Source organism: Mytilus edulis, chromosome 1, assembly GCF_963676685.1.
Source record: "Mytilus edulis chromosome 1, xbMytEdul2.2, whole genome shotgun sequence".
Lineage (NCBI taxonomy): Eukaryota > Metazoa > Mollusca > Bivalvia > Mytilida > Mytilidae > Mytilus > Mytilus edulis.
Window position 1 is genome coordinate 80580947 of NC_092344.1, and position 261648 is coordinate 80842594.

The following is a 261648-nucleotide window of genomic DNA, read 5'->3' on the forward strand; positions in this document are numbered from 1 at the left end:
AATGATTTTGTTATGATAGAATTGAAGTTCAAGTCCCATTCGGCGCCCCGTACTAGTTGACTAACTTGGTTTAAAATGAAAATAGTAGAAGCAGTCTTTCTTTGTAAATTCTTTTTTTTTTATCAGATTTAATTTTAAAAATTTTGTTATCCCGATTTTGTTTTTTGTCCATGGATTTATGAGTTTTGAACAGCGGTATACTACTGTTGCCTTTATTTAGTCGATCGAAATTTAATACTCTTTTGGATAAACAGATGAAGAAGAGAATATATCAGCAAAAACTAAAGATGTTAGAAAAACAGACAAAATTGTGACTAAAACTAATTTGACGAAAGACAACCATGTCCTCATTACACCTCATAGCAAATTAAAGATTGAACATTACGAAACTACCAACAACGGTGTGAACTTTTGTGCTCTGGAAGGAGGAGCAGCTCCTATTCAATTAATGATACCCGTCAAGATGCTTCTGTGAAGTTAAACTGTACAGTATATCGTAGTCGGTGATGACATTGTCGAGAAAAAAGGGGAATGATTGATTACCACAAAAGGAACCGATTCATTTTCATCAACTCATCATAGACACAAGGATTAAATTTGGTATTTACGCCAGACGCACGTTTCGTCTACAAAAGACTCATCAACGACATTCGAATCCAAAATAAAATTAAAAAGGCCAAATAAAGTACGAAGTTGATGAGTTCCTGTGTCTTTAATTGACTAAATCAGAAAGAGAAATTGAAATAAATGTATTTTTTTAACGATCTCATCAGGAACTGTTTTTATCAGATCTGAGGGAATCTACATCACCAAGATTATCAGTTTGAACTCTGAAGCTACTTGCAAAAACGAATGCTGGTAGAATGTCTTATTCAGATACGTTATCACAAACTTGAAACATATTTTTAAATGAATGGATTGAGGGAGCTGTTGGACAGTGGTTTATAATTAAATACAACTAGTTTGGATTGCAATTCTGTCCTTGCGCTCAAGAATCATTTCGATCAACTATTTTCGGGGTCTACATGCCACCTGCTGACGATAACAAACATGTTTTCCCTATGATAGTCCAAAATATCCAACATACATTCTATAGTACCCCGTTATAGCTTGCTTTTCGATGTGATCGAAGGCTCTGTGTTGAAGACCGTACCTTGACATATAATGGTTTATATTAAATTTTTATATATTTTGACTTGGACGGACAGTTGTCTCATTGACACTCATACCAAATCTTCTTATATTTATTGAAAAGTCTAATGGAAATTCAGTAAAAATTGCGAAAGTTTTCTTAATGGCTCCTGACTTAGGACAAATACACATTAGATCGTGGGGTTTAACATGTTTGTGATTGCTTACCAATCTCATACCTTTATGTTTGAAATAAAAAAAAAACATAACAAGTTTTGTGGATCAATAGAGATAAGTATTTAATCTGCATTTCGTTGTTAATTCTACAGTAATGATAAAATAAAAAGACAATTGTTTCTAACATATACTTTCATGATCAACAATTATGGTGAACAAATTTATGAAGTAACCATATATTTTAACACGTTTTGTGCAGTGTTGCACAATAACAATACAATAAACAACATATATGTTTCTTACATTATTATATCTGTCAATGTAATCTCCCAATCTGTCTTATGATTGAGCATTCAATGCACAATATTTACATTTTTGGTTATTGTTTGCAATGACAGTTACAATGCATGTTGACCCAGCTGATATATAATCGACAATTTACAAACTGTCAAAAGGTAGTTCGCATATTATCTTTATTTTTTGCTCAAGATATTTCGGTATAAAAATATCAAAGACCGAAAGAAGTTCTGTACATCAATGAATGATGAATGACTGTAGAAGTATACGTATTGTGGTAAATCAACTCTTATTTTTAATTTGAACAATATCCTTTAAAAAATAAAAGATAAAATCAAAATCAGCAGTTTACCTTGAAAGATAATTTTCAAGTCAAACATTTTTTTAAGCGTCAGTTTATCCGGATAAAAGTTATACGATTTTTTCTTTAAATTTCTTCACGACTTTATCATTAATAGTGAAGTTGGGCTTTTTATTGCAAATACATTTAGTTACACTCTATAGAACGCTTTATATTAGAAATATCTTAATGTACTTAGTAAATTTAAGAATACCTGCAAATGTTATCGAAATTGATATACATCTAATTGTCATCAAATCCCATATCAAAATTAAACAGAGTTTCTGTGAGTGAAGTTTTACCCAAAAGAACATTACTATCACTGTACAAAAAATAATGTTAGCCTTTTTTTAAAACTTATCATTTCAATGCTATTTACACATTTTGATTAAAAAATTCTACATCATACATACACACATGTATACTATGCTATACCATACTTTACATACATACGCAGATTCATACAAAGGCACACACACACTCACAAAATGCTTACATACTTAAATGAACCGTGGACACATACATTCATGATACAACTTCTAACTAAGATTGATTTCAATAATGGCACTACTATAATACAAAATTAGCTATTTCATGTTTAATAAAAACATCATTAAAGTCCTGGTATAAAATTACATTGTGATGTAGTTCTTAGTATTGCTAGGAAAGTAGTCATTTGTATGATTTTTGTTTTATAAATACCAGTATCTTTAATAACAAAGAAGTGGTAGGAATATGGTAGGAAAAATTACCTTTATATAATATGCGAAACATACATCAACTTTCCTGCTCATCTGCTTTCTCGATAATGATACAGATTGTACAAATATGTTTATCGATACACTAATATATAAGATAGGTTAAGTCTACAGAAAATGAAACAGTATTAATACTCAGCCAAATCACAGATTTAATATATGTATTCAAATCATCGCTTACTGTATAAACCCTTTTTTTTTTTAAATATTAACTTTTTTTCTGATTATTTGTCGCACACTAGCTTTTTGCAAGTAACAAATTTACGCTTTTCGTTTTTAATAATCATAGATATAAGATATGATATTCGATTGATTTTTTTAGCAAATATTATTTAAAGAATATATATAGACAACAGTAATGGAAAATGTAATCCCAGGCTTTCTTATATCTTAATGATAACCAGGTATTTTTATTATTTGTTTTGCTTTCCATGGCATACCAAACCCTTTATTCAATCTCATGTGAAACATACTGTTGCAATTTAAGTAAAAGGATTTTAAACATGTTCGTGCGTTAAGTTATCTCTTAGTTTTGTTTTTTTACCTTGAAGCTTAAAGAATTGGGAGAAAATATCAAATCTATAAGCCGAAGAAAAATAGACAAAATCATGGCAAAATGTAAAATAGGAAACAACAAACAACGAGCCATAAAACTTTAACCTAAATATTGAGTTACTGTAAACCATCTAACAAGCTGGTGTGGACTCAATTGCTCAAGAAAAATCAGTAATTCATGCTTCAATAGTGACGCTCCGGTTTGAATCCTTAATGAAACATATCCAGCGATAGACATTAAACAATAACTGAGTGGTATATGTTTCTTGTCGAGCCTTTTAAAATCCTCACATATTGTGTGTAAAGCTTTTTCAAAGAAAGAGACATACATACAACCAAAATAAAGTATAATAAGTATAACATGTAAAGCATAACTTTCATACAAAGGTGTTTTAATGCACACTTTTATTGTTTTGTTGGGACATTTATTTGTAAATATACCGATTAACATTATTAACAATATTCATGATAAAACACATACAAAAAGAAAAAACAAACCAGAAACGAGACAGTATTTTGTAAACCAATATACCAATTCCTTCCTTCACTTATTTGTAAAGGTATTTACTTAATTTGACTTGATATTCATCAGTATCTAAAGTTTCAAAACGAGATGATTTCGGTATATTACGTACTGCTGTAATTACACAAAATTAGAACTGCAGATTGATTTGCGAATTTTCAAGCATTGGGGGGAAAACTCAAAGAATAGTACAATTTGTAGACTTTTTGTGTAGTGAAACCTATTATCAATTTTGTATAAATATTCTTATAATATTCATGTTAAGATTCTAAAAATAATCTGACAAAAGATAAAAAAAACAAAAAACAATTGAAACAAATGTAAATAAAGCGTTATTCTCATGGTATTGGGAATAAAACGAAAGACTTCTACTTTGGTATGAAATCATAATAAAGTGTAGTTTTCATTTTACATAACACAAGTCATTACAATACTTATATAAATAACATATTGAGAAGAAAATCTTTGTATTGTCTGTGTTCCAAGGCCCCAGCATATCAAGTCCATGAGAACTTTCTTTCATTATTACGAGGAAAATATTGATAGCGCACTAAATCCTGGTACTTCCACATCCGGTTTGATGATATGCACTGTGGGTATTTGTTTTATATTCTCCAAATACATTTAATATATGGTTACAAGTAAAAGCAGTGTAAATGTGAATGCCAATGTACAAATACCATGTAAAGCTAGTAATGATTTCTTCAGCAAGGTATCCTACAAAATAAAACAATAGTTATTTAATTTTTCAAACGATTGTAAGACAGTATTCTTTCTTTCGTTCTTTCTTTCTATAATTAATTGATTTCTATTGTCCAGACACTTGTCTATGGCTAAACTTTATGTTGACCCGTTTTTATTATTGTACTTTTTCCCCAGCACATATTCATATATATTTCTATTTATTACTAATTGTTGATTTTCATATAAGTTTTAAAATGAAATAAAAAAAAATCTAAACTCATAATCAATATCTTATCTTAAATCCCACATATAATCAATGGGATAGTGTTTCCTGGGGGGAAATTGAAGGGAGTAAGTGTTTTCTTTTTAATTTAAAACATACTACATTTATTTCCTCAGTATGTGTTTTTTTTTTTTTTTTTTTATTCGTTTTTTTATGAAATTTGAACTTCGGTTAACTACTACAAGGGTGTGTTTAACGACATTGACTACCCTATAATGTTATCATTTTCAGTAAACTATTGTCGCCTCAATCTATACATGTAGAAATAGATATACTGAATTCTATACACTTTTGGGTTAAATATTTCTACTTTAATAGTTACCTTTTTATTTTTGTTGTTCTCGCTATATGCTGGTGGCTGATTAAATGACCCATTTTGCGAACCATTTTGTTTCATTTCAACTGTATCGATTTCTCCTGTAAAAAGAGTATTCATTTTATTAGACTATGAAATCTTATTGAAACCTGTTGTCAAATCTTGTTTTTTTTTTATTCATCCTTTTGAAATAAAAATCCAAACGTAACTTTATCAAATATTTTTCCTTTAAATTCCCTCAAGAAAGTAAAGGTTGATATATTTTCTGAGTAGGTCTGTAGTTAGATAGTCCTTAGATTGATTTGGCTATTTTTATGAACTATTTGTCATATATCTCTTGAACTGTTTCGGTTCTCATATATCCTCGACTTTCAAATATTCGGTTTTAAGCGTTCGTGGTGAAGGCTATAGAGAAAAACGCTTCGGACGCATAAACTTATCAATTGGTGTTTTTATATTTTAATAGTCTATTGAATTTAAAGAAACTATCATAAATCTATAATATTTTTATAGCAACTATCTATTTACCTTCCCCTGTTTTTCTTTCTGCTAATTTGTCCACGACTTTCTGAGTAATTTCCATAATGACATAGTATATAACAAAGCCAACAACAACCCATACTGTATACTTTGGTGCTGTAGATTTTTGCAATTCTACTCCAAAGATTATAGTTATAACTGCAAAAAAAAAAATATCAATTACATTTCTTAATTATTCAGTTTCTGTCAAATTGTATTAAAAAGATCCATAGAAGTTTATATCGTTTAAAAACTTGATAATAAGATGAGCAAATAAACAACTGTTTGATTCTTTGCATTCCCTTCTCCTCCTCTATTATTGTTCTCTATTATTAATTCTTTTAAGTTGAATCAAGAAAAATGAAATGTAGATTTCAAAATGATTCAAAACTATTAGAAAAGAGATATAAATATATAAAATAGATATAAATTATAATCACACTAATATTTGATACGCGTTAAAAAGGACATATTTACATGTTTGACAAGAGAGCGGAATACCACTTAATTTTTAGAAAACTAGGAATATCTACATTATCTGGCGAGATATTACCTTAATTAAATAAAAAAAATGTATGAAGTACCAACCATATATATATATATATATATATATACAACTCGTCTAAACATCAACCCAACAATGTTAGATCTGTAAATTTGCTTTCGCAAATTTGCGAAAGCAAATTTACAGATCTAACATTGTTGGGTTGATGTTTAGACGAGTTGTATATACATTATGTACACAGCCATGTATCACCATCATTGATGGCGATCCGATGGATACATCTGTTGTAGGGTTGTCACTGACTCAGACGTACTTATATATATATATATATATATATAGCTGATCTGTAACAATAACATCTTCATGCCTTATATATCATGTACTGTAGTACGCCGCTAGATTAAAACTGACGTGGAAAGGTAACACATGCCCACCGAAAGCTCTTTTTTTGAGAGCCCAGGTGGTCGTGTGGTCTAGCGGGACGGCTGCAGTGCAGGCGATTTGGTGTCACGATATCACAGTAGCATGGGTTCGAATCCCGGCGAGGGAAGAACCAAAAATTTGCGAAAGCAAATTTACAGATCTAACATTGTTGGGTTGATGTTTAGACGAGTTATATATATATATATATATCTCATTGTTTTAATGTTCATGTCATGAACCGATCTATGTTACTTACTAGCTAAAATCTGGGCTAACATTCCGACTCCCCAGTGAGCCCAGTTGAAAATTGGACGTGTTTTATCATTTGGTCCTGGACGAAAAAATGACATTATTGGCTGAAATAAAAACATGTGTAATTAATAAACAATATATACCAAATTGGTAGCAATACCAAACTATCTACGTTGATAAAAACTATTGCATGTCTACTTTCTTTATGGAATTGGGTCACAAGGCGAAACGATAACGAGAGTACCAATAGTTGTAATGATATTCTGCAATAAAGGTATCAGGCTAAAACTCTTTACATGCAAAGTGAATAATCGAACTAATGATTTTAGTCTTTCGTTCCGAGTGTATGCACTTAAATTTGTAGTATATTCAAAGCGGGAGGGTGGGGCAAACATTTTTACCGAGCTGTTTTATGCAATTTTTTTTTTATTATTAACTGTTTGAATATAAATGTGCTGTAAACTGTTATTGACTAAATTAGCTGCTGTCTGTTTTCTTAAAATAGTCATTGTTGTGGTTTCAACTAACGTATGTCTAAATATCATTGTCTCCACGTATGACAAGCTATTTTACCTACATTTAATACACATAGTATGGTCACAATAATTCCTAAAACTGGATGTGATGGAAGATATTCCTTTCCTGGACTTGCAGATACCTTAAAAAAGATCAATGGTATATCAAATTGAATACTAGTATTTGTAAATCAAAAACATTCATATAGATATAAAAATAGAAATAAGACTATGTGGTATGAGTGCATATTAGAGAGCATGTGTTTTACATCGCGAAAAAATCAACACACAGAGATTTAAAATTGAAAGACAAAACAATGATGACATATAACACAAAAACATTCATCTGGTAATGAAAATATTCGGTGGATAAAAATGAAACTTGGGATGATATACTCTAGTGCAAAAAGTAGGAAATAATAAGCCTGCTCTTTAATACAATGACCTTGTTGATAGATATTATGTATGAATTTCACAAATAATACATGATTGTCTTTAAATATAGATTTTATGTACTGATGTTGTTTGTAATCTTAATTAAGTGGTATAGTGTTCTTTAATTTGTCTTTGTAAAGTATTACTTTTACTGTGGAATTTATGTGACTGTCATACAAGTTAGAGGTTAAGCTAGCTATAAAATCAGGTTTACTCCGCAATTTTCTCCATAAGAAAATGCCTGTCCCAAGTCAAAAATATGACTTATTTATTCGTTTGATGTGTTTGAATTTGCCATTTGATTAGAGACATTTTCCGTTTTATATTTTCCTCGGAGTTCGGTATTTTTGTTATTATCCGAAGACAGTCCTTGCGTTTATTATCAGTAGTATAGTAAGTAATACTGTGCTGGCATTAATTATTATTGATACGGTCTTTTTCTGTTGATAAAAAGTGAACAGATTATTCAAAATATTAATGCTTTTCAACCCTCTGGCACACAGGATCTTAGCCAGATTAGTCACAAATATTTGAAATTTGAAAAGCCATCCAATTCCTGCATCATTGAAAAGTATTGTTAAACAAAACGTGCGACCGGCTTTCTAAGTTATATGGTTGGTTTATTTGATGTGTTTCTTTTTTACATGCATGACTATATAATGATTTTTGGCAAAGCCAAGGGCTATTCAAACAAATTTTTCGGTTCAAAACCTGAAAATAAATAGTTATCTATTAACCGTTGTGTTGGTCATTTATCACAATATCTTTGTGTTGCTTCATTGATTTGAGAATAACATGACACCCTTATATGTGATGAGTGTATCGACAGACGGAGATGTGTCGAGTGTATTGATAGACAGAACACACAAGAGTCATATCACACATCTAAATACAATACAATAAAGCCTTAATCTAGATTAAGAAAACTCACAGAAAATTGTTACGAATTCGTGAGCATTTTTTTAACTACTTGTATAAACAATTAAACAGTACCTGACTATAACCTCCAACTTCAACAAATATGATAATAAATGCCACAATTGTCAGTGCCATTGCGGTTACCATTAATGTTCTGTGAATCTGAAAAGGACGAAAAAAAAGTTAAAATGCCAAACTACCAAGACACCAAAAAATAATCTATGAAAGGTACACAATTGTTTTAAAGAACACCTTCTCATTTTTTGATTTTATTTCTGAAAACAAAAGTAACGTTGTTTTTTTTTATTTATTAAACTGATTCTGTAAACAGGTTTGGAAGAATTAACAATTTTTTTATAAGAAACTTGAAATAAGTTAATAAATTTAAGCACACTTAATGTAGATGTCTAGTAGGTAACATAAATAAAAAGTAGAAAAAAGAATGACTAGTTTTTTTTAAATAAATTTTATTTCAAACATATTTGTATAATTCAAATATCCCTTTCAATAATATTTTTTAATTTTCTAAGGATTTCTGTTATACCTTTTACGCATTCTAACTCGGACTGTCAAAACTTTTATCAAAGAGTTAAAAAAACAAAACACAACTTTGAAATTTTTGAACATCGTTTTACGAAATTCTCAAATTTAATGTAATTTAGATTGTATAATTTTCCACAGGAATATTATTACTGTGTAGTATGTGTAGATACCGTTAACTTCCACTAACTTTCAAGGTATTTCCTTGTTTGAACATAATACACATTTTATATGTAACATGATTGATATGGTTATCAGAAATGACAACTATTTTATTAGGTAAGCTGTAGTATACACACCTGAAACCATATTTTCTGGTTAAACAATGATGATTTAGACCATACAGGTTTGTAATACCTCGCAGCTATAATGGCTACTCCAGTACAAAATATCCAAGAAATTATCATCAAACATGCTGGAAAAAAATGTCGATATTATAATTTATAGATGCACATTACTTCAAATTAATTCATGATAGATGGATTATTCTGCGCTATACATTTGCAAATATAGTTATAAGAGATTATGCAACAAGCTGACCAAAATGCTATAAATAAAAGTTTTCATACTTAGATGCACTAAGTTATGTCATGTCTAAATCTGTCAAAACAGCATTTTTGTAACCCCTACATTTACATTATGACCACATAACATGATAATAAATAGTGTTCAGAGTTTGACATTGCAATGTACTTTATTAATTAATATTGTGCATTATTTCAAATGATTGAATGAAATATTAATTGTTATACGCTATATTTCTTTTTACAAATAAGCTATAAGAGATTAAGCAATGTAACTGACCAAAATGTTAAATATTCCTCATTAAAAGATCAACTAAATTAGGTCATATATAAATCTTGCAAAATAGCAAGTTTTATTCCAACCCCTACATTAACATTGTGAACTCATAAAACGATGTTAAATAGTTTTCAGCTTTGAATTAGCAATAATCCTTATAAATTAAATATATAAATTTTATAATCTTTAATTGCGCATTAATTCAAATGAATTAATAAAAGATGATTTATTCTACGCTACACTTTTCACAAAACAGTTACTAGAGAGTAAGCAACAAAACTGACCAATGGCTATAAGAGTTTTTCATACAAAGATCAACTTATCTCTGTCATGTCTAAATCTCGCAAAACAGCAATTTTTTGAACCCCTACATTAACATTATGAACTCATAAAATGATATTAAATAGTTTTCAGCCTTTGAAATTGTAATATACTTTGATAAAACCATTTAAATCATTCTTAATCACCAGAGTGTAACAAATTAAGATAGAATAGCAATCATTAAAAAAAAGTAAGTGATGTGTCAAAATGTCACGTGAATTATTTATAAGAATACTTAGTCTGATGAGGTGTGGTGTTTTTTGATAGATGATTTGAATTACCATGAATCTTTACTAATGGGTATTTAGCTGTATCGCCTATAACGCTAAATGACTGGAAATCTACTTTCCCTGGAGTAACAACTGGATTTATTGAATGCATGCCTATCCTGTTTCCTGAAAAAAAACATGTTCTATATTAATTAACAGTAGAATTTTACATGAGAAATGTCTCAAACATTTCCTCGAACAATTAGCATATTCAAATTTCGTCAGAAAATACAAAACGACACAGATAAACACAGTGCCTGATTGATGTAGGATAAGATAACTCTTTAAAAACACTTGATTTTATTCTTAAATTCCCCAAACTTTTTTAAGTGTTGTTTTGTACTTACATGTATTTTCAGTCGTTTTTTAGTCGTTTTGAATACTTTCAATTTGTTCTTTTTGAATTTTTCTTTGAGTAACTTCATCGGCTAGTTTATAGTCACAATAGAGGACTTTAACAATTAATCAATGCTTCAGACAAGTATTTAATTTCATGCATACCTGGATAAGCCGGTCCCGTGCCAAACATTAAGTTATAGTCGCTATCTAAGTCCACAAACAAGGAATTGGTGGTTTGTCTTTTACGTCTTGATAGTCGCTTGTTCTTTCGAAAACTACATTTGAACATTCCGTCTTGAACTGTAACCACTGTATTTGACAGTCCAGCTGAAGGCTAAAAGATTAATTTTAAATAGATATAAATTGTATGTAAAATTAATGTATCCCTGAACACCACCCAGAAAAACGCCAACCCTTAAAAGGGCATTTAACATGTGATGTATGCAGCATGTTCTGCAACTTTAATGATACACATGTTATATTTTGTTCATGTGATTAAACATATGAAAAAATTTAATTTAAATATATAGATAAACTTGGTTGTCAAAGTTATGTAAATGTTGAACTTCAAGTTGATTTTTTTCTTTATTTATAAATGAATACAATGTTTTACTTGGATCTTGTTTTGTTTACGGAAGAAACTTAAAACGACCTTCAGTTTATCTTGTATTGTTGCAAAGATGACATGATATAATACACCACGGAACAAATTTATATGTTGTAATGTTCTGTGTTTAGGTACAGCCTGCATTTCCGACATTTCTCTCTTTAAATCGGAATATCTTGCCATTAAGAACTAGAAAGATTATTAGTATCAGAATGTTTGTAATGTTCGATTAATATATAGGTGTGAGGTATGTGGAGAAGTGAATGCAATTTGTAGCTGCAAAATAAAGCAACAGTAGTATATCGTTGTTCGAAAGTCATAAAAGTCATCGTTTTCTTAACAGTTATAACGAGGTAATCTTAGTTTTTACATATTTATTTATAATGGATTGGGAAACAAGTTTTTATATAAATTCCTTTCCCACTTTGCAGGTGCGATTGCTGCCTTGTAGAGGCATTAGTTTGCTCTTTTCCGAAATCTTCAAGGGTGTCTTTTATGTGTAGGAGATATGGCTCTCTCATAACACAGGTCAGTCATTTATCGTCACCTTCCGACGGACTATTGTCGTTTCTCAAGAACATACTCGAAAATGTGGTCAAGTAACCTTAATATTCAATCAATTGTGATAACGCTCCTTGACAAACGATTCTTCCAGCTGACAGTCTATCATTATATTTTAGGTATATGAATATAAAGTTATGTCATCCAGACAATAGTTAAACACAATTCGTTTTTTTACCAAGAATAGTCTTATTTGTAACATCAGACTATAGTTACCGTTTGGTATACAAATTCGAAATGCACAAATACGAGGGTTGTCCATTAAGTTCGTGGACAAGCTGAAGTCTGCGTAAAAATAGCATTTCAGGTAAATTCTTTTTGTATATTTGTAATCCTGAACTATATCCTAGTTCGAATATATCAAAGTTTTTCCAATTCTAAATCCGAAATATTAACACTTACTTCATATAAATATATGCAAAAGGAACCCGGAGTATGGCGAAAATATCACATAACATGCAGGCTTGTGTTTTCATATTTATGTTATTTTAAGGTTTAAAATCCACCTTTCGCATTATAAAAAAGCAGTACCAAGAATGCAGTTTTCGAGGTTTCAAACATCTGTAATACTCATAAACCAGCTGACATAATTAAAGGAATGGCATAAATAGATATACTGAATTCATTAAAATATCCCCCATTCCCATAGATATGTAACGTTTTAATCTGTATAAAAAAATGTTAAATTATAAGTTAATTACATTTGTAACTTGTTTATTATTTTTGCCGTCATTATAGCTCCGTTGGACATCTGTGCTACCACCAACATTCAAACAGGCAACTACTTCATCTGCACCCTGCATAAAGAAAGAAACTATTTGTAATGTCATGTTTAAAAATTCAAACGTAAATTAACAAGATTTCTGCTTTATTTATTTTTTTAAATAAAACAGTATTTGTTCAATTTTTGTTTTCAAATATTTCTTCTCTTCTCAACATGTAATAAAGCGGGAATAAAAGTCTACCATCAATCAATTCATCAAATATACAATAATTTAGCACACGTGTCCTTTATTTGTAATGAGGTAACAAATTCAAACTGTTCAAATTTCGATAATTACAATAAACATACTAAAAAAACATACCATCTTAAGGTCACTCGAAAAAGCAATGGCAATCCATTTATTATTTGTGTCTTGTAGTTTTGTTGACAGTTCAAAGTCCACTGCATCACCATTATCTCTCCAGGTTACAATATAGTTACAAGAGTTACCAGTACAATCTATAAAACATCCTTTCGTAGCTCCACACTCAGAATCAGATTTCAGTGAACTAGTATCTCCCGGTAACTAAAAGACGATCAACATGAGTAAAACTATAAGTATTCCAAAAGAAAAATAAATATGAAAAAAATCGTTTTCAGAGGAAAATTTCTTATCATTATACAAATGATAAAGAATTGATTTGTGCCATTTCGTTCGTTTTTATTGTTTTCTGGGGTTGTTTTATATTATCTAAATGGTGATCATTATAGGATTACATTTGTGTGGAGATATTTTCTGTGTAACTTAGGCAATCACTTACACATTTTAGTATGTCCAATGATTAAACAGGACAAAAATTCACAAAAAAGTCATATGTTTAAACATGACAAGTTAGTTTAAGTTTGTGGGTGAGTTGCTGTAGCGATTAGTAGTATACATATATATGACTGGTTTGTTGTCTCTTTGACACATTTTCATTTCCATTCTCAATTTTATATAAATACAAAGTGGAAGTGTGTAAGTTAACTGTTACAATCAATATACTCGTCAACCGTTATTGTAAAAGCGACAATAAAAGCTACTCAATATTCATTTAATTTTGATATATATACCCATCTATTTAATAAACAACCGCGGAAATTCATAAATAAACCACCCAATCAGAAGGCTACAATCTATTGAAATTTACGTCATATGCAATCAAATGAATAAAGATTATTACCGAAATGAGTTTGTAAAAGATCAATCACCATGTATTATAATATTAGATTGGTAATGTTAAAAATAAAAATAATAGTACTTACTATACTAGCTTTAGTAGTTGGTTTAATGGTAGTAGTACTAGTAGTGGTAGTAGTTAGTTGAATGGATTCTGTTACCGGTTGTGTTGTCGTTTCTGGTTTCTGAGTTGTTTGTAATACAAATGCTTGGGTAGTTTGTACCTCTGGATAAATTGTAGAAGTAACAATGTTCATCCAAAACGTTGTATATGATTCTACTACTGTTGCCCTAAAATGAAATATTTACGATGTTTCAAATACAAAATTTCAATCATGGTAACTATGATGAGTTTATTTACAACCACAGGGTCGATGCCACTGCTGTTTTTATTCTCCGAGGGTATCATTCGCCAATTATTCAGCACTTCTGCGTGGACAAAAATTATCACTGATATGGTAATAATTATAAATGAACTGTTAACAAGACTTTGCATTTTTGAAATACTACGGCTTTTCTACAACAGGAGTAGATTACATTAGCTGTATTTGGCAAAACCTTTAGGAGTGTTTGGTCCTCAATGCTCTTTAATTTCATACTTCATTTGGCCTCTGGTGCAAATACAAAATTTCAATCCTAGTATCTAAGATGATTTTATTCACCTGAATTTATTGAAGGAATGATATACTTAAAGATATATTTCATTACTTTCACAGAATAGAAATGTATTCCCAACAAAGTATAACTATATTTTTATGTAATTTTGTTATTAGTATTCATATCAATATTTGTCTGGAAAACCATCAATATTTTTTTTAATAATATTCTTAAATTAGTGTTGTAGCTTATACCAAAACCATTACCACTCAAACTGGTAATGTATTTTACTCTCCATCGCAAAATTAAAAGAATGGAATTATTGATATAGGTGACATAAATAAATAACTAACATAAAAATCACATTGCCAGTAGTGTCAGCGGTTGGTTGCCATTGAAACTCTAGTCGATACTCCGACTGACTACTTTGATGAGTTACAGCACCAGCACCCTGAAAATAGAATAGTGTATTATTTTATATTTTCTTTTTGTTGGTTTTTTGTTGTTGTTGTTTTTCATTTTCGTTCTCCCCTCAGCATGATTCTAAAACGGGGTTACAATGCCTGCACTGTGTCCAGCTCTCTAGACCATTTTACCAATTAGATTATATCTATATATGCAATTAGTTTTATATACTATCTAAGCAGTATTTTTGAATGTTGTTGGCATTTTTAAATTTTACTAATGCAAGCGTCACTAACAAGTCTATTGTTCGTATGACGTACACAATTTAAATTCTGGTTTCTATGATGAGTTTATACACAACATGTCCCTATATTACAAAGTTAATATACGTTAAGGATTTTAGCAGAAAATCACCAAATCATTGACAGAATATTTGCAATTTCAAGCTAGAAGACAAAACTTTCACTGCCATTTAAATGAAATTTAACCCAATAAAAATATTTTGCTTTTTTAATGGTGTATTAACAAACCTCTTTGCGTTCAAATAACTAGTTAACCTCAATCAATTCATAATGAAAAAATTAACTTGCATAAATGTTGGACCAAGGGAATCATTTTAGGAATGGTTATGGTTATTTATATTCATCATATAGTAATATATATAAATCATCAAACTGAAAAGTACCGATGAGCCGCAAGGTAATATTTTGCCTGTTTCTGAATTTGTAAATCTACCAATATTGTTGTTTAAAGTTGCTGGGTCTTTAGCTCCTATGATGTAACCTGCAAATGACGCTCTTGTCGGTGATACAAGTGTTACTGAAATATTAATAAAACAATTAAATAGTATACAACTCCAGAGAACTCGAAGATTAACAAGTTATCGAAATTGTTCCGGTTTTTATTTTCATTTTTTGTATTTAATTTATTCATTATATAAATGTCAACTATGATTCTAAAATACTTTTTTTAGCAGAACTAAATTAGCGATGAAATTAACTTACAAAAAACATAAACTATGAGCAAGATTTACAACTCATTTAAAAAAAATGCTGTTGTTTTAAAGCCATTGAAACAATTAAACCGTATTTTCAAGTGCTTCTGATCTCGAAGTAATTTGTATAATACAGAAAGAATAAATCCTTGACATGTTTAATCCTGATCTCCGACTTACTTGTAATTGTATCGCCTTGTTTATACGTGTAAGAACTTGCTGTCAATGTGTATGGCGGTAAGCTATTTTCTGGTTGTATTTGACTGTGTGACGGAAACATATCTCCACATTTAGAGGCCGGGGCACCTGTTCCAAATCCCTGTATCCTTTGGATAACAAGAGCTGTTATCACAAACAGAACGGACTGCATTATTTCTGTAAAGAAGTGATGATGATTAATTAAAAAATACTAGCCATTACAATTGTCGTACAAGGATTTTATCGGAAATACTTATCGGAAGCTATAATGTGATTATTTACTGACATCAATTGTACCATTAACTACTTAATTTGTATCTGTATAAGGTGGTGTTGACTGTGATCTTATTTTAATCCAATGTAGTGTGTGTATCAATAGATTTGTAAGAGAACCTTCTAAAAGGATAGAGAGAATGGTTGTGGCTATCGATAGAGTTCGGTTTACAATTAACAATAACACTAGATGTATTTCGTGCAGCAGAAGTGCTGTTTGTTTCTACCTTCCTCATAAACGGGAAAACTGCAACGAACGATTTTGATTGAATAATTGATTGATATAAGTATTTAATTGTAACTACGTCATGCTTGTTCAGGGCGATATAATTTTAATCTCATTTGAATATATATTTGACCGACACACTGAGTAAGAGTTATAAACATTGTTAAAAATTACAGGTCCACATGAAGACAATTTTCCACCAAAACCACCTTTTGTCTGGTCTTTGCTCAATCAAGACAACGCTGTAATAGTTATCCTCGTGTCACTTGTTAAAATGAGAACAAACAACTATAAAATCAAGCATTTTGACATGATAGATTCTTGCACATCAAATCCAATCAAATTAACTAAATCATAGAACGCCACCTCTCATTAGGCAAATGATTTGACCGTGAATTATTGCACAAGTATTTTTTGTCTTTCTATTTTTTTCTTTCTATGAATCACCCATCATCTGATTCTTATGAATGCGTCACACAGATGGTTTATCGTAAGACAAATGAGAGTGATTAAGGGAATTTTTGTAAGCAACGTTTTATGGTTTCGTGAAGGAAAAGTGATATAAATGTTTAGTTAGGTTTTTATGACAAGGTATAATAAATCCACTTACTTCATTGCTCAATTAATATACACCTAATTGTAATATGGTTACACCTGATTGTTAATCATTATATTAGTTAATTTTTGTGGAAGTTTTTTTGGGCAAAAGGTGAAAGAATAGTATATTGTATTATATGTATTATCTGATCATATATTCAGTGTTCATTTTTAGACTGAGAACAGACACACATGTGTATTTACAGCTATATATATATATACATGTATGATAGATGTTGAAGTCATTTTTTATGTTTAAAAATTATGATATACAAGTGGTGTTTTTTGTTTTTGTTTTTTCTGTTTTGCTTTATTACTATAGATTTTCGTGTGTCTAAGTTATCCGATACATTATAAAGCCTAAAATATACACAATCTCTGCCAAATCATATCGAAAACTAATTTGTAAACTTATGTAGATGGGTAATAACATACATATTAAGAACTCTTAACTGTTCAGAAAAAAATATATAAATGGACAATTACATCTGGAGAATAAGACACTATTAGTATTTGCCTAATATATGAATAATTAATTTCTATTGGAATCAAGTTAGTGCCAATTTTCTTGATATTGGTTTCTTGTGAGTGTAACTTCACCAGCCTTACACTATTATATGTATAGTTGAAAATGAAAGTAGATACCAAAGGACAACGTATTTTCAAATATTAGCGTCAATAAAGGCAACAGTAGTATACCGCTGTTCAAAACTCATAAATCCAGGGACAAAAAACAAAATCGGGGTAACAAACTAAATCCGAGGGAAATGCATTAAATATAAGAGGAGACCAACGACATAACACCGAAACGTAACACACACAGACACGGACCAAGCATCAGACAAAACACCACGAGAACAACAAATATAACATGAAAACCAAATACATGAATTAGGGATAGACAAGTACCGTGCCACGTCTGATCTCAATATCTCAAAAATAAGAGAAAACACAAACGACTCACCGTTAAAATGCAACACACAAAGAAAGGAACAATAATATAACAATGGCCATCTTCCTGACTTGGTACAGGACACTTTTAAAGGGGAATAAAAGTGGTGGGTTGAACCTGGTTTTGTGGCATGCCAAACCTCGCACTTTAATGGCAAAGTTAATAAAAGACCATGTGTATGCAATTGCCTTAATATTGAATCCTCTTCCTTACCATTTGTATTTCGATAGAATATCGTTTAGTGCACAATTCAGTATAAGTATCAGCTCGTCCAATCATATGATCAGAACACCTATTAATTTAACCTTATTAAATGGGTCCCAAGAAGAGCAGGAACTACCAACCATTCCGTTTCACTGGAATGTATCCCTCGTTTTAAGCGGTTTGTGTCGCCCAATTTTAGTTTTCTTGACTATGATTGGTCTTTTTTCATTTTCTGTTTGCCATGTTTTTGTCATTTTTTAATTTTCCTCACACCTTTGATTGTCGATTTGGTATTATTTCCCTTTTCTGTTGTGTAAATTAACTGGATACTTAATGCAATTGATTTGGGAAACACTTACACCTAAACAGTTACCGTAGTAAATGTGTAGATCAAGCTTTGATCTTTGGAATCTGCCTTTCTTTTTACCAGTCGTACACCAACTAATTTTTGCAATACTTCACGAAACAAAATCATTTAAATGTCTTTTGTAATAATGTTCACTTTAAGTAAATGTGAAACAATTCAGTAAATGGACGAACTATAGCATTAATATCTTAATAAAAAAAAAATGTTTTTTTATTAAAACCAGTCGAATGCAGTTTTAAAATAACTTATTCCTGACATTTGACTTTATTTCAATGTCATAATAAATCCCTGACAACTTCATTAATGGTATACCATAACAATAGAAACTTTTGAGTGCCTGTGTTTTTGTTTGTTTTCCTTTCAGTCATGACCTTGTCATTCAGTCTTTGATGTGGATTTTTTATAATGCTCAGTTGTCGTATTTTGATTGTTTATATAAATTATTAGAAATTATTGCAAATATTTCCTGATAAATGTGATATTTTATTATTAATATTCACCATTATTGAAAGTGTATGGAAAGTCTAGACAGTGGTAAATAATCTAGGCTCGTGTGAGATATCTTTTCTAAGGTGTCTATGGATGTTCGATTATGTTCATGGCAATAAGAACCAATTGACATCAATTTGTTGCAACAGATCAGTATTTTAAAAATCAGTCGCTCTATGATATTAATAGCCAAGGTACTTGGGAACTGAAATCTCAAATAAACTTTAAACCGCAGATAACAGCGAAAATAACCTATTAGTACCACAAAACATTTCTATGTTGATCCCAGATGAATACATGCGAATTAAGAAACTGAAATTCCTAATGGACATTGTCTCAATTTTTATTAAATATATGTAGGACTCAAATCTATGACGGGTTCCAAATCTATGGCAGATTCCTAATCTATGGCAAATGTGACGTTACAAACGCCAAACAACTCAAATCTATGGCAGATTTTTGTTTTCTCCAAATCTATGGCAGATCTTTAAATTGCGTCACAATGGAATAACGCAATATTACATGGTCGCCGCCACAAACGATTGCGAAGCTCATAGATTTGAACACGATTCCAGATGAAGGTAATATCCTGGACAACAATTTGCGGATGGTTTAAAGGAAGATGTGACCTATTATTCGGAAGAGGGTCAAAATGTGCTGTACCGGCAAAAACCCGCGACGAACAAGCTAGGGCACAACTTTTTTCAGTACCGTATTATAAAAAAAAAACTAATAGTAAATATTTTACTATCTGCAGCTGACAAAGTTTATTAAGTGAAAGATAAAATTAACAGATATCTATTGGATTTAAATTGTCAACAAAAGATATATTAACGATAAAATAAATATTGTTTGAAAATTCTTACTGTTTATTTTTAATTTGTTTCACCTTTTTTTGTTAAAGTCATATGTAACGAGTGACCGGTGAAAAATAATGTTATTCCAATTCTTGAACCAATGCATATAAACATCATAAACTCAGTCTTCTGTGCACGGTTTTATCATTTTTATCGCACACATTTCGTATAATCGTCAATTTTTTTTTCAATCGGTCAGTGTTGTTGTGAAAATATGGCAGGTAATTAAAGTTCGTGTTTTGAAGCCGAAGTTAAACGATTGTCACCTGTTTGTGAACAATCAACAAAAAATCATGGATATTGAGCACGTGTTTTACATGTACGACCAGATAATAGTTTATTTTAATGACATCCATGCGTATTGCGATCACCGGATTTTTAAGAGATGGGTCACATTGAGGTCACTTTGCATACGGAAAATATGTCGGGGGAAGAAAGCAATTAAAATAAAGTAAATTTCTTCTAAGTATAAACAAATCAAAGAATTTTCTTCAGAAAAATGTATATGTACATAAGTTTTATAATGAAAACCATCCATTGAGTTATAAAAAAAACATATGCATTATTTTTTTTAATTTGAGGTTTCTTATGACTTTAAGGGACTTACTAGTTGGTCTAAGGAATGGGTTAAATATAGGTACCATGATTATATATATTTTTTTTTAATTTTTACGGGGCACAACATTTCAAGCCTGAAGTCTGTATTGAGGAATTCATCATTTACAAAAAAACATTTGGTTACCATCACGATTTGGTTGACCATTATTTCACAAATGTTTATAGACATGTCGTACATTTCCACTGCTTTCAGACAAGTCATTGATCATATATGTACTGCATTGTTTTTCATTTGCTCAAAATTTGCCATAGATTTGGAAACAACAAAAATCCGCCATAGATTAGGAAATTACAAAACTTGCCATGGATTAGGATTGTAAAAAATCTGCCATCTGCTAGATTTGGGATGGCATGACGTCACATTTGCCATAGATTATGAATCTGTCATAGATTTGGAACCAACCATAGATTTGAGTCCTACATATATTCTAAAGATTAATTTCAATAGAAAATCATGCCCCGCTCGCACCTTTACACTTCAATGCTCAGCATACCTTGGTTAAATGGGAAGGAAAGGATATGGGGTACCCATTAATGACATGAAATCAGTAGTACGTATACGTGCACAGCAAAAATCACAAAAAGGAAAGGAATAGTGTTTAAAGAGATTCCTGTACCAGGTCAGGAATAAGCTAGTGTTTTCCATTCGTTTGATGGGCTTTAACTTTTGAGGTATTCGACTGGTGGTCTAATGATGTCAACAGGAACAACCAGTCAGTAGAAATATGTGTCGACTACGCGACAATACTGTTAAAGATATATTAGTATTGATACATAAGATGTCCTAATCAAAAGATTAATTCTTATGATGGTCGATTGTTAGACACTGACACTGTCACACCAACAAAATACCAACTACATAGCTAGAACTCATTTAAAGGAATCAGAAAAAATGCTTCTACCCATACACGAAACTTTATATGTTACCCCAGGAGTAGATTACCTTAGCCATATTTGGCACAACTTTTAGGAATTTTTGATCCTCAATGCTCTTCAACTTTGTATTTATTTGGCTTTTTAACTATTTTGATCTGAGCGTCACTGATGAGTCTTATGTAGACGAAACGCGCGTCTGGCGTATAAAATTATAATCCTGGTACTTTTGATAACTATTAGATGAGTTTTTACCAATGGGTCGATATTACTGCTGTTGGACGTTTCAATACCAATGGTACAACTAGCCCAGTAGTCAGTAGTTTTGTGTTGGCATGAATTTTCATGGATATGTTCACTTTTATATTAATTAACTGTTTGTAAAAAAACTGAACTATTCGAACATTAAGGCTTTTATGTTTCTAGTATTGTAGGAAGTACACTGTATACAAACTATTCTACATCTTTGGAATGTGTCATGTCATTGTTAATGTTTCTGAATGATGGAAAAGGTTAACACCTGCTTTGCAAATAATATATGCACATTTAATCATTTACACAAATATCTTAATCATTATTGATTTAATATTATATTATGAATTCACATGGTGAAATCATTAACCTGTTTATAACAAAATGACTGGCAACTAAGCACATTCAGGCAATTCTAATGGAAATGAACACATATTCCTTTTATATCGAGAAAACTCTTAAAACACACTAAAGTTTAAAAGTTTTATTTCCATTGTTGGCTCCTTGAAGTTGTCAATGAACAGTTTAAAAATATTGCTCCAGTAAATTCGTCACATACTTTTATAATCAATCTAAAAGTGAATTGTTATTCTAAAATACAGCATTATATTCAACAATCGGTACCCCCTGAAAAAAAATCTTTCATGAACATCTTAGGTCAATTTTGCTTTGAAAAAATATCGCTTAAGGTTATAATTATATGCAGTTTGTAGAGCCAAATTTTAATGTTAATTTTCCTAATCAACATTTAACATCGTATGGCGTGGATTTGTCAGTATATTACAATCGCCTGTTAAGGATACGACTTGATCTAACTACACATCAGAACAATCTTTTTAAGGCACTTTATCGATCGGATGTATTATATCATTACTGTTAAGTTTGGTTAAAGATTAAGTGATTTTGGAGGGGCTACAATAAAAATATAAGAATGTAAAGACACTTTCGTAATGAACCAACAATGGCTTCATTTGAAGTTAGTAATGGAAAATATATAAAAAAAAATATCATGACTCTATTATTTTAACTTATTTCTTATGTGCAACACGTGTCCTGTGTTGATTGTTTATCATTGTCATGATCCGGTAAAATTCGGCAACAAACTCAAAAGTTAGTAAGCTTAATGCCAACAATCATCAAATGTATTGTTTGTTGCTAATTATACGTTATAGATTCGTAATATGTGTAACAAAAAACCGTGTATACTTGACTTAGTATAGTCATAAATGCGTGCATGGGTTCAATATTTTCGTAAAACATTAAATTTACAAGAAACTCGTTTCATATGACTTTAATAATTGAAATTAAAATGGGAAACACAAATTAAAAACTCCTTTACAAGTATATCCCAAACTTAAAATTACAATATTTATGGCATTCGGGTTTCACCGATCTTAGTCTGAAATACACTCATAACAATAAAATGAGTTTAGAAAATATTTGTATATAGATGTTGATGATATTAAATGTATTTAATCAAATGATGTTACTTAAAATAGAAATGTTGATGAATTTTTTTTTAAGACAGCGGCTAGTTTCTAACATCATAACATTGAAAATCAATTCTGACTCTCTCGTACACACTGAATTATATCGCATTTTTCCATACCAGGAACTTCACTTAACCTCGTTCGTACGGAATCCCTGAATTCAAAGTATGCTTACTTCGAAAAGTCTGGTTATTCTTTTATATTAAGACAAACACAGATATTACAACACCAAAATCTCTAGATAGTTAAATTTTCAAAGTTTAAGTCTCGAGGGAGGATAAATACTTTAGTCAATTGGGGTAAAATTGAAGAATTTGTTTATAAATGATTCAACGGGAAATGCAAAGTGCAATGTTTTGAACAGAGATGGCAGACAATAACATGCGACAAATATAATCAATGTGTGGTGTAGCCAAAATTGATCAAATTGGTCAGAACAGCTTTAAATGCATACAAACAGGGAAACATGCATAATGATTAAAATTCTATTGAGTTTTATTGATAAAAAAAAAAGTAATGATTGATAATGACTGATAAAAATCAATAAAGTGGGTGTAGTAAATATTTATTGTCAATATCCCCCGGAAACTATATAAATATGACAATTTAAAGTCAACATATTTATGATTACATCAAAACATGTTTACCGATATGCCAATATGAAAATGTTTGAATTATAATTCAGCTTATGTACGAATGAAATTTGTATTATAGAATGAAACATAAACAAAAACCATTTTTTTTTTGTTAAAAAAAAACGTTCAAGTTATTAGATGATGAAATTATACATATGTGTAAATATAAAAAAAAAAGAAGATTGGGTATGATTGCCAATGAGACAACTCTCCGCAAGAGACCAATACATAAGAATGTGGCGGGGTTAAAGCTTTCTGATTGATGAAAACGGAAACAGCCTTTATGCTGGATAACTGTCAATATCCACTAGCCAGAAATTACCTCCAAGTCATAGCCTCATTTCCATTTGAAAATGCAGAAATAGTACATTTTAGATCGAAAATGCCAAGGAAATCGTTGGCATGTGAATTGAAAAATCATGTTCATTTTCAAAAATTGGTATTCTGAGGAAGGGGATGTAGTATATTAATCCTGGTGCTTTGATCGTGAAATATTGTTGGTTTTAGATCATATATTCACTAACATGGTAAAATCCAGATGTAAGGATTGGCTTTTCCAAATTACACCCGGAAAATCTACATTTAAACCCCTAACCCCCAAATCAAGTGGACCTCGTATAAGAAGTCATCAAAATATTTGCAGCAAGTGAATATTTGATGTAAATTTCATGTTATCATATATTGTGCAGTTTTTTTCAATTTTGGTTTGCTGTTTACAGTTTCTGTCCATCTACTGTACAAGAGTGTTAGAGCAGACATACTACACGAGCATAAGGTAGACAATTGATGATTTAAGTCATAATCAAATGGCATTTACTAAGATTTCATTTGAAGTTAGTGACAATAAATAAATTGAAACATGACATAAAAAGGCGGAATGCACATGTCACAAATCTTTACTCTGGTTGGACGAAATAACGGAATTGAACTAAATACAAAAACAAAAGAAAGATGTATGCTACAATATTAAATAAAAACCTTACGGACATAAAACCACAACTTAAAAATGAAATTATCAAGATAAATTTAATTGAAAGAAGGTATCATTATCACCACTGTCATATTGTTTGATTTTGTAACCTTTAATACATGAGTATGTAATTATCACTTAAACAATTTCTTCTTTAATATCAGTGCAATGTGTAATTATATTCACAAAGAGTACACATTAGTATGATTCAAATAAAGAATGTCAAAATACATTTTAAAAGAGGGGCGTAAGATACCAGACGGACAGTCAACTTCATAGATCGACAACAAACTGACAACGCCATGGCTAAAAAATAACAGTACACATGACAAAACATAAAAAACTAATAAAAGACTAAGCAACACGAACCCCACCAAAACCTGGGGTGATCTCAGGTGCTTCGGAAGGGTAAGCAGATCCTGTTCTACATGTGACATCCGTCGTGTTGCTCATGTTATTATAATCCGGTAAATAGCCTAATTCGGTAGGTCACATTCATGAAAAGGGAATGGGATTGTAGTTATGACGTAAGGATATATCCGATATCATCTGTGAAACGGTTATTCCATAACGGTCAACCAACTCGTGATGGCGTCCGTAAAATTTACGAAGGGATGATTTCAACTTCACCATTTGGAACTCTTGGTTTAATAGCTTCCTTGTGAGCAGCAACCCTCTATGCAGGAAATCATGATAGGAAATACAAGCGCGGGAATATCGTATCAATTTGGAGATATAAACTCCGTATGCAGGCGCTGCTGGAATGTTGCTACTTAGAAATTGAAATTCTTCAGAACTAGTATAAAGTAAATTATTCTATTACTTTGAGACCTGCGATTCGTAATTATAAATTAAATTGAAGTGTTCATGACTTACACATATTTTTACTGTAAATTTTTTGTATGAAAAAAGTCACTGAACAATATGTACTTGACATGGTTTAATGAATAAAATTTATCGAAGTATTGTATTTTTTCTTAATTAACACTTACCTTTACAGGTATAAATTACAGAGGTATATGGTTTTGAACTTACATAAAACTTGGAATCGTTTGAAAGATAAGATTTATACTTATTCATAAAAAGAAATGATCTGCAATTTATCATTATGATTGATTGAATTAGACATCTAGTCTTATTTCATTTTAATTCAACGGTGTGAAAATATTGAAAGTTGGATTTTATATATATTAGCAATAGCGTTAGAAATGCAATAAGATGTACCTTTATTTTGTTAGACACAGCGTTTAATTGTCAAACCTCGTGTTTTGTTATTTTTATATTTTCTTTGGTATTTTTATTTTAAATGTACAATGTTACAGACAGCGTATATGTCAGATTGAGTTTTTTGTTAATGTACAATCTTAAAGACAACCTATAAGTCAGATAAAAAAATAAATTCCATCTCTATATACAATACGATAGTTCTCAGTCTCATCAATTCATGGTCTGTAACATTGTACATTTAACAAAACAAATGTAATAGCTAAAAAAAACAAAGATTTAAAGACAAACAATAGAACACATAACACAACATAGAAAACTAAAGACTGAGCAACATGAACACCACCAAAACTGGGGTGATCTCAGGTGTTCCAGAATCGAAGCAGATCATGCTCTTATTCGGTAGGCCACATTCAGGGAAAAAAGGACGGGATTGTAGTTACGACAATTAGAACATATACGTCGTCATATGTGTAATAGATATTCAATAATGGTCAACCAACTCGTGGTGGGGTTCACACAATTTACTAAGGAATTATTTCAACTTCACCACTTTGACACTCTTAGTTTAATAGCTTCCTTGTAAGTAAAACCCCTTTAACAAGGAATTCATGATAGGAATATCGTTTAAACTGGGAGATATATACTCTGTATGTTAGAATTTTGCTTCACAGAAATGGAAAGTTCACAATCGGGAAGATGAAATCGTCTCTTTTGTCGTAAAATTTTGTTTCTAACCAACTCTTATTGACAATTTCTATATGTAAGTCAAGATATGAGGCAGACTTAACCATATCTGTAGTATTCTTTATCTCAAGCCCGAAAGGAAAGATGCATTCAACATAGTCACTAAACTGTTGTTCATTTGGAGAACACATTATCTATATAGCGAAAAGTGAGCTTCTGTCTAATGTCAACCTCATATGAATTAAGGAACAAGCCGCTAGGAAGATGAGCACAGTTGGTTCCCATGGGAATGTCAAATAATGTTTTTGGAAATGCACGTCCTCCAAACAGAATAAATATGTTGGCAACCAAGAAACCAAGCATCTTGATAATGTCAGTTGCAGATAATTTATGTTGGAATCGGAGTAATTTTTTACAAAATACGATTTTCCCCCTCCCCTTATACAAGATACTTGTATCTACGTCGGCTATTCCTTTATGAAACAAGGCATTCCCAACTCTTCAATTTGTTTTTGGACTTTGGAATACTTATGTAGAAAAGTCAAATGTTTTAATACTATTGCAAGTGAAGCATAAATGATAAAGGCCAATGAGTGTTTATAGCTGTTCAGTAATACACATTAAGTTATGTTTTAATATTTAACAACACATTCGACATTACTTTTAGTAAGTAATCATAACTCTTGGTTCTTATATGATACATATGACGCAGAATCTTTTATCTAAAACTGCCATTACATCATTTTATTTTTCTCGAATCTTTTTATTCAGCTTGAGTGTCCTGACTTTTTAAAGTAAATTCTGACAAAAAAGTCAGGACTTGTTTTTCTCATTGTTTGAATGAAAATCAGAAGATAGTTAGTTCTATTCTCCTCATCTGATTGGGTTATGTGCTAACTTACATTAAATCCATGTCATTTTGATATAGTTTCATTGACTAGGGAGCTATTTTTATTTGTCACAAATTGATCATTTTCAAAAAGAACATGATACGTTTCTCATAACCTTGACTCAATGGTATGATATAACTTACATATTTGACAGTTTATACCACTATAGGCATGATGTACATGTATGTAACGACATATACTAAATGAAGAGTTTTATGAAGGATTACAACATATTTCTAACATTATAGTTATATAGAAGTTGCAATTTTGATTAAAGTGTAAAATATGATTTAAAATTTCCTGATAACATTTGCTGTTTTTGTAATGAATAATCAACTTTTAGGATCGATGGTCCAATTGTTGACCAATCCTAAGAAAATGAAAATTTTGAAATTGAAAGATTAAACTGGAACAAAGTTGGTAAAGTTTTGCACTCTGACTTTACCACATAAAAGAGTAAAAGAATATGCACTCTGTTGCTGTGTGTTTTGTATTTATAGCCACTACAAATCATTAAAGTTGAGAAAATAAATATTTTTACTAGACATAATTTTTTTTTACAAACATCTAATTTAAATATTGGACGATACTAATGCCAACCTTATTAAGGGTGCATTTCTTTCTAACACAAACGATTCAAACGGCTAATCGCGCACATGTTTTTATCATTTGTTTCTAACATACGTTTGCAAAGTTTACATACACTTTGACAAACTATGGGGTTTGTCGTTCATCGTTTGTTAGAACAAACGCTGCATTTGATTCTAACTTTGCCCTGATTAAACGATGTATTTGTTTTTACGTTTGTAAAAAGTCTGTTTATCAATAACATGTGCATGCATTATTGAAAGTTCAAACAGGGTCAGTAAACACTGATTAAACCATGTATTTGTTTCTACTTTTGTAGCGTTTAGAAAACAACAGCAAACGCCACACAACGTTTACAAAATTTTGGTTAGAAAGAAATGCACTCTAAGACTGCAACAAAATGCAAAATTGTTCTGAATATGTAACGTAATTAAAATAATAAAATATAGAGTTCAGTAGATATATATGTAAATGTTCGTTAAAATCTATAGGAACAACATATATAAATAGTCCCATTGTAATGTTTAAAATACATTTAGTGCATATAGTTTGCCTTGGAGACAATAACCGTAAAAAGAACAAAAACATTTGTTATATAATGTACATTGTCTTCAACAATAAACAGCTTGTCTATTGTTTAACCGTTATATTTGGTCTTGTTGCACAGTTGGGTCGCTGAAGTGTTGAAATAAACCGAACTTTTTCAATCTTTGCCAACATTTGAAAAACTATTCATATTTGATAAAAAAAAAATTGGCTGCAAAAAAAAAGATATCCAGTAGCTGTTGTTATAACAATTGATACTTAAAGTCATAAGAAACGAGTGACCGGTGAAAAATATTGTTCTTCCAATTCTTAAACCAATGCATACAAACATCATAAACTTAGTCTTCTGTGCTCGAATTTATCATTTTTTTCGTGTAAATATCGTATAATCGTCAATTTTTTTTTCAATCGGTCAGTGTTGTTGTGAAAATATGGCAGGTAATTAAAGTTCGTATTTTAAAGCCGAAGTTTAACGATTGTCACCTGTTTGTCAACAATTGACGAAAAATAAACAAAAAAGCATGGAAATTGAGCACGTGTTTAACATGTAAATTCAGATAATAGTTTATTTTAAGGACATCCATGCGTATTGTGGTCACCGGATTTTTACGAGATGGGTCACACTGAGGTCATCTTGCATACGGAAAATATATCGGGGGAATAGCTTGCTGGAAGGAAGCAATTCAAATAAAGTAAACTTCTTCTAAATATGAATAAATTAAAGAATTTTCTTCAGAAAAAAGTATATGTACATAAGTTTTACAATGAAAACTATCCATTGAGTTATAAAAAACATATGCAATATTTTTTTTGGATTTGAGGTTTCTTATGACTTTAATTACAGGGAAAGACAGTCGGTGTATTATCCTCTCAAAATTGCTATAAATTTAAAACCAAAAATATGAAATGAATCACTCAATACTTTACAGGTCTGTTGCAGTAAATAAATAACAATCAACCACCGAAACAAATAAAAAATAATTTGTAAATCTTGGTGTGGAAAATGTTAATAACAACAAAATTTATATTATCATAACACTTTTTTTTTACTTTTGAAGAAGCAGCTGTGCAAATATGTAAAAAAAAAAACCAACAACAATCATTTGATTATTTTTTATGTCAAAATGTTACTTTCCATATTTACTATGAAAGATATTTATTGGCAATGTTATGTATTTTTGGGAGGTAGATAACATGTGTCGTTTAATTGCACCCCTTCCTGGAATTACTTACAAAAGTAATATGCACTAATGTTTATAAAATTGTATTTGTTTTTCATAAGTTGTTTTTGTGCTTGGGATTTGTGTCCATTTGACCGTTTTCCTCAGAGGTGGCATAGTGTATTAATGTATGCATAGATATTCAGTCAAATCTTTTGACTGGTTATGGGAATGTACATTTATGAAATTCAATGTAATCAAACTTTGAACACTTATACCATAATCTAGGAGTTTGAAAAAAAAATTGAAAAAAGTTAAATCAATAATTTTGGTCAAATGTGCCGTGCGAGATAGCCCTTGTGTGTGGACAGATTCGACTGATTGTAAATTATCTAATGTCTAGTAGCAAATATTCCGTGAATATTGTGGGTGAGAAAAAAATCAAACAATTGGCACATTAGGCATCCTGGATGCATTTATTATCCATTTTTAAAATAATCTCGAGGGTAAAATATTACACAAGCAATTTCAGGCATTTGATAGAAAGGCTTGTTTATTTATAGAACTATTGGGTATCAAATCGGCATTTGTGCATCATTTTGGACTACATGTACAAAAAGAATATAAAGTCTATACAAGTGAAGTTAGTATATTAAGGTAAGCACTATGCAACAGAAGTTTGTTCAAACACGTATCTTTCTGTATTCGGTTTCTATATGTATATCAGATTGAAATGTGTAAAAGGTCATTATCATCAACTTTAAGGGGGCATGTACTTTAAAGAGCTACTAAAGTATACATGTGTATACTTGACATTTTCATAAAATGCTTTCAACAAATATCATATATGATTCTCAAATTACTTTTCTAATATTTCAAATAAATTGAAAATTGTTCCTATTGCTGAAATAAGAAAATCCTCTTATCGCTGTTTTTATGTTTTGTATATTAAAAAAATGTAACCTACACAAACAAAATAACATCTATTTGCACTGCTACGTATGACAAAATAATTTGTAGTAAATGTAACATTTAACTTAGGCCTATATATCTTAAAACATAGTTATAACTAAACTATTAAAATGTTGGCATAGGTTGTACAATTTACAGGACAAATCAGGACAGTTAACATTACCAACATATTCAAAACCAACATTATTACAATCAGGACAGTCAACATTATCGACATATACAAAACCAACAGTATTGCTATCAGGACAGTCAACATTACCGACATATTCAAAACCAACAATATTGCTATCAGGACAGTCAACATTACCGACAGATTCAAAACCAACATTATTGCTATCAGGACAGTCAACATTACCGACAGATTCAAAACCAACATTATTGCTATCAGGACAGTCAACATTACCGACAGATTCAAAACCAACAATATTGCTATCAGGACAGTCAACATTACCGACAGATTCAAAACCAACATTATTGCTATCAGGACAGTCAACATTACCGACAGATTCAAAACCAACATTATTGCTATCAGGACAGTCAACATTACCGACATATTCAAAACCAACATTATTGCTATCAGGAAAGTCAACATTACCGACAGATTCAAAACCAACGATATTGCTATCAGGACAGTCAACATTACCGACATATTCAAAACCAACATTATTGCTATCAGGAAAGTCAACATTACCGACAGATTCAAAACCAACGATATTGCTATCAGGACAGTCAACATTACCGACATATTCAAAACCAACATTATTGCAATCAGGAAAGTCAACATTATCGACATATACAAAACCAACATTATTGCTATCAGGACAGTCAACATTACCGACAGATTCAAAACCAACATTATTGCTATCAGGAAAGTCAACATTACCGACAGATTCAAAACCAACATTATTGCTATCAGGAAAGTCAACATTACCGACAGATTCAAAACCAACGATATTGCTATCAGGACAGTCAACATTACCGACATATTCAAAACCAACATTATTGCAATCAGGAAAGTCAACATTATCGACATATACAAAACCAACATTATTGCTATCAGGACAGTCAACATTACCGACATATTCAAAACCAACATTATTGCTATCAGGACAGTCAACATTATCGACATATACAAAACCAACATTGTTGCAATCAGGACAGTCAACATTACCGACATATTCAAAACCAACATTATTGCAATCAGGAAAGTCAACATTATCGACATATACAAAACCAACATTATTGCTATCAGGACAGTCAACATTACCGACAGATTCAAAACCAACATTATTGCTATCAGGAAAGTCAACATTACCGACAGATTCAAAACCAACGATATTGCTATCAGGACAGTCAACATTATCGACATATACAAAACCAACATTATTGCAATCAGGAAAGTCAACATTATCGACATATACAAAACCAACATTATTGCTATCAGGACAGTCAACATTACCGACAGATTCAAAACCAACATTATTGCTATCAGGAAAGTCAACATTACCGACAGATTCAAAACCAACAGTATTGCTATCAGGACAGTCAACATTACCGACAGATTCAAAACCAACATTATTGCAATCAGGAAAGTCAACATTATCGACATATACAAAACCAACATTGTTGCAATCAGGAAAGTCAACATTACCGACATATTCAAAACCAACAATATTGCTATCAGGACAGTCAACATTACCGACATATTCAAAACCAACAGTATTGCTATCAGGACAGTCAACATTACCGACAGATTCAAAACCAACATTATTGCTATCAGGAAAGTCAACATTATCGACATATACAAAACCAACATTGTTGCTATCGGGAAAGTCAACATTACCGACAGATTCAAAACCAACGATATTGCTATCAGGACAGTCAACATTATCGACATATACAAAACCAACATTATTGCTATCAGGAAAGTCAACATTACCGACAGATTCAAAACCAACGATATTGCTATCAGGACAGTCAACATTACCGACATATTCAAAACCAACAGTATTGCTATCAGGAAAGTCAACATTACCGACAGATTCAAAACCAACATTATTGCTATCAGGAAAGTCAACATTACCGACATATACAAAACCAACATTATTGCTATCAGGAAAGTCAACATTATCGACATATACAAAACCAACATTATTGCTATCAGGACAGTCAACATTACCGACAGATTCAAAACCAACATTATTGCTATCAGGACAGTCAACATTACCGACATATACAAAACCAACATTGTTGCAATCAGGAGAGTCAACATTTCCTACATATTTAAAAACAACAATATCGCAATCAGGACAGTCAACAATACCGACATATTCAAAACCAAAAATATTGCAATCAGGACAGTCAACATTGCCATCATATTCAAAACCAACAATATTGCTATCAGGACCGTCAACATTACCGACATATTCAAAATCAACAATATTACAATCAGGACAGTCAACAGTACAATCATATTCCAAACCAACAATATAATAGACATTTTCAGGACAATCAACATATTCAAAACCAACAATGTAATAAACATATACAGCGCAGTTAACATTACTCAACTATTCAAAACACTAATAACGAACAGTCAACATAACTGACATATTTGAAACACTTATATTACAGACATATTTAGAACAGCCAACATTACTTAGATAGTAAGGAATCATCAGTTGTGTAAACAGATAATACAAAAGTATTACTTGATTTTAATATATGAGATAAAAAATTGTTTTATCATTAAAGAAATGCATTTCTTTAAACATGAAATAACTTATTTCAATGACAACTTGCAAACAGTTGAAATTGAGACAATGATTTATTATGATGCTGTTTTGGCAGGCATGTATTGTTAAAACTAAACATAATGAATTTGGCTGCTATTCCAAGAAGACAAAAATCACTAAACCAAAAGACACAAGACGATACTCCCTCAGTATCCTCCTTTTGTCTGACATGTATTTTGATGTATTATGTGATTAATGTGAATTTGACAACGATACGTTTATTATACGTTAATGTTTATGACTTTTTCAGTAAAAAATGTGTTATTCATTTCTAATATGGAAAAAAAAATATCAGTTTTGTTACACCCAAATAGAAAATAATTATAAACCAGACTGAGTGATAATTGTATAGACTCAGTATTAGTTCATTCTTATTGTCAACTTACACAGGGAACAAGCAAGAAAGAAAGACTCCCATTTGATAACTTCTATTCGGTCGAAAATTTAAAAAAAATCATAGCGAACGAATTTGCGAACTGTCATTGAAAACGCGTGATTCGATAAGATATACTAATAATATAATGTGAATAAAATGATTAGAGAAAGATTTGTTTTACACCATTTTTATGTCATGGTGTAAAAAGTCGTGTTTGGCAAATGTGTAATGTCGCCAGGAAATGTCAGTACAATGTTCAAAAAAATCTATTGCTTTCTATCTCCCTTTTGTCGCCTATTTTTGGGGTCAGGGAAAACGAACATTTGAGAATTTCAAAGTTGCTTTCAGAAACCGTTATTTAAAGAAATAAAAACCATGGACAAAAACAAATGTATAAAAAAACATAACAACTAACACGATCCCACCTTTTTTCTATCGAATACTACATATGTATTGGGCAAAAATCAAACAAAATTCGTTATATACATACTGATCATGACTATAAATGTTTTACGGCTAAGGTCATAGGTCATTGCTGATCATTTAACATGTTATTTTATGATATGATATCCACGATAAAGTACTGATAATCACATTTTCCTTTTATAGATCACCATTTTGTCATGTTAAACAATCAATTTACATTCCTGTTCAGTAGACGTATTAGAAAGCAGGCGAAGAAAAGTACCACATTACAAAGGCGTGGTACTATGTGCATGTCAGGGCAAAATTTAAAAAGGAAATAAAAAATTTAATGACTCAGTTATACAAGATTTTTTTATTCCATGAAATTATAACAGGACACTAATTATCAACATATAAATTATTTGATTTCAGGTGCAATAATAGAAAATATATTAATTTTGTTTTGCCATTCAGTTTCAGTTCCTTGCAGTAATTTCTGGAAACTCCATAAGTTTTTTTTTTATAACAGACTGGAAAAAAGGAATTGTCCAAATCCAAGGCCGTCATAAACTGAAAAAGCGCTAGGTAAATGGAAACCCATTTTGGTATCACGAACATCAATTTGAATTTCGACCCAAGGAATGACTGGGGGTATTTATATTTATTGTCAGCTCTATCTATACTTCTATCGTCCAGCAGCAATACACTTGCATAAATTGGGCACCCCTTTGACTGTGTGGGATGTACGAAATATGCAGCCAAGTCCAGTCGGAATTAGAAAGTTAAATCCGCTGCCTCATATATATGGTGAACACCACGCTCTCTACATACATTAAAAATGTATAACTAGGAGGGCTCGTTTATATTGCAAGGCAAGATTTTTCGCCTATTTATCATAACCTCATTGTTGAGAGGCAACTCACACCCTTCATCCCGATTCGATTGGTATGCCTTGCAGAGACTACCTGTTCTATAATAGTTAATGTGTTCTACGTCTAAATATGCAAGCAATATATGCACAATGACTTTAAGCCACCCACAACAAATCAATGCGTATTTCAACATTATCTTATTTTTGGGCGTGTAAATGTTACCGGCTTAACCTTTCTATTCGAATCGATGAAAAAAAACATCGTCTGTGATTAACTAAATCAAAGGCAGTTTAAAAACAAAAGAGAAAATATCGAAATATGGTTATGTGTGTTACAACTAAAACAAATTGTGTAAAATTTCTTGAGATCATCAATAAAAACTTCATGACACTTCAATGATAGACATTTATATGTGAAAGTTATTTAAATTAATATTATGCCTTGGTGGAAAATAAAATTTGCGAGATATGCATCTCAGAAAGCATAACAAACCACATTTTTAGAATGTATGGCATATCACAAATGTCTAGTAACAACTGTCGATATTGCATTATGATGAATTATGAATTTATTAAATTTAAAATTAACGTCCTGAATATTAAGTTTGAATTTGAGTAAACATTTTGGCCGAATTAGGCTCCAATAGACAGTTTTTACTGTGCAAGGAAAAGTGAAGTTATTGAGTACAATAATATCTGTTTAATGCTCGTCTAATGGCACTATTATTGGCATAGTTCAGAATGGACAAAAGTAATTACAATTTTTTTTTATGTAAAGGAGCATTATATTACAATTTCTAGATGTTATTGAATACAGCTTCTATAGTACATGGTCGATAGTAAAATAATTTCAAAGTTTATTAACTGAGAGAAAAAAAAAACAAATTTATTTAACATTTCTTTCATAATTTGAGCAATAAGTTTGTTTTATTTGAGAATGATCGACACACTGTCCGTCGTCAAGCGTTTCCGCCGCGTCTTACATATGTTATAAACTGTAATTTCCAATTTCTCAAAAAAAATATATGTAAATAAAATAAAAATTATTCTTAAACCTTTGAAAACTTTTAAGTGAAATTCTTTGGCCTCGTGACATAATGAAATTGTGCCCTTCTTTAGTTTTCTGTTTTTGGAGATTCCACCAGAATTTGAAAACACGAACAATTGTTGTGGTTTTTGGAAGGAAGGTGGTAAATCTCTTTGACTGTAATCATATAATGGAGTGACAGAGACTAAGGCGACATGAAGGGGAGGAAGAAATAGATAATTAAAGAATCCCCGTGTACATAACATGTATTGAGGTAATTAAATTATCACCACGTTTAAAAACGTCATAGATACAAGAAGATGTGGTATGAGTGCCAATGGGACAATTCTCCATCTAAGTCACAATTTATAAAAGTAGACCTTTATAGGTCAAAGAACAGTCTTCAACACAGAGCCGTGGCTCACACCGAACAGCAAGACATAAAGTCCCACAAATGGCTAGTGTAAAACAATTCAAACGGGAAAACCAATGGTCGAATCTATATAAAAAAACAAAAAACGAGAAACACTTATGAACCACATCAACAAACGACAACAACTAAACAACAGATTCCTACATGTCTGTATATATTCTGTTCCGTTTTCTATGTGCTTATGTCTCCTCCTAATTTTTCGTCATGTCTATGTGCGACAATGTACAACCATATATCTCTTTGTAATGTATGTGTTCGTCTATTTTTCCGTCTGTAAATCTCTATTAGGCTTGCCTTGGCGCATCCATTTGATCGTTCGTATATATCTCTTTGTCTTGTACCTTTATTTGTCTGTCTAATCGTATGTTGTTCTGTCCTGTCTGTGTGTGTGTCTTTATGTCCATACATATCTTTGTCATAAAATATTGTTAATGCAAACTGTTCTACAGTAAACACAGGAATTGAAAACACTTAACAAAATTAATTCACACTGTGTGAAGTCTTCCATTTTTGTCTTGTGATTAAATGGTTTTTGGTGGTAAACCGCTTCACAACATTCTATTTTATATCCCATTTTGGGGGATTTCCCGCAGGAAAATATGGACAGCTATGTGCTGTCATTGTGAAACTTTCCACTTTTTGTTTATGTCTAAATAATTTAAAAGGTTTCCATGTGCGTATGAAAACTTTGCCGTTGTATTTATTTCCAAACGAAGAATTTTTTCCCATCTTTACCTATTTCCTTTTATTTCCTATCCTTTTCTTTTCTTTCTTTTTTTGCTGTTGCATATTTTTGACTTAGGACATCTTTAGATTCAAACATGCAACCATTTTTAATTTAATCAAGCCAAGAAGCTGTATACATGTTTACAAGGTGATGACATCGGTTAACATGGTAAACTATTGTTGACTTAAAAATGTCAATAAATTACTGGGGCCTGGTTTTCGAAAGTATCATAAGATATGTCATAAGATATATCTTAGGACATAGTTTATGATCATCTTATGACAATCATATGATATGCCATAGGATGTAAATCAAAGCTGTCTTAAGAGAGTCATTGCTATGATGCTCTTATGACTGTCATAAGTGAACATTTATTTATTTTAAATAATGATTAAAAAGTGATAAATATGTAAGACTCAGATCAACGTCCGGTCTCTAATCGACGTCCGTTCCTCAAATCGACGTCCAAATCTGACGTCACAATAAAATATCCTTCCAAATCGACGGCCAATTTTATGCCTATCTAATCGACGTTCATTTTTTGGCATTCTCTAATCGACGTCCGATTTTGAGCTTCTCTAATCAACGTCTGTTTTTGACACAGAATACAAAACTGAAGTGAACCGATAGTAGCTGAAACATTTAAACCTTTAAACATATTATGTTGTGATATTAATTTTTAAATTTTAGAGATTGGTATGATTTTCAGAGAGACAACTATACACAGAGTTCAAATAAAATGGATGTGAGGAATTATAACTTATACGGATTTCAACCATGATAAAAACCCATACCACAAAGGCTAGAAAAGGCCACGACAGAAATAATGTAAACAATTCAAATAAGAAAATTAATGGTCTTCTTTATAAAATAATTACACCTTATCTAAGAATGCTGGATTTTGATTGAGTGTATTTTTCACCAATTTACTTTTATCCTATAAATATCGCTCATTTTTAACGGCGCCGGGGTATATGGAAAAGGATATATTGCCAGTTTTACCCTCTCTGCCGTGGTATTTGCCAAAAAAATACTCAATCCGACTGGACGCTTGTAACGTCACGATCATCAATGCGTTAACATTCGGTGTAATTAAACAGATATATCATGTTAAGGAGGGGTATTTGCGAAAAAAATACCCCTCCTTAACATGATATATCTGTTCAGAAATATTGAAAAACAAATATGACAGACATAAACCATCGAAAACCAATGCACTGCAGGTCCATACAGAATATGTCGGGGTTAACCATGTGAGTGAGCACCGCATTTAACCTAAAACAGTGGTGTAACAGCACAGCATAAAACATAATGCCAATTTCTTGCGTTTACGTTTCACTCAGGTGTAAAACTCAAGAAATTTGTTGGAAAAAAAAACATAGAGTCCGAATTATAATATTCTCAAAACAATTGGTAACGTGCTTCTTTATTTTGTCTATTGTTGAAGACTGAATATAGCTCCTAGATTTCGTTTGTTGTTTGGTTGCTTACTTATTGCCATACATTTACATGCATGTAATTTATTATTATGAATAGGAATGACATACTATTATGTGGATCAATAGATTAACTTTTTATCAAGATAAACATTAATATGCATGTTTTCTGGTTGAAGAAATGTATATGAATAGAATGTATAATGTTTGAAAATATAGTTGTCATAAGAACCCTACAAAAACAGGGGCGGATCCAGCCATTTAAAAAAAAGGGGGGGGGGGGTCCCAACCCAGAGTCAAGGGGGGGTTCCAGCTATATGCTCCCATTCAAATGCATTGATCGGCCAAAAAAAAGAGGGGGTTCCAACCCCCGGAACCCCCCTCTGGATCCGCGCCTGAAAAACATGTATATGTATAAGTGTAAATCAAGCCCATTAATTTATCATTTATTGATATTGAACATGGATTAAAGACGACCACAATCAACATCAATCGGACGTCGTTTTGGGCAATACATTACGTTCGATTAGAGTATAAAAATATTGGACGTCGATTTGAGAATGTGACGTCAGATTTGGACGTCGATTTGAAAAACGGACGTCGATTTGAGGAACGGACGTCGATTAGAGGCCGGACGTCGATCTGAGTCTAACAAATATAACTAGAGGCTCTAAAGAGCCTGTGTCGCTCACCTTGGTCTATGTGCATATTAAACAAAGGACACAAATGGATTCATGACAAAATTGTATTTTGGTGATGGTGATGTGTTTGAAGTTCTTACTTTACTGAACGATTTTGCTTCTTACAATTATATCTATCATGAACTTTGCCCATTAGTAACAGAGAACTATATTTGGTAAAAATTTACATAAATTTACCAAATTAATGAAAATTGTTAAAAATTGACTATAAAGGGCAATAACTCCTTAAGGGGTCAATTGACCATTTAGGTCATGTTGACTTATTTGTAGATCTTACTTTGCTGAACATTATTGCTGTTTACAGTTTATCTCTAACTATAATAATATTCAAGATAATAACCAAAAACAGCAAAATTTCTTCAAAATTACCAATTCAGGGGCAGCAACCCAACAACCGATTGACCGATTCATCTGAAAATTTCAGGGCAGATAGTTCTTGAACTGATAAACATTTTTATCTCCTGTCAGATTTCCTCAAAATGCTTTGGTTTTTGAGTTATAAGCCAAAAACTGCATTTTACCCCTATGTTCTATTTTTAGCGGTGGCGGCCATCTTGGTTGGTTGACCAGGTCACGCCACACATTTTTTAAACTAGATACCCCAAAGATGATTGTGGCCAAGTTTGGATTAATTTGGACAAGTAGTTTCAGAGGAGAAGATTTTTGTAAAAGATTACTTTAATTTATGAAAAATGGTTAAAAATTGACTATAAAGGGCAATAACTCCTAAACGGGTCAACTGACCATTTTGGTCATGTTGACTTATTTGTAGATCTTACTTTGCTGAACATTATTGCTGTTTACAGTTTATCTCTATCTATAATAATATTCAAGATAATAACCAAAACCAGCAAAATTTCCTCAAAATTACCAATTCAGGGGCAGCAACCCAACAACCGATTGACCGATTCATCTGAAAATTTTAGGGCAGATAGATCTTGACCTGATAAACATTTTTATCCCTGTCAGATATCCTCAAAATGCTTTGGTTTTTGAGTTATAAGCCAAAAACTGCATTTTACCCCTTTGTTCTATTTTTAGCCGTGGCGGCCATCTTGTTTGGTTGACCAGGTCACGCCACACATTTTTTAAACTAGATACCCCAAAGATGATTGTGGCCAAGTTTGGATTAATTTGGCCAAGTAGTTTCAGAGGAGAAGATTTTTGTAAAAGATTACTTTAATTAACGAAAAATGGTTAAAAATTGACTATAAAGGGCAATAACTCCTAAACGGGTCAACTGACCATTTTGGTCATGTTGACTTATTTGTAGATCTTACTTTGCTGAACATTATTGCTGTTTACAGTTTATCTCTAACTATAATAATATTCAAGATAATAACCAAAAACAGCAAAATTTCTTCAAAATTACCAATTCAGGGGCAGCAACCCAACAACCGATTGACCGATTCATCTGAAAATTTCAGGGCAGATAGATCTTGACCTGATAAACATTTTTACCCCATGTCAGATTTGCTCTAAATGCTTTGGTTTTTGAGTTATAAGCCAAAAACTGCATTTTACCCCTATGTTCTATTTTTAGCCGTGGCGGCCATCTTGGTTGGTTGACTGGGTCACGCCACACATTTTTTAAACTAGATACCCCAATGATGATTGTGGCCAAGTTTGGTTTGATTTGGCCCAGTAGTTTCAGAGGAGAAGATTTTTGTAAAAGTTAACGACGACGGACGACGACGACGACGGACGACGACGGACGACGACGGACGACGGACGCCAAGTGATGAGAAAAGCTCACTTGGCCCTTCGGGCCAGGTGAGCTAAAAATGAAAAGTATGAACATATCAATTATAACCATTCTTAGTATTTACGAATATTTTATTTGAACATGAATTTTTTTACAAAAAGGAATTAAAATATGAGTTAATAATTTTGTTTAAATTTAGTATGTAATATATAATAAATTTTGAACAATAAATCTTGAACTTCGCTTTCGTGTATTATCAAACATGCATTGTTATTTAACTGTGAATACTTTTTAGATTCGGTACATCGAGTACCCGCTTAACGAAATGCCCGTGCACATACGTTAATATAGTACTATTAAATATACTGGGAACGAAATAATATGTATATTTCTTATACAAAACCATGAGTTAGAAAAGAATTCCAAAACGTATGTCCCAGGAGATTCAAATTTTAATTCACGTCGTTGAGAAAAATAAAATCTTTACTATTTAGCTAACTGAGAAACACAACAAATATTTTTATTGCAATTAACATGAAATAATACATGAAAAAAAATTTAACTTTTAGTTCACAATCATAAGACCATCATAAGTCATGTCGCGAGGGGTCTTAAGTTTACGACAAAAGTTATGACAAATCGTAACTTGGGACACTTTCGAAAACATGTCTTACGACTATGACATGTCCTAAGACCATCATAAGACATGTCTTAGTCGTAAGATACTTTCGAAAACCAGGCCCCTGGTACCTAAGATGTTACAGTGCTTATAATATTTTAAAATACAAGATTATTTTGTTTACATAAGACTTTGAGAAACAACCAATTTATTAACCAACATATTTTATCTGCATATAAACGGTATATGTAATCATTCATAATACATCTTGTGGTCAAGAACATGACAGTTTGTCACACATTCTTATTCAATGATGACACACGAAAATTGTATGTAAACTTAAACTTTAACATTAGGACATGGATCAGTTTCCTGATTTTACTGTTGCTAAAGAAATAATTTAGTTAAGTAATGTTTAAATGAAATTGATGTGTTATACCACTTCCCAACTAAGTTTACTACTCTCAAAGTCATAACTAATACTGAAATAAGTTATTTAAGTTGAATCAGTAATCTGTTCGTGGAGAAAATTGCATCAAAGTCTTTAAATTTTTACTATAAAATCGATGTTTGCTAATAGAAAACCATAACAACAACAACACAAAACAGATCTGTCCTCAAAGTGATTTCAATTTGGTACCCACCTTTTTTCTGCTAGAGTCTACATCAAACAAATGTCATATTAGGTTCGCTGTATTTATAGATTAATTGAATTTATTTTCCCGTTCAGTTTAAGTCTATCAAAATACATTTCAACACAAACCGGTTTAATTTAAAAAAAAAAAAAAAAAAAAAGTAATGTTTAAAAATACAGTTTCAAAGGTTTGTAAATATTCAGTGTAAAGTAGAAAAATTATCTGCCATATTTGGTAGTGGTGAATTCTTAGTATATTAAAAGTAATAACTAAAACATAAATAAATATAAATCTACATATACATCATGTATATGGTGACAGGCCACTATACATCTTGTGTTCGCAAACAAGACACGAACATTATACGACAACGAAACGTAGTTTCTACTTCAAATAAAAGTTGTAAAGATATGAATATAATCTCATTGTTGAAAAGGTTAATTGTTAAGATCTTAAAATCTCGCTAAGATGAAGGATTTGAACATATTCTTTATAATATACTAAATACATGTGAAATACAACAAAATCATATATTTTCGTATAAAATAGACTTGAAATGTAGTAGTAAAAACAAAGATAAAGTGGTGAAAAATCCTTTAAAAAGCGAGAAACCTTCAATGGAATATATTTAGATATATTTTCTATCGAGTTAAAAGGGCAAATAGAGACTTTAAAATCGCACACACGTGCAAGGAACCTTCAATAGTGTTTTGGTGATGTAAATAATGTTTGATCCTTTAATCTGAAACAATAAATATTGATGGATGATATTCATACCATATCCAAAGTCCTTCTTATTTGTATCTAATCCTGATAGTTTATAAATGTAAGCTATTTAGAGGTCATATAAAACACAAATAGAAGTTAAATTGTAACATGTCTCATTTTAAACGAATAAACATCCATATTTATCTACAAGAAACATAAGTAACATCTGTATTAACATCTTACCTGTGATTGACAGGTGAAATAAAAAAATCTTCACGAAATAAACTTATATCCACACTATATTAATATATATATTCCATAAGAATACTGCTTATGGTTAAATATTCCTCCGACCTGGTCTGTAAAACAAGGAGGTAGTCGTACAAACCGACATATAAATCACACTACAGCCCGGAGCAGTAGAATCATCAATGACATCCTTGGGATGAACACATTTATGACATAAACAATAATATTATTGAGAACAGCCAATAATATAACGTTTCCTTCAAATTTAACTTTTTGGGCGAAAATATTTAAAAAAAAGAATTTCTTTTTAAGACGTTTGAAAAGAAAAAAATCGTCGTCACGTTGTTTAAACAGTATATATAAAATAAAAAGACACCAAATGTGATTAAAGAATCTAATCTCTAGATACTATTCCATGACATAACATTTTTTTCTTTTGAGCTGATTTTCTAGTACATTTTTACTCCCTTTATATGATAATGTCCGTAGTTAGCCATTAAAACATACCTACAGTTGCTTACATCAAATTCATTGGACTCTGATGATAAGATGTCTAATTTGGCAATCACACCACATCTCCCTATTTTTACATTTACATTTTATTGATGACGTATTTGATGGATAAATTCTTCATGTTTATTCATTATTAACAAGCTACGAATACCAATGTACTTATTTTTTTAATATTGTTACAGTAATTTGTAGCATTTATATTAATAAGACAAGTTTTTGAATAAAATTCAGTGTATTAGTTAAATTCAAACTGTTAGTCATGTATGATTTGCTTTGCATCTAAGGAAAATATCAAAATTAAAATTACGTCAATACCTGCTGAAATCGACTAAAATGCAGATTACAATTTCTTTAAAAAGACATTTACATTCTTTATCAAACTTGGATAGATTGTAATTGGCTACTATATGAATATAACCGGAAGCGATGCACCACATATTGCTTAATCATGTTAGCCCTCGACCATTTCCTCTATTGTATACCCTTTAGTGTAAACTACTTTACCACACAGTTAGTTATATATGTTACACATGTAGTCTTATAACCAATAATAGATGTAAGATCTTCAGTCTTCTTAATTATATCTGAATAATGAAATGTCCAAAAAGTTATTAAGGCTTCGTTATTTACCTAATATAAAGGATTCATAAAGCCATAATGACAATAGAAAATGAGCTACACGTTTAAATTGATATTTTTTTGCTGTGGCGAAATGAAAAGCTTTCGTCATGTTGGGTGTGTAACTCAATAGACTCATGACGTTTTTCAACAAATTACTTTCTCCTCGGGCAATAAAGGTGATCAACTGTCAAATGTTACAATTATAAGTAACTAATCATCTTTATAAAGTATGAAATAGTTCGCATTAAATATGTATTAGTACTTCATTATCAGCTGCGAAGTTAACATCCATATAGGCCAGCAAGTGGAATATTTCTGTTTTATTCTAGGGTATCCTAGGTGCGATGTGTTTTGTTCGGTGTAAAATTAAAGACACAAACAATATAGTTTTGGGAATGAAATTTGCAAGTTCAAAGTAAATTTAATTTAGCATATATTCTATTGATAAATTACATTTTATTAGAAAGATCGTTCAGAAAAGGTTAATATTTTCAATTTGTTGTAAAATAAATTCATTATTAAGCTTTGTATGAATGAGGTATGAATAAATGTATTCTAAAATTCACCTCTGAGGGGAAATGATGATGATGGTGAAGATGAAAATCTGTGTATCGTCCTGTGGCTAATTTAATGATTATACTTGACGATAAATTGTTTTAAATGCGATATAAATATGAACCCTGCTTTGTACTAGTATGACCCACTTGGAACGAATTTCCAATGTTTGCATTTGTTTATATTCAGTCTAAGTCAGGAGCATTGTCAGTTGTTGCCTTTGTTTATATTCAGTCTAAGTCAGGAGCATTGCCAGTGGTTGTCTTTGTTTACTACTTGTTGCTTTTTTCTTTAAGGAATTCGATGCTCTTTAGTCTCTTTGAGATGTATTTACAGCATGTTGACATTATTTGAAGACGCGCAAATATTAATAAGTAAATTGAAATGCAATTATTAAGGTCTTTCCCCTACATGGGAAAGACCTTATTGTTTTTCTAATGTTTTTTTTTTCTTTTTCTTTTTTTTTTTCTTTTTTTTCTTCCAACATTTTTTTGACATGCCCGCTTCTTGTTTCTGTTGAAGTTATTAAGACAAAATATGGACCATTGCTAGACCTCACCAAGATATATTACCAAATGACTCTGTTAAGGATTTCATCACCCATTTTAGGAGTTATCTCCCTTTTATTGATTTTTTTCAACATGGCCCCCCCTCGTTGGTTTTAAAGATATCATGACATTAATTGGACAAAATGTAGATCTTATCATGATGTATTACCATGTGAGGCTGAATGGGATTTCATCGTCTCCTATGAGAGTTATATCCCCTTGAAACAATTTCTTTCCTTTGCATTTTTCTCAAAAAGTATAAGAGATAGAATCGATTTGAAAACGGCAACATGTACAGGAACAGATGGCAATGTTTATAATGAACATGTACAATCATTTTGTTATTAACCCTTATAAGGAGTTATTCCCCTTGCAAAATTGTACATAATTTTAGAAAAATTGTATTTCAAGAACCGGAAGTCGTAGAGACTTGGGACCTTCACCAATAATCTTTAATTCATGTGACCTTTAATATGCACCCAAGGTCAAAGGTCACAGAGTGCAAAAAAAAATTACGCTGCAATTTCAAGCTTACATATTAGGAAAACGATAAGACTTTGCTGCATACATACAGCGTATAAAAGGTACCTCTCGACGAGCTCTACATTTTATATAATAAGCCCAAAAATGTCCGACCGTCTGTTCAAAAGTTACAACGGGATGATTCTTAAAAGTGTAGTATTTTGTGTATATCTTTTTAAAGGTAACAGATATCAACCTACTATAAACTGCAAAGATGATCAGTAATTCAAGACCTTCAATTTGAGGTCAATGTCAGGTCATGATGAAATTTCACCTTGACCTTCACATTATACTATGACCTTGACCTTGTGACATTTGAAAGTACAAGTGGTCTTGAGTTGAATGGTGATAGTCCCATGTCTCTACGAGTTCCGGTTCTGAAGTTTGGTATTGCATCATATATTTGATGATTAATTGTGACCTTGGTGAATTTTGAAATTGTCCCAATTCTTTTTTATAATGTTGTCCTTTAACTGTAGATCATTTACCATTTAACAGATTTGAGATATCTATTGTCGTTTTAGAGATAATGCAGTTTAAAATTTTGCGAGCAGCGGCATGTATTTCTGAATCAATAACAGCTTACCACTTAAAATGTTTAAGAAATTGAAGAGGTTAACATAGTTATATGTTTGACCAAATACCAAAAACATTCCATTTAAAAAAACACCAAAAAATCATTTTGAAATTTTCATGTTTTGCATTGACTTTGTAAATTTCATAACTTCTATTTATATCGTTGATATTGCATCATTTTTGGCACTTTGTCAAATGGGGTCATCTGATATTTCAAATTGAAGGTCTCAATAAACTCTACTTAAAAATGAAAATTTTAAACCTCTTTTTCATCCGAGGCGGAAGGATTGGGTCATTTAGTGCAAAAATTCAAATTTCTCAGATGGTAAGGTTGTCGCATATCAAATGAAAGAACATAAAGCGTACATTTCAAATTTTAAATTGACGTCCCCCAAAAATTGGTTGGATGGGGTCATTGAGTGCAAAAAATACATTTTCTTTTACTATAGGGTTGTTGTATATCAAATGAAAGGTCATGATGTGTACATTTGAAATATCAAATTCCCAACCTCCAAAAATTGGTTGGATGGGGTTATTAAGTGCAAAAATCAAACTTTTAAGAACATGGCGTTTTCGCATATCAAATGAAAGCTCGTCTACCCTGTGTTACATATATCATACTTCCGATCTCAAAAATGTAGGCGGATGAGGTCATTAAGTGTAAAAGGCGAAAAGTTTTAGAAGGTATGCTTGTCGTATATCAAACGAAAGGTCGTACAAAGTACAATACGAAAACATCACTTTTACAGGAAAGACCTTTCAATTGTTTTACAAACAATTGAGATACTAGTTTATACATATTGTTTGTTAACGTACAAGACATAAACAATAAGTATGTACATGTATGCGCATAAATTACTAGTCACCTTCCATACGAAAAAAATCAAAATTATTCGTATTTAAAACACGGAATGTGAAATTGTTTGTAACAACATTTAAAAATTAATTGCACTTTAAGTATTGTTATTTATTTCCGTACTGTTAATATACAGCAAATAATTTTTTATTAGAGAATAAAAAAATGTGGATAAATTGATTAATATTCTTTTTGTGGATTGGTGATGAAAGATTAATGAACTTTCACTTTCTAGGTAGCAAAATTCCAACAGCCCCTAAAACTGGAGTATATATTTGTCAGTTACGTAGTGAAGTTGAATTCATCTATTCGAAAATCTTACAAAGGCTATCACAAGTTGGTTGACCATTATTGAATATGTTTGACAGATGACGACGGATATGTTCCAATTACAAAGGCTATCACAAGTTTGTTGACCATTATGGAATATGTTTGACAGATGACGACGGATATGTTCCAATTACAAAGGCTATCACAATTTGGTTGACTATTATAGAATATGTTTGACAGATGACGACGGATATGTTCCAATTACAAAGGCTATCACAAGTTGGTTGACCATTATGGAATATGTTTTACAGATGACGACGGATATGTTCCAATTGTCGTAATCACAATCTGGTCCTGTTTTCGTCGAGTGTGACCTACCTGATTGTGGCCTTGTTTTCGTCGAGTGTGACCTACCTGATTTTGGGCTTGTTTTCATCGAGTGTGACCTACCTGATTGTGGGCTTGTTTTCGTCGAGTGTGACCTACCTGATTGTGGGATGGTTTTCGTCGAGTGTGACCTACCTGATTGTAGGCCTGTTTTCGTCGAGTGTAACCTACCTGATTGTGGGCTTGTTTTCGTCGAGTGTAACCTACCTGATTGTGGGCTTGTTTTTGTCGAGTGTGACCTACCTGATTGTGGGCCTGTTTTCGTCGAGTGTGACCTACCTGATTGTGGGATGGTTTTCGTGGAGTGTGACCTACCTGATTGTGGGCTTGTTTTCGTCGAGTGTAACCTACCTGATTGTGGGCTTGTTTTCGTCGAGTGTAACCTACCTGATTGTGGGCTTGTTTTCGTCGAGTGTGACCTACCTGATTGTGGGCCTGTTTTCGTGGAGTGTGACCTACCTGATTGTGGGATGGTTTTCGTCGAGTGTAACCTACCTGATTGTGGGCTTGTTTTCGTCGAGTGTAACCTACCTGATTGTGGGCTTGTTTTCGTCGAGTGTAACCTACCTGATTGTGGGCTTGTTTTCGTCGAGTGTGACCTACCTGATTGTGGGCCTGTTATCGTGGAGTGTGACCTACCTGATTGTGGGATGGTTTTCGTGGAGTGTAACCTACCTGATTGTGGGCTTGTTTTCGTCGAGTGTAACCTACCTGATTGTGGGCTTGTTTTCGTCGAGTGTAACCTACCTGATTGTGGGCTTGTTTTTGTCGAGTGTGACCTACCTGATTGTGGGCCTGTTTTCGTCGAGTGTGACCTACCTGATTGTGGGATGGTTTTTGTGGAGTGTGACCTACCTGATTGTGGGCTTGTTTTCGTCGAGTGTGACCTACCTGATTGTGGGCTTGTTTTCGTCGAGTGTAACCTACCTGATTGTGGGCTTGTTTTCGTCGAGTGTAACCTACCTGATTGTGGGATGGTTTTCGTGGAGTGTAACCTACCTGATTATGGGCTTGTTTTCGTCGAGTGTAACCTACCTGATTGTGGGCTTGTTTTCGTCGAGTGTAACCTACCTGATTGTGAGCTTGTTTTCGTCGAGTGTGACCTACCTGATTGTGGGCCTGTTTTCGTCGAGTGTGACCTACCTGATTGTGGGCTTGTTTTCGTCGAGTGTAACCTACCTGATTGTGGGCTTGTTTTCGTCGAGTGTAACCTACCTGATTGTGGGCTTGTTTTCGTCGAGTGTAACCTACCTGATTGTGGGCTTGTTTTTGTCGAGTGTGACCTACCTGATTGTGGGCCTGTTTTATTCGAGTGTGACCTACCTGATTGTGGGATGGTTTTTGTGGAGTGTGACCTACCTGATTGTGGGCTTGTTTTCGTCGAGTGTAACCTACCTGATTGTGGGCTTGTTTTCGTCGAGTGTAACCTACCTGATTGTGGGCTTGTTTTCGTCGAGTGTAACCTACCTGATTGTGGGCTTGTTTTCGTCGAGTGTGACCTACCTGATTGTGGGCCTGTTATCGTGGAGTGTGACCTACCTGATTGTGGGATGGTTTTCGTGGAGTGTAACCTACCTGATTGTGGGCTTGTTTTCGTCGAGTGTAACCTACCTGATTGTGGGCTTGTTTTCGTCGAGTGTAACCTACCTGATTGTGGGCTTGTTTTTGTCGAGTGTGACCTACCTGATTGTGGGCCTGTTTTCGTCAAGTGTGACCTACCTGATTGTGGGATGGTTTTTGTGGAGTGTGACCTACCTGATTGTGGGCTTGTTTTCGTCGAGTGTAACCTACCTGATTGTGGGCTTGTTTTCGTCGAGTGTAACCTACCTGATTGTGGGCTTGTTTTCGTCGAGTGTAACCTACCTGATTGTGGGATGGTTTTCGTGGAGTGTAACCTACCTGATTATGGGCTTGTTTTCGTCGAGTGTAACCTACCTGATTGTGGGCTTGTTTTCGTCGAGTGTAACCTACCTGATTGTGAGCTTGTTTTCGTCGAGTGTGACCTACCTGATTGTGGGCCTGTTTTCGTCGAGTGTGACCTACCTGATTGTGGGATGGTTTTCGTGAAGTGTGACCTACCTGATTGTGGGCTTGTTTTCGTCGAGTGTAACCTACCTGATTGTGGGCTTGTTTTCGTCGAGTGTGACCTACCTGATTGTGGGCTTGTTTTCGTCGAGTGTAACCTACCTGATTGTGGGCTTGTTTTCGTCGAGTGTGACCTACCTGATTATGGGCTTGTTTTCGTCGAGTGTAACCTACCTGATTGTGGGCCTGTTTTCGTCGAGTGTGACCTACCTGATTGTGAGATGGTTTTCGTCGAGTGTAACCTACCTGATTGTGGGCTTGTTTTCGTCGAGTGTGGCCTACCTGATTGTGGGCTTGTTTTCGTCGAGTGTAACCTACCTGATTGTGGGCTTGTTTTCGTCGAGTGTGACCTACCTGATTATGGGCTTGTTTTCGTCGAGTGTAACCTACCTGATTGTGGGCTTGTTTTCGTCGAGTGTGACCTACCTGATTGTGGGCCTGTTTTATTCGAGTGTGACCTACCTGATTGTGGGATGGTTTTTGTGGAGTGTGACCTACCTGATTGTGGGCTTGTTTTCGTCGAGTGTAACCTACCTGATTGTGGGCTTGTTTTCGTCGAGTGTAACCTACCTGATTGTGGGCTTGTTTTCGTCGAGTGTAACCTACCTGATTGTGGGATGGTTTTCGTGGAGTGTAACCTACCTGATTATGGGCTTGTTTTCGTCGAGTGTAACCTACCTGATTGTGGGCTTGTTTTCGTCGAGTGTAACCTACCTGATTGTGAGCTTGTTTTCGTCGAGTGTGACCTACCTGATTGTGGGCCTGTTTTCGTCGAGTGTGACCTATATGATTGTGGGATGGTTTTCGTGAAGTGTGACCTACCTGATTGTGGGCTTGTTTTCGTCGAGTGTAACCTACCTGATTGTGGGCTTGTTTTCGTCGAGTGTGACCTACCTGATTGTGGGCTTGTTTTCGTCGAGTGTAACCTACCTGATTGTGGGCTTGTTTTCGTCGAGTGTGACCTACCTGATTATGGGCTTGTTTTCGTCGAGTGTAACCTACCTGATTGTGGGCTTGTTTTCGTCGAGTGTGACCTACCTGATTGTGAGATGGTTTTCGTCGAGTGTAACCTACCTGATTGTGGGCCTGTTTTCGTCGAGTGTGACCTACCTGATTGTGAGATGGTTTTCGTCGAGTGTAACCTACCTGATTGTGGGCTTGTTTTCGTCGAGTGTGGCCTACCTGATTGTGGGATGGTTTTCGTCGAGTGTAACCTACCTGATTGTGGGCTTGTTTTCGTCGAGTGTAACCTACCTGATTGTGGGCTTGTTTTCGTCGAGTGTAACCTACCTGATTGTGGGATGGTTTTCGTGGAGTGTAACCTACCTGATTGTGGGCTTGTTTTCGTCGAGTGTAACCTACCTGATTGTGGGCTTGTTTTCGTCGAGTGTAACCTACCTGATTGTGGGCTTGTTTTCGTCGAGTGTAACCTACCTGATTGTGGGCTTGTTTTCGTCGAGTGTGACCTACCTGATTGTGGGCCTGTTTTCGTCGAGTGTGACCTACCTGATTGTTGGCTTGTTTTCGTCCAGTGTGACCTACCTGATTGTGGGCTTGTTTTCGTCGAGTGTAACCTACCTGATTGTGGGCTTGTTTTCGTCGAGTGTAACCTACCTGATAGTGGGCTTGTTTTCGTCCAGTGTAACCTACCTGATTGTGGGATGGTTTCGTGGAGTGTAACCTACCTGATTGTGGGCTTGTTTTCGTCGAGTGTGACCTACCTGATTGTGGGCCTGTTTTATTCGAGTGTGACCTACCTGATTGTGGGATGGTTTTTGTGGAGTGTGACCTACCTGATTGTGGGCTTGTTTTCGTCGAGTGTAACCTACCTGATTGTGGGCTTGTTTTCGTGGAGTGTAACCTACCTGATTGTGGGATGGTTTTCGTGGAGTGTAACCTACCTGATTGTGGGCTTGTTTTCGTCGAGTGTAACCTACCTGATTGTGGGCTTGTTTTCGTCGAGTGTAACCTACCTGATTGTGGGCTTGTTTTCGTCGAGTGTAATCTACCTGATTGTGAGCTTGTTTTCGTCGAGTGTGACCTACCTGATTGTGGGATGGTTTTCGTGAAGTGTGACCTACCTGATTGTGGGCTTGTTTTCGTTGAGTGTAATTTACCTGATTGTGGGCTTGTTTTCGTCGAGTGTGACCTACCTGATTGTGGGCTTGTTTTCGTCGAGTGTAACCTACCTGATTGTAGGCTTGTTTTCGTCGAGTGTGACCTACCTGATTATGGGCTTGTTTTCGTCGAGTGTAAGCTACCTGATTGTGGGCTTGTTTTCGTCGAGTGTGACCTACCTGATTGTGAGATGGTTTTCGTCGAGTGTAACCTACCTGATTGTGGGCCTGTTTTCGTCGAGTGTGACCTACCTGATTGTGGGATGGTTTTCGTCGAGTGTAACCTACCTGATTGTGGGCTTGTTTTCGTCGAGTGTGGCCTACCTGATTGTGGGCTTGTTTTCGTCGAGTGTAACCTACCTGATTATGGGATGGTTTTCGTCGAGTGTAACCTACCTGATTGTGGGATGTTTTTTGTCGAGTGTAACCTACCTGATTGTGGGATGGTTTTCGTGGAGTGTGACCTACCTGATTGTGGGCCTGTTTTCGTGGAGTGTGACCTACCTGATTGTGGGATGGTTTTCGTCGAGTGTAACCTACCTGATTGTGGGATGGTTTTTGTACTAACATAATCAATATGGGGAGCAGGATTTGCTCACTCTTCTAGACCTGAGATGACCGACAGCTTGTTTTGTTTGACGGGTTTTTATTGGTCAGATTTCTATGTTGTGTTTAACAAAACAGTTGTGTGTACTGTTGGTTGTCTTTGGTTGTTTTATGCCATGACATTCTCTGTCTGTTTCTGACTTTGAATAACACGTCAATAGTAACGCATAAACTATCATTATACAATTATGGTCCGTAGAAAAGATGAATATTCAAAATTGTCAACACGAGAAGGTTATTTCAATGAGGGCGCAGCCCGATGTGAAATAACCTTAAAGTGTTGACAATTTCGGATATTCATCGCTTATAAGGGGCCACACCTGTTTTATTATACCGAACTAACAGTGGAAGGGCATTTTTAATCATCATAAAACACTTACCATACTATAGACTTTTAGTATTCTGTATTCTTTAGTAACAAAACCCAAGCTAGAAGTTGACGCTTGAAAATACATTTATGGCTTACGATTTCTCGTATAAACAACAAAGGTAGAATCCTTGTAAAATATTGATGGCCCTGAAAAGGACCGTTCACAAGATATATCATTGGCACTTATTGTGTTTGATTTGTTAGCACAGGCAACATTGTAAATATAATGGAATTCTGTGTGATTGTCATACAAGTGATATGTTTAGCTAGTTATACATCCGTTTTTATCCACCATTTTCTACATAAAAAACCTGTGAAGTGTTATTAAGCCTGAATAGCTGCTGCAGAATATCAAATTGGTTACTTAGGATATGTATATCACATAAAAAGGGGGGGGGGCAAAGTGATAATTTCAAAATTAAAATCGTCTCGTTTGTCATATATTGTATTACTGAGATAACCGCTTGTGTAAAATTCGAGGTGTAAGTCTACAGATGATACGAGGGAAGCTGTTTCTGTTAAAAGGATATATTAATAGAACCCAATCAGAAAAGTTTGGATTGTAAATGGAAAGAACACTATCTATGGCAAGCCGTTCTCGTCAAAACTATGTTTAAACCCTTTTTTCGAAAAAAAAAATACACACTGAGATTTAAAAACCTAAAATAACACACTGAGAAATCGAAATTACACACTGAGATTTAGAAAAATAAAAAACACACACTGAGAATTCAAAATTACACACTGAGATTTTAAAAAGACACACTGAGATGAAATAAATTGAAAAACACACACTGAGAATTGTTAATTACACACTGAGATTTCAAAAATACACACTGAGATTAATATGCAAATTACTAATGAATATTCATGAGATGAATAATTCAACAGATTAATATCTTGATCTGAAGAACTCTTGTCATTACAATGAAATGCGATACCTTCAACCAACATTCGTAATAAATTTCACGACTTAACATCGCTCAAATTCATAAGTTTGTTGCCTATAATTCAGATCATTACTACCAGAAATTAAACATGTGTCCTTTTCAAAAGTCTTCCAACTGTTTCCCTGATTTCGCTAGTTAATCTTTTATATTTTTGTTACGTTTAAATGCTATAATAGACACTTGAGTAAAACTTTCACTGCATTCTTTTGCAGATTGTTCCAATGTTTTCTTATAATTTTTATAAAGTTTTTCACCATTTGGTTATATTTTGTAATAATTAAGAGTAAGTGGGTATTTTTCTTGTTCTTGTTTTTCTCAAGTTTTTTTTATTAATAATTTGGAACCAAATCGAAGGACTAACGAGTTATGTCCCCTTGTTGTTTTAAGCTTGTAATAGATTCAGATTAAGTATGCTAATTAGATATGTGCGCATAAAAAGTGCGCACAAATCTCAGTGTGTAATTTTAAATTCTCAGTGTGTAATTCTCAGTGAGTAATTTCAAATTCTCAGTGTGTGTTTTCAGCTTATTTATTCTCAGTGTGTCTTTTTGAAATCTCAGTGTGTAATTTTCAATTCTCAGTGTGTAATTTTCAATTCTCAGTGTGCGGTAATTTTCGATTCTCAGTGTGCGTTTTTCATTTTTGTAATCTCAGTGCGTCTTTATGAAATCTCAGTGTGTAATTTTTAATTCTCAGTGTGTAATTTTCAATTCTCAGTGTGTGATTTTCAATTCTCAGTGTGTAATTTTCAATTCTCAGTGTGCGTTTTGAAGTTTTTAAATCTCAGTGTGCTTTGTTGTAATTCTCAGTGTTTAAATTTTTCGAAAAATGGTTTAAACATAGTTTTGACGAGAACGGCTTGCCATACACTATCAATATATCTGAATGTGAAATTAAAAGTCTGGCTTCTTTAATCTTCTTTTATTAGACAAGTGTCTGAAGGAACTCCGACTCATATGAAAATAAAAAGAGGTCGACAAGGAAAGACGCGCAGTTCGTTCCCATATGAATGCCAAAAATCTTTGTAATAACTCTCTGGTGGTTCGTATATGGCTTGTTGCTTGGCAAAATTGCTGCTCCTATCCAAATGACACGTAAGTTAAATTTTGGGCAATCGTGTACAGAAGATTTCTGTATGCGTTAGTGGTTCGAATGATTGTCATTGCGATACACATTTTGATTAATTGTACAGTAAATGTTGTCCTTTAGAATTCTATCGTACCGGTAGCCGGTTATTAGGTGTGTTGATGAGACAAAACAAATTCTGAATTCCATAGAATAATGTAGTTATTATAGAGATAGATCTAATATATCACCTTACGTGAAAATCCAAATCGTATGAAAGTGATGCCTTTCATTTTCATCAGTTTTGTCAGTTTGGATAGAAAATCGTATCGTGTAAACTTTCGTAAAGAAATGGGGTTCCGGTCGGATGTATGGGAATAAATAAACTTGTCAACGATACCAGGATTAAAGTTTATATTTACGCCAGACGCGCGTTTCGTCTACAAAAGTCTAATCTGTGAAGCTCGAATAAAAAAAGTTAAATGACAAAAAGTAAAAGCCTTGCTAAAATGTTGGCGTCCGTTTGAGTGGGAAATTTGAATATGCAGCCACGTCCGATCGGAAGATGTACGACACATCCAAAGCTTCGAGTAGAGAGAGGAACATGCTCCTGAGTGTTAAAGAACCATGGAAACACCTCTCTGAAGGATTCGTATGTGGCTTGTTGCCTGACAAAAAAATTCCCGTAATCAACTAAGGCGTATGCTTAATTCAACTCAATTCTAAAGTTAAACTGTGGAAAATTTAGTAAAAATTGTTTTGCAATCTCAATACTCTTTTGCCATACCCTATTACCGGCTGTGTAGTCAGATAGGCGTTTCTGATTGCTCTCAGATAAAATATTTTGGTTTATCGTGTGCAGCAGAGTTTGGTCTGTGTTACCTATGTCATATCCCGTAATGGAATCCGGTCATAGAGTGCATTGATTACTCTAAACATATTCTGTAATGCGTAGAATAGTGTCACAACCAAAGAGACAAAATAGCTAGCACTGTATATATACAAAAACTAAATATGAAGTTTCCTTCAACAAAGGGGGTCTCCTGAAGGCTGAACATGCAATACTCATTCGTCTATAATAGTCCAACAATACAGGTTTCAAGTTCAATTTTTATAACTCAGTCATGTAAACAAAATTAATCATTAAAATTTTTATTCAGAACATCAAGATTTAAAATTTAATTCAGAACACCAAGATTTAAAATTTTATTCAGAACATCAAGAGATTTAATGAACGTAGAATTTTAAGTATTTTTGGGCTCTTTGCTTATCAATTTTAGGGTGAAGGTGTAGTATGCTTACGTTCATTAAATCTCTTGATGTTCTGAATAAAATTTTAATGATTAATTTTGTTTACATGACTGAGTTATAAAAATTGAACTTGAAACCTGTATTGTTGGACTAATATAGACAAATGAGTATTGCATGTTCGCATTTTAATGAAGCACAGCTACTGGAATTTAACAATAATAAAGGAAGTTTTCAAACGAAAATATTTTAAACAGATTTGTTATATGCAAATTAATCCACAAAACAACTTAGATTGGCATTTGATGTACAAAAAATGTGCACTTCTAATAAATCAGATGTTCAAATAAATATCAATCACTGATTGAATGATTACCGGTATAGTGAAATTAACGTCTTTTGACAATATTTCATAACATTCGGGACGGGAATTGTAAAAGAAAATTTTGTGGGGTTCGTGAAGCAACGTTCGGTGTTCAATATATATTGTGTTTTATAGACTATTGTTAGTGCTTTTGTCATTTTTGTTTTATTTTATTTTTTGCAATGGCATTGTTAATTCGTTTAAAATCCATGCATTAGACCATTCCCTTGGTATCCCTGTCTCTCTTTCAATCCATAAGGTAGGTTTTACAAATTACGAGATGAAGGGTAGGAACTTTGTTCTGCTATTAGAATAATATGGTATACAGAAAAGGAGCAGACTATTGCCGTGATATTAGCATCGTTGTTTACGATATTGGTTAACAAAATATCCTTTTAGCTCATACTAATATAAAAAAGAAGATGTGGTATGATTGCCAATGAGACAACTCTCATCAAGAGACCAAAATGACACAGAAATTAACAACTATAGGTCACAGCACGGCCTTCAACAATGAGCAAAACCCATACCGCATAGTCAGCTATAAAAGGCCCCGAAATGACAATGTAAAACAATTCAAACGAGAAAACTAACGGCCTTATTTATATAAAAAAATGAACGGAAAAAAATGTAACACATAAACAAACGACAACCACTGAATTACAGGCTCCTGGCTTGGGACAGGCACACACATACATAATGTGGCGGGATTAAACATGTTAAATCTATTTATGAGAAGATTTCAAAATAAAGATACATTGGCAATTTTAAAATCATGTCACGGGTTTGAAAGAGTTAGGCAGTTCCTGCTCCACTAGTGACATCTAACGTGTTACTCCATGTAAATACAACGTCATATCCAGGAAAGAGATCGGCATCGCTGCTACGACAAGTTGAACAAGTCATCGATATTTGATTTCTTCTGCGACATTTATATTTCATAACGGTCAACCAAATCATGATTGATTCAATATAACATTCAAATGAATTACTTCAAATTTACCATTAAGAATTGCTTTTGTCTAAAGGTGCCCTTCGATGTTAGTTTTTTTTCGACCTATATAAAACCGTTAGAAAAAATAATTTCGAACGGTACTGTTTTCTGACTATTTTCTAGCAATGCGTTCGTAATTCTAGATATGATTCGAAGATCGATTTTGCAACTATCAATAGTTTGTAAGAACACAAATTTAAAACATAGTTGAAGACATAAGAATTGATAAATGACAGTTTACAATTTTTACATCATAAATAATGTTTTCTCTGAAATGCATCATTCATTTTGAAGTCGGAAGTTTTCGAATAAAAAAGAATCTCTAGATTTTAGGTTAATATTTGAGCTTCAAGACAGCTTTATTGTGAGCCCTAATCCTCTTGTGGTTAGTTGTCTCATTAGTAACCATATCACATCTACTCGTTTTTATATCCGATGTTCATTGGGCATTAGTGTGTCAGATGTCGTGAAATTTGAACAGTTGCTTATTTGATAGCTAATTGATCACTCGAATTTATTCCGAAAATCAATCAAAAGTGTAATATTTCAAAACACATTTACAAAAATGTGGCCCTTTAGGGTCTTTTAGGACATTTCATTAGAAATAAATGTGATCAATATGACATTCCAGTTGAATTATGTAGTCGCCTTGTACAATGATTTCGTTTAAACCAATTATATTGTGAATGTCATTCTATTTAGATTCCTGGAATCTCAACTTATCTGGAGACAAACATTTTTAGACAATAAAATAGATGAAATTACAATACCTGTACATGGAGTATACATCAAAGGCTTGTGATTCCTATCATGATAAGAAGCAATTCTCAATAGTAAAGTTGAAGTAATCCCTACGAATGTTTGACAGACTCAATCAGGATAAAATCTTCGACCGTGCGACGGCTGACATCACCAGTCAATGTCGTTAAAAACTCCCATCATCATCAACAACCAAATACTGAAGTCATTTAAGAGCGTCAATACAAAAAAAATATACAAACCGGCCAAACTCTTATTAATTTGAGTTTACTTTGAAAATAAAACACTTTATCAATCTTTTTTTAATGTGATTTTGAAACAAAAGAAATCTAAGAGAAAAAATTACCCTGACGAGGCTTTCAAATATAAAATTTTCAATTCAAATATTATGACATTATAGTGCACTATATGATGAACCTTCAAAATGACTTTGATATTGAGAATGGTGATCTTCAATTTGTCCATCAAACGGCTAAGCCCTCTCGTAAATCGGCATTAGTTTAGCCGTGTGGGGTATATTTTAATACGCAGCCGCGGCCGGTAGAAGGGTTACATTAAATCTGATAACCACTATAGGAAGAATATACCACTTTTTGCAAATAAAAAGAACACCTGCAATAACTCTTTCAGCGCTTCGGATGAGATTTTTTTTAAACACAAGTCTCATCTATCGTTACAACAACTCCCTTTCTCTTCGTAGCATACCGGAGAAAAATTGATTATGTCATTTCAGTTTGTTGCCCTTTGATTTGAATATCAAACAGTAATATAAACCCGTATAAAACAACATCCACCAAAATTCTGGAACTCCGTGATTGTCGTTGATTGCTGTTTGAATTGTTGTTCATTATTATTTTAGAATAAATCAAGACAATTGTTTCCCATTCCATCTTCCCATAACCTTTTTATCTTACCTCCTATACATTTCTAGGAATATGGTTGGCTAAAAGCGTTCGCGTGGAGACCGTGGATATTTCATATTAGGTTAGAAGGGAGGCGGGGCTTATTTCATACACGGTTAGTAGTGGTGTTACCTCCCTTAATATTCCATATTAGGTAAGAAGGGAGGCAGGGGTAATTTCATACACGTAAGTAGTGGTGTTACGTCCTTTTATAAAAACAAAACGGTACAAAGAAAAAAATCTTAAAGGTTTCAACAGACGAAGAAATTGATGATTAAGATGGAAATAAATTCATAAAAAATTTAAACCTAACAAGTTGTTATGAGTGGCATCTGTTTTTATAGGATCAATGAAAGCAGTTTCTTAATGCTAACAGTATTGAAGACTTGCTTATTTTGATAGGTTACTAGTCTAAATTTCACACGTTAAGATAGTCGGTAAGATAAATTTGTTACATAGTGTGCTAGTGACGTAATACGGTATATATGGGGTTAGTAAATTCCATATCATCGGGGGATTCGAGCTTCGATCTCACCCCATATGGTATTTACTGACCTCATATATACCGTATTAGGTCACTAGCACACTATGTAACTAATAATATATAGCTATGAACGATGTTTGGATGTTGTTTTTTTTTGTTGTTGCTTTTTTTCCAATATCCAAACGGTTTCGTGAACACGAGTAAGATCAACCAAGAGTTAATCTCTGTATGGCAATACCTATAAAGATATGCTGTGATGTAATAAAACAATTCATTTTCAGTTAGTACAACTCTTGATTTTTAATAGCATAGAATTGATCACGTCTTATCTGGAACTTTTTATCTGAAATCATAAAAAAGGTTTTTTACCAATATTTGTTTTGCAACACCATAATGAGAAAAAAAAATCAGTGTTAAAACTTGTTTTCTGATTATACTTGTTGTTTTATAACATTTTTTGTTTGGCAAAGAGACATAAACTTACCTTAGAATAAAATTGAGAATGGAAATGGGAAAATGTCAAAGAGACAACAACCCGACCAAAGAGCAGATAACACCCGAAGGCCACCAGTCGGTCTTCAATGCATGTATCAGATAAAGATTCATATTAGATATCAAAAAGGCTCAGGGAACATAGTTATTGTCCTTTGAATTTCCTACAAATATAGTTCTTAGTGTGGATAGCGTGTTACTTGCAATTTGTTATACCCTTCCAAATTCTTCATTCTCCATTTCTTCATGTTTTATGTCTCAAATAGCAAATATTAATTACACTGTTTATAAATTTGGGTCATGAAATTAAAAGTAAAGTAATGATTTGGTCCAGCAAAAAATGGTTAAAAATTATTATTTCTGAAGCTGTCAAAATTATTTAAGATCCCCTTTACATAATAATTGTCAATATTTTGATTTAGATCTGATAAATGTTTCGATAATTTGTATACCACACTGTAGAAATTTTTGAGAAAACGCAGGTGCGATTTTTTTTAAATTATTCATTAATCGTCTTAAGCAGAAATGCAGTACTTTTACCAACTATGCTGCAGTATATAAGATTTCAAATAACTATCATATCATTTGGACTCTTGTGGATAGTTTATCATGTGGAAATCCGAATCATACCACATCTTCTTATTTGTATATTCCTAGTATTTATTTATGTAAAATGAAAATTACGAGGCATCCACAGAAAATACTCATCATGAAAGGAAAGACTTTTTTTTAAATAATCTTGTCATTGAAAACTCTCGTGGGAAAATAAATATTTTGTGTGGAAGAAAAAATTATTCCATATGTTTATTTCAAAATGGACAGTTTATGATTATGATTCGGGAATACTGAAAATGAAACATACTATTCAATATCTTAAAAAGCTTATTGCTTTACTAAAAATATCTTGACAATAAAGAAGATCAATTTGATTTAAATAAATATGCATTTTATTGCATCCCTGTTGGTAATGTTTTGTATCTTCTTTTTTTTTTTTTTTTTTTTATCTTTATTCAGATGTTTGACGGATATATTGAATGTCCATATGAAGGGACATAATTCATGCAAATCTTTAATCTTTAGAGTACAAATTCAATGTGGAACGCGTGATAAAGATTGTATGAATGTATTTAATGTTTTATATCAAAAAGACTTATTTCAAGTTTCTCATGCGTTAATGTTCAAAGTATTTCAATTTTTTAGTCATATTACATAACCTACTGTGATTTCTTCCTTTAAATTATAACTCCATCTCATTTGGAAACATTAAATTTTACTTTAAATATTTAGGTTATTTTCAAGATAGCTTCATTTCCGACATCATATTAAAGACAATAAAATCGCAACGGACAAAATCCAAACTGTAAGAGCGGTTTATTGAATAATTATACGTATGTACACAGTCTAAAAAAGAAACGTTTGATTTTTTTTTTTTTTCATTTTGAAATAATCCACGATTATGACCTTTGTGGGATTATTATATTTGCTTATATTTCATCTGCTTTTTTGCTATTCCCTGTAGGCAATCATACATAAAATGTGAATTATAACAATAAAAAAAAAGAAGATGTGGTATGATTGCCAATGAGACAACTCTCTTAGTCTTAAGATTTTTATTAGTTGTTAATGGTTTTTTCAACTGAGTTTTATAGTTCGTTTTTATATTGTACTATTACACCACTGTCCGAGGTTAGGAAGAGGATTGGGATCCCGTTTGCATGTTTAACCCCGCCACATTCTGTATGTATGTGCCTGTCCAAAGTCAGGAGCCTGTAGTTCAGTGGTTGTCTTTTGTTGATGTGTTACATATTTGTTTTTCGTTCATTTTTGTACACAAATTAGGCCACTAGTTTTTTCTCGTTTGAATTTTTTTTATTTGTCATTCCGTGCCTTTTTATAGCTGATTGTGCGGTATGGGTTTTGCTCATTGTTGAAGACCGTAAGGTGACATATAGTTGTTAATTTCAGTGTCATTTGGTGGAGAGTTGTCTCATTGGCAATAATACCACATCTTCTTTTTTATATCTCCACAAGAGACCAAATGACAACATTACTGAAAACATTACAGATGTGTTAATCAATCAGTTCCTGAAAACATTACAGATGTGCAAGTGAAACAGTTACTGGAAACATTACAGATGTGTTAGTCAAACAGTTGCTGAAAACATTACAGATTTGTTAGTCAAATAGTTACTGAAAACATTACAGATTTGTTAGTCAATCCGTTCCTAAAAACATTACAGATGTATTAGTCAGACAGTTCCTGAAAACATTAATAGATGTGTTAGTCAAACAGTTACTGAAAACATTACAGATGTGTTAGTCCAACAGTTCCTGAAAACATTACAGATGTGTTAGTCAATCAGTTCCTGAAAACATTACAGATGAGTTAGTGAAACAGTTACTGAAAACATGACAGATGTGTTAGTCAATCGGTAACTGATAACGTTACACAGTTGCTAAAATATTACAGATGAGTTAGTGAAACAGTTCCTGAAAACATTACAGATGTGTTAGTCAAAAAGTTACTGAAAACACTACAGAGGTGTTAATCAAATAGTTACTGAAAACACTACAGATGTGTTAGTGAAACAGTTACTGAAAGCATGACAGATGTGTGAGTGAAACAGTTCCTGAAAATATTACAGATGTGTTAGTCAAACAGTTACTGAAAACATTACAGATATGTTAGTCAAACAGCTTCTGAAAACATGACAGATGTGTTGGTCAAACAGTTACTGAAAACATTACAGATGAGTTAGTCAAACAGTTCCTGAAAACATTACACAGTTGCTGAAAATATTACAGATGTGTTGGTCAAACAGTTACTGAAAACATTACAGATGAGTTAGTTAAACAGTTTATGAAAATATTACAGATGTGTTAGTCAAACAGTTCCTGAAAACATTACACAGTTGCTGAAAATATTACAGATGAGTTATTGAAACAGTTCCTGAAAAAATTACATATGTGCTAGTCAAACAGTTACTGAAAACATTACAGATGTGTTAGTGAAACAGTTCATAGTGTGTAAGTCAATCAGTCTCCAAGAACAGGTATTGATATGTTAGTCAATCAGTCACTGAGATCATACTCTAGGTGTGTTAGTCAATCAGTCTTCAAGGACGAATTCTTGGTGTGTTAGTCAATTAGTCCCCAAGAACAAATTCTTGGTGTGTTAGTCAATCAGTCCCCATGAACAAATTCTTGATGTGTTAGTCGATCAGACCCCAAGAACAAATTCTTGGTGTGTAAGTCAATCAGTCCCCAAGAACAAATTTTTGGTGTGTTAGTCAATCAGTCCCCAAGAACAAATTCTTGGTGTGTTAGTCAATGAGGTGTGGAAATCATACTCTTGGTGTTTAAGTCAATCAGTCCCCGAGAACAGGCAATTGGTGTTTAAGTCAATCAGTCCCTGAGAACATGCTATTTGGTTTTAGTTAATCAGTCCCTGAGATCAGACTCTAGGTGTGTAAATCAATCAGTCCTCGAGAACAAGCTATTGGTGTGTAAGTCATTCAGGTGTCGAGATCAGACTCTTAGTGTGTTAGTCAATCAGGTGTCGAGATCAAACTCTTGGTGTGTTAGTCAATCAGGTGTCGAGATCAGACTCTTGGTGTGTAAGTCAATCAGGTGTCGAGATCAGACTCTTGGTGCGTTAGTCAATCAGTGTCGAGATCAGACTCTTGGTGTGTTAGTCAATCAGGTGTCGGGATCAGACTCTTGGTGTGTTAATCAATCAGGTGTCGAGATCAAACTCTTTGTGTGTTAGCCAATCAGGTGTCGAGATCAGACTCTTGGTGAGTAAGTCAATAAGGTATCGTGATCAAACTCTTGGTGTGTTAGTCAATCAGGTGTCGAGATCAGATTCGTAGTGTTTGAGTCAATCAGGTGTCGAGATCAGACTCGTGGTGTGTTAGTCAATCAGGTGTCGAGATCAGACTCTTGGTGTGTTAGTCAATCAGGTGTCGAGATCAGACTCTTGGTGTGTAAGTCAATAAGGTGTCAAGATCAGACTCTTGGTGTGTTAGTCAATCAGGTGTCGAGATCAGACTCTTGGTGTGTAAGTCAATAAGGTGTCGATATCAGACTCTTGGTGTGTTAGTAAATAAGATGTCGATATCAGACTCTTGGTGTGTAAGTCAATCAGGTGTTGAAATCAGACTCTTGGTGTTTAAGTCCATCAGTCCCCGAGAACAGGCAATTGGTGTTTAAGTCAATCAGTCCCTGAGAACAGGCTATTTGGTTTTAGTCAATCAGTCCCTGAGATCAGACTCTAGGTGTGTAAATCAATCAGTCCCTGAGAACAAGCTATTGGTGTGTTAGTCATTCAGGTGTCGAGATTAGACTCTTGGTGTGTTAGTCAATCAGGTGTCGAGATCAAACTCTTGGTGTGTTAGTCAATCAGGTGTCGAGATCAGACTCTTGGTGTGTAAGTCAATCAGGTGTCGAGATCAGACTCTTGGTGTGTAAGTCAATAAGGTGTCGAGATCAGAATCCTGGTGTGTTAGTCAATAAGATGTCGAAATCAGACTCTTGGTGTGTTAGTCAATCAGTGTCGAGATCAGACTCTTGGTGTGTAAGTCAATCAGGTATCGAGATCAGACTCTTGGTGTGTAAGTAAATCAGGTGTCGAGATCAGACTCTTGGTGTGTAAGTCAATAAGATGTTGAGATCAGACTCTTGGTGTGTTAGTCAATAAATGTCGATATCAGACTCTTGGTGTGTTAGTCAATCAGGTGTCGAGATCAGACTCTTGGTGTGTCAGCCAATCAGGTGTCGAGATCAGACTCTTGGTGTGTAAGTCAATAAGGTGTCGAGATCAGACTCGTGGTGTGTTAGTCAATCAGGTGTCGAGATCAGACTCGCGGTGTGTTAATCAATCACGTGTCGAGATCAGACTCTTGGTGTGTAAGTCAATAAGGTGTCGAGTTCAGACTCTTGGTGTGTTACTCAATCAGGTGTCGAGATCAGACTCTTGGTGTGTAAGTCAATAAGGTGTCCAGTTCAGACTCTTGAAGTGTTAGTCAATCAGGTGTCGAGATCAGACTCTTGGTGTGTAAGTTTAAAAGGTGTCGAGATCAGACTCTTGGTGTGTTAGTCAATCAGGTGTCGAGATCAGACTCTTGGTGTGTAAGTCAATAAGGTGTCGAGATCATACTCTTGGTGTGTTAGTCAATCAGGTGTCGAGATCAGACTCTTGGTGTGTAAGTCAATAAGGTGTCGAGATCAGACTCTTGGTGTGTTAGTCAATAAGATGTCGAGTTCAGACTCTTGGTGTGTTAGTCAATCAGTGTCGAGATCAGACTCTTGGTGTGTAAGTCAATCAGGTGTCGAGATCAGACTCTTGGTGTGTAAGTCAATCAGGTGTCGAGATCAGTATCTTGGTGTGTAAATCAATCAGTCCCTGAGAACAAGCTATTGGTGTGTTAGTCATTCAGGTGTCGAGATCAGACTCTTGGTGTGTTAGTCAATCAGGTGTCGAGATCAAACTCTTGGTGTGTTAGTCAATCAGGTGTCGAGATAAGACTCTTGGTGTGTAAGTCAATCAGGTGTCGAGATCAGACTCTTGGTGTGTAAGTCAATCAGGTGTCGAGATCAGACTCTTGGTGTGCAAGTCAATAAGGTGTCGAGATCAGAATCTTGGTGTGTTAGTCAATAAGATGTCGAGATCAGACTCTTGGTGTGTTAGTCAATCAGGTGTCGAGATCAGACTCTTGAAGTGTTAGTCAATCAGGTGTCGAGATCAGACTCTTGGTGTGTAAGTCAATAAGGTGTCGAGATCAGACTCTTGGTGTGTTAGTCAATCAGGTGTCGAGATCAGACTCTTGGTGTGTAAGTCAATAAGATGTCGAGATCAGACTCTTGGTGTGTTAGTCAATCAGGTGTCAAGATCAGACTCTTGGTGTGTTAGTCAATCAGATATCGAGATCAGACTCTTGGTGTGTAAGTCAATACGGTGTCGAGATCAGACTCTTGGTGTGTTAGTCAATCAGGTGTCGAGATCAGACTCTTGGTGTGTTAGTCAATAAGGTGTCGAGATCAGACTCTTGGTGTGTATGTCAATCAGGTGTCGAGATCAGACTCTTGGTGTGTTAGTCAATCAGGTGTCGAGATCAGACTCTTGGTGTGTAAGTCAATCAGGTGTCGAGATCAGACTCTTGGTGTGTTAGTCAATCAGGTGTCGAGATCAGACTCTTGGTGTGTAAGTCAATCAGGTGTCGAGATCAGACTCTTGGTGTGTAAGTCAATAAGGTGTCGAGATCAGACTCTTGGTGTGTTAGTCAATCAGGTGTAGAGATCAGACTCTTGGTGTGTAAGTCAATCAGGTGTCGAGATCAGACTCTTAGTGTGTAAGTCAATAAGGTGTCGAGATCAGACTCTTGGTGTGTTAGTCAATAAGATGTCGAGATCAGACTCTTGGTGTGTTAGTCAATCAGTGTCGAGATCAGACTCTTGGTGTGCTAGTCAATAAGATGTCGAGATCAGACTCTTGGTGTGTTAGTCAATCAGTGTCGAGATCAGACTCTTGGTGTGCAAGTCAATCAGGTGTCGAGATCAGACTCTTGGTGTGTAAGTCAATCAGGTGTCGAGATCAGACTCTTGGTGTGTTAGTCAAACAGGTTTCAAGATCAGACTTTTGGTGTGTTAGTCAATCAGTTGCAGAGAATAGACAATAAGTGTGTTAGTCAATCAATTTCTGAGAATATAATCTTAATGTGTTAGTCAATCAGTCTGCGAGGTCAGACTCTTGGTGTGTAATGTTAGTCAATCAGTCCCGAGATCAGACTCTTGGTTTGTAAGTCAATCAGTCACTGAGGACAGACTTGATGTATTAGTCACTGTTACTTAAAACACAGTCTTGCTGTGTTAGTCAATTAGTCACTAAGAAGTAAGAACAGATGTTTGATGTGTTGGTCAATAAGTCACTAAGAACAGATATTTGATATGTTTAGAGTCAAACAGTTGCTGCATTGCTGTCAATATAATAATTTTATGTGACTTTCATATAATTGAGAGGTTAAGCTACCATAAAACCTGGTTTATTCCACCATTTTCTAAATAAGAAAATGTCTGTACCAAGTCAAGAATGTGACAGTTTTAATCCTTTCATTTATAAGGAACTTTCAGTTTTGAATTTTCCTCAGAGTTTGGTATTAATGTATTAGTCATTGTTACTTGAAAAAAAGACCTGCTGTGAAAATGTCTACCAAGTCAGGAATGTGACAGTTTTAATCCTTTTGTTTGGTGTGTTTGAGATTTTGCCATTTGATAAGGAACTTTCAGTTTTGAATTTTCCTCAGAGTTAGGTATTTTATTTTTTGCTGAGAATTTGTAAATCAGTCACTAAGAACAGGATTTTGATTTGTTAGTCAATTAGTCCTTAATAAGTCCTTAAAAGCGCAGCTGGATACGACCCCACATAACCAACCTTGAAAAGTTGGGACCAAAATGGACACAATAGTCATGCTTGATACAGGTCTGAATTTGGATTGTAACAGACTGTTGATGTGGAGTATCTAACTTTTTGCTGTCAAATGGTGTGTTATTTGATATAAAAGGAATACACTACATAATAATGATGATGGAAGGCTGTTTTATGTCTAAAGGCAAATTAAATGCGTATTCAGGACATGTTAATTTTAAATATAGATATTAACCCTGTACTAAACTGACATACTGAGATGGATTTTTAATGCTAGTTCACAAGGTAATAGTGAACAGAAAGACATGTCACCCAAACAGGATACTTAAATTAAATTAGCTTAATGGAGAAGCAGGAAATTCCCAATTTTTGACTGAGTCAGGGGTCAATCCAGGACCTATTACCCTCGAGGAGAACATGCTACAACACACTTCATAAATTTTTTAATTCTTTTAAGACTTTTGCAATAAATCTTAACATGTTCTCAATGTCTAACAAAGAACAGTAATGGTTTATCTGGTTACAGTTTTCAAACTGGATTTCATGAACATTTTTCCATATTTTCGTATTTTCCATAGGCTCTTATTAAAGTGCAGTCATTTTGGTTGGATGCTAAATTACAATTACAAGTGAACTGAAAGAGTGAATAAAAAACTCAATATTTAATATTTCATACATTTACATCTTTATAAACATAGAAATCAATTATAAAACAAACTTACAGCATTCCCTAAGTAAACATGCATAACAATAGATCACAAACAGTTTTATATCATGTAAAATGTCATTCAAAGGGAAAACAGACTTTATTTTCCTTCTTTCCTGCGTTTTTATTCAACTTCATTAATTGTTCATATTTGATTGAATCTGATTACACAAGCACAAAAATATGTTTACCATTGCAAATATCCAGCTATCTTTTGATGTTTTTAAATCTAGAGTTGAGATCATATTCATACATCTTTGAACCGTGGTATCACTGGCAGTATCAGATTTCCAAAAGACGAATCTTGTGTGATGAAATATCCAAACGAATTTGCATTGGCATGCTGAAAAAAGTAATGACATGAAGTATAAATTTGTCACATGATTACATGTTCAACTGAACTCATCTGCATAATCTATTTATACTCATTTAAGTGAATAATGTGTAAAAAGTCTAAAAGATCAAGGTCAAACTACATAAATCAAAATGAAAAAGGTAAATTATCATTGTAGGCTTAAGATAACAGGTCTAACATGAAGTGTTATTAAAATCAAATTTCCTCTAACTTCAATAAACCATGCAAATGAGACAAACATTATGTGACCTCAGTTAGACAGATATGTTCATTTGGCAATAATCAACAAAAAAGAGTCGCATGAAATACATGAGAAATTGACCTGATATAAAAACAGCATTAATAAAGCATTATAAACTGTTAACACAGAGATATAAAAAAGAAGATGTGGTATGATTGCCAATGAGACAACTGTCCACAAGAGACCAAAATGACACAGACATTAACAACTATAGGTCACCGTACGGCCTTCAACAATGAGCAAAGCCCATACCGCATAGTCACCTATAAAAGGCCCCGATATGACAATGTAAAACAATTCAAACGAGAAAACTAACAGCCTTATTTAAATAAAAAAATGAACGAAAAACAAATATATAACACATAAACAAACGACAACCACTGAATTACAGGCTCCTGATATGTCTCTTTTCTTTTGCAATAAAAATAATCAAAGAAATTGTACCTGTAATGCTGCCCTTTGAGCTGGTGTCATGTTGTGAGTCTCCATCACAAGTGTCGACTAGAATAAACAATGTCAAAATATTTTATACCTGACTAAAACAGCATTTATAAGTTAACATCTTCATGTTCTATTGTCTTTTTGGATATTTGTATCATTCCACTAAGTTAAACTTATAATAGAAGTAGCTTTTTTGCTCTCCTATTATCATTTCTTATTATCTGAGGTTGTCTCGTATACATCAAGTTTTTACCATAAACAGTGTAATCTGCCTTGTCCAACACCTGAGTATTCCAACATCCTGCTTAAACCTTCACATTTTCATGGTCCTAAAATATGACTATTCTTGCAGAAAATACCTAGTTTTCCTACACCCTGCTTAATCTGACATTTTTTTTCGTGTCCCCCTAGTGTGTCAGATAACACAGGTTACACTATATAATGATTTTTATTCTCAATTACTGATTTATTCGTTAAAATAGAATTTTTTACGTTCCCTAAAACTTTTGTACAATGTTTCGTTAACAATTTTTTTGTCTTTTTGATTTTTTTCACAAAATAAACAAACATGTACTATTTACAAAAAAAATTATTAAGGTTTTAACCTTTTGCATTGAATAACAGACATAACGAAATGATTAGATTTTATCCAATCTTTGCAAAAATGAAAAAAAAACTTTTTGAGTGATATATATAAAAAGTGCAATGGGTACTCACAGAAGGATTGGCTGGTAAGGCTGGCTGCTGAACTGCAGGAGGAGTACTAAAAAGTCAATGTTATCATCAGTAAGATATTAAAATGTATGGATTAATACATGTTATGTCAAAAACTAAAGTCATGTAGTATGCGTCTTACCTTAAGTGGCAAGTCCGTAAAAACTATCATAAATTCATAACAACCTGTAGATGTAGTCACCAGTCACAAATCCTTGATTAAATGACCAGTAAATAACTAATCAAGGTAAACTAATTAATCATATACTGTTAATTACCTTTTTTCATGTATGCTTTATATCGTGTTCAGTCCTTTTTAGCCGATTTAATTTCATGATTCCAAATTTGCTTGATGTATTTGAATAATGGAAGATTCCAGTTTTACATATTTGCAATGATTTGTATTTGCGTTATTTAACAACTCGCTAAAAATGAGATAGTGTACAGTACTGGTATATTATATGAATGTACAATAATACAAACAATATTACAAACTATGTTGATGAAATTACTTATGAAGTACTTTACACTTTTCTTTCGTATCTGTAAAATTCAAAAATATTTGCATGCATGCATTTATATTATAGAATTTTTGAAGACTGCACAAAACTGCTAGAGTAATTATTGCAATTTCTAATTTTTCTTGCAAGTTCTTATTATTGCAATTCTTACTCATTGGTTTTATTATTGGCATTACTACAGAGTACAGACCTCACAATAAATAATATCTGACTTTACTGTATGATTGCTGACATCTTGGTCATAATATTGTTGAATATTCTATGCTAAATTAAATGTTTCCAACATTGCTTGTTTTTCTGGATGATTTTTATTTTAAACAACTAGTAGACTATAATCTTTCATCCTTTATATTTAGGATATGAATAATATAATTTAATACGAATCACATTCCATTCTAGACTGGGACATATTTTAACCTTCTAGCCAAAAAGGTACTATTAATCCACAGAAAGACATACCAACATTCCTTACTATTCTATTTTCATAATTTAGTTTCATCATAACATGCCTAACCTGATGGCCATAGGATTAGCAGGACCTGGATGTCCTCCCATTCTTAATCTTTTCTTTTGTTCTTCTAACTGTTCAAGAATTTTTCTGTTCTTTTGTTCTTTAAAAAATATATTGTATATTGATATAATGGTAAGGTAAATGTACCAATTACATGTTCTTTTCTTCAATTTTGATTCTGTAGAATATGAAAGTTGTTGAAAGAGTGTAGAAAACAAGTCCACCAAGCTAATTTGATTACAAATATTGCCTTTTAATGTACATGTAACAGGAAGTAGTCGAGTGATGAATCTGAAAACGCATCACACGGTAAAGCTGACTTATATAAATCTTGAAACCAAATTTCAGAAATCCTTGTATTGTAGTTCCTGAGAAAAATGTGACGAAAATTTTCAACTTGGCTATCATGTGTAAAATCATACAAGTGTTCGGTAAACAGGAAGTTGTCGAGTGATGAATCTGAAAACGCATCACACGGTATAGCTGACTTATATAAATCCTGAAACCAAATTTCAGAAATCCTTGTATTGTAGTTCCTGAGAAAAATGTGACGAAAATTTTCAACTTGGCTATCATGTGTAAAATCAGACAAGTGTTCGGTATACAGGAAGTTGTCAAGTGATGAATCTGAAAACGCATCACACAGTATGGCTGACATATATAAATGTTGATACCAAATTACAGAAAGGGTGGATGTGTAGTTCCTGAGAAAAATGTGACGAAAGTTTCATGGGACGGACTGACTGACGGACGGACTGATGGACGGACTGATGGACGGACGGACTGACAGACAGAGGTAAAACAGTATACCCCCCCTTTTTTAAAGCGGGGGTATTTAAAGCGGGGGTATAATAACTATATACATTTGATAACAGAATAGTTAGGGATAGAATATGGGGATGAGAGCAGATTCTGAGATCATGCTCTTGAATCCCTGTACTGTACTGCATGATACTATTTGTTGTGGCAGATGATTCCAATTTATAACAGTTCGTGGATAAAATGAATATTTATAACTGTCTTTGGATGTTTGTATTTGCCTAAATGAGTGTGGATTGCTATGTCTGGTTCTATTGTCTAGTGGGATCAAAAGGTTATGTGTAGGGACTGCAACAATTTCATGTATAATTTTGTAAAAGAAAACAAGTCTGTATCGTAAGCGCCTAATTTCGAGTGGGTACCAATTTAGGTCTGTCATCATTTCAGTAACTGAGCTGGTGTTATGGAAGCGGTTGCATAAGAAGCGTGCTGCTCTTCTTTGAACTTTTTCGATTTGTGAAATTTGCTGTTTTTGATGTGGGTCCCAAATTGTTGAGCAGTACTCTAATTTTGGTCGGACAAGAGCTTTATATGCATGAGCTTTAACTTTCGGTGATGCTTTTTTTAGGTTTCTACGAATAAATCCAAGGGACTGGTTTGCTTTTGATGTCATGTTATCGATATGTTTGTCCCATTTTAAATTTGATTGAAGAGTAAGGCCCAAATATTTTGTATAGTCGACTTTTTCTAGAGAGTGATTGTGTAATTTATAAGTGAAGTCTAAAGGTTTCCGTTTTTGAGTTACACTGAGAATGTTGAACTTATCAGGGTGAAAATGCATGAGCCAGTCCTGCTCCCACCTGCCGGCCGCTTCTAAGTCAGACTGTAATTTAAGTGTGTCATCTGGTTTTTTAATTTCCCTATAAATAATGCTACACCTTGTACATAAGAAGTGGACCTCCAATGTTTATTGTTGTAATTACCAATTATGTCAATCAATTGTATCTGATTGTATACCCTTAGTGGGCCCTGTAATTTGGGGAATACAAATATTCTTTTCTATTATACAGTTATAGTACATGTACTATCATTTGCAACCCTCTCTCCTCCCTTTTTCAACTTTTCCCGTCTATTATGGTGGAAATCTTAAGCTTATTTCTATATTATGATCACCTTGTCCCATAGACATTGTAAGGATCTGATAGCACTGCCCTTTGTGCCCTTTCTTGCATGTACAAAAATATAATTATGTACCGCTTACACCATTGAAAAAATATTTTTTGCTCCTGTTAAAACGGAAATGATTGGCTGTTCTTCCAATATAGTCCAATCAGAGATAACATAACATTTTGTCAATTTATGGCATATTTATAATATCGTAAGAGATATTAGAAAAATATGGCAGATACAGGCTACAGTTCAGGCTCTAAAGATGGAGAAAACGACTCTCCTACAAAATCAGAAGAAAAAAGAGCTTTTAAAGACCCTTTGATCAGTGGTCTAGATATCACAGATGATGCTGATGTGTGTTACTTCTCAGGCTTTACTATTTTCATCAAACATAATTTATGTTAATAAATGATGGGCGGATATTTACTAACTAAAGATGTTTACTCTAGCTTTATGTGTTAATAAATTATACCAAAATTGAAAATATACAAGAATTTATGTATGACATGGACAAAATATAGTTGTCACTGTCTGAATTTGTATCTATTTAACTTATGTCAGTTATGATTCTCAAAAGTAATTATAGTTTCTAAATTTGGGAAGCAAGTTAATTCATACCATTGAAATTGCAAACTCATACCACGTCAATTTGTACCACTATTTGCAGTAAACTCGTACCACTACGAAGTCGTACCATTTAGAACTTGTACCACTGCAAACTGGTACCATACACCTTATCGCTATTTGTCCGCCATTGCTGGAAATCACACAGGTTCCCGTAAAATTTTGACGTCATAAAACAAAATGTCTGACGCCACAATGGAAAAGTGATTGTTGTTGACGTCAAAAGTTCAAGCGGACGGGTCAGCCGGGAATAGCGATAAGGTGTATTAAAGATATATACAATATACAAATGTTTTAATTCTTTTATAAAAAAGAATTGAAATCTTTATAAGAAGTAGTTTACAAGTTTGTTTTTAGTGGTACAAATTGACATAGGTACAAGTTTGCAATTGTACGAGATAACTATAATTCCTAAATTTGTATCTGACTGTTAGACTTATGTCAGTTATTCTTATAAGTTATAGTTAAGTCATGTTGAAGAAATATAACTTACATGTATACAGGTTGAGCACTAGTCATTTTGGGGTCTTTCATAAATGAGCAATCTATGCAGTATTTGTTTTGCTCATTGTTTAACACGATACAGTGACCTGTAGTTGTTAACTTCTATGTAATTTTTTCTCTTGTGGACAGCGGTCTTACAATAAGCAATTATACTACAGTGTTCCAGCTAGGATTTCAAAAGGGCACTTTAGCGCGATGTTTTATATTTCAAAGGGCATGTCAAACATTGTCTTAAGTAAACTGCAGGGGTTTCAGCTAAGAATTTTGATGCTACATGAAAATCAACCTTACACCTGCTGTAAATGTTTAATTAGCTGAGGGTTATAAACTTGTCATACATGTATATATGAAGACAGGTAGAATAATTTTATATATTCATCAAAATATTGTATGGCAATAACGGCATGGACTTACGAAAAAGGACATGGAGTCAGAAAAGGGCACAGGGTGGCACTTGGGGAAGGGCAGGCAGACCGCCCTATGAAAATGCCCTAGCTGGAACTACATTTATTTACTTATATGACTTTTGACAACTATGGCTGTATTTAGGACATAGAATATGTATTTGCACCTGTATTTGAGCATAGCTGGACCTAGATATATTAATGTCACATGCATTATGTGATTCAGAATTTAATTTGGAAAAGTGGTTCTTACAGAATGTGCCCAATGTTTCCTTTATCTGTCAGTTTTTTTTGGGGGGTGACCATGGCCATGTGACTGTGTTTTAAAAAACAGTTATTTTTCCACATCAAATAAGACAGCAACTCAATGAAACAAGAAAAACCCAATAAAACATCCAGACCTTATATTGGTTTTAGATAAAAAGCAAGTGCCTTTAGTTTACAGTATATCATGATTTTAACTGCTGTGTCTAAGGTATAAAAATATGGTAACTTTTGGTTTTCTGTGGCACACAAATTTTGAGAAAAATTTAACACCCACAGCAAATGCTAAATCTATGAAAATAACACTCGAAAAGATTGCAGCGCAATTTTTTGACATTGTATAAAAAGGGCCATAACTTAGTTATATTTAAAATAAGGCAGTTGTATCTTGGTCCTTCATTATATGCATTGCATTTGATATCATTTGAAGAAAATTTTTAGTTTCTTCTCTAATTATTTGATTTTAGAATACATGTTTGCATTTTGCCAGTTTCCACTAGTACTCTATTCATAATATTACTGACTTAAATACAGTCTGTCTTTTGTTTTCCAGATGGAGAGTTTAAGTTTGGATGCATCAGGAAAGTCTGACCTCAGTATTTCCAGAAGTTCTAGTCTAATAGCCAATTTAAGTCATTTTGAAGATGCAGAGGATGACACACATGACCTATTTGTTAATGTTGATGACCCAGAAAAGCATACTGGTACTATGGAATCCTATGTTACATTTAGAGTTAATGCTAAAGTAGGTGTAGAATTTTATCAAAAATGTCCTTTTGAACACAATGAAAATATATATAGTTTTAGGGTAAAATAAATCTTCTTCAATATATCATCATTATTTTTACTGGCATGTTCATTAAATATCATCAATGTGTTCTTTATTCTTTGTTAGTATCTATAAACAGTGGAAATATAACCCGGAATAATTCAAGATTCAATTTTTTCTGTTCCTGAATCATGCAAATTTACGAAACAAAAGAACTCCATTTACATTTTATGTAATAGTCTCTTCAGAGTTTCCAAGCAGGTCCACATTTAAATAATTGAAAATGAATATTTAAATGTGCAAGTGCACCTTACCTGTATTGCATATTTTATCTTGCATTAGACCTTGATGAATGAACTATGCTTAAATAGCTGTTTACGGATTTCAAATGTAACAAGATGTCAACTTTAAAAAGACAGTTCTGTAAATGTTTTACAAAGTGTACATGTATAATCATCAGGTGTCTGGTGATATAGATTATTAACAATAATTGAGTATTGTGAAATGTATATGTGGAATTCAAACAAGGTCAGTTATCAGCATGTAAGTAACTTCAATTTCTACATGACATATAAGATTAGTAAAATTTGTAAATTCTATTGATTAAGTTTACTTTTCAATTTCATGAGGGATTCATAAGTGCTAGATATACATGTATTAGTCCCAAAAATATGATAATTTATCAATTTCAAAATATCTGTATAAAGTAAATTGTTTATGTTTGATTTACAGACAACTCGAAGTGAATATGATGACAGTGAATATTCAGTAAGAAGACGATATAATGACTTTTTATGGCTCAGACAGAGACTGGAAGAAACATACCCAACACATTTAGTTCCTGTAAGTTTTTTGTCTGATTGTGTGAAGCTTCCTTTAATTTACTTATATAATGGCAATACACAATGTACTGTACCTAATGTTTAAGGCTCACATGAAAATTATCTTTATTTACTGTAAAGAGATGTAAAAAACAAATACAGAACTTTTCAAACTACATGCTTGAAATAAGAGTTTAAATGCACGTCTTTATTTGTTTATCAGAGTTATTGTATTGCAAACGACAAATTTATTTTTCAGACATCCTTTCTACACAGATAATTTCCTATCTAGTGTTTTAGCATTGACTATTATGTAATGATTTTCAAAAGATATTAAATTGATTAAATATTGCAGTCAAAAGGATTATGATTTACCTTGATGCACGTTAATGATTTGGATATTTCAGCCACAAGGACATTATTTTAACTTAACGCACATTATTGATTTGAATATTGCAGCCAAAAATTTTCATGGGTGTATATTATTGATTTGAATGTTTTAGCCACTTCCCGAGAAGCATAGTTTGAGAAGATTGGACCGTTTCAGCCCAGAATTTCTCAGAGTTAGACAGGCAGCATTACAGAAATTTCTTAAACGCATAGCAGACCATCCTGTTTTGTCCTTTGATAAGAGTTTTCAAGTATTTCTTACAGCAAAAGCATGGGTATGTTATGTGCAGTGTTTTCCCTAGGCTATTCATGCATTGAGGTACCACTACGCATAATATTTCGGCCGCCATGCGTTTATCATACCCACAATGCATCCCGCTATGTGTGAATTTTTTATTATCTTATAATATGAAGTGACAAGTGACAAAACTCTACAGGTGTTTCAAACTCACTGTACTGATAATTGATCATAATTAGATGCAACACTCTGATTTTACAACCACGTTGATGAGATAGAACAACAATCAAGACTTCGATTACATAACAGAAATCTGGAGTTCAAATTGTTTTAATGAGAAATATTATAGCCTGATACAGCTTCCAAATATCCTTCCGTGAAAAATAAAAAGTAAACCTTTTGCAGTATAAATTTTACATTTTGAAATCATAAGTCTAACATTGAAATATTTATATAAATATAGTTGTAACAGAGAATACACATCATTCGGTTGAAACATGATGTAACTTTGACCTCTGTAGCAGAGTTCAAAAAATTTATGGGTCACTGAATATTCACAATTCAGATCTTTTTTGTTTTGATGTCAAAAATTATTTTATTTTTCAAACTGATCTTTCAAACTAGTTTTAATCCAGAAGAAAGTAAAAACATTGCTTGACTATACCTAAAGTTGAATATCTATATCCAAATTAAATTAATTAAAGCTGTAATCCATGATCACAAATTGAATGCTTTGTTTAAAATTGTTGAAAGCCATGTGCTTTTTGGCGGGAAAATTCAGGGAAACCCCTTAACAGAAAACAGTTCCATTTCATTGTAGTTTATAGACCGTAAGAATTTCATTTTGGAAATCATTTTGATTAACTGCTTAGATTTATTCATGAAAAATTAATCATTTCTTGGGGTGAAACTGATAATACTTTTTATTAAAATAATTAACATCTGTTTTTTTTTTTGTTTTTTTTTTCAATAGTATTACAAATATATAAAGTTAACCAGTCTGAAAATACATGGTTAAATGGATTTTAATTCTGAAAAACTTGTGTGTTTTTAATTCCTTTATTATTTCCATTATAATCAGAAACAAACTATTTCAAACATATATTATTGGCTTTTATATAAGAACATTCCAGACTATTAATAAGTATGTACCTGTAGTAAAAACAAACCTGGTAGAGCCTAAAAAAATTCTACAGGGCCCTTGAAATTTTTTTTTGGATCCATGCTGGCCTTGGGAGAAAATTTTAAGTATTGTTCCTGACTGTATTGCAGATTTATGTGAAGTTTTTAAACTGACATGCACAATTCATTTCACTAGTGTAATAAAAATAATTCTACAAAACAACGCCGCGCTCTGTGTTGCAAATTCACCTTAGACCCACCATGCATCAAGAATTTTCAAGGGAAGACACTGATCGATGAGTATGATAAATGATCTTATAAATAGTATTTCCGAAATAAAAGAAAAAAACCTGCTCAGTGCTGATTATCCAGCAGATCAAGTTTATTATGACTAGTTCATTCAACTTCATTGTGTACTTCATGTCCATATGAAAATAAGAAAAGAGTTAACAGATATTTTCCTTTCTCACTTAAATGAAATTACAGTTGCTTGATTTTCAATATGCATAATACATGTACATTTGTATATAGCAATTAACAAGCCCTGTATATTATGTTTCAGGAATTCCAAGCTTATAAGAAACAAGGAACTGGTTTATTAGGCAGAGTGACTGATTCATTACATAACATAAGTGCTTCCTACATGAATAAGAATAGACCTCCAGAATTTGTTGTCATGTATGACTATATACATGCCTTGTCAGAAAAGATTAGTGTTATGGACAGGATATGTCAGAGAGTTTCAAAAGAACAAGCAGGTAACATTTATTGTTCAGATAACATTTTAACTTAGCTGGCCATTTATGCCTGTCTTCATAAACCTTTTTCAAAGATATCCCCTCTGAAACTTTTTGGCCAAATGTTATCAAATCTTGACTTGAATATTTATTAGGGAATCTAGTTTGAAATAGATATGTGGATTTGATTCATCAACAAAGATTGCCACCATTTGCTAAAAGTAGATAGGGCTAAAATGTGAATTTGAGCTCATATCTCAAAACTAAATCAGTTTAGGCATAATTGAAGATGTTAAGGTACATATCTCCTTTGAACTTCTCAGAAAAATATGGCAACCCATTTTAAAGTCCCGAAAAAGTGTAGCCTGTGAATAATCATGTTTTATTATTGCCTTGAATCTGTTATAAAAGAGACTTTGCATAGTAAAAATTACCATATCAATAAGATCTACAGAGTAAACAGGTCAACATTGCTGTAATGATCAAGTGACCCCTAATAGGAGTTATTGTCTTTGAATAATAATTTTTACTCTTTTCATGTTCAAGATTTAATAAAATGTTTATTTTTCATTGTGTTTGTGAATTATGATATTCTTGCTTCTTTTAGATGTACTGGTATTTGATATTGCATTTTACTGTGCGAACCTTAAAGGGGCACTAGCTGTCAAATTTATGATCACCGATTTGACTCAAATTCTCATACATTGTATTTGATTCATATCAATGTAAAACATTTATTCATTTATACGGTGTTTATATATCTCAACTTGTACGATTCGCTCGTGTATGTAACAATGTTTTAGATTTTAACGAGAGAAATTTATGTATTACTGAAAAATTATATCACCAGGGTTTTCGATATCACAAACTAGTCAAAACATTTACTAAATTTTTTCATCGGTATAAGGACATCATTCGTAAATATAGCTCAACATGCAGACTTCTTATACGTTCAGGTATTTCACATCCAATTTTTTATGGAAATATTCTTTATAAAGCACAAAGGTGTCAGTATTCACCTCAGAAACTAACAAAACCTTTGAATAGACTTATTAAGAAGGGATATAGTTACGATACTGTTGTCAGGTCATTAAAGATTGCATATTTTGGCGTTAATATTGATTCACTTATAGGGTCTTTGCATCGGAACTAAACACATTTATTCAAAAACCAGTTGTTGGTATGACACGGGTTATCTTCTTCTCATATATGTTATGATGGTATGATACTAAACCCCTAACGGGAAGGATTGTGCCTGATGTTCATATGATGAAATCATAATCTTTCAGTCAGTTTAATTGAAGTCTGGAGCTGGCATGTCAGTTAACTGCTAGTAGTCTGTTGTTATTTATGTATTATTGTCATTTTGTTTATTTTCTTTGGTTACATCTTCTGACATCAGACTTGGACTTTTCTTGAACTGAATTTTAATGTGCTTATTGTTATGCGTTTACTTTTCTACATTGACTAGAGGTATAGGAGGAGGGTTGAGATCTCACAAACATGTTTAACCCCGCCACATTTTTGCGCCTGTCCCAATTCAGGAGCCTCTGGCCTTTGTTAGTCTTGTATTATTTTAATTTTAGTTTCTTGTGTACAATTTGGAAATTAGTATGGCGTTCATTATCACTGAACTAGTATATATTTGTTTTGGGGCCAGTTGAAGGACGCCTCTGGGTGCGGGAATTTCTCGCTACATTGAAGACCTGTTGGTGACCTTCTGCTGTTGTGTATTTTTCTATGGTCGGGTTGTTGTCTCTTTGGCACATTCCCCATTTCCATTCTCAATTTTATTATTCAAACTATCAAAAGTCTAAAATAAACAGTTTACAGGGCATGGGGTCGATAATATGTAGGTTCGTTTCGTTTTTACCAGTATAAGAATGATTTTATGTGGATCGAATCAGTTATCAAATGATTTACCCTTGTTTCACTTTCATTGTTGACATTCTTTTCCTTTAAATAACGAGTACGTGTACAATGCGTTGTCAATCTCTTGCTAGGGTTAAATTGAAGTTCACATGAATATGGATTTAACGAGGTGGAATTATTCACTTGCAAGTGAATAATTAATTATCAAGGTTGCTTAGCTTAATTTGACAAAATTGAACCATTTTGGCTGCTAAAGCGAATTATTATTTCACTATTTCACATTCATTAGTTATTGAACAAACAAAAAATAACTTTAGATTTTTTATATATCTCGTACCCCTTTAAAACTATACCAAGAATAACACTGTGATAGGGAGTATCAATATTCCCAAATTCCAGTAAATAAGATGAAAGAGTACTCAGTCTAGGATGAGTAATAAAGTTTAATGCTCTGTCTATAAAAACAGTAGGCATTAAAATTGTATATTTAGTGGTCCATATTTTAATTTGCTGAAATTTTGAACATTGAATGATTTACTGAAATGATTTTTTTCCAGAGCATTTAATAGAATTAAGTGAATGGGGTCCAATATACACACTTTGGTCTAATTCTGAAGAAGAACTGGTTCCCTCTTTGCTTGCCATGTCAGACGCAGTAGACAAATGTTGTCAGTATATGAGGGAAGTGGTATGTATCAGCAGTATTTTTTTTTTAGCTTTTTCTTTTCAAATTTTCCCTTTCAATTTGCACAGAATTTTGGCCCAAATATTCCCCTTATTACTTTAAAACAGAACACAATGACCATTTTCTATTGATTAACTATTCACACACATTTAAAGGAATCCTGAAACCAAGGACTTTTCCACAAATAGTGTAAATCAGCATTTACATTTTACATACACACTCTAGCATTGAATATACCATTATGATCATATCCTTTGTCAATATTATACATTTCAGATTGATGCAAATGATGATGATTTTGCCCAACCATTAAAAGAATATATATTATTTACAGATGCAATAAAGGTATTTATCTTATTAATCTGGTTATTTATATTGTAACAGAATGATATCCTATTGAAAAGGACACCACTATTGAAAGAAACATCTATCCCACAAATGAAAAACGGAATAACCATGCACTATAATACCACTTCTTTATTATATATACAGCTCTTTGTATTTGGGTCAAGATACTCAATTCATTTCAGGTAAAAGACAACAGTTGCCTTTCCTCTATTTCCCTGTCAATATCCTAAACTTGGATATGTATGATGACTTGTTTCGAAGCGGAACCATTTTCACAGATGTGGTTATTTTAAGTTTTTGTGGTAGGCAGTGAGATCTAATTTTTCATAAATTGGGGAAACTTAGTTAGACAATGCAAAAATAAAAAAGTATGAATAACTGTGGTGCTAGGAAAGGTCATTAGTAACATACCACACATATTTTTAAATGTGGAAAGGGAAGATCAAATTGACTATTTTCTAAATAAGATCATTAGTCTTCTTAATGCAATAAACGTATTTACACTTTTGGTATTTAGCTGTATTTTGCCTCCGAATGACCTTTTGATGTCAAGCAACAATCACTTTTGAATTATGACGTCAAATGTTTTGAATTATTATGTCAAAATTTACGGGAACCTGTGTGATTTTACGTAACGGCGGACAAAAGTGTCAATACGTCTATTGTTTCATATTTTTCATGTAAGGGCCTTTTAAAGCCGACTATACAGTATGGGGTTTCTCATTGTGGAAGGTTTTATGGTTGCCTATACCCTTTACAAATGAAGAAAAGTATGAAGCATTCGCAAAAATTGTGTAAATGAGTTGAACTAAAAGCTCTTAGACAACCATCCATTCAAAACACTCCATTATAAGTATAAGTCCATTTATGCCCTACCACTCAGTGATCATGACAGATAGTTTTATTCATGTTCTATTCTCACAATTATTAAATAAAAAGTCAACAAAAAAATAATAAACAATTCAGAGGAAGTTGACTATAATGACTAGCTTTAACAATTTCTAGCTTTGTTTCAGGCTGTTTTACGAAGACGTGATGCTATACAAATGGAATTTGATGCTACTGTTGATGAGCTCAATAGAAAAAAAGATGAAAGGGAACAGGTACATAAAACCTTCAGTGCTATAACAGATTTCTAATAACTGCTTACATCCACTTAATTTGAACTTTGTTGGATAGGTGTCTCATTGCAATCATACCACACCGCCTTATTTTATGCCCCATTTATGGACATTATGTTTTCTGGTCTGTGTGTCCGTCCGTCCGTCAGTGTGTCCCTCTTCAGGTTAAAGTTTTGGTTAAATTTTTTGGTCAAGGTAGTTTTTGATGAAGTTGAAGTCCAATCAACTTGAAACTTAGTACTCATGTACCTTATGATATGATCTTTCTAATTTGTATGCCAAATTAGAGATTTTCTTCCATTTTCACGGTCCACTGAACATAGAAAATGATAGTGTGGATGGGGCATCTGTGTACTGGGGACACATTCTTGTTATATATGTTCAAGAAATGTTTAATTAAAAGAATAATTTCTGTTGATTTGTGATTATATTTGTTTGTCAAATGACTATATGTATAAAACATAAATATGGAACGTAATCTACCTATCATGATTGTCATTTATATCTGTCTTGGAAATTTTCTGCTACTGATGTCTACAAAAAAGGTAGGAATTGTCTCCCCTAAAAACTATTTTGGTTTTTAAAAATCATATGTTATAATGGTTAACCCAAGGTCATGCTTACCATTGATTTGAGGTAAGAGGCTTTAATTTATGTATTATGGGACAAACTTCTGACTTTTTTTTTTTGGTTTATGGGTATACGCCCAGGTTGGAAGAAGGAAGTATATACAAGTCTAGAAGAATGAACCTTGAAACCAGGAATTATTTGAAAATGTAAGGTGATTATTTAGAGCTTGGCCCAGAAACAGAATCCTTCATTCATTTATGCATCTACCTTCAGAACTACTTTTTATTCGACTGCAAAAAAAAATTTGGGATTGTATAATGGTATGATATCGTCGTCTGCGTCGTCGTCTTTGTCGTCCAAAGACACATTTGGTTTCCAGACAATAACTTTGTTTTAAGTGCATGCATCTCTATGATTTTTTTTTTACAAAAGGTTCAATACCACTAAAGGATGGTTGGGATTGATTTTGGGCATGATGGTCCAAATCGTTTAGGAATTAAGGGCCCAAAGGGGGCCCTAAGCAAGCTTTTTTTCTAGTTTCAGGATAATAACTTGTGTATAAGTATTTCGATTTATTCTGAAATTGTACCACAATGGTAAAAACCACAAGTAGAAGTTTGGGATTCATTTAAGGGGTTATGGGGCCAACAGTTTAGGAATTAAGGGCCAACTGCAATACACAAGAAAAAATTCAAAGATTTTATTGTATTGCCTGATATGATACACTACATGCATCATATTGATTAATTGTGTTTGTTCCCTTGTTTTATTAAGGATTTTTTTATTCATTACAGTTAAAGATCTCTGATCAGACTTATTCTATTGGTGCATTCCTTGGCAAAGATCCAGAAGATGTCAAACAACAGAAACAAGAAAAATTAGAACATAATATAGAGGAGGTACACATTTTTTTTCAAACTTGGTACATGTAGTGAAAATACTCCATTAATTTTTATTTTTTGCATTTGCACAATATTGTATTATACATACAATAGTAGTAAATAGGCTCTCAAGATAAAATAACAAAGAATAGTATATGTAATTGTGTGCTTTCAAAGGAAGATTTAGATCTCAAATAATAAAAGCTGAGATTTTGGAGAGATGAAATTGAGTAGTAACAGTAACTAACTTAGCTGAATAATATATTTCATCAGATAAAATTGTCCTTGTATTAAGGTTATCTGACATTAGTTTGGTTACTGATTCAAAGGTGTTCTATTTTATTTTACAGCTGACGAAGCAAATGGAAGAATTAAATGATAAAACAGTATGTGCAGACACTGATCTCAGGGCAGATATGGAAAGATGGCATAAAAATAAACAAAAAGATCTCAAGGAATTATTTATGTCTCAAGCTGATAGACAAATTAAATATTATGAAAAGGTAAAAGCGTTTTTTCTCTTTTCATTGTCCAATTTAAAAGTGATGAACTGGTATAGACATTTGTAGCATCAATCAATATACCTAAATGTTTGTCTTCTTTTGGGTCACACTGATTGTCTTCCCTTGGGTCACACTGATGCAAACATACTTATTGCAGAGAACAAAATATTTAAAATCATCTTGTTATTATCAAATCCATATTATACATTGTATTCTTGTACTGTATTGTTTATATAACTGAATTATGATTGTATCTTTGTCATTGCCCCCTGGTGTACCTTAATTGAAATAAACATGTACAGTGACTTATAGTTGTAAATTTCTGTGTCATTTGGTCTCATTGGCAATCATACAACATCTTTTTTTTTTATTCTGTTCCGTTGCATTTGGTTTAAAGTGGTGTTTGAATTGTATCTTAGCTATTCCAACTTTTTACTTAATCTATTGGAATTTAAACATTGATTTAGACTCGACCGCCGGTAAACTCAACCGCCGATTAACTCAACCGCCGGTTACCATATCTATATAAATAGGGTGCAAACATTAATCCATCATTCTGCCTCTGATGAACGTCCTTTTCGGACCAAACCGGTCAGGCTATAAAACATCACCAGACGCTGTTAATTATGTGTATTGGTATATATACTATATTTTTATGCTTTTACATTTTTCTCACTGATACACATAGTTAATATGGCTTCTACTAACGAAAGCTCCATTTGGAGCTAATGTGTTTAGAGACTACTTATGTCACTAAGCGTAAGCCTAGCGATTACCTGAAATTGCTGTATATATGTAATACCTACATTACAAACTTAAGGTGTTGAAAACTTTTTAACACTGAGGATTAATATTCGTCTACCTTTGATCTTAAGGAGTACTAAAGGCTTAAATGAAGCATTCTCAATAAGAACCCCCCTTAACCAAATTTTGTTTGGTTAGGGGGGGTAATAGTTTTGACTTGATGTTTTGGCGTATCACAAGCTAAAACGTCAAGACTGCATGACTACCATGAAATACTATTATTAAACTTGATATTTAGGTGTATCATAAGCCAAAGATCAAGACTGCATGACAACCATGAATTACTATTTCAGGACTTGATATTCAGGTGTATCATAAGCCTGAGATCAAGACTGCATGACTACTAGGAAGTACTATTTCAAGACTTGATATTTAGGTGTATCATAAGCCAAATATCAAGATCACATGACTACCATGACATACTATTCCAAGACTTGATATTTAGGTGTATCATAAGCCAAAGATCAAGACTAAATGATTACCATGTACTTCTTCAATTATTAAAACACCCTTTACCCAATGCTAAAGCCCAAATATGGTTATATCATCAGGTCACATGATTACCGTATAATGTCGAAAAGTTTACCGTAACATGTAAAGAAAGTTTACTGTAACATGTACATTAGCTAAATATAGATAACTGTAACCATGGAAAATCCCACTGAAAGGATAATTGAACCTTTTTAGATATCAACAAGATACATATTTATCCACTGGATAACTTTGATCCGCCGGTTCACTCTGAACCGCCGGTTAAATCTCAACCACTGGTTAACTCAACCGCCGGCTAAACAAACTGCCAGTTAAATCTGAACTGCTGGATAACTCAACCGCCGGTTAACTCAACCGCCGGTAAACTCAACCGCTGGTTACCATATCTATATAAATAGGGTGCAAACATTAATCCATCATTCTGCCTCTGATGAAGGTCCTTTTCGGACCGAAACCGGTCAGGCTATAAAACATCACCAGGCGCTGTTAATTATGTGTATTGGTATATATACTATATTTTTAGACAAACTGAGGATCACTTGATAAATACAAACAAATGAAAACTTTAGACATATTTCATTGATGGATCACAAAAGGCATCTGTAATCAGTAATTTATGTTAAGTTGTTGAATAATACAATATCTTGCGTTTATCATGAAGCAATTATTTTGATCAGTGAAACAGAAACTATTTTACCATAAATTATTTTTTATGCCCCACCTACGATAGTAGAGGGGCATTATGTTTTCTGGTCTGTGCGTCCGTTCGTTCGTCCGTCCGTCCGTCCGTCCGTCTGTCCCGCTTCAGGTTAAAGTTTTTGGTCGAGGTAGTTTTTGATGAAGTTGAAGTCCAATCAACTTCAAACTTGGTACACATGTTCCCTATGATATGATCTTTCTAATTTTAATGCCAAATTAGAGATTTTACCCCAATTTCACGGTCCACTGAACATAGAAAATAATAGTGCGAGTGGGGCATTCGTGTACTGAGGACACATTCTTGTTTTGTAGAATAAGTCGTATAAAATATCTTTATTTGTTATTTTAGTGTTTAAAATCATGGGAAGGTGCAATAAGGAAAATACAAGCAAAAGATTTAGAATATATAACTACAGAAGTTCCAGAAGAGCCGACTGAACCTGATTCCTCCTAGTCACAGTATCAAGCCATTGTACATGTTATTCATTTCAAGACTTGTGATATAAAACATAACTCAGAAACCATTGTTGATATGAAGTACAATCAAATGAAACCTATCTAGGTGTTTATAGCATTTATTCATTCAGCCACATCTGTTGTTTTGTTACGCACCTTATTTATGTCTTTATCAAAGCTTTGTTAAACACAGTCAGAATGCACATCAATTACTGCCAATTTGGAGTGAAAAGATGAACCTTACCTGCATTTATACAAAAATATGAAAGTTATTTTAAAATTGATTCAAAATCATGTTATATGGATTAAAAGATGAAGTTTTATTTATAGGATTCATCATTCTTTTCAGTCACATTTTTAATATAATCAAATTCAATTATATCTGAATAACACTAATGTTTCAATATCACTGTTTGTTGCTCTGATAAAGAGTGAACATATAAACATACAAGGGTCATAATCAATATATGACACTAAAACATTTAGTGATGATCTTACAACTAAACTTAAAAATAGTATGTGTCATACAAAATTGAATTGGATGCATAATTTATTGATAAGAAATTCTCACTAAAAATTTTATACAGTTTCAAACTTAAAGATACTTTATTCTACAAGAGGCCTTATTATTTATGATACAAAGCCAGCAATATTTATATAGTTCCACTTCAGATTTGTTAGTATTCCTCTGTAGGATGGAGAGTTTATTTCAATTGTAAAAAGGCATTTAGAAATCAAAACAACATATGTAAATTTCTTTGATATTTGCAAACATTCCATTTGTACGCAAGCCAACTGATTGTGTCAGTGGTTAGGGTGTCCATTTCTGTTTTACATATGGTCAATTGAAGCAGAAAATACCCTTTTGTATGTCATGGTGAATTCAAGGGCATTTGATAAGATACACAATACTCAAGATAGATTAATGACATTGTATTGATGTAATTCTATGTGTTTTATTGGAATTAATTATAATGCATTGATACTATATTTATTGCTGTAAAGTATGGACTTTTCAGCTGCGTTGGAAGTTAAAGCTGTAAATCAAGTGACAAATTTCAGTATACCGTAGTAATCTAATTTTAAATTGTCAAAAGTTGTATGATTATTTCTTGAAGGTTTTAGAGGAATAGTTTATTTGTTAGTGATAATTACTTTGTGGTTCACAAAATGTAATATTTATAAATTTATACTTTACTTTTTACTCAAAATTAAGTGAATAGCTCTGTTGTTTCCTGAACCTCATTGTTTTTGTATTGTAAAAGAGATATATTAAATCTCAAAAATATGACCCTTGAATAGAAAATAAAGGCTAATTGAAATTCTCTATATCATGTGTTATAAAAACAGTTTAAACTTAGCCATGACATTTTCTAGTTAAATACTTCAAATATCATGCACATCACATCCATTTTCATGTAAATGTTACTGTCATATGTGTTGCTATATCTAATGTTAGGAATATGTGTGTACATGTAAGAATAATATCAAAGCTACTAGGTTGTGTTGTCATTAGAAACTATTGTTATTGTATTCACATATCATACATATTTATACTTTTATAGTGAAATGTTAAAAATGCACATTTATTTGTGTTATTCTTGTTTTAAGTACCCATGTGTTACGCTGGGAAGCTGACATTTTTGTAAGTTAAATATAGCAATAAATTTTCCTCTTTTAGTTGTGTCAAGTCTGGCTTGCCTTTCTTTATGTGTTACTACATTTTGTATTACCCAAATAAAATTCTGTTCAAATTGACGACAATGATTTGATTGATACTTAAAGGACACATTAAGTAAAATCTATATAGTTTTAATTTGTCACGTATATTTCCATTGCAATTCAAATACATTGTATGTTATAGTGGTTTTGATCTGTTTTACCTATTGCATCTGCAGTGCTGAGCCAGTTAAATGGTGTGATGCAGAAAACTATGTATATTGCCTACATCCCTAGCATAAGTTTAGTTTCCAATTTTATACTGATACTTACATTGATAAGAGTTTTTGGGTAAAGATTGCATGAAATGCAATCAAAACCCTATGTTACTGACTTGATATCTAAATCTTCCAAGGCTTATCACTACCTTTTTGATACACAAAATATAGTGTGTTAATCATAACATTCTGTACATCCTATCCATGAACATTTTCAGTAATTTATTACTGTAATATATGCTCAGATATTCCAGTCACAAAACAATGCTACACCTATCAAGAAAATAACATAAAGTTTGCAAGGTGCAGGAATCAAATATCTGTTTTAAAAATATAAATGATGTCATTATTAAAGCCATCATTAAAAATTGGAGTTATCTCCCATTGTCCAAAATTGTAGCTGAATCAACTACAACTAAGTGCTTTATTCAATGCAATATTAGTTTATTTCACTTCCCACTGATAAATTAAAGCAATCTTTACCATTCAGTGCTGACTAGCATTTTGATTAATTTCTTCTTTTGCAGTGTTTTGCTTAATCTAAGATCCTGCATTTTCTTTAGCAACTTGATATCTTTTATAGAAATTCTTAAATTTTCATTGGTTATACAGTATTTCAAATACAATGTATATATTAAGGGCAAAGTGCAATTCATTGTGTTACAGTTATAACTACATGTTTAGTCTATTCTGTCTTTAAATTAATATGTTGAATGTAATTCAAGATTAAAGGTTTTTGTTTTTGAATGATCATTTTAAAAGTTTTGGGCAATGTTTGACACTGAATTTTGTTTTTTTATGAATATTTTTATTATGTAAATGGGACCAGTTGTTTAATTTTATTTATTTTGTCTGTTTATGTCTTGTCTTTTTTGTAATTTTAAGTTATTTGTTACGTTATTTAAGACAAAAACAAGCATGAACACAAGATTCCAATATAGCATTTTTTATATTTTCAGTATGCTGACATGTGACCAAACATGAATGCATACTTAACTATAACATCACTGAAAAACAAACCATGAACTATTTTGAAAACTCCAAAATAGGGGAGATAACTCACAAGTATCAATTTGTTTACTTCTGCTTTACATTTTAAATTAAATGTTTAATGAGGTTGTAGGTTTGTTGAAAAAGGGTTGACAGAAATTTTATATGAATGTATGCATCTTCGTCCCATCAAGTCCGTAAAGACGTAGTTGTGATCTTATGAATGCTATTCCTCTATATGATAAATGGTGATATATTTTAAGATATACATACTAAAAAGTATTATTCGGTTCATACATATGAGATATTCAATTGGTTAGTAAAAGAAATGTTGTAATGTAGGTATAAAATATTTTTCTTCAAAAACAAAACAAGACTCTCATATCTGACAGATATCATACATTCTATGCTTACAACTTTACATGTGCATTAAGTTTTTTGTAGATAAGTTGGCCAGTATTAATTGATTCATTCATATTGAAGTTATCTAAGTAACAAGTTATTTAAGTACAGATATGTTACAAGAATAAGTTTCTAAAGTAAACAATTTATTTTTGGTATGCTTAGTTTCAACTTGAACCCTCATCAGATTTTTATGAACACATGCTTTCATTTAAATCCTGCATATTCTTTACATAAACATTAATAATACTTGTATGAAAATTAGAAATTCCACTTTCCTCATGTTGTGCCAGTGTCTGCCAAAATGAAATTTAATTTTTATTTATTTGGTTTTTTTTTCTTGCTCACAAATGTTTATATTATTTATTTAATACATGCTATAAGTAAATATAGGTATTTACAAAAAACAATAAAATTTCTTAATACTTAATCAATAACATGATAAAAAGTGGTTCACCTATGTTGTTTCCAAGCTACAGGTTGTTCATAAAAAAGACATATTTCATCAGAATTATGAATTGCAAAGGAATTATTATGTGAAAACTGAAAATGAAAATATGTATTTTGAAATAAAATGTGAGAAGATAATTCTTTTTGGACATTTAAAAAAAATATGGTGTCACCAAATGTTTTCATTGCAACTTACCAAGAGATAAGTATTTTGTACATTCCAAATCATCTTTGTTATCTCCCCTTATGAAGCAGAAATTTGAATTTCTGTGAATCAATAAATATGTAGACTATAAAGAGATTAAAAGAACCTGGTAGAAAATTTCTAATATATATGAGGGGTTTAAAAAAAAAAAGGCATAGGAGTTATCCTTATAGCAAGTCAATCCCCCATATAGTAGTCTATAAGGAACTTTTTTTTCACTTTTTCTTAAAAATGGGCGTAAAGCTTATAAGTTAACTGCCAATTTAAATATTCTAGTGAGTTTGTTTGAAAAATTATATGTGAATCTTATTTGTACATGTAGTCAGAAAACAAGAACCTCCTGTTCACTTGTCACTGATGTTTGAGTCTGAATAAAATATTCAATAAAATGTCAGAATTTATTTTGATTTGTCTTAATTATATTGCCACAGCTAATGTAGCAAGAATTTGCCCATAGAACAAAAAGAATTGTTCACACTAGACTATGGTAACTGTCATAAAATGTAACAAGAATTTGACTGTAGAACAAAATGCCCGGTTCAACTTTGACTACAGTTACTGTCATTGAATGAACCAGGAATTTATCCATAGAACACAATGCCCTGTTCACACTAGACTTAAGTAACAGTCATAAAATGTAACAATAATTTGTCCATAGAACACAATGCCCTGTTCACACTAGACTAAAGTAACAGTCATAAAATGTAACAATAATTTGTCCATAGAACACCATGCCCTGTTCACACTAGACTATGGTAACTGTCATAATATGTAACAAGAATTTGTCCATAGAACACCATGCCCTGTTCAGACTAGACTATGGTAACTGTCATAAAATGTAACAAGAATTTGTCCATAGAACACCATGCCCTGTTCACACAAGACTACGGTAACTGTCATAAAATGAAACATGACTTTGTCCATAGAACACCATGCCCAGTTCACACTTAACTATAGTAACTGTCATAAAATGTAACAAGAATTTGTCCAAAGAACACAATGCCCTGTTCACAATAGAATATGGTAATTGTCATAAAATGAAACAAGAATTTGTCCATAGAACACCATGCCCTGTTCACAATAGACTACGGTAACTGTCATAAAATGAAACAAGACTTTGTCCATAGAACACCACGCCCTGTTCACTTTAGACTACGGTAACTGTCATAAATGGTTACAAGAATTTGTTCAAAGAACACCATGCTATGTTTACACTAAACTATGGTAACTGTCATAAAATGAAACAAGAATTTGTCCAAAGAACACCATGCCCTGTTCACTCTAGACTACAGTAACTGTCAAAAAATGAAACAAGAATTTGTCCATAGAACCCATGCCTGTTCACTTTAGATTACAGTAACTGTCATTAAATGAATCAGGACTTTGTCCCTAAAACAACATGGAACTAGAGGCTCTAAAGAGCCTGTGTCGCTCACCTTGGTCTATGTGAATATTAAACAATGGACACAGATGGATCCATGACAAAATTGTGTTTTGGTGATGGTGATGTGTTTGTAGATCTTACTTTACTAAACATTCTTGCTGCTTACAATTATAATTCCAAGTGCTCCACGAAACCTCTTTCTAAATTATTAACATCTAATTTATCAGCAATCAAAGACAGGCTTCAAAGTTATTGTGAAACTGCCTATTCTAGAGGTGGCGTGAATCAGATGTGGATACTTAAAAATTCAAAAGATCTTTTAGAGTACATACAATCTAACTCTCTTTCATCTTGTAACAGTATTAAAACATTTGACTTTTCTACCCTGTACACAAGTATTCCACATTCCAAACTAAAAGACAAATTGAAAGAGTTGATATTACTTTGCTTCATAAAAAAGAATGGCCAACGTAGATACAAGTATCTTGTCTTAGGGAGGGATAAATCCTACTTTGTAAAGAATCACTCTGATTCAAACAAAAAATTCTCTGAAACTGATATTATCAAGATGCTTGATTTCTTGATTGACAACATATTTGTTACGTTCGGAGGACGTGTTTTTCAACAGACTGTCGGCATTCCAATGGGAACAAACTGTGCCCCTCTACTCGCCGACTTGTTTCTTTATTATTATGAGGCTGACTTCATGCAGGAACTTCTTAGGAAGAAAGATAAGAAGTTAGCAATATCCTTTAACTCTACTTTCCGCTTTATAGATGATGTTCTTTCACTAAACAATTCAAAATTTGGTGACTATGTGGAACGCATCTATCCAATCGAACTAGAGATAAAGGATACTACAGATACAGTTAAGTCGGCTTCATATCTTGACTTACATCTAGAAATTGACAATGAGGGTCAGTTGAAAACAAAACTTTACAACAAAAGAGATGATTTCAGCTTTCCAATTGTGAACTTACCATTTCTAAGTAGCAACATTCCAGCAGCACCTGCATACGGGGTATATATCTCCCAATTGATACGATATTCCCGTGCTTGCATTTCCTATCATGATTTTCTTGATAGAGGTTTGCTGCTCACAAGGAAGCTATTAAACCAAGAGTTCCAAATGGTGAAGTTGAAATCATCCCTTCGTAAATTTTACGGACGCCATCACGAGTTGGTTGACCGTTCTGGAATTACCGTTTCACAAATGATATCGGATATGTCCCTTACGTCGTAACTACAATCCCCTTCCCTTTCATGAATATGACCTACCGAATTAGACTATTTACCGGATTTGTAATCACTTAAGCAACACGACGGGTGCCAAATGTGGAGCAGGATCTGCTTACCCTTCCGGAGCACCTGAGATCACCCCTAGTTTTTGGTGGGGTTCGTGTTGTTTATTCTTTAGTTTTCTATGTTGTGTCGTGTGTACTATTGTTTTTCTGTTTGTCTTTTTTATTTTTAGCCATGGCGTTGTCAGTTTGTTTTAGATTTATGAGTTTGACTGTCCCTTTGGTATCTTTCGTCCCTCTTTTATCTCTATCTATAACAGTACTTTCTGTACTTATTGATGTTATTGAAAATCTTCAAATTTTAAGAAAATTGTTAAAAATTGACTATGAAGGGCAATAACTCCTTAGGGGGTCAATTGACTATTTTGGTCATACTGACTTATTTTTAGTTCTTACTTTGCTGTACATTATTGCTGTTTACAGTTTATCTCTAGCTATAATAATATTCAAGATAATAACAAAAAAACAGCAAAATTTCCTCAAAAAAACTAATTCAGGGGCAGCAACCTAACAACCGATTACCCAATTCATCTGAAAATTCCAGGGCAGATAGATCGTGACCTGATCAACAATTTTACTGCCTGTCAGATTTGCTCTTAATGCTTTGGTTTTTGAGTTATAAGCCAAAAACTGCATTTTACCCCTATGTTCTATTTTTAGCCATGGCGGCCATCTTGGTTTGTTGGCCGAGTTACCGGACACATTTTTTTAACTTGATACCCCAATGATGATTATGGTCAAGTTTGGTTAAATTTGGCCCAGTAGTTTCAGAGGAGAAGATTTTTCTAAAAGATAACTAAGATTTACTAAAAATGGTTAAAAATTGACTATAAAGGGCAATAACTCCTAAAGTGGTCAACTGACCATTTTGGTCATGTTGACTTATTTGTAGATCTTACTTTGTTGAACATTATTGCTGTTTACAGTTTATCTCTATCTATAATAATATTCAAGATAATAACCAAAAACAGCAAAATTTCCTTAAAATTAACATTTCAGGGGCAGCAACCCAACAACCGATTATCCGATTCATCTGAAAATTCCAGGGCAGATAGAATGTGACCTGATCAACAATGTTACTTCCTGTCAGATTTGCTCTAAATGCTTTGGTTTTTGAGTTGTAAGCCAAAAACTGCATTTTACCCCTATGTTCTATTTTTAGCCATGGCAGCCATCTTGGTTGGTTGGCTGGGTCAACAGACATATTTTTTAAACTAGATACCCCAATGATGATTATGGACAAGTTTGGTTAAATTTGGCCCAGTAGTTTCAGAGGAGAAGATTTTTCTAAAAGATTACTAAGATTTACGAAAAATGGTTAAAAATTGACTATAAAGGGCAATAACTCCTAAAGTGGTCAACTGACCATTTTGGTCATGTTGACTTATTTGTAGATCTTACTTTGCTGAACATCATTGCTGTTTACAGTTTATCTCTATCTATAATAATATTCAAGATAATAACCAAAAACAGCAAAATTTCCTTAAAATTACCATTTCAGGGGCAGCAACCCAACAACGAAATGTCCGATTCATCTGAAAATTTCAAGGCAGATAGATCTTGACCTGATAAACAATATTACCCCCATGTCAGATTTGCTCTTAATGCTTTGGTTTTTGAGTTATAAGCCAAACACTGCATTTTACCCCTATGTTCTACTTTTAGCCATGGTGGCCATCTTGGTTGGTTGGCTGGGTCACCGGACACATTTTTTAAACTAGATACCCCAATGATGATTGTGGCCAAGTTTGGTTTAATTTGGCCCAGTAGTTTCAGAGGAGAAGATTTTTGTAAAAGTTAACGCAGGAAAACGCCGGACGCCGGACGCCAAGTGATGAGAAAAGCTCACTTGGCCTTTTGGCCAGGTGAGCTAAAAATGATGTGAATTGTCAAAATCAATTGATTTCTATAGTGTCTAAAATAAAGTGTACATTTTATCGTCATGCATAAAAAATTACCATCAATGTCATTTGGCAATTTCTTTTAGTTATTCGAAGGTACCCACATTACCACCCTCATACATGCATTAAATATAGTTGACCTATTGCTTATAGTATTGACCAATGAACCGTGAAAATGAGGTCAAGGTCAGATGATACCTGCCAGACAGACATATACACCTTACAATCCTTACATACAACAAATATAGTTGTCTATTGCTTATAGTTAAAGAAAAACAAACCAAAACACAAAAACTTAATACTGAGCAATGAACTGTGAAAATGAGGTAAAGGTCAAATAAAACCTGCGACACTGGCATGTTCATCATAAAATATTTCCATACAACAAATTTAGTTGACCTACTGCATATAGTATTAGAAAAAAAGACCAAAACCTTAACTTTGACCACTGGACTATGAAAATGAGGTCAAGGTCAGATGACACCTACCAGTTGGACATGTTCACCTTACAATCAATCCATATACCAAATATAGTAGACTAATGCTTATAGTATCTAATATATGGACTTGATCACGAAAACTTAACCTTGTTCACTAATCCATAAAATGAGGTTGAGGTCAAATGAAAACTGTCTGAAGGGCATAAAGACCATGCAAGGTGCACACATACTAAATATAGTATACCTATTAATCATAATAACAAAGAAATTAACATTACAAAATATCTTAACCTTTTCAAGTAGTCAATGAACCATGAAAATGAGGTCATGGAAAATGGACATATGACAGATGAAAATATCTAAAATTTAACTCAAATCCTAAAATTGTGAAGACTTCAGTAATTTAGCATGACTTAATGATGTAAGTACCGGGGACATGTGCATTGTATTGTATTGTCAAAAACAGCCCATATTTATGTAATAGAAGTATTCTTCTTTCCAACGTATAGCAAAAAGTTTACATTCAAACAATTTTGTAAAACTGCAATATTTTGGGGCCAAAAGGGGGTCTTACTCCTTTGTAATAGTATTCAATTATTAATCCTTAATTGTAACTGGTTCTTCTATCGTTCCGTGTTTCCATTCAATTTCTTCCTTTTGTCTGTTATTGTAATAGTTAATAGTCAACCTTCCTATCTCAAACTGAAAAGTCTTGCTGGAATAAGGGCAAAAGATTACAACACAAGTAAGAATTTTCTGTGTTTTATTAAAGAAAGAGAAGTATTTCTTTAAAATAAATGACATTTGAAAGAAATAAGAAAAAATACTAAGTCACGAAAATATTGAGATAAGTAAAGAAACTTAACAAACCACATTAAATTTACCAGGCATTTAATTTGAATAGGAACATACTCTTTACAACCCAAATATTGAAATACATTTTACAAACAAATATTCAAAATATTTGGTAATTATTCTAAAACAAGGATTGGGAAAATATGTTTTCTATGTTAATCTCAATTTGGAAATTTTAAGTAATCTTAAAGAAATATCAAATCAAAAAGAAATCTCAATCTGTTCTACGGCCAAATTTTCTTTTTTCAAAATCAATTTTCCACAATGTCCTCTTTTCACTTAAACCTTTTTTTGCCTGAGTTGTCTTACCCTCAAGATGTCACTTTAAAGAAAAATAATCTAAAGCAGATTTGGTTGCAGCTTTTTGGTCTAAAATTTTAGTCAGCAGCACAATCAGTTTTCTTTCGTACTAAGGCCATAATAAAATCATCTATTTATTTAAATTCTATTGGGTCAATTACTTTGTTTTTATATAAAATTTCAGGTAAATAAACTGAGAAAGATACAGTAGATAATATTGTGTGGATAGGGATGACAACCTAGAAATATGTTTATTATGGCCTTAAAAGAGAAGATTTTAGCACCTATAGAACTTAGCAGTCATTATACTCAACTATATAAGACAAATACATATATGGAATAAATAACATCAAAATAAAGTATTGCAAATAACAGTTCAGCAGTATCTCAATAAAGGCAGTTCAAAAAATCTGGACGGATTCAAAAATAATAATAATATAAATTTATAAAAACAATGCAAACTAAGCATGAGTAGATATCAGTTACTTTGACAGTTTACATACTTTTTACAAAAATTACTGTGAGGACTTTTTGAACAAGAACAAAATTGTACGATTAAAAAACATTACACAAGATTCTTTTCAAGTGGTTCAAGATTCAGTACACCAACGTTTTGTAATATACTATAAAAAAAGGTTTTCTTAGTAATATTTTCGTCTTCTTGTGCTTTGAAATAATTTTCATATTCATTTTTTCTATCAAAAATCAGAATTTCACAAATGGAAATATCATATAATAAACTTAAATTCATAAATAATTTCATGTTTACAATTATTATTTTAATAATTAAATATCATCAAAAAAGCATTTAATTACAAAACAATAGCTGTTTTTTTCACCAGTGAGAAAAACATATTCTATTCTAGTGAGTAAATATAATGAAAAGATACATGTAAAGTTGTAAATATGTGGAAATTGCACAACTCTTCAAAATGAATCCCACAAAATAACTACTGTAAATCCAGAAATTATTGGGAGATTATTATTATTGCAAAAAATGCGACGGAGTTGTAAATGCAATAATTTAAACTCTCATTTTGAAATAATTTAATAAATTAAACAGGATTTTTCTCAAAATAGTAAAAATTAAAATCGCAATAATTTCTGAATTTACAGTACATAATAAAAACAATATATTGTATAAATTATGTATAAATGCAAGACTAGTGCAAAATGAAAAAAAAGCCCCAAAATATACAGAATATGATACAGAGATTGTCATGCATTATTGCAGTGTGTTTTATAATATCTACATAGAAATGAAAGTATGTATAATTTCTGTAGTGTACACATTGATCTCCCGAATCATATTATTTTCAAATTTTGTTAATAAATTTAATCATCTATGCAATTTGAAACCAGAAGAAAATGACCTCAAATCTCCCAAATTCCTGTATGTCAAAATAATATTAATCTAAAGACTAATAAATTCTGTTTTTTTCTACATCCAATATGAAAAGTAATCATATATCCAATTATAATCCTCTAGAAATATACAGTTTATAAATACATGGTGAACAGTACTTTATCTACAAGAAATGTGCATGATGTTTATTATTCTTAAGACAATATTTTTGTCACAGCAAAAATGTCAAGTGAATTTATTAAGACAAGATATATGTATTTGTGAAATTAAATGATTATTCATAATTTCTGAATATTATTTTCTTTGTGTAATGCATACAAAGACATACAAACTAACTCACTTATTGCTTAACACGAATGATCAATGTTGTTAAAATCACAGATATCTTTTTCAAAACAAAAGCTTGAAATATGTAAGCGAAACAAAGAACTATAAGGCCACATTTTTTAACACCAAGCAGAGTTTTAAGTTCTAATTAAACCCTATTAATTAAACCTTTTTTAGACAAGTCCCTTTTTAATGAATATGGTTCGGACTTACATCTAAACAATAACAACAAATTTTATAACCAATAACAATTTTTCTCTTTGTCATGATATCCTTTGAAACTAACATTGGATATATCTGACATTGGTTGAAACAGGATGATAACAATACTGATAATATTTATTCATAGTAAACACCATAGACTTGGGCTATAGCAAACAAGGAATTGTTCCTGAATTCTGCCGAGGAGTATGTATCATTGGCAGAATCCCACAAACATCGACTGCCCATTAATAAGGCTTGATTATTAGATTGTCCAATATCTACAATACAGATGATCTTAAATCTGGGTATCATCAATTCTTTAACTCTAGCTTTGATTACCTGTAAAAGGAAAAGAAAGAAATAATTAGTTACACTTCAACATATCATATATCTTTCAATCATCTAGTTAAATAAATTTTTTGACATAAATGGAATATTGACATGCAAAATTACTCTTTTCATGCAACATTTTTACACTTTGTCATTACTGGTTATTATTAAATATAACTTACAAAAACACTGGATCAATGTATTACACTCCTTTAAACACAGATTTCTAGTTAAAGACAGTCCTTATTTATTACTAGTTTGAGTCAACTAATCTTTGCTACAGTATAAAATGTAACAAATGCACCATGTGTGCATTGAAGCAAACAGATGGGAGGTAAAACAAATGTAGCAACAAAAAGTGAAACATTTTTTGTTAGTTTTTTTCCTCAATCAATCCATGTCTGGCAGTGATTCTAAGAACAAATGGATGACTTATTTTAGACTCACTTCAGATATTGTCTTAGACATTTGTTTGCATAGTTCTGGTTCATATTTCTCTTCAGCAAGGTACCCTTCTAAAACATCTTTAATGATATTTTTTACTTTTCCAGAGGGAAATTTTCTGCCTGGTGTCATTTGGTAACTGTTTTCAAATTTCATTGCTGGTCTGTAATGGTCATCATGTCCTGGGTCATCCATAAATGATACTGTACTCATTGACCTGTTAAACACACACAAATTGTTAATGATAAAAATGTTTACACTGATAAATTATTTGTTTGCTTTCTGAAAGTCATATATTTAGTAGATGGCTATAAATTATATGACAAGATGTATGGTTTGTTGTAAATGAAGAAACTTTTATATTTTTAGAGGAATTCCAAATGAACAGTTTTATAAAGTAATCGTAAAATTGAAAGATCTCATGTTTATGTTAAGATTTACTTTATATATACATATGTGAATAATTCAAATTCATACTAGCACTTTATATACAACTACTGGCTGATGGAAAATCTAAATCTAACTATGAATTCACTGATCAAGTGAGGAATATATACAGCCAATAAAAAGAGATGAAAATTGTGCAAAATAAATGCTGTAAAAATAAAATTGTTTCTCAGATTATACATATGCTAATAAATGAAGGTTATAAGCCAAATTTATATATATAAAAAATAAGTTGGGTTATGCCAATTTATACAGAAGCCTTAAAGAACACACAATTGCCTAAAATGGGTTTCTAGTTGGTACCACACAGGTTTCAATGATGGTAAAATGCAAATACAATATGAAAGCCTTAAAATCTCCCAGGGTGTAGACAATTAGTGCAAGTATTCAACAGGCACAACAATAGTACTGCAAAAACCATTCAGGATTTATCTTATCCAATTTTCATGAAACAAATTATTTCAAATTTAAATGATAGTAATAGTAATCTAATGGACTGATGCAGGATGTAATAAAAACATATGAAACAACTTAATTTGGGGATTTTTACCTTAAATCTACCTGAGCCATATTGGTTTCAAAATATGTCAAATATTGAAAACTAGTGGAAAAATAAATACCGGTATATAGACAGTAGGCAAGTACTGAGCATTTGAAAAATTAATTATGAAAGCAAAGCTGACCCCATAGGTGACATGGACAGGATTGTCAAGGTAAATGATTAGAAGACAGGGTTGATTTCTAGCAATTTCTCAACTCCAATCAAGTCTACTCTCATCTACACTAGCAAAACCAATTATACTTTAAGGGGAAGATCAACATACAAAACTGAATTTTGATTTTTTTTTAATCCATCTGCTGACCTGTAAATAAAACATGTTTTTTTAAAGAACATTAATATTACAAGGATTCAATTCCTGATACACGTTGGAAATTATTCTGTAAAATAGAAACTATCAACTGCCTGTATCACTTACTGGATACATTTCTCATTGACTTCAGTCCTATATCACTTACTGAGGAATCATCAAATGAATTATCATCAAAAGTTAATCTGCATGATAAGACAACCTCAATAATACTGGTAATGGTAAAAACTAGTATCAGACAGACTAATTCATAACCAGGAAATTGAGATTTTGTATACAATTTTCGATATGAGACCATCTTGCATCATTTCAAAGCCACTTTTGAAACATTTCCTATAGATTGGCTTTTATTTTCCCTTAAAATATAATGGATAGTTTTTACTTCACTGTGGATTCATATATTTTTTCGTGGGTTTCTATTTTTGTAGACTGTGGAAAACTTGAATTTTGCGAGGATATTTAATTTTGTGGTTTTGGCAGTCTAAAAGCATACAAAGCCTAAAGAAAATGTGTAATTTGTTTAATATTTGACTTGCTTGTTCGCCTGTACCCATGAAAACCACAAACAGGGTTTCCAAAGAATAATAATGAATTCATTTATGATTTGGGAAATTTTCTTCCATTTTGAGAATCTTTGATGACCTTTTGTTAACATTGGTCCAATAGATCAAGAGATTTTTTTTATGTACATAATAAGTGCAGATGGTAACAACTAAGCATTGTTTTAAGAATACACTCAAAATGCAAATAAAATTATATCTGCTTCAAATTCATTTATCATTCAAACGATAAAATGTATTTCTTTAAAAGGCCTCAATTTCTGTTAAACAGGTAAATCGTATAAAAATGAAAATGAAGAAGAATTTTTGAATGGTTCAAATGTAATATGATCAATTTCAAAATGTGTACATCTGAAAATGTATTTAAAATTTTACTAAAATTTTAAGAGATTAATATATAGTATAGAATTATAAGACCAGTCTAGCCCAACGTTCAATAGAAAAATTACTACACCAAGTTCCCTCACCAATATCACAATACCCTTGGTTTTAACTTGTATGAAACTTAAACGAAAGTTTGATACATTTTAGATTCTTATTACAAGTATCATTACATTTCACATTCCATTATTTCAATCATTTTAAAGTTTTAGTGTTTAGATCATGCAACAAATCTCATTTTAAACATGTCAGTTGTTTGAAATAAAATAAGAATCTAACATGAATCATCATATTTTGATGTTTTATTTAAGTTCACTACTCTATATGTTATTAGTAACCAAACCATGCCATTAAACCATGTTTTACCCTGGCTTTAAAATTTCTTTAGACCTCCTTGTCCCTACATCACCACTATAAATATAATTATCTTGTGAAAAATAAAAGTTCAAAAGAACTGTATGCTACATTTGTTTTTATTTTATCACTAGCTTGCTGTATTTGACTGATAGTTTTGTTCTGCTTATGTGTGCTTTAAGATATCTATGGAAACTCTAGCCCTTCCTAGAAAATACGGCATTTTACGTTTCCGCAAATTGGTATTACTTTTCCGGGAAAAAAGATAACATTTCCAGAAAAAAAAGTTTACGTTTCCGGAAATAAATAACTTACTTTTCCGCGGAAATAGTAACGATTCCGGAAAAAATAAATTAATACTGGTTCGAGAAAATAATTGAAGAGTACCTTGAATTTTGTCCTAAATGAAACCTGCAACAACTGATTGCAGCAGCATAGAATTTTTGTAACAGCAGTATGCATTGCACATTCAAAATCAATATGATCTACCTCGGGCTGGAGATTAAGTCTTCGGGTAGAGCACACATCAATAAGCTGATCCCATATTTTGATAAAAAGTGGAAGTAACGCAAACACAAGAGGAAGGAAGTTACCATTTTACACCAATGTATCGAAAAGTTAACTGTGCCATCTATGAAAATATTAGTTATGTCATTACAGAGACGATCATAGACATTTAAAGTTGATGAAACATAAACATATAACGATTTCGTCATCATCATCTTTCTCAAAGGTGAATTTTTCATTTTTTTTATTTCTAGTAATATTGTAGATATAAAATCAGAACTTTTTTTGAATAAAAATAGGAAATAAATTAAATAATTTAACTAACATACTTCAGGTAAATTTCCGGAGAGTAATAAGTATAATTTCTGGAAACGTATACTTTATGCGGAAACTTAGTATTTGAACTTTGAAAAATTAGCGGAAATGCAATACGCCCAGAAAATCATATCTGAAAGCCTAAATGTGATACAAATATGTTTATCTGTTACAAATAAATCCTCATCCTGGCTTAAAAAAAAAATACTTGTTTAATGCAATGAAGAGCAATTATATAAGTTTGTTTTTAAACTATTCAAATTCACTTTAAACATACTTTGATCCTCAATTAAAAAAGCTGAAATATTTGTTTATTGTTATAAATAGTTGGTAATTTCATAATTTGTTTTATCAACGTAAATAACTTGTGCAAAATTAAATTTTATGAGTACATTTTCTAAAATGACTTTTTTGAACCCATGCTATCCACTTAGTTTGAAGGAAATATTTTTAAGTCTCTTTACAATAGCTTATATTTCTACATCATATAATTCCTTTTTAAAACAAGAACTGGTAATTAAAAAACACTTTAGTAATGGATGTTTTAAGTGGTTTATACATATATCAAGGGTTTCATGATCTTTCCTGTGACACTTTTACCATTTGTAAGCAATATTTATATCTACTGGTATATTATTTAAGAATACTTTACATCAAAATTCCTGAATTAAGGCAGCACTTCAGCAAAATAGAAGTGTCAAAGGACCTCAGGAATCTTAATAAAAGAACTGTAGATATAACTATGATAATGCTGAATATGTTTAATTTAAAGAAAAGTTAAATTCACTTCTTAACCATCCCTATATCTATAGATGAACAGGTTAATAAATACAGTTGCACTTTTGATAGATAAAGGGTCATATAGGTTGAAAATTTCATTACTTTTAAAACATCTAGAACAATTATAATTGGACCATGGTTTTATTTAAAAATTTCAAAACATAAAAACATTTGTATATAGTAGTACAATTCCTACTGTTTTGAATGCAATACATACTTAGAAAATTTCATAAATATCTAAATAACAAGTCACAACATAAGCACAACAAAACTATCATTCTAATATTTAAATGTAAAAAAAAAATGCTTCAAATCCCAAACTGGCAAAGCCTACCTTTGTCCCTCTATCATCTCAGCCAAATCTTGATGTTGCACAATTCTATATATATTCAAAAGCCTCAAATAGTTAACTTGAAAAGCAGTTTTGTATTACTGTCAGAGACACTAACATATTAGGTCTCTTTCACGTCAACTCAAAACTTCATAGACATCACTTTTTTGTAAATTGTAAGTATTGTATCAACTATCATTTCTACAAACACTCTCACATTGATGTTACCAAGCATTTTCAGCAAAACTAACTTCAAAACAAATAAAATATTAAAAAAATCACACAAGATACCAACAAACCTTACTTAGTTCATTTCTGTATAACATATCCAACTTACAATCAGCTGGAATAATTTACAGATATAAAGTCAAATATTGTTCATTTCATATATAAATTTTGAACAGGAAAAATCTAAGCTTGAAAAAACATGCGAAAGCTATTGCGGTGCAATGTGTAAACCCTTAAGCCTTGTTTTTATATGTATTTATAAGACTAATGTACATGCAGGATATATTTTGTCTGATATTTTGTGATTTATTGTTACCTCTGTGAATGACGACTAGAAAAGAACATTTCCTTGTAAGAAAGTAGATAAAATAAAAAAGAATATCGAGACCACATGCTGTTCAATTTGAAAGGGAAAAAATCATTCATATTCAACCCTATAAAGTTATTCATAAATGTTCCTGAAATATTTCAAAAGATTCACACATTTTTTTCAGAATGCCAAAATCTTTTCTAAGGAATACCAGTAAAACAAATATGATGTAAAGCCTGTATATTCAAGCATACTTTATAGGATTGATTATAAAATAAATGAATACAACATGTACACCCAAATCTAAAAAAAGAAAAAATACATGTAGTGTCCCCTTAAAAAAATTGCAATGCTATTGTTGAGGTTTCTGTGATCTATTCTTTACTGATGCTGAGGAACATTTAAAGACTGCCAGTAACTTTAAAAAATATATAAAAAGAGTCAAGTGTTAACCCATGTTTTTACTTTTTTAATGACCTTCAGTGTTTTAAGGAGAATCACTACATGTGTTTGAAAGTTGTTGTGGTTGTAACAGTACTGAAAACTTTCTACCTCCCCTCATCAGCCTCCTTCTGCTCACTATTTCTCCTGCTAAACAGAAGTTCTGGGTATGGACTACAAAGTTCAAAAACTAAAACTTTTGATTCAATGAATATATGTATATTAATCTTATATACAGAATAAGTAACTGATCAAATTTTAGACATTCATCTTTCCCTTGATGAAGGAAAAAGTTACGATGAATACAATGAGGCTTTATCCACACTCTATTATTTTCTGGCCCATTTTTAAAAAATTTGTAAGGGTTCCGCGGAACCCAGTGTCTCGCCTATTTTTGCTGTAAATCGCAGACTCAACAACAATGAGGAAAAAAATCAATAAAATATTCCTCTTGTTACTATTTTATGATTGTAAGAAAATCTAAGTCCATTTAAAAGTAAATTACAGAAAAAACGGAGTAATCTTTTTACAAACTTTACTTCTGGATACAATCTTATGATCATAAATAAGCTTCTGTCCAAGTTTGGTACAAATCCAGGATAGTTTAAGAAAGTTATTAAAATTTTAAAAACTTTAAACACAGAGTGAATGTAATGGTTCCCCGCAGAAAATCTAAGTCCATTTAAAAGTAAAATATGGAAAAAATGGATTTATTTATTTACAAAATTTACTTCTGGATACTATCTTATGATCATAAACAAGCTTCTGTCCAAGTTTGGTACAAACCCAGGAGAGTTTAAGAAAGTTATTAAAATTCTAAAAACTTTAACCACAGAGTGAATGTAATGTTTCCCCGCAGAAAAAACTAAGTCCATTTATAGTAAAATACGGAAAAAATGGAATTTTATTTTTACAAAATTTACTTCTGGATACTATCTTATGATCATAAACAAGCTTCTGTCAAAGTTTGGTAGAAATCCAGTATAGTTTAAGAAAGTTATTAAAATTTCAAAAACTTTAACCACAGAGTGAATATTTGTTGACGCCGCCGACGACGGAATGTAGGATCGCTTAGTCTCGCTTTTTCGACTTAAGTCGAAGGCTCGACAAAAATCAGTATAAATATGTATTTAAATCAATAATAATACATTATGACTATAATACATTATGACTATGTAATCTCTATATCAATAAGTAAAAGGGTTTTTTCTCTCTATAATTATCTATACCTTAATAATACCTTTCTTTATTCTCATACAATACAGAATTTTGGGTAAATAATAGTTTTATGTAGGTACAGAATAGTTCAACATATTTTAATTATAAATAACATGCTCTCCTTCTTAATAAACATTACTTCACAAAAGCATTAATACAGTATAACTGCTTAATAAAGGATCTTACCCCACTTTGTGGACTTTGTACACATCACTACTGGACAGTGACGACACTGATCCTTGTTTTCTCAGCAGCCTGGCTGCCTTTGATTGAGCGTCTGTCATTGTCAAGTGTTTCTGGCTGTGAAAATATAAAAACAAATGAACGTTTTAAAATTATGTAAATAGTTTTAAAAGCTATCTTAATTTGAATGTTAAAAAGATTACAGTGTTGCAATTCTTTATATTTTCAGTATATGTTTATGATATACTTCAAATTTCAATCTATTTGACAACATATATGATTCTTAACATATATAATCAAAGTCAAACACTTTAGACTATCACTGCTATGACAGGAAATTCTCAAGGTGCATTCCACTTACTGCTAATTAGAATGTAAGTACAACATTGAGTTTACCAGTGACAGATGAGAGTCTAATCATTAACTAAAAAAAAATTGTTTCTTGCACTAATGACACTTATTTTTTTATTATTTGTTTTATTGGGTTGCTGTCTCGTTTTATAAACCCAACATTACCCATTTTTCATACTTGTACCATTAAACTGAACAAATACATATACAGTTAAGGTAAAACTCTAAATATCAATCACATACCTGACCTTAGTCATAATATTTAACCCAAGAGCTGATTGTTTAAACCTTAAATTTCAGTATTTCAAAATTAATTGTCAAAAACTTCATCTTCTAAAAAACTAAATCAAAAACAGAGGAAATTAATTTGGTCAGATAGTGCTAACATAACAGAGTGTGACATTGCTACCCCTTCTACAAAGTAATCTGATTTACAATATGATATAATATTGATCTGAGGTTGATGCAACTGTGGAGCAATAGTTGGGACAAAACTGAATATTTAGCCACAGTTACTGAATAATTCAGTCTGGAAACTAGCAAAATGCTTGTTTTTGGCCCTTTTTTTGCCCATAACTCCTGTATATTTGGGGCAATTACCCCCAAACTCAATCTCAGCCTTCCCTTTGTGATATGGAACCTTGTGGTACAATGTCAGAGAGATCCTGACACTTACACACAAGTTATTGTCCAGAAACTACAAAAATGCTTGTTTTTGGCCCTTAGTTCCTAAATTGTTGGCACCATAACCCCCAAAATGAATCCCAACTTTCTACTTGTGGTATTTAACATTGTGGTACAATATTAGAGCAAACAAAAAACTTAAACACAAGTAATTACCCTGAAACTAGAAAAATGCTTGTTTTGGGCCCCTTTTTTTCTAAACAGTTGGGACTATTATCTCCAAAATAAATCCCAACCTTCCTTTTGGCGTATTGAGACTTCTTAAAACATTTCATAGAAATCCATTCACTTTACCTAAAGTTATTGTCCTGAAACCAAATTTGTCTTCGGACGACAACGCAGACGATGCAGCAGACATCATAGCATTATATGAACCCAAAAAAAAATTTGCGGTCTTATAATATTTGAAAAATGTTTTCAAACATCTTTTGAATTCATATTAATTTTAAAAATATACACTTGAAACATTTAAAGAAAAATATATGGCAAGTAATAAGAATATACATTTCATCTTGATCTGCATTAAAACTATGTTCTAGGGACAAAATAAGTTTTATTCAAAATCAAGTAAGTGTAGAATCTTTTCAATTGTAATCATTATTTAATAAGTCAGAAAGTTACATTATTTTTCTAGTTTCTGAATATATACTTCTGTGAAATCTAATATCAAAGATTGAAGAAAAAAATTCCTTACCTCCAAGATAAAGTGCAGTTGATATAGAGAGAATCCTTTATTCAAATGGTGCGGAAAGTAAAACCTTTAACTATTATAAATATGTATCTACTTGCTTCCTAGTGTATTAGATTTTCAAGCTTAATGACTTGATGAAAGTGGGTTTTAAATCATCCGATTAAAACTTTTTAAAGAATTTTTATGATCGAAAGAAAACTATAAAATCCCTATTACATATTTAATGTCATTCAAAAACTATCTTTTACAGAGTAACCTAGAAGAAATGTTTTTTTTAGTAAGAATTTAATTGAAACAATTTGTATATAAAATATATTTAATTTATTTTTTATGTCTATCTTCATTTTCTATAAATAACTGCATCTCCTATAAATAACGATCTCCTTTTATGACCAAATTAGCCGTAACAGCAGGTCACTTGTGACATATTAAGATTATTCAAAGTTTATTCAGATACTAAGCTAGGTGTTCTCAAAACTGGGAGTACTGTATAGGTTTACAAACCATGTAAACTTTTTTCTCAGAATGTTTTTTTTTTTTTTCAAATTAACACTCTTTTTATTAGGGAATAAGTTATTTCTTCTTTTTTAGTTTTCAATTTTCAATATTATTTTATTTTTATCAAAGGAGTTATAAAGAAATGTTTGAAAACATTAATTAAAAAAAATGTATTGAAGTAAAAACATACAGGCAAGGGAAAAGATAATATGAACAAACATTCATGGTAACCAAATACAGTGTGGAAAAGATAATGTGAACAAGTATTCATTATAACGAAATAGTAATCCTCTTTAAATATTCTTAACTGAGCAAAAACTTAGAACTGTAAATTCAGAAATTATTGAGAGTTTTTTTGATAATTGCAAATATTAAGGCAACTGGATGGGTATCGCAATAATAAGAACAGTCTGAACACTCATTCTGATAACTGAAACATAGATCTGAACACATTTTTTTTTCGAAATCGTGATAATTAAACCCGCATTTTTGTCCATTCTTGAAAAATCGCAATAACAAATGCACATAGGCGCATGGTGGCCCAGGCCTCCCCTTTCGTGGGGAAATTTGTTTGCTTATATAGGGAATCACTGAAGCATGACTGGAGCCCCCTTAGATCAGTCAGAGGACCCCCCCCCCCTTTATGGAAAGTTCTGGATCCGCCACTGATGCACACAATAATTTCTGATTTTACAGTATTGTGAAGATACTGCAACACAACACATGCAAATTGACAGAAGTGTTGTGTTATTTGTGCTGTTCAGTATATGATCATTAAGTAAGGTTTAAACATAACATAAGGGGTTCTCAAACAATGAAACAAAATTATCCATACAACACTAAAGCTTTATATTTGCAGCTTTGCAGGAGATATTTTTCATTACTTTTATCACCTGATTTAATTGACAATTTAAATACATGTACTAAGAAACACCTAAAATACTTCAAAGAATTTAACAGGTAGATAAAACTGACAAGGTAAATATTTGGTTTGATAAAAATGGTATAACAATGACAGTCTCAGAATGGACTGAATTATACTTGATCTTACTTTCTGATTGACAACAATCTATTTTCCATATTTAATAACTTCCCTTTAAAATGATATCAATACAAGTGATCAAGCACATGTACATTGTAACCAAAACAAACGTGGGTTTTTTGGTGTTTTTTTTCTTCATAAATTCTGATTACTAAACATAGCTTCTACAACTAGATTTATTAATGATATATTTTGTTTCAAATAACTATAAGATACATTTCACTTCAATGTGTATCTTCCTGAACATGCATGAAATATTTGCCACTGGACAATACATGCAATAAACAAACAACAATCTATCAATCAATGTGTAAAGGACTAAATGTAAGTTAAATGGAATTTAAGCTGACAACAGACAATATGTTGCAGATGCATCCAAATAACACTCAAATTAACACTGTTAAAAAAGATTAAAATGCTATACATATGGGACAGGGTGACCAATTTTTTTTGTTGTTGTTTTGTTTTGATATTTTTGATGCTCTATTTAACTTATTTAAAAGGTACAATACTAGGACATAAAACGTAATTGTCAATAAAGCATAAAATAAAGATCAAAGTGAACAAATACTGTAACAATTTTATTTTAGACGGTATTAAAACTAAAAAATTATCATAGGAAAAAAAACACAAAATGCTTCGCTGAGCGCAGACTGATCAATCACAGTGGTCGAACCCTGAACAGTTTGGGCAAATTTGGACACAATATTCAAGTTTGATACTGTCTGAATTTGGATTGTGATAACATTTTTGCAATAATATCTGTTTCTGACACAAAATAAATGTGCTCAAAGATTTTACAAATTTAATGTGCAGTACTGTGCAATTGAAGATTTCTTTTTTAAACTTTTAAAAAATTTGAAATTTGAAAAATGTTGAGAAAAAAACATAAACTGTTTAAAAAATATTGGATCCCCCCTTTTCAAACTTTTTGAATCCCCTTGGAGAATTAACCATCAAACTCAATCCCAGTCTTTCCTTTGTTGTATGGAACCTTGTCATTTATTTTGCAAATTTTTTTTTTAGCTACATGTTTTCAATATCGAAGTTACAATGTCATTTAAGCACAAGTAGTGTTATCACTTACAAGGAAATAACTACAGTTTAGAGCAAATATAATATTTTTGTATCTATAATCTGATAATGAAGCATCAAATTATCTGTTTAAATCAAGTCCTGTATTTATAATCTGGCATGTGAAATTGAAATTTTGACATGTTTTTTAAATAGATAAACTATGGTTTCTTTGTGACCATATATGGTTATGAAATGTATATAAACTTGTACATTCTATAAGAACAAGCCATTAATTCTATGATCATGCTGTTTTAACAGATATGTAACATATTATATGGGATAAAGACAGTAAGGCTCCAATCTGATTTACATTTATCAAATTAACTTTTATAAAAGGGACTATCAGCATGACCAGTTTTCTCACAGAATTTCAAAACATAGAATTAAAATTAACGTTGATTTTACAATCTGTAAACACTATATTCATGATATTATGTAATAAAACTTGAATATTCTCTTGTTTTCTCAAATGTCACTCTTTATTCATATTCTAATGAACAGCTGCACCATGATCACTCCACCCCTCCTAACCAAGCACTTTTCCTTAAACTATTTATGTCTAATAAATCCACACAAATATATATCAGTAAATCAAGAGTGCACCATGCTGAAATGTCTTGTAGCTTACTTTCTAATCATGATTGATTTTATGTTACATTTTGATAGTCTTAAGGATGTACTTGGGTGAGGGTTTGAAATTTGTGTCAAATGTTCGGACTCCTTGGTTTTTTTCCATACAATACAATGTAAAATATTTTGCCCCATGACACCCATTTATTTTTCATATGAGACTAAATAGCTCATGAAAGGTTATTTACCAAAATTTTAGAAGATTCTTAAAAAATTTTCTTTTGTTTTGAGACCAAAATAATATATACCAATGCAAATATAAGGTAAAAGTCCGAGTCAGCCTTTTCCCGCCATATTTTAAAACTCAAATATCTCGAAAAGAAGGTCCATGACCTATCAATATTTTTAGCTTATCTTTATCCTTAATTGATTCTCTACCAGCTTATAGTATCATTTTTAATTTCTTAATTTTTACCTAACCTCACCTAAGTACATCCTTAAAGAAAAAGTTTTACTCAAGAAGAGAGGCAAAAGATAATACATACATAAAGGGACATTCAAACTTGATAGTAGACAATGCCAAGGCAAAAGACGAAAAAAACTCATTATCAATGATCCATAAAAAAAAGATCATGGTCAGAAAAACAAAGCAATACAATCATTGCATACACCAACAATTGTTGACCTGTTGCAAGAAACAATCCAAACCAAGAATTCTTAAACTATGGACCAATGAACCATGAAAATGAGGTCAAGGTCAAACAAACCCTGCCAAAGAGACATGTACATCTTACAATATAAATTTAGTTGACCTTGAAACTTATAGTATATGAGAAACATACTTAATAGGAAAACTTAACATTGACCAATGAACCATGAAAATGAGTTCAGGTAGGAAGAATCCTGAAAACAGAAATGTAACCCTTACAATCATTCTATACACCAAATATAGTTGACCTATTGCTTCAAGTATAAGAAAAAAAGACCAAAACACGAATCTGAATTAAATGAACTGTGAAAATGAGGTCAAATTCAGATGAAGTCTGTGAGACAGACATGTACACCTTACTATCATTCCAAACACCAAACATAGTTGACATACTGCATTCAGTCTCTGAGAAACATACCTAATCATGTAAACTAAACTTTGATTTCAAATGAACCCTCTCTGACACATAATTAAAACAAGAATGTGTCCAAAGAACATGCATGCTCCACTCGCACTATCCTTTTCCATGTTCCATGGACCGTGAAATTGGGTAATAATCTAATTTGGTATTAAAATTAGAAAGATTATACTATAGGGAACATATGTACTAAGTTTCAAGTTGATTGGACTTCAATTTTATCAAAAACTACCTTGACCAAAAACTTTAACCTGAAACTCCCACTTTCATTTTCTATGTTTAGTGGATCGTGAAATTGGGGTCAAAAGTCTAATTTGGCATCAAAATTAAAAAGATTATATCATAAGCAACAAGTTTACTAAGTTTCAAGTTGATTGGACTTCAGCTTCACCAAAAACTACCTTGACCAAAAACTTTAATCTGAAACTCCCCACTTTCATTTTCTATGTTCAGTGGACCGCAAAATTGGGGTCAAAAGTCTAATTTGGCTTTAAAATTAGAAAGATCATATCATAAGCAACAAGTCTACTAAGTTTCAAGTTGATTGGACTTCAGCTTCATCAAAAACTACCTCGACCAAAAACTTTAACCTGAACGGACGCACAGACGGACGAACGGACGCACAGACGAACGGAGCCACAGACCAGAAAACATAATGCCACTCTACTATCGTAGGTGGGGCATAAAAAACTTTTATTGCAACTGTGCTGAACCATGAAAATGAGTTAAAGAATAAATGATTATGACAGACAGAAACTTCCTCTGTAATCAATTTAACTTGATATATATAGTTCATGACATTGCCATATTGTGATCTATAAGTCTCCCAAAAGTCACAGGGGAGACAATACCGGTACTAGGAAATTAAAAAGGAAAGTATCATTGACAGGTTATTAGACTGGTATACAATTTACTGGATAAGGCAAAAAAAAACTGGGCATATCAAAATACAAACAAGAAACTGTCTGTATTTGAAAAATATAACCCAATGACCTCTGGTATGACATTTCAAATGATCTTCAGAATTAAAAGATTTTTTTACACCATAAGCATGATAGTTTGTGAAATAAATTTATAAATTGTGAAGAAACAATAAGCAAACTATATTTATCTCACGATATGTGTGGTTATGTGTGGTTTGAAATGGACATGTACAGGTTGAAGAGAAAGTTTCTTAAACATTATATGGAGAAATATCTATACTGAACATTTAAAAACTGAATAAGTTCTTAAGTTTGAAAAAATAAGAAACAATCGTCAAACATTTCCATAATAGCAGGTCCATAACTTTGACATATGTGCAATATTCCTGTGAAGTTTCAGGGATCTGGGTTGAACATGTAGAATGAGTTGATTGCACAAAAACTTGTAACCTCTTAAAAGGGGCACTAGCTACAAGATATATAAAACATCTAATATATTATTTTTTTTGCTCAATCATTAATGAAATGCAAATAGTGAAATAATAATTCGCTTTTATCAGCCAGTATGGTTCAATTTTGTCAAAACAAGGTAAAAAAACATTGATTATGAATTATTCACTTGCAAGTGAATAATTCGACCTCATTGAATCCATATTCATGTGAACTTCAATTTAACCCCTTAGCTTGAGATGGATAACATGTGAATTGTATGTGTAAAGTTATTTAAAGGTAAAGAATGTCAACATGGAAAATGAAACAAAGGTATATCATTTGAATGACTGATTTGATCAACAAAATCATTCTAATAAGGTATAAACAATTTGCTTAATCTATTTATATCTATATTTCTGTTTACATCGCTTATTATATGGTTATCGGATGATTTTAGAGGTCAACTCAATGGTTAATTAGATGGTTATACACTAAAATATGCATGAAACAAAGCTACATATTTTCATGCCCTGTTAATTGTTTATTTTAGACTTTTAATAGTTTGGATAAATGTTTTACATAGTTATAAATCAAATATGAGAATTTGATTAAAATCTGTGAACATGAATTTGACAGCTAGTGCCCCTTTAATCATTTTTGAAGAAGAAAAAACACTTAGTTCCCAAGTCTGAAAAAATGCAAAAGGAATCCTCAAACAATTCTATAATTCAAGGGACACAACTTCAATATATATGTGCAATCTTCCTGTGAAGTTTCAGGGATCTGGGTGGAACTGTTAGAGGGGTTGATTACACAAATTAGGTATTCACCAGTTCTTCTTCTTTATATACAGAAAAACATCAACTGGTTGATGATTACTTTCCGGCGCATGCCTGGTTTAACAATATTGTTAATGATTAAAAATATATATTTTTGATTTCGTAATAATTTTTCAATTTTTAAATAATACAAATGTATATATGTAAGTAATATTTTTCAATTTTTATTTTTAATTTTTGGTATAAGATAAAAACAAGATACATATTAAACATGTAGGTGTTTGTAAGTGTCAAGGAGCATCTCTCTAGTGAGTTTCTCCTTGAAGCACTCAGTAGTGGTGCTGCAGGCTATTGGTTCAGGTAATTTGTTCCAGTCTTTTATAGTTTGGCAGAAAAATTAAAATTTGTAACTGTCTTTGCTGCATCGAATTTGTCGGTATGTTTGTTCGTGGCTAGACCTGGTGTTTGATTGGCTTTTAATTAATATGTCAGTATGTGGTAATTGGTATGGAATTTTGTTGTTTGTTATTCTATGGAACATATTTAATCTGCTTTTGAGTCTCCTTTCTTGTAATGTTGGCCAGTGAAGTGTGTTAATCATGTTTGTTACACTTTCAGTATATTTGTAGTTTGAGCATACATATCTCGCTGCACGTCTTTGAACTTTTTCTATGGAGTTAATGTTCTCTGTTGTGTAAGGGTCCCAGACAGTGCAGCAGTATTCAAGTTTTGGTCTAATAAGGGCTTGGTATACTCGGTCTTTGATGGTTACTGAATTTATTTTTAAGTTTCTTCTGATGAATCCAAGGGTCTTAATTATTTGCTTTAGATTTTAATTTTTTATCTCTTTCTTGTGACCACAAGATTTAAATTTTAATTCCTGTTTTAAAGGAGCACTAGCTTTGAGATACCTAAACAATATAAATTCCGATTTTTTTTGTTCAGTCATTAATGAAGGTGAAATATTGAAATAATAATTTGTTTTTAGCAGCCAGTATGGTTCAATTTTGTCAAAATAAGCTAAGAAACATAGGTATGAATTATTCACTTGAAGCCTTGGGATTTCGGGATCAGGACCCCTCCTACCCCCTCAGAATTTGAGTCAAATCGACGAATGATTTTGACATTTTACAAATTCCATTTACCCCGATTGAAATATTTAACCAAATCCTCAGAAGTTAAAATAAATTATTTATTATCTAGTAAAGGGTTGGATCAATGCGGGGAGGATCAATGTAGACCTGTGGTAGTGGCTTCTACTAGTGGGTCTCATTGGGGTCTTCGATTGACGCCAGATTAGCAGAATTTTTTTAACATGACACATGAAAGGCAAAGTATTGGTGTAACTTTCAAACATATTGGGGTTAAAGCAGGGAAACAATGTCTGGCTCAACAAGGGAAATTACAAGCACTATTATTGCAGCGAGAAGCCATGCAGATACTGTAATCTGACAAAAAAATAAGCTGGATCTGGGATCAGACCCCCTGATAAGCTTAGGACCGGGTCGGTTTGGGCCCTTAAGTGACCTCATAGTCTCTGTATAAAACAAACTTGGCCACCAATAACTTTAATTACTAGAGATGGTCCATGGTTTCAAAGTGGGATTGCACAGCAGTTTATAAACTTTTAATTTCATATCATTAAAGAGAGGAATAAAAACTTTAGTTTTATATCCTGTGTATTAAGTTCTTACCTTAACTATTTTGTATTTTATAAGAAAATTCGTCTAACATGTGCAAATGTAGTTGCCAGGTGACTATAATGCTTTTTTTGGGGACTTTATGGTAGATACAATCAATCAGTTCCGAGCAGGTGCCCGTTGTAACAGTTTTGATTCGAAATTTGTCAAATCATACTATTAAACATTGCAATTATTTAAAGAAATATTTTACAATATATTTTAATTTCATATTTCTATATCTTCTTTATTAAAAATGTGAAAGCAGTCCTTCTTTTAAGATGGGAAACGATTTTGAATGGCCATTCGAATCACATTTTTCGGAAAATACCTTTGTACTATTTATGAAATATGACAGTAAGATAAATTTTCATTGGACATAGGGTTTCCATTTCATCCAATCACTTTTCTTTTAGCTTACCGATTTAGAATTATCAAGATGGCATCTAAAAAGTGACGTTGATAACTTAAATGTCAAAATATTGAGAAAACATTATGTATTTTCCAGTAGGCTGGCCAAAATATCTTAAAGAAACACAACATGATTCCCCACCACTGCAGTATATTATTAGTAGCTGTGATAGAATGTTGTTTGCCATTTTGTGCCAAGACACCATCAGTATATGGTACTGTAAGGTAAATACATTTTAAAATGTGTCAGAAGGTGTCAATAAAATCCAAAAACTTCCAACTTTTATTTGTAACCTTGATTTTTGTTAGATAAAAACAAACAAATACATAGATACTTTCGTGTAAATATCCACAGGAGGTTGAAATCCTATCAATGAGGGTCTATAAATATGTCAACTCGACTATCACAGTAGAGCTTCTCTACGAGAGAAGCTCTACTGTGATAGTCGAGTTGACATATTTATAGACCCTCATTGATAGGATTTCAACCTCCTGTGAAATATCAATGGATACCCATGACCAGTTGGGTGTACTGCAAAAGAGGGACGAAAGATACAAGAGGGAGAGTCAAACTCATTGATAAGACAAACATACAAATAATAGTACAGAAGACACAACATAGAAAACTGAAGACTAAAGACTAAGCAACACAAACCCCACCAAAAACTGGGGGTGATCTCAGGTGCTTCGGAAAGCAGATCCTGCTCCACATGTGGCACCCGTCGTGTTGCTTATTTTATTACAAATCCGGTAAAAAGTCTTATTCAGTAGGTCATATTCATGAAAAGGGAAGGGGAATTGTAGTTACGACATAAGGAACATATTCGATACCATCTGTGAAACAGTTATTCCATAACGATCAACCAACTTGTGATGGCGTCTGTAAAATTTACGAAGGGATGATTTCAATTTCACCATTTGGAACTCTTGGTTTAATAGCTTCCTTGTGAGTAGCAATCCTCTATCAAGGAAATCATGATAGGAAAGGAAATACAAGCCCGGAAATACAAGCCCGGAAATATCGTATCAATTGGGAGATAAAGACTCCATATGAAGGCGCTGGAATGTTGCTACATAGAAATGGAAAGTTCACAATTGGGAATCTGAAATCATCTCTTTTTTGTCTTTTGAAACTTGCAAGACAGTTGCATTCTTTTAGTTTTAGACTTTTACACAAGAATATAGTGTGTTTTCTTAAAGAAAACATAATATATTACAGTTGACCTTTTTGAAAGGCCTGCAACAATAAAAATTACAAATGTATTTCTCTGAAAGTGAGAGCCGTGGTGTAGTGGTTAATGCATCGCACTACTAACTCAAAGGTTCCTGGTTCAATTCCCGTTCTGGGATGAAAATTTCAGGGACTGAATTTTCAGCTCTCCCTTGACGCAATTTGCAAGTATGGTCTTGAGGAAACGATGATAGTCCGTCGGAAGGGGACGATAAATGGCTGACCCGTGTTAAAAGAGAGCCATATCTCTTGCACGTTAAAGACACCCTTGTAGATTTCGAAAAAGAGCAGGCTAATGCCGCTACAAGGCAGCACTTGAACCCGCAAAGTGGAAAGGGATTAATATAAGTTGCAAAACATGTTTCCCAATCCACTATAAATAAATATGTTTAAACTAACCAAAATTGGCATGTTATAACCATTTTGTAGATATTTTGATTTGTCATTGACGACATGATCAGTTTCAGCGTGATAGACGACTGTAGAATCACAAATTGTCAATATAATTCAAGAAGGGTGTGAGCAGGGTACCATTTGTTTTATCAGCTATGGTAAATCTATTCTATAGGCAAGGTCAAGGTTTCCATCAATTTCTAATGGCAGTAATGCAGTTGATGGATTATTAAGGAAATTCAAAAGGCAGAAATGATAAAAGTTTTATTTGGTGTTCTCATTTGTAAATTATAGTCTGAATTTGCTCTGGTGACTCAAAGCCATTTTCAAATAATTTTGGGCCATGGGAGATCAAAGAATTATGTATATTATCTATATAGAAAACAAGAATCATAGAAATTTCTGACTGAAGCAGTAAGTGTCTTGTCTATCGGAAAATGGTACAAGATACATTATCAAGAACATTTAAATAAATAAATTCACTTTACTCCACAAATCTGACATTCTTTTACAGAACTATTTGATTTAAATAGAGTATTAATACATAATACACTGTACATTTTGGAATGCTGGTCAGTAGTTACTTGGGGACACTTGTTTTTAACCAATCAGCAATGGGGTTCCCCAATCACTGCCACATCATCATCATCATCACTTGTTTACTAATTGTTTGTAGAGATCATACTAACCAATGAGATTCATAGCTAATTTTGAATTAACCAATCATCGCTTGATTAGTAGGGCTTTTGTTTTATGCACACAGGCTCAACTATTCCTGATGCAACGCTTGCTTGCAGCAGCCATTATTATTTTTCTGGGAAAATATTTTCTTCCCACCCTCCAACTCCCTTAAGGACAATACTTTTATTTGCTTAAAGATCTATATGCATGTATAATTCATATGTTTATTTGAAAAGAAGCATCAACTTCACATATTTTTTTGTATTGTTTAATTTAGTAGAGTAGTATTCACAGTTATTATGTACTTTTTGTTAGGAGTACCACAGTTTTTCAACTTGATTTAGCTTTCTTTGTAAATATGTTTATTGCTATATTGATATGCAAAGAAAATATTAGACTGTGATTCTTTCTCCCAAACCAGTGTCTGTTTACGTTATCCCTTTATACATACTATAACCAGTTGGCAGTTCTTGGTCCCTTAACTGAACTGTGTAAATCAGGTGCTTTCATCTGCACTGTAACTCTTCATCATTCGGTCAGGGCACCAAAGATAAAGCATACTGGTTATTGGTCATTGTTGGTACAACTGACATTTATACAGCATAATAAGGGAGGATCTGGGTGGGACAGTGTTGTGGATTAATTTTGCTACTAATACACCCCTTGTACATTATGTAGGCCTCTAGATGTCTTTTACGAATTTTGATATTGTTTAAAATTTGCAATGGTTGTCTTTTCTTTTGAGTCTTTATTCACATAAATTGTACACCAAAAGTCTGTTCTCTTGTTTTTGTTGTTGGTCTACTATATATGTTATGATTAACTAATCTTCATACTATGGTATGCAGAGGTTAAATGCCTAAGGGGATTACGTGAGATAAAGTCCTGAGGTTTATCCTGGCTCACTATTATTACTGGGCATTACAAATCATGACATTGAAAAGATAGATGTAAAATCCCCTTCTTTATAAACTTTATTGCTACAGACTATTTTACTTATACAAGATATATTTTAACATAGGCTAAACATTTCACTTATGTAATACAATCATGTTTAGATGTTACCTCTAGTTTATTCTCAATTCTTTCTTTTCTTCCAACCACTCTGTGGCCAAGTAGTCTATACTGTAATCACTTGCCAGTTTACACTGAGGTTCTAATTTCTAATTTCGCCTCTGTGGGCGCACTCGACTCGAATCTTAATTGACTATGATTGTCAGTTTTCCTATCAAAGGTAGGTGGTTTTCTCTAGGAACTTTTGCTTCCTCCACCAATAAGAACTGGCCACCACGAAGTAACCCAAATGTGGATCATAAAAGTGGCATTTAAACACCACCACTCAATCATCAATCCTATTCAGGGTGGGGGGTTTATAAGTGCCATTTTCCCCTTTAATTTCAAGAATAGAAAAGTAATTCAAGCCTTTCAAAGTTATTTTTATACGCCAGTCAAAATTTTGACGGGACGTATTATGGTATACAAGTGTCCGTCCTGCGTAAACATGTCGCACTATTACTTGAGAACGACTCGTCAAAATTTTATGAAACTTAATACAGTTGTTCCTTATAATGGTTATAAGATCTGCATACTTTTGGTGAAAATAAAATTAAAACTTTTTGAGTTACAGGACTTTGTAACTAAAACAGGGGTGTGGTTTTTTTCACATGTCATGCTGTATCTCAAAAACGATTTATGATAATTGCTTAAAACTTTACACACTTCTTAATTATATAAATCTAAAGATCTGCATAATTTTTGGTGATGATTCAAAATTTTATTTTTGAGTTATTGAGTATTTTGTAAAAAAGGGGGATGGGGTTTTTACATGTAGCGCCATATCTCAAAAACGATTTATGATTATTGCTTAAAACCTTACACACTTGTTAGTTATATCAATCTAAGGATCTTCATACTTTTTGGTTTTGATTCATAATTCTATTTTAAAAAAATTGAGAGTTTTTTTGTAAAAAAAAAGGGGGGGGGCTTTCACACTGTATCTCAGAAACAATTTATGATAATTGCTTAAAACTTCACACACTTCATAGTTATATTTATCTTAAGATCTGTATACTTTTTGGTAATGATTCAAAATTTTATATTAGAAATTTTGTTTATTTTGTTAAAAAAGGTGGGTTTTCACATGTCACGCTGTATCTCAGAAACTATTTATGATTATTGCACACAAGACGATGGGCCTATCATGCGCTCATGGCGCAGCTGTTTATTATTGATAATATAAAAATATATAAAAATGGACAAAAAAGTGCAAAATGGTCAAATTCACAATTTTTATGTCAGTCACTATGATATCATAAATATGACGACATTGACATATGACCTTAAGTAGTAATTTTACATGTAATTTTTTTAATAAAATATGTAAAATCCAAGGCCTTATGTAAAAACATGAACATCTTTGTAAAATACATCTTGTAGCAACATATTTAATATGTTTTTTAGAGTTAAGCCTTAGCCTATATATATGTAATGTTGTGTAGATTTTATCTTAAAAATGATTTTAAGATCTCAAAAGGAGGATTTTGGCAGTTTTTACAGTTTTGCACTTTATTCATTTTTTTTACCTCTATGTTGATATTATATATACATGTTATAGTAATTCAAAACACTGCAAATTCAGATTTTTTTGCATGTGAAAAATTGCAATAAGATGTTGTTTGCCCAAATAAAAAATCATATTTTATGATTATAAATTTCAATTACTTTGAAAAAGAAATATACCGGTAACTTTCTTTTCATTAGCTTCCTTCATGTTGTACGCAGCATTTCTGTAAATCACAATTATCCATTTGTGTCCATGCAAAAATTCATTTTTCAATGTTAAGTTTTTTGTGTTTAAGTCCATTTTACAGATACTTTAAGCAATGTGTCAAATATATTTTGGTGTATGGAATGAATGTAATTAGTCAGGTCTGACTGGCAGGGTTCATCTGACAGACCTTTTTCTGGTTCATATGTCATATAATGTAATTCTTGTCGTATATTGGTTCTGTTTAAGACTTTCAACATATAAGTACAATCATGATCAGTAAAGCAGGCGAGACATTTTAGTGTGTTTTGTTTATATATTTTGGGGAGCTAGGTATTTGAGTAATACACCATTTTCTTTATTTAAAACTTAACAATGGTCTTTCTCTAATTTAAGACCAGTGGCCATGTCTGTCCACTCAAAAAATGAGAAAAAGGTCACATGCCTATTAAGGGGACATATAGGTGGTACAATGGTCTCTTATAGAATTGTGTTCTTTCATACATGTACAAGCAGAAAATTAGATAACAAGCAAGGACAGATAACCCATTTTTTTTTTATAAAACAGTCTATCATGTCTATTATTTGAACTTGGAATTATTTTTAATTATGGAATTTGCTTGATTTCTTGTTGTTGAAATTTGTAATAAATTCCATGTTTATTCTGTACTGAAATTTTCCGTGCTGCGCACAACACTTTCTATTTAATACAAAGAAAATAGTATATTTTCAATAGAATGTACTGTGCGGTGCACATCACTATCTAACCAAAATACATTGTATGGAAAGTGTTTTTAACCGCTCAAAAGATCATAATACAAAATAAACATGGAATTTATAAAAAAAAAATTAAACACAAGAAATTATGTTAATTCCATAATTAAAAATAATTCCAAGTTCAAATAATAGGCTGTTATAAGTTCATGTGTATGGTTTATTTGCTGATAAATGTATAAATATAAATAATGCAATCAGAAAAAATCTAAGCCAAAATATTGATATTATTATTAATAAGAAATCATATTAATATATATGATTGAATTATTCTCAAGATCTGGTCTGTTGACCTATGTGGGATACTAATTAGGGTTAACTTTGTTATGTTTAGATAGGAATATTTTTATTTTGATATTTTGTTATGATATTTTTTTTTTTGCTCTATTTTTGTATAGATCTATCTTCATTTCATACAAACCTACTATAGATGTATGTTTAGCAGTATTTATTGCCACATTAAACCCTTTGTAGATGATTGATGTCTTTACATGGGGTTTTGACAGATGGAGTTACATTTGTCATACTTAATTATACAATACATTTGTTTTTATGTAAAAAATGGATATAAACCTGTACTTTTGAAACATATAAATGTTTTAAATTTGAAACCACATTTTGAGGTTGAAAGTGAGAAGAAGATATTGGTTTAGGAAATGAACAAACTGGTACAACTACAATGTTTTATGTGTTTATTGTTACTTCCTAAAAATATGTTTAAGGAATGACTGTAATATTTTTTCTGTCTATGAAGAAATAACATAAAAAATTTGGTGCACACTGAATAACGCGCTTAGCAGGTTATTTAACAGTTTGCACCACATTTTTTATGTTATTATACCCCACGCAACAAAGTTGCGGAGGGTATAATGTTTTTGACCCGCCCGTCAGTCCGTCCGTCCGTCCGTCAGTCCTGTTTCTTGTCATCGCAACTCCTCTCAAACTACACAACAGAATTTCACGAAACCTTTTCAGATAATAAGGACATACTATGTAGTTGGGCATATCGACGGGAAATTGCGATTCAATTTTTTTTCTAGGAGTTACGCCCCTTTGAACTTATTTACTTTAATGTACTACTGCAACAGTTTGTCATCGCAACTCCTCTCAAACCACACAACAGAATTTCACGAAACCTTTTCAGATAATAAGGACATACTATGTAGTTGTGCATATCGACGGGAAATTACGGTTCAATTTTTTTTCTAGGAGTAACGCCCCTTTGAACTTATTTACTTTAATGTACTTCTGCAACAGTTTGTCATCGCAACTCCTCTCAAACCACACAACAGAATTTCACGAAACCTTTTCAGATAATAAGGACATACTATGTAGTTGTGCATATCGACGGGAAATTGCGATTCAATTTTTTTTCTAGGAGTTACGCCCCTTTGAACTTATTTACTTTAATGTACTACTGCAACAGTTTGTCATCGCAACTCCTCTCAAACCACACATCAGAATTTCATGAAACTTTGTAGATAATAAGGACATACTATGTAGATGTGCATATCAACAGGAAATTACGGTTCAATTTTTTTTCTAGGAGTTATGCCCCTTTGAACTTTTGTAGATAATAAGGACATACATGTACTATGTATATTGACAGGAAATTATTATTCAATATTTTTCCTTATACAATTTTTTTTTCTTATACTTATTTAATTTCTCCAATGACAATGTGGGGACGTGGGATATGTGAGCGTGCTCACTAAGGTTCTTTAATTTTGAATAGACAGAAAAAATATTACAGTCATTTCTTATAATTTAATTCTAAATTCCATTTTAAACCGTAGAAAACCATGAAAAAACGTTGATGACGTCACGGTCACATGACTAAATTATGTCTATGGGCTCATAACAAAATAACGTCAGCCAATCAGAAGATACGTTACATCCAAAATTAAATTATTTATAAATATAAATGATATTGACACTAAATTGGTGTTCTGTTTAATGGGGGACAAATGGGTTCAACCTAATTTTAAGGATTTAATTACCTGGTACTGAACAAATTTTCTCCTCATCTCTTGATTAATGAAGTTAATATCCTTAAGGGCATACGATACAGTTTTGATCCCGTATTTACAAGTTGATGAAAATTTGCATATCGGCTATTTTTTACCTGATTTAAAATCAAATATGTAATAAAAAATATACCTTCATGTGCTACTTTTTGAGTTAAATGAGGTCGAAATTTGGTATATTTGCTCAAAATTCGGATATGTGGCCGTATTTTCCTTTTCGAAAGAAAGACATAACTTTTTTGTTTTAAAAGATAAACAAAAATTGTTTTTTGTTAAATAATTTGTAATTTCTGTATTTTATAAGTATTCTTACAATTTATGCATTTTTTGTTCAGAAATAACTCATATTTATCAAATGGTCATGAATTGAGAAAAAAACGTAATTTTTTGCTGTATATTTATCAAAATTAAAAAAATTGCACTATTTACAGTTTTATAAAATTTGGTCCACATAATCTCCCTGCAAAATGAAACAAAATGTCGGTTGAAAAAATGGAGGTCCATGCACTCATTTTCAAATTAAATCAGTTTGAAGGATAAAAATCAGTGGAAAAATGCATCTTTTCCCGATATGTCACATTTTGACGTCACGAAAATAACATTTTACGTTAGCCCTTAATGTACTCAGACAAGAAAGCGTTCAAAATACAATGTTCAACAAAACACTTAGAGGACTTAACTTTCATTGACTTGAATATATGAGTTTCGGAAATTTAATTCATTGGTCTTTTTGGTTTGAAGTTACCATCTGACCAAAAGTTACTGGTGCTGTCCAATATAGATTAACAATACTTTCTTGATAAAAATCGACTTTCAAGAATTCTTATTTACGTGGAATGAAATGATATTTGAACTCTCACCTTTTATAACTTATATTCTATAGAAAGTTTTTCTGACCTATGAAGTGCAATGCAATTTTCTGTCAGATTTCATGTTTCCTTCATGGTTGCTGATATGATGCACCTTTAAAGGAAACAGCAATTATCTGCAAATAACATGAATCCGACATTAATAAGAGTAATTTATAGCTTTAAAATTTGGTATTCAATATTCAAATTATTTCAAGATTTGACTTAAATATGTCACTAAATTACATGCATAATATCTCAGGTTTATGCATTTGAAAAGTTATACATTGTATAACAGTATCAAACACTTTACATATTATTATAAAGTAAGTTTGATACTTATTTTAACTTCCTATGTGTAATGTCATACCAGTGCAAACCTTGTAACTCCTGTTGACAAGATTGTTGTTGAAAATTTAATTTGGATTCTTTTTAAAATTATGAATATTGTTAGAATCATGAAATTGTGTTTTTCTGCTGTTTAAAAAATGAAATATCTATAGGTCAACATTGACCATAGTCATAAATTTGACTAAATTTAATCTCAGTCATTAGATCTATCCCCATATCAAACAGTTGAATTAAAGTATACTTCAATCCCTAATAATGGTAAATGGTAAATCAAATTACAAAAATCTAAAGTAAATTCTCATTGTTGAAGGGGTAACAAAGACCTGTTATGGTACCATACTAACATCAGCAATATTTGGTCTCTGGTGGTTAATTATCTCATTGGCAATCATACCAAATCCAAATAGAAAAGCCGTAATGAGACTTATATGATTGAACATATTAACATGAATAAAGGAGACCATTTTGTGTCACATCAATGGTTTGAAAACAAAAATTTTGCAAAAATAGTTGAAATCTATTTAACATTTGTTTCAACAAAATATTTTGAGAGGAAAATAGTGGAATGCTGCTGACTGGACATAAAGTAACAAATCAAGAATATAATAGAAATTTTTTGTAATGTTACTTACAGATGTATTTTACATTTCAGCCACCAGTTCAGATAGTAAATTACACACAATCACAGAGAGATTTAGACAAATTTGGGGCATACACATTAGCAGAATGGAAGCCAGATTCTTCTATGATAGCTGTTATGGTAAGCAAGAGTCTAGTATCTAACTGGATTAAAGTATCTGAATAAAGTTAAATATGAAATTACAGAATGCAGTATCTAATTAAAGTTAGGCTGAAAAATATCGATAAAGTTAAACAGGAATGTAGTTGCTAAGTTAAGTTTACTTCGGTTGAAAACAAATAATTATGATAGATAAATGAATTTTCCCATCCTGGTGACAAACTTTTTATTGATGCCTGTTTAATAGAGTAAGGCTTTCAAATTGTATTTGTTTCAAATGCTCATTAGGATTTTAACAAAGTTATTGATATTGTGATGTATGATGTAGATTATGCCTCATAGATATGTATTTTTGCTCTCTCTTTGCAGACAAGTAAACATCATGTGATATTTTTCAAAGTAGATTTAGATATATCTGTACCAAATCATCACTGTCTATACGTACAGCAAGAAGGAAAGTAAGTTTACAGATTCACAACCAAAAATTGGAACAGAATTGTTTGTTTATTTGCCAGTAAAATTCTTTTTGGTGATCTTTGAATCACTTGGCCTTCAAACCATTAGTTAGTATCTATAGTGCAGAATAAAGCTTTTTCTATTTTATATTTATGCACTGACATTAGCTTGTTGTGTTTTGCACTAAAAGTTAATGGTGTGCATCTTAAAACGACCTTGCTGCTATAAAAATTAGATCATAAGAGTTTACATATACAAATGTATATGGTTAATTAACTTTGCTAAGATTTAAGTTTTTGAGGAAGTTTGTGTTTAGAAATCATGTAATTCAATGTAAAATATATATCTACAAAAATTATCCTCTGTGCTAGTCAATCAATAGTTTCTCAACTTTCTGTAATACTTTGTTGAAAAGATATTATTTACTAATCATCATTTTTAACGTTAGACAAAGAAAATTATATATGATTTATTCTTTGAGAAAATCTTTCATCTGTATCCTAATTTCAATTCTTAATTTTAGGCTGAGGAAAAACAAAATTAGAATCAGGTAAAATTTGGTACACTGATATAAGAAATGTACAGTGTGATAATGTTGTTAAAATGCTTTGCTAGACAATTTTTTTCTATAGATTCATTGTAGTTATTGCTGTTTTGATCAATTATAGGTAAAAACACTACTGGTAAAATCAATAGACACCTGATTGTTTCAAAGGATCATCATGATCATTACATGTATAATTTTGCAAATCTTGTCATCTAATTGATTTCATAATAAGAGGATTATGTCTTACCTACTGTACAAAAAAATGCTGTAGTTAAAGGGAAATTCCGCGATTTTTTACTTATCATCTAATTATGTTCATCTTAACATAAAAAACACATTTGCAAAGTTTTAAATTTATATTCCTTCTAATAACGGAGAAAATCAAGTATTTGTAACTTTTTTGGTTGAATTCTCGAGTGGGTCGTGACGTATTAGCCCGATTTATTGAATTCTGGGAAAAAATAAAATCTGTTTAACTCTTATAGCTTATCGACAATATACGTAATTAAAAGCGCACAGCTGATGAATGGTCGAAGTTATAAACCACAATATAAGAATGAACGAAAGTGAATATGCATATATATACCGTTTTGTATTGATTGAATTAAACTCCTATAAAATTATCTCTAGTAAATGTTTTTGAATAAATTTAATTAATTATTGTTGAGATTTTTTTCATAAAATATTTATTGAACATTTTTACTGATATTGAACTGAAAATATTTCAGTTCTATTTACCGTTATTGTTTTGATAATCATTTCAATGCAACTAATGTGTGAGCAGAGTGTGTATATTATTTTGTAAAGGTCACTGTATATTTCTCGGCTTGAGGTCAATTTGTTTACCTTGTAGCTATTTAGCCGCAGGTGTGAGTTCAAGCGTACACAGGTATAAATGTTGTTATTTGGAAAGAATAAATAGAAAGGATTAGAGAATATGCTGTCATGATGTTAATACACTAAGATTAAATACACGATGAGAATAAAGATACAATAATTAAATTGTGTAAATTAATTGAAAATAAAATTCAGATTCGTAATTCCGAAAGTGTATAAAAATAAAAGGAAACAATTTTTGATTACTTTCTTAGCGGCAATTGGCATAAAGATTCAAATATGAAGCAAAAAATAGTAGTTTTAATCTTTAATAAAAACTAAATGCAATATTACCCAATTTGATATACCATTGTACATCTGTTTGATATCATTGACTTTACCGGAATTTCTTAGCTTGTATTCAAATCTGGCTGTGTTTAAATGCTAATAAAACTATTGCAATTTTAAAGTTTTTAATTGACAAAAAAATACAACATACAACATGCATAATTTTTTTTTAGTTTCTTTTTAACATTTTATTCTTACATAATTAAATTCATTTGACAATCATTTACACGAACTTTTTGTGAAAAGAATACTAATTATCTAAGCTAAGGCATTATATCTTTTGAGGATTTTTGAGGATTTTTTTTAAAATTCTATGATAATAGTTGTGCAATGTTGAACATGATAGCCGTCATTAATCCAAATAAGTAATACAGTAATTGTAATAAAAGTTATACTTTAGTCATGCATTACAGATATTGACGAATTTATAATAGTTCGTTCATACATCGTTGATCATGAAACAATCATTATTAGTATACATGTAAGTTTCCTGACGTATAAGAGCCATTGAGGATGAGCTCCAGAGAAATCAGACTAGTTGCGTTTCGTTCGTTTGTTTGTTGGGAAAGGAGAGGAAATGCAACCGCTTGTACAGATAAACGACAGAATTACCATACAAGCATTTATAGTCAACACAATCAGAAAGAGTTCCCATCGTTAGACGGGGAATATGAAGGCTTCCAAGAATGAACAAGTGACATGTCTAACTCTGAACAGTTAGAGAACAGACTATCGACATCGAACGCTTGTTCTTGATATTTGAAACTGTATGCATATATATACGTATACGTTTATGATATAGTGATGAGTTCTGACAAAAACTAAATTCCTTCATGGTTATATCTTGCCATACGTTTATATTGGTTTGTAAGGTGATTACTCAAAATCGTTATTTGAAAATCCTGTTTGTGAGATGTAGATTCATTTTAATACAGAAATTTCGTCTATATATTTCACAAGTGTATAACACGGAGAAGCTCTGAAGGTTCATTACTCCCATTTTGTTTGGGTGTGAACCATCAATGTTTACAGCAATATCAAGGAATAAGGTGTTGATGGTAGAAAGAACTATGGGCGTCATGTGGCAAATATTACATGCATATCGGACAATGAGTTGTCAATCTGTATGAAAAGTTTTCCAATACAACCATATTATTGAGAAGGAATGTTTACATGCTATACTCTCGTACTAGTATTACAGGGTTCTTAGACACACATCGTTTTAACGATGTTTAAAAAAAGACAGAACCAATTTAATGTCATATTTCCCTATTTTTTAAATATAACTAAAATTCTTTTATCTGACAAGAATATCCCTATTTAGCGAACAAGTAATTTATTCTTTTTTCGGTTATTGAATACCAAGAAAGAAAATAAATCCAGAAATTAATTTGAAACTTTGATACTCAAAAGTTTCCCAGCAAAATATTCACATCCCCTGGGGATAATTAGTGTTCGTCCAGTGGCATATATAACAATTGTGATGACGAATTCCTTCCTTTGTTTGAGAACAATCTTATTGAAATATAAATCTGTGATTTTCCTAGGTCCACAGCTTCAATGAACCAAAGCAAAAGTTATACATCGACCTGTATTTAAATCAAATTGGTTCTCTTCTTCTTTTGGTATACAACTGTAGTCTATCGACATTCGATGATTACATACTGTTGGCATACGTTGGCTAGTCTATTTACAACACTTTTACCCCAATTTATTCAAAATATATGTTTTTTTCTTATGTTCAATGTATACACGTATATATTTTAAATTGCGCTATAGTTCCGTAACTTTATATCCAGTCGTATAAACGAATCGTCGGCAAGTGCGTACATTTTTTTAAATCAATATTTCTGGTCTGTTCCAATCTGTCCTTCACTATTGACAATGACTATATATTACATTTTCCCAAATTCACCCTTGGAAAAAATATTTAAATAGATTTTAATTTCATCAAATCTTATTTTTTGGGTATTATTTATATATTATGAATTATATTCTTTACACCAGAAATGTTATTTATAAACAGGCGTATGAGTTTAGTAATGACAAGTAAGACAGAGTTGTATATTATACATCTGATAGTTCAAAATGGAAAGTTATAAGTTATAAGTTATCAGCCGTGTACACTGATCAATACCTGCAGAAGTGAAACGATGCATGAACTTGCAAGCCCGACAGGAAATCGCTTGAATACCTGGACGTGTCACCTCACACCCCTCACAATACCTTTGGAAGTAATACCTTTAGCCATGCTGGTGATCAGATAAGGGAAGATCAAATTATATTTGAAAAAAGTTTATTACTTTAAAGAATTATGAACAAATTAGATTTTCGAAAACAATTTTCACGGAACACTTATTTATGATTTCAACTTTGACTTTTCACCTAATTCCAATATCAACAGTTTAAAAACAACAGACCATGGTAATTTAAAAAAAGTAAGAATATTTTCCGTATCAAGTTAGTTAGTCGTATTAAACAACCGTACGATTGACAAGATATCGACACGCAATTACGACTACATCGGTTACTGTAGTTTTGTTTCTTTGTGGTTTATAGACATATCGTTTTTATTCATCGGGAAAGAAGACAAGATGGCGGATCTCGGAGAATTGATACTCTAAATTTAAAATCGATGGTGATCGCTTATCTAGCGGAATAAAACTTTAATATCTATGAATTTGAACATTTTTATACAGAATGAACATAATATCAATTTTTGATTTTTTTGCGAAGTTTCCCTTTAATACTTGGTTATCTCTTCCTTTGAAGCATAATTTATACAAAGGCTGTACATGCATGCTTGAGAAATAAAGAAAATTAAATCTGTTTGTTTTAAAAAAATATCTTAAGACACTATTCAGCTTCTTTTGTTTAGTCTTGCCTGCTTTGACTGTAAATTCAGAACTTTTATGCTATAAAATATCCATGAAAATAAACTTCACCCATTGATGATAGGAAAGAAATCAAAAGTTCATAAACTTGTTTTTGTATTTGATTTAAGCAATTAGGTAATATATATTTTTTTTTGAATAAAGAAATGTATTTTTATAAATTTTGTGTCCTAAACTATTTATAGTTTTGTGAAAACATGTACTGGTATGTGAGAGAGAAAAAAGGCTGTTATATTATCAGATTTAAGATAAAATATGTTTTAAAACCACCAAACTGTTGATGACCTTCTTGCTGTTGTCTGCTCTATGGTAGGGTTGTTGTTTCTTTGACATATTCCCCATTTCCATTCTCAATTTTAATCTACATTTTTCACTAGCTTTAATCACACTTAACCTTACTTAACAATGATGACAAACACCATTTCATGATTCTGAGTAATAATGCTTAATGGAATTCTTATTATTGTAAATATATGCTGTCAGATAACACTGCACCTTAAATTATTTTCTCAGATAAAGTTAAAAGTGAATTGTATGTACATAAACATAACATTGAGATGTTTTGTATTTTCAGACTTTACAATACAAAGAAAGATTTAAATGGAATACCTGATAGTGACAGTGTTCCAGCAATTAAAATTGGACCATGTTCACAGCTCGATTTAGAGGCCAGTATAACTTGGTAAGGGACCTAAGGGTACTGTTACATAACTATATACATATGGTGTTGGTTGATTATGTGCTCATCTCAATTTAGAGGCCAGTATTACTTGGTAAGGGACCTAAGGGTACTGTTACATAACTATATACATATGGTGTTGGTTGATTATGTGCTCATCTCAATTTAGAGGCCAGTATTACTTGGTAAGGGACCTAAGGGTACTGTTACATAACTATATACATATGGTGTTGGTTGATTATGTGCTCATCTCAATTTAGAGGCCAGTATTACTTGGTAAGGGACCTAAGGGTACTGTTACATAACTATATACATATGGTGTTGGTTGATTATGTGCTCATCTCAATTTAGAGGCCAGTATTACTTGGTAAGGGACCTAAGGGTACTGTTACATAACTATATACATATGGTGTTGGTTGATTATGTGCTCATCTCAATTTAGAGGCCAGTATTACTTGGTAAGGGACCTAAGGGTACTGTTACATAACTATATACATATGGTGTTGGTTGATTATGTGCTCATCTCAATTTAGAGGCCAGTATTACTTGGTAAGGGACCTAAGGGTACTGTTACATAACTATATACATATGGTGTTGGTTGATTATGTGCTCATCTCAATTTAGAGGCCAGTATTACTTGGTAAGGGACCTAAGGGTACTGTTACATAACTATATACATATGGTGTTGGTTGATTATGTGCTCATCTCAATTTAGAGGCCAGTATTACTTGGTAAGGGACCTAAGGGTACTGTTACATAACTATATACATATGGTGTTGGTTGATTATGTGCTCATCTCGATTTAGAGGCCAGTATTACTTGGTAAGGGACCTAAGGGTACTGTTACATAACTATATACATATGGTGTTGGTTGATTATGTGCTCATCTCGATTTAGAGGCCAGTATTACTTGGTAAGGGACCTAAGGGTACTGTTACATAACTATATACATATGGTGTTGGTTGATTATGTGCTCATCTCAATTTAGAGGCCAGTATTACTTGGTAAGGGACCTAAGGGTACTGTTACATAACTATATACATATGGTGTTGGTTGATTATGTGCTCATCTCAATTTAGAGGCCAGTATTACTTGGTAAGGGACCTAAGGGTACTGTTACATAACTATATACATATGGTGTTGGTTGATTATGTGCTCATCTCGATTTAGAGGCCAGTATTACTTGGTAAGGGACCTAAGGGTACTGTTACATAACTATATACATATGGTGTTGGTTGATTATGTGCTCATCTCGATTTAGAGGCCAGTATTACTTGGTAAGGGACCTAAGGGTACTGTTACATAACTATATACATATGGTGTTGGTTGATTATGTGCTCATCTCGATTTAGAGGCCAGTATTACTTGGTAAGGGACCTAAGGGTACTGTTACATAACTATATACATATGGTGTTGGTTGATTATGTGCTCATCTCGATTTAGAGGCCAGTATTACTTGGTAAGGGACCTAAGGGTACTGTTACATAACTATATACATATGGTGTTGGTTGATTATGTGCTCATCTCAATTTAGAGGCCAGTATTACTTGGTAAGGGACCTAAGGGTACTGTTACATAACTATATACATATGGTGTTGGTTGATTATGTGCTCATCTCGATTTAGAGGCCAGTATTACTTGGTAAGGGACCTAAGGGTACTGTTACATAACTATATACATATGGTGTTGGTTGATTATGTGCTCATCTCAATTTAGAGGCCAGTATTACTTGGTAAGGGACCTAAGGGTACTGTTACATAACTATATACATATGGTGTTGGTTGATTATGTGCTCATCTCAATTTAGAGGCCAGTATTACTTGGTAAGGGACCTAAGGGTACTGTTACATAACTATATACATATGGTGTTGGTTGATTATGTGCTCATCTCGATTTAGAGGCCAGTATTACTTGGTAAGGGACCTAAGGGTACTGTTACATAACTATATACATATGGTGTTGGTTGATTATGTGCTCATCTCGATTTAGAGGCCAGTATTACTTGGTATAAGAGAAACATCAATGTTAATCTGCTCCCCTGATGTCAATAATACTAATAGGGAAATCGTTAAATGTTTCCTCATTCAAAGTTATAATGCCACTAACACCCAAAAGACAAAAATCTGAACTGATTGTGTTACTTCAAAGTTTCATAGATAACAATGTCTTACAATGATATCCTTAAGTTTCCAAGCAATTGCAAAAAAAATATTTTATAATGGAAAATTTGTTGAAATTTTACAGAATTGAAATAATTTCTTTAGATTTTCTATGTAGCAAATTAGGGCAAATAGGCAAGATAGAATAAATGTCAATTGTAAAAAGTATGGGCAATTTTATTATCTTTTTTTTTTCTTTGGTGGTAACCATATCAAACTTTGAAGAACCATGTGTACTTTTTATATAGTTTTTATACGACCGCAAATTTTGAAAAAATTTTCGTCGTATATTGCTATCACGTTGGCGTCTGCGTCGTCGTCGTCGTCGTCGTCGTCGTCCGGCGTCCGAATACTTTTAGTTTTCGCACTCTAACTTTAGTAAAAGTGAATGGAAATCTATGAAATTTTAACACAAGGTTTATGACCACAAAAGGAAGGTTGGTATTGATTTTGGGAGTTTTGGTCCCAACATTTTAGGAATTAGGGGCCAAAAAGGGCCCAAATAAGCATTTTCTTGGTTTTCGCACTATAACTTTAGTTTAAGTTAATAGAAATCTATGAAATTTTGACACAAGGTTTATGACCACAAAAGAACGGTTGGGATTGATTTTGGGAGTTTTGGTCTCAACAGTTTAGGAATTAGGGGCCAAAAAAGGGCCCAAATAAGCATTATTCTTGGTTTTCGCACAATAACTTTAGTTTAAGTAAATAGAAATCAATGAAATTTAAACACAATGTTAATGACTACAAAAGGAAGGTTGGTATTGATTTTGGGAGTTTAGGTCCCAACAGTTTAGGAATTAGGGGCCAAAAAGGGACCCAAATAAGCATTTTTCTTGGTTTTCGCACCAAAACGTTAGTATAAGTAAATAGAAATCTATGAAATTTAAACACAAGGTTTATGACCATAAAAGAAAGGTTGGGTTTGATTTTGGGAGTTTTGGTCCCAACATAATAAGGGGCCCAAAGGGTCCAAAATTAAACTTTTGTTTGATTTCATCAAAATTGAATAATTGGGGTTCTTTGATATGCTGAATCTAACTGTCATGACTGTGTATGTAGATTCTTAACTTTTGGTCCCGTTTTCAAATTGGTCTACATTAAGGTCCAAAGGGTCCAAAATTAAACTTAGTTTGATTTTGACAAAAAATGAATCAGTTAGGTTCTTTGATATGCTGAATCTAAAAATGTACTTAGATTCTTGATTATTGGCCCAGTTTTCAAGTTGGTCCAAATCGGGGTCCAAAATTAAACTTTGTTTGATTTCATCAAAAATTGAATAAATGGGGTTCTTTGATATTCCAAATCTAACTGTGTATGTAGATTCTTCATTTTTGGTCCTGTTTTCAAATTGGTCTACACTAAAGTCCAAAGGGTCCAAAATTAAACTTAGTCTGATTTTAACAAAAATTGAAATCTTGAAGTTCTTTGATATGCTGAATCCAAAAATGTACTTAGATTTTTTATTATGGGCCCAGTTTTCAAGTTGGTCCAAATCAGGATCTAAAATTATTATATTAAGTATTGTGTAATAGCAAGTCTTTTCAATTGCACAGTATTGCGCAATGGCAAGAAATATCTAATTGCACAATATTGTGAAATATCAAATTTTTTTTTAATTAGAGTTATCTTTCTTTGTCCAGAATAGTAAGCAAGAAATATCTAATTGCAAAATATTGTGCAATAGCAAGATTTTTTTTTAATTGGAGTTATCTTTCTTTGTCCAGAATCAACTTAAATCTTTGTTATATACAATATACAATGTATATTCACTTTTTACTACCAACTGATAAATTAAAATAATCTTTACCATTCAGTGATAACAAGCAGTTTTTTTACATCTTAATATTTTATGATGTATTTAAATGAGTAGTTATTGTTGCAAACTTCATTACAAATTTTAATTGAGATTAGTTTTGGAATAAGGGAAAGGGGGATGTGATTAAAAAAATTGGGTTCAATTTTTCTCATTTGAAATTTCATAAATAAAAAAGAAAATTTCTTCAAACATTTTTTTGAGAGGATTAATATTCAACAGCATAGTGAATTGCTCTAAGAGAAACAAAAATTTTAAGTTCATTAGAGCACATTCATTCTGTGTCAGAAACCTATGCTGTGTCAACTATTTAATCACAATCCAAATTTAGAGCTGAATCCAGCTTGAATGTTGTGTCCATACTTGCCCTAACCGTTCAGGGTTCAACCTCTGCGGTCGTATAAAGCTACGCCCTGCGGAGCATCTGGTTTATAAGTTGTTTAACATATTTTTTAGTTGTTTGTGTGTTCGAGAAGATCTAGTCATTGCTACATCAGATGGGCATTTAAATAGAATCAAATGGAATGGCACTAAGAGTGAAAAGAATTCATTGTTCATCAGAGATTTTCCCGTCTCTATGGATTTCCAAAACACAAAAGGTAAGGGGAAGTAACTGATAAATTATTTGACAAATAATTGTAAAAAGTTATCAAAGACAGAGATGCTTAATGGATATTTTTCAAAACATTTTGAAATCGTTATATTTTTATTTCACGTTACATTTTGGACTTTATCATAAAGTTTATGTGAAGAGTAAAAGAACAAAAATATAATTTCGTTATATGTTATTATAACATTGACATATTGTTTTAGCTGCCAAACTAACAGAATCAGATGGTTATGTTGTACATATGGAATATAGCCCTATCATTGGAGGTTACATAATGGTTCTTTCCTCTGGAAGGGCCATGTTTGTAATACCACCCTCTACCAAAGCAGATAATGGGGTAGGTTTTAATCTTATTTTGTTATTAAAATATTTAAAATATTTTATTTAATTTTCACCACTTGGTGTACCGGTATTTCTTTTCAACCCTCACTGGAGTCTCAAGGTATTTTTTTTTCACAGAATATTTTCCACATATTTTACCCCTAACCAGTGAAGGATATATTGTAATAAACTTGTGTGTTTATGTGCCAATCCTTCGGTTTTATAAATTCATTTGTCTCTCCTCAACTGTCATTACATATTACTCCTTTATTAATAATGAATTGAAATTGGTCTTTCACTATATAACATTTTAAAAAGTTGTAACAGATTTACAGATCTGCCAGGCAGTCACGCCCTTTTTGACAATATTTTGATATTTTTTTTTATATCAAATAAGCATACAATGTCAATGTGCAATAATGATTGGAAATGTACTTTGTATGATATGACAATCCTCTTCTCATTTAGCTTACCGTTAATCCACACAGAAATTGTTCAGGTGTAGAGAAACCACCTTTTCTGGAAAATTTCTATCAACTTCAAATAACATTTAGTTTGTCTAGCAATGTATTGTTGGAATTTTACTTCTGTCATAATTGTATTTTAGTTTGAATATTTAGGCCTATGATGAAAGCAAAGGAGCATTAAGTGTTACCCTTGACTGTCTGTCTCTCTGTCCATCCATCCTTCTGTCCATCTTTCTGTCCATCTGTCTTTTGGTCTGTCTCATTTTTGATTCTTCACTCTAACTTAAGTTTGTCTCATCAAAATTTAAAAAAAACTAATACACAATGCTAAGAACCACAACACACAGAGTTCAAATTTGGATTGTGAGTCATTAAATATTTTAAAGTTATGCCCCTTTTTAACTTGGAAAGTTGAGCTGGGAAATTTGAGTCCTCTGACACATTCTTCTTTTATCTTAAATATACATATATGTATAAATACTACATATGTATCAATAATCTTTTGATAGGTTGCTCAAGGTGTATGGGTAAAGGATCTTAAAGATACAGTTTGTCTGGCTGTTAACCATAGATACAGACTTATGGCATTTGGTTGTAAAAGGTAATATATATATACACAGATGATAAAACTTGTAAAATAAAGAAAACAGTAATTCATTGTTTTGTGTGAAAGTTATGTTACACAGCATTTTTTTGTGTAATACCATGGGATTGATAACATCATATTTTTAATACATAAATCATTCAGAAATACAATTGTCATCTAAATTTGTGGAAAAAGTATGAATTTACAGGATCAAAAATAATTTAAAACAGATACAAATTTTAACAATTTTTATGTCCCTTCCCGCTGTGACAGCAGAGGGGCATAAAGTGTTACACTTGTCTGTAAGTCAGTTTGTCTGTATGTCTGTAGGCACATACTTTCCCAAAATAGTTTCAGTTCTCTAACTTTAGTTTGCTGTAACCAAATGTTATGACAGTAGTACACAATGCTTATTACCACAAAACACAGATCAAGTTTAAATTTAAGTGGCGTCTCTTTTACTGTTCTAGAGATATGCTCCTTTACAAATGAAAAAAAAAAAAAATTTTTGTTTCTGATCTCTAAAAGTTGCCTCAACCAAATGTTATGAAACTTACACAGTTCTTGAGTGATGTCCCTATGCAAGCCGTGTCATCATCTCCCATTTATTTTTATCACATTACATGCACTGTTTTTGGCTGTTTTTATATATTATGATGTTTAACTTATAATTTATTATTTACAGTGGTGCTGGAGTTGTTTATGTGATAAATGAGGTCGAGGGTACTTTAGAAGTGTCATACAAGTTATCTGTGTCAAGTAAAGATTATCCTGGTAAGTTTTAGTTGTTTATGTGAGGTCGAGGGTACTTTAGAAGTGTCATACAAATTATCTGTGTCAAGTAAAGATTATCCTGGAAGGTTTGAGTTGTAGATGTGATAAATGAGGTCGAGGGTACTTTAGAAGTGTCATACAAGTTAGCCGTGTCAAGTAAAGACTATCCTTGTAAGTTTGAGTTGTAGATGTGATAAATGAGGTCAAGGATACATTAGAAGTGTCATACAAGTTATCTGTGTCAAGTAAAGTTTATCCATGTAAGTTAGAGTTGTAGATGTGATAAATGAGGTCATGGGTTACGGTACATTAGAAGTGTCCTATAATTTAGCTGTGTCAAGCAGTTGGTGTCAAGTAAAGACTATCCTTGTAAGCTTGAGGTGTCCATGTGATAAGGATACATTAAAAATGTCATATAGTTTAGCTGTGTAAAGGAAAGACTATCCTGGTAATCTTGAGGTGTTAATGTGATAAATGAGGTCAAGGATACATTAAAAGTGTCATCCAATTTAGCTGTGTCAAGTAAAGACTCCTGGTAACCTTGAGGTGTCAATGTGATAAATGAGGTCAAGGATACTTTAGAAGCATCATATAATTTAGCTGTGTCAAGTAAAGACTATCCTGGTAACCTTCAGATGTCAGTGTGATAAATTAGGTCAAGGATACATAAGAAGTGTCATATAATTTAGCTTTGTCAAGGAAAGACTATCCTGGTAACCTTGAGGTGTCAATGTGATAAATGAGGTCAAGGATACATTAGAAGTGTCATATGATTTAGCTGTGTCAAGTAAAGATTATTCTGATAACTTTGAGATGTCCATGTGATAAATTAGGTGAAGGGCACATTAACAGTGTCTTATAATTTAGCTGTGTCAAATAAAGAGTATCCTTGTTATCTTGAGGTGTCCATGTAATAAATGAGGTCAAGGATACATTAAAGTGTCATACAATTTAGCTGTGTCAAGTAAAGACTCCTGGTAACCTTAAGATTTCTATTTGTTTAATGAGGTCAAGGAAACATTAGCAGTGTCATATAATTTAGCTTTGCAAGGAGAGACTATCCTGGTTACCTGGAGGTATCAATGTGATAAATGAGGTCAAGGATATATTAAAAGTGTCATATAATTTAGCTGTGTCAAGTAAAGACTCCTGGTAACCTTGAGGTGTCAATGGGATAAATGAGGTCAAGGATACATTCAAAGTGTCATGCTATTTAGCTGTGTTAAGTAAAGACTCCTGATAACCTTGAGTTGTCAATGTGATAAATGAGGTCAAGGATACATTAAAAATGTCATTCAATTTAGCTGTGTCAAGTAAAGACTCCAGGTAACCTTGAGGTGTCAACGTGATAAATTAGGTCAATGATTCATTAACAGTGTCATATAATTTAGCTGTGTCAAATAAAGACTATCCTGGTAATCGTGAGGTGTCCATGAGATAAATGAGGTCAAGGATATATTAAAAGTGTCATATAATTTAGCTGTGTCAAGTAAAGACTCCTGATAACCTTGAGTTGTCAATGTGATAAATGAGATCAAGGATACATTTGAAGTGTCATATAATTTAGCTGTGTCAAGTAAAGACTATCCTGATAACTTTGAGGTGTACATGTGATAAATTAGGCCAATGATACATCAACAGTGTCATATAATTCAGCTGTGTCAAATAAAGACTTAGTATCCTGGTAATCTTGAGGTGTCCATGAGATAAATGAGGTCAAGGATATATTAAAAGTATCATATAATTTAGCTGTGTCAAGTAAAGATTATCCTGATAACTTTGAGGTGTACATGTGATAAATTAGGCCAATGATACATCAACAGTGTCATATAATTCAGCTGTGTCAAATAAAGACTTAGTATCCTGGTAATCTTGAGGTGTCCATGAGATAAATGAGGTCAAGGATATATTAAAAGTATCATATAATTTAGCTGTGTCAAGGAAGTGCTATCATGGTAAGGTTAAGTTGTGTGTGTGATAAATAAGGTTGAGGGTATTTTTACATCTAGTAAAGACTTATATAAACTAATTAATTTTTGTTATCAATTTTTTTGTTTGTATGGTTCAGAATTTGCTTTTCTTAAGCTTAGATGTTAGATGTCAATATATATTTTGTGACATATGTTTATTTTTTAAATATTGATTACAAAGCAGATGTCAAAATTTTCTTTTCTTTCAACTTTACAAATTGTGTGTACAATAACAGATTAATGTAGCACAGCTGTTAACTGCAGATTATTGGTTAAAAGCAACCATTACTGAAGTAATTGAAAGGGTTTTATTGGTTGAATTATTGTAGTTTTAAATGCGTATCAGATCCAACTTAAATGGCCATTGGAACTGTTGCCATCAATAATATTATGTTGTTTAGATCTTACATTGCTGCCCATTCTATTGAATCTATTTAGTCAATCATAAAAATACATTATTGAATAATTTATGAAAACTCTGAATTGTAGAAAAATATATTTTAATCAATATTCCAGATCTCTTAATTTCACATTTCTCTCTATAACTACAAGACATACTAAATGCCTTACTGCAATCATAAATAGCTAGAAAAAAATACGTTAAAGAGTATAAATGCTTCTTGATTGGTACATATCATGTTCAATAAGGCACAAAAACTTGCAAAGAAAACATATCTTTTAGACACAGCGTTGTTAATATAATGGAATCTGATTCGACTGTCATATAAGTGGGAGGTTTAGCTACCTTTATAACCAGGTTTAATCCACCATATTCTACTTAAGAAAATGCCTGTACCAAGTCAGGAGTATGACAAAACTTTGTTATCCATTCGTTTATCTCTTTAGAACTTTTCTATTTATAGCTATCTATATTTATTTTTGAAAAAAAAATCTCAAGTTAAAAGTTTTTATATATTTATTGTTTTATGTTGTTGATTTATATTTTAGATGCAGCCCAAACAGCTGGTTCTGTTCATTGTATGAAATGGACACCAGATGGCACTGCTTTAGCTTTATGTTGGCAGAATGGTGGTTATTCCTTATGGAGTGTGTTTGGTTCATTATTAGTGTGTTCTTTAGCTGGTGAATATAGGTATGTGTTACGACATGATTTGGAATAAACTTGTTGAATATAACTTTGAAGGTTTTTGGTTAACCAAACTGCTTTCACATGGCACTGTTAAAAGCACAGGGTTGGCAAAGTATTACCCGCCTGGGAAAACCCAGGCGGGAATTCCTGTGTTTTCCCAGCCTGGGCAATACTCCCAGAAATGGGTAATACTGGGTATTACTGGGCAATAAGACTTTTTAAGCTTATTTTAACACAAAATAGTGAAGTCTTGTTGTAGTTTCATAGTAGTATAGCTAAATATATACATTTTATACAGATAACCATTGAGAGTCATGTTTCTAGAAGATTGAAAATTCAATTTCATTCTTTTCTCCACTACTTCTATGTAGGCAGTATACAAAATTTGAATATTTTAGGATTATTAATACCTTGTTAATTTCCATGTATTGTTTCAACTATCCAAACTTTAAAAAAAAAATGCATTTTATAGCAGTGTTTATGTGAATTATAAATTTAAATGTCTTTGCAATCATATTGCTAAATAAACACCCTACAGGGTCAAGTCATTAACCCTTATAGAAATGAAAAGGCTGAATATTGTTATATAAACATGTGCATATCAATGTCCTAATCTGAATAGCTACTTATTAATTAGTGATGTACATATAAATTATGCCAAAGTAATTTTTTTTACATTTTCTTGTTAATTCTTAATGCAAGATATATATATATACATTTGGAAAATGAATTCTTTGAATTTATGTTAACAGTTTGACCAATCTAGACGAGAGGGTCAGGGTTTCCGCTGGCGGTAAAAATAATAATTGTGGCGATTAAAATTCGTCATTGGCGAAAGAATTTGGCGAAAGAAATATATATAACGATTTATTTTCAGCCATCTTGTTTATTTACTTATTTCGGGTTTCTCGGACTTTACCAGATCAGACAATACTCGGAATTTACCTTGAACTCGTTAAGGGATTTGACAGAAAATCAATAATCAGCTGATTGCATATACAGCTATCGACATCAAAGGACTAATTAAGGTGTTAATTGTATTATATGACAAAATGATATGGTTAAATGGCGTCCGTCACATGTCACAAAAGGGATTTATTATTACAACTTTGCGACGCATGTGTTTGAAGCAAAATTTTGACGCTTCCTCTCGATCCGTCTTTTAATTATAGTCCAGAAAAAAAAAACTGTTATTATGCCGAAAAAGGTTCAAAAGCAAGAAAGGTCTCTGATTTTGAACATTATTATTTAACTTTGATATAGATAATTGATTTGAGTGGGTACTTTAAAGTCGTTTCAGTGACACACGTGGTTCATGCATAGTTTTACTTGTTTATGATAGTTTAGAAAAGAAAACTGTCGTTATGAAGAAATCTATTCAAACGGTTGGCATGAGAGTAACCCTTCAATGTAATGACTACACCTTACACAAGGGATCAATTCCAAGTGATAAAATGTTTTTGTTTTGTTGTAAAAACCTCTTCTTATTGAGGGGGTGGGGTGGGGGGCTGGAAAAAAAAGAAATATTTTAAAAGAAAAATATATTTGTGTTACTTGGCGAAAAAAATAATAAAGTGGCGAAAAATATATTGTTTTGGCGAAAGATGTGGCGAAAAAAATAATTGACCCAGGGGAAACCCTGGAGAGGGTGATTTAATAGACTTTCAGAAGAGAATTATTGATAAAGGCCTTTTACATTAATATTTGTATAATGTGTGCCTACATGTTTACTTGTCTCATAGTTGCAAGAATGTATATACACTTGTATTATCACTCTGAAACAAGTAAACTAATTTATAAATCAAAATGTGTTTATAAATATCTTAAATGTATTGCAATTGAGTTTGATCACTGAATCCTCTTTAAAATTCAGGCCAGTATTTTATATTACCCAGTATTGCCAAGTATTACCCATTAAAACCTAGTAAAACCTGGGTTTTCCCAGTATTTCCCACTGGGCTGGGCAATACTAATAAAACCCAGGTTTTTGCCAACCCTGTAAAAGCATACTAAACAAATTGTATTTTTTAAGCAAGAACTTCACAAATTGGCTGTTGTGATCATTGTTTTACTTCCCTCCACACAGGATGGCTTGTACAATACATATTTACTATAGAAACCTAATACTAATGCAATTACTTTGTATCAATGGTTCTGATTGGATGACAGTAAGCAAAAAAATTCTCTATCTTCTTGTCTGTAACGAAGGAAGGTGACATTTTGAATTGGGGAATGTAATCTCACTTGTTGCACCTAGAAATCTACTTTTTATCAAATTTTATTACATTCTGCAGCGGCCAAGAAGCCAGAAAACGCCTGGTGTAAATGTTTGATGCTGGAAGCATACCTATGATGTCATCTCGTTTAGGGTGATAATATGAAGATGATAATATGTTTTTGCTGAATTTTCTTTGATGAAAATTTCACACTGAAATAATAATTGAAATTGAATTATGTAGTTGTTTTGTATTAGAGATAACTGTATTGTATTTGAAGCTTTGTGGATGTCCATTGGTAGTTATACTGTCTTAAAGACCTGTTTACCTGTCTCCGCTATGCATTGCCAGGTAAACTACATTTGCGACAGTAAACTATCGATGGACGTCCGCAAAGCTTCAAATACAATACAGTTATCTCTTAATTGACAACTTTTTGAACTATGGATAAAAATTCTTGTAAGATTTGTCAGCTCTGTTCATTTTGTATACCATTAGGAAAAAGATAAGACATGGAATGACTTACTGGTGATGACAAATTTAGTTTAAAAAAAAGCAGAACTCAAATTACACTTGTCCCAATTTCATAATTGTTAGTGTAATAATAGCTCTGATGTTGTCAATTTGGGCTGACAATTATGAATTAACCTTCAAATGTTGCCACTATGATTGAAGTTTTAAAATGTTGGCAATTTCTGACTCATTACTTAAGTTTCCAAAATTAACTTATTTGTTAAGGGCACATATTTCTTTTTTCTGTACAAAAAGAAGAAATATTTTAATATCTATTACCTGTTAAAGAGATGTTATAATAGTTTTTAATAGCAAGTGACATCTTTTGTAAATTATTTAATATAAGTGTTTCATTTTACAGTTTTCCCTATGACAGTGTGCATTTATTTCCACCACCAGTCAAAGCTATGGTAAGTTTTAAGTCTCCACCACCAGTCAAAGCTATGGTAAGTTTTAAGTCTCCACCACCAGTCAAAGCTATGGTAAGTTTTAAGTCTCCACCACCAGTCAAAGCTATGGTAAGTTTTAAGTCTCCACCACCAGTCAAAGCTATGGTAATTTTTAAGTCTCCACCACCAGTCAAAGCTATGGTAATTTTTAAGTCTCCACCACCAGTCAAAGCTATGGTAAGTTTTAAGTCTCCACCACCAGTCAAAGCTATGGTAAGTTTTAAGTCTCCACCACCAGTCAAAGCTATGGTAAGTTTTAAGTCTCCACCACCAGTCAAAGCTATGGTAAGTTTTAAGTCTCCACCACCAGTCAAAGCTATGGTAATTTTTAAGTCTCCACCACCAGTCAAAGCTATGGTAAGTTTTAAGTCTCCACCACCAGTCAAAGCTATGGTAAGTTTTAAGTCTCCACCACCAGTCAAAGCTATGGTAAGTTTTAAGTCTCCACCAGTCAAAGCTATGGTAAGTTTTAAGTCTCCACCACCAGTCAAAGCTATGGTAAGTTTTAAGTCTCCACCACCAGTCAAAGCTATGGTAAGTTTTAAGTCTCCACCACCAGTCAAAGCTATGGTAAGTTTTAAGTCCACCACCAGTCAAAGCTATGGTAAGTTTTAAGTCTCCACCACCAGTCAAAGCTATGGTAAGTTTTAAGTCTCCACCACCAGTCAAAGCTATGGTAAGTTTTAAGTCTCCACCACCAGTCAAAGCTATGGTAAATTTTAAGTCTCCACCAGTCAAAGCTATGGTAAGTTTTAAGTCTCCACCAGTCAAAGCTATGGTAAGTTTTATCCACCACCAGTCAAAGCAATGGTAAGTTTTATCCACCACCAGTCAAAGCTATGGTAAGTTTTATTCACCACCAGTCAAAGCTATGGTAAGTTTTAAGTCACATACAATTCCTGTTGATTTACATTTATGATATTATTGTTCTTCAATTTCAAACTTTAAAATGTAGTAACAATGACTTGAAAAAATTGTTTAAAACCCAAATCACAATTTTATATTGTCATCTTGGTTTATAGATATACAATAGCCTAGAAAATAGCTATCTTGTCTTCAGAATTGAAAGGTCTTATTGTCTTTTTATCGCAATTTCTACTTTAATACTTAGTACCTTGGCAATATTTCCTAATTTAACTTCATTTATTATTGGTAGATCTATTCAAATTTTTTTCTGTCATTTGAAATAATGTACTCAAGTGTTTTTTAATAACTATTTATAGGTCAGTGTATAAATTGTTTACTTTACAGGAGTGGGGTCTAGAGGGTTATCAGTTGTGGATGGTTTGTGGTGACCAGAAAGAGGCTCACCAGACTGATTACAATGATAATACACAGTGTTCACATGCCATGCAGCTTCACTTTGTCAAAAGTGCTCTAACTGTCAATCCTTGTTCAGTAAGTTATTATTAGTGAGGCTAGAAAAAACAGATGATAAAACTAAAACTAAAGTATACAGTTGCATTGCCATGCCAATTTTTAAGGAGACTTCATGTTTAGAAAATACAAATGTACTATCATATGTTCCTATAACTGGAAAATTATTTTTCATGAAAATTTCTGTAATAGCAAAAGTTATAAAAAAACTGTTTTATCTTTAATTTTTCAACATATCATTATAACTATTGTCTTGACTTGATATAGTGTTGCTGTTTTGGTTCATCTTTTTGAATTATTATACATGTTAACACAATTCCAAAATTTCTTAACTTAAATGTTGCTTCATACTAGATAGTTTTCATCAAAATCCCTTCCTGAAGTGATGTGTCAAAAGTTGTTTGGTGAAAATATAGGATATAAAGATAACATATTATTTTTACCTACCATATCTATTTGGAACAAAATAATATTACGGCGAATATCTTATAACCTAAAGACATAACATGAGTGTTTTAACTTCTAATTAGTTCATCTTTTGTTCATATAAAACTGGGGATGTTTTGAAAATTTATATTTTAATCATCTCAATTTTGTTTTTGCAGGCAAACCATGAACATGTGTTTTTACAAGGAGAAGATAAGATTTATTTAAATATGGGAGATAGCTCTCAGAAGCCTAGTCATTTAGAATCTCATGTGTCAGTGGGCAACAAACTCTGGCAGATGATTCCTATATCACACAGCTATCTTGCCTCAAATTGGCCTATTAGGGTATGTTGTTGCTTATGAGGTAGATGCGAAGATAAACTTATATATTAACATTTTGTTTAAAAGTATATGGTATTCAGGTTTTAACAATGACACTCAACCTTTATGTAATATTAGAACAAGCTGAGTGAATTTATTCATATTTGTGGCTTAGCTAATAGCTAGTTTATTTCACCTGGCCTAGAATGCTTCTGAGCTATTGACATTACAAATGTAAAAAAGGAGATGTGATATGATTGCCAACGAGACAAATATCTACCAAAAGTTCAAATGAAATAATAAGCAACCAAACAATATCCTGTAACATTTAGTCTTCTATAAAAGGTCCCAACATGAATAATATGAAACAATTCAATTGAGAATACAATGTACTAACAGCCTAATTTATAAAAAAATATATATATGAAAGTCATGAACCAACGGCAACCACTAAATAACATGCTCCTGACAGGCAAATTTAGAATGTGTTAGGGTTACACATTTTTGAAGGTGCCAACCTTCCCCTAACCTGGGATAGTGGTGTAACAGCACAACAAACCCTCCCCTAACCTGGGATAGTGGTGTAACAGCACAACAAACCCTCCCCTAACCTGGGATAGTGGTGTAACAGCACAACAAACCCTCCCCTAACCTGGGATAGTGGTGTAACAGCACAACAAACCTTCCCCTAACCTGGGATAGTGGTGTAACAGCACAACAAACCCTCCCCTAACCTGGGATAGTGGTGTAACAGCACAACAAACCCTCCCCTAACCTGGGATAGTGGTGTAACAGCACAACAAACCCTCCCCTAACCTGGGATAGTGGTGTAACAGCACAACAAACCCTCCCCTAACCTGGGATAGTGGTGTAACAGCACAACAAACCCTCCCCTAACCTGGGATAGTGGTGTAACAGCACAACAAACCTTCCCCTAACCTGGGATAGTGGTGTAACAGCACAACAAACCTTCCCCTAACCTGGGATAGTGGTGTAACAGCACAACAAACCCTCCCCTAATCTGGGATAGTGGTGTAACAGCACAACAAACCCTCCCCTAACCTGGGATAGTGGTGTAACAGCATAACAAACCTTCCCCTAACCCAGGATAGTGGTGTAACAGCACAACAAACCCTCCCCTAACCTGGGATAGTGGTGTAACAGCACAACAAACCCTCCCCTAACCTGGGATAGTGGTGTAACAGCATAACAAACCTTCCCCTAACCTGGGATAGTGGTGTAACAGCACAACAAACCCTCCCCTAACCTGGGATAGTGGTGTAACAGCACAACAAACCCTCCCCTAACCTGGGATAGTGGTGTAACAGCACAACAAACCCTCCCCTAACCTGGGATAGTGGTGTAACAGCACAACAAACCCTCCCCTAACCTGGGATAGTGGTGTAACAGCACAACAAACCCTCCCCTAACCAAGGATAGTGGTGTAACAGCACAACAAACCCTCCCCTAACCTGGGATAGTGGTGTAACAGCACAACAAAACCTCCCCTAACCTGGGATAGTGGTGTAACAGCATAACAAACCTTCCCCTAACCTGGGATAGTGGTGTAACAGCACAACAAGCCTTCCCCTAACCTGGGATAGTGGTGTAACAGCACAACAAACCCTCCCCTAACCTGGGATAGTGGTGTAACAGCACAACAAACTCTCCCCTAACCTGGGATAGTGGTGTAACAGCACAACAAACCCTCCCCTAACCTGGGATAGTGGTGTAACAGCATAACAAACCTTCCCCTAACCTGGGATAGTGGTGTAACAGCACAACAAACCCTCCCCTAACCTGGGATAGTGGTAACAGCACAACAAACCCTCCCCTAACCTGGGATAGTGGTGTAACAGCACAACAAACCCTCCCCTAACCTGGGATAGTGGTGTAACAGCATAATAAACCTTCCCCTAACCTGGGATAGTGGTGTAACAGCACAACAAACCCTCCCCTAACCTGGGATAGTGGTGTAACAGCACAACAAACCCTCCCCTAACCTGGGATAGTGGTGTAACAGCATAACATAAGAACAAACAATAAAGATCAGTTGAAAGGGTCTGACATAATCAGATAAATACAAATCAGAAGAACATCGAACACAAACCTGACATGGCAGGTTACTTATACTTTCCTAAAACAAAATTGACACAAAGTACAGTCTACAGATGACTTCTATGCATTATCATTTAGAAAATCTGGATCTCTGAAACAACTGGGGCAAATACATATAACTGAGGAAAAAAACACATAATTGTTATCTGCTCATTTTATGTGCAGTTAGTGCAGCTTTAGACTATCAAATTTGGCATTATTGATCATTTGAAAATTTCTGTGCAAACAATGATAAATGACTCCTTGTCTACTGTGATGACTTTTGTTATACATAGATGTACTCTATAATTGCTTTGTATTGATGTTACAACCACAATATGTGAAATGTTAGTAGACAATTTCTTTGGAGTGCGAGAACTTTTAATTTTTAATTTGATATTTTAGTATGCAGCTGTAGATAAAACTGGTCAGTGTGTGGCTGTAGCAGGGAAGACTGGGCTGGCACATTATACTTGTTCTAATAGGAAATGGAAGTTATTTGGTAATGAAACACAGGTATGTTCATGACGGAGGTAGTTTTGTTTTACATGTTCATCATGGGGGCACTATGTTTGTGCACATTCACTCAGTTTAACTTTGCTTTCAAACACCATAAAATTCTTGTACTAAATAAAAAATCTAGTCAATTTTACATCTTATTATTTGTGCAAAAAGAAGGTTTATATTCATCACTTCTTTACTCAGAATAAATTTTTTGTCATCACAATATTTGAAATGATGTAAAATGCTCTTATTAAGGAACTAAAAGTTTTCTTGCCTTCTGACCTTTAATATATTTTGTTAGTTTATTAATCATGATATCAGAATTGCTTGTTGCATTATTTATGTTACTGTCTCTTTATTATCAGGAGAGAGATTTAGTAGTATCTGGAGGAATGTCATGGTGGAAAGATTTTATATGTGTTGCCTGTTACAATATTGTGGGACAAAGAGATGAAGTAGGTTAACAAATAGTTGTTTTTTGTTTTTTATTTTCAAGAATCCCCGAATATTGTGAAAGGGCTTTTATTATATCATTAAATCCAATGAAAACACTTTTTTTCCTGAATGCTGAAGATTGGTTTCCTTATTTATGAATTTCGGCAAAATATCAATAAGAAATAACCTCAGCAACACATTAAAACAAAAAAGACATCTAGAGTACAACATTTCATACACAAGTTTTCATACCATATAGAAATACTTTTGAAACAAAATCAACAGTTTTAAACCAGAAAATGAAACAATCAAACACTCATCAGTATTTGGTTAGTTTATGAATTATTCACAATTTTTTTCTTCATTTTGCAGATAAGGGGCTATCCACAAGGTTGTAAATTAGACAATACATTTTCCATATTTTTTTCATTTTACAGATAAGGTGCTATCCACGAGGTTGTAAATTAGACAATACATTTTCCATGTCAGTGAAAGTGCCGTCACAGATTTTACTACTAAATATATTCAGGGATATACTCATTGTTTTCTGCATAGACTCTCATATAATGTTATTTAATTTGGATAGAAAGAATACTCAATCTAGTAAGTATAGTGTAGTTGTTTTAGTCTCTGCTTTACAGATTCAAAAATCTAATGTATGTTGTCTGGAGGCATTGACAATAATTTGTTAAACTTTGTGTTTTCTAATTTATCTCAAATTTAAAAGAGTTAAAACATGATTCATTATCATCAGTGATTATGTTTGCAATCTGCATTTTTTCCATTAAAGTGATCATTATTAAATGAAATGATTTCTGATCAATTTCTTTAAATGAATATGTTTTAAGTAAAAACTAAATTTTGAATGAATCTGCAATAATTGTACATGACAACATATGTTTATGACAAGTTTACAACCCCATGCTAATTATCGGTCACACCAGTACATGTATAACAGTTGGTTGTTACAGGTGCTAATTGAGGTTGCACTTTGTAAATACAGCTGTTTCACAAACCTCGCCTCTTTTGGGGAGATATATAATATTCATAAATAAGTTATTTTGTTTACATACTGGTTCCCAGATATGATCTCTATGTTTCATATCATAGAGGCATAACTTTAGAATTTTACAAGTATAAATAGAAAACTATAGCGACAGCCTTGAATTGTAAGGGAGACCCAAAGTGAAGGTTGGGTAGTACAGAATTAAGTACAAGTTTAAACTCTCAGAATTTCAGGGTACATAAATGTTGAAAATATGCTGCCCAGTCCTATATTTTGACCTTTAAGAAATATTGAAGTGCATATAAACTTTCCCTTCTATGATATTATTTTGTTCGAAACTCAAACTCGAAACTGCAAAGTAAAAGTAGTACAGTTTTAGCAGTAAAAGAAGTTCCTATGGGAAATTGCATTGTCTATAACCTCTAACAATTAGTTAGTAAACACTGTTTAATATGGGAAATTGCATTGTCTATAACCTCTAACAATTAATTAGTAAACACTGTTTAACTCACTGTCATTAAGAATGTTATTATTAGATGATATGTGGTTTGTCTCTTTCTTCCACACTTCTTGAATTCATTCTATACACTTCTACTACATCTAAGACACACCACTGCATACAAGAATTATCATCCTAAGAAAGATAACTCGATTATTTTTTTCTGATTCTTAAAAAAATATGTCCATGGTTGGCAATGAAATATAATTAGTTTGGTATAAGCAATTATATTATAACCATTATTTTAACTTCTTTATCTTATCAGATGACAGGGGTTAAAAGCTACCTGCTTTAACATCCAGATCTGTCTTCATACTTTTAAGTTGTTTTTGTCGAGCCTGCGACTTTTGTTGCAGAAAGCTCGACATAGGGATAGTGATCTGGCGGGGGCAGTGTCGGCGTTAGCTGACTTCTTAAAAGCTTTATATTTTAGAACGTGGAAGACCTGGATGCTTCATACTTTGTATATAGATGCCTCATGTTACAAAGTTTCCGTCAGTCACATGTCCAATGTCCTTGACTTCATTTTCATGGTTCAGTGACTACTTAAAAAAAAAGTTCAGATTTTTTGTAATGTTAAATTCTCTCTTATAATAAGAAATAGGATAACTACATTTGGTATGTGCGTACCTTGCAAGGTCCTCATTGCCGTCAGACAGTTGACCTTGACCTCATTTCATGGATCAATGAACAAGGTTAAGTTTTGGTGGTCAAGTCCATATCTCAGATACTATAAGCAATAGGTCTACTATATACGGTGTATGGAAGGACTGTAAGGTGAACATGTCCAACTGGCAGGTGTCATCTGACCTTGACCTCATTTTCATGGTTCAGTGGTTATAGTTAAGTTTTTGTGTTTTGGTCTGTTTTTCTTATACTGTATGCAATAGATCTTCTATATTTGCTGTATGGAATGATTGTAAGGTGTACATGTCAAGCTGGCATTTGTCATCTGACCTTGACCTCATTTTCATGGTTCATTGGTCAAAGTTAAGTTTCTGAGTTTTGGTCTTTTTTTCTAATACTATATGCAATAGGTCAACTATATTTGGTGTATGAAAATATTTTATGATCTATATAGTCGTGCAGATTTTATTTGACCTTGACCAAATTTTCACGGTTCATTGCTCAGTGTTAGGTTTTGTGTTTTGGTCTGTTTTTCTTAAATGATAAGCAATAGGTCAACTAAATTTGTTGTATAGAAGAATTATTTGCTGTACATGGCTGCCTGGCATGGTTCATCTGACCTTGACCACATTTTCATAGTTCATTGGTCAATGTTTTATTTTCTTGGTTAATGTTAAGTTTATGGGACAGTTGTAATAAAGCTCTCTACTTTGGACTATCAACATAATTTCAATGATTAGTAAAGAAGGCGAGACATTTCAGTGTGTGCACTCTTGTCTCAGTTAAATTTGTTAATGGTTCTTAACTTCTTTGTTTAATTGTAGATCCGGCATTAGATATCAACAAAAGACAGGAAGTCTCACTGAACAATTATGTACCACATCCTGTCTGTGTCACAGGATTGGCACTTTCTTCCCTCAAAACAGAGTATGGTAAGTCAGGTTTCTCAATATCATGTATTTCCCTAGGTTAAAGGGGCACTAGCTGTCAAATTCATTGTTACCGATTTGACTCAAATTCTCATATTTGGTTTATAACAAGGTAAAACATTTATCCAAACTATCAAAAGTCTAAAATAAACAGTTTACAGAGCATGGGGTAGATAATATATAGGTTCGTTTCGTGTGTATTTTAGTCCAGACGCCATCTAATTAACTATCGATTTGACCTCAGATGACCATATAAGCGATGTTAACAAAAATAAAGATACGAATAGATTAAACCAACACGTGCAATTGGATTTTTATAGGTCTGTTTGATTTTATTTTATAGATTAAAAATAGATGTTTCTCATTGTTTTTAACCATATACGAATGCTTTTATGTGCATCGAATTAGTAATCAAATGATTTACCGTAGTTTCACTTTCATTGTTGACATTCTTTTTCTTTAAATAACCAGTACACATACAATGCTTGCGTTGTCAATCTCTAGCTAGGGGTGAACTTGAAGTTCACATGAATACCGGTTAGAATGATGATGACGTTTTCACTTGCAAGTGAATCAGTCAAAAATTATGTTTAATCGCTTATTTCAACAAAATTAAAGGAAATTGATTGCTAAAAGCAAATTATTATTTGATTATTCCAATTTGATAAATGATTGATCTAAAAAAAAATCATACTTTATTTTTTTATATATATCGTAGCTAGTGCTCCTTTAAAATAACAGTTGCTATGAAAAAAAGAAAGAGTGAAAAGAATACCGGTACTGAAGTGTTTCACAAAGTGAGCTTAATGTTATAAAAGCTATGTCAATTAACTGGATATAAAAATTGTTGGAAGGAGGAACCAAAAGTCTCAATGTTTAGAATAATTCTTTTTGTCTTTTCTTTTTTAGTATCAATATTACAGATGGAAAATAATAGGAAAGTAGATGATAAAAAAAACAACCACGATTAAAATTATATTCATATTAAACGTGAAAGAGGTGATTGTGACCTTTAATATTGCCATGATTTCTACTTGTAGCGCCAGCCAATTTAAAATCAAACTTTTTCATAATCACACCCAGCATCAGTTACTAAAGTGAATGAAATTCTTGAAAGTCATTGGGTTTTGTTTTGGTATTTTAAGAAGCAGCACATCATAACAGATTTTCTCTTGCAGGTGCTAAGAATCAGCATATTGCCAAAGAAGCTGAAAGTTTATTGTTAAATGTTGCTGGTAAATTGTTAATGTTTCCACGTGATAATACTGGTCCTCAAATCAAAGAAAACAACCTACCAAAAAATAAACCAGTAAGTATACACAGTTGTTATAGTTGAATCCTTATATTAATCATTAGCAGTCTCATTTTGTTTGAAGTATGTGAACATGTATCAGTTTTTTTTTTTAATCCTTGGAATGTTCTTAGATAATAAGGTTTGTAAGGTGAATATATCCATTGGAACCATCGTTTAACAACGATCAGTATTCATGATTTAGCTTACTTCTTGCTTTTGATAAATGGTAATAGTACTGAAATAAAACTAGAAATGTTATTGTCATCATGAAGATTTGTTTATTTATTAACAGTTGCCATTTTGCCCACCAGCAATGGTTGCCACAAATGTTGAAAACATGTGGACATCATCGAGAGTCAATGTAGAAAAGGCTCAGTTAATGGAAGCTTTATGGCTAAGTTGTGGTGCACAAGGAATGAAGGTGAGTAAATGAAATAAACTGTTTTGGTCAAATTATTAAGGAAAGGAATTTCAGAAATCTTTTTTTTTAATCAATTTCATAACAAATAAGGAAAAGAACTTTTCTTACACTGCTTTTTATTTATTAACCTAAATGAAAAAAGAAGTCACACTTTTCATTAAATTGGTTTGTTTGTCTGCAAACTTATTCTGTTTTATTTTCTTGTCATAGGTTTGGTTGCCGTTATACCCAAGAGATGAATCAAAACATAACTTCATGTCTAAGAGAATCATGCTTCCATTTAGAGTAGATATACACCCCCTAGGTAAGTCTGACTGTAATAACTTCATGTCTAAGAGAATTATGATTCCATTTAGAGTAGATATACAGCCCCTAGATAAGTCTGACTGTAATAACTTCATGTCTAAGAGAATTATGCTTACATTTAGAGTAGATATACACCCCCTAGGTAAGTCTTAATGTAATAACTTCATGTCTAAGAGAATTATGCTTCCATTTAGAGTAGATATACACCTCCTAGGTAAGTCTGACTTTAATAACTTCATGTCTATGAGAATTATGCTTCTATTTAGAGTAGATTTACACCCCCTAGGTAAGTCTGACTGTAATAACTTCATGTCTAAGAGAATTATGCTTCCATTTAGAGTAGATATACACCCCCTAGGTAAGTCTTACTGTTATAACTTCATGTCTAAGAGAATTATGCTTCCATTTAGAGTAGATATACATCCCTAGGTAAGTCTGACTGTAATAACTTCATGTCTAAGAGAATTATGCTTCCATTTATAGTAGATATACACCCCCTAGGTAAGTCTGACTGTAATAACTTCATGTCTAAGAGAATTATGGTTCCATTTAGAGTAGATATACACCCCCTAGGTAAGTCTTACTGTTATAACTTCATGTCTAAGAGAATTATGCTTCCATTTAGAGTAGATATACATCCCCTAGGTAAGTTTTACTGTTATAACTTCATGTCTAAGAGAATTATGCTTCCATTTAGAGTAGATATACATCCCTAGGTAAGTCTGACTGTAATAACTTCATGTCTAAGAGAATTATGCTTCCATTTATAGTAGATATACACCCCCTAGGTAAGTCTGACTGTAATAACTTCATGTCTAAGAGAATTATGGTTCCATTTAGAGTAGATATACACCCCCTAGGTAAGTCTTACTGTTATAACTTCATGTCTAAGAGAATTATGCTTCCATTTAGAGTAGATATACACCCCCTAGGTAAGTTTTACTGTTATAACTTCATGTCTAAGAGAATTATGCTTCCATTTAGAGTAGATATACACCCCCTAGGTAAGTCTGACTGTAATAACTTTAAAGAAGCAACTAAACAACACAACACAACACTAGGACATTACATTTTCCATCTGTACGTCTGTCTGTCTGTCTGATTAAAGTTTTTCCTCAGGTAGTTTTTGATGAAGTTGAAGTTCAATCAACTTGAAACTTAATTTACATTTTCCTTTTTATAAGATCTTTCTAATTGTATGGCCAAATTTGAGATTTTACCTTATTTTCACAAATGATAGTGTGGATGGGGCATCCATGTACTATGGACACATTCTTGAAGCTGTATTATATTAAGTTAAGTAAACCTGGTTTTTTTAACTGTTTAATTTAATACAAGCATTTATGTATTTTTCTAGCTGTGTTATTTGAAGATGCTGTGATACTTGGTGCTGCTACAGATGCTGTGACATACAATTACAAGTCACCTGGAGAACCAGGTCATGCTATGCATAATCTACCTTTCTCTACAATTGAACGAACTGTAAGTATCCAGATATTACCATAATTTACTTCAAGCTTTTATGTGTTATTTTGTTTAGATGTTGTCTAAAAGTTATTATAGAAACAGATTCCTCCACTATATCTCGTCTATTACTATATTCTTCCCCTCACTACAGTTAAATTTTAATTTTTTTAAAAGCTCAGCAAGCATCATGTTTTTATACGCCCGTCAAAATTTTTACGGGACGTATTATGGTATACAAATGTCCGGTGTCCATCCGTCTGTCTGTCCGGCGTAAACATGTCGCACCGTAACTTGAGAACGACTTATCTAAATTTCATGAAACTTAATATAGTTGTTTTTTATGATGGTCAAATGATCTGTATACTTTTTGGTGAAAATAAGATTTAAACTTTTTGAGTTAGGGCACTTTGTAACTAAAACAGGGGCGTGTTTTTTTTCACATGTCGCACCGTATCTCAAAAACGATTCTTGATTATTGCTTAAAACTTTACACACTTCTTAGTTACATCAATCTTAATATCTGTATACTTTTTGGTGCTGATTCAAAATTTCATTTTTGAGTTATTGAGTATTTTGTAAAAAAGGGGGAGGGTTTTTTCACATGTCGTGCCGTATCTCAAAAACGATTTATGATTATTGCTTAAAAATTTACACACTTCTTTGTAATATAATCTAAAGATCTGTATACTTTTTGGTGATGACTCAAAATTTTATTTTTGAGTTATTGAGTATTTTGTAAAAAAGGGGAGGTTTTTTTTACATGTTGTGCCGTATCTCAAAAACAATTTATGATTATTGCTTGAAACTGTACACACTTCTTTGTTATATTAATCTAAAGATCTGTATACTTTTTTGTTTGATTCAAAATTTTATTTTAGTGATATTTGTAAAAAAAAAAACCAGGGTGGGGGGGTTTCACATGTCCCGCTGTGTCTCAAAAACAATAAATGGTTATTGCTTAAAACTTTCTCAGAAACTATTTATGATTATTGCATAAAACTTCCACACAAGACGTAGGGTGTATTATGTGCTCATGGCGCAGCTGTTTATTAAAATATTAAAATTAAACTGTCTCAAGTGGAGAAATATTGTGAAACACTAGATGCAGTGGTGGAATTTGTATCACACATAAAAATATCGGTTATATTGTTGCAATTTTCTTACAATTTACTGATTATTAGAAATGGCAATCTTTCTAATAATTTTCACTATTGCATAACTGTCAACTGACCCGTATTCTGCGGGTGTGACCCGAGATTTTCACAATTCTGAGGGATCACCCGAGACACCCGCCGGGTCATTGAAATAACACGGGAATTCCGAAAATGACCCGATTTCACCCATATTTCTTAGCCTTGAGATTGATTTTCATAAGTAATATTCCTTTGAAATACCGACTTTTCATTATTATACGCCCGTCAAAATTTTGACGGGACGTATTATGGTATACAAATGTCCGGTGTCCGTCCGTCCGTCTGTCCGGCGTAAACATGTCGCACCGTTACTTGAGAACGACTTATCCAAATATTATGAAACTTAACATAGTTGTTTCTTATGATGGTCAAATGATCTGTATACTTTTTGGTGAAAATAAGATTAAAACTTTTTGAGTTACGGCACTTTGTAACTAAAACAGGGGTGTGTTTTTTTCACATGTCGCACCGTATCTCAAAAACGATTCTTGATTATGGCTTAAAACTTTAAACACTTCTTAGTTATATTAATCTTAATATCTGTATACTTTTTGGTGATGATTCAAAATTTCATTTTTGAGTTATTGAGTTTTTTGTAAAAAAGGGGGAGGGTTTTTTTAACATGTCGCACCATATCTCAAAAACGATTTATGATTATTGCTTAAAACTTTACACATGTCTTTGTTATATTAATCTAAAGATCTGTATACTTTTTGGTGATGATTCAAAATTTCATTTTTGAGTGATTGAGTATTTTGTAAAAAAGGGGGAGGGTTTTTTTACATGTTGTGCCGTATCTCAATAACAATTTATGATTATTGCTTAAAACTTTACACACTTCTTTGTTATATTAATCTAAAGATCTGTATACTTTTTTGTGATGATTCAAAACTTTATTTTGGAGTTATTGAGTATTTTGTTAAACAGGGGAGGTTTTTTTTACATGTCGCGCCGTATCTCAAAAATACTTTATGATTATTGCTTAAAACTTTACACACTTCTTTGTTATATTAATCTAAAGATCTGTATACTTTTTGGTTTTGATTCAAAATTTTATTTTAGTGATATTTAGTTTTTTGTAAAAAAAAAAAACAGGGTTGGGGGTTTCACATGTCCCACCGTGTCTCAAAAACAATATATGGTTATAGCTTAAAACTTCCTCAGAAACTATTTATGATTATTGCATAAAACTTCAACACAAGACGTAAGGCGTATCATGCGCTCATGGCGCAGCTGTTTATTTTTATACCTTTATACAATTTTTAAAAAAAAAGTTGAAAATTATTTTTTACATTTATACTTCCTTTAACTGTATTACTATATTTTATCATAGTCTAATTTCCTTGTCAATTGAGAGGTGAATGTTCATAGATGTCATACCTCTACATGGTATGTTTAAAGGCTACATAGCCAGTAGTCTCATTTGAAAAATTAATTTTAGATGATGACAAAAAGTAAAGAACATAAGACTGTGTTACACAAGTGCAATGAAGTAATAATAAATAAGATTTAAAATGACTTAACCAAGTGAACATGCATTGATGTTTTGGTATCTTTGATATACATTATAAGAAAATGTACCATAAATACTGAAATTCAGCTCGAAAAAGTTTGTACGCGTTATGACCTGAGATTTGATTCTTCAATGCAGGTCATGACCTGCATTTTCATCGTCACAGGTTGACAGATATGCTATTGATGTTCTAGAGGAAGGATCTGAATTAAAACTAAGTGTTATTAAAGATAATAAGTTCATGTGACTTGTGATCAGCCCCGCTTTCAAATTAAAAATATATAATATATTTAAAATCAATTGTTTAAATTAACTGTGATATATTTTTGTTTCAGAGTCAGATATATTTACACCACATCTTAAGACAGTTGTTACGAAGAAAGTAAGTTTTAGTGGACCTTAGTTTTCAATATTATTGTTACAAATTCTGCCATGTTACTAATGGAGAAAAAAGACTTTTTGGTGAGTGCCACATGCATCTTTATTTATACAATATCACCAACTAGCTTTACAGTTTTGGAATATGAGATGAAATGTTAAAACATAAGGCAGCTCCTACATGTTTATGAATCCTTGGTCCCGGTACCATTAGGTTTCCCACGCATGATTTCCAAAATCTGTGCATGAGACCTTTTTGTAATGATTGGTGGGAAAGCAGCATGGAAGAAAAGTCTAATTAAAGTAGATAAAATTGCATTTTCTTCTGTCAAACTGTTCTCCTGCAATTGTAAAGATTTCTGTTCTATTACAGTCTTGGTGTAAATGCATTAGACATAGCCAGATGTTGCACAGAGCTTCCTTATTTCCCTCACGTATTAGAGCTATTGTTACATGAAGTGCTAGAGGCAGAGGCTACATCCAAAGAACCGATACCTGGTAAGTCCAAATTAAAAAAACATTTTTTGAAAAATGTTACATAATGTAAGTTATACCAATACATGTATTTATGGAGCTTTTATTTATATTTTCAACATTTGGAAACCATCTGATTAAAAAAAAACAAAAAAAACATAATGAATATACAAAACTAAGTAAATATTGAATTTCATATAAAAAGAAATAGAAAATACAAATATAGTAACAAACAGGACTCCAAACAAACTAAAATTAAAAAATCTAGACAAGGCAAGTGTCTAAATTACATCATTCCTAGTTAAAACAACTTGAGACAAGAGTTAATGATACAGAAACACAAAAACACAAAACATTCTAATTTGAATGTTAATTTCTAGAAGGGTATTTCATGTTTTGTCTATACATCCAGTTGATGATTAAAAATGATACATTTACATAAATATTTGAATGAAGTAGCTTTGCACAGCCAAAAGTTTACCCATCTCAGATAGAAGGACAGATCAACATTTAAACTCAATGTTGTGTATTTTATAGATCCATTACTGCCACGTGTAGTAGCATTTATACAAGAGTTCCCAGAATATCTACAAACAGTTGTACATTGTGCCAGGAAGACAGAAGTGGCATTATGGCCTTATCTTTTCTCCACAGTTGGTAATCCAAAAGATCTGTTTGAAGTAAGTGGGCTAATATGATATTCTTCAACACCCATTTTTATGTCACAGAACTGCATACATTAATCTTACTTGTCCAAAGGGCTTATGTGAGTGCTTCAGTTAATCACATCTATTGTCTTATTTTTAAGAATAAATTGGCCATTATCATCTCAGTGTGTTGCTTTTCAAAATTTGTACCACTATAATCAGATGACCCTCTACTATTAACTTAGGGGAGATAATCCTATGAATTGTTTAGTTAGGGGTGATAACCGTGAGAATATTAAGCTTGGGGATAATACTTTATTTATAACCAAATGTTTATCCTTATAAAACTTTCGTGTGTACATTGTACTATGTATAATTGAAATATTTTATAATTGCAGGTTTGCTTAGTAGATAACCAGTTAGAGACTGCAGCTTCTTATCTTATAATATTACAAAACTTAGAAAGACCAATTATAAGTAAACAGGTTAGTTCATTTCAAATACTTGACACATTTATGAATTTTATACAGAACACAAAATACACAAATTCTTTTTCACAATGTTGAACATCACATATATATTCCAACATTGTAAATCATTTAAAGGAAAAGTGACTACAGTCCTAAGAATTGACAAAGGTTTAGGTATTGTGCTTTAGATGCAATCTGTTTTAAATTTCTGGTCTGAAATGAAAGAGAAAGGATGTTTTCTATTTTGTTATCATACACCCAAAGAATAGCGCATTTAAAGCATGCTTTGCATTCCTGACTCTTAGTTTTTAGTTTAAACATATTTATTTATAGTGGATTGGGAAACAAGTTATTACAACTTATATTAATCCCTTTCCACTTTGCCGGTGTGAGTGCTGCGTTGTAATGGCATTAGCCTGCTCTTTTTTTAAATCTGCAGGGTTGTCCTTTAGGTGCAAGAGATAGGGCTCTCTCATAACAAGGGTCAGCCATTTATCGTCCCCTTCCGACGGACTATCATTGTTTCCTCTAGACCATACTCGCAAATGGTGTCCAGGGAGGGCCGAAAATTTAGTCCCTGAAATATTCTCCCCAGAGCAGGGATTGAACCAGGAACCGTTGTATTAGTAGTCCAATGCACTAACAACTACACCATGGCTTGCAAAGTCTCTCATAGTCAGCAGAAGTGGGTTCAGTTGAATTTCTTTCTATTTATGGTTGAATGTAAAATAATTTTCTGCATTGGGTAAAAGTTTTATTAAATTATAGCTGTATTGAGCATTTAGATTGTTAGCATTTATAACATTTGAATATAAAAATATGTACCATAAATCTCAGACAATAAGTTCATATTTTTTTCTTGAAAAGTTGGCAGCCTCATATAATCTAATTTGATTTATATGAGAAAAAGTTCAGGTTTATAGAAACTATTCTTACCATCCAATTCCATCGATTGACTGTCTGTTTTCATTATTTTCCAAAAGAAAGTATGCATGTGTGCATAGGTCCTATTGTATCATTTGTCAATTTGAGACTTCATATAAATGTACCACAGCAGTTGAGCAGTGTCAAACATCATATACGTAACACAGTAGGTTACTATAAGACAACATTCCTCCTGTAAATGTTATTATAAAATTTGAAGATAAACCTCTATGTTTACTGCTTGTTCATAATTTGTATATAAATAATCATAATGCTTTAACCTTCAGCATGCCACACTATTACTGGATTCTTCATTAGAAAACGGTAAATGGGAGCTGGCCAGAGATATTATCAGATTCCTTAAAGCTATAGGTAAGGTAGAACAATTGTTGTATTTGTGTAAAATTCTAGTACTCCTTTATGTACTGTTCTAGTACCATATCAATTACATGAGAGCTGAAAACCTTGATAATGATGATTGTCCTATTAAACTGCACCAACATTCTCATTTTGAGTTCAATATAAATTTTAAAAAATGTTGTTTGATAAAATTATATGCAAAATGAATCTGTTAAATGAATACTTCATATACATTTTAATTGTTTAATCCTGTATTAGTTTGTGTAAGGCCTAGATTTCAAAAAAGAATATTTTATTAGATTTAAGTCTTTATGTACAACCTATGTGTTTTTCAGATCCAGCGGAAGTTGAGTCCTACCAGCTATCTAGTTCTTTAAGTCGTGTCAACAGTGGCTCCTCCTACCCCTCAAGTTACTCTAGTCCACCAATCACACCTCCCGATACAGATGGCTTTAGCTTTAGTAGTGTTAGTAATGTCAGTAATTTGAACCGAGTTCGAAGTTCAAGTGTGACAGGATCTGAAGTACAGAATGTACCAAAAGGCAAAGAAAAACTGAAACATACCAAGTCAGATAATCCATTGTTTAGAAGGTAGGAAATTAGTGATTATATAGAAATAGGGCTATTCCATTAAAATTGAAAGGGGGGGGGGGGGGATGATCGGCACAACCAACATACTAATTTTGAGTAATTTCACAAGCACAAACTGAACATACAACCAAATATGACCCAAAGTTCATGTCCCAAAATAGCCCTTGTATGATTGATATTTTAGAGGAGAAAAAGGGAAAAAAAGGATAGGAAAGAGGCATAAGAATAAGATATAAAAATTGTGTCAACATGATCAGCATTTTTCCAAAGTCTTTTTTAGGCTGGAATACCACCTGATAAGCTATAACTGATAAAAAAAAAATATATACTTGAGGAAAACCCATGTACTTCCTCAGAATATTGTTGTGGGTCTTCTCTAATAACTTGATTGAGTATTATCCATTTTGATTTTAAAAATACAATGCCAGAAGTAACTCTCCAATATTGAAAGTTGTCTAAAAGCAGCATAAGCAGTTAAAGGACTACCGTGATATTTCAAAGATAACTTGAAATGGAAAAACTCTGAAATAATATGAAAATAAAATTTTGAAATTCTAAGCTTCTATTTTAAGATCAGAAATGATCTCATTCAAAACAGACTCAAAGAGTAGTCATGGTGAATGTTAAAATCTGTTTCTGTTCTACAACATTTACTTCCAATTTATTTCATAGAAGTTAATTAAAAAGACTTGGTTTACTGTAAAAGTCATTATGGGAAATATTAACATTATATTCATGTTTTTTTCTTTTACAGTATACGACAGTCCTCTAAAAACAAAGAAGAACAACCATCAGATCAGATGTTCATTGATGCTTTATTGTGTCGACATGCTCGAAAACTTTTAGAAGAAAATAGATTGAGGGATCTGGGATTCTTTGCCGGTAATGTGGAGGGCTTTCATTTTGTTACGTGGCTCAAACAGGAAAGGTAACTTAGTAATGCTTTAGTACAACTTGTCTTATTGTGAACATAAACTCTTTTGTTGTCAATAATGTTTATATATTTCTAATGAGATATAAAGCCATGATCATTTTCAGAACCTCATTTGATCTCCAATTCCTTTCATAAAAATTAAATTACAAAGCATTGACCAAAAGCACAACTTAATATGTGTATCACAGAAAATATAGATATATGTGTTTATTATTATACTTTATGAATTGATTTACAGAATAAAATATACAAAAATATCATTAAGTATAACGTCATTGTGATGCAATTCATGGCATGATCTCAACAGAAATGCAACCATTTAAATATTACACACTATGATTTCAAAACAGTTGGTTTAACGGTGCCAGCTAAAAAAGAAAATAGTTGAAACTAAGCCGGTTCAAGAAAAATTATTATCACATGTTGGGTAAATGTATCAGTTTTAATGATGTTCAGCTTGCAGTTATGACTTTTATGATTTTTCATTTCCATGATATTAAAGTAATGAAATTTCCATTTCAGATTAAAAGGTGGAAAAGTTGAAGATTTTGTCACAGCTTTACGAGACCTACATCATCAGTTCCAGTGGCCATTACCTGTCTTATCATATGCTCAGTTTCAACAAATGAAGTTTAAGAATTGTAAGCCTAATTTCATGCGTGCATGTATTCACTAGATATTAACATGTTTTATATATGAATTTGAACAAGGTGAACCAACACCTGAAGTGGTTATCGTGTGGTTGGGTTATAGTGGGTGGATACCGAAAAGTATTCACAGTTGTCTTTCACCATAGAAAAGTAAAATAAAACAATAAAGGCAACAGCACCCATCAATTACTGCATGGTAAGAGTTTATTCTGGTCCTGAAGACGCCACCCTTGTTGGCAAAACATGTCGATCAGTATAAACTCTGACAATGCGGTAATTGATGGGTGTTGTTGTCTTTATTGTTTTATTTTGTTTTATATATGTTAAATTAGATTTAAATAAAATTGAGAATGGAAATGGGGAATGTGTCAAAGAGACAACAACCCGAGCAAATAAAAAACAACAGCAGAGGGTCACCAACAGGTCTTCAATGTATCGAGAAATTCCCGCACCCGGAGGCGTCCTTCAGCTGGCCCCTAAACAAATATATACTAGTCCAGTGATAATGAACGCCATACTAATTTCCAAATTGTACACAAGAAACTAAAATTAAAATAATACAAGACTAACAAAGGCCAGAGGCTCCTGACTTGGGACAGGCGCAAAAATGCGGCGGGGTTAAACATGTTTATGAGATCTCAACCCTCCCCCTATACCTCTAACTAATGTAGAAAAGTAAACGCATAACAATACGCACATTAAAATTCAGTTCAAGAGAAGTCTGAGTCTGATGTCAGAAGATGTAACCAAAGAAAATAAACAAAATGACAATAATACATAAATAACAACAGACTACTAGCAGTTAACTGACATGCCAGCTCCAGACTTCAATTAAACTGACTGAAAGATTATGATTTCATCATATGAACATCAGGCACAATCCTTCCCGTTAGGGGTTTAGTATCATACCATCATAACATATATGAGAAGAACATAACCCGTGTCATGCTAAACATGTTTGTGAGATCTCAACCCTCCCCCTATACCTCTAACCAATGTAGAAAAGTAAACACATAACAATACGCACATTCAAATTCAGTTCAAGAGAAGTCCGAGCTGATGTCAGAAGATGTAACCAAAGAAAATAAACAAAATGACAATAATACATAAATAACAACAGACTACTAGCAGTTAACTGACATGCCAGCTCCAGACTTCAATTAAATTGAGTGTTAATTTTGATATCAAATAAATTGAAATTCTGATCTTTTACTTTGATTTGAAATTTTAATGCACAAATTTACTAAGTAAGATTTGCTAACCTTGATCATGTTAAACTTTTATATCAGTAATTGATTAAAAAAATGAAATAAGATAATTTAGTTTATATGAACCTATATGTTTTGAATAAGGATGTGCTTTATTCATTTTGGATCATATTTGCCTTATATCCTTGGCTAAATTTATTAAATGTGATGAAAGAAAAAATGAAATGTACATTATTTCTACATTTCAGTTTCTACATCTAGTTTAGGATCTTTGTCACTGTTAGATGATGATATAGTAGACTCCACAAAGACGATGGAAAATGAACAAACTTCACATCCTGGCAGGTTAAAATCTCAAATGAGTGATCCTAACATGTCACAATCACTTACTGATGATATATTCCTCAAGCCTCAGGTGTCTAGAAGTAAGTGTTTAATAGATATAAGAAGATATGATATGAGTGCCAATGAGACAACTCTCCATCCAAGCCACAATTTGTAAAAGTACACCATTAAGTCTTATCATTGTACATACAATTGTATACTACGTTGATAAACATGCACAAAAGAGAAAATCTTAAAATGGGTTTTATCTAATCCCTTATAATAACGTTACAATGATAACTTGTATTCATATGCTGTAAAATCCATTCATAAATGTTCAATGTATGCTGCTAATAGTATGGTGATATTTTTATGTATATCTTCTTTGTTAATTTTAATTCAAATTTTACTTAAAATGCCATGTTGGATAATGTAACATTATAAACAAACAAAGAATTATATACTCTGACCAAGAAAACATATTTTAAAACCAATTTTTTACTCTTTTTTTTAACATGTGGTTTAAGGAGGCTCGCGGGTATAAGATTTTCAGAAAAAAATTAAAACATTTATTTTTCATTACAAATTTTATTAATTACCTTTAGTAGTTGTTACTTTATCATATGGTACAAAAATCAATTGGTGTTGGCCCCAGGTAACTTTTAAAATGTAGATATCATTGAAAAAGATTCAAATTATCTCCCTTTGGTGAAAAATGGCATTTTTGCACCAAAGGGAGATAATTTGGAGCTTTTTCAATGATATCTACATTTTAAAAGTCACTTGGCAGGGGCGGATGCAGGAATTTTCGAAAGGGGGGGTGCTAACCCAGGGCAAAGGGGGGGTGCAAAACATATGTCCCGATACAAATGCATTGATCGGCAAAAATAAAGGGGGGGTGCGCACCCCCGGAACCCCCCCCCCCTGGATCCGCCACTGCTTGGGGCCAACACGAATTGATTTTTTGAAATGATTTTTGTACCATATGATAAAGTAACAACTGTTAAAGGTAATAAATAAAATTTGTTATGAAAAATAAATGTTTAATTTTTTTCTGAAAATCTTATACCCGCGAGCCTCCTTAAGATGCACTAAACCTTCTAATCAATATTTTTGAATTTGTTTCAGCTGAAGAAAGCAGTTTAGCCACAATGGAAATATCAGATAACAGTTCATTGTTAGGAGAATTTGATTACATGATAGAAAACAGCTCACAATCAGAATCTCTTTCTCCTGAATTAGAACTTTTGTCACAAGAAATAGCTAATAAGGGACCACATCAGTCAGAGCTGGAACTCAGGTAAGATAATTGTTTTGCAACTGCACTGAAACTTTTCATGAAAAAATGGTGCCATTTAAAAACAAACAATTATAATTCTAAAAAAGAATGGAAGTGAATATCTTAGTTAATTGAATAAACAGATATGTTGGTTTTATATCAATGAGACAGCAACCAATCACAAAAAAATCTAATGCCAATAATGTTTGAGTTACAGGGTTAAAAGTACAACAAGTATATACAGTAATGTATTATGTCTTCACATATGAAAATATTTTTATCCATCATTAGAAGGATATTTTCGAGAATTAATCCTATATATATATATATATATATATTAACTTAACACTTCAGATATTTGCTACAGATCATGTTAGAAGCAGGTTGTTTAGAATGGGGTCTGTTAGTATCTATTGTGTATGATAACTTTAACATTTCAGATATTTGCTACAGATTATGTTAGAAGCAGGTTGTTTTAGAATGGGGTCTGTTAGTATCTATTGTGTATGATAACTTTAACATTTCAGATATTTGCTACAGATTATGTTAGAAGCAGGTTGTTTTAGAATGGGGTCTGTTAGTATCTATTGTGTATGATAACTTTAACATTTCAGATATTTGCTACAGATTATGTTAGAAGCAGGTTGTTTTAGAATGGGGTCTGTTGGTATCTATTGTGTATGATAACTTTAACATTTCAGATATTTGCTACAGATTATGTTAGAAGCAGGTTGTTTAGAATGGGGTCTGTTAGTATCTATTGTGATAAGAGATGCTTTAGCTGTTGTTCGGACAGTAAATACGGCCAGTATGACAGACACACCTTTAGAAATTGTAGGAAGAATGAGAGAAGGACTTTCTTATCTAGAGTTGTGGTCAGATACAGAATGGTAAGAGATTCAATTCATTAGTTTTTATACAATTTTAAAGAGTGTCCAGACTTATATAAATTTTATATGATTAAGTTGTCTTTTCAACTGAATATCAATATAAATTAATAATTTTTCAATACTGTGGGTTCATTTATTTTTACCTGGGTACCAATTTTCGTGGAATAAGGAAAACTCACATGTTCGTGGATATTTAATTTCGTGGTTTTAACGAAGTCTGCTTACAAGCCTATATAAATTTTGTTATATGTTGAACATTTAATTTCGTGGTTCACCTGTACCCACGAAATACACAAAAAATTGGTATCAGACGAATGAATCCACAGTATTAGATTTTCTGTTGCATTTCATGGATTCCTTCATTTCTTACAGAGCTTCAGTGATTTTATGTAAGTTTGCTCACATCAAGTATTGGAGGTCATGGGTCTGGGTCAAACCCAGTACTTTAAAATTGAATTATTCTGCTTCTCTTATAAGCACTCTGTATTAAGGCATAAGAGCAAAGGCTAGTCAGCTTGGAGTTAGAATAATGTGTCCAGTAGGGTGAAATTTCTTCTTTCTGACTCTCACATTGGGACCTAGCATGTTAAAAATTCAGCTTACTAAGTATTTTGCGACATTCATATTCTTACCACATTTACATGTACTCATCCTGATTATGCATTTAATTTACCTCTGGACATTCATTCAAAACAAATCAATTTTCCTTTTAAATAATGTTGATATCTTACATATTTTATAAAAAAAAATCAAATTATCACTAAAGTAGTTTATATTGTATTAAGCAAAGTATTTTACTGTCAAATGATATTTTTTCCCCAATTGAGATACTTTCTTTTTTTTTCAGTGTTGGATACAAGCCATTTTTTCATGCCATTAGAGGACAAATTCAAGTGTTAACTAAACTAGTAGAACAAACTCCACCGACATTACATCTTGAACCGATTGATCCGTCACCGATTAGTGAGGAACAGTTGTCACCTGTACCACAGGAAATACGGACGTTAGACAAAGATTCACCAGAAAAAGACTTGGAGAAAACAAAGGAAGATAAACCTAGTGAATGTGCTGTATCATAGTTATTTGTTATTGTTTTAAATGTATATTGTTTATGTGGTTTATGGACCAGAATAAGTGCATTCTTCCATGACGATAAGTCAAATGTGATATTAAGTGAGAAAGTTCCAAGTTGATACATTAATATTGTTATTATGCCTTCTGTTTTGTTTCTAAATCTACATTTGTCTTTAAATTACATACGTGGTATTAAATTTGTTGAAATATTCTCATAATTGAAGAGAAATTTTCATGTATATTTGAAAACTGTGATTAGGACAATTCAGTGACTTGAATAGGTATATATGATAAGATAAAGTGTAAAAATGGACCTGCATGGATAAGAGTTTAAATTAAAAGTTATTTTGAGAATGTGAAAATACCTACTATTGACCATAGAGATTTGTTTACCAATGCCTTCTCCTTGTCATCTATTCACACAACTATTTGAAAATAACTTTTTATAATAAATCTTCAGAAACCATCATCTGTTGAGCAGTTTTCTTGCATATGGTCAATTCTATATTTTTAGCTTATTACAAGAAAATAATTATAATGCAAAGCTGTTCAAAAAAATCTTTGTTCCAGAACTTCTAAAAACATATGGTAGAGTTACATTAAAAAAAAAACTGTTTCTTTATGGCAATTTTTTTATAATGCTTCTATAACAATATCTTGTAGTATTGACCATTTCTGTTATAAAAAATTATAAAATTTGATAAGCTTATATTTTGGTGCACCAGAGGTGAGTTATGTCTACAAAAGACTAATAAGTGGTGCGCTATACTAGGTTATGCATATTAAAAGGGGAAGTTTGAATGTAAGCTTTTATGTGCAGGATAATTATATCTGTAGACAAAAGGTTGTAAATTAATCATTTTACTTTTTTTATAAGGAAATCTTCATCTCAATGTGTTGAAAGTAAATATGATTATTGATTTATATAAGGAAGTGTTATAACTCAAAATTAAATGTTGTGTTCATACAATCTTCAACCATTTACATGAAGAAATGTATTCATTATGTGCTTAATTAACTTGGAACTTTCACACATTTTTAAGGCTTTCAATGGATTCTGTATAAAATAATAAAAATAAATATATTGTATTGGTTTTATTGTCATTTTAAAATGTGTAAAATTATATTTAAGATGAAACCTTTTAGAAAAGGGTAATGGTATTGTTTACATGTGCCAAATATGAGTTTTAACACTTGCTAAAAGTCACAATTTTATATATTATGAATATTTTCAGCTACTATTACATAAATGTTATAACTTTACCAAAAGATACTTGTACTAACTAAAGAATTATAATCAATCAAATTACAAATGTACTTGAGATATTCTTCTCTTGTAAGATTCCCCGTTTTCATTTTTAGAATTTTTCCCATCTTGATATTAATACTAAATGGAATCAATTGAACATGACACTTAAATTGCTCATTATGATAATTCAGGTAATGGACCAGTAATAGAAAGTCTTGCATTTATTTATGGGGGATCATAAGCTACAATTTGTGTACATGGATGTTTTGTATTCAGCTACAATATTTAAAAATAAACAACTTGCCCTTTGTACTATCTACTAATTTGTAGTTACAACATATATTACATTAATTGTTGATTCAGAAATTGTCCAGAATACTTCAAAATTATTGACCTGCAAGCCAATAATACATTTTCAATACGTTTTAGCTTATTTTGACAAAACTGAACAACACCGACAGCTATTAGCAAAATATTATTTCTATATTCTGCTTTTTTAAATGTTTTAAACAACAAAAAATCATGTTTTATTTTTAAGTGTAAATCATATATAAAGATTTTTTTAAAGAACGTTAAATTTCAATTGGGTCACCTGTCACCATAGCCTATATTTTATGCCTGAAAGTAGAGTGAAGTATTAATTTTAGTTGCTGTACATGCATTCATTAGTAGAACCATTAGTTTGTCATACAAATTTTCTATAGTTATCTGGTGTTATTTAGAAGGCATTATGTTTGTATAATTTATTTATCTATTCATTTACTCATTTCTTGCACCTTACTGTAGGGAGGAAGAATCAACAAAACATTATCAACTTTGTATATATTTTGCCAAAATGTAATTTCAACACATATTGTGCTGTTCTCAATAAAATTATAAAAGATATATGTCGCTGAGCTTGTTCTCAAGCTACAGAATGTGCAAAATTTTATATTCTTATGCCCCATTTATTATGCCCCATTTATGGGCATTCTGTTTTCTGGTCTGTGCATCTGTTCGTTTGTCTGTCTGTCCCACTCCAGGTTAAAGATTTTGGTCGAGGTAGTTTTTGATGAAGTTGAAGTCCAATCAACTTGAAACTTATTACACATATTCCCTATGATATGATCTTTCTAATTTAATGCCAAATCAGAGATTTTCCCCCATTTTCACGTTCCACTGAACATAGAAAATGATAGTGCAGATGGGACATCCGTGTACTGGGGACACATTCTTGTTTTGGATTAACATGAAAAGCACTTATTTATGTCAAGAAAAAAAATATATATTTCCATGTTCAATTTTTATTGCAAAGAAAACTAAATAATTACAGTACCCTCTCTATTTTAAATCTTTGAATATGTATATTTTTAGTATTTCAGAAGTAAAATATAACCAGAATGCATCAAAATCTGCCAGATTCATTAATCACTTGGGTTTTTTTCAGTCATAAAACATAGTCAGTAGTCAAAGAACACACATTGTGCTCCAAACATCAAATCAGAAATGATAGAATTGTCATTTAGTAAAAATCATGATCTTACCTTATAGTATATTTTATCTGGGTCTTTCTCATTAAATGATATTAACATATGTTCTGTATTACAAAACAAGGAGTGAGAATGGTTGAAATCTCACCAGTTTTTAATAAAAACCAAAAAAAGATTTCAAATTTAGTATGCAGAAATTTTAATGGAAAGGTCAAAATCTCAGTTTTCTAATATATGTAGTATGAATAAATTTTTATTTTTTAGCTTTTTTTTCAAACTTTAATATCACTTCTACTGTCTGTGTCTAGATTTACCCTTCACTGAATAATCCAATACAATGATTAATTTCTGTACAAGTTTACATCCTATAAATCATTGATTGTATGTCAATGATATATCTCCACTAGAAGCCTTTATATGTGTTGTGTACAAGTTATCATTTTGTACAAATTGTAATGGTTACAATAAAAGCGTACAAATTATTATTTGTTTAAAAATTGCCTGTACACATTACAATTTGTACAAGATAAGGCTTAATTTCACTTATAAGTTGCAAAACAGTAATTCAAATATATATTTATTTTTTAATACGATTATCGGATAAATAAATAAAAAAAATATGACCTATAAACAAGTTACCCCATATTTATCAAGGAAAGGATAAATCTTATTTTACCCAAGTTTCTTTATAGTACACATAATGATTTGTACAAAATGATAGTTTGTAAACAACATATACAACACAATGATACAAATTACCACAAGACTTCTATGTCAACATATAATACTATATAGTTAATAGTAGACTGTAAAATGATACAAGATCAATATTTCTGATTGAATACCATTCTTGTGAAAATGATCTCATTGAAACTTCAAGCAAATTGTCATCAACTGTCAGAATATATTTATAAAAAACACATTAATGTATTTAAAGCAAGCATTTAACCTCAGGTTTTCATAGCCAGTCAAGATCGTTAAAACTTCCATCATCAGGTTTTCAACATTTTAAGTTACTGAATTCAATATTATTTTATAATCATACCCCATTATAGCTTTATGATCAGTCATGAATTGATGATTTTATTACATTGCATTTTCATTGAAAACTTTATGCGTCTTTTCAGAGTAATGTGTTTATTGATAGATTATGTATGTGTTTCTGTAAAATAATTGTACATATCAAAATATATTCAGATTTCATTAAAATGAAATTTGCAGGTGTTTGTCTTATGCTTATGAAATATTAACAAAAAAGAACAGATTGAAGTCACCAATGTATGTCCAAACAGAAACAATGAGTTGTTTTCTGCTTCAAATATCAGTGTCAAAATCACAACAAATAATTAGAATTAAATTGAAACAACTTTCCCAACAAGTCATGGTAAGCAAACATGCCTTAATACTATAGATGAGGAAAAATGTTGAAAATTTACTGGTGTACAGACTTCTGCTATTAACAATTTGATATTGTCTGGGATTCAATTTTCAGTCTTTAACAACTTTGTGGATCTTCATAACCTGTTATGAAACTTGGGCAGAAAATATTTCATGATAAAAAAATTGCATCTAAAGAAAAGTCATATTATTTTTATACGACCGCAAAAATTGAAAAAACTATGGTCGTATAGTGGTATCACATTGGCGTCGTCGTCGTAGTTCGTCATCGTCGTCCGAAGACATTTGGTTTTCGCACTCGAACTTTAGTAAAAGTAAATAGAAATCTATGAAATTTATACACAAGGTTTATGACCATAAAAGAAAGGTTGAGATTGATTTTGGGTATTTTGGTCCCAACAGTTTAGGAATTAGGGGCCAAAAAGGGCCCAAATAAGCATTTTTCTTTGTTTAGCACAATAACTTTAGAATAAGTAAACAGAAATCTATGAAATTTTAACATAATGTCTATGACCAAAAAAGGAAGGTTGTGATTGATTTTGGGAGTTTAAGTCCCAACAGTTTAGGAATTAGGGGCCAAAAACAGGTCCCAAAATAAGCATTTTTCTTGGTTTTTGCACAATAACTTTAGTATAAGTTACGGTAATAGAAATCTATGAAATTTTAACACAAGGTTTATGACCACAAAAGGAAGGTTTGGATTGATTTTGGGAGTTTTGGTCCCAATGAATTAAGGGCCAAAAGGGTCCAAAATTAAACTTTGTTTGATTTCATCAAAGATTGAATAATTGGGGTTCTTTGATAAGCTGAATCGAACTGTGTATGTAGATTCTTAATTTTTGTTCCCATTTTCAAATTGTTCTACATTAAGGTCCAAAGGGTCCAAAATTAAACTTAGTTTGATTTTAACAAAAATTGAATTCTTGGGATTCTTTGATATGCTGAATCTAAACATGTACTTAGTTTTTATACGACCGCAAAAATTTTAATTTTTCGTCGTATATTGCTATCACGTTGGCGTCGTCGTTGTCGTCATCCGAATACTTTTAGTTTTCGCACTCTAACTTTAGTAAAAGTGAATAGAAATCTATGAAATTTTAACACAAGGTTTATAACCACAAAAGGAAGGTTGGGATTGATTTTTGGGAGTTTTGGTTTAGGAATTAGGGGCCAAAAAGGACCCAAATAAGCATTTTCTTGGTTTTCGCACTATAACTTTAGTTTAGGTAAATAGAAATCTATGACATTTCTACACAAGGTTTATGACCACAAAAGGAAGGTTGGGATTGATTTTGGGAGTTTTAATTCAAACAGTTTAGGAATTAGGGGCCAAAAAAGGGCCCAAATAAGCATTATTCTTGGTTTTCGCACAATAACTTTAGTACAAGTAAATAGAAATCAATGAAATTTAAACACAAGGTTTATGACCACAAAAGGAAGGTTGGGATTGATTTTGGGAGTTGAGGTCTGAACAGTTTAGGAATTAGGGGCCAAAAAGGGGCCCAAGTAAGCATTATTCTTGGTTTTCGCACCATAACTTTAGTATAAGTAAATAAAAATCTTTGAAATTTAAACATAAGGTTTATGACCATAAAAGGAAGGTTGGGTTTGATTTTGGGAGTTTTGGTCCCAACAGGTTTTTAGGAATAAGGGGCCCAAAGGGTCCAAAATTGAACTTTGTTTGATTTCATCAAAAATTGAATAATTGGGGTTCTTTGAAAAATGCCGGATCTAACTGTGTATGTAGATTCTTAATTATTGGTCCCGTTTTCCAATTGGTCTACATTAAGGTCCAAAGGGTCCAAAATTAAACTTAGTTTGATTTTAACAAAAATTGAATCCTTGGGGTTCTTTGATATGCTGAATCTAAAAATGTACTTAGATTTTTTATTATTGGCCCAGTTTTCAAGTTGGTCCAAATCGGGGTCCAAAATTAAACTTTGTTTGATTTCATCAAAAATTGAATAATTGGGGTTCTTTGATATGCCAAATCTAACTGTGTATGTAGAATCTTAATTTTTATTCCTGTTTTCAAATTGGTTTACATTAAATACCAAAGGGTCCAAAATTAAACTAAGTTTGATTTTAATAAAAATTGAATTCTTTGTCTTTTTTGATATGCTTAATTTAATCATGTACTTAGATTTTTGATTATGGGCCCAGTTTTCAAGTTGGTTCAAATCAGGATCCAAAATTATTGTATTAAGTATTGTGCAATAGCAAGAAATTTTCAATTGCACAGTATTCAGCAATAGCAAGAAATCTTCAATTGCACAGTATTGTGCAATAGCAAAAAATGTTCAATTGCATAGTATTGTGCAATAGCAAGAAATCTTCAATTTAACAGTATTGTGCAATAGCAAATATTTTCAATTGCACAGTATTGCGCAATAGCAAGAAATATCTAATTGCACAATATTGTGCAATAGCAAGAAATTTTCAATTGATTGGAGTTATCTTTCTTTGTCCAGAATAGTAGTTAAATCAACTTAAATCATTGTTTTATACAATGCACAATGTATATTCACTTTTACTACCAACTGATAAATTAAAACACTCTTTACCATTCAGTGATAACAAGCACTTTTTGTTACATTTTAATATTTTATGATGTACATGTATTTAAATGAGTAGTTATTGTTGCAAACTCCATTAGAAATTTGAATTGAGATCAGTTTGAAAAAAGGGAAAGGGGGATGTAAAAAAAAATGGGGGGGGGGGTTTAATTTTTCTCATTTCAGATTTCATAAATAGAAAGAAAATTTCTTCAAACATTTTTTTGAGAGGATTAATATTCAACAGCATAGTGATTGCTCAAAGACAAAAAAATTATTTTAAGTTCATTAGACCACATTCATTTTGTGTCCAAAACCTATGCTGTGTCAACTATTTAATCACAATCCAAATTTAGAGCTGAATCCAGCTTGAATGTTGTGTCCATACTTGCCCCAACCGTTCAGGGTTCAACCTATGCGGTTGTATAAAGCTGCGCCCTGCGGAGCATCTGGTTTTATTATGGGCCCAGTTTTCAAGTTGGTCCAAATCGGGGTCCAAAATTAAACTTTGTTTGATTTCAACAAAAATTCAATATATGAGGTTCTTCAATATGCTGAATCTTACTATGTATTTAGATTTTTAATATTTAGGACCGGTTATCAAATTGGTCCACATTGAGGTCTAAAGGGTCCAAAATTGAACTTTATTTGATTTCATCAAAAATTGAATTCTTGGGGTTCTTTTATATGAAGAATCTAACCATGTATTTAGATTTTGGATATTGGAATACCACAAAGGGATGGTAAGAATTGTCTTTGGGAGTTAATGCTCAAACCGTTAAGGAATAAGGTGCAAAAAAGGGGGGAAACGGGTTTCCAGGTTAATGGACAATTACTTAAGTACAAAACATAATTTAAAAGCAGTGTAAGGTTGGTAATTGAAACTCATTTTAATAGCTCACCTAAACTGCTAATAAATTCCATTGGAAATTTGCCAAAAACTTTAGTTTAATGAACTTCATTGGAAATTTGCCAATATAAATGTTGCATTGGAGTTATCTTTCTGTGTCCAGAATAGTAGTTAAATCAACTTAATCATGACTGTATGACATTTTATATTTTATAATGTATTTAAATGAGTTGTTATTTGTTGAAAATTCCTTTAGAAATTTGAATTGAGATAATTTTTTGGAATAAGGGAAAGGGGGAGGTGAAAAAAAATTGGTGGGGTTCAATTTTTCTTACTTCAGATTTCAGAAATGAAAAAGAAAATTTCTTCAAATATCAAAGGATTAATATTCAACAGCATAGTGAATTGCTCAAAAGCAAAAAAAAACATTTTAAGTTCATTAGACCACATTCATTCTGTGTCAGAAACCTATGCTGTGTCAACTATGTAATCACAATCCAAATTCAGAGCTGTATCCAGTTTGAATGTTGTGTCCATACTAGCCCCAACCTTTCAGGGTTCAACCTCTGCGGTCGTATAAAGCTGCGCCCTGTGGAGCATCTGGTTTTTTTATATAATTTTTTTTCACATATTTTACTGATAAGCAAAGCCAGTTTTTCACAGTCAACATTACTTCTCTACTCTGTCAGCAGCAATTTCTGATGAGAACCTTTATGAGTTTTAGGATCACTACTGCTTATTGCAATGAACACACAGACATATATGTAACAAAAAATTTGTTCCTGCGTGAAATCTGTTCCGCCGGAACAAATTTCATAGGAAATATGTTCCACCAGAACTTATGTCACAGAAAATATGTTCCAGCACTATAAGATTTGTTCCGGAACTAATTTTTTAACCAAGTGTGAAATAAGTTCCGGAACAAAAATCACAGCACCATGAGTTTTGTTCCAATATCATAATTTAAAAAAAAAGTGAAATAAGTTCCGGTGATACTAGTTTTGAACGAAGGTATTTCATAGAAATCAATGAAAATGTTCTGCTCGAACCTATTTCACAGAAAATAAGTACTATGCTTTTGCATGGGGTACATTTGCAATTGAAGGCATGACTGTAGGATGAAGATAAGAAATAAAAAAAAGATGATAATGTATCATAATTTGTATTTTCGTTTTATTTTTTATGTGGTATTCGACCGCCTTGTTTCCTGTTGACCTGCCATGGGTATTCTAATCATACATGTACTTAGCAATAGTCATTGCACAGTTTTTAAAGAGTGTGTCTTGTTTCTTTATGTCTTTTAATATAATTGATCAGCCACTTTGTCCTTTTTAAAAAAGTACAAATGTTCATATTTAACTATAATACTTTTTTTCGGAATGACTTTTATTATTATTTCTTATTCTACTCTTTCCTGGTTCATAAGTGTCATTTTAGTATTATTAATTCAGTATGTTATTAAATTTTTGATTTTCTCCACATGATCCAAATTGGATGTTAACACTTTTTAATTATTACTTTATCAATATAATACATGTTTTTTATAATGACTTTAAACTCACTGATGACAAGTGCTCAGTATATAAGATAACTTGTTTAACCAGTGGAACATATTTCACAAACAAGGAACTTATTTTACCAGGTGAGGAACAAATCTCACAAATCCAGAACTTATTTCACCAGGTAGGGAACAAATCTCACAATCATGGAACTTATTTCACTAGGTATGGAACAAATTTCACCAACCCAGAACTTATTTCACCAGGTAAAGTGTGGAACTTATTTCATATAGATGGAACAAATTATATAGAAATTGTCTGTGAAAAAAGTTCTCCCAGAACATATTTCCTGTGAAATTAGTTCCACTGGAACTTTTTTCACAGGAACAAATTTTGGCTCACATATACACCATATAATGATATCAATCTTGCCTCTTCATATGTTCTGAATAAATTCAATAGAAACAGTTCTATCTAAAATTGAGAATGGAAATTGGGCATGTGTTAAAGAGACAAAAACTCTACCAAAGAGTAGAAAACAGCCGAAGGCTACAAATGGGTCTTTAACACAGTGAGAAGATCCCACACCCTGAGGTTGACTGAATATCTGAATACAAACTCAATCCTGTAAACTTGTTCACAATCATCCTTAAGGTATGTAGTTTTTAAATTACATTAATTTTTACTGCCTTACATTAAAGGTGATCAAGGATACCAGTAGATCATAGAAATTAAATGTGAGTAAGAGCTAATATCTTTAAAATTGTTAAAGAGAAAATCTGCAGAAAACTGATCAGAATGTCAAGAACTACCATTTATTTTGATCTTAAAAGAGCTATTTCCCTTATATGATGATTGTTATCTTTTTATGTGTTCTTGCTATTATTATCTTTAAACAAGATTTTGCAAATTAGAACAATGATGAGTCGGTAGACTCCTGGAAGGAGTTATTATCATTAATATCCATATTAGCTATATAGTATTTAAAACTATAATTGATAAAGAGAAATATTAGAAATCAAAAATGATCAGTGAGACAAGGATGTCTGAAATCATGTCTATTCAGATAGAAGTTATTGCCAATTTAATGACTAATTTTCCAAGTCTGCAATTTTGGTGAAAACTATGGTATATGGAGTGATACTTGAAACAGAAAAATAAGATCTACAAAAAAGTCATAGGATTAAAACCATGAACCAATCCTTAAATACAGGTGTTATTGCCTTTCAATGTTGATATCTTTACTCATTTTTGTCAGTATGGCATTACATGTAATCTGAAATCTTTAAAGTATAGAGAAAGGCAATATCGACACGTAAATTGCCATGACCAAATTTATGAGTTATCTCCTCATAGGAGTTATTGCCCCTAGATGACGGTTATTACTATGAGCATTTTGACATAAATTTGTAGTGTTTTACCTAAATCTTGAAATCTATAATAGAAGGACTGAAACTGAACACCAATGCCTGGTGTTTGTCACATAGTTTTCTATTTAAAACAAATAGTTATTAATGTTTATGGAAAAAAAATCAGGCTAAAAGAACTTTCAAAGTTGCAGCAGTATTCATCATTGATAATATGTAACTCATTGATAGTATAAAGCACGTACATTGTGATAAAAAAAATATTTGTGCCATCCCTATTCTGAATGCAGTCTTGAACATATACTACAAAAGCTTAAAAAATGATTTGATTTGGATAAAAACTTCTAGCATAATGACATTTTAAAAGTTATTTATTTAAAAGATTGTTTTATTAAACAATTAATTATTGTTAATTTTCCAACTAAAATTTATTGTGTAATGGTAATTTGAATATTTATAAGCTTATGTAATTCATATTTGATTTATATCAAAGGGAAATCAATGCTATATACTTGTAATGCAAGCAAAACTTACATTATCTCCCTTTTGTTCATGTTTTCAGCAAATCTTCAAATAAAAAAACAAATGAATTTCATTTTTTTTCATCATGAACACTTTTAACCATAATATATAACCAAAGAAACATGATTCTCTACTGTCATATTGATAGAAGTTTTTGTATCAAAGTCACATTTTTGGGTGAATTAGTTTTCCTGATAATTAGTTGACCAATTCTTCCAGAATCTGCTCATGTAAAAAGGAAATAGTACAATGGCATGGTAACAATAGGTTTTTTTTTTATCAAAGAGCACTATCTTCATACTAAAAAAACCTTGACTAGCAATGGGCTTAAATTTTTCATCTGTTGATCAACTTCGAAAAGTATTCTTGCACATTGATATTGTAAAATGGTAAAACCATTCTAATGCCAGTAATGGCAAAAACTTTCTAAGTAAGAAAAATGAATTTAATATTCTGACTTGAAAAGCACAGAGACTTGAATTCTGCATGTTAAATTTGATTTATGTCTTTGAGTATGCCATGCTTTCTAGATACAAGAGCATTTACATCAAGTTTTGATAAGGAGCTTTTGTTTAGCCTAACAAGATGAATGATATATACACAAGCCATTGGCGGATCCAGGGCAGGGGCGGATCCAGTCATTTTAAAAGGGGGGGGGTCCAAACCCAGGATAAAGGGGGGGGTTCCAACTATATGTCCCCAGTCAAATGCATTGATCGACCAAAAAAGGGGGGTTCCAGGGGTAGGATTGGAACCCCTCCTTTTTTTGGACGATCAATGCATTTGAATGGGAGCATATAGTTGGAACCCCCCCCCCCCCCCCCCCCATTACTCTGGGTTGGGAACCAGGGGCGGATTCAGGAATTTTCGAAAGGGGGGGTGCTAACCCAGGGCAAAGGGGGGGTGCAAAACATATGTCCCGATACAAATGCATTGATCGGCAAAAATAAAGGGGGGTGCGCACCCCCGGAACCCCCCCCCCCCCCCCCCTGGATCCGCCACTGGGAACCCCCCTTTTCAATAAAATGGCCTTTTCAAAATGGCTGGATCCGCCCCTGCAAGCACACATATCTGAAAACATTTTAACACTAAGATTCCTAGTTGGATCAATAATTCTTTCATACCATTCGGAGCATTGGCATGCCTTAAAAGATGCTTCAATTCAAAGGTTTTTATTTTTAATAGCTTGTATCTATTTCCTAATCAGTATAACAGCCTGATGAACTGTTTCAATAATAATCATTTGAAGCGATTTTTCACAAAATCGCATAAAAGTAAAATGTAATTTTTGGAGTTTATGAACAAAACGAAAAATGGAGTTTAGGGTTAATTACATAAGTAACTTTTTAGAGGGAGGGCAAGGGGGGTCCCAATAACAGCAAAACAGCAAATTGATTTGGCTTATAACAGATAACAAGGAATTAAAATGGACAAAAACAGATAACAGTAAATGAAATATTAAAATAAGTCGGGACTTTGACAAATCCAGTATTTCTTATTACGGGTATAATCCTTTGTAATGAATTCCCTTTTCTATGAACATGTTTTTCAAATTATGTATCTAGAATGTGTTTACTACTCAATATATTTTATACGCTCGTTTACAGGACGTATCATGGGATACTGTTGTCCACCTGTCGTCAACATGTCGAATATTAACTCCAACACACTTTAACCAATTTGCATAAAACTTTTGGAAATTGTTTATATCTATTGACGTGAGCTCTCCTTCGTATTTCATAAATTTCAGATTTTAAGTTTCTGAGTAATGGGGTTTTATTCAATAAAAATGGTGTTTTTTTTTCAGTTTTCTGATAATATCTCAAAAATCCTTCCACAATTTTGCAAGGAATTTTGGTGAATTGTTACTATCTATTGACATGAGCTCCCTTTCAATTTTTATAAATTTTAGATTTTATGTTTCCGAGTTAAGGGGTTTTGTTAATTAAAAAGGGGGGATTTTCCAGTTTTCGGACATTAACACAAAAACGTTTTCAGCAGTTCTGATGAAACTTTGCTGAATTGTTTATAGCTATTTTTGTAAGCGCCCTTTCTATTTTCATTAATTTTAGATTTTATGTTATTGAGTTAAGGGGTTTTATTCATTAAAAAAGGTGGTATTTTCCAGTTTTCGGTCAATAACTCAAAAAAAAATCAGCAGATCGCATGAAACTTTGGTGTATTGTTTATATATATTGACTGAAGCTCCCTTTTAATTTTTATAAATATCTGATATGACATAAAGAAGTTATCGAACATTTCAAGAAGGACGACGGGCGTATCATGCGCTCATGGCGTAGCTGTTTATTTGTTATAGAATACTTTTTTTTCAGCATGTATTTTTATACAGTTATAGAAACTCACACATGCTTGTAATTTGAATTAAAAAGTGTAATAAAATAGAATGGAAATGAGGAATATGTCAAAGAGACGAAAATGATATCTAGTAAAAATTCAAGCACTGTTATGGTATTCAATTCACATAGTTCTTGTGTTTGTTAAAAAATGACCTAAAAGAGTTTGAATATATATATTCGCATTCTGACTTTTTCTAAATGCCCACTTGATGAGGTGTGTGAATTTTTCTTAATAAGACTATGAGGCAAAGTGGTCAGTATATAGGGTAGAAAAATCAAAAGCACCAATTAAAAAAGCATGCAATTTATCAAGTACCTCGAACCAATTTTGACACTCCAAAAGTAACTTATTATTTTCAAAGGCTAATTTTTTTATCAGGCTATTGATTGGACCAAGTGTACTAGTAAGTAGAATACATAGTTTAGTAGGGGAGCAATGGCTTGAAGACGAAATAAATCTTTATTTGTAATGAGCTATGTGCTGCTTCGGGACCCAGGACATGGCTGGAACTTTCATTGTACAATGTGTTTGGTTCTACTTTGAAAAGAATCACAGAGCTGAGTCAATGTACCATATTATATAAAAGGTTAACTGGTAGTAAGGACCTAGTCCTTAATTGAGATGCTTGTCAGATATTCCTGGCCATATGTTTCCTTTTTGTCATAATAATAATTGTTCTGCTTTAATATGTTGGTACGGGAAGCAAGGAACATTATCCTCATACAAAAAAATAAGATAATTCTAAATACATGTTCCAAATAAAATGGAATTTATTACAAAGGATAATCATAAGATATACTGGAATTGTCCTAGACCTCACTTCTGTAATTGGTATATGTTAATGGAATCATTCTCCGAATACGGGACCAACTTATTACTAGTGGTAGACCCCAATGTCCAACGATCTTCAATTTCTACCGAATATTGGCTGTCAAAAAAATGCTAACATTCCAATTTTCAATAACAGTTAACAGCAAATCCATTATCACAATAACAGATAACAAAAAAACTAAAAGTCCAATAACAGCTAACAATGAATAAGACAATAACAGCTAACAGCAAATATATTTTCAGAATAACAGATAACAAAGAATTAAATTGCCCCATAACAGCATAACAGTTAAACCCCTTGCCCCCCCACAATGATGATGGCGACGATAAGATGACGATGGTGAGGGATGACAATAATGATGATGACGATGAACAGGAGAAAGAACAATGATGAAGATGTGATTATTTAATAAAATTATTTATTCTTATTTGACCGCAGAAAATAACTCTTTTACGAGATTATATGACACAAATCATTCGTGGTTATATACATGTCATCTTCGATAGCCAATAACTAGCGAAGATGTATCCATATATTCTTGTCCTTGTATATAGTTTTGTATTGTATTATATGTCTCTGGTAAAAGCTATGATTGAACCGTGTACAAACCTTTAGACATTGGACTTGAAAATAAGCTATATAGTAACGTTCCACGGAGTTTATAAACAAATAATTGGAAACCAAATTAGACTATTATCAGTAAAATTTAAAACAGATTGTTTGTCCTAACAATAAAATTATCGGCGTCACGATTATTAGTGACAAATATTTTATTTGCAACAAATTAAAGTTAAACAAGTAAGTAACTATGCACTTTCTGTATGCATAAAAAACACATTCCTTTCTTGTATTGTGGAATTCCTACTTTTAAACAAGCTTAATTAAATTGGATTAAAAAATTACAGACAGTCTACCCTCTCGGTCTTAATGATAATATCATGGGAATTGGCAATATATCAAGAACCGATTCTGTTAACATTTTGGATATAGTTTCTAAAACTGTTCGTAAAAATCGTTCTCATGGACGCAGAAAAAATCGTAATCAAAGAAAATTTCGGACCAACCATACAAATATTTCGGACCTAATTTCCATTTCAAAAAACAACGGCAGACATTATCTGTTAACCAAGCTTTGTTCTTTACCTATAAATAAATTAAATAAAATTTTAGAGGATTGCAACACAATTTCATATTACAGTCCTAAGTATGAAATTGTCCAAATTATAATGGCATATTGTTATTCTAAACTGTTTCCAAAAATTGATCGCCCTGAAGATCATAAAAAACATTTTATTAAAATAAAGTATGTCAATAAAGGTTTTGATTTTGTAAATATTGCCGGTATTTTTAACGACCATTCTGTTAAAGACCAAATTCCTGGATATTTTGATAATACTGAACTCCCTCTCATTTGTTATATTTACAAGAAATCTACCCGAAAATATGTGTTTAATTATAGCCAACTGTGTAAAGATGTAAATATAACTGAAAATACACCTATGTCGTGTAATTGCAGTAATTCAGAATACACCTATGGACCAATTTCCCATGTTATAACAGGAGACCTTAACATCGTTCGCGACCGAGAGTTAAAATCATTCCTCAGTAAAGGACCTAAATATCGTCCCCCGTCAACTATTAACTGGAATGAGTGTCGTAATATCATCAACGACTCACTCCGCGCCTACTGTTTGAAATGGGTAAAACGGGAAAAAGCTGACAAAAAATCTTTGGACTCTTTTATTAATTCAGTAATGAAGATAGTTGATATTCGAATACAACATTTTAAAGAACATTTTACCCTCAACAAAAACTATAAAAACCCTATTTCGCGTATCAAAAATAAACTAACAGAACTAGCCAAGGAATTTGTTTTTGTCCCGGCTGATAAAGCTGCTAATAATATCATTATTGTTTGACGTAAATTTTATATAGAGGTTCTGCAAAAGGAAATCACGAATTCACCAACATTCCAACTGACTTCATTTTCAGAAAACGACATCTGTAACAAACATAAACTTTTAGCTACTTCTTTACAAGCAGAACCAAACACAATGAAAGTCCCAACTATGTACTGGCTTCCGAAGCTGCACAAAAAACCTTACAAATATAGATTTATTTCATCTTCCAGCCATTGTTCAACTACTAAATTGTCTGTTTTACTTACTAGTACACTTGGTACAATAAAAAACCTGATAATAAATTGTTCAAATAAGGCCTTTGAAAATAGTGGAATTAATTACTTTTGGAGTGTCAAAAACTCGTTGGAAGTACTTGATAAATTGCATGCATATATTGGTGATTTTGAATCTGTCCAAAGTTTTGATTTTTCTACCCTATATACCACTTTGCCTCATATTCTTATTAAGAAAAAATTCACATCCCTAATTAACTGGGCATTTAAAAAGTCGGAATGCGAGTACATATGTTCAAACTCTTTTAGATCATTTTTTAGTAGCAATAAACAAAAGAACTATGTCAATTGGACATGCTTTGATACTATTTATGCACTTGAATTTTTACTTGATAACATTTTTGTTCGCTTTGGAGATTCCGTATATCGTCAAGTTATTGGAATTCCAATGGGGACTAACTGTGCACCACTTATTGCGGACCTGTTTTTGTATTGTTATGAGTTACAATTTATGACTAAAATTAGCAAAGACCCATCAAAACAACATTTGATACAAAAATTTAACAATACTTTTAGATATTTGGATGATATATTGGCTCTAAATAATGACGACTTCAGTATGTATACTAAAGAAATTTATCCTGTAGAACTTACTTTAAATAAAGCTAATGATAACAATGACCACTGCCCTTTCCTCGATCTTGATATCTATATCATAAACGGGAAGCTTAATACAAAAATTTATGATAAAAGAGATGATTTTTCATTTCCTATTGTTAATTATCCATTTTTAGATGGTGACGTTCCCTTGTCGCCATCTTATGGTGTTTATATATCTCAACTTGTACGATTCGCTCGTGTATGTAACAATGTATTAGATTTTAGCGAGAGAAATTTATGTATTACTGAAAAATTATTACACCAGGGTTTTCGATATCACAAACTGGTCAAAACATTTACTAAATTTTATCACCGGTATAAGGAAATAATTCGTAAATATAACTCAACATGCAGACATCTTATACGTTCAGGTATTTCACATCCAAAATTTTATGGAAATATTCTTTATAAAGCACAAAAATGTCAGTATTCTCCTCAGAAACTAACAAAACCTTTAAATAGACTTATTAAAAGGGGATATAGTTACGATACTGTTGGTTGTCAGGTCATTAAAGATTGCATATTTTGGCTTTAACATTGATTCACTGATAGGGTCTTTGCATCGGAACTAAACACATTTATTTCTTAAAAAAAACAGTTGTTGGCATGACACGGGTTATGTTCTTCTCATATATTTTATGATAGTATGATACTAAACCCCTAACGGGAGGGATTGTACCTGATATTCATATGATGAAGACATAATCTTTCAATCAGTTTAATTGAGGTCTGGAGCTGGCATGTCAGTTAACTGCTAGTAGTCTGTTGTTATTTATGTATTATTGTCATTTTATTTATTTTCTTTTGTTACATCTTTTGACATCAGACTCGGACTTCTCTTGAACTGAATTTTAATGTGCGTATTGTTATTCTTTTACTTTTCTACATTGGCTAGAGGTATAGGGGGAGGGTTGAGATCTCATAAACATGTTTAACCCCGCCGCAATTTTGCGCCTGTCCCAAGTCAGGAGCCTCTGGCCTTTGTTAGTCTTGTATGATTTTAAATTTTAGTTTCTTGTGTATAATTCGGAGTTTAGTATGACGTCCATTATCACTGTACTATTATGCATATTTTAGGGGCCAGCTGAAGGACACCTACGGGTGCGGGAATTCTCGCTACATTGAAGACCCATTGGTTGCCTTCGGCTGTTGTTTGCTCTATGGTCGGGTGGTTGTCGCTTTGACATATTCACCATTTCCTTTCTCAATTTTATTAAATTAATTCCTGTTATCTTTGGACATGACGGAAGTTGTTACCGAGGGGATTTCAAAGCTAGTGTCCTGCGTTTTTATGATAACTTGAATGATGAGATTTACAGGAATGGCACATTTTTGATAAGTCATTTCTTTTCAAAGTCAATTAAGAGTTTGGTAAGATTTAGTAGGTTACTGAACATTTATTCTAACTTTCATTTTTTATGAAGTTCAAACACACAACTAACAGGAAGCAGACGCATATAATACATTATAGTAGTATATATTTCTCTGCAGAGAATGACAAAAAAATAAATGCATCTATGTGAAGCGATTTATGTTGAAGAACTTAACTAGAGACATAGATACTAAAATGTGTTTCTGGCTTAACTGAACTTGAAAATTGCATCTGTTGTTTAGATGAATTTTAATCAGTAGCGTGTTTTTTTGACGACCCATCGTTCCATCGAAATAGATGTTTCAAATGTATTTCAATGATAGTAACTTTTGAAAATAAACTGCATGTACTTAAAAACATATATATTTTATACTTTATGTTTTAGTACTGCAAGTTCATGAATGTTGATAATTCCATGAATGTGTCTTCAAGTTCAATGGCATCTATGAAAGGGCACTGCATGGTTTCTCTACTCTTCCTCTGTGTGGAATGTGAAAATATTAAAAAATATTTACTACAGAAAATTAAAAACACAAGAAAAAGACCAACAATACATACAAAAATGAAAATGACAAAAATCATAATCGAATATACTCCAAACGGATTGAGATCAGTTCTCGTATGCACGCATTAACCGCCACATCTAATTCCAAAGAAAACATAGTAGAATGATCCATGTAAACTTGTCGCTCCTTTAAATAAACTTATTCTAAAAGGTTACCTATTCAACACTGTAATAAGATCATTAAATATTGTTTTTATTGGTATAAATATTGATTTTGTTATCAGTAAATTAAAAGCTAACTAAATATTACTAGTATGTTATATACATATACATATTCATGGAGCTACAATCTGTCGATACCTGTAACTTGGCATTGCACAAGGTCATGTTTTTCTCTGGCTGTTTATGACGTCTTTACACTAAATCCATTGGATGTTGGATGTGTACGGATTGATAGTTTAGTCTTAGATGACCCCTCTTAGATGCATGATTTTTTATTAGTTGTTAGTGGCTTTGAACTAGCTGTCAGATAACTGCGAGTACTCTCAGATCTGTTCATTGCGTCTTTTTGTGTCGGGATGTATAAGTACCCGGCCACGTCTACTTGTATGTTTGCCCATCTTATGGGTTAAGCCTTTTTCAACTGATTTTTATAGTTCGTTCTTATGTTGCACTGTCCCAGGTTAGGGGGAGGGTTGGGATCCCGCTAACATGTTTAACCCCGCCACTTTATTTATGTATGTGCCTGTCTCAAGTCAGGAGCCTGTAATTCAGTGGTTGTCGTTTGTTTATGTGTTACATATTTGTTTTTCGTTCATTTTTTTACATAAATAAGGCCGTTAGTTTTCTCGTTTGAATTGTTTTACATTGTCTTGTCGGGGCCTATTATAGCTGACTATGCGGTATGGGCTTTGCTCATTGTTGAAGGCCGTACGGTGACCATTAGTTGTTAATGTCTTGTGTCATTTTGGTCTCTTGTGGATAGTTGTCTCATTGACAATCATACCACATCTTCTTTTTTATAGTAGAAAGTGTAGAACCTAGGAAATACAACAAGCAGGTCGTAATGCCAGATTGCAACAATGACAGTTTTTCCGAATTTTTGTTGTACGTTCGTCTGTGTACCTTTGATATGACACTGACTGACCAGAATCAAAAGTTGATTGAGATCAAATTAATTTAAGTTGCAACATTGAAGTTCGTGTTACTGTCACTATAGTCAGGAACTTCATTGGTGATTGTATCCCTCGCTCAGTATTTCATGATGTCTCAATACATTTGTCACTTAGGATAATGGGGCTGGAGATCAGATGCTGATAATCGCTGTTATTGACAGCTTTGTTAAAAACGTAGTCATTTTCTGATCCGCCATTGTTATCATGACTAAAATACAATTGTACTGACACTAGTGTTCTTTCAATATTTTATGTGTGTATCTTTTATTTGATACTTTATTCGTACTTTTAACTTTTGGTAAAATTTCTCATACGTCTGAATGATGATTTTTGAAACTTGCAGAAAAATATAAGAATGGTATCATAAATAATGAATTTTAACAACTAAAATAACCTACAATTTGAAATTACATCAAAGAATGCACAGAAATCCTCCTGAGGGTACGTAATCTGTTTTAAAGTTTTGTTGTTTTAAATAGCTAGATATATCTGTCGACTCATTTTCCATGTTTCACCGTTGAAAGTTCAAACAATTATATTTGTACAGCTGTATTTTGTTTCGTTTCGTTTAAAAATAAGGAGATGTGGTATGATTGTTAAATGAGACAAATATTCACCAAGTTCAAATAAAGTGGTTGAAAGAAATAACAGGCAACCGTACGACATTCAACAGTGAGAAAAACCCATATACTGTACAGTAAGCTATAAAAGGCCTCGACATGAAAAATATGAAACAATTGAATTGAGGAAATTAACGGCCTAATTTATACCATGCAAAAACAACTTAAAAAATGATCAAATATGACAAGACAAGAACCAATGAAAACCACTGAATTACAGGCTCCTGACTTGGGACAGGCAGTGACGGTACATAATATATGTGGCGGACTTAAACATGTTTGCAATGCACGCTCAACCATCTCCCCAAACTTGGGACGGTGGTGTAACAGCACAACATGCGAAAAAAAACTATAAGTTGAAAAAGTCTTAACTCGTCGGTACAAAGCATTTAAAACATCAAACATAAACAGGGAGTATAGAAAGTCCCTGACATAAATAAAGACTGGAATGAGTAGGGTATATGTATCCATCCCTCGTCCCTACCGACAAAAAAAATACAGTTACTGCACTTGTTTCGATTGCGATGGCGAAGACTCTCGGAAACAGACAGGGGTCTAAAAGGTTACAAGGATGGGTTCCAACCATATGTCCACCACTCAAAGGCATTGATCGTCAAAAAAAGATAGGTTCCATCCCCACGGACCCCCACCCTCGATCCACCACTGAGAGAGATGTTTGTCATCAAGCACGGATCATCATTATCATGCGACAAGTTCATACGGTAATGAGTGTTTCAGCTCTAGATGTTCCTAATTATGCATAAAACGTATCATGGAAAAGATGACCAAAGAAGGACTGGCTTTTTACTATACAAATCTTTAATCAATCTATGCCATTTTAACCACAGGGACTCGGTTAGCAGATTTTTTTTTAATCTATGTTTTTTCAGAGACATATAACACTAAAGTATTATATGTCTCTGTTTTTGTCGAGCCTTCGACTTTAGTCGAAAAAGCGAGACATAGCGATCCTACATTTCGTCGGCGTCGGTGTCGTCGCGTCGGCGGCGTCCACAAATATTCACTCTGTGGTTGAAGTTTTTGAAATTTTAATTACTTTCTTAAACTGTACTGGATTTCTACCAAACTTGGACAGAAGCTTGTTTATGATCATAAGATAGTATCCAGAAGTAAATTTTATAAAAAATAAAATTCCATTTTTTCCGTATTTTAATTTTAAATGGACTTAGTTTTTTTGCCGGGAAACATAACATTCACTCTGTGGTTAAAGTTTTTAAAATTTTAATAACTTTCTTAAACTATCCTGGGTTTGTACCAAACTTGGACAGAAGCTTGTTTATGATCATAAGATAGTATTCAGAAGTAAATTTTGTAAAAATAAAATTCCGTTTTTTTCCGTATTTTACTTTTAAATGGACTTAGTTTTTTTGCTCGGAAACATTACATTCACTCTGTGGTTAAAGTTTTCAAAATTTTAATAACTTTCTTATACTATTTTTAATGTGTATCAAACTTGGACAGAAACGTGTTTATGATCTTAAAATAGTATCCAGAAGTAAATTTTGTAAAAAGAATAATCCTTTTTTCCGTATTTTACTTTTAAATGGATTTAGTTTTTTTGCAGGGAAACATTACATTCACTCGGTGGTTAAAGTTTTTAAAATGTTAATAACTTTCTTACACTATTTTTAATTTGTACCAAACTTAGACAGAAGCTTGTTTATGATCAACAGCTATTGTCTAGAAGGAAATTTTGTACCTGTGTATCTGTATTTTACTTATTTATAAATGAACTTAGTTTTTCTTCCAGTTAACATAACATATAGTCTGCAGTTAAAGTTTTTAAAAATATTTTTTATTGATTTTTTTCTCATTATTGTTGAGCATGTGATTTACAGCAAAAGTAAGCGAGACACTGGGTTCCGCGGAACCCTTACGAATTTTTTTCAATCTTTTTTTTCGTATTTCCTGTATTACATTATTAACGTTTTTAACGTTGACATCAATACTTGTTTGTTTTCTAGCCATGTGCAGTTTACTATCAATATCTGTAACGTGAGGGTACCCAAATTTCACCTATTATAACAGTTGACAAAAGTTTTCATTATGTGATTATTTTGTATCATTATTTACTATACAACAGAAAAATTGGTCTGAACTGACCTCCAAACCATTAATGATTCTGTAATGAGAGTATCCAAATTGCATCCATGCTTAAATTCGCATCGTCAAAAGTCAAATCATGAATAATAGAATAATACTGAAAAAACATAGATTAGAAAAAATATCTGCTAACCGAGTCCCTGTGCAAGTGACCGGTTACATAATATATCCATTCCTTAAATCTGTTATTTTGTTTAAAACAAGCTATTTTCTTGTAATTTTATTGCATTATAACGACTTTAAATAAAGCTTCACAGTGGCGGATCCAGAAATTTTCATAAGTGGCGGGGGCCCACTGTCGGACCTCAGATAAGAGCGGGCCCGCTCCAGTCACACTTCAATGATTCCCTATGATATAAGCAACCATTTTTTTCCCCAAAAAGTGGGGCCCGGGCCCCCTGTCCCCCCTAAATCCGCCTCTGCTTTATGGTTTTGTGTCTTCTGTCTATTCATATTTGAATTGTAGCGCGGAAAAAACTCGCACCTGCTAAAATTAAGAGTTATTTCCCCTTAGTAAAGATAAGTACCACAAACAATCGAAAAGATACAGATATATATAGTTTTACTTCCTAGTTAAAGTTTCACCCACTTTGGTAAAGTTCTTCCTGTTATTTTTCTGTTTATTAATGAAGAGGGTTTTATTTGGCGAACTTTAAAAAGACCTAAGGTAAGAAAGAGAGTACTTTCAATATGTTTTCACACTTGTCTCTGATGTCAGATCACGATATAAACATAAATGAACTTTCTTTTTATACACATCAGTGGTACATTACCTGTTGATTTCCCAGGTAGGGACTTCCCCAATACTTTGAAATGAATTGACATTGCGCAAATAAAATAGATTTTTATAGAGACCCTGAGAATATGCCACAGCCGTACTGGTGCATTCTGAGACTACTATAACACATTATAGTAGTCTCAGGTGCATTTGATATTTAAAGCCTGTAGAAACTTTGCACTAGTTTAAGTTAGCTGACTAGGCCTGAAAGAATTATTCATCAGCTTGAGCTTATGTACAAAAAAAAAAAACTTGTTGGCTAAGATATGAAAATTGACAGAGTGTTAGTGTAGTCTTATAAACACATACTAGAAATAACAACTCTGCCAGTCTCTGGCCTGACATTGTTCATGTTGTTCTCTTTAATAATCTAAAAAGCTTAAATCACACATTGTGACTTTATATTACTGTTCAATGTACAATTCAGAGCTTACACTTGTAATTGTGGTGCATATATATATATACTGACTTCAGATTTATGTCCTTGATATTAAACTATTCCTCATTAAAATTGTCTAAACATTAGATCAATTGAGATCATGTGATTCATGAATGGCTGGAAATTTGTAAACACATTTATTTAATTGCAACAGCAATCAGATATTGTTCAGGATGCTTTACCATTTATCCTGTTTTTAATCTGATTCTGATCCAAATTGTATCCTTTGCATGATAAAAAAAGTCTGAACTTGTCTGGATTGTGCACCCACTCTTCCGAATGTTGCTGACAGAGATCAGATAGTGACAGTCGGTGAGCTTAACAGAAAACTGTTACGATTTTTATCAGATACTGCAGAATCTATTACAATAGACCCCTTTCAAGATATGTACTTCACAGGAAAAGTTTGTTGATAAGCACAACTTGATGAGATCATTTATTAAATATAGGGGACTGCGCTGTGTCCATGCACTTTTAAAGTTTATCAAGTGTCCTTAAGCATCTTTGTTATCGTCATTATGGTGTGTAAGTGGTCATGCATGTACATGTAGCTTTGCTAAATATTTGTATATATATTTTAATATGGAGCACCATTCTGTTTAATCTTGTATAAGTGACCACACTAGTACTTGAAACCTTAAATGATTTTCTCATGCCCAACACAAACATAAATAGTACGAAAACTCCCATTGAAGATCTAGAACTGAATGCCATGTTAATGGTAACTAATGTGTCCCTAATTGTCTGCTGCTAACTCAAAACATTTTCTCAGTGTACTGTAGATACTCGGTCCGTGTAACACTTATCAATTCAAAGTTATAAAAAGTTTTGAAATTTTAGATTTTTGGAATTTTGATCAAAGTTTTAAAATATCAAAATTTCAAATTGTGTTAAAGTTTTGAAATTTTGAAATTTTAACCAAATTATTAAAATATCAAAACTCTAAATATCGTTTATAAATTTGATATTTTAGAAACTTGATCAAACTTTTAAAATACTAAACCTAACGTGCAATTTTGATTATTTCACTTTTTGAAAGTTTAATTTTTTAAATGTTTGCTTAAAATATCAAAAATATAAAGGGGCGACAAGAGGGGTACCTGTAATCACTGATGTAAGCACTATTCTTAGTTATAAATAAATAGCATGAAATATTTCAAATCATTCTTAATAACAAAATGAATAATGAAAAGAAGAAGTCGGTTTTTTTTTAATGAAATATATTAGACATCACATGGGATAACAGTATCCTGAAATTTTAAGGTTGTGCATCTATCAAAAAAAAATATAATTAAACCTATCTAAACCGGAATCAACTACGTTGATTTAAATCTCTTATATAAGGTTTAGCGTTTGAGATAAATAATTCAAAGCTATTTTGTGTTCCCAGTGCCCAACATTTAGAAGTAATTTTGACGTGTTAGTTTTCATAGTTAAAGATTGGTTGCTCAAAAATCTTTCAGCATGCATGTTTCAATCAAGAAGTAAGGGTTCTTAGGATAAAGTTGATGTGTTTAAGTTGATGTCTATGTTTAACGTTTCCTCCAGTGCAAAGACAATGGTATACAGTTGAGTGGGAATCGTGTCATGTCAGGTAGATCACACATCTACGAGTTGTTCTAGTGGTTAGCTACTGAAGAAGTAACGGTTATAATTGTGGTTTTTAAATGGCATGGCCAGAGGCAATACCCGGATAGAGTTTGGGACTGAAAAATGTCCAATTGATGTAGATGTGCTCAATTGTGTTCGATAAATGCGGGGACGCATTTCCTGGAGGCATGGGTGATGTGATGAACTTGGTTCACCTGTTTTATTTTACTAGTGTTCTTCTTTTTATTTCTTTTATCAAGCTGAAACTTTGTTATACGAACTCGTTATGTTTGAAAGTTTTGTTTTTGGTTTTGTTTGTTTACATTGCTATGGATATTTATAATATTTAGAATCAGTAACGGACCGGTCGTGGTTAGCATACCCGGAAATATTCAGATCGGAAGTCGTAAACATAAGGGCCGTCATTCAAACGTTTTAGCATTAAGGGTTAGGTTATTATAAACACTCATATGAATAAGACATATGGTATCGTCCAAATTAAATGGTATGGTCCAAAACCTTAGTATATAAGCTGATGTGCTGTCAATTTAACATGCACTCCAAAATTATTGTATCATGGGGAGTGTTATGCCGATTAACGTCCGAGGGCTGTATCCTAGGCTGTTGGGTGATACGACTTTCATTTCACTGCCTCACGGCTTTGGTCCTGATAACGCTTCCTGTCATCTTTCGAACTACGTCCGAGATCATCTACCAGTACTCCATCATCGAGGCTAGCGGGCTGCCAAGCTGACCAAACTGGCCCTGAAAGCAGCCGTTAGTGAAGAATAAACAACAAAATAGTAAACAAACCAAAAACAACTCACCAAAACCAAGATGGCGGCCTACATATTGCGACCTCCACTACTTGTTCCTGACCCACGGCATCAAAATATGTTAAAGCTCACCAAACGTCTTCGGGCACCGAGCCGACCGTGCGAGGGCTGTATAGCCAGTCAAGGTCGTTAAACACCACCATATATATATATATAACAAAGGGTACTTGTTGGATAATCCAAACGTCTAGAAGAAGTAAGAACTTCAAGGTAATAGTTTTCACTTTATAAAGATTATATAGATTCTGAATAAGAATCTATCTGCGTACCTGAATAAGGTTGCAGGGGGATATTATAAAAGGAACATACGCACCGGTTAATAGGTGCCTAGACGACTGTGCGGTTAAAGTGCACAAGTAAAGCATAAACCAGAGAGAGTACTGGTTAAGCAGTGCACAGGCAGACTAGGCCAGATAGTGCACAGGATAGTAGTGCACAGGATAGCAGTGCAAAGGTTGAATATAGCCAAGGTGTAATAGTGCATAGGTTTGCATTGGTTGTTGCTGGACACACAAGGTCTTTTAGAGACAGAAAAACGTCCCACACATTGTTATTGTGTGACAGAGACCATACTATAAGTTTAAAAGATAGAAAGCGAAGAAACGGTGCATCTTCCAATATCCAGGTGTAAACTCTGGTACGATACCCAGAAGTCACTTCACCGAGTACGTGACAGTACATGTAGTTGTTAACTGCAAAAGGAAATTTCCTTTTTCCATAAAATACGGGACGATTACATATTATCATAATGCTAGAGGATACTTGTTTTGATCATAAACAGTTTCTGTCCATATTCTGTTAAATTTCTCGAAGGTTTGACGAAGTTCTTGATATTTAAAAAAAAAAAAAAAAATAACCACATACAACTTTTTTGAATTTTAGGTCCTAAATGCTCTTCAACTTTGTACTTGTTTGGTTTATAACTAGTTTCATCTGAGCGTCACTGATGAATCTTATGTAAACGGAACGTGCGTCTGTCGTGTTGAATTACAATCCTTGTACCTTTGAATACTGAACCAAATAATGAATCAACGAACAAAATTTGGAGCAGGATCAGCTTACCCTTCCGGAGCGTTACGTGTTTATGCTCAGTGTTAACTTAAGTGGTCGATAGAATTGGTCGCTAGCTTGATTGGTCGCTAGAATTGGTCGCTAGCTTGAGTCTGGTGAGATCCCTCCTAGTTTTTTGTGGGGTTCGTGTTGCTTATTCTTTAGTTTTCTATGTTGTGCCACGTGTACTATTGTTTGTCTTTTTCATTTTTAGCCATGGCGTTGTCAGTTTATTTTCGATTTATGAGTTTTACTGTCCCTCTGGTATCTTTTGTCCCTCTTTTAGGATCGGTATGTCTCGTTTTCACGACATAAAGTGTCACAGGTTCGACAAAAATGCAAGCCACATATCGAATCTTAGTAGATAATGAATTGTTTTCAACATAAGGAAAATGAGTAAAATTCAGTCTGACAGAAAATGGAAAATTTGATACCATTTTGTTGAAAAGTAACTTTCGTCCTTTTTATTCGCAATTACATGCCATCTAGGAAAAAAATACAAGGCTATAAATGACTTTTAACCAGTTCTTTGTATTCTATTTAATATTTATATAAAAACATGTTTTTTTATCAAAATTCAAGTGTACGCCCGGGCGTTTTGACGTAAACGTAGCTACGTGCCTGAGTATCAGTGAAAAATGACCAACTCGAAGTAAACCATACAGTATTATTCGCCTTTTTGACGTTCCTGATAGAGGTAGATCCAGAAAAAGCGCTTCGGTCGCATACAGCTTAACACGTTTTCCTTTCTTGTTTATCGATTGCAAAAGCCATGATGATAATATATTGCCTTTTATGATTTATTTCAGTTCCAAGAAATGATACAGAAGGAATACTTAATATATAGCGTTGCAATGAAAGTTGTGCTAGGTGTGTTTCAGCTGGCCCCTAGACAAAAAATGTACTGGTTCAGTGATTATAGACGTAATACTAAACTCCGAAATATAACAATGAACTAAAATCAAAATCATACAAGACTTAGAAGGACAGAGGCTCCTGGATTGGGACAGGCGAACAAATGCGGCGGGGTTTAACATGCTTCCTGAGATCACAACCCTCCCCTTCTACCTCTAGCCAATAGAGAATGAAAAACACACAGTAATACGAACAGTAAAACGCACTTTAATAGAAAATACAAGTCCTATTTCAAAATAGGAAACAAACTAAGAAACTAATCAACATAACAATGATAATAAAATAACAAAGGACTACTATATATATAAGGCTAGCAGTTACTATCGTACACCAGCTTCAGACCTCAACTTATAAACTAATTGAAAGGTTTTATATGTCTTCATTATGCACACTCTGTATTTATTGCTAATTTGTTCCGGAACATTCATGAAATATTTCTCACTGGCAACAAAAAAAATCGATAATTTAAAATAGGTTGTTTACATATAAATTACGAAGAAACGTAAGATTCAACTTCCGAGGACAAACTTTCCCTTATAGATGGATTTAAATATGTATTAACTTCACATTGGTCAAACACCTCTTTAATTGTTTCGTTCTTATTTTTCTTGAATTTCAAATTTCAGTTTCAGCGTTCCGTAGGTGAATTCTTTACTTAAAATTCATTGTACTGGTTTTTCGAGAGCAACATAAGTGTACGGCCAAAAATGGAAAACATCCATCATGCAGCTGACAGTGTGGCTTCTCTTTGCACGCCCCATTCTGACTGGATGTACATGTGTACTTTTAGTTTGCTCAAAGTCGATTGTCGTACGATAACTTAAAAATACCCAAATAACAAAATGCAAATACGGGACAATAATATCCTTCTATACAAAAAAATCTATTCCTTTTGTTTACTATAATAAAACAGTGGTTGATTTAGAACCTATAATGGAGCTACGTGTATGATAACCAGTCCAAACGTTGTCTTTAAGGGAGCAACCATTTAACTTTTAAAGTGGGGTGAGGTTGTTTTGTCGAAGCACTAACAATTTTATTAAGTTTTTCATCGCTATTAATCAACTTGTCTGGTTCAAAATTTAACACTAAAAGGCATGGATAATTTTTCTTTTGTCCTCTGCTGGCACAGAATATTATATCATCAAATTAGGGATCAGAATATTTTAATGTACCATTATCGAAGCCCCTAGTGGTAATATCAAGTAAAAAAACAGGGACTATCTAAATATTGGTTCCCCAGAAGATTACCATTTATCGCATCGCTGATAGAAACTTTTGAACACAATTTTCAACTTTCAAAATGCCGGCACCTACAACTGGATAGATGGGTGCTTAATGTAGTACAGCAGCAACTATTACATAAACATGAATGCAAGTTGGGTGCTTAATGTAGTACAGCGGTAACTATTACATAAATATGAATGCTCGTGAAAATAATGTTTTTGGTATACGTTTATATATGATATGAAAGGTTTCAACTTTTACAAAACCAGAGCTATACTTTGGATTTAAAAGTTTACTTTATTTGGCCTTTTCAATTTTATTTGACTTTATTTGCCTTTTTAACTTCATTTGGTTCGAGTGTCAATGATAAGTCTTTTGTAGACGACACGCGCCTCTGGCGCAAAAACCGGCAAAATTTATATTCTGGTATCCATCTATGATGAGTTTTTGTAGATACCTTGTAACAGTATCTTGGTTCCAATTTGCTGATTGGATCTTAGTACCGTCTTAATTTCAGCGTAAATAAGATTATATTAAAAACCTCCCACACTGTGGACTAGCACAACCTTAATTAGGACACCATGCATTCAGTATCATAAAACCAGCAGGTAAAATGGTCAATATCAGAGCCGTACGTCTGTTTTTTAAATAGATTATCTTCTTTTAAGAAATATTAATTTTGTCATCCACTTTTGCACCGCTTATAAATGTCCGTTTTATTTCATACATAAACTTTTAAGTATCAGTATGTTTTTAATTCATATTGTTTCGTTTCGTTCCGCTTTTATTTCGTTTCGCTTTTTACAGGTATCCCTCTTATTGCCCCTTTTCTATTTTGATATTTTAAGCAAACATTTAAAAAATCAAACTTTCAAAAAGTGAAATAATCAAAATTGCGCGTTAGGTTTAGTATTTTAAAAGTTTGTTCAAATTTCTAAACTATCAAATTTATAAACGATATTTAGAATTTTGATATTTTAATAATTTGGTTAAAATTTCAAAATTTCAAAACTTTAACACAATTTGAAATTTTGATATTTTAAAACTTTGATCAAAATTCCAAAAATCTAAAATTTCAAAACTTTTTAAAACTTTGAATTGATAAGTGTTACACGGACCATACTCGTAGTAAGTGTAGTTTAAGAAATTGTCAATACAGTAGGTACATTTACATGATTTAACAATATATTCATTTTCTTGATAAAATTATAATTAGGATATATATATGGCTTTTTAGAAACCATGGAGAGGTGATTTTGACATGATTTGACTTTTGCGTTTAGAAACTTTTAAGATTGGTGATCATGGTGATTGGGAGACTTTGTTTCTTAGATGGAAGAAGTGGTGGCAAAAAATCCCCATTTAAACACTGGAAAATATATTTCCAACTTTTCAAACCTAATTGCCAAATATTTAATTAATGTTAACCAAACCCTATATATGAAGCTAGCAGTGGTGACATATTTGAAAGGTCTTCTAGCAAATACCCTTATTTTGGACTACATGTATAATGATTTAAAAAAAACATGCTTTTCAGAGGCAATTTTGATTCAGATTAGCAAATTGTCCAGCTCAATTTGTCAGAAGTTATTTTTGTCAGCTGAATTAAAGCTGCCTATAGTGACTGATAGTTTTAATGAGTCTGGTCATAAACACTGTAAGTGAGTTTCACACATGTGTCGTCAACTGTCGTGTATATAGCCCTAATGCATTAGGCTGACCAACAAAGCAAGACCAGGAAAAGGTCTTTTTCAGTCCAGTGATTTTAATTTTATTGCTGGATGAAATGTTCAATCGTTTTTGTTACTTTATTACTGTTGGTCTAATATATGCTGTTATATTTAGTCCATAAGAGACTGAAAGTTTATTAAATGATGATCAAACAACTGTGAAGTCTGCATATGTACACACGTGTATCTTTTTTTCAAGGTCTATTTTTGTGTAACAAGCCCAATGTTTTACTATGGTTTTTTTTCATGCTGAAAGGTTGTTTTTTGTCTTACTGTAAATTCAAAAATTATTCCGATGTTTTTTAGCTCGCCATTCCAAAGGAACGATGAGCTATTGCCATCACTTGGCGTCCGTTGTCATTTGTCATCGTTCGTCTGGTGTAAACTATATTTCAAAAATTCAAACATCTTCTCTTCTCTCTACTGAAACTACTGAACCAATTCCTACCAAACTTTAGCTGAATGATCCTTAGGGTATCTAGAATAAAGTTTGTGTTTTATTTATTGTTTCGTCTAAAAACATGGGCACCATGGTTAAAAATAAACCATTAGGGTAAAATGCAGTTTTTGGCTTTTATCTCAAACACTAAAGCATTTAGAGCAAATCTGATATGAAGTAAAATTGTTCATAAGTTCAATTTCTTTCTGCCATGAAATTTTCAGATGACTCTAACAACCCATTGTTGGGTTGCTGCCACTAAATTGGTAATTTTAAGGAAATTTTGAAGATTTTAGTTATTATCTTTGAATATTATTACTGATAAAGATAAACTGTAACAGCAAAAATGTTCAACAAAGTAAGATCTACAAAAAAGTTTATACATGTATGACCAAAATTGTCAATTGACCCCTTTAGGAGTAACTACCCTTTAAAGACAATTTTTCTGAGTTTGTTCATCTAGTTTGCTTGCTTTAAAACTGCTGAATCAAATTCACCAAAACTTAGGGTAAATTAGTTTTTGAATATCTAGTATAAATTTTGTATTTTATTTCCTTGTACGTCAAGAAACATAGCTGCTATGACTTAAATGGAACATAGGGGGTAAAATGCATTTTTTTTGGTTTTTGAAGAAAATATGACAGATACAATGAACATTTAAATGGAATTTTTAAGACGCTCATTAATATATATTGAAAAGCAAAATTATCATTGATCATTGTGAAAAGATTTTAAGCAAAAAATAACAGGTGAGCAATTCAGGTGCTTGAGAGCCTCTTGTTATTATTGCAAAAAGTGTGACAGGGTTTTAATCTCAATTATTTAAACTCTCATGCATGCAATAATTTCTGAATTTACAGTATTTTAATCAATTACATTTAACAAACATGACAAAAGGAATATTACAAGAAGTTATTATTATTGAAGAAAATGCAAAAATACTGGTACATGTCTACTTTATACATGTGCCAGTTCTGTAATTAACCCTAAGTCTATATATATATATATAGCTAATAGTAATCACATTTCCTTAAATTCTAATTTAACAATTTTGGTATGAAACATGTTTTGAAATTTCAAGAAATTTCTCTGTTAATTTACAATCTCTACATGTATTATAAAGTATTGAATAAAATCTGATATGTAATACTGTAACTTCAACATTTAAAATTTCTTTCTTTACATCAGATATATAAGGAAATATATAAATTACTAACTTACTGACATGTATGACCTCAAATTGTAGGTAGATATTTATTGATCCACACATAGGAAGCTACTTGGAGAGTTTTTTGAGGAGTAGACTTTAAAGAAAAAGCAGATTACAGGTACTTAAATATAAATGTAGATAATTCTAACTGCATTTTTCAGGTTTGTAAATACATGAGTATAAATCACTTAGCTCATACAAAATTCTACAGCTTTCCTTTGTCATTTTGATTTCCTTGATAGATGGTTGCTGCTGACAAGCTTAAGTAGGAAGTTAGACTTGTGGGATTTTGATGGTTATATTAATTGATAAAGTGTTGGTTACTTCATGTCCAGTGGAAAATATTTGATGCACATTCAAGGACAAATTAACAATTTATTCAATTGTTAGGTTAACCAGGAGGAAGGGTTGGAATTTGGGCAGCCACTAGAAAATGAGAGTATGTTCATTAGAAAAGAAATGTTTTATTCCAACAGGCCACCTAAACGTACATGTTTGAACCCCTCAGAGAGTTGTAAGGATTCTTTAATGTGTCACTTGACATGAGGCAGCTTATTTTACATCCCCAATGCGGATAGTACATGGCTGCATATTATACAATTACACCCAGCATAACAGAACCTTTAATGTGTCACTCGACATGAAGCAGTCTTTTTACATCCCCAATTCCTACAGTACATGGCTGCATATTAAACACCCAGCATAACAGAATACAATTGGCTAAGGGAAACAACTTGTGTTTAAAGTATTCAATGATAGAATCAAGTCTGTGAACATTTTTGCGTCATGGTGGAATTATCAGTTTTGATAATTGTATAACGGGGCTTTCTTGTGTGTGTCTTAGAACTATGTCATTATTTCGGATCTACGTATCCGGGATCGTAATCCATGTTGCCCGTTAACATAGGGAACTAGCTTCGTAAGCTCACTTAGTACTGTCTATATAACGAAGTCCATTTAATGTTCACATGTTTAATCATATATATATAATCTTTATATAACAGTACATGTACATGTATAATAAATATTCTTAATCATAATTTCCAATTAACGTTCGTACATACAACTTGGTACTTCAAGCTACTACTCTCATATATCTGACCAATACATAAAGTTTCTCACAAGATTCAGCTATAAACATGTTCTTAATTTATGTAAGGCATTGATTAATGGTCTTAGATTATTTGGATAAACTATTGCAGTTCAACTGTGCAAGTAATGTATCATATAAAGTGTCACATTAAACAAGATGAAAGATCATTAAACTGATTAAGAATTGACCATCAAATCTTAGATGGAATTGATTACGCCACAATTGTTAAATCACAGATACACAAATAGACAGCTTATAAATTGTACGAAATTTTTAACAATCTTGGTTCTGGATAAGATCTTTGGAGTACAGGTTTTCATTTTCAGGAATATTTACATGCAGCCAAGGCATGTGCCTTGGGGGAACTCCAGTCCAAGGAAGGGGGTCCAGAAAAGGTGTTTCTGTATATTAAAGCTCTCATGCAAGCCTTTTGAACACATGATTGCTTTATATAGATTGAAACTTCAGAATATTTGGCACAATAGTCCATAAGATCTACAAATAGAGCAACTTGAACAAAATTGTGAAAGGACTAATAGGTGTAACACCACTAATTCCCCCAGGCCAGAAAGTACATACGAAAGTAGTACATATTTAACACAAAATAGTTCCTAAACATGAGTGTAACTTTCAAAATATGTAGAATGTTTAGGTAATGTCGGTTGTATATTGGTATCATGATGTCGTCGTCTGTCTTCATCGTTGTCAGCGTCGTTTGAAGATGGATTATTTCCGGATAATAACTTTAGTATAAGTAAATAGAAAAAAATAAAATTTTAACACAATGTTTATAACCACTATACGAAGGTTGGGATTGATTTGGGGGTTTTGGTCCCAACAGTTTAGGAATTAGGGGCCAAAAAGGGCGTCAGCACAAATAAGCATTTTTCTTGGTTTTCTCACAATAACTTAAGTATAAGTAAACAGAAATCTATAAAATTTTAACACAAGGTTTATGACCACAAAAGGAAGGTTGGAATTGATTTTGGAAGTTTTGGTCCCAACAGTTGAGAAGTTAGGGGCCAAAAGGGGCCAAAATTAAATTTTGTTTAATTTTCATCAAAAATTGAATTATTGGGGTTCTTTGATGTACTGAATCTAACCGTGTATTTAGATTCTCAATTTTTTGTCGTGTTTTTAAATTGGTCTACATAAAAGTCATAAGAAACCTCAAATTAAAAAAAATATAATGCATGTTTTTTTATAACTCAATGGATAGTTTTCATTATAAAACTTATTTACATATACTTTTTTCTGAAGAAAATTCTTTAATTTATTCATATTTAGAAGAAGTTTACGCTATTTTAATTGCTTCCTTCCAGGAAGCAATTTCCCCCGACATATTTTCCGTATGCAAAATGACCTCAGTGTGACCCATCATTCAGAGCTGTATAAGCTTGAATGTTGTGTCCTTTCTTGCCCCAACTGTTCAGGGTTCAACATATGTGGTCATATAAAGCTGCGCCCTGCTGAGCATCTGGTTGACTTTTAATTTTGAATATTAAAACAAATGCACCAAATTTTATAAAGAGGGTACATTTTTGCCTGTTTGTCAGATCTGAAGTACCTGATTTGGTACATATGTGGTTCCAGGAACCTGTTTTTTCTTATATGCCATTAAAGTTATGCTGATTTTTTCAGTACAAGACACTATAGACTGTTGTCTTGACATGCATTGTCATATTAATTAAACTTAATTAAAACCAAAGAGCTGTGCCTGTTTGAAATTGAGGAATTGAACATAGAAAGCAATGGGGCCATGAATTAGTGGTGTACTTCCATTAGTGGAGTCATTCCCCTGACTGTTAGTTTTCCTCAATTTTGGCATATTTATTACTTTTAAATGCTTTAGTAGATAAAGTCAAACTTTAAAATGTTACTGTAAAAGAAGATCTACAGGCTGAAATTGTCAAAGTTCTGCTTCTTTTAAGTATAGGAGTTATTGCCCCTGATTATATAACCATTCTCCAATTTATGTATTTTTGTAGAAACTATAATAAGTTGAATGTATACTTGCTGCAGCAGCATGACCTCACATTTTAAAACCTTTTAACAATTTTATTCATTAACATATGTGATGTGTCTGAAAATATTCAAGAATCTGATAGTTTCTTTTTTTTTTAATTCATAGTGTTTCTTTTTTTATCAGAAGAAGAACATTGTATGAAGAGCAAAAATTTCTGAAAAAAAGTATTAGATTTTCAAAAGTTCAAAGGAATAAAAATCTTCTGGCACTCCACACATTTTACTGAAGGGAAATTAGTGAAGTATCTAGAAAATGTCCTTGCTTATTTAATGTTAACCTCATCATAATTCATAGAAATTCATCTCATTAACTTAAATAGATAAAGGAAGTTACTTACTAAATTAGAAACTTCTTCTCTTTGAGGTACATTAAGGGCAATATATGTAAGAAAAAAATGTGTATTCATATATATGTATCCTTCGTTCTATAGATCTAATGATTCTTAACCCATGTTTATTACTAAATAGGAGTGTATAAAAATAGACATTCAAAACTTTCTGAACAATAGTCTAATATTCCTATACTTGATATTTTCCCATTTACCAATTAATGAATTTCAGAAATTTTGTAAGCTAAATGAGCCCTGGATATTCACCCAAAATAGAATAATTGTACAATACTATTTATATTTATATCTTTTTAAATGTCTGAATGACTTTACAAGAAAATATGAATATCGTACTGTACATGACACAATTTGATTATTTCATCAAGGAAATTTTCAAGATTTCAGCAAAATATGTCTAGTGGCTGTGAGAGAGATAGCAACAGAACTATTGATGGCAATATTTGACAATGTTAAAACTTCACATGTTTCAACATTTTTGGGATAATTTTGATAAATTAGTGCAGATCTATCAATGATACAGTCTCTGTAATTTATTTACTTTTCCAAGACTCTTGATAATTTATTGCTTGGCATACTGTATGCATATCACCTCTCTGTTGTTAATGAATGTATGTTGCCCTCTTGGTGTCTTTTGATTGTCTTTATGGTGTGTTGCTGTCTTTATAAGGTATACCCTAGATCTCTTTTGATTCATACAAACATTATTGATGTTACACTGCCACATATTTGCCTTTCCTGTTTGTCTGTTAATCCAAATGCATATAAAGAAATCCTTGATTAATGTAAAATCATGTTTGGTCAGAAATTAGGTCACATGAATAACTATAATTAAGGTCAGTAATTACATTATAGGAAGTGGACTATATTTAATTTAGTTACATTTATTTGAAAAAAAATCATGTTTAAGAATATTCCAGCATGACTGTAAAAATATTGTTTCCTGCCTTTATCTGTACATGCATATGAGGGTGTGGATGGTTATTTACAGATTAGAGAATTAAAATAGCAAAACAGTGCTAAAGAGGTCTACAAAAAGGATAGGTACAAAAAAGACAAAAACAAAAAGTAGTAAAATATAGAATAATGGAGTGCTCAAATATAAATTATAGAGAAAAATGGTGTGAAAAATAAAAAAAATAACTATATCAAGGATTACCCATCAAGGCCCTCATATATATATAAATGTTAATGTGCAGTGATGTGTTTTAAAAACTTCCCTGTTTGGACCTTCACAATATTCTACATCCTTATTACATTCATGTTACTTACACATGTATATCATTGACAATTTAAGTTCATCTCAATTAAAAATAGGATAAATTTGAAATAAACACTTGATAAGGTGTCTGAGCATAAATTTACTTGGATACAATTTTCTTTTAAGAAAGGTTTAAAAAATGTAGAAATGCAGTTAGGAATATTTCATGTTATTTTCAGATTTATTCCTCTTGAAGGGGATTTATCTATAAACTGCATATTCCCTCTTTTATAGAACCGAGAAACCAGTAAGAGGTTTTACAACTTATATGTTCTATCATCTTAACCCTTCATACAAAGTTATCTAATTCAGGGACTTTATTGAAGATTGATGCCAGTTTCTGTCTGTACCTTTTATGAGTTCAAATTGACAATATCATTACAATAAATTTTGACTAAAATTTGAACTTTCTTTCAAATTATGCATGTTAGCCCACTTTTAACTATATATTAAAATGTCAATGGATGCCTGAAGGATACATAAAATAGATGTAGTGCTTAATTTTGTACCATGTCACCTATCAATATCGTTTATATGCGTTTTATATTTCTATATGAAGTTTTGAAGAGGTTTGAATACATGTATATGATGGGATACATGTATAAATCCCCATTGAAGGATGTATAAGTGTTGTGCCTCTTTATCACTTCTTTCACACTCCTATCAACATCTACTTCCTGGTCTATAGTAGAGATTACATCTACAAACAGTATTTTGTCGGGATATTATTTGTCTTTCAATTTTACATATTTTTTTTTACAAATTTGTGGTAAGTTTTTTAATATTGTCTTATTTGATTACTTTCAATCTTTGTTCTACGAAATATTTTTTTACACTGTATTATATTTATCTAGGTTAGGCTTTCAAGTACAAAATATCTCTGATATGTGATATGTCACATTTTTGTTCATTGATATCGGAGCATATCGATCAGAGATTTAAAGTTTTTTGACTGTCCTTGTGTTAAAATTTCCACGAAATAATACCAAACATTGGGATAAGGTTAACTATAATACAGTTTTTAACAATATATGAGGGTGAGGATGGGGTTTTCAGTCCAGAAAATAATGGGCTAAATCTATTTAAAAAATGGACCAAAAATTTGGGAATAGGTTAAGAAATAGTTTAAAAAGATCCGGATTAGAGAATGATGGGATGCTAAAATATAAAGAATAAAAAATAATGGGCACAAAGTAGAGAGATTTTAGAATAACCTTAAAAAATTAAAGAATTTAGAGATGAAGACCCTCCAAATCTAGATCCTCTTATATGTATTAAAAAAAAGTATATATAGAGTAGATGTAACCCAGAAGTATAAAAAAACGAAAGTAAAAAATAATGAGTATAAAAAAGATGTGGTATGATTGTCAATGAGACAACTCTCTTCAAGAGACCATTCGACACAGAAAAAAACAACTATAGGTCACTGTATGGCCTTCAACAATGAGCAAAGTCAATACTGCAAAGTTAGCTATGAAAGGCCCTGAAATGACAATTTTAATGTTAAACAATTCAAATGAGAAAACTAATAGCCTAATTTTATATGTACAAAAAATGAATGAAAAACAAATATGAAACATATAAACAAACTACAACCACTGATTTACAGGCCCCTGACTTGGGACAGGCACATACATACAGAATGTTAAGTTTTGATATAAAAGTGTCCTTTATCCAATTCTTTATTTCCTATTTAAAGTAAATAATATTAATAAAGCTAAAATTTTGCCCTGATTTAATACTGAAATTATTATTTTTGATTTATTTGGAGGCCTGAAGACTTATTATGTTGAGTTTCCTTATTAAGAATTCACAATATACATGCACCTACATACAATAAATTGTATCTGACAACAAAGCAGATACTGTCATGGAGACATTTTTTGTACAATAAGCCACGTTTTAGTACAAAATGTAATTAAAGATATTTTAGTAGGGTTCTGAAAGGCAAAGGAAGTTTCTCAGCTACAATCTCATCAAAGCAATAGCCCTCAAAAATGAAAATAACACTTTATATAAATTTCATGCTTTCAAATGACTTTTCTGGATTTACTCAGGAACACTCAAAGCCAGATATTAGAAAACCAAGGATTTATAAGAACCAAATCAGTTGAAGGGCTATATGACCAAAAATTACTTAATTTAAAAACCAAATCCATCTATAGCCAACTTTGCCTGAGGGAGTTTACCTAAGATGTAGCTAAGAGACTTCCTGAAGTTGAAAGACAATGGACCATCATTTCATTTTTCTAGTTAGAACATTATGTTGGCTGATAACATCATGTTGTTCTTACTGTATTTAATCAAAAAACAACTATTATCACTTAATCAGACGAGACTGGCTTCAGATGGAAAATTATCATTTATAAAATCAAAGCAAAATTTAATGAAATATAGATAAAATATGGGTTTCATATATAACAAAGGAGTGAAAAGTGGACATAGACTCAAGTTATTGAATTCCAATTATGTTGTGAAAATCCATGAATGGTACCAGAAGGAATTAATAAACCCTCATTGAATCTCGGGACTGAAAGGCAGTGCTCTAACTAATTGAGCCAAAGAAGATCTTCCCTAACTCAACTAGTTAGACTACCTATATATCTTCAAGTATACAACAATTGTATATTAAATAAGCGTTTTTCCAGTTTTAAGTATTGTATTGATATCAAGTAATATCCCATTCTTATGAGTTGTTATGTACTCTTTTAAACTTTTTTTTTTCTCATGCTTATATGATATGCGTAAATGTATAAAAAAAAAACTTGGAAATATCTTATTTATTTAGCAAGCTATACTTCAAATATAAGTTTGCTTAGGGTATTAAGAATATTGTGTCAGGAACCCAGTCTACTGTAAATATCAAATGTTTTCTAGCTTTATGTATCCTTCAAAATGTAATCATGTTAGAGAAAAGAATATGTTCAGGTAAAACATGTCTGTGATTTAAATATTATGGAAGAAAAGGGGGAAATGTGACCTTTGGATAGTTTCAATGATTCATATAACATTCTGCTCATGACTAGACTGATCAGTCTGATACAAGAAATGTTTGTTAATGTGGGAAATAGCTTACAGATCCTTACAACCATTAGAGATTTTTTTTGAATTTTTATTATTAAGCAGTAAAGGGGGGGGGTCTGAATTTTTGTACTCTTTAGATAAGTAAAAGTTAACTTGGAAGATTTCCTGTATAGAATTGTACACCTTCTGAATAAGAGAAAACTGGCCATACAAAAGAGGTAACAGTTAAATTGGTGTTCTGCACTGGTTTAACCTACATTCAAAAGCATAAAAAAGTGCAGAAAGAAAAGATGGTCGTATTGAGGGCTCACAAAACCCTTTTATTGAAGAGTTTTCCAATAAAGAAATTGTATGTTGTGTTAGAAAAAGTTATTCTTATTTGTTTTAGAAATGAACATTTACGAAAGTATACCTCTTTATTTGTCTATTGTGCCTTTGATTCATGTTGCTGAAGGCCAGACAGGTACACATGTATGTCAGTGTAATGGCTGTAATAACATGTCTCATAAAGGTATAAATACTTCAATAACCTCAATCACTTTCTTAAATATGTCTCTTTACTTGGTCATTAAGGTGATTTTTAAAGAAAACATGTTACTAACAGTAAGACCAACTGAAATTATTTTAGTTTTATATAGTTTTCCTGCTAAAAACAATATGGATTGCTGTTAATTCTGAAATTATTGTGTGGTTTTTATGAATGTGAATAATGGGACTGTGTTTATATTGCAATAAGAAGAACTTGCATTCTGATATAAGATACATATCACTATAAGCAGATTTTCATGAAATCACAATAACTAAATTCATATTTTTGTCTTGCTTAAAAAATTGTGATAATAAATGCACAAGATAATTTTTCTCTTAATAATTACTGAGGTAAAGAAGGGATAGAACTAGCCAAAATCTAGTGCCAGTCATTTAATGCTATCAACAGTAATAACTTGCTGATCTCTAAAATGTCTTGGCTGTAACTTTACAAAATCAGTTAAGGTGGTACCTAACACTACAGGGAGATAACTCTGTAAAATCAGCTAAACGTTTTAATAACGTTGTGTTGTTAAAGGGATATTAAGCTTCTCAATGATCAAAATAAGTGTTTGTCATATTGCTATATAACCAGTGTAATTTTTCTGATAAAACGGTTGGTTCAAAAAAAAATTTATTTTTATATTTTTGTCAAGGGGTCAAAGTAAATACTTTGTCAAAATTTTAAGAAAATTAAACGAGCCAAATTAATTTTAGTTAAAGTGTTGGGTACCACCTTAAGCTGCTTTTTAAGCTAAACACAAATAAAAAAATGCATACAAAAATTATATCAGAAACCAAAATTTTGTTTTATACAGACGTACCGGCAATACAAAGATTACTTTATGAAAGAAAAGGAAAATTTTCTTTAGAAAACAATTCTTCATCAGACATTTTATATATATATATATATCTTTATTACATACCAACATATTTTGTACATACATTTTTTATGCCTATTTGGTTAGATTACAAATTAATGCACCTTTATTTTTCATTTTTAGTAGTACATATACTTGTTAACACAGTAACCTCTATATCACCATGTATATACACTTTTAAAGATTCTAATAGGTACATTTATTAACATGTCTATAAACTGTATGTTTTAGATGCCCAAGCTGAAATTTTGTGATTGATTCTAAAAGGTTGTACCAAAGAATTACTTATGTGAACTGATAACAATGGGAGCTTGTTGTTCGAAAACTACAGGGGATAAACCGGTGGAATTTAGTGATTTATCAAATAAAAATGGAACTGACGATACACAGAAAAAGGAGAATAAACGTTATACACAGGACCCAACTATACCAAAGAATATTTCTGCTGCCAACGAACTCTCATCTGGTAAGACCTTGTTTCAACAATTCTTTGATATCAATTCATTGGGCTGTTTTCTGCCCTTTGGTCTGGTTGTTCTCTTTGACACATTCCCTATTTCCATTCTCAATTTTATTATTCAGAGATGTTTACATTATTTACAGACTTTTTTTAAAATAAATTTTTCAAACCTTTTGATATATTTTTTGTTAAACTTGTGGAAAATAATAAATCAAAGTGTTTTTATGAAAAGTGAAATAATGCAGGGTCCTATTTTATTGTTGATCTATAAATTATCTGTCTAATAGTTAATGTAAGTGTGTCTAATAGTTATTAAATGTAAGGTTTGTGAATATTAAGAATGCAATTATTTTCTCCTTAATGTAAATTTAATTATACACTACAGTGATTATATTCATTGGATTTTGTCATGAAAATCTCACCTGTATCACTTCTCCATTAATTAAATGTGAGAGTATGTTTATATACTATTAGGTAATTAGTTGACTCAGTTAATATAACTGCAAGGTCCAAAGGTGTATTAAATTCATGAACATATATGTATATTTATGACCACAAGAGTATTTACTGTTTAACCTTTATAAATTTCTTGATACTTGTAATCCGTAGTTGATTAATATCCTGTATCAGTTAACTTTCCACTTCTTATTTTTAAATAGTCTGCCTACACATGTATATATAGACAACATTTTAATAAGTGGTCATTGTTGAGTACACACGTATTGTATTGATTTGTTGGTTTACATGTAATTTAAATTACACATACCAGGAAGTGGAGAATTTTGTGTTAACTTTAAAAATGGGAAATAAAAGTTCTAAATCAAAACGAAAACCGAAGGAGGATAAAAAGAAAAATAAGTCGTCGGTTCAGAAACCTCGGATTGATGTACCAAATGGATCTACGGCTATTGAAGAAAATTCTATTTCTATAGGTGCAGCCTCAGATGATAAAGGTAGGAATGTTTGACCTAATGTGTGGAGGTTATCGGTGTATTACCTTCCCTGTAATATTTTTTATCTATATATGACATTATTTTAGAGCTTTGGCTGACTTAAAAGTGTTTGTATATATAAACATAACCAGCTTTTGCTTGGTAACAGTATATTTAGTTGTACTCATTCTTATAGTGAGTGGTATTTTCTTTCAGCCCAAAATAGTGCAGTTATATAATCTTTTTACATGTATAGTAGCTTGCTTTTTATTAAAATAACATTTAAAAGTTATTCAGATCTTTCTTCGTTTATTTAAATATCTGAATACTTCTAACCTGAGTTCATATATTTAAGAACTGCTTTAAACAGAATTATTATTTAAATGCTTTTGTATTATTGTTATAAGCAGGTGACATTAACATTCAGAGATATAGGAAGAAATAAAATTAACCTCTAACTAATGTTTATACATATGTATTTTATGGTACGCCTTTATTAGTAGTAGTATATATCAAACCCCTAGTAAAAGGTAAAATCCTCCTGACTCATTATCCATGTGATATTTCTGTATCTTTTTCTTATTGATGTAAAAAAGGGGTGTTCATAGGTTAATACTGTTGTTTTTTGTTGTTTTTTTTTAAATAAAAGCATATTGTATATTGTTACAGAAGTGCTGTCTGTTTTCAACAAAAGACCAAAGTCAATACAGTATTAGTCATACTCTGTTTGCCCTGAGTTTAGAAAAGTGATGAAAAAAACAGTATCTTCCATACTCCAGCTTCCATAATTTCCCTATTTGGCCCCCAATATTAAGTGCATTCTTTCAATATACAAAGTGTTTCAAGTTGATGAATAGACCTGAAAGATATTGAAATATAATTGTTTTTGATGAGCTTTTCTTATAAAGTGTTGTCATTTACACTCCAAATAGGCCAAACATAGAAATGTTGGTGAAAATTTACAAAATCTACTTAATTTAAACCATATTCTGGCCTGGGATACATGGAGCACAGGGTTTGACAACCTTGATATTTAAGTCAGATATGTAATTTGATGTAACAAACATAATGTCAAAATATCTTTTTTGTTGACATCTCTGCTAAATTCTTCTTGTCGAGAATTCACCCATTTTCATCAAATTTCCAGTAAAATGAAAAGTTGTGCTTTTTGTGAAGTCATGAAAAGAAAGTTGATTCATGAATTGTGATATTTGTTTATAAATATATTTTGAATTTCTGCAAGAAATAGGGGGCCTTTTCAATCTTACTCCTTTTTCAGTAGTTGCCATCATCACCAAATTCTAAACTCTAAACTTTTGTTTAGGTGTCTGATATAAATATGCCTTGGTTACAGGGCTCAACCCTCTACCTTAAAATTACTCTTGATGTAACTGGAAATAATGAAAAGTAAATAAATTTAAATATGATAAAAAAAATCAGAAAAATCTCTAAATTCTATATAGAAGTACAGTGTAGGTGTTCACCATAACTTAACAAAAGAGAAAGTTAATTATCCTCTCAGAGGACACTCTAAGTGTGATTGGCTACACTTTCAGGGCATATTTTTGCATTGAGAATTACACTTTTTTTGCACTTTTTACATAGTTATAAAGGCACATTTATGGATAGGGATTTAATTAATATATACTATTGTTTCATACTTAGTTAAGAAACAAAGATATGTATTTATGATACTAATTTAATTCCTTTTTGTAGACTCTAAACTAAGAAAATAGAATCTTGATAGTGCAACTGCCTCTCAAATACAAAAATGTACAACAAAAAAGGGGCATGGTACCAAAATATTCTACTACCTTCTGTTGTTGTCTGTTCTGTGGTCGGGTTGTTGTCTCTTTGACACATTCCCCCTTTCCATTCTCAATTTTACAATAAAGGGCAGGGTTTAACCACACCCTCCCAAAACCTCCAGAACTTATATCAAGCAGCATTTAAAAAAATCATATATATAAATGAATACGTCGTTGTTATTCAGTAATGTCCTTTTGTGTACAAAGACATGTACCAATAGATGACTTGTTACACTAACCCTTTCCTACGATTGATGTAATAACTACTCAGGAAAAGTGTAATGAAATGTTATATTTAAGGGAAGTTCATTTTTATTTTATTATTGACTTTCCCTAATCTATAGAAAAATAATGCTTTTTTGGGGCGATGTTTTCCTGTCATTTGTGTTATGTAAATAAAAAGTTTGCTGATTTTATGATTCGAATGTGATGCAAATAAAAGGATATATAGGGTGTAATAGGTTCCTGTTTTTACAAATATAAATATGAATAAATATATCCATGTATTTACAATTTTGTTAAAATTTTGACCTCTTGATGATTATTGCATATTTAGGTTATTTACTGTGCCTTGACTGTTACTTCAACCTAATGTTTCCCTCCACCTATTGCAATTTATTCAAAATTCTTACAAATTGTATTTTGTTCTATGAATCCAAACTGTTCAACTGTATGTCAGATATTTTAACAAATTGCTGTAGAAAACCCTGTTACCTCTTGAAAGTGCAAGGTGAGAAAGCAAACTTAGCTTTCATACAATTTATCTTTCAAAAAGTCTTCTATATTCATAGGAATCAGACATCATTTGAATTAAAACATATTATATTCAGTTCTGATAATATATATGTGAAATTACAATACATTGTTTGTAAGTTTCCATGGGAGATAATCTGAAATCATTCATCTTTTGAAATATTATCTCCCTTTAAAACTTCTAGAGAATGTATTTTTAAATAAAAGCTTCAAGTATATTTGAACGTATATTTTAGAGATTAATTCCAAAGAGACTTTGTAGCATTCACAGAAAAATACCATTTTATTAAAGATACCTCAAAAACTTGGACTTTGATTTTTATAGCAATTTAAAAATTACTATTTTTCACTTTAAGCATGACAATTACCAAAAAATTTGCATAGAAATATTTAGACTAATTTTTAGCTCACCTGGCCCGAAGGGCCAAGTGAGCTTTTCCCATCACTTTGCGTCCGTCATCCATCATCAGTCGTCTGTCGTCTGTCTTCCGTCGTCATTAACTTTTACAAAAATCTTCTCCTCTGAAACTACTGAGCCAAATCCAATTTAAACTTGGCCACAATCATCTTTGGGGTATCTAGTTTAAAAAATGTGTCCAGTGACCTGGCCATCCAACCAAGATGGCCAACATTGCTGAAAATAGAACAAAGGGGTAAAATGCAGTTTTTGGCTTATAACTCAAAAACCAAAGCATTTAGAGCAAATCTGATAGGGGGTAAAATTGTTTATCAGGTGAAGATCTATCTGCCGCCATATTTTCAGATGAATCGGACAACCCGTTGTTGGGTTGCTGCCCCTGAATTGGTAATTTTAAGGAAATTTTACTGTTTTTGGTTATTATCTTGAATATTATTATAGATAGAGATAAACTGTAAACAGCAATAATGTTCAGCAAAGTAAGATTTACAAATAAGTCAACATGACCGAAATGGTCAATTGACCCCCTAAGGATTAATTGTCCTTTATAGTCAATATTTAACAATTTTCCACTGAAACTACTGGGCCAAGTTCATTATAGATAGAGATAAATGTAAGCAGCAAGATTTTTCAGTAAAGTAAGATGTACAAACACATCATCATCACCAAAACACAATTTTGTCATGAATCCATCTGCTTCCTTTGTTTAATATTCACATAGACCAAGGTGAGCGACACAGGCTCTTTAGAGCCTCTAGTTCATAATATCAAGAAGTGCAATTACAGTTTTATAGGATTGTAAATATGCTTTACAGCAGTTTGTTAAAATTTGTAACCAGTTGAACAGTTTGGTTTGATATAACTAATTGCAATATGGTCAGGATTTAGCTTATACTGCAATAGATGCCATTTATTTTAGAGCAACACTAACAGTCAAGTCACAGTACTATAACATAGAAAAAAACAATGAACCACTAACCTCTGATCCGCAATGTTTTCTAACTTTTATGTTTTGAGAGCTTCAGATGCAAAAGATTTTAACCCCTTTTTTGTTAAGTATGACTGTGTAGATGACTAAGATTTTTTACTTTTTTTTACATAAATTTAAAAACATGGTAAATCAGTTCTTAATTAGTCTTTGTTGTCAGATTTATTCTGTTGTGAAGCTGAAAAATTCTTTTATTGGGCGACACACTCATATTTGAGGTTTAAGGGTCTTGACTAGGGGATGGTAATTCTGTTTATAGAATATATTTGGTGAATTATGCATACTTTTTATTCTAATTCTAATTTGACTTTGTAGCAAAGCAGTGTTCTAATTAGCACAAAATATATTTGACACATGTGCACAAACTTACTGTTTACATCCATGTTATTTTCATTTATATCCTAATAAAATATATTCATTTTAACTGCTTACATAAAATTTATTATATATTGCTACTCATTTACTAAACATTTATTTACCCTGCAATTAGTTGTTGCAATTAGAAAGCTTGACGTAAGGATACTATTATACCGCTGCTGGGGCGGTGACAGGAGCATTCAGTAACTACTTAAAAGCTTCAAATTTAGATAGTGGAAGACCTGGATGCTTCATACTTTGTATATAGATGCCTTATCGCACTGTGGGTAATTGTCACGTTTTAACACTGTCACGTGGTGACCCCTATGAGACCATAGGGGGTTCATGACGTCACATCTACTGCTAATGGTGACGTCAACTGTAAAAGGTGTTGTGTTTCATTGTTTATTTTTCTACAAAACGCAGGAGAAAAACTCCTGCATGCGATAAAATTCTTTATACGATTCGCTCTTGACAACCTATGGATCCATATAGGGTGAATAAAATCGATAGGAGATTCAGCCTTTGGCCTCACCCTCTATGGATTTTACTAACCCTCTATGGATCCGTAGGGGGTCAGTAGCAAACCATATAATTTATATTAGGTTATAAGTTTTGGTCTATCATGTGTCTATTGTCCTTGACCTCATATTCATGGTTTAGTGACTACTTGAAAAAAAGTTAAGATTTTTTGTAATGTTAATTTTTTTCTTATAATGAGTAATAGGATAACTATATTTAGTATGTGCATACCTTGCAAGGTCCTCATGCTTGTCGAGCAGTTTTCATCTGACCTAGACCTCATTTCATGGATCAGTGAATAGGATTACATCCATATGTCAGATGCTATATACACTTGGTCTACTATATCTGATGTATTGTATGATTGTCCAACTGGCAGGTTTCATCTGACCTTGACCTAATTTTCGATGGTCAGTAAAGCAAGTGACTTTGGGCGATTCAGGGTTGAGCATGACTTTGGGCAATTCAGGGTGTGCATTTAAACTTGTCAAATATGAAAATGCAATGTATGTACTTAATGGGGAAACGGGAACAGCCAAAACACTTGTAAGGTATTTTTGTACGCTTCGACCTATAAAATACCATTTTTATCCTTTAAGAACTGAAATAATTCTTTCTTGTCATGCTCTATGCTAATTTTAACATGGGTAGGCTTTATATTTGACAATATTTTACACCTCACTAGCACTGAGTGTAAAATATTGACAAATATTATGCCTACTTGGTTTAATGTTAAAATTAGTATAGAGCATGACATGAAGGAATTATTCTTAAATGGTTTGCCAACACAATAGAAATTGAAATTTCTAGAGAATCTCATTAAGCATAAATTTAAGAATGAAATTTACAATGATTTCATACAGCTACAAATGTATATACTTTATTTAAATGTTTATATATTTGTCCTATTTAAGATATGCATTCTTTTCATTGTATTTTTTAATAGTTTATTTCTAGAAAGGAAAAAATGCAGCATATTTTTTTGTTTCAAATATTTATTTTAAAGCAGAATAAAGGAATAATAGTTCGCCAAAGGCAGTCAGTTTGGTTCAATTTTGTCAAAATAAGCTAAAAAGCATTACTGATGTTGAGGCTGATGTATTTTTGGCTTGGAAGTCAGTAATTCAACTCTATGTAACCTTTATTGACCCATAGAGAATATGGGTTGCACATGTGTTCTGATAGCATGTGGTCAAGCATGTTCATTCATTAAATAAGAGAAGAATTTCAACATTGAAAAGTAAAACAAGAGAGACACCAAATTAACTCTAGTCCATACATTGTTAGTTGTTTCATTTGGACACCCAACTCTTGTAATTTGAATATTCGCTTATATATGTTATAAATCAAATGCAAGAAATTGGGTCCAATAGTTCAACATAAATTTGACAGCTAATACACCATTAAACATACCAATTATATCATGACTTTGTCAGCCTATTTTGTTAACTGTTTAGATGTATTCTGTATGAGACATTGCAGCTCTCAATGTAAGAGTTGCACAATTTTCAAATTGGCATTACCGGTAATAGAATTTCAGAACAATGTTTTATAATTTCAGCAGCAAACAAAGGTACACTAAGAGCTTTATATGATTATGACGCAAGGGCAGAAGATGACTTGTCATTCAAGAAAGGGGATCTGCTGTTCCTGCTAGATGAAAAGTAAGATATTTGTTTGTAGAATAAGGTTTTGTTTTCCCTCTGACGACTGTATTTTCTTTTACTGTCATATAAATTGGAGGAATAGCTAACTATAAAACCAGGTTTGATATAATTTTATTAAAAGAAAAGAAAGATGTTTTCCAGTAGTTCCATTGGTTGATATAGTCTTGCTGGTTGGCCAACTAAAGGTTCTTTGTATGTCTTTTGACTTCTTGTTGGTTGGCCAACTAAAGGTTCTTTGTATGTCTTTTGACTTCTTGTTGGTTGGCCAACTAAAGGTTCTTTGTATGTCTTTTGACTTCTTGTTGGTTGGCCAACTAAAGGTTCTTTGTATGTCTTTTGACTTCTTGTTGGTTGGCCAACTAAAGGTTCTTTGTATGTCTTTTGACTTCTTGTTGGTTGTTCAACTAAAGGTTCTTTGTATGTCTTTTGACTTCTTGTTGGTTGGCCAACTAAAGGTTCTTTGTATGTCTTTTGACTTCTTGCTGGTTGGCCAACTAAAGGTTCTTTGTATGTCTTTTGACTTCTTGTTGGTTGATCAACTAAAGGTTCTTTGTATGTCTTTTGACTTCTTGCTGGTTGGCCAACTAAAGGTTCTTTGTATGTCTTTTGACTTCTTGCTGGTTTGCCAACTAAAGGGTTCTTTGTATGTCTTTTGGCCTCTTTCTGTGTGATCAACTCAGTGTGTGTGTTCCTCAGTTATTTCTTGTATCGACTCAGTGTGTGTGTTCCTCAGTTATTTCTTGTATCAACTCAGTGTGTGTGTTCCTCAGTTATTTCTTGTATCAACTCAGTGTGTGTGTTCCTCAGTTATTTCTTGTATCAACTCAGTGTGTGTGTTCCTCAGTTATTTCTTGTATCAACTCAGTGTGTGTGTTCCTCAGTTATTTCAAGATAGTCTAATGAAGCTCTAAGTTATAAATTGTGAAATTTTCATAGCCAATGTATTGACAGAAGAGCATAGTAAGACTACATATTTAGTCTTAAAATCAGTCTTGGATTTTTTCAGTACATGCATGGCAATAGTGTGAGGGCTATAAAAAAATGTTGGCGAGATCTAATAATGAATGTTTCACACAGTTTGTTTTTAATTTGTTGCCATTCTATATCATTGAAAAATACTTGAATCAAATATACCGAAGTCAGCATATGTCTGACTCTGATAAGCATTCCTTTAAAAATATTTTTAATCATTTGAGATAGTGATATAAGCAGTAAGGAAGTTAAATATAGTTTATCTTGTCATAGATTCTGTTAGTGATTGTCCCTGCTGGAATGAAAGTCCAGAAACTAGACCAATTCATTAAATCATAATCTGAAGCATTATGGGTAACATTTCAAAAGTGTACACCAAACATAATTGATTGGTCAGCAGTGTCTGAAACAATGGAAATCTACTAATGCCATGTGACCTTTTTCATTTTGGGGACTGAGAAATGAAATAACCCTTAGTCCTTTAGATTCTTAAACATGGAATTGGACCAGAATTTTAATGAAATTCTATAGACACAGCACAGAAATTTGACAGTTTATTTTTTTTTTTAGAGTTTTGGCAAAAACAATAGTGTTGAAAAAATTTTAATAATTGAAAAATACAAACTGTATAGAGTCAAAATTTGACTTCAGTAAAATTAATACATGTACCATTATAAAGGTTCCAAAGATTTTAAAACAAGTAGTAATTTATATTGGTTCAGAACCTCTGAAACATTGTTTTCCTGTTTTGTTAGAGCCAATTCATTGAGCAAGAATCTGTTGGTTGATTTAATGTAGATTTAAAAAATAATCAAGCAATTTTTCTAAGAAATAGGAATTTGGTTTTATCTATTCATTCAGTACTGGTACATGTATGATTAGACCGACACTGAATTATATCCTTCCCTCTGTATAGATAATAATAATCAATGCATCATTTACCAGAGAATATTTTTGTAGTGAAAGGGATGCATAGACATAACCTACAAACAGACCAGATGACTTTTGTGGTTGAAAAAATTATATTTATATATGCAATATTTTCATGTTTTCACATGTTTTAAATGCATTTCACAATCATTTGGAATGGAGCATAATTAAAGATTTGTTTTACCAATGATGCAAATTTTGTATAAAATAAAGGAAGCAAATAACTTATAATCTATGGTAAACTGTGAAATCATTTACATGATCTAATGATTTTAAATAAGTTTAGTTTCAATAACGAACAGGAACTAAAAACATTAGTTTCGTTCATAAAAACTTCCTTGTTGAGATATTCTGTACATTTAAATTATAGTCTACGTTGAATTATATATCGTTGACCCAGAATGCCTTTAATACTTATATAATCATATTTCTTTATCATAGTTTGAATAAATAATCAATATTAAAGGACTTAGGAATCAAGACATGATCGAAGATGTTTAACTTTCAAGTCATATTTTGTGTAAAGACTATACATTTGTACTATTGTTCAATTCTGACGAAGGACAAAAGATGTGACAAATATCATTGAATAAAAGCCAGTTCTAATTTTAAATACACTTTGAAAAGATATTTTTTTTGGTGCAGCAGATCAATTGGGGGACATTTAATTTAACATTTGCCATCTAGGCATCCAATGCATGACAAGATTGAAAGATTAAGATCTCATTTTCCCATGTGGCAAATATATATTACTTTGACACTTTGTTGACTTATCTTGCCAATGAATATTTTTGCCACTTTTTGATGATTACCGGTATTGTTTAAATTTGCCTCTTTTAATTGTTCACAAGTTATAGGAGAACTTTTCTTCTTTTGCTGATAAGATTTTGGCAACTCTACTACAATTGCTCCAGAAAGTGATAACCATGTTTTGTGTAATGTAAAATATTTGGACACACTCTAGGCATGAATCCCAGGGATGATATTATTATTAGAGCAGCACACTATAATATCCCTTAAACCAAATTACCGTACTGTATTGTTAGACTAAGATATTTGTTATAAAATCTATATAATACATTGTGGTCCTTATAAAATCTATATAATACAGTGTGGTCCTTAAAGTATTTAACACATATTCAACTAATACAGAATGCACATTTCTTGGAATGGGAAAAGGAGTGGGAACATTAAAAAAAAAGATCAAACACTTTTTTGCGTTAATCAATAAAGGTATTATAAGATAATGATTTACTTTTTAGACTAGGTCCTCAGTTGACTACAATGGCCATAGGCTAGGCCTCAGGCCAGTACAAGAGGCATTGAACAAAACTGGACAGAAGTCATCATGTAATAATACTATGATATTAGGGGACCCACTTTTTTTCAATGAATCTGGAACAGATTACATAGGAATGCAATAAACTTGTCAGATTGACATCTTATCATATGTACCGGTATATGTATTTTGCACCTTTTCTTGTTTTGGGAGATGTTTCATGACTATAATTTAGACTGTTATTTCTATGTATGTGGAAGTTTGTCAACATCAAATGTACTACCGTTTTTATTGCTTTGGAAAAAAAATTGGACAAAAATTCTACAAATCACATTTAATGGTACATACATCTTTCATCTTATGTTCATTTTCATCAGACCATTTTTCAAAGTTTTTCTATTGCAAAGCATGAATTTTGTCATATGTACATATGGAAGTATTATCTCTCACAAATTACTTTAAAAATGAAACATAACTTGACAGAAACACTTCTGTACATTGAAATCACCCCTATAAAAAAACAACTGATAAAAGATAGTTTGAGCAGTAACTTTGTGGAATGTTCTTTTACTTTGGTGGTGTGTGGAAAAATGATTTGTAAACCTTTATTGTAAAGCAACTTCTTTGTCTGTCTTTCTGTACATAATTTACGTTACGTTTCCTCAGCTTTTGCATTAGTACAATGTATTAGTTTATGTATTTGGTCTGGAACATTATAATGTTCAGTGGGACTGAGACTGAGTAACCAATTTTCAGATCTGTTTGGCAGTTACTTCCTGCTGAAGGATATTTTCTATTTTTATCATACCAACTTTAAAGTTTCAAACATTTCTTAAATGTCTAAGGTCTGTGGTGATATACTTGCACAACATTGTGAGCAAGTTCTTTTTTGAATTCATGGTTTCACAAAATGCAAATGTCATTGAGTAGTGGTTTTAGCTAACCTTGAAATAAATGATAAAAGAAAGTTCACAGCATCCTGAAAATGATACAATTATTGCCTTATATGTACCCTGGTATACGTATATGTTTTTGTAATGTACTATGCAATGTAATATTTATGAGAATTAAAACACAAAATCCTGTTTCTTTTATTTTAAGATATTTAATCCAGTATAAAGTTATTACTTTAAAATGTAAAAGAATATAAAAGGATTCAATAATTATGATACATGTACTTAAGGTCATTAAATGTTCAGTATATACATTTACTGAAACCAGTCATTTCAAATTATGAAGCTATCAAACTTTCAGAAACTACGGAACAGATTTTCAAAGCTGTAAGTTGAATCATTTGATAAAAATTAAGTCATGTGATATTTTAATTGAAATTACTGTAATAAAATTTGATATTTCTCTAACTCAATCTGTTAATTTATGTCGATTCTGACCAATTTGATAACTTTTTATCAAACAATCTTTAAAGAAAAGACCAAAACATATTTAATTATTTTTAAAATCTTTTGTTTATTTCAGTGATGCAGATTGGTGGTTTGCTCGACATTCAGATCCTCGATACACTAACAATAAAAATGAGGGATATGTCCCGAGGAATTACGTAGCCAAAGAGGATTCACTCTACGCATATGAGTGAGTATATATCTGTTCTAAATGGAGGCTACCAGTAAGCTTACAGAGAAGAATGAAATAAAGGAATTTATCTATTTATTATGTTTCTCAGACCTACACTCTACAAATAAATGGTCAAATAATATGAAGCACACAAATCAAAAATAACGCAGGTTTCTGATTTTCAAAATAGGTCACTTTTCTGTTATTTATGCAAATTTAAAACTTCCTGTAAGGAGAGAGATGACAGTACATATATGTTATGACCGAGGTTATGACTAATCATGTGGTGTCTATTTTATATGTGGCATCATACAAATATTATCAATTCTAATATGATATCCTGGTTTCACTTTGGCAATTGTTCTCAATAAACCATACCTAACCCACCCAAACAAGTATACCAATAAAGTCAATTATTGTTCAGCATAAAATTTCATTTAATATCAAGGGAGACAACACCTGAAAGAAGTTGGTCATAATGTTAACTGCTGAAATAAAAGTAGGAGAGCACTCCAGGGCTTCCAAAACGGTCATATATTCCGGACATTTGTATAATGTCCGTTAAAAGTCCGTCTGGGCAAAGCATGAAACGGTCATCTACTTTTTAGTTTTCAAGCTCTCAGAGCAGTAGTTTAAAAAAAAAAAAAAAAGAATTTATCACAAAATAAAATTGTTAACAAAAGTAATCAATCACAGAGTACTATTTGCAGATATGGAAATGAGATAAGATATCTTTGTATTTTTTGTACCTTATTCATTGCTATTTTTTGTGAGACATTGTGGTGAATTTGCTTTCAGTTTATATAATGCACAGACAATACTTACAAATATGGATGATTCTTTGAAATAAGTTTCATATTATAGCTAAAGACTTTCAGCATTTATAACACAAACAAAATATTAAAAACAGTAAAAAATCAAAGCTTTTTCTTCTGTTTGGTTTGATTAACTAAAGATTGTTTTATTTTATTTAGGTGGTTTATGGGAGCCTTCTCAAGAAAAGAAACAGAGAGATTATTACTGAGTAGAGAAAACACTCCAGGATCATACCTTATAAGAGAAAGTGAAACAAGTCCAGGTATTTCTTGTGTACATCTTTTTAATGATTGTTTTAAGTAGTGTCAAATCTTTAATCTTCCTCCAATATTTATCAAATTCAAATTTAGCTGGCAAAATACAACATTATATGCTTCACTGACAGAAAAATGTGATTTGAATATAAATTTCCACACCTTGAACTGTGTCAAGTCAAATCTGTGTTTACAACTGAAAAGAGTGCAAATTCTATAAGCTTGAATGCAGACTTTTGACAAACTTAAATTCAATTGTCCACAGAAAAACTAGTTTGTCTCAATGTCATAAAATTGGAAAATAAATGAAGCTACATGCTGCTTATTTTAATCTGCTGTTTTCAAATAAGATTTAAGTCAATTTTGAAGAAACATTTTGCTGAGAACTGCAGCAATAAACTGTCACAGTTTTTGTCGAGCCTGCAACTTTTGTTGCAGAAAGCTCGACATAGGGATAGTGATCCGGCGGCGGCTACGGAGGCGGCGGCGGTGTTAGCTCACTTCTTAAAAGCTATATATTTTAGAAGGTGGAAGACCTGGATGCTTCATATTTTGTATATAGATGCCTCATGTTACGAAGTTTCCGTCAGTCACATGTCAAATGTCCTTGACCTCATTTTCATGGTTCAGTGACCACTTGAAAAAAAAGTTCAGAATTTATATAACGTTGAATTCTCTCTTATTATAAGTACCGGTAATAGGATAACTATATTTGGTATGTGCGTACCTTGCAAGGTCCTCATACCCGTCAGACAGTTTTCACTTGACCTCGACCTCATTTCATGGATCAGTGAACAAGGTTAAGTTTTGGTGGTCAAGTCCATATCTCAGATACTATAAGCAATAGGGCTAGTATATTTGGTGTATGGAAGGACTGGAAGGTGTACATGTCCAACTGGCAGGTGTCATCTGACCTTGACCTCATTTTCATGGTTTAGTGGTTATAGTTAAGTTTTTGTGTTTTTGGTCTGTTTTTCTCATACTTTATGCAATAGGTCTACTATATTTGTTGTATGGAATGATTGTAAGGTGTACATGTCTAGCGGGCAGATGTCATCTGACCTTGACCTCATTTTCATGGTTCAGTGGTCAAAGTTAAGTTTTTAAGTTTTGATCTTTTTATCTAATATTATATGCCAAAGGTCAACTATATTTGGTGTATGGAAATATATTATGATCTATATGTCAGTCCCGCAGGTTTTATTTGACCATGACCTCAATTGCACGGTTCATTGGACAGTGTTAAGTTTTTGTGTTTTGGTCTGTTTTTCTCATACTTTATGCAATAGGTCAACTATATTTGTTGTATGTAAGCATTGTTAGCTGTACATGTCTGCCTGGCATGGTTCATCTGACCTTGACCTCATTTTCATGGTTCATTGGTCTTTGTTTAACTATCTTGTTTAATGTTAAGTTTATGTGACAGTTGTAATAACGCTTTATACTTAGGACTATCAACATAATATCAATGATTAGTAAAGAAGGCGAGACATTTCAGTGTGTGCACTCTTGTTGATCAATGGCTTAACATCAGTCTCCCAGCAATCTAAGCAGTGTGGTTTAACATTTATGTCAACTTTTAAAAGCACTTTCTAAAGAATTCAATATTTTCTCAAAATAAACGGACAATTGTGATTCAAAAACCTTTATAAAATTTTAGACAAAATTGGAAGAAAACTAACAGGTCTGTAATTTTTTTATAATAAGGGTTATTCTTTTTTTAAAAAGGGTTAGCCTGTGCTTATTTCAATCTATCCTGGGAAATGCTATGATGTCAGTTTTGGTGCAATATCTTCTTTGCTATTCTTCATAAGCAGGAATGCCAACCTCATCCCATCATATTTTAGCTATATTTTGCTGCGACACAATAATGGTGTCTTCCTTTGTCTTCCTTTCTAGGGTAATGGGAGGGGAGGTACAACATATTGTTTAATTTGAAGTTGAATTAAGCTTGTCAGAATTGCTGCATTCCTTTGTAATTTTTATTTCATATTCAAACTTAGTTTAAAGCAATTATTTTCAATAAAAGTACATTTGACATTTCCATCTAATGGCATACATGGCTTCCAAACAAAAAGTAAATAAAACATTTATTGATTGACACACAAAGAACAAAATTAGCACTAGCTATATGATGTTAAAACAAGTCTTTAAATCTCAAAAAAAAATAATATGTTCATGGCAAACAACTTTTACCAACTTTCACAAAGTCAAATTTGTGAACTTTTTCACAATGTTTTTAGAAATATAAATATGATATTAATCTCACAGGCAACTAAAGAAAACCAGAGAGCTTTTCACATTATACATACATCAAAAGACACTTAAAAAGTTGAGCATTGCTGGCAAATAATTAACCAAAATTAGACCAAAAGGGATGTAGTTTGAAATCACAGGGTATTTTATTCTTAAAATAAATCAACACTGGATAAGAACAGTAAATATTGAACTTGTTATTTTAGGTAACTATGTATTATCTGTACGAGACAATGATGAAGTTAAAGGACCAACTGTCAAACATTACAAGATTCGTAACATGGATAATAATGGTGGATTTTACATAGCAGCAAGAAGAGTAATGAGCTCACTACCAGAGCTGGTAAATCATTATTCACGTAAGTAATATACAATATTGATATCTATCAACCAACATGGCCACCTTTGACTAAAAACAGGATATAGGTCTGAAAGCAATTGTCAATTTATTTGAAAGCTATAGTAGATTTGACTGGAGCAAGAAAGATAGAAAGTGAAGATCTACTGCTAATATATCAACTTGTCAAAGGATTCCTGATTGGATATATTTACATGTATTAAATGAGGATTTTACTTAGATAATGACAATAATGGATAAAACAAAATCATTATCATAAAAATTGATAGATCTTAATAATTGCATTGGTTGGGGGGAGGGGAAGGGCTTGTAGGCTTTTGTAAATGTTTTTTTATCCTGATTCGTTACACAAATAAGAATATGGTATATACCGGTAAGTAACCTGCATTTTAGTTTTATACCTTCCTGAACTATACTTTTTTTTTCTTTTAAAATCCAATTGCAGAAGGTCCAGACGGTCTGTGTCGTCAGCTAATGGAACCATGTCAGAAACCAAAGCCAGTAATGGATGATTTGTCAAGAGATACCAAAGATGCCTGGGAAATCTCAAGAGATGCTTTAACAATGGATATCAAACTTGGTGCTGGACAGTTTGGTGAAGTGTGGAGAGGTATACTCAAACAATCAGTTTATTGCTTTTAAAACAAGTATGTGTCCATAGTACATGGATGCCCCTCTCCCACTATCATTTTCCATGTTCAGTGGACCATGAAGTTGGGGTCAAACTTTTAATTTGAAAACTAGAAAGATCATATCATAGGGTACACCGTACATGTATACTCAGTTTCAAGTTCATTGGACTTCAACTTCATCAAAAACTACCTTGACCAAAAACTTTAACCTGAACTTCACACTATCATTTTCTATGTTCTGTGGACCCTGAAATTGGGGTCAATACTTTAATTTAACATTAAAAATTTTGAATTTAAGCTATGAACTGACCAATCTTTACATATACTTCTTAACATAGCATGCTTATAAGAAACAACATGAAAAAAAGTTTTTAATATTTTGTTAAATTTAGCAAGGAACACATCCTTCACCCACTGTGCAATAATGTTGGTGTTTTTATACAACTGCAAAATTTTTGCGGTCGTAAATTGGTATCACGTCGTCGTCAGCGTCGTCCAAAGACAGATGGTTTCCGGATAATAACTTTAGTATAAGTAAACAGAAATCAATAAAATTTTAACACAATGTTTATAACCACAAAAGGAACCTTTGGGTTGATTTTGGGGGTTATGGTCCATAAGGTTTAGGAATTAGGGGCCCAAAGGGCCCAAAATAGCATTTATCTAGTGTCAGAACAATAAGTTGTGTATAAGTATTTCAATTGTTCTGAAATTGTACCACAATGTTTAATACCATTAGTAGAAGGTTGAGATATATTTTAAGGGTTATGGGACAAACAGTCTAGGAATAAAGGGCCAAAAACAAGCATTTTTGTAGTTTCAAGTCAATAAATTGGAGTTATCTTTCTTTGTCCAGAATGGTTGTTGAATCACCTAAAACCAATGCTTTATATAATCTTTAAATTGGATTTATCTTTCTTTGTCCAGAATAGAAGTTGAATCAACTTAAATCAATGCTATATACAATTTACAATGCAATATTCACTTTACTACCAACTGATAAATTAAAGCAATCTTTACCATTCAGTGATTACATGCACTTTGATTACCATTCTAGGGTTATGCCCCTTTACAAGTGGAAAAATTGAAGAATTTTTTAGTTTCTGTTCTCTTAACTTAAGTTTGTCTCAACTAAATTTAATGAAATGTGTATATAATGCTTATTACCTCTAAACTCAGTTTAAGTTCAACTTTTGGCAGCTTCACTTTTACAGTTCTTGAGTTATGTCCCTTTATAACGTTATATGCTAGCGGGGCATCATCTGTGTCCTTTTGGACACATTCCCCATTTATTTTTTTAGAAAATACTATTAATTAATATTAATTTAAACCATGACTGTATGACATTTTATATTTTAGTATTTAAGGATGTATTTAAATGAGAAGTTATTGTTGCAAACTCCATTAGAAATTTAAATTGAGATCATTTTTGGAATAAGGGAAAGGGGGGAGTGAAAAAAAATTGGGTTGGGGGTCAATTTTTTTTTCTCATTTCAAATTTCAGAATTTAAAAAGGAAATGTCTTCAAATATTTTTTCTTTGAGAGGATTAATATTCAACAGCATAGTAAATTGCTCAAAAGCAAAAAAAATAATTTAAGTTCATTAGACCACATTCATTCTGTGTCAGAAACCTGTGCTGTGTCAACTATTTAATCACAATCCAAATTCAGAGCTGTATCCAGCTTGAATGTTGTGTGCATACTTGTCCCAACCGTTCAGGGTTCAACCTCTGCGGTCATATAAAGCTGTACCCTGTGGAGCATCTGGTTAACTTTTTAACTGTATTTTTCACAAAAAAAATGCAGATTTTAAAGCAGTGAAGTAGTGCAAGTAACGGCTGGGCAGCTGCCAACAGTTTCTGTGCAATAATTTAAGATACATGCAGATAATTCTTTTCAAATTTTAATATGTTGATCAGGGGCGGGGTAGGGGGTGTTTCCAAACCCAGGACAAAGGGACAAAGGGGGGTTCCAACTATATGTCCCCATTCAAATGCATTGATCATAAAAAAAAGGGGGGGTTCCAACCCCAAGAACCCTCCCTCTGGATCCGCCACTGTTGATACTATTGACAAAATAGAGGTCAAATTTTATATTGACTATTTTCACTTGTACCGATCAGGAGTTACTCTCCTTGGTATATTTGAAAATGCCACTTAATGTAGTTTCTATTAGATAACTTATGAACTCTTCTTCCAATGGTTTTCAAAATATAATATATTGTTACTGTTAATTAAATGGAGTCCAGTTGATTATTAACAATTTTCACCGTTTACGGTTCAGGATTTATGGTCCTTGATCTATTGGAAAATTAATGTCGTTTCCAAGCAATTACTTATGAACCACAGCTTATCCTTGTTATGTTTTAAAACTAAACAACTTAAATATTTTACCGCATATAGTCCAGATAGATAATGGAGAAGGTGTGTGTGCATGTAAAGCCGGTTAAAATGTACCTGTACCAAGTCAGTATATTCGGGGGGAAAATGTTTTTCTAGTACTATTTTTTCAGAGGAGTGGGTTGTTTGTATTTGTTCTGGTATGTTGTTACTAGTGTACTGTTTAATATTTTTTGGTATCAGTTAGTTATTCTATGCATTTAGCTATAATAATCATCACAAGAGGATTTCATCATTCCCAAACTCTCTTTTACGTCAGTGTTTTGAATACTGTTAAGATGTTAAAGAAACTTGTATTGGAAGTCATTACTTGTAATTTCTTCATAATGTTTTATTTATTATTCAAGGTACCTGGAACAAGACAACGCCAGTTGCTATAAAAACACTAAAACCAGGAACAATGTCTACTGAAGCCTTCTTAGCTGAAGCATTCATCATGAAGCAATGTAAACATGATAAGTTAGTAAGACTATATGCTGTTTGTTCTGATGGTGAACCTATATATATTGTAACAGAATTAATGTCAAAGGGCAGTCTATTGGAACATCTACGTTCAGATGAAGGACAACAGTTGAAATTCCCACAGTTAGTTGATGTTGCTGCACAGGTAATAATAGTGGCAATGTTTAAACACAGTAAAGTAGAATAAGGTACAAAGAAAACTGAAAGTTTTTATTTAGAGAATGTAAAATTATCTGTACGCTGTGCCTTACACAAGGATCCACAAATTTGCTTTCACACAATTTCGGTCATTTTGAAAGGATTTTGAAAGTTTTAAAGCCTAATTTTCAAACTTGCATTTATTCACACTAGATTCTTAGCATCAACAAACTTGTATTGGCTGTTTCATCGATAATTACTTCAAGACTCTTACATGAGGGTAGTAATGTCCTTTATCGTCAGTAGTCAAATAGCCGTTTTTGGCTACCGTTAGCGTCAAATTGATTAAAATATTACCATGATTCATCAGAGGTCTCAAATATTTATCGTTACCGTTATTTTTGGAAAAAAAATTAACTTGATTCGTCAAAATCATTCAATTTTTTTTATTGTCTAAAAGATATTGCATATTTTATTGTCATGCCCCAAAAATTACCGTTAACATCATTTGGCAAGATTTTTTACTGTTATTCTTCATGAAGGTACCCCCTCTTACATTTGTCCTATGTTGGTTTTAGGTGTTAATATTTTAAGAAATATGAAGAAAAAAATGAGTAAAGAGGTGAATGACTTTTGCATTGCATTGATTGTAATTTTGAAACCTTTTTAAGAATGAAACGTCTGAACCTGTGTTAATATTGATAAAGGTTAAACATTGTGATGGTATACATATATCAGTTATAAACATTTTTTTTACAGATTGCAAGTGGAATGGGTTTCTTAGAGGCCAAGAAGTTTATTCACAGAGATTTAGCTGCTAGAAACATTTTGATTGGTGATAATAATGTAGCTAAAGTAGCTGATTTTGGATTGGCTAAGATCATTGAAGACGATGAATACAACCCAAAACATGGTACTTTACTTTAGTTATAATGTATATCCAAAATAAAAAGTAAAATCACAAAAATACTGAACTCCTAGGAAAATTCAAAATGGAAAGTCCCTAATCAACAACTGTCATATTCCTGACTTGGTACAGGCATTTTCAAAATTAGAAAATGTTGGATCAACCTGGTTTTATAGCGCTTAACCTCTCACTTTTATGACAAGTCTTTGTCTTCAGTTACTAGCTTTATTCTCCAGACTAGTACTCATGTAAAATGGCCTTTTGTGCTAGTGGCTCTAGTTTTTTAAGGCAAAGATTTACATCCTGCATTATTCAAAAGAACCAATTTGAATCCTATTGAAAAAAATGATTTAAAAAAAATATAGTAATAAAGATTGCGTAAAGAAGCACATCAATTAAGAATGACAAATTATGTGCAATTGTATTTATTTTGATGTAAGATAATTAAAATCTTTCAACATAAATCACTTGGAATACATTTTAATGAACCTATCAAATTCTTTAAAATAAATAGCAGCAATTTCGTTTTATTTTTTAAAGCCTGTAAGCTATTTGTTATAATTGTTTTGTATACATTATATAATCAAGACCTTTATTTTACACAGGTTCCAAATTCCCAATAAAATGGACAGCACCAGAAGCAGCATTATATGGAAAGTTTACAATCAAATCTGATATATGGTCTTATGGTATATTGCTGGTAGAACTTGTCACTCATGGACAAATACCATATCCAGGTAAATATAATCTTGTACAAATAAAGATACAATTTGTATAATAATTTCATATTGCATAATTTTAAGGAAATATTAAAATAATTAAATAGAGTTCTAGTTAAACAAAAAATTAGATATATCTTATCTACCTGTAACTAAGAATCAAGTTGGCAGGAAGTTTTTATTCTTCATTTCACAGAAACAGGTTAAAGCTGTTCAAAATAAGTTTAATTACATTATACTCAATTTCATATTTATCTGTAGATTGTATGCATTTCAATAGGTACTAAATTCAAAAAAATACCCTGTAGTTTTACATTTTTACAAGCTATGACAATCTTCAAAAGAAGTCAATATCTGATGAGGAAATTCATCTTTTCATTCAGGGTCAAATTTGAATTGCAGTTTACACTTTAAAGAAAAAGTCAAACATTAAAAAGAGTAATCTTTATGTCACAAAATTTTAATATTCAATACTTTTTAATTATATTTTTAAAATGATTATTTTCTAAGAGACATGTTGGTATAATCAGTCTGTAGAAAAATCTACTAGATAATTGATTTCAAGGCATGTAGGTAGATACAGTCTGCAGAAATATCTTTTAAATGGTAGATTTGTTCTACTTGATGTTAAGCAAACAATCAATTATAGATTTTAATCTTTTTTCTTTCTTTTATTAAGGTATGCAAAACCGAGAAGTATTAGAACAGATTGAGAGAGGATACAGACAATCGAAGCCAAGCAAGTGTCCCGAGTCTATGTATGACATTATGAAGAAATGTTGGGACAAAGTTCCAGCTAACAGACCAACATTTGAATACTTGTTTAATTTCTTTGATGACTATTTTGTGTCAGCAGAACCAAACTACAAAGAAACAGATGATTATTAGAGATATTTGTGTTTTAGTGGAATTGGAGAAAAGTGCCAGTTGTTAACAGTTTATTTAGAACGTTCAAATATCGTGACTTTTAAGTAGCTTAACTGCTATTTGACATTTATTCTACACAAGTTTTATTAGTCCCACATCATAACTGAAAACCTAAAAAATAAAACTACTATGATACAGAGTTATTTTGCAGTTTAAATCTGCATATTTCAGTTATATTCTAATCTTGAATATGTAAATAAATACTTTTGCAGTGCATCTTTAGTGCTATAGAACTGTGTCAAAGATTCAATAGACACTATTACAGTATTCACATGATTTATGCTTGATGAGTTTAGAGTGGTCTTAAATGACTGCTTTTTATAGGATTATTGATGACTAAATATTTCCTTTATATACTTAATATCTACTATTGAACACATTGTGTTTTAAACTAAATTTTCTGTTAAGATTATAAGAATTGCAGGTTCAATTCTGACAGCTAACAAATTAAAACAAATAAAAAAAAAAAGAATTTGAATTGTGTTTTTTTTTTAATGATTTGTCTTAGATTCATTAAATTATGTTTATATTTAAACTGTGATGCTTTTCAACTATGCAACAAATAAAGTATTTGCTTCTGGAAAGTAAAAATGTTTCATTTTGACATAAATGTAGAATTCATTCATTTATCATCCCTTCATTTTTTAAATCATTTTTTTTTTTGAAATGTTACAATGTTATGATTACCACCTATTGTTTTATATTTTTCTACAAAAATTTGATCTTGGACCAATTTATTAAACATTCCTGTATCTATTTGAAATTTTATTTCCTAATAGGAGAGGGTAAAACTTCAGTATACAAGCAAGTACAAGAATACCTCACTATCACTTTAAGATGAACAACATCATAAAAGCTTTAGGTTTTGTCAAGTGTGTGTATGGATTTTACAAGTGGTCAAGGCAAATACTAAATATTTCAAATTGAACAAATAACATTAATTCTAAGAATGTAGTTAATGCCTAGGCAAAAGATATAAGACATAAAACTGTCAGGCGTTTGAATGTCTAGGATTTATGTTAAATACTTGCTTCTTTTGTCTACTGATTGAAATAGTTTTATAAAACAGTTTGTAGATTATTAAAAGATTTTTATTACATTTACTATATATTTATATATATATATTTATACATATGTTAAGATTTTTACATTGTACAAAAGAAAACGAACATAAATATTTTATTGAATTATTCATATTGTAATAAATGAGAAATATATTTCTGTATACCATGCACATTTCAATTATATTGACATCAAGTTTTTGTTTTTTTATGTAAAACATTTGTATCAAATTAGTTTTGTATGCAATTTTTAAAATTTAGAATATCATACAATTATAAATTCACAAAATGTGCCTTGCCTTGTTGTTTATATGTTAAGAATAATTGAAATGTAACCAGAAATTGAATAACATACTCTCCTAAAGATAGTTTTATAAGAAGTATATTTTACTTGGGACAATCAGTGATTTATTACATGTCAAAAAAAAATTACAATTGATTTTTAATGTTCTTTGATCATTTCTAGAAATATCTAATTAACAATAGTTATATCTAAACGATTTGTCCTTTAATAATTAATTTTCTCAATTATTTTTCTTTGACCATTCATTTTAATATTAAAATAGACTAACTTAAACATTAAAAAAGTTGTTAAAATTGTATTGTTTTCTTAATTTTACAAAAATGTGGACAAAAAATAACTGAATATTAAAATAAACATCGAATGTGTTTTATAACATCTTCTTCAATTTGTCTTTTCATATAAATGATTACAAACCAATCGCTACAAACTCTCATTCATTTTCATTCTGCTCTTTAAAAACATAATCAAATTGCTTTTAAAGAGATGATAATTATATGTAAAGTATGCTAACTGGTTTGACAGATGACTATGAAGTTGGTGGTTTAATGAGGGTTCGTCATAGATCTGGGAACAAATTAAGTTTATAAAAGTTATAACCTTATTACTTTGTAAACTGAAAGGTAATGAATAAAATGTAAATAATAATTATAGATTACTGATTGTATATTCCATCCATTTTTCATGATGAAATTCTTTTGTAGCTTTGTTTATGACACGACCAATAAATAAACTATCGAAATACAAATTTTCCTGTACTTATTTCATTCAAATTAATCATAGTAAGTCAAGGGAATAAGATTGAGGAATAGCATTGAGGTTACTTTTAAGTTTGGAACTGTTGAATTGTATTAATAATACGCAAATGATTGTGGTAATTTAAAAAAAAATATGTTTATTTGAAAACATTAAATTTACCTGGGTTATATCCATTGAAATTGTTGGCCATACATTTGACCAAAACTTTTGATGATCTGAAGATCAATTCAGATAATAATCAAAAGATCAAGTTAGGTGACAACATATTTTTCCTGAACGCAATAATAACTACTGGTAACATTTTTTTTCTACTCTTGATTTATTTTGGTGTCAAATCAGAAACAAATTTTCTGTAAAAAAAAAATATTATAATTGTTGAAGGACTTTCTAAGTTATGGTTTTTTACGCTGATTGGAAATCTAAGATAATAACCAATGTGTGATAAAATACACTGAAAAAATGTAAAATTTAAGTTAAAGACTTTATCAAATTTATTCCATGTCTTAGTGTTTCTCAATTATTTGTTTTGATAAAAACCAAGCTGAAAAGGAAACTATGAAATCAGTGATTCTTAATTAAAGATGTTATTTGTTTACATAATGGTACCAACAAATTTTAATAATTGCATGGTATACTTTGTAAAGTTTGGCATGTGCCACATTTTATAGCATGTTCTTATATAGGGGTTTGATAATAAATATATATTATTATTTATATTGCCTTAAAAGTTGTTTTTTTTACAAAGCCAAGAGTACAATAAAAAAATAATGCTTTTGCATTCAAATGAAAATGTCGTTTATGTTGTTATCAAAAGAATTGGCTACTGAAAGTGGTAAAATGATTTAAAATCATAGCAGAGCATCTTTAAGTTATCCTTGTTTTCTAAAGGAATGTACATTCCAACTTTGTTTATTACCTTCTGATGTAAGATTTTGTACATGATCAAGACTATTATTTGTTATTCATCTTCATTAACTGCTTGTTAACTTGATATACTACACTATATTTGTCTATAATAAAGTATTATAATTTTCATGGTTATTTGTAATATTTGCCTTTAATAAATAAAGAAATCATCATTGTTTGACATTTTATTTGATCAGAGACAAAAGATACCAAAGGGACATTCAAATTGGTAAATTGAAAATGAACTGACAAAACCATGGCTAACAAAGAATAAGACCAACAGAAAAACTAGTTCACAAAACACAACATGGAAAACTAAGACTGAGCAACACTAGATCCACCAAAAACGAGGAGTGATCCCAGGTGCTCCAGAAAGATAAACAGATCTGCTCAACACATTGCACCCATGGTGTTGTTCATGTCAGTACAAACAAGTACTAAGTCTAATTCCATAGATCACATCTGAGGTAAACAAGCAGGATTTTTAGTTACTAAATTAGGAACGTACGGTCAACCAACTTGTGATGGCATCCATAAAACACATGAAGGGATGATTTCAACTTAACCACTTGAACCTTTGGTTAAATAACTTCCTTGTGAGCAGCAAACCTCTACCAAGAAAATTATGATGAAAAATACAAGCCCTGGAATATCATATTAATATATGGGAGCTATATATACTCCATATGCAGACAAAGCTTTGAGTAATACTGACAATGCTGCATAGAAATGGAAACCTCACAAATGGGAAGCTGCACTCATCTCTTTTGTTGTACAGATTTTTTTAACCGACTCTTATTGTTAATTTCTAGAGTAAAATAAAGATATGAGGTAAACTTAACTGTCTCTATCGTATCCTATATTTTCTGTTTGATGGGATAGATGGCTTCAACAGTCACCAAATTATGAATTATTTAGTGATTGGACATCTTCTATATAGGGACACTTGTGTTTTAGTTTGAAATTTGGAATTCTACAGTAAAGTGGAGAAGTCCATTTTTTAAAATACTATTTCAAGATGAAAGAGTCTTCGATTGTATGTATGTATATATAAAGATATTTGATTGGTTTTGCATCCACATCTGATGAACACCACCTATATAATATGTAGTTTCACAAGAACTTTGAAGCCCGGTGTCATATGGTATTTTGAACCCCCTAAAAATTGAACCCGGGGTCAAATTACCATGCGGTAAAATGACCCCGGGGTCATTATACCGCATGGTATTTTGACCCCGGGGTCATTTTTCACATATGGTATTTTGAACCCCCCTGCGGTATATTGAACCCCCTGTTTTTGATAAATAATATTGCAGATAATTTAATTTACAAATTATTGGCTATAATTTTTTTTAATTTGAGGTCTATGGTAGGGGGTTCAATATACCGCAGGGGGGTCAAAATACCATGGCTAAGTAAAATTTTCAAAATATATTTTCCAGCATATTTAATACATACAAACTACTTATTGGATTATTATAACTATGTTAAGGAGCTAGAATAGATTGAATTTTTGAAATTCAAGGTCTATAGTAGGGGGTTCAATATACCGCAGGGGGGTCAAAATACCATGGCTAAGTAAAATTTTCAAAATATATTTTCCAGCATATCTAATACATACAAACTACTTATTGGATTATTATAACTATGTTAAGGAGCTAGAATAGATTGAATTTTTGAAATTCAAGGTCTATAGTAGGGGGTTCAATATACCGCAGGGGGGTCAAAATACCATGGCAAAGTAAAATTTTCAAAATATATTTTCCAGCATATCTTATACATACAAACTACTTATTGGATTATTATAACTACATTAAGGAGTTAGAATAGCTAGAATTTTTGAAATTCAAGGTCTATAGTAGGGGGTTCAATATACCGCAGGGGGGTCAAAATACCATGGCTAAGTAAAATTTTCAAAATATATTTTCCAGCATATTTAATACATACAAACTACTTATTGGATTATTATAACTATGTTAAGGAGCTAGAATAGATTGAATTTTTGAAATTCAAGGTCTATAGTAGGGGGTTCAATATACCGCAGGGGGGTCAAAATACCATGGCTAAGTAAAATTTTCAAAATATATTTTCCAGCATATCTAATACATACAAACTACTTATTGGATTATTATAACTATGCTAAGGAGTTAGAATAGATTGAATTTTTGAAATTCAAGGTCTATAGTAGGGGGTTCAATATACCGCAGGGGGGTCAAAATACCATGGCAAAGTAAAATTTTCAAAATATATTTTCCAGCATATTTAATACATACAAACTACTTATTGGGTTATTATAACTATGCTAAGGAGTTAGAATAGATTGAATTTTTGAAATTCAAGGTCTATAGTAGGGGGTTCAATATACCGCAGGGGGGTCAAAATACCATGGCTAAGTAAAATTTTCAAAATATCTTTTCCAGCATATTAAATACATACAAACTACGTATTGGAGTATAATAACTATGTAAAGAAGCTAGAATAGATTGAGTTTTTGAAATTCAAGGTCTATAGAAGGGGGTTCAATATACCGCAGGGGGGTCAAAATACCATGGCAAAGTAAAATTTTCAAAATATCTTTTCAAGCATATCTTATACATACAAACTACTTATTGGATTATTATAACTACATTAAGGAGTTAGAATAGCTAGAATTTTTGAAATTCAAGGTCTATAGTAGGGGGTTCAATATACCGCAGGGGGGTCAAAATACCATGGCTAAGTAAAATTTTCAAAATATATTTTCCAGCATATTTAATACATACAAACTACTTATTGGATTATTATAACTATGTTAAGGAGCTAGAATAGATTGAATTTTTGAAATTCAAGGTCTATAGTAGGGGGTTCAATATACCGCAGGGGGTCAAAATACCATGGCTAAGTAAAATTTTCAAAATATATTTTCCAGCATATCTAATACATACAAACTACTTATTGGATTATTATAACTATGTTAAGGAGCTAGAATAGATTGAATTTTTGAAATTCAAGTTCTATAGTAGGGGGTTCAATATACCGCAGGGGGGTCAAAATACCATGGCAAAGTAAAATTTTCAAAATATATTTTCCAGCATATTGAATACATACAAACTACTTATTGGGTTATTATAACTATGTTAAGGAGTTAGAATAGCTAGAATTTTTGAAATTCAAGGTCTATAGTAGGGGGTTCAATATACTGCAAGGGGGGGGGGTCAAAATACCATGGCAAAGTAAAATTTTCAAAATATCTTTTCCAGCATATCTAATACATACAAACTACTAATTTGAGTATTATAACTATATTAAGGAGTTAGAATAGCTAGAATTTTTGAAATTCAAGGTCTAGTAGGGGGTTCAATATACCTCAGGGGGGTCAAAATACCATGGCAAAGCAAAATTTTCAAAATATATTTTCCAGCATATTGAATACATACAAACTACTTATTGGGTTATTATAACTATGCTAAGGAGTTAGAATAGATTGAATTTTTGAAATTCAAGGTCTATAGTAGGGGGTTCAATATACCGCAGGGGGGTCAAAATACCATGGCTAAGTAAAATTTTCAAAATATATTTTCCAGCATATCTAATACATACAAACTACTAATTTGAGTATTATAACTATATTAAGAAGTAAGAATAGCTAGAATTTTTGAAATTCAAGGTCTATAGTAGGGGGTTCAATATACCGCAGGGGGGTCAAAATACCATGGCTAAGTAAAATTTTCAAAATATATTTTCCAGCATATCTAATACATACAAACTACTTATTGGATTATTATAACTATGTTAAGGAGCTAGAATAGATTGAATTTTTGAAATTCAAGGTCTATAGTAGGGGGTTCAATATACCGCAGGGGGGTCAAAATACCATGGCAAAGTAAAATTTTCAAAATATATTTTCCAGCATATTGAATACATACAAACTACTTATTGGGTTATTATAACTATGTTAAGGAGTTAGAATAGCTAGAATTTTTGAAATTCAAGGTCTATAGTAGGGGGTTCAATATACTGCAGGGGGGGTCAAAATACCATGGCAAAGTAAAATTTTCAAAATATCTTTTCCAGCATATCTAATACATACAAACTACTAATTTGAGTATTATAACTATATTAAGGAGTTAGAATAGCTAGAATTTTTGAAATTCAAGGTCTAGTAGGGGGTTCAATATACCTCAGGGGGGTCAAAATACCATGGCTAAGTAAAATTTTCAAAATATATTTTCCAGCATATTTAATACATACAAACTACTTATTGGGTTATTATAACTATGCTAAGGAGTTAGAATAGATTGAATTTTTGAAATTCAAGGTCTATAGTAGGGGGTTCAATATACTGCAGGGGGGTCAAAATACCATGGCTAAGTAAAATTTTCAAAATATATTTTCCAGCATATCTAATACATACAAACTACTAATTTGAGTATTATAACTATATTAAGAAGTAAGAATAGCTAGAATTTTTGAAATTCAAGGTCTATAGTAGGGGGTTTAATATACCGCAGGGGGGTCAAAATACCATGGCTAAGTAAAATTTTCAAAATATCTTTTCCAGCATATTTAATACATACAAACTACTTATTTGGGTACTATAACTATGTTAAGGAGCTAGAATAGATTGAATTTTTGAAATTCAAGGTCTATAGTAGGGGGTTCAATATACCGCAGGGGGGTCAAAATACCATGGCTAAGTAAAATTTTCAAAATATATTTTCCAGCATATTTAATACATACAAACTACTTATTGGGGTATTATAACTATGTTAAGGAGTTAGAATAGCTAAAAATTTTGAAAATCAAGGTCTATAGTAGGGGGTTCAATATACCGCAGGGGGGTCAAAATACCATGGCTAAGTAAAATTTTCAAAATATCTTTTCCAGCATATTAAATACATACAAACTACGTATTGGAGTATAATAACTATGTAAAGAAGCTAGAATAGATTGAGTTTTTGAAATTCAAGGTCTATAGAAGGGGGTTCAATATACCGCAGGGGGGTCAAAATATCATGGCAAAGTAAAATTTTCAAAATATCTTTTCCAGCTTATCTAATACATACAAACTACTTATTGGATTATTATAACTATATTAAGGAGTTAGAATAGCTAGAATTTTTGAAATTCAAGGTCTATAGTAGGGGGTTCAATATACCGCAGGGGGGTCAAAATACCATGGCAAAGTAAAATTTTTAAAATATCTTTTCCAGCATATCTAATACATACAAACTACTTATTGGAGTATTATAACTATGTTAAGGAGCTAGAATAGATTGAATTTTTGAAATTCAAGGTCTATAGTAGTGGGTTCAATATACCGCAGGGGGGTCAAAATACCATGGCGAAGTAAAATTTTCAAAATATCTTTTCCAGTATGTTTAATACATACAAACTACTTATTTGGGTATTATAACTATGTTAAGGAGTTAGAATAGCTAGAATTTTTGAAATTCAAGGTCTATAGTAGGGGGTTCAATATACCGCAGGGGGGTCAAAATACCATGGCTAAGTAAAATTTTCAAAATATCTTTTCCAGCATATTGAATACATACAAACTACTTATTGGGTTATTATAACTATGTTAAGGAGTTAGAATAGCTAGAATTTTTGAAATTCAAGGTCTATAGTAGGGGGTTCAATATACTGCAGGGGGGGTCAAAATACCATGGCAAAGTAAAATTTTCAAAATATCTTTTCCAGCATATCTTATACATACAAACTACTAATTTGAGTATTATAACTATATTAAGGAGTTAGAATAGCTAGAATTTTTGAAATTCAAGGTCTAGTAGGGGGTTCAATATACCTCAGGGGGGTCAAAATACCATGGCAAAGTAAAATTTTCAAAATATATTTTCCAGCATATTTAATACATACAAACTACTTATTGGGTTATTATATCTATGTTAAGGAGTTAGAATAGCTAGAATTTTTGAAATTCAAGGTCTATAGTAGGGGGTTCAATATACTGCAGGGGGGTCAAAATACCATGGCAAAGTAAAATTTTCAAAATATCTTTTCCAGCATATCTAATACATACAAACTACTTATTGGATTATTATAACTATGTTAAGGAGCTAGAATAGATTGAATTTTTGAAATTCAAGGTCTATAGTAGGGGGTTCAATATACCGCAGGGGGGTCAAAATACCATGGCTAAGTAAAATTTTCAAAATATATTTTCCAGCATATCTAATACATACAAACTACTTATTGGATTATTATAACTATGTTAAGGAGCTAGAATAGATTGAATTTTTGAAATTCAAGGTCTATAGTAGGGGGTTCAATATACCGCAGGGGGGTCAAAATACCATGGCAAAGTAAAATTTTCAAAATATATTTTCCAGCATATTGAATACATACAAACTACTTATTGGGTTAATATAACTATGTTAAGGAGTTAGAATAGCTAGAATTTTTGAAATTCAAGGTCTATAGTAGGGGGTTCAATATACTGCAGGGGGGTCAAAATACCATGGCAAAGTAAAATTTTCAAAATATCTTTTCCAGCATATCTAATACATACAAACTACTAATGTGAGTATTATAACTATATTAAGGAGTTAGAATAGCTAGAATTTTTGAAATTCAAGGTCTAGTAGGGGGTTCAATATACCGCAGGGGGGTCAAAATACCATGGCAAAGTAAAATTTTCACAATATATTTTCCAGCATATTTAATACATACAAACTACTTATTGGGTTATTATAACTATGTTAAGGAGTTAGAATAGATTGAATTTTTGAAATTCAAGGTCTATAGTAGGGGGGGGTTCAATATACCGCAGGGGGGTCAAAATACCATGGCTAAGTAAAATTTTCAAAATATCTTTTCCAGATACAAACTACTTATTGGAGTTCGATTACTATGTTGTGCATTAAGAATAGCTGGACTTTTTTAAATTGAAGGTCTATGGTAGGGGGTTTGTATGTATAAAACATGTCTGAAAAGAAATTTTGAAAATTTTACCTTGCCATCTTATTTTGACCCCCTGCGGTATATTGAACCCCCTACAATAGACCTTGAATTTCAGATATTCTAGCTAATTCTAACTCCTTAACATAGTTATAATACTCCAATAAGTAGTTTGTATGTATTTAACATACTGGAAAAGATATTTTGAAAATTTTACTAAGCCATGGTATTTTGACCCCCCTGCAGTATATTGAACCCCCTACTATAGACCTTAAATTAAAAAAATTCAAGCTATTCTAACTCCTTATCATAGTAATAATACTCCAATAGGTAGTTTGTATGTATTTAACATACTGGACAAGATATTTTGATAATTTTACTTTGCCATGGTATTTTGACCCCCCTGCGGTATATTGAACCCCCTACTATAGACCTTAAATTAAAAAAATTCAAGCTATTCTAACTCCTTATCATAGTAATAATACTCCAATAGGTAGTTTGTATGTATTTAACATACTGGAAAAGATATTTTGAAAATTTGACTTTGCCATGGTATTTTGACCCCCCTGCGGATATATTGAACCCCCTACTATAGACCTTGAATTTCAAAAATTCTAGCTATTCTAACTCCTTAACATAGTTATAATACTCCAATAAGTAGTTTGTATGTATTAAATATGCTGGAAAATATAGTTTGAAAATTTTACTTAGCCATGGTATTTTGACCCCCCTGCGGTATATTGAACCCCCTACTATAGACCTTGAATTTCAAAAATTCTAGCTATTCTAAATTTAACGTGTCCGCCTCGTGTGAAATCTGCAACTTTCGAAATGTAATAGACTCGGAAGAAGAACCTCGTGTGTATATGCTACTCTTTTGTAATAGCGGGGAGGAGTGTAACTGAGTTACAGGACTGGATCCCTGAACACTGTTTTTACATTCGGGCAGTGCTCAACGGACTCAGTTCCGATGTTGACATTTTTTGGCTAAAATTAGTAATACCAATTGAAGTTAATTATTTAATTTATGAGACAAATATTTTATGATGTTACAAGATATTATGTTATTAACTTCAACAAATGTAACTGATTACTTAATATTTTAATAGTCACCAAGATTAAGCAAGCAAATCGTAGGGATGTTCCTGGTCAAACAATACAAATAAAATCAATACTTAACAATATAATAAAAAAATGACTAGCTTTGAACTATTATATCCTAACTTAGAAAATCGGCGGAATTACAATTAAGTATGATGTGTTCCTAAACTATGTAATACTAGTAATCGAACGCGTATAGAGAAACAATAGAGACCTTTTCAATAGATCTGTATAGCTATTTGTATTGGATACCTAAATTACACGTTTCTCTGAATACCTTTTCGTATAGAAATCGGATTAGAAAGCATAAACTTTTATACCAAAAATATGTATGGAAGTATTGTGTGAATATGCCGGAAGGTCACGTAGACCGTTAATAGTTCTTTAAAACTGAATAGTGTCTTTTATTTTATAATTAAATTAAAGACTCTGGTAACGAGTCGTTAAGTATATTACGTCAACAGAAATGGAGTCAGAATATTGACTTTAATGACTCGAAAAAGCCTTTTAAATAAGCTAACCTTGAAATTTATCACGTTGTTTTTATAATGGAAAAGGTCAGAAAGACTCCTAAAGTTGCTTTATTATAGCAGTTAGAAGTAGGCTTTTGGCTAGCTGTTGCCTTATGCCCAGTTGAACCACAACTGAAACAATGCAAAACGCACGCTCTTTTATACCTAAATTTCGACTAGAAAATGACGTTTCGACTCTAAAAGACTCGAAACGTTACGTCTTTGACACGTTTAACGACAATCGATACTTGATTTACGGCAATTGTACTGGAATGACAAAGTTGACCTTTCAATGTAAACAATCGTACAAAATTGATTGACCAGGTATCCCTACGAAGTAATGATAAATGTGCATGATATAGAGATAATGTTACATGTAAAATCATCTTAACAATGACGTTTCAAATCACGGAAATAATCAGAAAGATACAAAACAGGTAAGAGCATGCTTTGACTTTTACGTTACATTTGACGTCCATAATTACTAGAAGGCTATCTGTTTTTAAACAGTTACTATGCATGTGATTATATATTTAAGAATATTATTAAAAAGAAAACTTGGTGACTAAAACTGAACATGACCTGTTAAAGAACGGTAGAGTTAAGAAAAGGGGGGAACAGCGTAAACGCTAAAACGTTACATTGCCCCCTTCTCTAAAAAACTGTCCGTCCCGGACAGGGAATGATCAAACATGATAAACATTTTAAACACAATAAAAACATGATATAAGTACATATGTCAAATATAAAATACAACTAACAATAATAATTTTCAAATGTCCATTCTATTATCTGAAATCCTGAATGTCTCTACTTCATCTCTGGTTAAAATCCACCCCCAACCCCCAATGTCTATCTTCCGATTAAACTAACTCAAACATAATCTTCATCTCCCCACTCTGTGTTGACATGTCCTTCGTTGTAGTTTCTGTTTGCGTCTCTTTCTCTGATGTTTCGGGAACCTGGATGACATCTTCTTCAGTTGTTTCATCTTCTGTGTCGCTTCCCTCTATCACTACCACTGTTGTCTCTGTATACTCTCCCGACTCTGTCACATCTTTTACCGGCTCTGCCACATATATTGGCAATGGTTTTTCTTCAGTAGGTGGAGAAGGCGGCCTAAAACTTTTTGTACAAGCAGGATCGGGCATCCAATAGGCACTAAGTTCATATATGGTTCCATCAGGCAGAATTGCCTTTTCTACCTTCTTCACACCCCCTATGCCATCAGGGATGACAGATCCAGAATACATTTGGCTGCTTCTTCTTGCCTTCTCACGAATACATAAAACCCTGGCAGCATCCTCAGAGGTTTGATATAAAGAGGGTGGTGCCATAAATCTAGTCTTTTCATCCTTTAAGTCATCTTTTTTTGGTAGAACAAGATGTCTATTTCTTTCTTCCAACTTTTCTTCTTCTTTCTTGCTTTTGGCGTTTTCGCTAGACTTAGGAGTTTCTGTCTTTCTTTTCTTGGGAGTAGTTGGTAAAGGGGAAATTGGTCTGACCGGCGATTCAAAAAGTGCCATCAAATTCTCGGGAAGCTGCGGTAAGTTTTCATCGTCATAACCCAATGTGATAGGGACAGGGGACTTTATTGGAGAAAAGTTCATCATACTATTACACTTCTCTGGGGACTTTTCAAATTTCTGGATCAATGGCGCCCTCTTCATTGGTGAAACCGGGATGACAAATGTTGGGTTAGACCTCGGCTTTTCATTGTTGTACTTTGTTTTCTTTTCTGCTGCTTTTACTTGCTCTGCATGTTTTGACTTCTCATGTTCTCTCATCCTGAAGGCCAGGCTGCTTGAAACCTTATAGGAGCAGTAGTTACATTCGACAATGGTTTTAGAATGCTTATTCCTGACATGCCTCATCATCTTCTCCCGAGACAAATATTCAGCACCACAGTGCCTGCACGTAAACATCATCTAAATAAAGAACATTTTATCTTTAGAATAGGAAATGAAAATACAATGTAAAAAACCTTTGACCAGGAGGATCCCATCTTGCTTGCTTGTGTTTTTAATTATTTAAGTTGAATTTTATTTTATCTTTGTTTCAGGTACATCTGGGTTAGTTTATGAAATATCCAACGGTATGCAGTAATCATCCGACCTGTTGTATATTAAGACACATAGGGCATTTATTACTCATCTCCCTGTGCACTCCAGCGAGGCAAAACTAGGACACAGACGCAACTCATTGCCTCTAGAGCTTTTCTATACCATTTAATGATTACTTCATAAGTTATCTTCATATTGTCAAATAAATAGATTCTGGGTACAAAGTATATGCTGCAGTTCACATCTAAGTACCAGTTTTCATTATACCAAGTGTGTTGTGTACACTAATATTGTTATACATTATAAATATCAATATAATATGATAAGAACATTTTTATTGAAAATAGAACTAAAAAGGGCTATGAATTTAGTTTGAGCTTTTCATGTCTTCCAGGCAACAGTATGCTCAGTGCTTTGATTATTTATATATTTTTGTCCCTGATTTGTTTTAAATAACCCAGTTATTTACTTCACCGTAATACGGTTTTAAACGGTCGTGATGAACAACCTGTGACCTTGAAGATGGATTCTTCTGAATTTGGTAGGTCACATCAGACAGAACAGTTACTATAAAGTATGGGCCATCCCATTTTCTTTGAAGTTTAGGACTAATGTTTTTGACCCGAGTAGGGGTATACAACCACACTACATTCCCTTTCTGGTATGAATGTTGATAGCTCTTAATATCATATTGTTTTTTCTGATTTTCACTGGCATTCACCATATTTCGTCTTGCTTTCTCATGTACTTTCCACATGTTTTGCGTTATTTGAATCATATGTTCATTAACGACTTGGGTTTCATCGATAAATTCTTCGTGTTGGGGATGGGGGCCATAAATTAAGTCGATGGGGAGTTCAATCTCTCGACCAAGCATCAGTTTACAGGGTGAAAATTTTGTTGACTCGTGTACTGATGACCGGTAGGCCATGAAAGCCCAGGGTAACTGTTCGTCCCAGTCCTTTTGATTGGAACAGACATATTTACTAAGTATTTCTTCCAAACTGCGATTGAGTCGCTCTACAAGCCCGTCACTTTGAGGGCGGTAAGGAGTGGTTCTAGTTTTATCAATACAGAGTCGGGTACATAATTCCTTAAATAATGCCGACTCAAATTGTCGTCCCTGGTCTGTGTGGATTTGTCTGGGAACACCAAATCTACACACAAAGTTATTTACAAAGTTATCTATAATAGTTTTGGTCTCCATATCAGGCATGGGATACCCTTCAGCCCATCTGGTGAAGTAGTCTGATACTATCAAGGCATATTTATTGCCCTTCTTCGATAATGGAAATGGCCCTATTATATCTAGAGCCACGCGTTCCATTGGTGCTCCAACCTGATATTGCTTCATTTTACTCTTGGCCCTTCTTGGAGGCTGTTTTCTAGAAGTGCACATGGTACATTGCTGTATCCACTTTAAAATGTCTGTTTTGAAATCCACCCAATAAAATCTTCTCCGGACACGAGCAACCGTTTTATGTATGCCTAAATGTCCTGACGTTGGATTATCGTGTAATAATTGTAAGATATCTTTTGTCCAACAACTGGGAACCAGTAACTGGTTTACTGTCACATTAGTAATTGTGTCAAGCCATTGCCTGTTTAAAACACCATTCTCAAAAACAATACGGTCCCATTGAGACCAGTACCGTTTGATTATTGGGTTTTGTATTGCTATGTCCCCCCATTTTGGTTTATCTTTCAACTCGGTTTTCATCTGATATAATTTACCCAGGATTTCGTCAGATTTTTGTGCCTGTATTATTTCATCAGTTGTCTTTTGTTGAATCCATAGCGTCTCATCTTCAGTATTTTGGTCCTCTATATCGTCATTTGTCTTTGCCATTCTAATGCACCCTTCCAATTCAGTATTAGTAAATTCTTTTTGGTCTTGTTTATTGCAGTGGCTACATGGGTAGCACGGTCTGCGTGATAGCCCATCAGCATTCCCATGAAGTCGCCCAGGTCTATGTTGAACCTCAAAGTTATACGTATTTAGAACTTCTAACCATCGGGCCATTTGACCTTCTGGATTTTTGAACCTTAATAACCAATTTAAAGCACCATGGTCTGTGCGAACTAAAAATGGACTGCCATATAAATAATGGTGAAAATTTCTTATCGCAGAAACAATTGCAAGGAGTTCTCTCCTTGTCACACAGTATTGTCTCTCAGGCTTACTCAGCGATCGACTATAATAAGCTATGACACTTTCTTTTCCATTAACTGTTTGGGACAATACAGCACCAAGACCATACCCACTAGCGTCCGTGTCTAAAATGAAAGGTTTTTTCATGTCGGGATAACCCAGAAGTGGTGAAGTTGTAAGAGCGTTTTTTAGTTCCTGAAAAGCATTTTCACAAGTTTCAGTCCAATCATACTGAACGTTTTTCTCTGTCAGTTTGTGCAATGGCTTTGCTATAGTGGCGAAGTCTTTAATGAACCGTCTGTAATAGGAACATGTTCCCAAGAAACTTCTTACTTCTTTAATGTTTTTGGGAGATGGCCAAGATTTAACTGTTTCGATCTTTTCAGTGTCTGTTGAAATGCCTTCTTCCGAAACTATATGACCCAGAAAAGAAACCCTTTTTTGAAATAAGTGGCATTTTTTGGGAGCCACTTTTAAACCATTAGTGGCTATTCTACCTAAAACTTCATCAAGTCTCTTTAAATGCGATTCGAAGGAATCAGCAAATATAATTATGTCATCTATGTAAATCAAACAAGTCTCCCAGTTTAACCCTGCTAGTACGTACTCCATTAGTCTCTGGAATGTGGCTACCCCATTACATAGACCCATGGCCATGACATTGAAATGGAAAAGACCTTTAGAAGTTGAGAAAGCAGTTTTCTCTTTGTCCTGGGGGTCCATTTCGACTTGGAAATATCCACTCGATAAGTCTAGCACAGAAAACCATTTAGAGCCCCTCAATGCATCTAGGGAATCGTCTATTCTTGGAAGTGGGTATGAATCCTTGATTGTCTTAGAATTTAAGATTCTGAAATCTGTGCATATTCTCGTAGAAGAGTCTTTCTTTTTCACAAGAACGAGACTTGTCGACCAAGGACTTTTAGATGGTTCTATTATGCCACAATCAAGGAGTCGTTGTACCTCCTTGTCGGCTTCCTCTCTTTTATGAAAAGGTAATCTTCGGGGTTGTAATTTAACTGGAGTAGCCGTTCCTGTGTTTATCTTGTGTCTAATGGCTGTTGCTCTACCCAAGTCATCTTTTGTTTTTGAAAATGTACCTTTATGCCGTACAAGTACTTGTTTCAACTCATCAACCTGAGACTCTGAAAGATTGGAACTACTTCTTTCAAACATATCTTGTAAATACAAAGGAATATCTTCTGAGTTTTCTTTAGTTATCATCTGTGATACTTTACAAGTATCTTCATATCTTTGAGTCATGTCAACTGACTCACAAACAGCCGTACAAGTTGACTTAAATACCGTTTGTACTTCATCTGTCAAGTTTGCTATCCTCAAAGGGACATGACCTTGACTTGGGTCAACTAAAGCCTTAGCAATCAGGAGATTACTAGTATGATTTGACATTACTGGTTCGACAATTGCGTCCATGATGTGTGATGAGTCACCTTGAATAGTTGCATTGACAATCATTTCAGTATGGGCAGGAATGGTCATTTTTTCATTTATGGATACCTTAAAAACTGAAGGCATTTGACTCAACTTCATGCAATTTATTTTGATTCCATTTATGGTTAATATTCCAAAGCCTAAATCAAGGTTACATTTATTTTTATGTAAAAAGTCATACCCCAGTACAGCTGGTGCATCAATTTCTGCTACAGTAAATTTTTGTGTTATTGAACTTCCCCCAATCTTCACAGGTAAGTCAATTGTTCCTAATGTTGGGATACTGTCACCATTTGCCATGCAAAGTTTTCTTTTGTTTATCTTTAACAATGATTTTACTTCAGGAGGAAAAGCATCAAATTTTCTAGGATGTATAATACAGAGTGTTGCTCCTGTATCAACCAAACAGTTTATGTTAATATTTGAAATAAAACATTTTATAAAAAGACTGTCTTGTTTATTTTCATTAAATTGGTAAATATTAGACCTAACATCCAAATGTAATGCTGGTGACTGGTCCGCTTCACCAGCATTTTCTAGTTTCCCTGTCTATCAGTCTGGGTACCCTGTGTATATTGTGAACCATAATTAAACCTTTGCTGTGTGTTGGGTGATGAGCGATACTGTACAGTATTATTTTGTCTATCATTTTGGTATTTACGACAAGTTTTTTTCATATGACCTTTAATGCCACAATAGAAGCAGGTAACACCAGAGTAGTCATTAAACTTTTGAAATTTAGCCATGTCATCTAATTGGTGACTCATTTTTGCGATCTGTCCTAAAATGTTATCTTCGTCGTCTATTTGTTCAAATGGGGTATCATGTTGCATTCGAATTGCTGGTTTTGTGTTAGTAAGTCTCTTTTGATCAACAACAAATGCTTCGTACTCTACACCAACCCTTACACAATCGCCAATTGTTTTAGGTTCCCTATTAAAAAGTGTAAGTTGAATTTTAGTGTCATTTACTGCTCGTATGAAACAGTCTTTAGCTAACTGGTCCCTTATGTCAATAGGAGCTGTTGGGTATGCTAAGCGTGTAATACGTTTTATTTCTTGGGCTAGTTCCGGAAGTGTTTGTCCTTGTTTCCTAAACAAGGAATTCATTTGGGCTTTATACATGTTAGCTTGATTGGCTGGCTCAAATCTTGACGTAAGCTCTGCCACTAGATATTTGTAATCGAGTCTCATTTCTGGCTCTAAGTCAGTTACTATTCCCCGAGCGTCACCTTTTAAACTTGTTGCAAGCTCATAAGCTTTAGTTGATTCAGACCAATTGTTTTTTAAAGCTATCATCTCAAACTGGACAAGATGGTCTTGCCAACTTGATATCCCATCGTACAAAGGGGGTCTCTTAGCTTTAACATTGTCTTGGTCATTTACTTGCGACTTTGTTACTGGGTTTATTGTGTTTAACCTAACGTCAAAATTGTTTCTATTTAAGTTTCTACTTGAGTCATATCCTTGGTCAGCTGAGTCAACGACCCTATTCATATACGTATTTGCTATAGGAGTATTGGTGTCTACACACCTGTTTCTGTTATCAACAGATATCCTGCAATCCTCCCCTGGCCTGAAGGGAGCTACATTTGCCTCTCGTGTAGTCTCGTCTCCAGTACAATCATTACCAGGAAAGGATGCCTTCCATGGAAAGTTATCAATGCACGGCCGTTGCACGGGTCTCTCAGACCTCCGGGGATCATCCTGCTGCAACCTTCCCCTTTCAGTGTTAGGGAATCGCAGCCCAGGGTATTCCTCATTTGAGCTATCCCCCCTTCCATGGGAAAACCTTTTTTCGTCTTTAGTTTTAAAACCCCTTAGCTTTTCCAAAATGTCTCGCTCAGCTTCCTTGTATTTTTCTAAGTCTTGTAATAGTTGTTCCTCGTCAGTTATTTTTGCGTCATTTGAGTCTTTTTCTTTCTGAGTTCTACATCTTGCCATTTCTATGGGTTGGTCTCCATTTAGTGACTCGTCTTGTCTGTAAACTCCTTTTGTCACCCGCATCTGGACTTCTCCTGAAGGTGTTACGTCTACCATATTATCCATGGTCAGGTCCATAGTTGATGCGGGGAGCTGTGGTCCCTGGGCATCTGGTGTTATTCTACTGCTTGGTTCCTCCTTTTCCATAAAATGGAGTCGTCTTGGTAATCCTCCAGTTGCCATTTCACAGTTCTGGACTTGTTTTTCTCCACCAATTAAAAGTGGAAGATCCCACCGCTGCCACCAATTTGTAACGTGTCCGCCTCGTGTGAAATCTGCAACTTTCGAAATGTAATAGACTCGGAAGAAGAACCTCGTGTGTATATGCTACTCTTTTGTAATAGCGGGGAGGAGTGTAACTGAGTTACAGGACTGGATCCCTGAACACTGTTTTTACATTCGGGCAGTGCTCAACGGACTCAGTTCCGATGTTGACATTTTTTGGCTAAAATTAGTAATACCAATTGAAGTTAATTATTTAATTTATGAGACAAATATTTTATGATGTTACAAGATATTATGTTATTAACTTCAACAAATGTAACTGATTACTTAATATTTTAATAGTCACCAAGATTAAGCAAGCAAATCGTAGGGATGTTCCTGGTCAAACAATACAAATAAAATCAATACTTAACAATATAATAAAAAAATGACTAGCTTTGAACTATTATATCCTAACTTAGAAAATCGGCGGAATTACAATTAAGTATGATGTGTTCCTAAACTATGTAATACTAGTAATCGAACGCGTATAGAGAAACAATAGAGACCTTTTCAATAGATCTGTATAGCTATTTGTATTGGATACCTAAATTACACGTTTCTCTGAATACCTTTTCGTATAGAAATCGGATTAGAAAGCATAAACTTTTATACCAAAAATATGTATGGAAGTATTGTGTGAATATGCCGGAAGGTCACGTAGACCGTTAATAGTTCTTTAAAACTGAATAGTGTCTTTTATTTTATAATTAAATTAAAGACTCTGGTAACGAGTCGTTAAGTATATTACGTCAACAGAAATGGAGTCAGAATATTGACTTTAATGACTCGAAAAAGCCTTTTAAATAAGCTAACCTTGAAATTTATCACGTTGTTTTTATAATGGAAAAGGTCAGAAAGACTCCTAAAGTTGCTTTATTATAGCAGTTAGAAGTAGGCTTTTGGCTAGCTGTTGCCTTATGCCCAGTTGAACCACAACTGAAACAATGCAAAACGCACGCTCTTTTATACCTAAATTTCGACTAGAAAATGACGTTTCGACTCTAAAAGACTCGAAACGTTACGTCTTTGACACGTTTAACGACAATCGATACTTGATTTACGGCAATTGTACTGGAATGACAAAGTTGACCTTTCAATGTAAACAATCGTACAAAATTGATTGACCAGGTATCCCTACGAAGTAATGATAAATGTGCATGATATAGAGATAATGTTACATGTAAAATCATCTTAACAATGACGTTTCAAATCACGGAAATAATCAGAAAGATACAAAACAGGTAAGAGCATGCTTTGACTTTTACGTTACATTTGACGTCCATAATTACTAGAAGGCTATCTGTTTTTAAACAGTTACTATGCATGTGATTATATATTTAAGAATATTATTAAAAAGAAAACTTGGTGACTAAAACTGAACATGACCTGTTAAAGAACGGTAGAGTTAAGAAAAGGGGGGAACAGCGTAAACGCTAAAACGTTACAGTATGTATTAAATATGCTGGAAAATATAGTTTGAAAATTTTACTTAGCCATGGTATTTTGACCCCCCTGCGGTATATTGAACCCCCTACTATAGACCTTGAATTTCAAAAATTCTAGCTATTCTAACTCTTTAACATAGTTATAATACTCCAATTAGTAGTTTGTATGTATTAGATATGCTGGAAAAGATATTTTGAAAATTTTACTTTGCCATGGTATTTCGACCCCTCTGCGGTATATTGAACCCCCTACTATAGACCTTGAATTTCAAAAATTCAATCTATTCTAACTCCTTAACATAGTTATAATAACCTAATAAGTAGTTTGTATGTATCAAATATGCTGGAAAATATATTTTGAAAATTTTACTTTGCCATGGTATTTTGACCCCCCTGCGGTATATTGAACCCCCTACTATAGACCTTGAATTTAAAAAATTCAATCTATTCTAGCTCCTTAACATAGTTATAATACTCCAATAAGTAGTTTATATGTATTAGATATGCTGGAAAAGATATTTTAAAAATTTTACTTTGCCATGGTATTTTGACCCCCTGCGGCATATTGAACCCCCTACTATAGACCTTGAATTTCAAAAATTCAATCTATTCTAGCTCCTTAACATAGTTATAGTACCCAAATAAGTATTTTGTATGTATTAAATATGCTGGAAAAGATATTTTGAAAATTTTACTTAGCCATGGTATTTTAACCCCCCTGCGGTATATTGAACCCCCTACTCAAGACCTTGAATTTCAAAAATTCAATCTATTCTAGCTCCTTAACATAGTTATAATACTCCAATAAGTAGTTTGTATGTATTTGATATGCTGGAAAAGATATTTTGAAAATTTTACTTAGCCATGGTATTTTGACCCCCCTGCGGTATATTGAACCCCCTACTATAGACCTTGAATTTCAAGAATTCTAGCTATTTTAACTCCTTAACATAGTTATAATACCCAAATAAGTAGTTTGTATGTATTAAACATACTGGAAAAGATATTTTGAAATTTTTCTTAGCCATGGTATTTTGACCCCCCTGCAGTATATTGAACCCCCTACTCAAGACCTTGAATTTCAAAAATTCAATCTATTCTAACTCCTTAACATAGTTATAATACTCCAATAAGTAGTTTGTATGTATTTGATATGCTGGAAAAGATATTTTGAAAATTTTACTTCGCCATGGTATTTTGACCCCCCTGCGGTATATTGAACCCACTACTATAGACCTTGAATTTCAAAAATTCAATCTATTCTAGCTCCTTAACATAGTTATAATACTCCAATAAGTAGTTTGTATGTATTTGATATGCTGGAAAAGATATTTTGAAAATTTTACTTTGCCATGGTATTTTGACCCCCCTGCGGTATATTGAACCCCCTACTATAGACCTTGAATTTCAAGAATTCTAGCTATTTTAACTCCTTAACATAGTTATAATACCCAAATAAGTAGTTTGTATGTATTAAACATACTGGAAAAGATATTTTGAAAATTTTTCTTAGCCATGGTATTTTGACCCCCCTGCGGTATATTGAACCCCCTACTCAAGACCTTGAATTTCAAAAATTCTAGCTATTCTAACTCCTTAACATAGTTATAATAACCCAATAAGTAGTTTGTATGTATTAAACATACTGGAAAAGATATTTTGAAAATTTTACTTCGCCATGGTATTTTGACCCCCTGCGGTATATTGAACCCCCTACTGACGACCTTGAATTTCAAAAATTCTAGCTATTCTAACTCCTTAACATAGTTGTAATACTCCAATAAGTAGTTTGTATGAATTAAACATACTGGAAAAGATATTTTGAAAATTTTACTAAGCCATGGTATTTTGACCCCCCTGCGGTATATTGAACCCCCTACTCAAGACCTTGAATTTCAAAAATTCAATCTATTCTAACTCCTTTACATAGTTATAATACTCCAATAAGTAGTTTGTATGTATTTAACATACTGGAAAAGATATTTTGAAAATTTTACTTTAATAGCCATGGTATTTTGACCCCCCTGCGGTATATTGAACCCCCTACTATAGACCTTGAATTTCAAAAATTCTAGCTATTCTAACTCCTTAACATAGTTATAATACCCAAATAAATAGTTTGTATGTATTAAACATACTGGAAAAGATATTTTGAAAATTTTACTTAGCCATGGTATTTTGACCCCCCTGCGGTATATTGAACCCCCTACTATAGACCTTGAATTTCAAAAACTCAATCTATTCTAGCTTCTTTACATAGTTATTATACTCCAATACGTAGTTTGTATGTATTAAATATGCTGGAAAAGATATTTTGAAAATTTTACTTTGCCATGGCATGTTATTTTGACCCCCCTACCATGGTATATTGAGCCCACTACTATACATCTAAAGACCTTTAATGCTAAAATATCTAGCTCCTTTCCATATTTATTATACTCCAATAAGAAGTTTGTATTTATTTTAGTAGCTTGAAAAGATGTTTTGAAAATTTTACTTTTTAGATTAACTGAGCCATGGTAATTTGACCCCCTCCCCCTTTTTTTACCATGGAGAATCAAAACTTAAGTCTACCATTCTATATAAATATTACAAATTTCAAAAAATTAAAGTGTCCAAGCTACATGGTCTAGTTATAATGCTTTCAGAAGTTTTTTGATTGAAATTTTGTTGGTTAAGACTTCAGAGCACTTATACCAAGCAAATATTTTTCTTTTAACCAATCATTGAAAATTTACCTCCCCTTCTTGTATTAATGATTTTTAATATTTGATTAGCTTTTATATAATTTTAAATGTTTTATTAATCATCTAGAATTAAAAAAACAGGGGGGTTCAATTTACCATGGGGGTTCAATTTTCCATACAGGGGGGGTTCAATTTACCATGGGGGGGTTCAATTTACCATAGCGGTATTTTGACCCCGGGGTCATTTTACCATGGGGTTCAAAATACCATATGACACCGGCTTTGATTGCTCAGAAAATTGATTTTACTAATTTAGAAAGAGGTTTCGTGGAGCACTTGGAAGGCCAGCAATATATCGTTGTTTGTAAGGACAGTTATGTAGTTATCTAATACAGCAAAAGAAGTTCCAGTTCTTCCTCTTTTGCTGAAGTTCCAAAGGAACATAAAACAGACTTCAGATTACTCAGGATTTCCACCTTAGTAAGTATCGTAGGGGTAAACGTTGAGTTTCCAAGTGACTTGTCAATACCTAATTCGTTATTCAAGCAGTGTATATAATGTGCTAACACACAAAAACTATGTTACTTGGGGCTTTATCTGCAGGAACAACCATTTGATTACGGATTAAATTATGTCAGCTTTGAGTTCGTAGAACAAACAGTCAATAATCAATCAATCAGACCACATAAGTTTGACATCTTTTCACAAAGGATTTGCAGGTTGACTAGCAATTGTTGAGAAAAAGCACATTCTAATATTAACCAGGAGTTTTACAAAACTTTAAACTTCCCCAGTACATTTCAATGAATTGAATGTAATTACAAATTTTGCATCGCCAGTTTGCTCAATAGTCACCAATCTCAGGCATGAGGAAACAATCTTGTTTGTTGATTGTATTAACTTTTCAAAAATCTGTACAAAGTCAAAGCTTTGTCAGGTTTTGCAAGTAATGAGACGTGTGAAGAAGAAGCACGTGTCAGACGTAACAAAGTATAAGCCTGGTATCTGATGATATTATCGAATAGTCAGGTTTAATACTGTCAGTTTTGTTTTATGTCAGTCATCGACAGGACAAATAACAGGACTTGAACCATCAGTTTAAGTCTATTTGTCTCATATCACACATTAACTTAAGTTTGCTTTGATCAATTGATTTAAAACTGTATGCTGTTGATGGGATTGATAGAAGAAAGCTCCCGTTCAGATTTTTGTTATGGGACTTTTACTGTCATTTTCAAAGCAAAGAATCATATCCTGTACACTTAATCCAAACTCCAAACGAAACCAACTTTTTTTTTAATCAAGTCGAGTTTGATTCCTTTTTAATTTACAGAAGGTTTCATTACGCTGAACAGAAAATCGAGGACTTATACCTTGTTTGGATATCTAAAATTCATACAAACATCTGTACATTGCCGGCTCATCTTTATGATTGACGAAAGAATAAACTATTAGTTTGACAAAGATTCTGTCTGCAGTAAAAGAGAGTCTTCATAAATACTGTAATATATGGATTATAACAACGTCTGGATAATTTATATCTCGATCTTTCTCCGACATTATATATATATATTAGTTCTATCAAAACTTTTGATATTTCTACCCTGTATACCAGCATTCCCATGTGAAATTGAAAAATCTACAAGAAATAATTAACAATGCTTTTCCACATAAAAATTGTAGCATACGGTATAAATCTATGTCCTTGGGATACCATATGGCATATTTTGTTAATAGAGAACAAATAGGTAAAATATGCTACACAGAGGAACAAGTGATCAGTATGCTGGAGTTTCTTATTGGCAACATATTGTTGAATTTGGAGGTAAACTAATTCAACAAATTGTTAGCATTCCGATGGAAACGAACTGTGTCCCTTTCTTTGCCGTCCTCTTCTTATTTTCGTATGAATCAGAGTTTCTGCAGACACTTGTCAAAAACAAGAAGATCAAAGAAGACAGATCATTTATAATTCATATTCAGAAATATTGATAACGTTCTTTCCATTACATATAAAAATCCAAACTTTTCTGATTGGGTTCCATTAATACATATCCAAGAACTAGAAAAAAAAAAAAAATCACGGCTTCCTCTGCCTCATGTTCAAACTTATACCTTAAATTTGACATAAGCG

General features: G+C 32.2%; 6 protein-coding genes across 31 annotated transcripts; 3 read left to right on the forward strand and 3 right to left on the reverse strand.

The window, feature by feature from the left end:
* Positions 1–1404: 1404 nt before the first annotated feature.
* On the reverse strand, positions 1405–44321 carry LOC139491375 (putative ferric-chelate reductase 1 homolog). Of its 4 annotated transcripts, XM_071279042.1 has the most exons (17): positions 44250–44309; positions 43737–43852; positions 16168–16362; positions 15679–15812; positions 14942–15039; positions 14078–14282; positions 13155–13358; positions 12771–12866; positions 11064–11235; positions 10575–10688; positions 9471–9586; positions 8707–8793; positions 7341–7421; positions 6768–6867; positions 5593–5742; positions 5071–5165; positions 1405–4498 (listed from the first exon to the last, which is right to left on the reverse strand). In XM_071279042.1, exons 3-17 carry the CDS (start codon positions 16355–16357, stop codon positions 4406–4408), a joined length of 1935 nt encoding a protein of 644 aa, XP_071135143.1. In that variant the 5' UTR covers positions 16358–16362; positions 43737–43852; positions 44250–44309; the 3' UTR covers positions 1405–4405. The 4 variants fall into 4 exon arrangements, with proteins under 4 accessions (XP_071135143.1, XP_071135151.1, XP_071135129.1 ...); XM_071279050.1 differs by lacking the exon at positions 43737–43852 and having other exon boundaries at positions 44250–44321; XM_071279028.1 differs by lacking the exon at positions 44250–44309 and having other exon boundaries at positions 43737–44175.
* Positions 44322–69096: 24775 nt separating this feature from the next.
* Positions 69097–73993, reverse strand: LOC139491393 (SOSS complex subunit C-like). 2 transcript variants are annotated; one of them, XM_071279064.1, is made up of 5 exons: positions 73871–73993; positions 71942–72038; positions 70910–70955; positions 70196–70252; positions 69097–69498 (listed from the first exon to the last, which is right to left on the reverse strand). In XM_071279064.1, the coding sequence occupies exons 1-5, from the start codon at positions 73884–73886 to the stop codon at positions 69403–69405; spliced, it is 312 nt and encodes a 103-aa protein (XP_071135165.1). In that variant the 5' UTR covers positions 73887–73993; the 3' UTR covers positions 69097–69402. The 2 variants fall into 2 exon arrangements, with proteins under 2 accessions (XP_071135165.1, XP_071135173.1); XM_071279072.1 differs by lacking the exon at positions 71942–72038 and having other exon boundaries at positions 73871–73973.
* A 55-nt stretch (positions 73994–74048) lies between these two features.
* LOC139491406 (sorting nexin-7-like) lies at positions 74049–92556 on the forward strand. Its single transcript, XM_071279084.1, has 11 exons — positions 74049–74221; positions 76217–76408; positions 77165–77275; positions 77757–77918; positions 79566–79761; positions 82170–82300; positions 82574–82642; positions 83662–83748; positions 85131–85235; positions 85568–85720; positions 88065–92556. The coding sequence occupies exons 1-11, from the start codon at positions 74096–74098 to the stop codon at positions 88167–88169; spliced, it is 1437 nt and encodes a 478-aa protein (XP_071135185.1). The 5' UTR covers positions 74049–74095; the 3' UTR covers positions 88170–92556.
* Positions 92557–97930: 5374 nt separating this feature from the next.
* On the reverse strand, positions 97931–117913 carry LOC139491413 (dynein light chain Tctex-type 5-B-like). 9 transcript variants are annotated; one of them, XM_071279123.1, is made up of 5 exons: positions 117800–117913; positions 107935–108048; positions 102279–102317; positions 101011–101224; positions 97931–100572 (listed from the first exon to the last, which is right to left on the reverse strand). In XM_071279123.1, exons 2-5 carry the CDS (start codon positions 108030–108032, stop codon positions 100369–100371), a joined length of 555 nt encoding a protein of 184 aa, XP_071135224.1. In that variant the 5' UTR covers positions 108033–108048; positions 117800–117913; the 3' UTR covers positions 97931–100368. The 9 variants fall into 9 exon arrangements, with proteins under 9 accessions (XP_071135224.1, XP_071135216.1, XP_071135239.1 ...); XM_071279115.1 differs by lacking the exon at positions 102279–102317 and adding an exon at positions 105555–105599; XM_071279138.1 differs by lacking the exon at positions 102279–102317 and adding an exon at positions 106096–106110.
* Positions 117914–118187: 274 nt separating this feature from the next.
* LOC139491464 (guanine nucleotide exchange factor subunit RIC1-like) lies at positions 118188–175278 on the forward strand. 3 transcript variants are annotated; one of them, XM_071279179.1, is made up of 33 exons: positions 118188–118420; positions 127920–128027; positions 128376–128464; positions 133642–133749; positions 138178–138320; positions 138535–138668; positions 139629–139720; positions 140391–140479; positions 143398–143542; positions 146630–146678; positions 147969–148115; positions 148700–148867; positions 151346–151456; positions 151810–151899; positions 152317–152482; positions 154836–154943; positions 156119–156249; positions 156527–156655; positions 156866–156959; positions 158319–158443; positions 161470–161516; positions 161886–162010; positions 162524–162666; positions 163032–163118; positions 164315–164399; positions 164723–164978; positions 165733–165906; positions 166435–166553; positions 168019–168195; positions 169223–169394; positions 169728–169756; positions 170104–170263; positions 171111–175278. In XM_071279179.1, exons 1-33 carry the CDS (start codon positions 118280–118282, stop codon positions 171340–171342), a joined length of 4173 nt encoding a protein of 1390 aa, XP_071135280.1. In that variant the 5' UTR covers positions 118188–118279; the 3' UTR covers positions 171343–175278. The 3 variants fall into 3 exon arrangements, with proteins under 3 accessions (XP_071135280.1, XP_071135272.1, XP_071135288.1); XM_071279171.1 differs by lacking the exon at positions 169728–169756 and having other exon boundaries at positions 170075–170263; XM_071279187.1 differs by lacking the exons at positions 169728–169756; positions 170104–170263; positions 171111–175278 and adding an exon at positions 169814–169924.
* Positions 175279–194538: 19260 nt separating this feature from the next.
* Positions 194539–239131, forward strand: LOC139491481 (proto-oncogene tyrosine-protein kinase Src-like). Of its 12 annotated transcripts, none has more exons than XM_071279200.1 (13): positions 194539–194693; positions 204277–204358; positions 213631–213865; positions 214792–214812; positions 221199–221301; positions 225962–226075; positions 227032–227135; positions 229590–229742; positions 230187–230351; positions 233121–233380; positions 234133–234286; positions 234886–235017; positions 235679–239131. In XM_071279200.1, the coding sequence occupies exons 3-13, from the start codon at positions 213703–213705 to the stop codon at positions 235885–235887; spliced, it is 1578 nt and encodes a 525-aa protein (XP_071135301.1). In that variant the 5' UTR covers positions 194539–194693; positions 204277–204358; positions 213631–213702; the 3' UTR covers positions 235888–239131. The 12 variants fall into 12 exon arrangements, with proteins under 12 accessions (XP_071135301.1, XP_071135324.1, XP_071135345.1 ...); XM_071279223.1 differs by having other exon boundaries at positions 221202–221301; XM_071279244.1 differs by lacking the exon at positions 214792–214812.
* Positions 239132–261648: the final 22517 nt, after the last annotated feature.

Coding starts and splice junctions, on each gene's coding strand:
- LOC139491481 (XM_071279200.1), top strand. CDS start 213,703: ATGGGAGCTTGTTGTTCGAAAACTACAGGGGATAAACCGGTGGAATTT. Junction 233,381..234,132: donor TAGTTGATGTTGCTGCACAG/GTAATAATAGTG, acceptor TTTTTTTTACAG/ATTGCAAGTGGAATGGGTTT. Junction 235,018..235,678: donor TGGACAAATACCATATCCAG/GTAAATATAATC, acceptor TCTTTTATTAAG/GTATGCAAAACCGAGAAGTA.
- LOC139491464 (XM_071279179.1), top strand. CDS start 118,280: ATGTATTTTCCAGTAGGCTGGCCAAAATATCTTAAAGAAACACAACAT. Junction 148,116..148,699: donor TAACTGTCAATCCTTGTTCA/GTAAGTTATTAT, acceptor TTGTTTTTGCAG/GCAAACCATGAACATGTGTT. Junction 148,868..151,345: donor CCTCAAATTGGCCTATTAGG/GTATGTTGTTGC, acceptor TTGATATTTTAG/TATGCAGCTGTAGATAAAAC.
- LOC139491375 (XM_071279050.1), bottom strand. CDS start 16,357: ATGCAGTCCGTTCTGTTTGTGATAACAGCTCTTGTTATCCAAAGGATA. Junction 7,422..8,706: donor AAGTTGGAGGTTATAGTCAG/GTACTGTTTAAT, acceptor ATCTTTTTTAAG/GTATCTGCAAGTCCAGGAAA. Junction 5,166..5,592: donor AGAAAGAAAAACAGGGGAAG/GTAAATAGATAG, acceptor CTCTTTTTACAG/GAGAAATCGATACAGTTGAA.
- LOC139491393 (XM_071279064.1), bottom strand. Junction 70,956..71,941: donor GCTAATCCTATGGCCATCAG/GTTAGGCATGTT, acceptor TTGACTTTTTAG/TACTCCTCCTGCAGTTCAGC. Junction 69,499..70,195: donor CTCAAAGGGCAGCATTACAG/GTACAATTTCTT, acceptor TACTTTTTTCAG/CATGCCAATGCAAATTCGTT.
- LOC139491406 (XM_071279084.1), top strand. CDS start 74,096: ATGGCAGATACAGGCTACAGTTCAGGCTCTAAAGATGGAGAAAACGAC. Junction 82,643..83,661: donor TATTTACAGATGCAATAAAG/GTATTTATCTTA, acceptor GCTTTGTTTCAG/GCTGTTTTACGAAGACGTGA. Junction 85,236..85,567: donor TAGAACATAATATAGAGGAG/GTACACATTTTT, acceptor TTTATTTTACAG/CTGACGAAGCAAATGGAAGA.
- LOC139491413 (XM_071279098.1), bottom strand. CDS start 108,032: ATGACAGACGCTCAATCAAAGGCAGCCAGGCTGCTGAGAAAACAAGGA. Junction 101,225..106,641: donor AAGGAGGCTGATGAGGGGAG/GTAGAAAGTTTT, acceptor TGTGTTTAACAG/GTCAATGAGTACAGTATCAT. Junction 100,573..101,010: donor TGTCTAAGACAATATCTGAA/GTGAGTCTAAAA, acceptor TTCCTTTTACAG/GTAATCAAAGCTAGAGTTAA.